The following is a 288,358-nucleotide window of genomic DNA, read 5'->3' on the forward strand; positions in this document are numbered from 1 at the left end:
TTCATATTCTAATGGATGTATAGGCAGTGGCTTACCTAGACGTTTCCTGGCCTGTAAATTCATTGTGATGGTGTGGCAGTCAATGAACTACTTTAGTCACAAGCTATACATTTAAAACCATTATCTTGCAGACTTTGAGATATACAGAGCAGTGTGACATTGAAGTGTGTGATATTGAAGCCTGATATAGTTTTGTTGATTCAAATAGCAATACAGCAGACTTCAGTTCAAAGTAGTACCAACATGTCACTCAAATCTGTCCTGCTATTATCACCCTGTAAAGCAGGGTTATTATTATACCTGGCTTCAAATCAAAGTCTGATAGTCTACTCACTGATTATAAATACACAAATCTGATTTAGACCCAATTCGTCAGAGATGACAGGGACATGTTTATGAGCCAGGGACAGTTCCGGGGACATATTTTACTCAGGGACAAACCCCTGAAACTGTACATGTCCCTGGAAAACAAGGACAAATGGCAACAGGCAAGTTGTACAGGGTTGACCATTTAAAATATATGTGAGAGGTCATATGTCCAAAATTGTATCTATTAAACATTGTTTTCTGTTTCTATACTTTTCAGTGATCGCTGAAAACATCAAGCACAAAGCAACATCTTTCAAACCAAGTTTATTTCAAATTTCTGAAATAACTATTTTGCGACTATGGGGGTACTAAATCCGCTGGGGAGCATGGACAATTGCCTCCTTTATCATTACCTCTGTTAATAGGTATTCATATTGTATTTTGATGGATTATATATTTTGAAGCCACAATCTCTATAGGTGAAGTTGGGTTTATTTTTTAATTTAATGGAATATAAACTGAATAGTCTTCTTTATATATACTTAGTCTTTGACTAATGGGTGAAAAGCTTTGGGAGAAATTTTTTTCTAAAGTAAAAAAAGTCATCGGCTTAAGACTACATGCCACCAGCAAAAAGCTTTCAATATATTCCAACAGTTTAGCATGAATAATTCTGTATCAGACTAATGTCCACATATAGTCTGGAATTATTCATTTAAATTATGCAAACTGGGAATGTTTGGTTAGGTTCTTGTCTGCATAAATAAAATTATGATACTGTTGTATTGTAATGGATTGAAATAATTCAGGCCTCACCAAATTAAACTGTTACTCAAGAATAATTGAAGCGTTTTTTAAGTGGCTTAAGCAGTCGTGCATGCATTTTACTTAGACATAAATGGAGGTCTACAGCAAACTGAATTGAAAATAAGTCATACATTATACTTTCGCCACACTGATTAAACTTAACATTTCATATAAAATGATTGTTTCCTGTAAAACCATGGTCCGTGCTGTTCTGCAAATATGAAATAAATATTGTTTCGGGGACCCCATGGATGAAAAGATGACCTAAACCTAAAATTGCTTTTCTAAAAAATGTTTTGTTGAAGTTAACCCTTTAGATGCATCCAATGAGGTACTATCAACTCCCCAATTTTCCATCTTTAGCAAGAGGAACTTGGAGCTGGCGAGTAATAGGTTTCATTGTTTCCTGTGGGACAGTTCATTGGTTAAGCTACCTTAGGTGATAATAAAGCAAATTCTAAGACAGACACAGGCAATTATACTGTGTGCATCATGTAGACATGTATTTCTTTTTTCATTTGGAAAAGTTTAAGATTTTGAATTACAGTGTCTAGTTTAAGTAAGTAATTCAAGATGTGAAAAAATACAGGAGGCAGAGAGATTATCACAGTTGAAAAGCAAAGCAGCTCCAGGGTCTATTAGGATTGCACATAAATAAGGTGTCATATTGCTCCCACACTCATTGTGATATGTGACATCTTGCTCGCGTCTCGCCATTCTTATAAGAGAAGAGATAACATTATTTGTCCCTTGAAGGGAAGGCTTTACTTTATCTTTGACCAACATTGTATGTGTCGAATAATGCAACATTTTATAAAGAAAAAAATATATGTGATATTCACACATATCAAAATTACTATATATCCCACCTGTGCCTGAAAGCAGGGCAACCATTTTATTTACATCTTTAAATCAACTTAAAGTGCTGGGCAACTTTCTTGGACAAAAGTAAACACATTTTTTATTCACACTTGCAAATGTGATATTGGAGTTTAGGAAGAGTAGTAGAAATGTATTGTGTACATCAATGTATATGCAACTTTACTTTAATATAGATGTGGTTGGCCCGTTTACAAGTTTGTGTGTAGCTGTCATTTAGTGATCACTGTAACTATTTGCAGCTATTTTAGAACACTGATTGCCACCTTTTTTAGTAAAAATGTATAACTTTTAAATCCAATTTGTGTTCTGCAGCAACCATTTTGGTAAAATAATGTATCCTACCTTTTAAAAGCAATATTTAGGTATGGGATCTGTTATTCTTAATACTGGAAACCTGGGGTTTTCTGGATAAAGGTTTCATAATGTGAAGCACCATATTTTGAGGCAAAGAAATAAAACATTTGGAAATAAATAACCAATAATATTGTTTTGCTATCAGTATGGATTTATGTTTAGTGCCTTGTGTAATAAAATCTAATGTCTTTATTATACTGGTAGGGGATCACTTATTTGGAAACCAATTACCCAGAAAGTACCGAATTATGGGAAAGCCATCTTCTATAGACTCCATGTTAATCAAATAATTTATATTTTTAAAAATGGCAGTTTCTCTGTAATAAAAAACAGTACCTTGTACTTAGATTACGAACTCAGATATGATTAATCCTTATTTGTTGCAAACGAATACTCTTGGGTTTATTTAATATTTAAATGATTTTTTAGTAGACTCAAGGTATGGAAATCCAAATGACTGAAATATCACTTATCCGGAAAACCCCAGGTCCCGGGCATTCTGGATAACAGGTCCCAAACAGGTACTGCTGAGCAAAGTACATAAACAAATATTGAGTTTATTGCAATGTATGAATGCAAAGCAATACAATGCAATGATGACTGCAGTTAACATATGTGAAATAGTTCAGAAAAATGGTAAATAATACGAGGCCCAATGAAAAGGCTAAATGATTGGCTAAATGACTTATAAACTCTGCACAAGTCTAGGAACTGTCATAATAAGCACTGTAGAAAGTTATTTTTATTTTATACCACAAAATGCATTTGGGATAGTGATGGTGACAAGTTCAAGAATTCTCCAATAACACATTAAACAAGTAGGGGTTGAGATAAATACATATTGTCAATACCCTAAAACAACATAACCGCAACTTGGAAGCCACTAAGCATTAGTTATATCCATACACACCCCTCCATAGTGGTTATATTAGAAAGCTATTGATGCTGACCCCAAAATACAACAAAAATACTAAAGCAAGAACAAAAAAGATACTTTAATGCTAATGCATGACTGCTGTATTCGGGATTGTATCCTCTTTTTGCAGATTTTTTACTTAAAAACAGGATGCAATAATTAAATATTCATTTCAGCTGCACAATTGTCCACATCTATTCTATTCTATTTGCTCTTTCTTGAAAACTATGAGCTTTTAATCTTAATTAGTTGGCATATGACAAACACAGGAAGCTTTTAGGGATAAAATCAATCAAACCATATGATTGGATGGCAGCTGCTCTCTTACAAGCAAATGTGTATATACAGCTGTGCTGCCTTACATGCAGTATATATATACTGTACTACTGTACTGAATATATATATATATATATATATATATATATATACATATACAGGATTACTTGCATATTTATTATAGATATTAAATAGATAGCGTATAGATAGCAAAATATGCTTTTTATTAAATGTCTGCTTTATTAGCTACTACTATTTGCTAGCTATAGAATGTTAATTACTGTAGTACTGTAACACAGTAGAAGAAATATGAAAACTCCTTTGAGTGTGTGGGAACTCCAGAAATAATGTTCTAAAGAAGAAAAATATTATGATCATGTGGCAATAGAAAGGTCGCCATTTCTGAACAAAGGTTACCATCATAAATACATGACTCTCTCAATGGGGCAAATTCACTAACCGGCAACACTAACATCGCAACACTTCGCCAGTCGTAAATTCACCCGGACAACGCTAATTCGCGAAGATCCAAAGTTGCGCTCAGCAGTTCGAAGTTACGCTAGTGTTGGCTAATTAGCATACGGTGTGCAGTTAAAGTACAATGGCCGTATATGCTGCAGCAAATACATCACACTACACAAGGCCTGGGAACCTTAATAAAATTATATAAAGTTGTTATAATGCCCTACACATGTGCCCACAGTATAGTTTAGGTGCCATATGTACAATCTTTTTTCAGTCAATAACCCAGAAAAAACACCAGCGTTTTTGGGACTTAGAAAAATTTTCAACTTTTTTTTGAGGAACTCCTATCTAGTCTATTGCACTTTGCCTGGTCGGAGGTGGCGAAGGCAAGTCTGGCGATAGAGATAACGGTCAGTAAAATCAAAAACGTAGTGAATTTGCGTAGTAACGCTCTTTCGCCAGAGCGAAAATTCACCTGCCATTAGAGTGCGAAGTTGCGCCAGAGTCTATCTCCTTGGCGAAATTACACCAGCGAATTTACGCCGGCTACCGTTAGCTACCGAATTTTCGCCAGCGTTAGCCACTTCGCCCTTTAGTAAATTTCCCCCAATGACTTCACAGGTCATAATGGTCTGTTGTAAAGGCACTTCTGTTTCCTGAAGGCAGTGGTGCAACAAGATTTACAAAGGTAAGCCTGAAATTCCACCCCTATTCCAACTGTTGCCCTTGAAATGGAATGTACCATGAATAGCTTTGCCTTTGTTTGGACTAAAATGTTGCATTCATTAAAGGGCAAAAAAATTGTACAGTATTCATCAATTCTGTATATTATGCCTTACATTAGCATATCTATTCATTGTATTGTTTTTTAATAGTCCTCAGCATTTTGAATGGTGCAGTTCAACTGAACTCAGCTAATAAAAGATGTACATTGTTTCACATTCAGTAAAATCCTTTTTCAGATTTTTGACCTTGTAACAATTGACATCGTATTTCCCTGGTTAAATACTTTGACCTCCCTATCATGACTATGTTAATGATTGAATTCCTGCGCTTGACCTTACACTTGTGGTCCAGTCATAAAACACTTTATTGACCAACAATCATTGCAGATTTGGTGACTCTTTTCACCCAGAGATCAATGTCTGTGAGCTATTTTTTTCCTTCACAATGCCATTGCCAACTTTAGTCAGCGTATCGCTTATACTGGTCATGAATTAAGGTTTCTAAAATGTACTTTAATGTACATTTCCCATCTATATTGTGTTCTCAATAACTACAGATACATTTAACACTTGAATTTCTTCTGTTCATTTTATAGTAGTACAGAAGTGTTAAACTGGTAGAAAAGACATTCACATACAGTGAAGATTAAAACCTTAAACATGATGTGGCAGCTGTGAATTCGGTGGCGACCATTGATTCTACAGTAACTCCTGTGGGGGTCCTGAACAGCGGTTTGAAAAACAATGGTTTTTGGCCCAGTGAGCTGAATACATTAAATAAATATATTGATTGCAGTGGCAACGTGCTTCTCTAGTATAAATAAGATTCAGATCCCAAGTGAAGCATATTGGCTTCCAATTATTATTATTCATATTTAGAAGTACTAATAAAACACTGTGGGCATATAAAGTAGTCTGAAATAAAGCCAGAATTACTTAAGTGCTATGCTAACCACATCATATGCTAAGATCACTTCATTGTATAAAACAAAAGCTACAAGAAGGCACGGAAACATCTCGAAAATGATTTTGTGCTTTTGGCTGCTGTTCTATATGCAGTGCAAATGCCAATATATATTGCCTATATATTGTCTGATATCCTACTAATTATTTTATATTCTTAAAAATACTCTACTTTTTTTTTTCTATGCGGTTAAAGTAATAGTAAACGGCAATTGTGATCTAATGTCACACTAAATTGTGTTATTGCTATTGCTTGAAAAAGCATACGGTTTCTTGTAGAGACAAAGCAAACCACCGAAGGTTTATAATGATCTATTTCATAGTACATTAATTTAATTTCCTTTCAATAAGTACATTTACATTTTCACAGTCTGTGCTATGTTTTCTATTTATATTTTTTTCCTGGAAACAAAGATAGCACATTTGTGATTATGCATGCTACAGTACATCATCAGTAAGGAAGACACATAGAAGCAGCTAGATGTAAAAATTAATGCTGTCTGGCAAGGTTAGTACATTGGTTCATCAACAGCTGGTTTTTGCATTGTTGTAGGGCACGCTAGATAAAGCCAAGAAATTAGGAAATTGACAACATATGGCAGGTCACAACTTTCCAATAGGCTGAATATTATACATCATGGCTGGTTCAGTGGACCACTTATGGCAGTTTGATTTGTTGGGACTAGGATGTCATTTAATTTATCATTTTAACCAAGCAGAATAGAATTCCGCTGTTCGTTTAATTAAGGTTAGTTTTGTAAATTAAAAAGTTAATTACCAGCAGTATTGTACAATTAAATTTCAACATTTTAAGATAGACCATCCTATTTATTTTTAATTTTAAAACTGTTAATACAAGGTAGGTTCTCCGAGGTGTCACGCCTCATTTACAAGCTCTAAATGGCAGCAGAGACATTGTTCAGGGTTAACGGATACATTCTAAGCACGTATCTGGCAAAGTAAAGATCTAGTATTGGGCTCGACAGAGAAGAGAAACCTTAATAATAATAAAAAAAAAAAGGTAAGCGGAGTTAAGAAAAGTACGCCTTACAATATTAATGAAGTCTGGGTGAGATCTCAATTCTCAAAATATTTCTCAGTATCAGAAGTCCTTTTAATATGTTACTGTTATTTTTACAGGGTAACCAATTTAATGACTAAGCTTCAGTGTACGTTTATAATCTGGCACTAACAGTATACTGTATATATGCTGTGTTTTCAAGACTCTCACCATTTCACTGACTCCCAGAGAGTGTTATCTCAAGTGAGTATGACCAATTAGCACCTGTAAATATCCCAAAGAGAGTTCCATTTCATGTGTCATCTCAAATTCAGAGGAGTAATATTTGCTTTGTATATAGCAGGAGAATATGATGGCGTTATTACACAGAAAGACCTCTGAATCAGAGCTTTTGCAGGATCGTCATACTAACACATTATTATAGGTAGTTCTGTAGTTTGATTGCTTGTGTATACTGCAGTTGCAGAGATAGAATTAATCATCTAACAGCCTAGTGACACTAATTCTATACAACTAAATAGTCAAATCCAAACAATTTAAGACACGTGGGGAGCATGTATTTAATTTTAGTCTGTATAATTTCTCAAAATAATATCTAAAATAAACTATTTAAAGGGATATTGTCAGGGGAAAGTATGTTTTTTTTCCAAAATGCATCAGTTCATATTTCTGCTCCAGCATAATTCTGCACTGAAATCTGTTTTTTAAAAGATCAAACAGATTTTTTTATTTTTCATTTTGGCATGGTGCTAGACTTGTTGTCAGTTTCCCAGTTGCCCTCAGTCATGTGACTTGTTCTCTGATAAACTTCAGTCACTCTTTACTGTTACATTGCCTCCATCACCCTCCCCCCCCCAGCAGCCCATCAGCAGCCTATCAACAGAACATATTCCCTCCTGTCCCATCTTTATACAGGTATGTGATCCGTTATCCGGAAACCTGTTATCAAGAAAGCTCTGAATCTGTCTCCCATAGATTCCATTTTATCCAAATTATTCACTTCATTTCTAGAAGACTTAAGGCATGAAGAGACGGAAAGATCCATTATCCAAAAAACCCAAGGCCCTGAGCATTCTGGATGATAGGTCCCATACAGGTACAGACCTTTTCTTTGTGACAAACTGCTTATTTAACCATCCATGCTGATTTCTTTTGTCCATGAATCTATGGCTTCCATTGAAGCTATTTTCTTGACAAAAATGCATTTTCTATCCAGCGTGACAAACTGCGAGCAGGCAGAGATCTTTAAGAAAAACAGTCGATGGACAAATGCAAAGGAAATTCTACTAGAAAAAAGTGTTTGACTTCATATTACTTCAGATTTCATGTTAATTAGTGAGGCAAATTGCTTTTGCATTTTATCTTGAAAAACAAAATCCCAATTCAGACATCAGATAAGTCGACGAAGGTAAAGCAAAAAGTCAGCAAATGTTAATAATAATTGTATTTATTTAATTCTAATTATGTTATATTTATTTGTATTCAATATACACAGTGGAGAACGTATGTAACTTGTTATTTATAATGTTTATATATGTATATGATTTTATTTTTTAGGCAGATATTTTTAAACTCCTTTTTTTTCATGCGGGTATTTGGATTGTTCCTGACAAGAGCTTCAGATCATTGAATAGACACAGCAAACAATATGCACCTTATTAAGCTTGACCTCTTTGCCCTCATTGATAAACTCTTCACTAAATGGTACTAGTAATTTGCCATAATGTGAAAGATGTTATTGCCTGGAATAAAGATTCAGCCAGAAAATATGCTTTTCAACTATACTTATTCCTGTAACCTATATTGAATTTTTGAAGAACTTAATTTAAAATGTCTAATTAAAGCATTCATTCAACACATGCTGTGTATGTAATATTAACTGCAACTTGCCTGTAAATAAGATATAACTTTTTATATTCAGAAGAAGGTTAACTTTTCATATTCAGAAGGAAGGTTCCCATGTTGACTTAGGGTGGGGGGTACACACACACACACACACACACACTGATATTCTGACAGATAACATTAAAGAGAGAAAAAAAGCTTGTTCAATAAAAACATGCCCTGGAAGATCCCATCATTCAGTGTATGTAGCTATAATCAATATAATCAAGCTATATGGCCAGTTTGCCTCAAAAAACTGTAATTGCTTCTACTGAAAATTACAGAATTTTGCAGTCCCCTGCAGGAGCAAGCTATAGCAGAGGATGAAAACAAAACATATGGCTGTCATGTGACTTGGGCATGGTTGACCTTTTACATTTCTTTTTTTTTGGAACCTGTCGTTTTGCGGATAATGGGCATTTCCATAATTTGGATTTTCCTATTTAAAGTTTACTAAAAAAGTTTGCCTCCAGTTGTTGGGATCAAGTACAAGGAACTGTTTTATTATTACAAATAGTGATGGGCGAATTTGCGGCGTTTCGCTTCGCCGAAAAATTCGCGAATTTCGCGCGAAATTCGCAAAACGGCGAAAAATTTGCGAAACGGCGCCGGCGCCCGTTTTTGACGCCGGCGCCCGTTTTTCGAAAAAAAATTTTGACGCGGGCGAATTTTCGTGGGCATTTCGCGAATTTATTCGCTGGACGCGAATCGCATCGCGCAAATTCGCCGCGAATTCGCGCCTGGCGAATAAATTCGCCCATCACTAATTACAAAGAAAAAGGAAATCGATTTTAAAAATGTGAATTATTTGATTAAATGAAGTCCATGGGAGACGGCCTTCCTGTAATTTGGGGCTTTCTGAATAACGGTATTCTGGATAATTGACCCCATACCTGTACTTGCAATTTTGCATATGCACAAAAACAGGATTCATGAGTGCAGAATGGAGGTTTAAAAAAATTAGGTTTTTGAAAAGGTGTACATTTCAGACTATAAACTGAAATTTCATATTTTTATCAAGCAAACACTTCTGTTGACCTATTTTCTTGTGGTTTCATTTCCCTATACATTCTAATTTTCATCTTTCTTTCTTAAAAATTATGACAAAATAAATACCCCAATTCCACTTTAATAGTAACAGTTATGAGATAGGTAAGATGAGTTTTGACATCTTTAAATAACAAACCTATTTCCTTTAAATAACAAACCTACTTTATTATCCAGGTCAGAAATGCTGTCGTCACTGCTAAGCTAAAGGTACACATAGGTCATTATTTATCAAAATTTGGATTTGTGTAATTTTAGAGTTTTTTGTTTTACCACAAATAAACTCATTAAGTAAAAAAGCACGAATATTACCTTACTTATTGAAAAAAAAACAATCATGGAAAAAATATATGAATGTATAAAATTCCTATCTAGTATAGGTCAATCTAAAAACAACTGGACTTGCTGAGTAATCAATGAAGACGTTTCACTACTCATCCGAGCAGCTTCTTCAGTTCAACTGACTGGTGTGGGAAGTTCTCGGCATATAAACTCTTCCACTAAGCGCTTAAAGGAGAAGGAAAGGTTAAAACTAAGTAAGCCTTATCAGAAAGGTCCACCTAAATATACCATATACCTTCAAAGTAATGCTGCTCTGAGTCCCCTGTCAAAAGAAACACTGCATTTCTTTCCTTCTATTGTGTACACATGGGCTTCTGTATCAGACTTCCTGTCTTCAGCTTAAACCTCATTGCCCTGGGCAAGAGCATGCTCAGTTTGCTCCTCCCCCCCCTTCTCTGCTGTAATCTGAGCCCAGAGCAGGGAGAGACTCAGGCAGGAAGTGATGTCACACCATGTTAATACTGCAGCTCCTATCCTAAACAAACAGAGAGTTTCTACAGCTTTTTACTCAGGTATGGTAAAACATTCTACAGAATAAATATATCATTCTAGTTTGCACTATTGCAGCTAATCTATTGGCAATAAAATGCCTCTGTATCTTTCCTTCTCCTTTAATAAATACAAAAGACTCTAAAATCTCGAATAAGATAAATCTTTTACAAATTGCCAAGGACAGATCCCATTGACTTCTATGTGACCTCGGGAGCTTTTTGTCAGGATGGTGCTCCCGTCTGCTTCGGTCCATGGCTGCCACATGGGTTGTGGCGCAAGAGCACTGATGCCATTGTGCCATGTCTGGCGCAAAAATTTTATAATAAATAGATGCCGAGGTCACGGGTTGAAGGCCGGATTATAGGTTATGCTTGCTAGTGTTCCTGGTTGCCCTATAATTCTTGAATTGCTGATTACTGGACTGTTGACCCTCTGCTTTGTTCCTGACAACAATCCTTGCTGCCTGCCTTCTGAACTTTTGCCTAAATTCCTGACTATGCTTACTCTTAACCTCTTTGGCTACCATGAACTGTACTTTGTTATCTAGTGCTTCCTCCTTGGTCCAGACTCCATCATCTGAGCTGTAAGGCCCTGACACTTTTAGGTGCCAAAGTTTTACATTACTGAAAATGCCTAACTGGTTAAACTTGTTTGGTGAAAGTGAAATAACACAATGGAATTGTGTGCCATAAAGCAAGAGAGAGTTTGTCTTTTGTATTCAATTACACTTGCCTATTCATGCACAGGTAAATGCAAATAATTGTTTTTTTTTCTAAGTTCTTATTCTAAACATGACACTTCGGGCCAGATTCAATTCAGTGAGAAAAGTTTATCTCATGGTTTATCATGTGAAAACTCATAAAAGAAATTCTATTCGAGGAGAAAAATTTATTTTTTCCCATAGACTTCAACAGCGTTTTCACGTGATAAACCGTGAGATTTTTCTGAATTTAATTGCATCTCAAATTGAATCTCGGCCATGACTTTTTATGTGATAAACCTTTTTCTCACTGAATTCAGTCATTTGTTTTAGAAAATATTTTCAGTAGTTCAAATTCAGGCTACAAAAACAGACATTAATGTGTGTTGTAGCTTTAGCTTAGAATATTTCGAATAGAGTATTTAGAATAATTAGTTTAATTGGTGCCGACAACTGTGACAAAGTAATAGCAAAATATAAGTTTAAGAAAATATATTTGCTTCAACATCTGCTAACACTAAAAAAAACGTACCTATAGAATACCACCAGTTTTCTGCAGATTTAAAAAAAAATAAAAATGCTAACATCAACAGAGATGTGAAAGAAATGAATTTACTGTGTCAGATCTACCACACGGTACAGTATTTTGCATACTTGCGATAATGTGTAACATGCCTAATAGACAACAAATTATATCCCAGAGGCATACTTTTAGATGCGTCTAGAAATATCAAGGGGTTGCCATGGCTTACATTTGCTTATTTAAGCAAAAAGTAGCTGCTACTGTATCTTTGAAATAAGCTATGAGGAAAAATCAACCTTACTTTAGCGCATCCATCCATTCATCATACAGATTGCAAAAATGTAATGATGCACATTGATGATTTAGGCAAAGCAATAACACATTTTCACAGTTCAAAGGCTAGGAATGATTTTTTAAAGCATCTCATGCCAGCAGGACCAGAAAACATGTTACCATTAATTCTTTAATTATATTTCTACTCCTAGAAATGCAGAAATTGTCTAAGGAATTTTCCTGAGTAGGGGTAACTGTGAAAAGATTAAGAATAATGGCTCATTTATCAGTCCAACTTTTGATATGTATTTACTTTCCCTTTTTGCTGTTATACCTTAGTTTAGAAGCTTAATTTTGTTCCATTTCCCATAGGCTTTATACTGAATGCTGAGTTCTGGAAGCTAATGCTATTAGGTTCTTATGTTTCATTTGAAGTGGATTTAAAGGAGAACTAAAGCCTAACTAAAGAAGTAGGCAAGAAATGTTGTACATTATGTTTTGAGCTTCTGTACCAGCCCAAGGCAACCACAGCCTTTTAGCAGGGAAGATACGTGTCTCTGAAGATGCCCCAGTAGCTCTCCATATTCTATTCTGCTGATTCACTGCACATGCTCTGTGCTGCTGTCACTTACTGAGCTTAGGGACTGACTCATAATATACAGAACTCAGAATATATATGTCACAATATAAGGCTGATTAGCAATTAATACAGATAATTACTACATGGCAGCACAGAAACCAGTGTAACTATCATCAGAATCTAATAATCGGCCTTGTAGCATCAGCTCATACTAGAGGGGAACCTCATTTTTTGCTTGATAATTTGTGACGACCCCTAAGCTTAGCTTCTCGACAGCTGCTCAGAGCCCACTGAGCATGTGAGTGTCACAGACACTTTCCAAGATGGTGACCCCCTGTGACAAGTTTGAAGTCCTGGATCATTGCTGTTATTGAGAAACTGAAATGTTAGGCTGATGCAATAAGTTCAGTATATAAAATATGGCATTTTTAACTGTATTCATTTTTAGGGTTTAGTTCTCCTTTAACACTTATTTCAACATATTTATCGAACGGGGGGTTAGTCTTTCTCAAAAACTGTTTTCTGTTTGGCTCCTATCTTAACAAGGATGATGAAGGAATGAATGTTGTATATGTCAAATAGTTAATGCACTTAGGGGCCGATTCACTAACTTCGAGTGAAGGATTCGAAGGTAAAAAACTTAGAATTTCGAAGTTTTTTTGGGCTACTTCGACCATCGAATGGGCTACTTCGACCTTCGACTACGACTTCGAATCGAAGGATTCAAAGTAAAAATCGTTCGACTATTCGACCATTCGATAGTCGAAGTACTGTCTCTTTAAGGTCCCCATAGGCTTGGCTAACTTTTTTTGATCGAAGGATATTCCTTCGATCATTGGATTAAAATCCTTCGAATCGTTCGATTCGAAGGATTTTATCGTTCGATCGAAGGAATTATCCTTCGATCGTTCGATCAAACTATCTGCGCTAAATCCTTCGACTTCGATATTCGAAGTCGAAGGATTTTAATTCCTAGTCGAATATCGAGGGTTAATTAACCCTCGATATTCGACCCATAGTGAATCGGCCCCTTAATGTTGATTTTCCATGTATACTGGATCTAACAAATATGCCCCATAGATAAAAATTAACTGGACCGTGTACACGGTATGCAAAGCTAAATATAGTAGCTAAATATGCTTTATTATAGGTGCTATTCTACTAAACCTACTAAACCTAAAATTAGTAGTCTTGCTACGCTATCTATTTCTATGTTCTTGTTTCTTTCATTTTAAATTTGTATTTTCTCCTATTGCCCCTCTCAATGTTGCTCTCAACCATGTCTCTTTTTAGTCTAGCAGAGCCCTTACCCAGGGTCACACACAGTTGATCTCCCTTCCTACCTGACCTTTGGCCTGGCCCATGTTGACATCACACTTTATATTGCTCTGGGGGCAGAATCCCAAAACATAAAATGTTTTCACTAGTATTTAAATGTTTGGAAAGCCAAACTTTTCTTTGTTTCTAGCATTTCATCAATAATTGGTTAATTGATCGAGGTATTTTGATTTCCTTTAAGCACATGTTAGCACAAAGAGAGAAGCAAAGATGGCTAAAATATACTCAATTGCTATGAACTTTCAAAAGAAATCACATTGGCACGGCTGGTAAAAGATAAATATATACTTAGCCTTATACAGTAGCTACACATCTAATTCCAGCACTGTTGCAGCAGAATATATCAGATGGATATACTAATATTATGGAATTAATTAAAAATGGGGAAGCAAAACCTTCGCTGACAAGATTTGCTTTTATTGCTTGCAAGAATGTAAAAGGTGTTTTTTCTTATTGTAAAACAAATCTGTTGCTAATCTTTTTTCAGATGCCCTATTCTATTTTTCCTGTCTGTTATCTAAACCACTGATCAATCATATGAAGAAGCTCTTTTACCTTGCACATGCTTCTCAATTCATTTTTTTTGGACACAACTGCATTTAATAATGACATCAAAATGCACGCAAACAAGTTTCAAGAAACCCTAAAAATGTACTTGTCACATAAGTGGGTGAAAGGAGGGTTGTATAGACTCCTCTGTTTAATGTTCCTATACCATATAGAGTGTGGGGGGTAGAATGCATTCAGGGATCCAATAAAATATATTGCCTTTCCACCTTTCCCACTGTACATGGCTGATAAAGACCCCCAGTAGAGGGGCCACTCCAACTTCAACCCCTTTAATTTAACCCATTAACACAATAAAATAATAAAACCTAAAAGTACATATACCTTGTTGAAGTGAACCAAAATCTGTGCAGATTTCATATCATTACAAAAAGCCCCCCAAAAAACTCCTAAATACAGTATACCTAAATACAGTATATGCTGCTTCTTTGAAAGAGGTACAAGAGTAAACTATATAATCCAATATTCTAACGCTAACATTTTTATTTCTCAAATAAGATGTCCACATCTTTCTCTAATCTAAATACTCTAACATTTGAGTCACATAGTACCAATCTGTACTCAGTCAAGCAAATTACATAAATTTAACAGAAAGTGACAGCACAGACTCAGAGTCAAAATGTTCCTGTAAATTGCCATACTTAAAGAAGAGATCCTACAGGGAGAAAAGAGGTAGCCCTGGGTGATAAATAACATAAAGATCCAAGGAACATGACATTTACAAAGTAAAATGCCTAAGGAAGTTTAACTTTTTGCTTGAGATGATAACTGATTATGCCCCATTTGTTAAGTCACATTATTTAAGCAAAATACTACATTATCGTGAGAGTAGCAAAATACTGATAGTGTAGGATTTAAGCAGATTTTATTTTGTTCAGAATAAAGGGGAGAGTGTCAAATGAACATAAACATCCGATGTGTAAAAAAAAAGAGACTTTGGGCTTTTGTATAATAAACTTTCTACAATTCAGACTAATATTACTAAATCTTAGACTGATGACAATTATACCTCAGTTTTCTTTGTCTTTTACAGATACATTTGCTTTTCTTTAACCTTGTTAAGGTATAAGCTGAAATACTTGCAGAAAACAGAGGAGAAGGAGAAAATTATCATAGACAGCTTAAGGGCTCATACAGATGGGAGTTTGCCCTTCTTTCCTCTGCAGTCAGTTTTCCTGTGTTCCACCGCAGTACAGCACTAAAAGGAAAAACAAGTGCATTTTGCTCTGAGCTCCCCTGTGGTGGAACACAGGAAAACTGAACGCAGGATGAAACGTCCATCTGTATGAGCCCTTATCTACTTGAATTTCCAAGCTGGCAGGTTAGGGATCAAGCAGATGATACTCCAGACAGGGGTCCCATGGCAAAAGGGGACTCCAATAGACACTAATATTGGGATGCAAAGGAAATGGGGCTTATAGTGTAGGCAGTAGAGTTTGGTACAATGAGGATGTACATTCTTAAGACACCTCTGCCTTGCACTCCTGCAGTGACTGTGATTTCTGATCTCTTCAAGTGCCATTATGCAAAGTTTAGCTCTGGCTGAACCCTATGGCTTTCCTTAACAAGGACATGGTGAATACTAAGTAAGGTGAAGGGATCACCAGGAAGCTACCTGTACAAGCATATTTTTCTAAAAGTGTCAGCTACAGTATCTCTTTCTGTGATTTTTTTCCCATGCCACTGTAGACATTCATATAACATTTCTGTTTTAAAAAAGAAAAAACATGTGTTGTATGTGTATAAGGAATAAAGTATTGTAGCTAAATATAGCTATATGTGAAATACATCTACTGTATGTAGAAATTATATTTTGCTTCAAGGACTTCTGGAACATGCATTTATTTCTTTGTTAAATCATCCTGGGAACAACATTGATAGAGATCCATGGATTAGGTGTTATCAACAAACCCAAAGGCACAGTTGTCATAAAACAAGGTTTAAAGGCATTTCAAGGTGGATGGGTATGCCAAGACAGTCCAGGCCTATCAGTTTTAAAATCTCCAGGCACTAAGATAAAGTCTCAGAAGTGGAACATTTTGCTTGAACTGAAATGGCTAACCAAAATATAAACAGAAGCTCTGTAACATTTCTCCATGTATAAAATATTATTTGCATTTAGAGCAAGAAAGATCTAATTATTTATTACTAGCCTTTCTGTCATCTGTCTGTTTAGTGAAATGGTAAATAGATAGCAGTCCACCAAATAACTCAAAGTTCTTTTTTAATACAGGTATGGGATCCATTATCTCAAAACCCATTATCCTGAAAGCTCCAAATTCCAGGAAAGTCATCTTCCATAGACTCCATTATAATCAAATAATTATCATTTTTAAAAATGAATTAATGTTTCTCTGTAATAACAAACCAACACCTTGTACTTGATCTCAACTAAGATATTAGTTAGATTAGTAATGCTTTTTAGGAAAGTTGTTTCACACTTGGGGTTATTCTTGCTAGCACCACAGATCAATCCTCTTCTGGCTTCTTCTTTCTTAAAATTTCCCGGAGCAGACGCATGCACAGTAGAATGATATAATTAAAGTTCGGCTTTTCACTCTAATGCGCATGCACAGCCGGTAGAAGAAAGAAGAAGCCGGAAGAGGATTGCTGAATAACCCCAGACCGGAGCAGTTTTCTGCTGATAGGAGCACCAGTTTCAAGGAAAGTATATACATTCACTTGGGGGTGCCTAACATTTGGCACCCCCAAGTGTGAAATGACTTTCCTTCTCCTTTAGGTATAGAAGTCCAAATTACAGAAAGATCCCTTATACAGAAAAACCACAAGTCCTGATCATTCTGGAAAACAGGTCCCATAACTGTGCATCGATGAAAGACAACTTGAGGCATCACAGTCCAATTCAGGACCCTTCTACTTGAGCTAGGAGGTAAGCACCCTTGTGATGGTTGCGTTGATACAGAAGTAGGTGAGTATATCACCTACTTCAAAGTCATCATAGCATCTTAAATGCTTCCAAGTTATATGAGTAGCAGTAGTAGAATCTTCAGTGTTGCCCTTTCTTATAGCAGAATACCACTGCTCTGCTCAAATGAATGTACAGTAGCAAATAATTATTTAAACATCAAAATACATCACTCTCCTGAATATTCTGCTAGCTTCAGCTATGATTGACTATGTCTGGCTGAACACCAACTTTTTTATTTACATTTTGTTATACACATCATGAAATAAAAAAAATGATTGTATTCATGGCTTCCCCTTCTTTTTATACAATGCTTTTTTTTAAAAGCAAATGTAGAATTTATTTTCCATAAAATATTAATTTACCATTAAACTATTAATATTTTCAATGTATAATGTTATTTTGTGTCTCTACTGTTCTTAATCTATAACATATATCTATGCACATAAATTTATCTCAATGTCATTTGACTTCGGACAGAACCTTCCTTGTTCACAATACTCCAGTGTCAATTGATTTATGTAACACCAAGTTCAGTAATTGCTGATTGGCAGCTCTGGGGAACTGCATAGGACAATTGGTATTTTGTAGTAAACAACTTTGATTCATATGTTTCAATCATAAATTTGGGCTGATTTTACACCGCAAAAACATTCTTGGACGGTTGGAGGATTAATGTCAACATTAACAGATATATACAATGTCACTAAAAAAATTATCCTTAACATTACACAGGCGACACATTAATCTGTGGGCAATCTATTCAGTGGATTTTGCCATGGTAATTGGATTAAAATGCCCTATGAAGGGAGAGGCAAAGTTTTTTTTTTTTTTTAAATTGTCTGCCATTTGTGCTCAGAAAGAATTATTTGCCTTTGTTTAATTAAATTACCATCTTCCCTGACCAGGATTGTGTTTGGTTTCCTTCAAATAGGTATGGAGTCTTTTTGCGCCGTAATTTGCCTTACCTCGGACCCGCCAGGAACGCTGGGGATATACCGAGAGGGCATAGCTTAATGACACTAGCGTCGCTAAATATATATATATGGTTTCACAAGACCCGCCAGGAACGCTGGGGGTGTACGGTGAAAGGATAGGCTTAAGACAATACAGTGATTAGACTGGGGCAATGCCGAGTACGTAACCCTTGAAGACAGATCTCTTGGCACTACATATCTGTCACACAGAGGGGTTGCGGTTATGATGGGGGTGCAATAGTAGCATTGCCCACTACTATCGGCTCTTTTATAAACATCTGCACACACAAGTGCAGTAATCCTTTGGGTACCCAATATCACTAAAGTTGCCTTTAGCTATCATGCACAGGACTTTAAACAGTCCACCCCGTGAAGGATTTGCTCTAGGTGATCCTGATAGATTGAACACGATCGATTATTAGAGCTTTGGGGGTACAAGACTATATGAAGCTTTTGATGGGCTCCTCCTTTTTGTATTTTTAATTGTTTGTGAATTTTTCACCTTGGTCACTTTTAAGTAATTTAATAAAGGTTACGTTTTATGTTTCACTTTCCGTCATGGGATTCACTGAATGACTAATGGGATGGTGCAAATTGTGGGTCATTCTTTTCTGTCCTCTAAACATTAACTATTAATCATTGACCCTGCACACCATTTTTGTGCTTTTTTGTTTGGTGGAAGGTGCTATATACTCCATCTTCTGTATATAGGTATGGAGAGGTTTTGCTGATTTTTTTACAGGATGCATGCTTTCTAGGAACCTCACTGTGTTATAAACGTGGCACCTTGTAAACATGACAAGAGACCTTAACATTAAGTTCTGTGTCCCTTGATATTCCAGAGCTAAAGTGTAGATTAATGCCTCTCCCCAGTCAGAAGACCCTTAGCCTATACCCCATTATTCACTGTATTAGTGTTGCATAGTTCAAGAACATGAAGGACAAACATAAGTCAGTGGCTATTGCTGCAACACACTAAGGGAATCCTGGAATTTCTAGTTAATCCAGACTGATGATAATTCCAAGGTTCCCTTACATCAATGTATGCTCAATGTATCTGAAAAGGCTAAAGGGTGCATTGGCACTGACCACAAGTTAAAAGGAGCATGTATGGTTACAACTATTTTTTGAATAGCGTCAATGTATGCATTCAACATGTATTTGCAATGGTAAATGAGGCTTACTGTCATGTGTAATCAATTTCTTAGTAATGTCTTATGCTTCTTTGTGAATATACCTTAACTGGTATGGGAACCCTAAATAGGAGTATTTTCTATATTTAAGCAAACAATTATTATTTTTTTTTTTATTATTATCTATACTTATAATAAACCAGTAAAATGGAATAAGATACTTGAATGCATTGCAAATTAAAATAATATGAGATTGTGCCAAGGAATAGATCTTTCCAGACTAATCTAATTGCTGTCTATGAAGAGATGAGCAGAAACCTAGACCGGGGTGGCAGTGGATGTGACCTACTTAGATTTTACCTATGGTAACTGTTTAACATAAGGAATATTGCCCTGGTAATATTTGTACTTGGATAGAGAACTGGCTGAAGGAGAGACTTCAAAGAGTGGAGGTAAATAGAGTATTTTCTAATTGGACCAGTGTTGTTAGCAAGTACCTCAGGGATCTGTCCTTGGTCCTTTACTTTACTTGTTTATTAATGACCTGGAGGTGGGCCTTGAAAGTACTGTCTCTATTATTTTTTACTAAATTGTGTATATAAGTTCCATGCAGGAACTCAAACTAGGAAAGAATACGTGAATTCTTCTTAAATTCGGCTTCCTGCCGAGCAGGCTTTTTTTTCCCTACCAAAAAAACAAAATGCTTGGCAGGTTTAAGGTGCTGAGATTTTTATTTTTTCGAAAAACCCACTTGGGGGAAAAAGCATCTCTGAAGGAAGCCAAGGTATTAGAATCAAGAAACCAAGAACTCTTGTGTGGTTTTAGTACCCAAATGCTTAAGTCCAAAGACTCAAGCATTCTCAAATTAGCCCATAAATGTTAGTGTATTAGGGGCATTTTTAATTGAGAAGGATTTGGGGATTTTTGTGGATAACGAATAGTGGCGAATAGTCTAATTTGAATTCTTGCAGAGACAGTGGGGCTTATTTACCAACACTGGGCAAATTTGCCCATGGGCAGTTACCTATAGCAATGAATGATTGATTAGCTTTTTAAAGCCAGCTGCAAGTAGAAGAATGAATGCAGCAATCTGCTTGGTTGCCATGGGTTACTGCCCATGGGCAAATTTGCCCAATGGTGATAAATTCAAAAATTTAAACTCGAATTTGGACTATTCTCAAATCATATTTGGACTAAACGCGAAATTCGAATTTAAAAATTCTAATTTTTAATTCGACCCTTGATAAATATGCCCCTTAATATTTTTTTTATTAGCCTTAAGGTTTGTGATCTAATTTAGATAAAGGTTACTAATACAGAAAACCTCGGCTATCAAGCATTTCAGATAATAGATTTTATCAACAGAGGACTCTATAAACCTGGAATTCAGTTATATAACAATAGCTGCATAGGGATCCGGTAAGGACACTGTTCCAACCAATTTATATGCCTAAAATGGAAATGGGGTTTGTGTCTCTTGCATTAGTCAAAGGTGCATTAAAAATTATTTTTGTGCTCTGAAAGTAACAGTCCTAACTAGATTTTAAGCTGTGCAAAGTCAGGCTAATCACATTAAGAATTGTTATTAAAGAGCTTACATAATAAACAGAAAAAAGAACAGGTATTTTAAAAAGTATTATGACCTAAACAGACATAATGGAAATGATACCGAACATAAATAATTTATCTTTCACCTGTCAAGATATCTCTCACAGGAAAAAGCTTAACTTCCTGTAAGTGTTCTGCATGTTTACATTATTATGAGGAAGCCTTCCATCTGCTCCTGCATTCTGAAGTGAGGCCATTAGAGATAATTGTGAAAAATATAGTTTTCACTTAATGTATAAAGATATTAATGTCCACGCAGATTGCATCACACTTATGAAAATCATAAAGATGTTGTGTTCTAGAAAAACCTAGATACATTGGTGCTATACAGATTAGCAGGACCACTAATGAATTAAAATGGAAGACTATATTCTCTAAGGAACTATATTCTCTAGGGCTAATGACGCTTAACTTGGAAACATGTTGCTCTAGTTGATTACGTCCACATAGTATGAAAATAGCACATGGATGTTTAGAAATAAACTATTGTTTCCTTATGCAAATAAATATAAAGAGATGAGCTTCTATAACTGATTTTTCCAGAATAAAGATCTACAAAAAAAAAACAGCAAATGTCAGTAAATGAGCCATAAGTAGAATGGAAAGGAAAGTATGCTGAATCCAGGTTTCACTTTTGGTTTTAGATAATAACAGATAATAACACTATTAACACCCTTCCTAAAAGTTGCAGAGTACCTTTTCTGTGATAGACAAATCAAGAGAGTAGATATTATTAGTTATTTGATGACTGAATGTGATATCTTGTTGGCAGTATACTAATTTTTTTTTGTGGAGGATAGATTTAGCAGAATGGACTTTGCCCACAACCCAGCTTGAAGCCAATGTGGTAGCACAGGGTCATTGGCAAATTATTTTATTAAACTAAATAATGTTTAAAGGAGAAACAAGCCCTTAATTAAAAAAAAGCCTACCCCCTACCCTACATAGACTCCTTCCCCCAGCCTCTTACTCTTTACTTACCCCTCCATGCAGATTCTGTCCAATGGAGTTCATCTTCTTCTCTTCGTTAATCTTTGAAATGAGACCAACGAAGTGGCGCATGCGCAGTTGGAGCAATTTTCTGTTTTGCAAACTGCACATGTGCTGAAATTCACGAAAGTTGCCAAAGCGCCGGTCTAATTCCGAAGTTTACCAAAGCCGCTGAAGATGGCGCCCAGGGGCATTTGCCAGGGGGGTCAGGTAGGCTGGGGGGGAGGAGGGAGGGGGGTCTATATAGGGTTGGGGTATGGTTTTTTTTATTAAGGGTTTGTTTCTCCTTTAAGAATACATTTCAGCACCCAACTGTATGTGGCAGTGTATGTGGCAGTGATAGCTGCCTTAAACTATTACTGCACAGGTTCCCTATGCCAACTGCATCCATCCTTGTCAAAGCTACTATATCTATGATTATAAACAAGAGGGAACATATATTTGCTGTAGGAAGTATTGGCAAAGGTAATGCAGGGGTTGTACATCTCAAGCCTATCACCTATGGGAGTGCTGTGTCTATGTTGGATTGTTATGGGTATTTGCTAGTCAGTGAAATGAAGCACATATCCTAGTTCTACCTCTTTGGACTCCCCTCTATTGAATCAGAGAATATTACTGGTTGCCCTGGGTCTTATGAAGGACAAGCCACACTCTTAAAGTATGGAGGACACCTTGTAGGGACCCTTTGGACAAGATCTTCAGTGAAACTAGCTTCTGTCACAGAACACTCTAAGAGTGTGACATAGTCTGGGTAAGCTTATACTGTATGAACAGTCCTATTCTACTAAAGAGAGACAGTGTTGGGTATGTTTTACAGGTGACATTCAATGGGATAGGGACCTCAGTGTGTTAGGACTTTGTATCCCCATTGTGACACCAATGAATATCAAGCCTACTGGGGCTCAGATTAACCTATGAAGGAAATGGCAAATACTTCCTCTGTGTATTTGACAGTTGTGAGTAAGCAACCTGTGTGATACACTGAAGCTATGCCAGATGCCAAAATCTAGTTAGGTCCAAAGCACAAAAATAATTTGAATGCCCCTTTGACTAATGCACAAGTCACAAACCCCATTTTCATTTTAGGCATATAAATTGGTTGGAAGAGTGCCCTTGCCGGATATGTCAGCTGTTCCTAGTTCAAATCGCTGACATCTACAATTTCTTCTAGAAGTGTGTGAGTTAGAGATCAGCTCCCTTGGCCTCCACTGTTTTGTGAGGGCCTAGCTGAAGAATAGACTTATGAGTGTTTTGAAAGCAGCAGTAGTTTACTTGAACCCTCTTCCAAGGGAAAAAGTAATGTAATATCAAGTGAGAAATAATGTTTCTCTTTTTCCTTTGATATCTTCGTTAGTAAATGCACTTTGGAAGTAAAAGGCAAAGAGGGAAAAAAAATAATAGAACCAGGAAGGAGAAATAGAAAATAACTCAAAGGTAAGGGAAATACACAAAGTGATTATTTAGAAAATTTGGTGTTAAGAGATTTTGCTGCTGTTGTAAATGGTCTAAATTGCCTTGAAAGCTGAGACCAATCAGTTCAAATGGAAGGTTACTTAAAGTCCTGCTGGAATTGTCGTCTTGACTAATATGATTGCAGAATTGTTGTCACTTTTGTTATTGACTCAGCTTTTTTCTACTAGTAGTCTGCTTCATTATCTTTGCCACAGTTTAGCTTTTTTTATTTCATAAATAGCAAATGTTGGGTAATCTAAACATTAAGGGGCCCATTTACTAAGGGTCGGAGTGAATTTTCGAATTAAAAAACTTCAAATTTTGAAGTAATTTTTTGGTACTTTGACCTTTGATTCGAATTGAAAATACATATTCGGCCATTCCAAAGTTCTGTGTCTTTAAAAAACGTTGACTTCGACACTTCGTCACCTTAAACCTGCCGAATTGCTGTTTAGCCTATTGGGGAACCTCCTATAACTTATATGAGCCCTTGGCTACGTTTTGAGAAGTCGAAGGTTTTTTTGTAAAATCATACGATCGTACGAATTGAACGATTCAAAGGATTTCATTGTACGATTTCAATTTAGCGGAAAAAAACCTTTGACTTCGACTATCGTACTACACCTATTCGATGGTCGAATTTCAACGTTTTTTCACTTCGAAATTCGACCCTTGATAAATCTGCCCCATAGTGTTTCCAAACAAGCATAGACAAACTGTAACAGACTAAAACAAAGGAATCAAATGCAGGTTTTTCTTAACATAAGTGTGAGTATTTGCATATTAAAAAGTTTTTAATAAGGACCAAACGGTGAACACTTGCAAAATGTTAGTAAGAACATTTTGTGCACTAAGGGAATGCTGGTTTTGCTATATTGCTTTGTATAATATATTTTTACACTCTTTTTGCATCCTTACTTTCTACTGAATAAAAGTGTGCAGCAGAGTAAAGGTTCCAGACTGCTACTGCACATGGTTAATTTACTGCACACTAAATATAACACCAAATTACACTTTATATTTCAGATGAAATAAAGTAGATGAAGTAAATGTAAGCATGGGTTGTCTTCTAAACAGGAATATTGTCAAATATTGATATATATATATATATATATATATATATATATATATATATATATATATATATATTTATGCTCAATTTAATAAAAATGCACGTTAAGACACCCCTTTAGAAGTGTACAGTGAGCACTGGTAATCCTCCTGCTGATTGTTGATCATGAATGCTATTTTTGTAGTGGAGCACACCAATGCATGAGATGTTTTAAGAAGCCCAAGCAGGGGCAGAGTGACTACTTAGGGGTGCACATTGGCCAAAATCCAATACAGGTATGGGACCTGTTATCCAGAATGATCGGGAGGTTTTCCAGTTAATGGATATATAATAAAATATTTTATAATAAAGTATTATATAATAAAATATTTTATAATAAAATATATTATATATATAATATAAATATTTATATATATTTTTTACATAATATTATATATTAAATATATCTTAGTTTGAATCAAGTACAAGGTACTGTTTTATTATTTAAATGATTATTATAAAAATGAAATCATTCTTAAAAAATATGTATTTTTTTCATAAAATGGAGTCTATGGGAGACAGCCTTTCCGTAATTCAGAGCTTTCTGGATAACAGGTTTCCGTATAACTGATCCTATACCTGTATCTACTGGGCTTTTAATCAAATAGCAGGGCACAGTTTCCCCTTGGTAAGTTGTTTGCTTAAAGCACAATGCTTTGTTTATACTTTGTTCATATGTGTCTATTAATGGGGTACTCTATACTTGAGTTGTTCAAAACTTTCCTTGAGTGGGTTGTAGAATATGAGATGGTTTCATTAGAACATGCTTCACTATTTACAGTTTAATTTAAATGCACTCCTATGCGCTATAGGATTGGTATGTAGCCTGGAAGAAGCAACACACCAGTTTTCTTGGATTAAAAATTATTTGGTTCACAGTGATGGCAACTCCATAGGCATATGGAGAATATTAATTTACAATAGGAGGAGATAGCTATTCCCAATACAGGTATAGGATCCCTTATCCGGAAACCCGATATCCAGAAAGCTCCAAATTATGGAATGGCAGTCTCCCATAGACTCCATTTTATCCAAATAATCCCAATTTTTTAAAATGATTTTCTTTTTCTCTGTAATAATAAAACAGTAGCTTGTACTTGATCCCAACTAAGATATAATTAATCCTTATTGGAAGCAAAACCAGCCTATTGGGTTTATTTAATGTTTAAATGAATTTCTAGTAGACATAAGGCATGAAGACCCAAATTACGGAAAGATCCGTTATCCGGGAAAACCCCAGGTCCCGAGCATTCTGGATAACCGGTCCCATACCTGTACTAATAAAGGTATTACCAATAGGTCAGTTTTTACAGATCAGGAGGATTGCATCTGATGAACTACTGTAAGATGTCTACAAGCCATAGATACATTAATAGAAAAAACTGTGGGTGGGAAAGTGTCTATTGAGGCTGATAGATTAGGATCTGCAGCTCCAAACAAAATAATTAGGTAAAGAGGTCAAGCATACCGATATAAAAAATTGAGACATAAATGATATAGGAGAATGCTAGGAGACACCTAGGGGCAAATTTACTTAAGGTGGAATATCGAGGGTTAATTAACCCTCGATATTCGACTGTCGAAGTTAAATCCTTTGACTTCGAATATCGAAGTCGAAGGATTTAGTGCTATTTGATTTTTCTTCGACCAAAAAATACTTAGGAAGCCTATGGGGACCTTCCCCGTAGGCTAAAATTGACTTCGGTAGTTTTTAGGTGGCGAACTAGGGGGTCGAAGTTTTATCCTAAAGAGACAGTACTTCGACTATCGAATGGTCAAATAGTCGAACAATTTTTAGTTTGAATCGTTCGATTCGAAGTCGTAGGTCGAGGTAGCCCATTCGATGGTCGAAGTAGCCAAAAAAAACATTAGAAATTTGAAGTTTTTTTTTCTTCTATTCCTTCACTCGAACTAAGTAAATGGGCCCCCTAAACTCTACCCACTGTTAGAGCTATAGTTAGTTAACAGATGATCAGCCAAGCATGAAGTGGATATGAAGCCTGTGAGAGAATGGGAGATATTCAAAAGGAGTCTATAGATGGAGAGCCCATTAATAGTGTCCAGGAAAAGTGTGATAAGAGAGAATAATGCCATAGATGCACACAGAGTTATCGCTAAAAAAAACTTAATTTAGATGTAGATGCTGATTGCTTTGATCTATGCCACACATTACTATGTAAATAAATATGTCTTATAGAAAAATGAGCCAGAAATGTAGACTCTATAACACAGGCACTATGGTCTTCTGATTTAGACTTCATAGATTCTTGGTCTTATGATTCTAAAAGTGTTAAAGGGGCTGCATCCTGTGAAGACCATGTGCAGCCTTTGAGATTACAAATATTTCTAAGGTAGAAGATAATACAAACAGATGCTAAACGGAGAATTTCTATTTACTTAAATACATGTAAATTGGTGCGATATGAAAAGATATTAGAAGCTACTTAGGCTGCAACTGTGAATAGACCTTGTGCTTGTTACCAATATTTGTCTCACAAAGAGAAACTGTAAATTGCTGCTAAAAGCGATGCCTGATGCTTGAAGGAATGAAAGAAGTTACACAGACCTATATATATGATGCCTTTAATATACGAGAACTTTGTATAAAGCAACAGTACCCATAATAATCAGGCAGACAAACTTGGTTAAACGAGTATTATCACCCACAGACATCTTTCTGCAGTTTCCTTCATTTGATTTTCCTTATCTATAAGACGTAGTGAGGGATGATTGTCTCTCTTGTAGTAATCAGAAAGAGTGCATTGATGCCATACAGTACACTTTGATTTCCTCAGGTATAAATATCTCCTGTAAGTGGTTTTCTTAAATTACATCCAGGCAATTATGTAAATGCTAAAGTATTTGTTTAGTACTCTGCACCAAGATTCCTTTGACTTTAGCATAGGGAAAATCACTTTGCGATAAAGAATATGGGCGGATAAGAGATTGTTAAATATTTATGACCCCACATTCATTTTAACAAATCAGTTGAGTTCCTGCCAGATGCAATTTCTCTCCTTCCCATGCACCTTTTTTATTGGCCTTGTGCTGTGATAATACCGCTCACACAATTTAACTCGCTTGTTTGCTGCTTTGTTTAAGGTCAGCCGATGACAAAGTGCTAAATTAATATTGTTTGTGTCATGCACAGCACAGCGAGGGGGTCTTTATTGCTAATTAGCTTTGAGACATTGAGTAAAATTAACGACAAGAAACACCTACCATTAAATGCATATTTCAGTCTATGGTAATACAGTCATTTGAATACTTTTTAAATTCTGCATGTGCCATTAGGTAAGTAAGTATACATCAAACCAATAACAAAAACATTTAGCTATGCCATGGATTTGGAGGAAAGCCTGTGTTCAGTTTTGGGAGTATGGTTCATATTAAATTGGGCAAATGACAAACTCTAAAACAAAAAAAAAATAAGATTAAATTAGTTTATGTTTAACAGGGAGGGTAGTACTGTATCTTGTGTGATTTGCATACAGCACAGGCATGAATTATGCCACTCCAGACCTGACCCTTTAAGGTTTACCCATGGTGCCATGCTATATTAAAGTCCTCTGAGATATTGTTCATGGCAGGTATGAGAAGTTTGTACTACATGACTATTTTAATGGTGCATGAAGGACTAAGCTGGGATGAAAAGATGAAGCAAGTTAAATGCCAAGTGCTCATTAGTGCGACAACCTTCTACTTTACAGGCCTACCTTGGCATTAAGTATAGGGATCTGCTAAATCTTATAAACCAGGGATTGTTGAAATGACACTTTGCACTTTAGACAGCAGCAATAGTAATAGAGCTGCAGAACAACAGTTATACAGTTTGGCCCATAAATCTTTGGACAGAGACAACTTTTTTCTAATTCTGGTTCTGTACATTATCACAATGAATTGTAAATGAAACAACTCAGATACAGTTGAACTGCAGACTTTCAGCTTTAATTCAGTGGGTTGAACAAAAAGATTGCATAAAAATGTGAGGTACTAAAGCCTTTTTTTAACACAATCACTTCATTTCAGGGGCTCAAAAGTAATTGGACAAATTCAAAAACTGAAAATAAAATGTTCATTTCTAATTTTTATAAAGAAACCAACAGCCTAACTGCATCTTACTCTTACTGGTTTCTTTATATGTTAATTTTTCTCCAGCTCTATAAAATTAATGGAACTATATACATAAGTACTTAATTAAAACATAAGTCCTTATTTAATAGCTTGCTATTTACATGCTACATGTTCCAAATAGTTTGCATTGCAAACATGGACTGGATCATTGTTTGAGATCAACATTAAGGGGGTTAGTTACTAAAATCAAAATTTATCTCATATTTGATTAAAAAAAACACAACCAACTCCCATGCCAGTTGTAGCACATTTATTAATAAGTAAAACTCAACTTATTCGGATTGTGAATAAACTTAATAAAATCAAGTGAAAACTCACAATGTATAATTTTTTCAGGCTTTCTCCATGAATTGCTGTTTTTTTTTTTTAGTTTTTGGCAGAAAATAGTGATGGACGAATTTGTCCCAATTTTGACCCCGGCGTCAATTCGCGGGCATGAAAATTGACATTTGATTCATATTAAAATCAATGGGCATCCGTTTACTTGTTGCCGGCATCGAAATTGTCGCTGGTGTGGAAATTGTCGTTGCGTCAAAAAACTTTGACACCGGTGAATTATCGTGAAATTTGCAAATTTATTCACAGACGGCAAAATGCTGAAATTCAACGCAAATTTGCGCCTGCCAAATAAATTCAATCAGAATACCTTGAAAAAGTTTAGATTTTCGGGCTAAAACCAGCGCAGACCACAGCAACTTCAAATTGGGACAGGTGGCTCTCCCATTGACATATACACTTATACAGGACCTTGACAGGTCTGAGATGGCAGATTTTTCGAATTCTGTTTTTTTGCAGCATCATGGTATAACAAAAACGAAAAATTTGAGTTTTTGGCAAATAAAAACTTGATCAGAAAAAATTGAGGTTTAGTAAATAAACCCCTAATAGTTGAATGCATACTGAGGATGCAATGGGGCATGAATAGTAAAAGCTTCTCTCTGTATTTCATTAAGCAATCAGTTACAATTTTGCAACATTTAGGGGCATATTTATCAAGGGTCAAATTTCGAATTGAAAAAACTTCGAAATTCTAATTCAAAAAGACCAACCAAACTTAAGTCAAAGTTTTTTTTGATCGAATAGGTCCATATTTGGCCGAATTCAAATTGTGCGAATCGAAGGAATTTCGCATTGGATCGAATTCGATTCAAAGTTTTTCCCCAAAAAAACTTTGATTTTTCAGAGTCCACAAATTGACTCCAAATAGGTTCTAGGAGGTCCCCCATAGGCTAAAACAGCTATTCGGCAAGTTTTATATGGTGGAAGTAGAATTTTTAAAAGAGACAGTACATGATAAATTTCAATATTCAAATTTTTGAATTCTTTCAAATTCTAATTGAATTTGGACTATTCCGTAGTCGAAGTACACAAAAATAGCTTGAAATTCAACAGGTAGTGAAGAGGCTCTGCCACTGTTGCCTTGTGAGCAAGGAAGCTGTGACAAAAAGTGAACTACCCAAGAAAGGCTGGTGCACAGGCCCAGACTGGCAATCTGTGGGTTCTGGCAAATGCCAGATGGGCTGCTGTAAGATGCCATAGAAAGTGACTATTAAGTGGGCTGTTGGGGTCTGTTTGGGCCTCTGTGTACTAGAAATGACAGGGCCTATTTTGAATCCCAGTCCAGTCCTGGTGCACTGTGTGTAAGTTAGTGACTGCAAAAGTTTAAGACCCACAGACAGTCAGCAGAACATTACCTATTCTGCTGCTTTGTCCAGAGAGCAGAATCCCATTCTCACCTCCACAAAATGTGTTGTGTTCCCAGCAGAAGTTGTAATAATTGGAGTTCCAACATGACTTATGATATACAGACATTTGTAAAAAGAAAGTACAGGTATGGGACCTGTTTTCCAGAATGCTCATGACCTGGGATAACAGATCTTTCCGTAATTTGGGTCTTCGTGCCTTAAGTCTACTAAAAAATCATGTAAACATTAAATAAACCCAATAAGCTGCTTCCAATAAGGATTAATTATATCTTAGTTGGGATCAAATACAAGCTACTTTTTTATTATTACAGAGAAAAAGCAAATCGTTTTTAAAAATGTTGATTATTTGGATAAAATGCAGTCTATGGGAAATGGCCATTCCGTAATTTGGAGCTTTCTGGATATTGGGTTTCCGTATAAGGCTGGATAAAGGGTCAGCAGTGCCGAAACGTTGCCTTGGGGCACTTTAAGTAAAGACTCACTTTTTTTCAAAGTGTGAGTGTTGCTGTCTTTGTTGAAATTGGGTTTCCGTATAAGGGATCCTATACCCATATACTGTATCTAATGAAAATGAAGATAGAACAACACATCCACAAACCACTAATAGCGACTAATACATGTTAATGAAGCAACATATAGACGTGCGGCCCCCACTAGTGGTACACAACATAAGTATAGGCCCTTTGACTTGGCTTGGGCTCTATACTAGTAACATGATACAATAAGGTCAGCTTGTGTACTCTATGTTATTACCTATAAGATACTTTCATCTACAGAAAGTCAGGACAAAGGCAAAACACAGTTTAAAATGTTTCTATGTTCATTTTGTTGTGATGTGAATCTATAACAGAGTTATGTTAATCTAGAAAATGACTGGGAGATGTATAATACATGTCCTCTAATTAGTGCTTCTCCTATAACTGATTAACATTTTGCCTTCACATTAATATTAAAAGAATTAACAGCGTAACCTTATATGCACACATCCTCAGTAAAACAAAACGCAGTTTGTAAAAGGGCTCTGCGCTATTTGAAAGAAAATCCATCAGGAGAAGATACTGTACACATCTGAGACTGAGATGAGAAAAAAATACATGGCACAGTGAACACAGACTGGGCAGAATGTTATCTGGCAGAATTAAGAGATCAAAATAAAATCTGCCATGGAAATAACATGAGCATCAAGTTTGCCCAAACTAACAGATTGAATTGCTGTAAAGTTCCAATCGGAAATCTGACTGTTGAACATTTTAATCCCTAAATGGAGGAATAACCAGCCTTCTAAATTTTTGACTTATGTCTAACATATACTTGTGTGTTTGTGCAGCATACAGTATCTAATGGTCATTTCTAACAAGATTCAAATTACACAGTGCACACATTTATCATCATGGGTTCCTCATTGCACAATTATACAATTTGCTGCATTTTTTTAAAATATACAATTTAGGGAGGTGATAAGTTATTCCTGGACCAATCTCACCCAGAGTGACAGTGGACAGTGAACTGATTATTCTTTGGGGTAGACAGGTACACTTAGGGGGTTATTTATCAAAGGTCGAGTTGTGTTTTTCCCACAAAGGCACGGGTTACACAGCTGATAACAGATAAATTCTTTAATATACAAAGGGATTCTACAGGGCTTATCTGCTATCTACTCTGTATCCTGTGCCTGAATGGCTGCCCCCATTGCTACACAGCAGCTTGTTTATGTAAACTATAGTAGTGTTTCAGAAGCAAACACACCAGTTTTACCAATGTAGGGTCACAGTACTGTAGATGCCTACTATCCTGTATACTATACCTTTTATAAGCACGTGCTGTATACCTGTATTGCCATACTCATATATCAATACAGTGCAAAGTCCTCTCCAGCAGATCTGGACAGGCGGGGCCCAAAAGAGCCGGGGCATACCGGGTTTTTTCCCAGTGTCCTGCAAGCCCAGTCCAACCCTGTCTCAGTCTAAATTTTATATTAACAGTATACAGTATATATTTGATTCTTGCATAAAGAAGTAGCTATGTGCAAAAGTAACAGCTAAAATGCAGAACCTAATAACTCATAAGGAAATAAAGATGTTGGCAGCTATTAAGAAATTAGGTGAAGGGTTATTAAGAAATAAAAAGTTGCCTAAAAGTTAATTCTGGCCAGGGACAAACATTTTGCCCAGATACGCAGTTATCCTTAGCATCATGACGCCAAATGGTCAACTTGAGTCGAGATCTCTCCGAGCTACTGAATGCTTCTGTATTCTGTGCTTGAATAAACTGACTTCTCTGATTGAAACTTGATCAAGGGCGTTGGCTAAATCATTGGGAAAGACTGACACCGAGGTCCAGACCCAACAGTAAATTATATTGTCATTCCTTTTAAACACTTTCATTTTTAGATTCTACAGTTCCTTTAAGCATTGTGACTTAGGGGCAAATTTACTAAATGGCGAAGTGTCTAACCCTAGCGAAAATTGGCCAGCATGACGTAATTTTGTTACTTCGCCGATTTTAACGGGCAATGTCGTGAATTCCCTAGTGAAGTGGATCTACTCTAGCGCTACTTCGCACCCTTACATCAGGCGAAGTTGCACTATGTCGAAGGGACATAACTACGCTAATCCACTAATTTGCGGATTTTACTGACCTCTTGCGCCAGACTTGCCTTCGCCACCTCAGACCATGCGAAGTGCAATAGAGTAGCTAGGGGCTTGCTTCAAAAAAAGTTGAAATTTTTTCTATGTCCCAAAAAACGCTGGCGTCTTTTACTTTTTTAAGGGTGATAGGCTGAAAAAGATTGTACATTTTTTTGGGGTACCCTCCTTCCCACCTACATTTCCTAACATATGGCACATAAATTATACAGTGGGCACATGTTTAGGGCAAAATAACAACTCTATTTTATTTTATGAAGCTTTCCCAGGCTTGTGTAGTGTAATGTATTTGCTGCTACATATATGTCCATAGTACTTTAACTTGGCGCCGTATGCAAATTAGGCATCACTAGCGTAACTTCACTTTGATTGACGAATTAACGCTAGCGCAACTTTGCTACCTTTCGTCTCGAAGCGCAACTTCGGATTTTAGTGAATTAGTGGGCCCTTGCAAAACTTCGCCTGGCGAAGTGCGGCGAAGCCAACGTTGGCGCAACTTCGAAATAAATTTGCTCCTTAGTATTAACTCAATCTTTATGTAAGAAGTTTAAAATTGAAATATGCAGGTATTAAACAGAGATAGTCAGCTAGGACTCTACTGTCCCCTTGTCAGGAGTAACATTAAAAATTGGTAGCACTACCTACATTAAAAGTACTAATATTTGGCAAAACACTGCCAGATGTAGCCAAATCCAAACCTACACATCAAATGCAGAAAAAAGGAGCAAAAACAGTCTCACTAAATACAAAAATATATGATATTTTTTGTGTCAGTAAACCACAGTGTATAATTTTTCATCAACAGTAAAATCCTCTTTCTATCTCAAAATAAGATAGCAGCATAGCAGTGTAATAAAGGTCTTATATGTAGCAATTTTCCATGTTTCACCACCGGCGAATAAATTCACGAAACTGTAGTGAAAATTCGCATTTCAAAAAAATTTGGACACGCGTCAGAATAGTTGCGCGCATAAAAAACATGTATAAGTGTGTCAAAATTATTCGAACGCCCATTGACTTGGATTGCATTTGCATCTGGACAAAATAGGCGCACGTCAAATTGTCGTGGGCGTCAAAATTGCTGTGGGCGTCAAAATTTTCCTATCCCGAATTTTTCAAAATTCGCAAATTTTCTGCCGAAGGGAAACACGACAAATTCGCACTTATTTGGTATATAAATAAGTATTGGTAGGCTGTTGAAACATGGCGTGTTGTTGCAAAATAACTTTACTAACTATTTAATACACTAAACAATGGTGCAACCTATAAAAGGCCCAATATTTTTCCCATTTGTGGATGAGATGGTAAATAACGTTAATATTAAATGTTCAAACATGTTAAGAAAAGATTGTTTTCTGCCTTTTTCCTACTACCTAATTTTCGCTTTGACATGCACCACATCTTGGAATAACCTTTACTATATTTACATATTTGGCTTTCCCTTTTGTTTGGAATAAACTGCAGGTCATTATAAAAAAAGGCTGAAATGTGTGTTTGTATCAATATTTCTATTCATTACCTGCCAGCATATCCCTCAGCACTGTGTTATGGTGTATGGTGTGAAAATAATAAAAAAAACCATTACTGCTTCAATATACACTGCTAGCAGAAGGAGGGAGGGCCGCGCTCCAGAGATTTTATTACCCAAAATTGCATAATGAATATTAAGATTGTAATCACTTTCTTCTCTGCACATTTTAGGATTTATTCCGATTTATATTTGCAATCCTTCTCAGCACCACAGCTCCTTATCTGCTCGCTGGCATTCTTTTTTTCATTATGTCCCTCAAACAGGGACGAAAAAATGTAGTTTATTAATTTCAATAACATTTTTTTTAATGCATTGATCTTGTTAACTAACTATAAAACTGGAATGAATAGCCAAAGATCCAATTATAATAATGGCCGCTCTTCAAACTGAAATTGATTCCATTATCTGTCTCACAAATCAGGAAGTTAAATTAAAAATCAATTAATTGTACACAATAAAATGGAATCCGTCACCTCTTGTGTGCTGCTCACTCTAAATTAGTGCTGCAATGAAATCTTGACTTTAACTTTTTTCTTTGAAACAAATATGAAAGGCAGTGAATAGATTCATGCTATGAGAAAAAGGCTCTGGCAATATATATATATATAGGAGGATCTACAACAATTTATTTTAATTTCATTTAACTTTTTTCTTTCTTAAAAATGATTTCCTTTTTCTCTGTAGTAATAAAACAGTAGCTTGTAATTGATCCAACTAAGATATAATTAATCCTTATTGGAAGCAGAACCAGCCTGTTGGCTTTATTTAATGTTTACATGATTTTCTAGTAGACTTAAGGTATGAAGATCCAAATTACAGAAAGATCCCTTATTCTGAGACAGTATACAACTGGTTTTCAGTTCATTTGCTGTTTTTTGAGTTATTTAGCCTTTTATTCAGCAGCTCTCCAGTTTGCAATTTCAGCAATCCTGTTGCAAGGTTCTCAATTACCCTATCAACCATGCATTGATTTGGATAAGAGACTGGAATATGAATAGGAGAGGCCCGAATAGAAAAATGAGTAATTCAAAATAGCAATAACATTAAATGTGTAGCCTTACAGAACATTTGTTTTTAGAAGGGGATCACTGACCCACATTTTAAAGCTGGAAAGGATCAGAAAAAGAAGGCAAATAAATGAAAAACTATAATAAATTAATAATAAAGACCAATTGAAAAATTGCTAAAAAATGGCCGTTCTATAAAATACTAATAGTTAACATAAAGATGAACCACCCCTTTAAGCGGATCTGTTAAAGCAGATCAGGAAATCAGACAATCATATTTTAAATCTGTGTAAATTGTATTTGTGAGATCGATTATTCCATGTAATACATGTGTGACACCCCAACGGTAAAAAGTTCTTATTACCACTCCAGTTATAGAAGCCTTGTTCACAGCAGGAAAATTAAGATAAAAAAATTAACTTGTGTATTTTATAGATCATTTGACCCCTGTAACTTTTCAGGGACAACAGACCACCACTCTACCAAACAGGTAGTGCCAAAAGGCTACCGTAACCATGGTAACCCCTGTGCAATGTGACTCGACAATCAAAAAAGTGATCAGACATCCGAAAAATCTTGAACCTTCAAAGTAGCAACAGTAATGTTGCAATATCAATATAAAATAGTGATACTGATATATTTGAGATATACCTGTATACAGTATTAAAAATGTATGCAAATATGTATGCTAAGTAAAATAAAAAAAAACCTTGTCAATACAAAACATACTAAAATAGACAATACTTTAAGCGATGAACACAAATCAAAATAACAAGATGAACATTCTATAGTTAGTATACATGTTCTCCAGAGCTTTGTTGAATGCTCTTATTTTCCATAGGGCCGTACTCTATAAAAAGTGAATAAAAGTGTGAGACAAATTATGCGAGAAGTAATACCTTAAATTAGGCTCCAAAGAATGACATAAGGTAGATCAATAGAAAAAAAATGACAGTTCTAGAACTAAAAGTATTTGAATATTACAGAGCAAAATGCATCAATTGGTAGCAGGTTAATGTGTATGATCTTATAGACTGTCACCCTTCACTGGTAAAATAAATCATTTTTTATTTGTAGTCATGTAAAGCTACTTTCCCATAACAAGTAAATAGTGTAAATATAATGTCTGTTAAGGTTCTCATTCATCCAGGTCATGGTATATATATATATATATATATATATATATATATATATATATATATATATATATATATATATATATATATAGATATATATATATATATATATATATATATATATATATATATATATATATATATATATATATATATATATATATAGTAATAAGTCAAATCAAGACAAAATATAGTAAATATAAAAAAGCAGCAAATAAAAAAGCTGTAAATCTAAAAAGCCGCAAGTTAGTGGCAGGGGAGGATCTAACCCTCAGACTGAAACCAAGGTTCAGGAGACATTTACTCCAAGTAATGCTACTATGCAGAGAGGTACAAGACCTTTTATACTGTGACCAGAGGTAAACAAGTTAGGGACCACCATGTGGGGTTTACCTTGACGTGGTATGGTGGCCTATCAACTTTATGATCATAACTTTGTAACTAAAAGCCCCTTTCTTTGTGAACACATGCACTTGCATTTATACTGTATTACTTAGGGATCAGGGAATGTGGATTGATTAATTGGCCAAGTCAGTAGCACTTTCATTACACTATAATACATTTTTCCTTAGCCTTAGGAGTGCTCCCACAACCCCCCCCTTTTTTTTAATTTATTCATACCATATATAACATATCATAACCTCAATATGGTTCCTGTATAACATATCTGCTATGGGGCAGATTTATCAAAATATTAGAATAAAGCTCACAATAGAAAAATGCATCCATATTCAATTCATTCCTATGAGTTTTTTAGAAGTGTATTTATCAATGGGTGAAAGTTTGTTATACTGCAAGTGCATGTGTTCACTAACCTCCGAAAATTCGCCAGCGATGGCTACGTTCACATCGCAACACTTCACCAGGCGTAAATTAGGCAGGACAATGCAAATTCGCTAAAATCTGAAGTTGCGTCCCAGGCGGCGAACGTCGGCGAAGTTGCGCTAGCGTTACTGTGGCAAGCAAAGTGAAGTTGCGCTAGCATGGCTAATTTGCATATGGCGGGAAGTTAAAGTTCAATGGACTTGTGTTGCAGCAAATACATTACACTACAATAGCCCTGGGAAACCTTAATAAAAGAAAATAGAGTTGTTATATTGCCCTACACATGAGCCCAGTGTATAGTTTATGTGCCATATGTTAGGAAATGCAGGGGGGAAGCGGGTTAGTAGACTATGTTCCTTTCCTTTTGTAATTCCTTTCAATTTCAGTGTTAAAATGGTCTATAAATAAGAATGCAAAATTATTATGCATGAGGAAGATACATTAGGAAGTAGGGCTAGTTATGCAGACATTTTTATTACAAACAAATCTACAGCACAGTAAACAAAAATGAATAGCCCCTCATATACTGGGAATGTTAAATATTTTTCTACCTTAATAAATTACCTTGATTAATACTATCAATGAACATTTGTCTCCCTTGTGGTCTAGGGTTGTTTTGAACAAACATAATTGCACAGATATTATATGAGATAAATATTTATAATCAAGGGCTTTATATTCTCTGTAGGCATCAAGAGCAATGCAATTATTTAAACAGCGACACCTTCACCCAAGAAAAAAACTGTTGTTTCACAGAAGTGGGAAATTCTTTTCTCAGAGGGAACACTTAAGGTGTATGATGTCATCCCATGCCTTGTGTTTTTAGAATATCACCTAATCACTTTGTGAAGTATTCCTTGCAATTGCTTTGTGTCCTTGAACAACCAAACATCTAAGCTCTAGGAAGCATCTATGCCAAATATAGTATATGAACAACTGCTTCTTTAGACTTTTATAGAGGTATTCAGATTGGACATGGAAGCCTTCCTCAAGTTCTCAACTGTCACACTAGAAACACTATATATATTTGTCTGGTCTATCAAGGGCTGAACACTAAAAGTCTTAGCACAATGGGATCAGTAGGAGTGCAATGTCTGATAGGAACATGCTGGGGGATATATGTAATGATTTCGGGAACCGATGACTCTAGAGGAAATAAATGTCTTGATGCCCTAACAGAGTTGTAAACTGCACTCTAAAATAAACACTGGCAACAATTCATATTTTGACAACACTTAAGGAGAGTTTAGAAAGCTACTTGTATTACAGGGTACATCAGTACCTGATTTTTTTCTAATATCTTTCCTGTTCTGAAGGAAAATGTTTTGCACAGTATGTCATAGCTTAAGAAGTCTCAAAAGTATTTGATCAATGGGCTTTAATAAACTTTTAATTCATTACTCTGCCCTTCCATATCCCCTCTGCATGCTTCAGTGACTGCTCAAGATATTTATAAGCACTTCAAAATTGATACTCAAAAATTAGATTTCTCATATCCTACACCAATAACATCCCAGAAGTGTCTATTACTGTACAATATCTAAATCAGGGCTGTCCAACTGGCGGCCTGCGCCTCCCCTTGTGTGGCCTCCACATGAAAGTCTACCTGCTGTGTCTGCTTATCGTGTGTAAGCTTTAAAATGTATCAATACAGAAAATATCTGGCCCTTGCATTATTTAAATCTCAATTCAGTAGTTATCCCCCTGCAGTGTTCATACTTGTAACACCACTAAAGCCCTGTACTGTTCAAACCTGAGACTCATGCTGAAACTGCCCACATAGTTCACCTGTTCACACTAATTAAAATTGCTGAAGGGACACCAGCACTGTGACACTGTATGTAGCACATCTTAGAGTGGTCCTGATAGGTTTCTGTCTTCTACTCTATTTTGCCTGCCCTATATTCCCTGTGTGTGCCATACTCTGCCTGCCCTATGCTCCTTGGGTGTGCCATATTCTGCCTGTGGAACATAAGCCTGGTATTTGTTCTGGGGTTTGTTAGCACTTCAAAAGTATTGTTATGGGTCCCGAAGTTGTTTAATCATGGGCTGGGGGGCTGTGTTATCCACAGGGGAGAATGATGCATATGGATTTGTGGATATGTGTATATATGGTCTTGTAGTAACATGGGTGTGGTTTAAAGTAGATGTAAAAACAGGGAGTGGTCAACACTGGCTTCCATTATCCACCCTCCACCATGTAGGCCAGAAAAATTCTGGCCCTCGGTACCACAGAACTTGGACACTGAAGGAATTGTTTCAAAGTCATTTATCATACAAAATGCAACCAAAATTCTGATTCTAATCTCAGCATATCACCTGCTATTGGTCTTCCCCTCTAAAGACTGGAATTATGCTAGTCCACAAAAATTACTGATGCTAGGCTGATACACCTCAGCAACTACTCCTCCATTGTCAATCCACTCTGCTAGTCTCTGCACTGGCTTCCATTACATTTCAGAATAAAATTTAACCTAATGACCTGACATTTAATTGACTGCCAGGTGATTTAAACCTTTACTCCACCCTACATCTCTGAATTTATCTCCAAGTATTCACAAAATCAACTTTTGAACACCTCACGCATTACCACTTCACATACTTTTTAGGACTGCCCCAATCTTTGGAATACTTTCTCAGGTTCCATCCAACTGTCTCCCAATCTCTCTGCTTTTTAACATTCTCTTAAAAAATATTTTGCTAGATTAGAATAAGATTTGAGACCCTATTACAAGCCAGTTGTCAGTGGCATGCTGAATGAAGTTGAAATACATGCAAAAAGTCTGGCCAGGCAACAGACAAAGTCCATGTAATCAAGCCATGAGTTAAACCAGGAGATTAAAAATGGAGGATAGTGCTAAGCAGGAACAAAATAGATCAGCAACTCTGGAACTAAGGTAAATGGGAAGGCAAGACCACAGAAAAATTGCTTAATTATCCAGCAATGGGGGGTGGGAAGAGACTGGCTTAACTTGGGCTTTGATAAAAGGATTGTTGGCAACCGTATAAAGACTGGAGGTAGAGACTGTGATGACATTGGAGGTAGCAAACACTTATGTAATTTTTCAGCAGCAGTGATCTCCTCTGATTGTTTAGAAGGGCTTTGCAAAGGCCAATGACCACACAGACCAGGGTTTGAAGTTCTGGCACATTACTTCAGAGTTTACTCCAATCTATCCTAGTGTAGCTTCAGTACTCTGCTCAGTTCCACATCTTTCACATTTCTGATTTTGCCCATCCCTTTACCTACACCTATCAGTCCCCAAGGGGACTCCTCAATTGACCCTTCACCCTCAGCCATCCCACTAAACCCCATTCTTACATACCTTATTGAAACACCAAGAGCCAGAAATGGGGTAAAATGGCCAGAGCATGTATTCACATTTTATTAAATAAATAAGACCTTGCAAGCTTAATCCAGGGCAATATTCTAACGCCAGAATTCCATAAGATATCACTACTATTCTCTGCCATTCCTCCCTGAAGACTTGAGATCAGCACTGAGTATTTGGCTGCATCTACCTACAGAGAGGATGGCCCCAAAATCTGCAGTTGCATCTCCCACCATGAGAAAAGTGCAGCAGCCCTGCTGCCAGTCCTGAATAGTATAAACAGTCTCAATGATAGGAAATCCAAGCAGGATGTCACCTAGCACAAGCAGTAGCGTATTTATCAATAAAACCACCATACAGTCACAGGAGAGAACCTCCTTTCTCCCTCTTCTAAATTCACCTGTGCAGTAATCTGGTACGGTCCTACAGCTGCTGTGACAAATAAAACGTAAAATACATTATCATATATCAACTGTTTTGATACAGAGGAAGACAAATAACCCAGCCTGAAGCCAGTGCAAATTATGCCTCAAGAGGGAAAAAATTCATTGCTGACCCCAATGGCGATTGGAAACATATATATCAACTTATTGTACAGCTCTGCAGAATATTTTATTAATTATTATGATTATTGTGATTATTATTATTTACAACTATAATAATAATTGTTCCATGTTTTACTTTGTGATTTATTGGTAATGCAATATTTTGCATAAATGTAAGGACATATATACAGTAAATAAAGTCTCTCTGTACTAAACTGCACATGATCATATGTTCTACTGAAAATGTATAGGAAGTGAAAATATAAACCATGAACAAAGAAAGCATACATTTTACTTCTAAGCCCTGCAAACTCTAGAGGCAAAAGTGATTATTAACTGTGCATTATTCAGATATTTTTCTTCTGCCAAAACCACCTTGACGTGCTATACTATTCCTTTGTGATAGCAATGCTTTACTGCTATCATTCAAATCAAGTGGTCTGTACCTACACTTATCCCAGAGCCATTTATCCTGACTTGATAAAATAAAATAACAGGAATGCTTTAAAAAGTTCAAGTATGCTTTTATACTAAAAAAAAGTGCATTGTATGGGAACATCTAAAATGCATACTGCAACATTATTTATTAATTATGGGCATTTGTTATGATACAACTGAGATTTATTGAGTGAGTAAAGTTCTGTAATGTTCTCTCTTTTTGTCAAGTAGCATTTAAACTCAGAATTACCCTGGGTTATAGTACAGCTTGGGATCTGCTAACCCGGAATCCCATTATCCAGAAAGCTCCGAATTAAGGCAAGGCCGTCTCCCATAGATTATATTTTATTTAAATATATATATATACCTTGTACTCGATCCCAATTAAGATATTATTAACACATGGGGGCAAATTCATCAAGGGGCTAATTAACCCTCGATATTCGACTGGGGAATGAAAATCCTTCAACTTCGAATATTGAAGTCGAAGGATTTTGAGCAAATACTTCGATCGAACGATCAAAGGAATAATCGTTTGATCGAACAATTAAATCCTTCGAATCGAACGATTCGAAGGATTTTAATCCAACAATCGAAGGATTATCCTTCAACCAAAAAAAGTTAGCCAAGCCTATGGGGACCTTCCCCATAGGCTAACATTGAATTCGGTAGCTTTTAGGTGGCGAACTAGGGGGTCGAAGGTTTTTCTTAAGAACAGTACAGAAGAGACAGTACTTCGACTATCGAATGGTCGAATAGTCAAGCGATTTTTAGTTTGAATTGTTCGATTCGAAGTCGAAGTTCGAAGTAGCGCATTCGATGGTCGAAGTAGCCAAAAAAACACTTCAAAATTCGAAGCATTTTTTCTTCTATTCCTTCACTCGAACTTAATTAATGGGCCCCTCATTGATGGCAAAAAAATCCTTTAGAGTATAATTAATCTTTACAGTATTTTTTAGAAACTTAAGGGTCAGATATTCAAATTATGGAAAGATCCAAGGGCCCGAGCATTCTGGATCACTTCCTGTAGTAGCATTAATGAAATTCTGTGGTGATTAAACAGGTTCAATGAATGAATTATATATTTTTTATGAATGCGTTTATTGTAATAAAACTATAGTAAAACAGCTTTAAATTGAATTTATATATATTAAGAAAGAGAAATATCTCCAAGGAGTAATTGAAGAAATTAGGGAATTAAGTTTTGAGCTGATGTATCCAGAATAGTTTCCTAATCAATAATAATTTGTTCAAGTCCTTACCTTTTGGATACATTTCAAATTCTATTTAAATGCTCCAAATAGAGATTAATGAACTGGTCTAAGCTGCTTCTGCCAATCAATTCTTTTAAGAAATTGAAATATTTGGTCCTGTGCTCCTGTTAGCACTTATTCAAGCAAACAATTAATATTTATTAATAAATAAATAATGATGTCATGTGCAAATGATATATTTATATGGAATGGCACACATATTGTTGGGTAGGCAATGAGAGCAAAGGGAAATTAAAACATATTAGGAAGAAAGCTATAGCTCAGAGACACAAAGCAAGTAATTATGTCTCACAACCACATTTAACATGCCAATGGAAATTCCAAAATATGAAAAAATATTAAATAATAGTGAATACATTATCATGACACATGAAACTAGAGGTGGGGTAAGATTTTGGCAGCCATTAAACATGCTGTCTGGCACTATACAGAGGGACCCGGCTTGAGCAACCATTAAGGAGATCCGATGTGAGTTTACTAATCACGTGGGGGTATTGTGACGAAAAAAGCTCAGCAATCTTTGTTATTTTGCCTGAACAGGTTTTTGGAACAAAGAAAAACTTTTAGGTTCTGAAGTTTTTCGTTGTTTCAAAAGCTTTTTGGCTCAAGCTGTGTTAAATCTTCCCCTAATAATTATTGGTTTTACGTTCCTGTTGGTAGGAATGGTGCTAAGTTATTAAGGTATATGATTTTTATATAAAGGTATATGATTTTTAGGAGAAACTGTGATAAAAGGTTTTAAACTTTTGACACTTAAAGGGGTCGTTCACCCTTAAATTAATGTTAAGTATGAAGTAGAGAGTGATATTCTGAGACAATTTGTAATTGGTTTTCATTTTAATTTGTGGTTTTTGAGTTATTTAGCTTTTTATTCCATCAACCATGCACTGGTTTGAATAAGAGACTTGAATATGAAAAGGAGAGGAGAGGGCCTGAATAGGAAGAGGAGTAATAAAAGGTAGCAATAACAATACATTTGTAGCCTTTTTTTAGAGGACAGAATCGGTGACCCCCATTTAAATGCTGGAAAAAGTCAGAAGAAGAAGGCAAATAGTTCAAAATCTATATTTTCCAATTGAAAACTGCTTAGAACTAGCCATTCTATAAGCCATTCTATAACACATGAACAATTAACTTAAAGCAGAACCACCCCTTAAAGTTGCAGATCAGCTAGAGTCCGCAGCCAGTGGCTGGTGGCATTTCTGGTGCTAGTATACTTGGGACCATTAAGACTGGGCTTCTCTTGGCACTGCTCCAAACCTCCACAGGATGTGGATCAGCCCCACAGTTTGGGGACTACTGGCATAGACCTATTAGACCTGACAATTGCTAAATTAACGGGACAGTTTTGTAAGGGGTATTCTAGCGATTCTAAAATATTTCAGAAATTAGCTTTTTTGCATTTATCTGTATAGTGGTAAACAATCAATCCAGCTCAAATCACACCCACAAACCAATATATTGTCTTTTGCATTTCAAGGTAAAATAGCATTGTGCTTAAAATGTGACTGGACCATTTTGCCAGTCACCTTTTATAAAATTTAGTAGTAATCATTTTTATCAACCTTTTTGCTAGTTATTTCCAGTTGGTTTCTTGTGGGTATTTTTTTGCCTCAGGGTCTAACTGTCAAAGTACGATCTCAAACTGAATTTTCCACAAAACTGAATTTTCATTTTACTTTGTTTACGGTATTCAGGTCATCAGCTGACTGACAACTGTTCATGTGGTAGAGACAATTCAATATTATCAATAAAATAGAAATTCTGCAATATTTTCTGAGCTAGCATCCTATATTTTCCAGGAGCTGTATTTCTTGAAGTTCTCTTGAATTGTCACAAATGTGGTTTTGCATTGTTTCCCAACATAAACATTTTTGAATGCGCTTATGAAAACACAGATCTATTGACTAAAGATTATCTCAGCGGCTCAGTGGAACAAGTATAATAAAATGTTGTAGCAATTCATGCTGTTTTGCATAGAAGGTTATGACAAACCTGTCAACGTTTACTTTAGCCCTGTAGCTAGCAATCAGGTAAATTGCATGTAACATTCTAGCTATACAAAGTCGATATAGGCAACTGCTAATGGCTAACTGCTTTGAGTTGCAGAGCAAACTTGCAACATGTACATATTATATTGCATCAATTTGAGTAAAAGCTGCATTATGCAATACTGATTCTGAAAACCGTCCTGTTACCTGTAAAATGGAAATCTAGATGGGATGTGTTCCGTATTGGTCCAGGTGGTCACCGCCCATCCCATCTAGATATCCATTTTATAGGGGCCCTCTTGAATGAGTTTGTTAGATAATGGCATGTGTAGCCGCTGTACCCCCCATTAGGAGTCTAAGGCAGGCAGGTTGGGTTTAAAGAACAGTTCTGAGCTCTAATTTAGGATTGATAGGTTGGATGGATATCTGTCCCAGGTAGAGATCATATAAGATCTAGGGGCCGATTCACTAACTTCGAGTGAAGGATTCGAAGTTAAAAAACTTTGAATTTCGAAGTTTTTTTTGGGTTACTTCGACCATCGAATGGGCTACTTCGACCTTCGACTACGACTATCGAAGGATTCGAAGTAAAAATCGTTTGACTATTCGACCATTCGATAGTCGAAGTACTGTCTCTTTGAAAAAAACTTTGAAGTTACCGAAGTCAATGTTAGCCTATGGGGAAGGTCCCCATAGGCTTGGCTAACTTATTTTGATAGAAGGATATTCCTTCGATCATTGTTTGATTCGAAGGATTTAATCGTTCGATCAAAGGAATTATCCTTCGATCGTTCGATCGAACTATCTGCACTAAATCCTTCGACTTCGATATTCGAAGTCGAAGGATTTTAGTTCCTAGTCGAATATCGAGGGTTAATTAATCCTCGAAATTCGACCCTTAGTGAATCGGCCCCTAACAGTCTAATACAAATTATGTCATCACATTACAACAGCTAGGTACACAGTTATATGGAGGCCTGTTTATTGAAGGTCGGTTTAGTGGTTTTAGAGGTTTTTGAAACCACAACTAAACTCGCTTTCTCTAAAACCACGAATGTCATGACATTTATTAAAAGATCCGGAAAAAAAAATTACGAATGGAAAATAACGCTGAACGTTGCGCTAAATAAAATCTGAAACCTCTAAAAGTCTAAAATGATTTAAAACAGACCAAATCCCATTGACTTCTATAGGACCTCGACAACTTTTACCTGGTAAAGGTTTTTGTGGTTTTTACACTTAATAAATCTCACATTTTTACAGCTTTTAAAAAACATAGGAAAACCAAAACATTTTAATGGAAAAAAATTGAAATTTGATTGTTAGTAAATGGGCCCCTTAGACACCTAACACTTTGAAAGCATTATCCAACCAATAGTAAATATATGGAACTGGAAAATAGACGGGCTAAACAACAGAGATTGATCAAGGATCCTTCTATTACCTCAGTTTCCGTGTATAGTGGAGCCAGCTTATGCATAGACTTAGCTGCTCGTTGAATTCCTTGGAAAGCAACCATACTGGAACCATAAGGAAATTTAGAGAAGTAAATATGGAGAAAGTGTTCTTTGCAATGTACATATGTTCTATATTCACTATGCAGAAGGTCTCGGCTTAAAGGACAGTAACATTACAAAAAAAAAAAAAAAATCATTAGTATATATCGAAAAAAAACCCACCAAGACAGTTTATACTTTAAAATTGCTCCGCTTGAGCTCCTCTTCAGAAAGCGATCGGGCGATCCATCATTGATTTCTCCTCCCTGCCTTCCATATAGGAGATAGCCAGGGAGGAGAAAACAAGCACTGCGCAATGGATCGTTGTCGCAGTGTCACCTTTTCTGAAGAGGCGTGCAAATGGAGTTTTGGTAAATTATTTCTTAATAAAGACTTTGCGATTACAACGTTTAATTTGTGTTGGTGTTTTTTTTTTTCGATGTTTTTGATGTTACTGGTCTTCCGCCCCTGATGTCATGGCACTGGGATGAATCATGATAGGATGGCAGTATTGCACAACATAAGCATTACAGTGACAGCCACAGCAGTACCCCTGCACTAGTACAATGTCCCTGTCAGTGATCTGATATAAGCACAATACTATCAATAAGTTGCATTTCTATCCCCCATGTTTAAGACCTACAGGACCCATATGTATCAACTGCTGAGTAAATCATAATCCCCCCCCCAGACATGTTGTTCCCCTAACTCTCTAATACAGTGAACTTCATATTTTAATTTTTATATACCCAAGACATTGTTCTTAATTTGGGTATATCCTTGACCTTATATGGTGCCTTGTATTACTAATTTGATCCGACATGTGAATTGTAACCACACATGTTTTAATCTTACTGGACCTGTACAAATCACTGGACCTTAATATGTGCTACCGTATGTCATTTTTTTCTTTTCTTTTTGTTATAAGACTTAAAAATGAAGTTACAAAAAATAAGTTTCATTTTTAAAAATTGCAGGCATAGTAACAGGAGCGATAGTGCTTAGGAGTGCACTTAACATACTTACTTTAATCTTGTCCCTCTTTAACTGAACATGCATAAGATCATTTTTTAATTTCTATCCATTATCTTATTATAAAGAGATTATAAAAATTTTACAATGTATTATGACCTCCCAGTACAGACCTGGTCCTGCTTTGTTATAAATCAACTATTTTCCTTGAAGCTCTTTCAATTTTGTAGAAGGTAGGGGGCCAGGAAGTAGAAAGGTTAAAAATATCCACAAGGACTGTATTAAAGAAATCAAAGTCTCAAAAGGCTGTTCTAATTGATATAAAGGTCATCGGAGGGCAGTTACATTCTAATTTAGCTGCTTGAAAGTGCTGATTGTCAGGAGTAAAATAAAACCACCAAGTTCATCTTTATTAGCAGTTGGAAATAGACAAGACTGACAGGAAGGTGGCAGCCAGGGGCAATGAGCAGGTGAGAACGAGAGCTCCGGGGGGACTATTGACATGACAACTTGTAAGACAATGCAAAGGGAAGCGGAGAGATAGAGCGAGTTTTAAAGAAAAGGTGATAGATAAAGAACAACGTAAAAAAGAGATAAAAACTTAATTCTTCTTAATTATAAGTAGAAAATAAATCCATGTATATAAGTTTCTGCATCTGGAATTTTTAAATGTAATAAATGTATTGCACACTGATAAACAAAAAAAGTTCCTTTATATACTGTATGCCATCAATGACTCTGCAATGAACTGCACTGTTAGCACACAATGAGATCATTTCAATACAGCGATACATCAAGTCTTTTACAAAAGCTATGACAAAGGTTTACTTTCCTGCCTGGGGTTGGAGGAATGACCTGGTCATTCTATAAGGGATACTTTCTGCTATTACAGTCTGTTTAAAGAAAACGAATTGGAAGACAAACCTTTTTGGTAATAACTGGGATGTATTTCCTTTTCATCGTATGAGAAGAGACTGTATTTGATACCTAAACAACTATCTTGGGTTTTATGTCAGGGTTTCCAGAAAATGTTGATTTATTTAATGGATATACTGAAAATGAGTTTTATGTTTCTTTGAAAGGCTGCATCATCTGCCAGAGAGCTGCTACTAATGGATAACACTGCTGCTGAGTGCAGTTGCAAGTGGAATAACAGACACAGGACTACTGGGTGCAGAAACTTTCTATCCTATTGTTAATAGATTTGCAGATGGTTTAGGAAGTAAAGCATACATATTTATAGAATAAACCATGTTTATCCAGAATGCTCGGGACTTGGGGTTTTCAGGATAAGAGATTTTTCTGTAATTTATATCTCCATACCTTAAATTTGCTAAAAATAATTTAAACATTAATTAAACCCAATAGGATTGTTTTACCTCCAATAAGGATTCATTTTATCTTAGTTGGGATCCAGTACAAGGTACTGTTTTATTATTAAAGGAAATTATTATCAAAAAATGTGAATTATCGGATTAAAAATGGGAGGTGGCCTACCTGTAATTCAGATCCCATACCTGCATTATAATAATCTGTGCATAGAGTATAGTGTTTGTATACCATATTGAAAATGGTTTCATAAGAATCGTGTATTGTCGGTTTTGAAGTGATGTGTTTGCTTCTATCCATGTATACTGAGCTCATATATTGTTATTATTACAGCCCACAGTTCTGACTAATGCTTGACCTATGTAACTAATTTCATTCATTATTCAATTTCCTTATCAGAATGTAACTGTGCTGACTTTCTGTAATGATGTATTGTGTATGAAATATAAAATGGTTTAATATGCCTTAGTGAATTGCAATGTATTCCATACAGCCAATTGATTTTCCGAACTGACTGTATTTGTGATGGCTTACTCCTACCTGGAATGTTTATGTCCCTCCCCCTGGATATCCCATTTAATGACCTGCAGCAGTTCTGATCTATTTTTCTCACAGGACAATGTCTTTGTTTACATTTCTCTGGATATTCATCTTGATGATAATGGTTGGCATTTCTCCATATTATCCAAACCATTGAGTAAATAAATGCTCCCGAATGCACAATATAAGGTGAATGACAACTGGTGTAATGAAGAATCCTGTTATGATCAGTCAGCCAAAATTCTATTAGTGACTTGTAAAACATTCTCTCAGTACATGTCAAGTTTAGAAAATATAGTCTCTCTGTGGAGCAGTAAATCTTGCCAGTGAATACAAGAAATAAGGTTAAGTTTCAAATGAATCAAAGGGATTCCTCTCACTTCCCCAAATCAGTGAAAATGCCATTTTTGAAGTAACAAATCACTTTGAGCCTGGAGAATGTATTATCATTTATATCAATTAATAATTATATTAGCATACCTGGCTACCCAAGGGAGGCCTTTATTCTTGATATATGATAGTAATAATAATGATTAATGTTACAGAGATTTTGAGTCATTGCAAATCTAGAATTTCGAAACAATTCAAGTAATGTTCTGTAGACTGGTATTGTAGAATTGTGCCCTATATTTCAAGTATGGGAACTGCTATTCAGAATGTTTGAAACCTGCAGGGGGCAGATTTACTAAAGGGCGAAGTGGCTAGCGACAATTCGCCAGCGTTACTGCCCACAGGGACATCGGCAATTTACTAATGGACGCAGGCGCCAATTCGCTAGCAAAAGAGACAGGAGCTAGCGGTCATTCACACTCTATCACCAGGCGACACTTCGCTCTGGCAAATGGACGTTACTCTGCAAATTCACTGAAGTGCGGATTTTACTGAACGTCACCTCTTTCGCCAGAGTTGCCTTCGCCACCTCAGACCAGGCGTGGTGCAATAAAGTAGCTAGATTCAATCTTATGTCACTTACATTATATTTTGTGAGCCATAAATGCATCAAAGTCCTAAAAACGCTGACGTCTTTTCCTATTTTCAGCCTGATTGCCTGTAAAAGACCTAACAAACTGTTTTTGGGTAATTGTTTTTCCCCATACTTTTGCAAAGATATGGAACATTCATTTTACAGTGGGCACATGTGTAGGGCATTAGAATAACTCTCTTGTCTTTATAAAGGTTCCCTGGACATGTGTTTTAAAAAAGTGTAATTTGTAAGTATATGCACCAACATTTAACATAAAGACGTCCATACAACTTTAAATTTCCCGCCCTATGCAAATTGACCTGCACACAAGATCCCTAGAGAAGTTTCGCTAGGCAGAAATGAATGCTAGCGCATCTTCACTATCAAATGCTTGCATTGCCGAAGTATCGTTAGAAAAAAGTCGCCAGCATTCGGGCCCTCGATGAAACGGCGCATTTTAGTGAATTAGCATAGTGTGAGCGAATTTTCGTCTGGCGAAGTGTTGCACTGGGTGCGAACTGGACGCTGCTGACTTTTCGCCGGTTACTAAATCTACCCCCTGGGGTTTTCTGGATAACGGGTTTTTCCATAATTTGGATCTTCATTCCTTAAGTCTGCTTAAATATCATTTAAACATTGATTAAACCCAATAAGTTTTGCCTCCAGTGAGGATTAATTTACATCTTAAGCTGGCCACAGATGTGCAGATATATCCTTATGTCCGATGGCCAATTGTTTGTTGCCATCTGCCGACCTACCACTAACCATTCAGATTAAATAAAGTAGTACAAAGGACAAATGGTCAGATGATGTTCTGGCCATTAATTCAAAGACAGCGATGTATGAAAGTTATGTCTGACAAATACTAGTGACAGTCACCCATTGATATCGTCATATATTGTATATTATCGTTAACTGACAGAAATCTTCTAAACAGCCAGGACTATCCCCATCCCCTATCATACGAAATGCAGATTATTAATATTATATCATTGCGTCTATAGCCGGATACCGTTGGGGTCAAGTACAAGGTGCTGATTTATTATTACAGACCTTGGGTTTTCCGAATAAGGAGTCTTTTCATATTTTGCATATCCATCCAATTCTACTAAAAATAATGTAAAATATTTATTATACATTATAATATATTATAATAATGTCAATTAATTATACTCAATAGCATTGTTTTGCCTCCAATAAGTATTAATTATATCTTAACTGGGATCGAGTACAAGGTACTGTTTTATTATTACAGAGAAAAAGGTAATCATTTTTACAAATTAGAATTATTTGCTTAAAAGGCTATGGGAGGATGACTTCCTGTAATTCGGAGCTTTCTGGATCCCATACCTGTATCTTTCATCCTAGACTTTATGATCAAATGATGAAAAAAAAAAATGGACACTGGCAGTACATGACAAAAATCTCCAGTTTTGTTAGTGTGGCGTTACAAAAATAAATAGGTTGAAGGAATTATGCAGTTGCTGTAAATCTTATGGAGCCTAGAGAGTAAGTATAATATAGGTCATATAGGATCTGATTTATATGAGAAGTTGAAAGTAGTTTCAGAGAAGTGCCCAAGGGTAAACAAGTCAGTTAAAATCATAGTTAGGAAACAGCCAAGTGTAAGGTCAATTCTTAATTTTACATAGAACTGGTTTGTCTTTACAAATGAAATGACTGAAAACCCAGCATTTCTATTGCCTTTAACAACGACAGTATATAATGCCTACCCTGTATAATTTGGGGCCTGTACACCGTATAAAATGATTTCTGCTGGAAAACCTGCGTTGCATTTAGAAAGCTGCATGTTGTCTTTTATGCTTGCTGGTCATTGTATTTTACACTGCTATTTTACACCACTTAAGTCATAAACATCAATAAGAAAAATTCAAAGTAAAAAACAGCATAATGTTAGTTAAAGGAGAACTAAAGTTTAAAGAAGTGGGCTATAAATGTTGTACATTATGTTTTGGGGTTCTGTACTAGTCGAAGCAGGGGCGATCCTGGCCCCTCCGCCGCCTGAAGCAGCAGCAGTTGCTACTGCCCCCCCTCCTCCATGCACTTACCTTTTTGCCTGAGGGGGTCCAGGGCAGAGAGCCTAACTGCGCTCTCTGCGCTAGAAGAGCAGAATTTCCAGTTTGAAGTACCATGAGTGGCATGTTTGCCATAGGCGGAGGGTGAATTTTTTGTTTGGGGAGGCTAAAGATGGGCCATTCATAGACTGACCTAAAGCTACTGTGAGGCTTAGTGGATGCACCACTGGAATGAAAATAAACCCCCACCCCAACTACCTTCTGTGGGTTCCACAACTCATATTAAATGGATTCTCAATCCATTTGTGTTCACAGATGTCCCTTTAATTTTAACAAAGGGGTGATAGATTTGTGAAGTGTTAAACAGTGTTAAGCTTAGATGTGAGATTTAGTCTATATTTACAAAACAAGCACATATATGCAGTGATATGCAGTGGGTACTGGTGGCAGAGATTCAGATATATTTATGCCCCCACAATGTAACATTGCCACTGAAATACAACATTGGTTTGTTTCCAAGCCACCTTAAAGGGGTGCTTCACTTTTAAGTACACTTTTTAAGTACACTTTATGTGTATAGAATGGCTAATTCTAAGCAACTTTTCAATTGGCCTTCATTTTTTCTTTTCTTTTTTTATAGTTTTTTAATTATTTACCTTCTCCTTTTGACTCTTTCTTTCTTTCAAATGGGGATGACCTCTTCTAAAAACAAATGCTCTGTAAGGCCACAATTCTATTGTTATTTTTTTTTTTTATTGCTCATCTTTCTGTTCAGACCCCTTTCCAGTTCCTTATTCAAATCTATGCATGGTTGCTAGGGTGATCTGGACCCTAGCAACCAGATTGCTGATATTGCACATTGGAGAGCTGCCGAATAAAAAGCTCCACAAATAATAAAAAAAATGAGACAATTAAAAATTGTCTCAGAATATCTGACTAACTAACTTACAGACTTAAAAGGTTTTGTTCACCTTTGAGTTAACTTTTTTTATGATGCAGAGAGTGATATTCTTAAACCAATTTGCAATTTGTTTTCATTTTTTATTATCTGTTGTTTTTGAGTTATTTAGCTTTTTATTCAGCAGCTCTCCAGTTTGCAGTTTGAACAATCTGGTTGCTAGGGTCCAAATTCCCTAGCAACCATGCACTTATTTGAATAAGAGACTGGAATATGAATAAGAGAGGCCTGAATAGAAAGATGAATAATAAAAAGTAGCAATAACAATACATTTGTAGCCTTACAGAGCATTTGTTTTTTAGATGGTGTGACCATTAAAAAGCTGGAAAGAGTCAGAAGAAGGCAAATATTTCAAAACCTATAAAAATAAATAATAAAGGCCAATTGAAAAATTGCTTAGAATTGGCCATTGTATAACATACTAACAGTTAATGTCAAGGTGAACACCCCTTTGACTAAAATAAACAAAGTAAGAGAAAAAAAACATGCAAAAACATAAAACCACAATTTGCTTTTCATGGGGAACGAGTTCATTCAAGATTGGAGCAAGGGAGATAGGTATATTATTGGTGCCAGTTGAGAGAAAAAACGTTAACAAAAGAAACTATTTTATTCCAGATTCCAGTGTTTAAGCCGTTAGAACTTTTCCAGTATAGTACTGTACCTGTGGGAGCAGTAAGTTGAAATCTGCAGCAAATTAGTTACACCTCTGGTGAGGTTCCTTCTAGTCCTTTCTGTAGTGCCTTCCGACGATCCAAATCTCACCCCCACCCCCTCCTTTATCTGTGACCTGATTGGCTAGTTCTACTGTCAGTCAAGAGAGGTGCATTCTGATTGGGGAAACCATGAGGAATAAGATCCAATCAGTGTGCAGCTCAGAGAACCGGTTTCCACAATGTTAAAGGTATAAACCAGCAGTCAGAAACGGAGAGAGTTTGTTTTAGTTAGGAGCCAGGCAGGTTTGGGGAGGCTTAGCCTCCCCTAGCCTTATTGAAAATCCGCCTATGATGTTTGCCGTCCCTGGTACCTAGTGGGGAGCTGCTGCCTGAGGCGACAGCCTCAACTCGCTTCATTGGCGAAGCGCCCCTACGTCCAAGGCAACCACAGCCCTTTAGCAGTATAGATCTGTGTCTCCAAAGATGCCCCAGTAGCTCCCCATCTTCTTTTCTGCTGATTCTCTGCACATGTTCTGTGCTGTTGTCACTTACTGAGCTTAGGGACTCAATATACAGTATACATAGAATAGAAATGTCACACTACAAGGCTGATTACAATTAATAGAGATAATTACTATATGGCAGCTCAGAAACCAGTGCAATTAGCATCAGAATGTAATAATCAGTCCTGTAGCATCAGCTTATATTACAGACAAACCTAATTTTCTGCTTGATAATTTGCGACAAACCCTTAGCAAAGCTTCTCAACAGATGTTCAGAGTACACTTATTATGTGAGACACTATCTAAGATGGTGACCCCCTGTGACAAGTTTGAAGTCCTGGACCATTGCTGCTATTGAGAAGCTGAAACTTTAGGCTGGTGCAATAACTTCAGTATATAAATTATGGCATTTTTAACCATATTGTTTTTTAGGGTTTAGTTCTCCTTTACGTTGAGTTGCAAAAAGACCAAAATCCGTCAAGTTGAACCCCTCCAAATGAAACCCAGAAGCCAGATCAACCCACCTCTCTATACACTCACCTCAACTAATTGTAGATTTTAGTACAGTTATGGGACTTGTTATCCATAATGCTCGGGACCTGGGGTTTTCCGGATACCGGATCTTTCCGTAATTTAGATCTTCATACCTTAATTGTATTTGAAAATCATGTAACCATTTAATAAACCCAATAGACTTGATTAATTATATCTTAGTTTGGATCAAGTACAAGCTATTATTATTACAGAGAAAAACTAAATAATTTTTAAAAATTTGAATTATTTGGATAAAATGGAATCTATGGGAGACAGCCTTTCCGTCATTTGGAGCTTTCTGGATAACGGGTCCCATACCTGTATAAAAATAGCCTTGGCTATTATGCTTGTCCAAGAAAAAATCCAAGCCACTCATTAACAGGCATTAACAGAATCAACGATCACAACATCATTGGACATTACATTCCACAATCTCACTGTGAAGAACCACCTACACTGCTTCAAATGAAAGTTCTTTTTCTCTAGTCTCAAGAGGAGGTTATTTTTTTAATGTGAAAGATGATCCCTTGCTATTTGTCTATAACATCCTCTAATGTATTTGTAATGAGTAATCATGTCCCCTCTCAAGCATCTCAACCAACCTTGACAGTCTCCCCTCATAATTTACATCTGCCATCCCTCTAACCAGTTTGGTTGCACATCTCTGCAATCTGTCCAGTACATTTATATCCTTAAAGGACTGGAGTCCAAAACTTCACTGCATACTCCATGAGGCCTTAGCAGCACCTATAACGAGACAACAAACGGTGTTAAACAAATGGTAATATTCAAGTGGACACTACTTTTATGTGCTGGAAATTTAGGCAGTCATGGAAAATAAATACACAGCTTGATACATATGTGTTCTTTTTTATGTGGCAATGTCCTTTAATCAGATGGCTAGGTGTGGTGTATTTGACCATGTTTATTTTACTGAGCCCCTTGCTCTGTTGCATGAACCCAATAAACTGATTTCAAATTTAAAGGTTTTTGAATCAAAGTCAGAAAGTTGGATACCATTATAGCTATAGAGAAGGAGTCTAGGGTATTGTAATAAATGGTTTCTGCTCAAAGGAAGGACATCCAAGCACATATTGTGTTCTGCTTTGGAGGCCCTGTCTAGTGAAAGATATAAATTAAATAGAAATGCTACAGAGAAGGGCAACTATGATGATTAATAGCCTAAATAGCAGCGTATTAAGAAAGACTTTTGGACCTTCACAAGTAGTGCTTAGAAGAGAGGAGAAAACAAGGTGTTATAATACACAGACTAAATACAATATTAGAATTAAGTGTTCAATGCTCATATAGGTGGACTGACAGATTATCTTTTGATGCCAAATTCAATGTTTCCATGTTGTGGACCATATGAATTAAATAAAGGTTATAGATCAAATGCTCGTGTTGCCTATAACACTGTATTGTATTGTATTGGATATTTCATTTGAATACATTTATTGGAACTAGAGGGTTTAAATGTTAAAGTAAAACAAAAAGCGATAGCTAAATGGAAGATCTTTTAACATATGTGCTTAGAACCAAATCAGTGGTTTCTATCCAGATTGCTTGACTTGATTTCATGTCATCCACTAATATTATAAATATAAATGTAATTTAAATCAATACAAATCATGTCTGTATCCCAACTTGTTATGTTACTCCTTACCATAGAAGATTCCATAACTCATTTCACCTTCTCAGTCCCAAGTCTCATTAAACACAGGAGACACTGTGATATTACAATAAATTATTGAGTTTTGGAAACGGAGTGCTGGTCCTCTTCACAATTATTTATATACTATTTTGATCAAGCACCCGGAAAACAGCATATTGTGAAGGAGTGCGGGTATCATCTGCATTATCGTTGCTTAGCATCTGTTTTTTCTTATAATGGAAACTAATAAAAGGACAGAAATTCAACAATTAAATAATATAGTGTAACATGATTTTGGACTATTCAGGCCAATGGGGTTAACCAGCTAGTATACTAAAGCATGGGTTAGATTTGACTCTAACACTTAAGGCTGGGCCTTCGCAAAGTGGAAGAAACTAAAGTGTGATGTAGTGCAACTACAACTACCACAGGCTACTGTGCATAAAATGACAAAAGAAGAGGGTGCCAGGATGTTCTTGCAAAACAGAACAGAATATTTTATTTGTCAGAGACAAATGATTCACAGGGCTACATACAGTGCATACAAACAGTGCAGAAAAGATATGCATAAGGCTAGGACAGTCATCAGCTGTGCAGTTCCCCTGAGGATGTAGTCAATGCAGTACAGCATACCTCCAGCCAGATGTACCTCACACATGGTCCAAATCCCACCCAGTGGAGTGGTCAGGGAGGAGAACCTGAAGCCTGACACCCTATCCACTGTGGTCCCTTCAACGTATGCAAATTGTATAGCCTGGGAAGCTACTCCCTGCTACACCTCCTTGATGGGGCAAAGGCTGCTCTTTCTGTCTTTCCTCACTGTCTTACTCTCCTAGAGAGTCTATAACAGATAGTAACCCTGTTAACCCCATAGTGTACCCAGGCTCAATGGAACATCCAGATGGGTCAGACACCAGAAGCCAAAGAGGAAGATCCACCCTTTTTCACTCAGTATACCAAAGTGACAGGAAGAGGTCACAGCACCTTTTGGCTAATAATTGAGATATGTAAATTACAACTAGCTACATGGGCAACTAGGGAGATCAGGAAGTGTAGGGAGTTAAAACCATAGGGGCTTATTAACCCTATGGGTCCCTACAATAGTCTACAACATAAATGCGTGCCACTCAAATTCAAATACAATGTATGTTATGCATTTGTGGCAATCCTGTAACAGACTGTAGCAGACTGTAGAAAACAGAAGGCATCCGAATGAAGAAAATATCTATTCAGATGTGAATGTTAATATAACGTCCCAAACCAGTATTAAATACCACCTATGTATGATTGGTAATCCAATATAATGTATGAATGTCTGCATGAATCATTATTATTTTAAAGGAATCATACAGTATGAAAATAAATTTGGTAAATTTATAGACTGTGCAAAATAGAAAATGTTAGTTAGCCAAAAATGTAATCTATAAAGACTGGAGTGACTGGGTGTCTAACATAATAGCCAGAACACTACTTCCTGATTTTCAGCTTTCTTGGTTTCCACTGATTGGTTACCAGGCAGTAACCAATCAGCGACTAATGGGGAGCCACATGGGTCATAACTGTTGCTTTTAAATCTGACCTGCATGCCGAGGATCAATTGCAAACTCACTGAACATTTATAGAACTGCACAGCAAGAAGCAGTGTTCTGGCTACTTGGTCACTCCAGCCTTTATAGATTACATTTTTGGCTAACTAATTTTATTAGAATTTTTTTTTTATTTTGCGCAGCCTATCTACTTATAAAGTTTTATTTCTACACTGAACTGTTTCTTTAAGAGAGTAGGACTGACAATTAAGGGTGTATTGACTGCCACGGTGGTAAAATACTATGTATATGCCATTGCCCTAAACGAGAAAAATTGCATCTACTAAAATCTGATAATTATCCCAAAAATGTATTAATTAATTTCCCATTCCCAATTATTTAATTAGTTAATATTGCCAGTTTTTTCTAGAATATATCTCATCTACAGCCTGGTAAATGCATCAGTATTGTGTATCAGCCAACCTAGTTACATTCATCCATGCATAGTTGATATGGCATGGGGCCATCACAGATAATAACAGACATACTACTCTGTGCTGGGAAATTTTTTTCAAGGTAACCCAACTGGAACAGATAATAGCTGGAGGGTTCAGCATAGAGAAAAGCAAGCTGTAAGCTAATTATAAAATATGTTGATTTCCTTTTAGCTATTATTTCCATTTCTTTAAATCAATGGCGAACATTCAGAGTTATCATTTTGTTTATTTTAAGAAACATTAGGAAAATATTGCAAAAAAATATTCATGTTATTGTTGAGAATACAATTGCAGGAGGCTTTTGGAGCATTGGTTTCGTTTATAAAATATAACATTTTGGCCATATTTATTTTTATGGTTTAGAGCTCCTTTAAACCAGCGTCCCCCAACCTTTTTTGCACCACAGACCAGTTTCAAGCAAGACAATTTTTACCAGGACCGGGATAGGGAATGTAGATGCGTTAGTGCATCTCAGGCTTACCAAGAAAACTGTCCAAACAGTATTTTGGTCCTTATTGCGATCAGTAGAAAGCTTCCTGGGCTTCACACAGCTGTTTTTGCAGCTATTACAGACTGCAGCTGGGACCAGAGGCAGCCCAGTTCGGTACAGCCCGCAGCCCACCACTGGTCCACGGCCTAGTGGTTGGGGACCCCAGCTTTAAAAAACAATATAGGTTGTTTGTTTTTTCAAAATTTCTTTACGTAAATCTAATGATTTGTAAATTCATCCATCTGCAGGTATGGGACCTGTTATTCAGAATGCTTAAACTGGGTATTTTCCGGATAATGGATCTTTCCATAATTTGGATCTTCATCTCTTAAGTCTACTAGAAAATCATGTAAACATTAAATAAACCCAGTAGGCTGGTTTTGCTTCCAAGTACTTGGGATCAAGTACAAGGTACTTTGATTATTACAGAGAAAAAAGAAAATCATTTTTACACAATGTGGATTACTTGGATTAAATAGAGTCTATAGGAGATGTCTTATATGTAATTTAGAGCTTTCTGGATAACGGGTTTCCGGATAATAGATCCCATACCTGTACTTTAATGTTAAGGATTTATTGCTATGCAATTAATTTTACAAGACTGCCTTCAAGTGTTGCGGGAATGGAACAGTACAAAATACTGAACCGAATATCACTGTAAAGCGAAATAATGATACATTATCTTCATCTTCTTACCTGTTTCTGGATTTTCGAGTTTTTTCATTTATCTTTCCCAAGCCAATGATACTTCACATGTATCTTTACCTTCTCATATATTCTGAACAACAAGTTCCATTCCTGTATGCCAGGTTCCTAGTATACAGCTCCACCTAGCCTAGAACATGTGTAGTAATAATAAAAAGAATCAGTTTTCAAACACCATCCTGTATAAAAGCATCCAGTCAAAAAGAAGGCAGCTCTGATCCTGCCTGTCCCTGACTTGTCCTGTAAACTGCCTGTCCTGATCTTTGCCTGATATTCAACTATTCTCCTGGGCTCTGATTCTGTACTGCGATATTGGTGTGTTTGACCCAGCCTATGACCCGATTACTCTCTTGTCTCCTGCATTGCACCGCATTGTCTGACTGTTACCGACCCTGCCTGGCTTTTGATTATGCTTCTTGTTTCCCGTTCTACTACCTCATGCTTGGTTCCCTTGCTTGCTCTGAACTCTCTCCTTGTGCCTCTCATGTTAAGACCTGTGTGCATCTGAGTAGCGGAGGGCTAGTCCCAAAGCCAAAGGTTACTTTAATAGGTGGAAGAGTGAGCTGCGACGTTTCCTTGGAGTCTGTTCTGAGTTTGGGATACCCTGCGTTACAATTTTGTTAAAAAATAAGTATCTTGACATATAGGGGCAGCTTTATCAAAGGTCGAGGTGAATTTTCGAAGTTAAAAACTTCGAATTTCAAGCTATTTTTTGTGTACTTCGACTAGGGAATAGTCCAAATTCAATGTACTGTCTCTTTAAAACGTCGACTTCGACCATTCACCATCTAAAACCAGCCGAAGTGCTGTTACTCTGCTCCTATTACAGAGTAGAATTACTATTGTTTTGTGTAGGTCCTACGTGTTCCATAGTTGCCATTATTACCATAATACAATTGTTTACATAGTTCTTGCTGTTTCCATAGTTGACTTTCCAGCCTTAGTAACCCTTATTTCCACAGTTACCAAAGCTACCATAGCTACAATTGCTTGCATAGTTATAATTCCTACAATAGTTACTATTGTTTCCACTGTTGCTATTGCTACCATAATTACTATTTGTTTCATAGTTACCATTGCTATACGTTACTATTGCCACCATAGTTACTATTTTTCTATAGTTACCATAGCTGCCATAGTTACAATTGTTTCCATTGCTACCATAGTTAATATTATTTCAATAGTTGCCATCAGTTATTATTGCCACCATATTTACTATTCTTTCCATACCATAGTAACTATTGTTTCCACAGTTTCTAAAGCTACCAGTTACTGTTGCTACCATATTTATTATTGTTTCTGTTGCTACCTTTGTTACTATTGTTTCCATAGTTACCATTTCTACCATAGTTACTATTGTTTCCATTGCTACTATAATTACTATTGTTTTCATTGCTACTATAGTTACTATTGTTTCCATTGCTACCAGTTACTATTGTTTCCATAGTTACCATTGCTACCATAGTTACTATTGTTTCCATTGCTGCCATAGTAACTATTGTTTCCATTGCTACTATAATTACTATATTTCCATTGCTACCATAGTTACTAATATTTTTTAATGAAGCTAGTGTCCAACCATGCTAATGGCAGAACAATCCTTTGGGATCTTGTATGTTTAAATGTAGCCTTAGGGCATGTTGTTCCACATTTCAGAAAGACTTATTACCTGGATTGCCAGGTCTCAAGCATTCCAGGTAACAGTTCCCATACCTATAATAACTGAAAATCCGAACCAACAGCATTTCCACTTATTCAATTTTTTTTTCCAATTTTGCAGTGTCTCTCGAGGCATTGTTTTTAATAGGTCAACAATTGAGATAGCATAGGGGTGGTAGTAGGGGTTATTCACCTTTAAGTTTAATTTTAGTATGTTATATAATGGCTAATTCTTCTTTTCAATTGGCCTACATTTTTATTGTTTATAGCTTTTTGAATTATTCTCTTATTATTTTGTCCAGCTTTGAAATGGGGGTCACTGACCCCATCTAAAAATAAATGCTCTGTAAGGCTACACATTTAATGTTCTTGCTACTTTGTACTGCTCAAAAAAGCTAAAAAAAACACAAACTGTACAAATGAAAAGCAATTGCATATTGTTTCAGAATATCACTGTGCATGTCATACAGGAAGTTAATTCAAAGGTGAACAACCCCTTTAATGCAGTGGTTCACCTTTAATTTACAGTAATCTGGTTGCTAGGGACCCTAGCATTGATTTGAAAACAAAACTGAAATATGAAAATGAGAGGGCCTGAATGGAAAGATGAGTAATAAAAAGTAGTAAGAAGTAGCAAGAATAATAAATGTGTAGCCTTACAGAGTATTTGGTGTTTAGATGGGGTCAGTGACCCCAATTTGAAATCTGGAAAGAGTTGGAAGAAGGCAATTTGCAATTGGTCCACATTGTTAGTGTTTTTAAAAAAGTTATTTATCCTTTCTTTCAGCAACTTTCCACATTGGGTTCAACTGCTATCTGGTTGCTAGGTAGCAACCAGTTAGTGGCTTAAATAAGAGGCTGGAACATGTAAAATTAGGGAGCTTGAATAGAAACAATAAAACTGTAGTCTTACAGAGCAATGTTTTTTTTCTGTCTGCCAGGGTCAGTGACCCCATTTCAGAGCTGGAAAGCGGCAGAAGAGAAAAGCAAATCATTCAGAAACTATATAAAATAAAAATTGAAGATTAGCTGAAGAGTAGCTGAAGAGTAGTTGAGAATAGGTCATTCTATCACATATCAAAAGTTAACTTAAAGCTTAACATCCCCTTTAGATATTATTATTTGTAATTTAAGTATGTGACACCAAAGAGAGATAAATGCAGTTAGGTTGTCATAAGTGGCACTGCACCTTCAAAGTTATTATGAGCTTTAGACAAATGTTTCTGCTCTGCTGACTTACTATTACCCTTAACATGAAGTTTGTCTAACTATTCCATTTTCATTTGGCTTTTTTTCTTGAAAAAAATCAATCTACTTCATTCCTTCCGCTGACCAAAAGGGGAAAATGGTGAGGGTTTTTTTTTTAAGTGGTCTATTTTCCCATAGTCTTATTTATTAAATATATGCTTTAAAACACAAATGCATATTTATGAACTGTGATAAATCGTTTTGTCTACAAAAAACAGGAAAAGTATAGTTAATGAGTGCAGAAATGTATAATTCATATAAAGTAGGTTAATAACTGTGCTCCAAAAGAGTAATAATGATGAGTGTTGGCAATATAAGGAAATGAAGCAAACACAGATTGACCAAAGCAAAGAAAGATTATTTGTAGTTTAGCTTTGATGTGCAGGTTTGGCCACTCGGCAAGTATTTATTATGCTTTTCCCTTGTCTGCCATCCTATTATAATCACTAGATTTCAATATCAGCATAAACAGAGGCTGACTTAATACAAATATTAAGAGCAGAATTAAGATAATGTTAAAAAGCAGCCCTTGGGGTTTTTGGATATCCGTAATTTGGATACAGTCATAGGAAAAAATAATTTTTCAAAATTAATCAGTTAATAGTGCTGCTCCAGCAGAATTCTGCACTGAAATCCGTTTCTCAAAAGAGTAAACAGATTTTGTTTTATTTAATTTTGAAATCTGACATGGGGCTAGACAAATTGTCAGTTTCCCAGCTGCCCCCAATCATGTGACGTGTGCTCTGATAAACTTGTTCCTTTACTGCTATACTGCAAGTTGGAGTGATATCACCCTCCCCCCCCCAGCAGCCTAGAAACAGAACAATGGGAAGGTAACCAGATAGCAGCTCCCTAACACAAGATAACAGCTGCCTGGTAGATCTAAGAACAAAACTTAATAGTAAAATCCAGGTCCCTTTGAGGCGCATTCAATTACATTGAGTAGGAGAAACAACAGCCTGCCAGAAAGCAGTTCCATCCTAAAGTGCTGGCTCTTCCTAAAAGCACATGAGCAAGCAAAATGACCTGAGATTACTGGCTACACATCAATACTGGTTCAGGAATGACATTTTATATTGTAGAGTGAATTATTTGCAGTGTAAGCAGTGTACTTTAAAAATAAAATATGCATCATAAAAATCATGTCGGAATCCCTTTAATTCTACTAGAACATGATTTAAACATTAAATAAACCCAGTAAGGATTAATACCATCTTAGGTGGAATCAATAAACAAGGTGCTGTTTTATTATTACATAGAAAAAGGAAATAATTTTTTGAAAATTCAAAGAATTATTTGATGAAAATTATGGAGTCTACGGGGCAAATTTACTAAAGGGAAAATTCGCCAGCGTAACGTAATTTCTGAACTTCGCCGATTTACTAACGTTCGCCAACATAACTTCGCTAGTAAATGATATAGGGGCAAATTCACTAAGACTCGTAGTTGCGCCAGGAGTAACTTCGCCGCACTTCGCCACACTTCGCCAGGCGTAGTTTCGCTTGCGCTCCGCAAATTCACTAAAATCCGAAGTTGCGCTCAGGGGTAGCGTAAGGTTGCGAAGTTGCGCTATCGTTGATTCGCTAAGCAAAGTTACGCTAGCGATGGTTAATTTGCATACGCCGCCAAATTCAAATTTTAATGGAGGAATATGTAGCAGCACTACAAATGCCTGGGAAACCTTCAAAACATCAAATAAAATTTTTATTTTGCCCTACACATGTGCCCACTGTATAGTTAAGCTGCCATGAGTTAGGAAATGTAGGGGGGAAGGAGGGGAGCCCCAAAAAATGTTTTGATCTTTTTCAGCCTATCACCCATATTATAGAAAAAACGCCAGCCTTTTTTGGGACTTAGAAAAAATTTGAACTTTTTTTGAAGCAATCCCTATCTACTCTATTGCGCTTCGCCTGGTCTGAGGTGGCGTAGGAAGTCTAGCGTAAAAGCTAGCGTTCAGTACAATGCGCGCGTTAGTGAATTTGCGTAGTTACGTCCGTTTCGCAAATTCGCCAGGTGTAAGGGTGCGAAGTAACACTAGGGAATGTACGCCAGCGTTCGTTAGTGAATTTGCGAAGTAACGAAAATGACCAACGCTAGGGAATTGAAGCTAGCGTTAGGCGCTTCGGTGCTTAGTGAATTTGCCCCATAGACTCTAGCGGTACTTCGATCCCTAAAGCCAGGCGAATTTGCGCTCTGGCGAATGTACATAACTACACAAATTCACTAAGATGCGGATTTTACAGAACGTTAAATGCCTTCACCACCTCAGACCAGGTGAAGTGCAATAGAGTAGATAGGAGTTCCGAAAAAAATAGTTGAAAATTTTTCTAAGTCCCAAAAAATGCTGACGACTTTTCATTTTTCAGGGTGACAGGCTGCAAAAGATTGTAAATTTTTTCTGGGGTACCCGGCTTCCCCCCTACATTTCCTAACATATGGCACATAAACTATACAGTGGGCTCTTGTGTAGGGCAATAACAACTCTATTTTCTTTTATTACGGTTTCCCGGGCTTGTGTAGTGTAATGTATTTGCTGCAACATACACGTCCATTGAACGTTAACTTCCCGCCGTATGCAAATTAGGCAACGCTAGCGCAACTTTGCCAGCATTCAGCGCCCTGGACGCAACTTCAGATTTTAGTGAATTAATTGGAGAAATGTTGCAATGTGAGCAAAGCCGTTGCTGGAGGTTAGTAAATTTGCCACTAGGGGAGATGGCCTTCCATAATACAGAGCATTCTGGATAAAGGGTTCGTCCATAATGAATTCCATACCTGTACTTCTAGCAAAAGTATGTGCTTATATGAATAAAGTCTTTTTTCATTCACCCTTAGATACTTGCTAGTCTTAAGCTCGATTGCAAGCTGTGTTGTTGCTGATGGCTATATACTGGTTTAGTAATATGTAGTGATGGGCGAATTTATTCGCCAGGCGCGAATTTGCGGCGAATTTGCGCGATTCTCCACCAGCGAATAAATTTGCGAAACGCCCGTGAAAATTCGCGCCACAAACGGGCGCCGGCGCCAAAAACGGACGCGATTTCGCAAATTCGCCCATCACTAGTAATATGGGACATTTAACTGGTTGGACATTTAGGGTATTTGTGACTTTGAAATATGCACACTGTATTTCTCATTTCTTCTATTTGTAGTGATGGCTATATAGAGTAACCCATCCCTGCTCTTCAAATGCAGTCAGCAATTGACAAAGACATCTATTATTTAGACTGTTAACTCATTTAATTTCATCTGTTGTGTTCTAGATCTCTGTGGAAACATCAGTCAGAAATAAACACACGGGAAACCCTGGGGAGTCTGTACTGTAGCTTTCCATCTTCTTTTTACAGGCACTTTCCCCTCCATATTTCCGTTGCTTTGTTATAGATCAATGTGTCTCAAGTCCAAGTCTTGTGGGAACCACAAACAAGCCAATATTGAGGGGCTAAATAGCAGAATACACAATGGGATGCCAGTTAGAGCAGAGGTTCAATTAGGAAAGCTGTTGCTGAATGAGCAGAACATTCTGAAATAGACACACAGTTAAAACTTGTTAAAAATTAGCAAATTTTGAGCAAAGGATTACAAATGTATTGAGTATTCCGAATTAAAGCTTGCATTTTAAATTATATTGCTTTTTATGCATTATATTTAGTGAAACTGAAAAGTTCCAATAATATGCTGTACAACCTACCAGTGTAAAAGCACATACATACATCCCCAATATAGGGAGCTATCATATTTAAAAAATAAAACTAAAGTTCATTTTCAAAACAAAAACCCAAGCGCCTCAAAAATAACATTACTGCATTCAAGATAATAGAAGGATGGAATAAACAGCTTCAGAACAGTGAACACACGGATTAAGGAGCATAAAAATACTATTAGGAATTTTGAATCTAACACATGCAGACACCTCTGTATTAAGACATTTTTTTGAGGTGAAACCAATTAAAATGGAAAGTAGTGGAGGTGGTTAATAGACCCCCAAGAGGAGGAGATTGGGGAAAACTATTGCTCCAAAGCAAATTGTTACAGGAGCTACTTCTAATTTGAGCTGGTTTAACTGTTTAATATTGTTTACTGGCATCTACATGTTTCTCGTTATCCTTTAAGTAGGCTCCATTTTTGCAGTACTTATGATTTTGTATTATGCTACCAGAGTGGCAATTTCCCTGATATGAACTTTAAAAGACTTTTTTGCACTTTACACAGCAATGGATGTTTATAAGGACACATATGAACAAACTAACTATCTGATCTGTGTAATTGGATATTTTCTACTTGTTTTTTTCTGTTTTTTCTATTTAATATTATTCATTTTACTAATTACTACTTAATCTCACTGTAATGAGGTAATTGGGGGAGGTTCCTGGAAACGAGGAGGAGGGTATTTAATCCCATAATCCTTTGCACCCTGAACACTTGAGAAAGGGCTCTGACTCGAAACATGGAGGGGCACATTTACTTAGCTCGAGTGAAGAAATAGAATTAAAAAACTTTGAATTTCTATGTGTTTTTTTGGCTACTTAGACCATCGAATTGGCTACATTGACCTTCGACTACGACTTCGACTTGAACGATTCGAACTAAAAATCGTTCGACTATTCGACCATTCAATAGTCGAAGTACTGTCTCTTTAAAAAAAAACTTCGACCCCCTACTTCGCCACCTAAAACCTACCGAACCTCAATGTTAGCCTATGGGGAAGGTCCCCATAGGCTTTCCAACAAATTTGTGATCGAAGGAATAATCGTTCGATCGAACGATTAAATCCTTTGAATCAAACGATTATTCCTTCATTTGATCGGACGAATAGCGCTAAATCCTTCGACTTCGATATTTGAAGTCGAAGGATTTAACTTCGACAGTTGAATATCGAGGGTTAATTAACCCTCGATATTTGACCCTAAGGGGCCGATTCACTAACTTCGAGTGAAGGATTCGAAGTAAAAAATCTTCGAATTTCAAAGTGTTTTTTTGGCTACTTCGACCATCGAATGGGCTACTTCGACCTTTAACTACGACTTCGATATTCGAAGTCAAAGGATTTTAATTCCCAGTCGAATATCGAGGGTTAATTAACCCTTCGATATTCGACCCTTGGTGAATCGGCCCCTTAGTAAATGTGCCCCGTAGTGTTTACACTGCTAAATAAAGTAAGCACTTGCAGTTTGAAATTACTGCCTCTGAAGCTGTTTATTCCATCCTTCTATTATCCTGACTACTTTGGGAGTGTGACACAAACTCCTGGAATCTGCAGCTGTAAGAATATTGGCATACGCTGGTACCTAAAAACTTATATCCAGGGGATATCTGCCATTGAATTCTACATGATTTCAACAGCTCTTAGCTGGATTATTTTTGGATTCAAAATTTTTTTGCAGCATAATAAACCCCAGAAAAGTTGTGTTTTTTTCCTGTGCTATATTCGGATCTTAGGCGACAAAAAGCCAGACCCAAAAAAGTCTCAGTTTAGTAAATTGGCTCTTTAGAGTGGTATAGTTTCCCTGGTGTTACTTACCAAGGGGGCAAGGAGCATCTTTGAGGCAAACTGACAGGGCCGGATTCCATGGCGCGGTGCACCGAGACTGCATGGTCCAAGCGCTGGACGCTTGCACATGCACACCCCCCACTGCATGGTCCTAGCGCTAAAAAGTTACTGCACGTAACCCCTCCTCCGTGCGCGCTTAAGTGCGCTGACAAGCACCGGAGCACTGGGGAACTTTGAGTCCCTAGTACTCCTTAGGATGTAGCTGGGCGGCATGCCGCCCTAGGCCCTGACCTTTGTGGCCTCGCCACAAATCTGGCCCTGCAGGCTGATGAACTGGGGGAGGACTTCTATCAAAATGTAAGTTTAAAGCTTAATAAATAAAAACTCACCCATGTTCTATACATTCCTATAGGATTTTAGAAGTTAGAACTCATCATTTGATAAATATGGTTCAAAAAATACACATGGGAATGAATAGAACTTGGAACCCTTCAGTTTTTTGAGTGGTAAGTTTTCCCCAGAAAATCCTATACAAGTGAACAGATAGGGGCAGATTTATCAAGTAAAATCCTTCGAATTCAAATATCGAATTTGAAGGATTTTAGCGCAAATACTTTGATCGATCGATCGAATAAAAATCGTTCGATTGACTGATAAAATCCTTCGAATCAAACAAATCGAACGATTTTAAGAAATCGATCGAAGGATTTTTATTTAATTATAAAAAACTTAGAAAAGTGCTGGGGAAGGTCCCCATAGGCTAACATTAAACCATGGTAGGTTTAAACTGGCGAAATATATAGTCAAAGTTTTTTTTAAAGAGACATTACTTCAATTATCGAATGGTCGGATAGTCAAGCGATTTTTACTTAGAAACGTTCGAATCAAAGTCGAAGGTCGTAGTAGCCTATTCGATGGTCGAAGTACCCAAAAAATTACTTCGAAATTCAAACTTTTTTTAATTAGAATCCTTCACTCGAGCTTAGTAAATCTGCCCCCCAGTGTCCACATTTTTTTTTAACTATTTCTTAAATCTGACCCTATCAGGGGAATGTAATAAAAGTCGATAACGAAAAAAAATATTCGCAATGTGAAAAGTTATGCCTCTGTGTGAACAAAGTTTGCTTTGCGTGAATTTAATATAGCTTTTGTGAACCCGGAAACTGTTTAGCGGCCACTTCCGACAGTGGAAGAAGATTTGCAAATTTTATAGTTAGCGCCAGTGCGCAGTGAATGTAATAAAATAGTAATAATGTAATAAAAAGTTGGTATGTTTGCTCCAAAAGATTACGACACCTTCAAGCACTTCTTAAAAGTGGGCAATGCGCAATAAATATTTGCAATGTGCAATGAAAATTCGCAAGGCAATACCAATTTAAGGGAGAATTCTTATTTGTGCAAATTGTTTTGCTCTTTGCGACTTTTATTACATTCTCCCATATGTCTTATCTACAGTGGAAGCAAGCAAGTAAGGTCAAACCATTACTTGGATCATAACAAGTAAGGTCAAACCAAATCAGCAGTCGGTGGTGATGATTGTAAAACTACAGATAGTAAGGGGCAGATTTATTAAGATTCAAGTTTGTTATTTTTCCACAAAAATTCAAGTATTCGAGTTTTATTTTTTAGTCAAAACTCACATTTTCGGGTTAAAAAAACTTGAATCGATTGAGTTAAAAAAAAAACTTGAATATTCAAGATTTATTATACCTCAACCCTGGAAATAACTTGAATCCAAAAAATACACTACTTAAACTTGTCCAAGTACTGTAGAAGTCAATGGCAGAGGTCTCTGGAGTAGCGTTGCCACCTGTCTCCAAAAAACTGGGCTGTCCGGGTCAAAACTGCCTGGCAATTTTCCAAATTAGGAAAACAGGGCAGGATTTCCTATGATTGATGTGGTAATCAGCCAATCGCACAGCCCCTGATGTCATGCCCCCCCGCAGCCCCACCCCCACTAAATTGTGGCTCTGCCCCCTGCCCGGAGTTCCACAGGACAGAATGTGGCAACCCTACCCTGGAGCCATTTGAAGAAGTTAAAAGCTTGCTTGATGTTCAAGTTTTTTTCCGAGGGTTTTGTACGATTCAAGGTTTTTTTTCGCCGGATACTCGATCAATTTGAGTTTTCATGTTGTGGCACTCAAATCCGCAGAATCTGTTTTTTGCCATTCAAGTTTTTTCTTAAGTAAGATACCATTCGAGTTTTGAGGTAAATAATTCAAAATATTCGAAGTAAATGAAACCTTTAACATTTGACCTTTGTTAAATCAGCCCCTAAAACTGCCATATCTCAAACATATTTTATATGGCATATTATAACATTTATTAAATGCTAAAGCATACAGTAAAGTGGTTGGTTTGAATGAATTAAAACACATCCTTTCCCACCAGTTATTGCTTCTCATACAAAAGAACTGAAAAGGCTCTGCTTTTGGCAGATACTGATGGTGTCAGGCAGGGACTGCTAGGGAACACTTGGGCAAAATTCCAGGTATGCCCTGGGCCAACACAGCAGTGATAGGGAATAGCTTAATTAGGACTTACTGAAGCCCAAATATACATATTGAAAATATTAACCAGTCAGACACCCACTGCGCGAGTTATTGACCTGAGCACCCCGAGGAGCCACCACCTCTGTTGTCTCTTGATGTATTCCTTACAGTAGTCTACATGAGTCACAAGCTTATCCAAAGGATTTTTTTTAAATGAATAGATCTCATTTATCCATCCTATGCTTCGTGTTCATTGCAATTTTCAAATATTATATGATAAATTGTATATTTTCTGTACAAAAAAATGCATATATGTTCAGTTTAATAAATGTGTTAAGCTCAGTCAATTAACTGTCACAGAACCAAAATGAATCCAGCAGCTCCCTAATTAAGTCACATGAAACAATTCTACATGTATTGTTGACACATCTGCAATATTTTTCTGTAACCTCCCAGTGACTGTTCAGATATCTGGGGAAATGTAATCAGTTTTATCTGACTTTTTGGGCAAGAGGAAAAAAAATGGTTGGTTGCTTGTGATTCAGTTTAATGATAATATTTTAACTGATATTTCTAAGGAGATTCATACACTTGTGGTCAATTGTGGCCCACCTTCTTGCAGCCTTAGGGTCCTAAATCCAGCAAAAAACATCTGCATGATGTTTGTATATTCTCTATGAGCTAGTAATGATAATGTGTCCCTTTTAATACATATTACATCTTGCCAATAGTGTAAGTACCCAATACACAATTTTTTCTCTGGGCCCCCGCAGCATACATATAATAGCTTACCCACAGCATACATATAATATCTTACCCACAGTATACATATAATAGTTGACCCACAGTATATATATAATAGCTGACCCACAGCATACACATATATAATAGCTGGTCACCTATGATTTTTTGACTGATTTTTTATGCGTCCATGTGGTCGCCCACTGGCCTGCTTGCTCTATAGTTTCGCAAAGTGGCCGTCACTAGCAAAAATTCGCCAGAAATCTCATCCGCAGGGACATCACCAATTTACTAACAGGCATCAAGTACAATTGGCTAGCGAAAGAGACTGTTGCTAGTGTAGTCTTGCGCCCTATCACCAGGTGAATTTTTGCTCAGACAAACGGTCGTTGCTCCGCAAATTGTGAATTTTACAGAACGTTTCCTCTTTCGCCAGAGTTTCCTTCGCCACCTTAGACCAGGAAAACTAATAAGATGAAGCTACATCCTCTTCAATCTTATGTCAGTGACAGTGACATCATATCCTGTATGCCGGCAGTTGTAAAAAATGCTGGTGTTTTTTCATATTTTAAAGCAGAATTGCCTTCAAAAGTCCTAACTATTAAAGATTTTTGTGTTAACAATTGTTTTACCGATTTGATGGGCATGCCACATTTGTTTTAGGGTGGGCTCATTTCTAGGGCATTTAGTCTTTATTTTGCTTCCTTGGAAATTTGTAATAATAAGTGTAATAATAAGTGGCCACTTCAAGCATTTGCACCAACATCTCTAATAATATGACCTATATGTACCCGCCCTATTCAAATTGACATAAGTGTAAGAGTACTATTGAAGATATGATAGGCAGAATTGAATGCTAAGAAATGCTCACGCTGATGAATTAAAGCTAGCAAAACCTCATCAGCGTTCATCAGTGAATTAGCATAGTGGCAATGAATTTATGCCTGGCAAAGTGGCGCGAAGTGTGGCAGAGCGTTCGCTGGTGAAAATTTGCCCTTCAGTGAATTTGACCCATTTTGGGCTTCTCTTGGTCAAGTAACTCATAGCACACAATCATCATAACTGACTGGTAGTCATTTGATACTAAACTAGGACACCATTTTCCCCTAGACTTTATATTGTTTATGCACAACATGCTCGGTCTTCCACCCCAATCAGGGAGCAGAATAGATCCTTATCCTTAACCCGAGTGTTCCTCTTTGTATTAGTGAAATATGAAACATAGAAATACCTTTGCTGAACAATTAATTTCTGATGTGCTTCCACAACTTTCTGCTTTTTTTGTCCAGTACCAGCCTACTTTTGAAACTGCACCTACTATTTTTCTATATAGAAATATTATTGTAAAGGATTAGGTAGGGGGCACTGTGGAGACTGATGGGGGAAGGGTGAGTCCTTGCGGCAGGAGCTGAATCTGCCTAGGGAACATGTAAAGGGAAGGCAGGAACGATTCAGACTGGAACGGGTGAATGGGGGAACAGGACAGAGAGGGCGAAGGACAGGACTGGAACAGAATAGATAGTACAGGACAATGAGGGTGTAGATCAGGGGCAGACTGAAAGGATGAGACAAGACGTTGTGGGTGTAGATCTGGGGGACAGGATAGCAGGAGGATAAGATAGCGGGAGGACAGGATACAGAAGGAGACTGGAGCGGAAGGAGATATCGGGAGGACAGGATACAGAAAGAGACTGGAGCAAAAGGAGACTGGAGCAAAAGGAGAGAGGACTGGATAGCAGGAGAGGGAGGAAAAGGCAGGGCAAGATGCAGAGCGAGATGAGGGGTTACAAGGTACAAGGCAGGGACAGGAAGCAAGAATCGGGAACAGGCAAGGCAAGGTCAGTACAAGATCAAGGCAGGGAAAGGTTTGGAGTGAGAAGCAGATCAAGACACAGAATAGCAAGGAAAGCAGGGCAAGGTTACAAGTCAGAGGCCAGGTAACATATAGTGAGCAACCCTGCAGGCTGCTCACCTGCAGGGTAGTTAAGGCATCGAGCCAGAAACCCAAAGGTCACTGGCTCGAATCCCAGCAAAACCTGACAATTATGACCTGAACTCGCGGAATTATTCTGTAGCATGGAAGCAGAAATGATAATGGGAAAATAAATGTTTTATACCATACTACTAGTGTACCCAGTGAAGCACACATGTTGTCTCTTTGGACAAATTAAGTTAAATGACTGTTCTCTCCAGTCTGCTTTCTAAAGTGTCAATATTATTTCAATTATGTCAATATTGATTTGCCACCAGTGCATTCCGTGCAACCTGGCTCTTTCATTATTTATTCTTAATTAGCCATCTAGTTAACAATACTGAGATACCTTTCTCTGAGGTTATGTAAAATATAATCAAGAGGCAGAGTTATAGTAGGAATAAACCTATATCATGCACGTGTTTACCCCAATAATGAAGAATAGTCCTTTTCATGTGAACATTTTGGACAAATGATTCTGGTACTCAAGAACTCATGTGAATCCCGCGGATTTCCTAGAAAGTACAAAAGAGCTTCAATAAAGTTGTAGGCATCAGGAGGATAGTATGGACTTTGGTAGGGGGTTTTCAGCTTTAAAAGCCTTTTTTTTTAACAGCGAAATAGCCAATGCCCTCAATAGTTACTGCCTTCTTTGACTACTATGTCCTTTCTGGACAGAGAATATGGTATGTTCCAAATACACAAGGCAGCTACAAGTACATATAATTGATGAGAAAACACAATGGGAATTTCCAAGCTAAGTCAGTACAAATATGTTGGCAAGAACTACAGTAATCAGAAAAACAGCAATTTCCAATATGTTCTAGTTTGCCAAACTGCAGTAGAAATACAATGTCTAGTATTGCTAAGTCTAAAGCAACTGGACTTTCCCAGTTGTTCCCAGTATTGTTGAAAACATTTCACCAGTCACATAAGCAGCTTCTTCAGCTCAACTTTGTATTCATATAGAAATGCATTTCAGTTCACTTAGATTAATTATTTAATTGTACAAGTGTGGCACCTGTTATCCAAAATGCTTGGGACCTGGGGTTTCCTGGATAACGGATCTTTCTGTAATTAGGATCTTTATGCATTAAAGGGGTGGTCCACCTTTTAGTTAACTTTTAGTATTTTCTAGAATGCCCAATTCTAAAAAAAACTGTTTCAATTTGTCTTCATTAATTTTTTTTATAGTTTTTGAATTATTAGCCTTCTTCTTCTAACTCTTTCCTGCTTTCAAATGGGGGTCACTGGCCCCATCTAAAAACAAATGCTCTGTAAGGCTGCACGTTTATTGTTATTGCTACTTTCTCTTACTTATCTCTCTATTAGGCCTCTCCTATTCATATTCCAGTCTCTTTTTTACATTAGTTCATGGTTGCTAGGGTAATTTGGACCCAAGCAACCAGATTGCCGAAACTGCAAACTGGAGAGCCGCTGAATAAAAAGCTAAATAACTCAAAAACAACAAATAATAAAAAATGAAAACCAATTGCAAATAGTCTCAGAATATCCCTCTCTACATCATACTAAACATTAATGTAAAGGTGAACAACCGCTTTACGTCTACTAAAACAAATCATTTAAACATTGAATAACTCCAACTGTCTGGTTTTGCTTTCAATAAGGATAAAGTATATCTTAGTTTGATCATGTACAAGGCAGTGGTTTATTACATATTTATAGAAAAGTAACGTTTTTAAAAATGGATCCCACGCCTGTACCAGGAGACCTATACGAATTATTCATTTACTAATACAGAAACAAATTCTGAATGTTAATAGTTTGTTGTGATTTGCACTGGCAAGACGATTCACTTTAGTTAGTAAAATAACATGCATTGTGATATTATGTCAGCATTGCTCAAAATACAACTATTTATATGTGGGGAGGGGGGCTTCATTTGTAGGTATGTTTTACCTTCATTGGTTCCATATTTGTCCTTTCAAAAAATAAAAAAAGACCTAAGAAGAACAGATAGGCAGAATTAGTGACCATAATAAGAATAAGAGGTCATACAAAAATGCATCTGTACATGGAGTTAGTCATCAGAATAAAAAGTGTTATTTCTATCAGATTTAAGAGATCTGCATTGTGTAAATGAATGTTGTTTTGAAAAAAAATATACTGTTTATATGCTTCCATTTTAATGCTTGCATGGAGGATTCTGTATGTTGGTAGCATGAGTATTCCTGTCTTGCTTTATGCTAGGGATCCTAAATACAGACTCAGTTATAGAGCCAGTGTTTTAGAAGACAAATCAAGATCAATCTCCCTTGCTGCTTAACTCCAGTAGTAAAGCAACACAACTCTAGTAAAGCTTGTGAAAAGTATCGTATAGGAGTAATTATGTGACTTTACTTGATGCATCTACTGTAGCATTTGCTGTCACAGTTTTATTATTTTCTATTCAAATAAAACGTGTGTTCTGTGCATTGTATAAAGACTGAAGTGGTTTGATTATAGTACAGTATATAGCAATTACGGATACACCAAATCCACTATTTGGGATTTGGCTGAATCCCCAAATCCTTCATTAAAGATTCAGCCAAATACAAAACAAAATAGTCATTTGCATATGCAAATTAGGGGTGGGAAAGGGAAAAAGTAGAAACATTTTTTTATCACTTCCTTGTTTTGTGACAAAAAGTTATTTCCCTCTACGCCCCTAATTTACATATGAAAATTAGTATTCAGTTCTGCCAGGCACAAGGATTCGGCCGATTCTGAATCTGGCTGAATTCGGTGCATCCGTAATAGCAATTTATTACATAGGTAGAAAGCTAAGATCTTTTTCCTTAAGCATGGCTGCAGGTCATTCATAGGCAGTCATTTATAATATATTACTCTGATACAGTGTTAAATAAACATCCCCAAAGCTTGTTCATTCTTTCATATTTTCTGTGTTTAAAATAGTAGTGATATACGAAACCCTTTATCCAAATAGCTCCATATTACCGGAAGGCCATCTCCCATAGACTCCACTTTATCCAAATAATGAAAATTTTTAAAAATGATTTCCTTTTTCTCTGTAATTATAAAACAGTAGCTTGTACTTGATCCAAACGAAGATTTAATTCCTTATTGGAAGCAGAACCAGCCTATTGGGTTGATTAAATGTTTAAATGATTTTTTAGAAGACTAAAGGTATGGTGGTTCAAATAATGGAAAGATCCATTATACAGAAAACTCCAGGCCCCAAGCCTTCTGGATAACAGATATAATACCCTGTCTGTGTTACAAATGTAAGAAATGTAAACTGTGTCATAAAAATGTACTAATGTCTTCTTCTGATATAAATAATAAGGAAACCTATAATAATTAAGTTTTTTTTACCATAATGTTGCTAAGATAGAATACAATGCTGTATATTTCATGTCATGCTGCAGGGAAGCAGCCTCATATATACAAGTACTGGTTTACCTGGATGTTGTACTTTTATCTCCCACTCTCCCATAATGCTATGATTCATCCAGCTCTGTTCATATACTGGAAAAGCTCTTTCATATTTCCAGGAAACCAGCTTCTTGATGCACACAGAAACACTCAACAAATAGCAATTTAGCACTTACTCGTGTTTTGCAGGTGTCCCTATTACAGTGCGTATATATATATATATATATATATATATATATATATATATATATATATATATATATATATATATATATATATATATATATATATATATATATATATATATATATATATTTATTATCCAAGAAGAAAGGTGCACAGCAGGATTTTAAATAATTAAAACTTCATGTTTATTAAATAAATTAAAATAGATCCTGGTGTGCACCTTTCTTCTTGGATAATGGATAATACAGCTTTTTTAAGGTAGCACCCAGGTAGATGATCTAATCTTTAACTAACTGATGGATGGTGTGCATTAGGTCTTTGGACTTTTATATATATATATATATATACCTCAATGAAAAGACCGCACCAATCAGGTCTTGAAAAAAAGTGAAAAAATCTTTATTCAACGTTTCGGCTCCTCACTTGGGCCGTCTTATGACCTGCACACAGGCATGTGAATGAATGTTTCCCGAGTGCACCATACTGGATCTGTGTGTGTGTGTATATATATATATATATATATATATTATATATGATGCTAATTGTATATTCAGCAATATACATTTTCTACAACACAGAGAAGACAAATATTGCAAATAACAAATAGAAATAATATAAAGTCATGTGAGAGGCAAAAGGAAGGATGTCCCAGTCATATAGAGCTTAGAACTACATACAGTAGTAAAGACACAATGGTTGGAGACCTGGCTCATATGTGCCAAGATTGGACCACATACCCTAGTTCTACTGCTCCAAGAAATCAGAAGTTTTTTTTCCCTTAAGATATTGAGGGAATGTTCCTTACCTCTGGATGGAATTCCAGAGGGAAGGAACAGCAAGAAGAAAAAGTGTATTCAGGTAGTGATGAATCTGTCCCATTTTGCTAAAAAATGTGCAAAACTCATTGAAGTCAATGTGCATCAAAATTTTATTTAGACACAACATTATTTTACGTTCATGCGCTTCCTACAATAAATGTTCAACCAAAACTTTGTGTCTCTCTCACTTAAACCGGTTTAAGAAGTCTCTTGCGTATCACTGGATCCAAACGTGCCTTAACCTCACAACCGTTTTTCGGGCAGTGATCTCTAGCTCCAGCCAACAGCACTTCTCTGCTCCCTTCAAAACAAACAAGGTACAAAAGCAGTTGCGCGCTGCGGTGATACCATCACAAAAGTCATGCTTGATTTCTACTTACAGGATCTTCCGGTCACAGTTGTGTGTCACCACTTAAACATTGCACAGTCTTGCGGTTCCGTCTGTTGCCTCTTTTTTTATATTTTTTCCACTAACATATTTTGCTATACAAAGCAAGTAGATTATGTAATGGAATGTATTTTGTTAGACTTTTTTTGCTCCCTTTAAGGACAAATATGCCCTTATTTTGCATATTTTCATTAGTTTTTCTTTATAGCAGGACAGGTATTTTGAGGTTGTGATGCTTTTGACAACATGATACATCCCTATATGCCTTTCTTTTGCTTCACAAAGCTTCTGCTGCCTTCCTCTTGTTTCCCATGTAATCCTATTCCTTGGTCTGAGCTGCCAATTTGGTCAAAGGTGCATGTGACAAAACAGCTCAAGATCAGACTGGATAATGCAGGGATCACAGCCAGCTTATCTCATGTTCTACCTAAGGTTTTCAGTCATCGCTCAGTTGTTTTTACTCTACTCCAAGCCTTACCTAGTCTTTACAGTAGGTACAGGTATAGGACATGTTACCCAAAAAGCTCAGGACCTATGGTTTTCCGGATAAGGGGTGTTTCCGTAATTTGGATCTCCATAAGTCTATAAAAAAATAATCTTAACATTAATTAATTAATTGGACAGAACGAAAGTCGGAGGTAACAACTACTTTACATCCAACGCGACATGACTGTCGGATGTGGACGCAGAAAGCATTGTCTTCATCCAACAGTCGGGCCGTGTAGTTGTTACCTCCGACTTTTCATTCAGTCCAATTATATCTTCACGCGTGCGACTCCATCCAACTTGTGGCGTGCGTTTTGTCGGCGGGCGTCGATCCGACCAAAAATTCTCGTGGAGCTCTACCCTAATGGTGAATAATGAATCATTAGTAATTAGCAACACATTCAAGTTAGTTGAACTAGAGTGAAAAACAAATTTGCCTTTAAGGAAGTTACAATTAGATGTTTCCTTAATTGGCCAATAAACATTTAAATGACCCCCCTTTACGATGTAAATTGCATAGACATGACACTCATTTGCAGATATTTTGTGATTATTATGTATTTGATGATATCTTCACAAAAAATGTATAATTCAGTTGTTTTTAAATGATTAATCTATTATATTTTGATCCTGGTTAGTTAAAAATTGTTTTGTTTTTTTTGTCAATCCTGCTGCCTACATATAAATGGGATAAAATGATATGTCATAGCAAGATTGTTTTGAGTCTAAACTGATTTGGAACATGTAGCTGGCAAAAGAAGCTTTTAGTAAGTACAATATCTCTAATTATAGGGGAAAATATCCAAAAAAAACTAAGGTCTTCTATAATGAAAATCTTTTTTAAGCTGAGCATCTTACGAGAATGGACAAGATATCACAATATACAAATGGCATGAATCCATTTCTACCACAGCACAAGGCAACCGCTTGCATTTAAAGTCACTGAATGAACATATTTTAACCCATATGCATCTAAAACTGTAAATCAAGTTGTCCTTCCGAGCTAATGAAATGTATTTCAGTTTTTCCCTCAACTTTCTGCTTTACAGTTGTCAAGCATACCCACCATGATTTGTCATATGATGAGCTATGATGTTTCATCTCTAACCTAATACATGCTGAAAATAAAGTTTTATAGACCAGAACTTGCCAACTGACTCTTGCTAATAGTATTTAAGCAATACCTTAGTATTTAATCCTTATTACATCAAATTTTTTTCAGCTTGCTTTTGACACAAGGTTTTTTGTTTCTGCTAGAAAAAAAACAGTTGTTAAAGATAGCTTTCCATGTTATATTTCCGCATCCTATACCTATTTCATTAGAAAAAAATGTCATTATTCTGTTTTCAGTCGATGTTATCCATTTTACTCATTCTCTCACTGTTCTCTTAGCTTCCTTGTATCAGACTTAAAGGGATACTGTCATGGGAAAACATATTTTTTTCATCAGTTAATGCAGTAGTGCTACTCCAGCAGAATTCTGCACTGAAATCTGCAAACAGTGCAGAAAAGTGCAAACAGATTTTTTAATATTTAATTGGGGCTAGACATGATGTCTGTTTCCCAGGTGACCCCAAACATATGACTGTTTTTTCCTGCTTGGGAGCTATTTTCAAGTCTACCGCAAGGTGGGGATAGAGACTTATTTTTATTAAGTACAATGAGAATGGAAGAAATAATAGCTGTCTCAAAGCAGTTCCATCCTGAAGTGTTGGCTCCTTCGCAAAGCTCAGATTCAAGCACAGTGCACTGTGATGGCTGCCTCCACACCAATATTATAGCAAAAAAAAAAAAAAAAAAAAAATTGTTGGTTCAAGATTTTTTTTTTTAATGGTAGAGTAAATTATTTGCAATGTGTGTACTTTAGAAATAAAAAGTAAAGTTTTTTTGTGACCCTGGGGGGGAACAAGTGCAAGAGCACTAAAGGTTGTAGGAATGCAAACTTTAGTGCTCATTTTCTAAGCACTTGTGACCCCATACTCACTGTACAGAGTGCCTGGTGAAAAGTGCTTAATACAGAGTTCCCTTCCTTTCCATCAGCCTTAGAGAAGGCATTAAAGACAGGGTCCTAATGTGGGCTGCAGGGGCTGTGTGTCTTGCCACTCCATGCCTTGAGTGGCAGGTGGGTAAGAGGCCTACATGCTTCCCTCTGCCTGCCTCTATTGAAAATGGACAATATTCCATTTAGGGCGCAGTCTGCAGATCACTGCACTCGGAGCACAGAGGCCTGCAGATTTTCCCAATGCTTCACAAAGTGGACATAGGGCAAGGTAAACTCACTTGAGTCATTGGCTACATTTTGCATTATCCAACATGTAACACATGTATACCAGACTTCAACTTTGTGTAGTCTGTTCCTGTTATTGTTAGGCCTGAGTCTGATGCCTTTGTAAGTTCAGTTCCTGCAATCTGAAGTTTTCCAACTCATGCCTTTTATGCTATACTGTAACTCTTGGAAATGTATTTTGTGGGTTTGTGCTGACTTATACACAGCCATGTATGATATATTCTACCAGTGTTACTAATCAAAGGCATGAGCTAAGAATCCTACTCTATCTATACTTTACTTATTTGGAGGTCAATTTATTAAATCTTGATTTTTTTCAGGTCAAGTTTTTAAAGGGAAAAACTTGAATTTTTAGCGATGTATTATACCCCAAAGCTGCTAAAAAATCCAAATTTGAAAAAAACTCCATCTAAAATCTTTCGAGGTCATGTAGAAAAATACAAGAGGTCCTCTGCACTCAACCCATTATCAATATATTACAGAGACATAAAAACTCCCAAACTTGGCTGCCCTTTTATTAGACACCAGTGGGATCACCTGACTATAGCTGGAAAGGGTGGGAGCTACAACATGAAGCTGGTCACTGCTCCTGTATAAACTATAACAAACAAGGGAAAGTTGTGCTCACCACTATTTTGTAAATGATGTCATGTAGAAGCCAATGGCAGATGTCCCTAAAGATGTGATCTCCACTTGCTTTCATTCGATGATTTGGGTTTGAGAGTTTGGTCAAACTTTTTTAGTGTGTGTTTTAGTAAATACTCCCCTGAATCTTAAATATATTGTAAATTGCCAGACTTTAGTCAGGTAACCCATTAGTTGCAAAGTGTACCAATTCAATCTAATTTGCAAAATATGGAAATTTATAAAGCTTTGCAGTTCATATGAATTAGTTCTCAAAATTCCATTCTTATTTACTTATACTACATTTGTACAATTTTTTTACCGTTACTTAGACAACATAAGATATCACAGAGGTCCATGCCATCCATGAGAATGAGACATTCCGTGGACTGATCAACAATATCCACAAGATTTCTAGTACAGATAAATCTAAAAACAACTGGACTTGCTGAGTAATCATTGAAGACGTTTCACTACTCATCCGAGCAGCTTCCTCAGTTCAACTGTTCAGTTCTCGGCATATAAACTCTTCCGTTTCATTTCAGTATTTATAAGTGACTGCATGCCTTTAAATGCAGGTATTTAAAACACCCCAGTATGACTGATTTTTATGATTGCTGTTATCGTGGGCATTTTGATTATTCTAAGATAGGGGTCGGGAACCTATAGCTCGCGAGCCAGATGTGGCTCTTTTAATTGTTGCTCGCTGCCAATTCTTTATTCAAAACAAAACGGGGGAGGGATGGCCTGCGCGTGGCCTGCGCTGCGCTCCGGTTTTGTGCTTGGGCCCCACAGCACCGCCGCCTACTCCACCTGGGCTGGCTAATACTGACCTGCCTCAGCTGCCCGGAAAAATTGCACCCTGAGAACTGTCTGTGATGGATCGGTGGATGTTTCTTGCCCAGCGAATACAGCCAGCAGACGTGTGGCGCACACTGAAAACATGCGCAGACTGCGCAGTGCGCCGCACGTCTGTACCTGATGACATCACCGATCCAATGCGTCCTGCTACAAGTCTGATGGGGGAAGAAGAGAGAGGTGCGTGCCTGCGTGATGGCGCATCAGGTGACAGGTCAGAGAGGATTGGTGCTGGAGTGGTGCGGTGCAGCGGTGGGGTGGATGTGGGTCCTGACTGGCTGCATTCGCTGGACAAGTTGTCGTGTCTTCTCTTCTCCTTCCTCTGCCATCCCAGTTTTGTTGCTGCAGAATATAAATTTATTATACTACACACTACTACAGTGCACTGCTGGTGAGCAATTGATTTAAGGGGGGGTTGGAAGGACATGGACTGTGTTGGCCTTAATCACCCTGGGGGGATGGGGGGGTAAGTAGGCCTTAAAGGGGTGGTTCACCTTTAAGGTAACTTTTAGTAGGTTATAGAATGGCCAATTCTAAGCAATTTTTCAATTGAAAATTAAAAGTGTTGGTCTTACATAAAATGCACACATTTACTTGTATTTAGTTTTAAACATATTGTATGGCTCTCACAGAATTACATTTTAAAAAATGTTATGTTTATGGCTCTCTCAGCCAAAAAGGTTCCCCTGTTCTAAGATGACCGTACAAGCAAACATATTTAGTGCAAACTCTTTCTCCATTTACCAAATTGGTAGACCTTTGCTTTGTGTACGGGTCCAGATCCATGCTCTTATTCAGATATTGATCAGATAGTACAATATTTTTTAGCATTAATCCAGAAATGTGAATCTCACCCACCCATGTCATCCGATTATTAGCTCTAGGGCCAAAAGATTTGCTTAGTCTGATTTAGTTTACCATGTGGGTGGCCAAATTAAACAAACATTAACTAATTTGGTGACTTCACTAAACAAATCTTCCCATATATAGGTGGCTTTCGTTTTAGGGGGCTAAGAGTAGTATTCAATTGCAATGTGTTTATAAGTAAATGTGTTTGCTGTGATGGCTGATTCTGTTAATGCATTTAAGAGGTGCTTGGATGATTTATTTAACATACAATTCAAGGCTATAGTGATACTAACATCTACAATTGATATAGATATCGGTATATATAGTTTATGTGAGTGTATAGCTATTTCAGTAGGAGTGTGTACACTGGGGTTCATTTGGAGGGGCTGAACCTAGTGGACTTTCTTCAACCCAACTTTTACAGTATGTAACTATACTCAGGCCCGGATTTGTGGCGAGGCCAAAAGTCCCGGTCTAGGGTGGCAATATTTTAGGGGCGGCATGTCATCCAGCCACATTGGGGGAAGCACTGGGGATACAATGACTGCTCCTGGCCAGCGCTCCGCCAGTGTCCAGGAGGTAGACTGTGCATGTGCGTGCAGGCTCATGAGGGGAGGTTGGGCGTACTCGTGAAGGAGTTTCACCCTCCGGTCCAGGGGCAGCCAAAACAGAAATCCAGCCCTGACTATACTAAGTAACTATGTTATTTTTCCTAGGTATACAATTATATTGATCTAAAGATCTCATGTTGATGAGAACATAAACAGTGGAGGTAGTACCATGTTAGCAACAGATACAGCAAATGCTGTATAAGTGATACCTTGCTGGTATACTGAGCCAAGTGATCATTCATGTTTAAAGATACCATAGATCACATCAGCCTTGTTAACATTAAATAATTTATTGTGTACATGCAGTAGAATTCAATTACCTAAGCTGGAAAAGCTTAGAATCAGATAAGTATAATAACCCCATAATAGTGTGCCTACTTAAATTATAAATAGGGGTAGTCATCTCTTTATTTCAAGCCAAACAGACACGTATAAGAGCAAACCATACTGTGAGCATACGCTTGTCACAGGAACCCTCCCATACACTGCACCAAAAGGAAGCTTTTTATAAAAAGGTATTACCAGGATAAATGTAATAAATGTTATACAGTTGGACCTACTGTTCATAAGTCAAATTAGAAGGTACATGTATTAAAGTCTGGACTGGGATGGCACAATCCCTCTGTAGGCTTGAATTCCAGTTACATCTGTGCTCCGGCCCACTGTTGAGTACACAGTTTCTTTATTATAGATACTAGCTATCAGTTATAGGAAACAGTCATTTAAATGGAAATCTAAGAACAGAAAATGAAATAGAATAGAAGAAAGGATGCAATGACAGAGTCAGTTTAGCTTTATTTTATACATCATCAACATTTTTGCATGTAAGGTACATGATATTAAGGTAAGTGATTCCCACTGGACAGTCCTAAATATCAGGCCCACATACAGCTAGGGCTCACCAAATGGGCTAGCTTTTGGGCAGATCAGGGGTGTGTCTGGATGTAAATTGGTGAAGTTTTGAGCATGGCTTAAATTGCTCCGTTATTCCTTTTTTTTTTTTTCATTTCAACTGTTCGAAAGTATGGGAAATGTTTCTTTCCTGTAAAGGTTGATGAGTGGGTTACAGTAAAGGCCATGGGAAAAACTGATCATAAAATCAAATCTGTAGGTTATTAGTTTTGTTGTGATCAGAAAGCAATATGTTTTTACCTGATATATTTAATTGGCTGCTGCTCTGTTGAGGGGGTTCCTTGTCTTTTTCCTATATAATTGTATGACTAATGTAGGCTAGGTTTCCTTTACTTCAAGCAATTTTAAGTGGTATGAACTACAACAGCCACTGTCACCCCTGCTGTAGTACATTATTACTAGGTAAATTATTATCTCCAAATAATAAATACATTTGAATTATTAGAGCAGGCCTTAAATAAGACAATACTTATGGTGCTTTTACTTAAAGATATAATTCCAGAAATGTTGTCACACCATTAATTATTACGTAAAACATGATGCTGTAAAAGATGACAATTAATTCCCATAGATTCTCAAAAATTCGGAAGTTATTTTCTCGTGAAGGTCAAATGCTTGATCACATTTTTCACAGTACTTGCAAACAAAATTAGCACCAGCCCACTTGCTTCACTGCTTCACAACAGGATGAGTCAGTCTGCTAATCTGTTCTTATTTTCAGAAGTTGGAATTTCATATAAAAAAAAATATGAAAGCCAATATACTCATCAGTGATGATTGCTGTGTTTTAAACTGCAGGGTTCAACACACCCATAATCCCTCTGTCTTTGGTATTCTTATGTCCATTAAATACATTTTTGACCTTTCATGAGTGTAGCAAGATAATTGCCTAATTGTTGTCCAGTAACCTTATAAAGTGCTTAAATAACTTGAGAAGGACTTGTGATTTGCTAGATGGATTGAATGAAAAACTGAAGAAGGGACATTGGAAGGACTATTAAGATCAAATTCCACATACCCACAGATTAAGGATGAGGCCTGAAGATCAGTGTTTTTTATGCCTTAGCGTGTAGGATAACTTTCTTCCTTTGTCCTGTAAATTCTATTCAAAATTACTGTTGAAAAAAGGTATGTAATAAAAGATACTAAGTGTGCACAGGAGCAGTAACCCATAGCAACCAGAGATGTTTGTTTTTAAACAGGTGACCAGTAAATTCTACCTGCTGATTGCTTATATTGGGTTACTGATCATGAGCAAAAAGTGTATTTTATTACATAACCCCCACAGTATGAAGTGGTTAAATTATCATGGTGCTATGGCCAGGTCATAAATCAGTACATTCAATATAAAACTACTAATTAAAGATGCAATGCACTACAGTAGTATCTCCTGGCAAAGCATACCAACTTCCTCCAAAAAAGGGACAAACCCTTTAATTTGATCCTTTATCCATATAAGTGGTGGGCTTGCACACTTTTACAGAATAGTGATTTTCAATGTGTCACATGATTCTATTAAACATTCCTTTATATTTGGAACACAACACAAAAATGTTGTTGTTTGAGATGGTCACCAGTTAGTTTTGGCTCGATACAGCACCAACATCCACATAAAGCCTAGAGATGCCCAAGCTGCTGCCCTCTAGTGTTTGGGCCAGAAAAAAACATCTGTGCATCCTGAGAGTTGTACTTTGACATTAATTGAGAGGGCAGATTGGACATCTCTTGATTTTGATTTCTGGTTAAAAAAAATATGCTACATTTGTGTGTCAAGGTGAAAAGATCTTTTTTTTTTTCATATAACAAAAGAATACAGTTTACATATATAAGCACTTTTTTTTAATAAACAATTGCCCTTTTCTGAACCAATGTTAGCATAGTTACAGTAGGTGTTCTTCTGTGTGATGGATGAGGTTCTACAATAAGTTATTATACATAGTTTTAACCTTTGTGACATATTATTAATGAAGGCAAGCAAATTACTTTTCCCAGCACATAAAGACACATACAAATGTATTGCGGCACTGCCATTTTACAGTACATTTGCTTTGTTAATGTAAAATATATGTACTGCCTGTTGGGGAATTCAGAACGTAATGTTTTGACTTTTCATCATTTCTTTTAATTAGTATGTAGTTTAACATACAGAGACAGCAAAATTGAATTATGAACATCTATTCTAAACAACATTGTCCTGCTACTGTTAGAAAGCACGTGTGTTCAATGGCTTTGTGCATATATTTTTATTTTTCTTTCCTGGAATTATAGTTTATATAGCTATCTAGCTAATACATCTAAATTCATAGGTACATTTTCTCCAGCTTTCTTTTCAACAAACATATAAGTTCTCCATTAGTAACAGAGGTGCTAAGTTACAGAAGTGCAGTTCTAGGGATGAGCAAAAGATTTTGCCATTTCACATATTTTCAATGAAGCGGAATGGGTCAGATTTGCCCATCACTAGCAGTTGGCAGTAACACCCAATCAGGACTTTGCTTTCATTTTCTTGTAGTAGACTGTTCAAAATCAACCGATTGTTATTGTCAACTGCTCTTTTGCAGTTTAGCACCTGTGTTTGTAAATCAATCCCATAGTGACGGTCATAAAAAGCATGTCTATGCTTTTGTCTCTCTCAAAGTAAAACATGGCTACAGCTGGCAGTTACTCATCGTAATCCAAACCTCTGACAAAGACCATATATTTCTTATACAGTAACCTGGTCGAGAGTGATATCAAGTATAAAAAATAACTTAGCTCTGTATCAAATATCAGTTATATGTCTTTATAAATAACAACACAATTAATACACCAAACCATGTTTTTAAGCCATAAAATGTACTTTATCAGACAAAAGGAAGAAAGGAAAAGAATGGGGAGGGATCTCCCTTTGTGGAACAGGTTTTAATTATCTGTTTCTCACCTTAAAGATCACTTTGCTTAAAGTATTCTGAACGTGGTTTCTATTAGAAAAATGTAAACTGTGAGTATTAGATCCGCAACTCAATTTGATTCATTCTATAAACTGTACAGTTTGTTAATATTTTATAGGAACTTAAGTGATATCATAAATCCACTTCCTACAGAGACGTGCTGTAAATGCATTATGTTATAAAATATTAACGGGACCACAACCATCACTGTCCTTTTTACACACCATTGGATAATGGGCATTTAGTGGTGTAGCCTTGTGTTTGCCTCTGTACCTTAGAGACGTAATAGTTTAGTCACAGGTGATATTCAAGATGAGGCATATATATATGAGAAAATGATCACACCAAAGCCATTATCAGTGGAGAAAAAGCACAATCTCTCATTTGTATTGCTTTAGGATGGGCATAGTATGCATATAAAGTAAGCTGTATCAATTTATTTTGTGGTGTGAAATCAACAAGAAAAGGATGAAGCTCAGCTTAAACAAATGATATCCATAGATACAAATTACACTGCAGAATATGTTTTGGACATGTGTGTTATTTTATATGTAAACCCTACACTGTAGGTTTGTCTTGGTTTTTTTTTTGTTTTTTTTTTTGTATTTGTTTTTTATTTAAGTGGTAGAAAATGTTGGGTTAATTTGTCCATGAACGTGATCCAAAAGTTTTTTTTTTTCTTTACTGAGATCCCCAGAATGCCAATATTTGCAATGCAAACAATTATTAAAACAGCTCCACAGAATGCTTTCATGTTCCTGCCCTTCGGTTACAGGGCATCGCTGAAGAACTGGACAGTATTTCCAATTTCACAAAACCAATTTGACACAGTGACAGCTGCACTCGGCTGACTTTACCCAGCAATCCAAAAGTGCTAGGTTGCTTTAGTGGATACAAACAGTGCCAAAGGAAAGCGCTAGCAGCAGTAAACTGCTAAATCATTTTCATATTAAATCTCCTGGGTGCGGCGTCTGAAACATCAGCTTCCACTACAGCACCATTGTTTTTCCTTGGGACATACTCCAGGTCAATGTTGGCTTTATGTTTCCCTTTTCCTCGGCTCCACACGAAAAGGAGTAGGAAACAAAACAAAACCACTCCAAGGAACGTGAAACAGCCCATAGCTGTAGAAACCAGGATAGTTTTAAGGTCTAGATTAAAAGGCATGTTTGCATTAGTACCATTGGTGCTGGTTTCATTTAACTCTGTTATAAACATTGGGGTCATATTTGTATAGGAACGATCAGGGACAAATCCTTTGACAGTAAGCGAGGCTGAGGAAGTATCATTTCCAGCAGCATTGCTTGCAACACAAATGTAGGTTCCTGTGTCTTGAATCTGAGCATATCGGATTTCTAATGTGCCATTGCCGAGCACTGTGGTTCTTCCATTCGATTTTGCAGAGACTGTCCTTCTCCGTGGTGTCACCCATGAAATCATTGGCTGTGGATCTCCATCAGCATTGCAGTTCATCTGCACCCTCTGCCCCTCATCCACAAGAACCTGCATCAATTCCCTTTCTCGAATTTTAGGCTTTTTACAAGTGTAGTAAAAAGATAATACAGCAGCATCTAGCACCTTATAAGAACTTTCTTTTAAATTGTCTGTGCTAGAACACATAGGCTGTTGGCTCCCAAAGTGCAACATGGGGTGTCTCTGTAACATCCATATGAGGCGGCAATCACAAACTAGGGGATTATCATCAATGCAAAGAACTTCCAAAGCTTTGGGGTATTGGAAAGCATTGTCTTCTAGAGTTTCCAACAGGTTTTGAGACACATTAAGCAAGCGCAAGAACCGAAGCCCTTGGAAAGCATGTGGCTCAATGGTCCTCAGTTGAGCTCCTACCAAGTGCAGTTCTTGAAGGCGCACCAAGTCGGAAAATACCCCTGTCTCAATGATGCCTATAGGATTATAGGAGAGGTTCAAGTGTGTTAGATAAATTAAGTGTTTTAAAGCATGATAAGGTATTGTAGACAGATTGGTATTGGTGATTGACAGAAATGTGAGGTTCAGACCATACAAGCTATTAGCAGGCACCAAGTCTAAAAGGGGCCAGTAACTGATCTCCAGAATTTTCAGATGAAACAATCTTTTAAAGGCAAATGGAGGCAACACATTAATGCTGAGATATTTCAAATGAAGACTGTAAAGATTATGAAGGTGTGAAAGAGCATCCGTTGGTACTGCTGTTAAGTTACATTTTTCCAAAGTAAGCTGCTCCAGGCTAACCAATCCGCTGAAAGCTCTATGAGAAATATAAACTAATTCATTATCTCCAACTTCAAGGGACTTTAAATTGTGCAGATCCTGAAACATGTAGTCTAGTAAAATAACTATTTTGTTTTCACTTATATCCAGCTTGGTTAAATTGGACAAACCTGTGAACACCCCTATGGGGACTAGTTTTAATCTATTTCCTTTTAAACTCAATGAACGCAAGTTGAAATGACTATTAAAAGCTCCAGGCTCCACATTTGATATGATGTTGTCACTAAGGTCTATATCCTCTAGAAGAGGGTAGGACACAAAATCCTCTGGATTCACACTTTTTAGTTTGTTTTTGCTTAAATCCAGATTTTTTGTCTCGATAGGGATGCCCTCTGGGATTGTCAAAAGACGCCTACGATGGCAGCTGACAGATTTATGTTGTGCTGAGCACTCACACTTTGCTGGACAACCAAAAGCAGATCCCATAAAGACCAACAGCATGGCCACGAAACAAAGTATATGCCAGCAAGGTGTGGCCGTGTGAAGCATGACTCCTCCCATGAAGAACAACTTTCTTGTCACGGACCTACAAAAAAAAAAAAAATGTAAGCAATTTTCTTATTTAAGTGACAAATTCTAAGATGAGAACTTTTTCCTACAAGGAATACTTTGCCCCTCACACAACAGTAAGATAACGATTATGAAATTTATAGTTTGCGATAGCATGCAGTGTATGTAATAAAACTTAATGGAAAAGTTGTTACGTTTGCTCAAAAAGTTTACGCCACTTACAAGCAAGTGTTAAAGGTTCGCAATGTGCAATTAAGATTCACGATGAAATGAAAGCCTAATGAAGAATATTACATTACGACATGCAAATTTTTATTTGCAAATTTGTTCTCTTTGCAAATTATATTAAATTTCCCCCAATGAGAGAAAGAATGTACAAGTCTCACACTTTTTTCTGTTTTTAAAAAACATTTGACTGGCGTTGCCTCTTTCTAGATTTATAATAAAATGACAACATAAGTTAAATGTGCTACAAATACAGTAATTTGTCTAAAATAATTTGAAGGGCACTGACTACAGAGTAAGATCTGAAGTACAGCTGTAGTATCAGATTAAGTGATAAAATGAATCAATGCAAAAATCAAATGTCAGCAGTGAGTTTTTCTCTCTTTTTGTAACAACTTGTTAAATAGAAAAAAAACCCAGTAACTAATTGAAGAGCTAGATTCTTTCCCTACTGTAAAATTTCAAAGTAAGTAATAAAGCTTGTGTAAAATTTCTAAGTAACTAAAACTGTCTTCCAGCTTCCTTTGCAAACAGCAAGTTAAAATGCAAATGTATTTCATTAACCAAAACGAAAATATGATTTTACGTCTCTGCAAATTACAATGAAGGTAAACCTATAATCAATATTAATGACAAGATCCCTATTCACATGGTAATTGATTCACATTGAAAGTAAGTTGGAATACATTTAACACCACAGTCAATAAAAAGTAACCATACATTCACTGAGTGCCAACATTTATTTTAATTGAAGCCAATTGAAGATAAAGACTGAGCATTTAGAAGCCAAGATAATGACAAACCACCTGCAATTGCCAAGTTCCTCAAAGAATACGTTTATGGAAAGACAATTATCCCCATATTTAATAAAATATAGTTTGCCCAGATGCAGAAACCCATAGGTTTGATTTTAAATGTGTGACTAGTATATGCTACCCACTAATTTTTGGCATGGGTTACTGTACCTGGGCAAACGTCAGTGTTTTTTATTTATTTAATAAACTCATTAGTAACTTTTTTATATAGTCATCAAACATAATATATACAGAGGGATATTTGTAGATAAGTAGAAATGTGACCTAGACCTTTAATACTTAAATGACCTCAAAACTCAAATGGTATCTTATTTAATTAATAAAAAAACTCAAATCTGAAAATCTCAAATCTGCAAGTTTGTGTCCTGCAACCCGAAAACTAGAATGGATTGAGTTTTCGGCATCAAGCAAGCTGTTAACCTCTTCAAATGGTTCAAGGGACCTCTGCCATCGACTTCTTCATGACCTCGACAGATTTTTTTAGATGGTGTATTTTGGATTTAAGCTATTTCCAGGTTCAGAGTATAATAAATCTCAAATATTTTACTTTTTTTTTAAAACTGGATCAATTCAAGTGTTTTTTTTAACCCAAAAATGAGTTTTGACCAAAAAAAATACAACTCCAAAACTCGAATTTTTGTAGAAAAAACAACTAGACCCTTAATAAATCTGCCCTATAATCATTATAAAGTGCTGCAGAATACAAAATATATATGATGTATAATAATAATATAGAAAATACATTTGAAACAAACACACCGGATCACAAAACTGACACAAAAAAACTCCCATCCATGAATTAACCTAATTTATCAAAAATTAAGATTGAAAAACTTGGTGCAGGAAACAATTCAATTCGAATCATACAACTTTTTTGAACTTGACGCTCGAATTGTACAACTTTTTGAGTTGTCGTCTGAAAACGTTGACTTCTTCAGTTTATCGTGTGAAAACCAGCACAGATTACAAGGAACATCTTCAAAAAGTAAATGGGACATTGACTTCTACATGTTTTAGCTTGAATATTTTCGGATTTGAATTGTTAGCAGCTTTGGGGTATAATAAATTTCCAAAAGTGCAAGGTTTTTGCCCTGTAAAAATTGGAGTTTTTTCCCTTTAAAAACTCAACCAGAAATTTTTAAAATAAATAGACCTCTTAATGTCACATTTAAAAAATGTAAAGAAATCCTGCTATACATGGATACAATACAATGCTTTCCAACTTTCCAATAAAGAGTGCCCTAAATGACATATACAGCATTAGTGGAAGCACTGTTTGCTTTCAGTGTTTATTTAGCTCCCAAGATCATCTAAACTATAATTGCTCAATAGAGATGAATCAGCTCAAGGAATTGAATTCCAAAATAATTAAAAATAAATAAAAAATACCAAAATAAAATGTATTCAGAATTCGGGTGAAGACGCTGTCTAGCCTCCTTAGACTGTCCTCTAATATGTTCAGACCACGTCATGTCCTCAGAAATTTGAACCCATAGATATTTAAAAAAACTCACCCTGCAGCCCCAGCAATAGTTAAGGTAGAGTAGGACCTCTGCTGTTTTATACTAACATTGCTGACATTCAAATGTAGACAATGCTCTTGACACCATGATACTAGATTCTCCACCTCCACATTATAAGCTGACACATGATTATTGGAGATAAAGGCCAGCACCACTGTCTCATCAGCAAATTTTACGATGGAATATGGCCACACAATTCTGGGTAGAGCAAAAGACTAACTACACATTCTTGTGGAGCACCTGTATTTAGTGTAATAGTAGAGAAACAAGTTCTAACTCTCACCACCCAAAATTAAAAACCCAGTCACACAAGCCACTATATCAACAATCTATATGGAACAACTGTGTTAAAGGGCTTAATACTCTAGTGGGTATAACCAGATAATTGTCACGAGCGCTGGTCGGCACGTTCTCCGGCAGTGACGCGAATGCAAGATGGCGGTCGCCCATACAGCACATGTGACGCCGGTGCAGACTCTGGTGCGGTAACGCCGGCGTGATCACGTCACTGCTGGCGCCAAGATTCGTAATAAAAGAGCGCCCAAGACGCTGAAACACTGCCCAATTATAGATATTTCTTCTGCTAAGTACCTGGGTGTTATTCTACCGACTTGATCCTGTTTCCTGACCCCTGCCTGTTCTGGACCTTGACCCTTCGCTGCCTGCCTTGTAAACATTGCTTGTGACTTGACCATGTATCCTGTTTTACCCCTTGGCTACCTTGACTTGGACTTCCGCCCCTGGGCTTCCTCCTTGGTCCGGACCACTCTCTTTGGAAGCCGCTAGGCCCCCTGACAATAATAGCTCAAATCCAAAAATACTCCAGCTAAAACCTGTCAAGGTCATGTAGAAGTCAATGGCAGAGGTCCCTTGAACCATTTGAAGATGTTTGTAGCCTTCATGATGTTTGGGTCTTTTCCTGTGGGTTTCGCTCAAAAACTTAATAAATTCGTACAATCCAAGTTTTTTTTTTGCCGAAAAACTCAATATATATGGTAGTATACGGGTTTTTCACACCGATTATGTTATGTTTAAACTTTTTTATTAACTGTATATTTGAAAGTTGGTCAGAATTATGTTTTCTTTTATTAGGCAAATGTTTGTTTTGGGTTTGACATGCCCTTTAAGTACTCTAAGGAGCATGTTTACTAACATTCGGATTTTTTTTTTCTCGAAAATGTATTTTTTTCTCAAAAAATTTATGTTTTCATTTTTTTGTCAAATGCTAAACATTTTGAGATTTATTACTTTATTATGTGTAAAAAACAAAAAATTGAATACAAAACATTTTATATACTAATCTTTTAGAAACTTTCATGGCATTCATGGTTTTTGAGAAAATGAGTTTCATTGTGGTTTCAAAAAGCTCTTATCCCACTAAAATTTGAACTTTAATAAATGGGCCTCCCCCTGTGATTAACTGATTTGTGTTCTTACTCCATGTAAGTTACAAGATAAATACGCAGATCATATTAAAATTGCCATTTTTCTGATATATAACTCCCTTTTGTTAAGTTCTATTGTTTTTAAGATAGATCCACACACACATACAGAAGTAAGGAGTTTATTATCTGGAATTCTTGTTATGATTAATTGTAATTGTTATTGAAATCAGCATCATCCGGCAGTTGGGTCTCTGTCTCATGAAACAATGTTGCAAGACAGCTCATTAACAGACCTGGAAGAGAACTGACTTCTGCTACACTGTTTCAAGAGCCAGAGAGCAGAAAGCGATAAACACGGTTTATAGCTGCCGTTCCATCTACAAATATCAACATTATTCATGTATATCAAAACTTTTCTTCAAATGATATATTTTTTTCATTCTTCATATACTGCTTTTTTGGGTGGAGGAGCCCTTTTATTATTCATCTAGAAAATACTGATTATGCTTGTTTTCTAAAAATCCTTACATAAAAACCTAAATGCAACAACAGTTTTGGGGTCAGCAGTGAGGTCAAACAATAACTTCAGTAATATTCAGCTTCAGCAGAAAAACTAAGCAAAATATAAGCAATAGATCAGCAGCAATTGAGATCATCATTCAAATTTCCGCTGAATAATTGAATGCAGTTGAAAACAAAGCTGACATTTAACTTTACCTTTGGTTATTAAATAAGATTGTGAATGATAAATATGCAGAGGAGCTCATCTGCTTCCTATATCTACACTTATGCTTTTTCTCCCTTTTTTTTGAATTTTGCTTTCAAAAACTTGTACGGATATCAAGGTATTCCATTTATGTTTTACAGTTTTATTTAATAATTTATATATTCTGATTTTTTTAATAAGCAAACATCAAACTTTTTTTAAAAATGAGAGCTTATTCATTAAATAAACACCTTACATATCCTATGCCATGACCAAGTACAATAGTTCATGCACATCCTTTATGTTTAATATGACATGCTGACTGCTGGCTTTAGTAGGCCTCAGTGATATGGCTTGCCATATGTTTCCTGCATTACATGAGTGATCAGCTTAGGTAAGGACCATATGATGATACAAATGGAATCAGCCTTTCCACATGCACACTAACTGCTTTTTAACAGTGATGGGCGAATCTGTGGCTTTTCGCCGGAAAATGAATAAATTTACCAAAAAATCGGCGAAACAGCAAAAAATTTGCATAATGCATTGAAGTCAATGGGCGTCAAAATCATTTTGACACAAGCAACAATTGTTATACGCACAACTATTTTGTCCAAATGCATTAAAGTCAGTGGGTGTCCAAATCATTTTGACGCGCGACTATTCTGACAACAAATTTTTTTGTCCAGCAGAATTTTCACTGGTGAATTTGTAGTTTTGTGAATTTATTTGCTGGCGGCGAAACGCCAATTACTACTTTTTAACACTAGTACAGAACAGATTTTCTGCTATTCCTTCAATGTACAAATGAATAATTTGCCATTAAATCAAGCTGAACATTGCATTTAATTTCTTTTAAATCTATAACAAGACCAAAAGCTTATGAAAAAGTTTGTTATTTAGGCAAAAAGCATCCAAAGCTTCCCACCCCCATGTCCCAAAAAAGTTGTTAAATGCAATTAAATTCAACATTTTAAATTAATCATGGCAATAAGGACATAGTATAATTATAGCACTGGTCTATAGTAATATCAGGAAGTATAAATAATATTTTACATCAATACTGACAACCGTTTGCAACATAATTCACTTTTAAAGAGAGAGTAGGTACTGGGCATTTTCCTTTATTAGAAAAATTAGGAAACTAATGAACACACAAATGCATACAAGTTCAGCCGTAAGAATTCTTTCTTTCCCACCTAAATGCCATGCTGCCAGCTGTTCAATGCAGAGCTTGTGTAGCAAATCCGTCAGTCAAGTCTAAAAAAGAAATCACCGGGGGCCTTTCTCTGTTCCCTTTGAACTGTCATTGCTACAGTGGAAATTCTGCAGCCTAGAAGCAAAATGCAGAGCTGCGGGCATCGCTGTTTGTTCTGTGTTTCATTTTGGACAGAAAATAATGAAATAAAATGTTATCAACTGAATTTTAAAATCCCCTAAAATACATAGGTTGCATTTTATTTCTGTTTGACTATATAGTCTCAGAAATTATTCAATTCTTGAACCTTCAACCTCAAAGGTTGCATGGTAAGTAGTAAAAAAAACAGAATATCTACCATATAACTGTGCCACACAAGGAAATCCAGAGTATTACAGCAATCTCATCCCAAGGGAATAATGGATGAAGAGTTTCAACCTTTGGCAGATTCCATGTACGATTTTACAGTAAATCACTATTCAGTTACTCCGCGGTCAACATCACTGCCCTCATTATTACTCTCCAAACACCAACCCTCTCCTTTTTGTTACCCTAACAGATATGCTATGTTATAAGGTTAATTCAACAGTCTTTAAACTGATATTGACTACAAATGAGTCTTCAAAATATTAATATACACTAAGGGGGTTAATTGTTCAAATCTGAATGTTAATGAAAAAAAAAATTTTAACTAGAAAACTCGAATTTTTCGATTAAAAAAATGTCTCACTTTTTTGGAGATTTATTATACCCCAATGCTGCAAAAAGCCTGAATCTGAAAATCCACCATCTCAGATCTGTCCAGGTGCTGTATAAGTCAATGGGAGAGGCATCTATCTCAATTTGAAGTTTTCGCGGCCCAACTTTTTTAGGGTTTTTGGGCAAAAACTTTTCGATTTCGGAAAATAGCCCTTAAAATTTGAGCAATTCAGGAAAAAGCCTGCAAAATTCGAGCAATTCGGGTTTTCGTTAGATTTTACAGAGTTTTTAAATTAATAAATAAGCTAAAATCAGGTATGGAAGTTTGGTCTTGGTTTTTAAATAAAATATAAGAAACATTTGGATTTTAGTACATTAACCCATAAAAGTTACCTATGTTGATAATTTATCGTGGATAAATCTGCTTTTGTAAGTAGTTGTTACTTGAAGTTTCGAAACCTGACTGTTTTGCCAACCTGACTGTCCCTTCTCTACCTGTCAGAGTTTCTAATGCTAATGACTATTGCTGCACAGATATGGCAGACTCCTCATAGAGGAACATGGGGGATCAGATGAGTAATGTAATAGCTTTGGGCAAATACGTTTATGGTAAAATTACAAATAGCATACAAATACAATGCTATGACTGATGGAAAAAAAAGTTTAACTTCTGGCGTCAGAAATCGCTTTAATAAAAGAACAGAATCAACTGGTCCACTAAAAGTAAAGGAATTATTCTCAGTCTTTCAATACCCATTTCTGTAGAATGCATTCGCTGCTTCATTAACACAAGTTAGGATATCATTCCCATTCTCTACCAACGTTGACTAGAACTCTATGGAATTCTATTGTGTAGCAGGGGTGCATTTGTGCCAAATGTATTTGTAACAGTGAATCAGTCAATAGACAGGAGAGCCCTCAAGCCCTTTCTGTTGCATTCCTTTTTTTCCCTCCATCTTCCAAGATGGGCTTAATATAATCACCCATGTTCCATTGTCCACTGAAATCTGCTCTTGTCATTTATCTATCTGTATATCATTTAACACTTTTTTAAAAAAAAAATTCAGTGCACATATTCATTGAATCCCCCACACAGGTCTGCCCCTGGGGAGTTTAGCATTTATATAGAATGAGTAAGAGTGTGACTTAAGCACCTCCACTGCCTATGTAACATATTGCTCATATATTTAGTATGACAGAACAGGCATCCCACAAGGGTATCATCATATACAGAGGATGCTTTTTTTCAACCCCCTTAATCATAAAACACAATCCTCTACTTATATGGGGAAGGGGGTCTCTATATAAATGATTTATGAAGACTGCTAAATGAACAGAAACTGGGTTTCAATATCATTCCTTGTATCACACCGTTCATTTGCACATTCAATGACTGTAAAGTGTAAAGATGAACAGAGGGGGGAGGCGATAATACCTACAGAAAGATACAAACAAAGGGAACGAGGAAGTTAAATAAGAAGTATAGCCCCTAACCCTTCAAAGTTAAAAAAAAAAGTTGCTGTGTACTGAAACATGAAATATATCATATAGATCAAATATATCTATATCATATATATATATATATAAATAGATGTAAGAAGATAGATTTCTGCCATTCCTCATAGACCCCCCACATCAAGATGTTGCTTGAGGATAGCATATTTTACTCTGGCTCAGTGCTTTCTGTGCACATTGCCGACAGGCTTGCTATTGTTTCCAAGCAATGGCAGCATTGTGGGACTCCAGAGATATTCTATTGCGAGCATGGAAAAGACACACGATGGAGAATTTAGAAGCTCACAATAAAAAAAGAGATTTGGTAATAAGCTGAAATCAGCATGAACTAGCAAACTACACTATATTGCCTTAGTGCAATACAATGCTGGCTTTAAAAGAATCATCAGGTACTTTAATGACAGATTTTAGAAGCTTTGTCTTAAACATTATATTGCAAACCAACCTTCCAGATTCTTTAGCTTCAAATAGAAAAAAAAAGGTTATGGCTGTCATCCTGTGTTAGAAAGTTAATACCATTATTCCTTACATTTTATCTCATCGCTGCAGATAGTAATATGCATAATTTGTTATTCTGCATTCCCATATACACACAGAAGTAAGCAGCGGCTGAATATGACACGCTCAGCTTCTTATTACAACATTCTAACAAAATAATTCCTACTCTATCACCGTTTTCGAAAGCTCTTATGGATGAGTCAAACTGAGCATATACATTTTTACAACATTGAACTGCCTTTGAATTAAATTAAACCCTTCATCCACATTGACTGTGTGCTAGAATTTCGTAAAAAGACCATGTAACATGTTGCAGAATGTAGAAGATGCCTTTCAGTTCCTACTCATGCATAGTCACAGCAGCATGCAGATGCCCGCAGGGGAACATTCTAATTTCCTTTCATTTTGTCAGCACGTTTGGGAAGCATATGGCTACGCTTGTTTATATGCAGCAAAAGCGTCTGGTGTGAGCTCTAAACCTGATAATTTTCCAGTGAATATGCAGCTGATTTAAGAATCAAACACTGCCCATTTTAATGGAGCTGCCAATTTTGCATCCTAGAACAAATTGCAGTAACCATTTTCACACTGAAACAAAGCTGTTATTAAGTGTGTTGTGTAAGGCAAATGTTAATATAAAGTCTCTCTCTATCTGGGCAAGCCAAAATATTTATGAAATACATAATGATTACTATGTAAAATTCATTATGTCCATGCACAATGAACTTTTGTCTATGGCTCCAATGCAAGCATGCTTGAAACATTATTACTAGTGATGGATGAATCGGTCCTGTTTTGCAAACAATGTGCAAAACCGTGAAAAAATTCCCAAAATTCTAAAGTCAATGGCCTTTTTTTTTTTTTGCTATGTATTGTTTCTGGGCAAAATAAATTCAAGTCAGTGGGTCTTTTTCTTTGCATTTTTTTATTCATGCAAAATGAACTGAAGTCAATAGACTTTTTTGTGTCTCCTTTTTATTCCATGTGGCGTTTGCCTTGCGATAAAAATCTTTGCTGTAGTTTCATGAAAAAAAATTGCCAATGCCGAAACAAGGAATTCCACAACAAATAAAGGCCTGCTGAAAAAATTGTACTAATTATTACATTCTTTTTCCTACACTGAGATGCTTATATCTTAGACAGATTGCAGTATTTAGGGTAAAGGAAATAATCTGGTGTTTACATAAGAGCCATCTCCTTCACAAAACTTTTTCCTACACTGATGCTTATATCTTAGACAGATATCCATATTGCAGTATTTAGGGTCAAGGAAATAATCTGGTGTTTACATAAGAGCCATCTCCTTCACAAAACTGCCCGCCTACTGTCCTACTTGTAATTATCAGGTTAATTCAGGAAGAGAAAGCTTCTCCAGGCAATATTGATGTCACTCAAAACTGCTCATGAATGATGCATTAGCATTATGACTAGCAGTTACATACAGTTAATACATGACTCACTTGGTGATTATTGTCTTACCTTGACCATTTTGGGATCAATAACACATACATAAGTAATAAGTAAATTTCAGCTGAATGTAGATGACAGTAAAATCCCAGTAAAGGAAGGGGCACCCTTCTCTGGGATTTGGTGGTTGGAAGCTACAGTATTTCTGTTAAATTCACTTTCCGGTCACTGTGCCAAAAATGTATTCTTACAGGGCAGGTGGCAACCCAACCCTCATTTGAAAATTTGTTTTTAAGCCGTAGCAAGCAATTTTCTGATGTCCTTGTATTTTGTCTTTTCCAGCCACTTCAAATTAGCTAAATAAAGTATCTTGTTAATAAGCAGGGTAAATTATAGCATTCATTGCACTCTTGCATGTGTTAGAAAAGGAAGTCTCGCTTAAGAGCCTTTGTTAAAACAGACACCATAAATTAACATCAGCGTGATGTGCTTTTGATTAATTAAGGTACTGCCCATCAGTCAAATATTTATTACCTCTTAAATGTTGGCCACCGTTTTATTTGCAGTTAAAATGTCTTCAAGCTGATGATGAAAAATATTGCTGGATTATAACCAATGAGACTAAGATCTTTCCCAGGCATGAGACATAAAAAGCTAGTGCAGGTTTTTAAAGATTCAGAGCAACGCAAAGGGTTTGACAAACATTATAACCCTATGTATCATTTCTAAATTTCTTTCTGTCACTGGGTATCAATAAAAATGCCAGATGCAAGCAATAAAATTGTCTGTCAAACAATATTATGTCCTAAACCCAAAAACAACTTATTAGATTTTACACAGCTTCTAAGGGAAGTGATAGTGTGGAATTGATAGGAAGAAGACTAAAATGCAATGCAGTTGCCACTGACATGGGCTCCTTAATAATCCTGTCAAGCTGCTGTTTATTAATCAATCATTCTAATTAATTCATAATCAGCACAGCATTCAATAACACTTTTTTTTAATATTAGCTATCTCTTAATTTGTAACATGGCTCCACATTCAGATGCAGAGTTCTATATATTTGCATCCCTAGTGACAAATATAATGAATACAGGAGGCAATTACTACTTTGTGTGTGTGTGAATGAAGAAGATTGTAATTGCTGTATAATTGTCCAACTCCCATGAGACCATGACCCGATTTGGTTTAATTAACTTTATATTACTCTCAAATTATCAAGGGCAACGGCCCTATGCACACAAAACAGGGCAGAGCTAAACTGAATTTGACTTTTTTTCTCTGCTTTTTACACAGTAGGTTGTTCAAAGGCCAGCTTTGGTGTTTTTTTTTAGTAGTAAAATAAATACAATCACTGACTAATGCTAATTAGCTTTAGGTTATACAGTGTTCTCTTATCTCCTTCGTAATGATTCATTGTTTTTAGCCTAGCAGCTTATTGCCAGTTTTGACTAATGCGCACATCCTTTGATACAAAAAGCATTCTCTATTTAAACTATTATTAATTAGCTTCCCAGAGGGTTTAATGTGTGTAGAAGTGCACCTGCTAGTATCACATGGGCGTGTAACAGATAAAGGGATAAGCTAAAAAATGTAGCTCATTTAAGAGATTTGGGGGCAGATTTACAAAGCTCGAGTGAAGGATTCGAATTAAAAAAACTTCGAATTTCGAAGTGTTTTTTTGGCTACTTCGACCATCGAATGGGCTAGTTCGACCTTCGACTACGACTTCGACTACGAATCGAACGATTCGAACTAAAAATCGTTAGACTATTCGACCATTCGATAATCGAAGTACTGTCTCTTTAAGAAAAACTTCGACCCCCTAGTTCGGCAGCTAAAAGCTACTGAACTCAATGTTAGCCTATGGGGAAGGTCCCCATAGGCTTGCCTGTGTTTTTTTGATCGAAGGATATTCCTTCGATCGTTGGATTAAAATCCTTCGAATCGTTCGATTCGAAGGATTTAATCATTCGATCGAACGAATAATCCTTCGATCGTACGATCGTACGATTAGCGCTAAATCGTTCGACTTCGATATTCGAAGTCGAACGATTTTAGTTCCTAGTCGAATATCGTGGGTTAATTAACCCTCGATATTCGACCCTTAGTAAATCTGCCCCTTAAAGTACAATAATGATATAATGTGCAACAAATACCGCACAGGACTCAGAAAATAACATATCACATATGTAATCACATATAGGGCAAGATATAATTTTAAATTAGATTTAAAATTTATAAAGAATTAGCAATGCCTGGATCATACAATTTACATAGTTCTGATGTATAGAAATAATGCATAGGCGACTATAAACAGATGATATAATTTATTTTCAAGGCATCATTTTATTTTGAAGGGCAGGGTTGTCAAATTATAGACAAGCATTATCTATGAGCCACAGGCTGTTCAAGATCTCCACTGGCTCATTTTATTTACCTCGTATAGTGTATAACTTGAAGAAGTTGTAAACTAATGGGGCTCATTTATCAACACTGGGCAAATTTGCCCATGGGCAGTAACCCATGGCAACCAATCAAATTGCTGCATTCATTGTTTTTCTTGCAGCTGACTTTAAAAAGCTAAACACTGATTGGTTGCTTTAGGTAACTGCCCATGGGCAAATTTGCCCAGTGTTGATAAATGAGCCCCTTGTGTCCAAATATGTCTTCCAGTTGGTTCACCATGTCAGACATTTAATACATAGATTATGTTACACAATATAATGTCCCTCCATGTGTATAACTCATAACCATCTTTGTACTCAATACATTAAGGGGCAGATTTATTATGTGGTGTAAAAATAGGCTCAATAATTCACCACACATTACCAGTCTTCACTGTATAATAAACGGTGTATAAACCGGAGATACTTTACAAGTTTTTTCTTACAGTGAGTTCTGCCGTAACTTACTTATAAGGGTCTGAAGCAATGTAATATAAAACTGGCAAATATGGCGATTTATTTTACATAGCTTGTTACACCATTTTTCAGCAAACTTAATTTTACACAGCATAATAAATATGCCCCTAGTAGTCATCTTAGTAAGAAACCCAACCTGCCCATGTATAACATAATTAGAAATGTTAAATAAAGGTTATATATATATATAAAGTCCTGAAACTTGAGTAAAAGTGGGAGAGGTCATTTACTGTAACTCTATCAAGGGAAACAAACTACAACTAACAATGGTAAGAATCAGCGATTGAGAAGAGTGTAGTAGGGCACAGTAGAGTAATTTAAATTTCAAGCCATTTGGGAAATCCATGTCCCAGCTTTATTATTATTATTATTATTATTTTGAATGAAAAGGCACCAGCAAATGTCATTGTACATTTGTGGAATCTAATCAACATGGAGGTCATTCCAAGGTGTATGTACAGCTCTTGGGTTTTGAGAAAAGCAATGGAGATTTATAAGCCAGTAAATATATTTATAACCAGTTCAAATCCTCTAGTTGTTAGCTGCATTTTGAGACATCCCTCAACACAAAGGCTTATGACATATTTGAGCAGTGGTAAAATGTCCATATCCTCAATACTGTCTTGTCATTGATAACAGATACACTAGCTGCTATAAATATCAAAAGCAGGAGTGCCACTGATCTCTAACACTCTACAGAAGAACTAAGTAAAAAGGTAAAAAAAAAGAGTAAAAATAGTAAAAAAAAAACACCCAGCTTGCTATTTTTAAAAAAATAAATGATACAACTGCCCCTAAAATGATAGATAGCAAAATTGCACCTAGAAAAAATGTATGAATGATACAACACAATTATTTAAATGCATGCATTATAGTAAAACAGCCGAAAGAGTCTCAATGCTATTATTACAGAACATTTTCTGAAACCATAGAAGAGAACAGAGTTCAACATTTTAGCATTTTAGGTTGATGTAGCTAAATTACTGTTATTTAGATGCTACTGTCCTTCCATTTCAAAATGAGAAGCCTGATTCTTCCAAAAAAACAACCAATTCTAGACCAGACAATTGTTAGTTTGCAGATTCTCGAAAAAAAACAGCTAGGAAAAACATGTTCAACACACTCTGAATGAACTGTCTCTTTCCCAGTAGAAGGCTCAGGCTCATTAGTTGAGTTAATAGAATGCTTAAAACACCTGTTCCCTCTTAAATATCAGAATAAAAACTCAGCTGTAAATACAAATCTTCTTCTGCAGACAAAGTATTTCCACAAGAGTTATATATTTTATAATCACAGAAAAAATTATGTCAAATACACTTTATTATTTAAAAAAATCTAGTAAATGCAGACATTTCTTATTTACATTAATAAAATTGTGTACAGATAATAAAAATCATATATAATACAAAATATAAATTTTACAGTGAAATATTTTTTTCTTTCCCCAAAAAGTAAAGTGGTTTCTTCATTTTTCCCTTGTTTCACCATCAAATTTCAGTAGTTATATAGGTATCTTAAAGGGTATTTTAAATTATTAATGATTCTGTAAAAAATGGAAATAACAGGAAAGCATTAAAAATACTGATAGAGATATTTATCATGAGAAATCACAGAGACATGTCAACATACATGTTCAAAACAGTGGTCCGTGAATATCATAACACTGTGAAATGTTGCTCACCTCCGATTTCTACTTGACCATGATGGATAGCCAAATATGAGACAATATAGAGTTTTAAATCAGTTTTGCCAAATGAAGAAAAAAAAACATTGTTTAACAAAAGACAGTGGCAATAATAACTTCTAAAGCTTTGTTTAAAAAAAATCTTAAGAGAGTCTTTGTGATTGTAAATTTGATGGTGTTAACCATTTTGGATTTTAAACAAAAATGGATGATATGTTTATCAATATAATAAAATATCTGGTTTAGTAATTTAAATGCTGGAACTTTCTTAAAAGGTTAAAATGCTTATCAACAATAAATTAAAATGATAGATAAATTGAATGTAGCAACTGTATGGATAATTGGACAAAAAATACTTATTTTAATGAATATCGATTTTCATTTATAATTAACATTACAGCAATAATTATGTTACACTGTAGTCAAATTACCTCCGTACAGCAAAGCACAAAAGCACATATGATTTAAATATTCAGTCATCTAAGCAAATACTTGTTCAGACAGAACAAGCATAGAGGCTCCTTGGACATTTGTAGTTACAGCTTCACAAAATCACAAAAAACTACACTTCTTGGTGTCAAACATCACTGTTTAACTCTTTAAGAGCATCGGTTTAATCAGACAACCAGTAAAGCCAACAATAACGCAAAATATCCCAAAAAATATCTTTATTATTCCATAATCAAAGACTAGTAAAATATTTTAATTTGCCCAGAATAAATTGTACAAAAGCAGGCAGATGCTTTTTAACATAAATATATAATTGTATAATCATATCTAACCGTGTGTTCTTCTCTCCAGCAAAGGTTAGTACAAAGACAGTAAATACATGAAAAGGGAAGAACACACATATAATGATAATACAAGCAACAACATATCTTTCAGTGGAAACACAGGCCTCATGTTACATGAGCATATTCCATTTCAGATGGCATAATGCATGTATCCAAAAGCTGAGTCATGAGCTTTATAGTAAATAAGAATTAACGATTTCCATTACTTGAGGGCAAATGAAATCAGAGGTGTAAAGATGCAGTGGCAATACGAATGTCCCGTGAGCCCAATATCAATAAAAATTACTTTGAATTCAAGAAAAACAAAGAGTGGTGTTTTTATGCCATTTAGACCTATCTTTGAGCAACCATAATTTATGAAAGCTGACATGATAGGAGAGAAACCTGGTATGATTAAGACCCCGTATGTCTAGGCTTATTTAAGGAGAACCAAACCCCCCAACTAATGAAACCCCCTACCCTCCATAGTCCCCCCTCCCTTTAACCCCCGCACAGGTGTTAATAACTGTAAATGCCCCTAAGTTTTTAATTGACCCTCGATGCAGAGCCATGGAAATTGGCGAAGGGACCTGAAGCGCCAGAAGATGGTGCCCGTACGTTCTGCTGCGCTGATTCTGCATCGAGAATAATTAAAGATTTAGGGGCATTTACAGGTATTAACACCTGTGTGTGGGGGGGGGCAGGGAGGGGGGCTATGGAGGGTAGGGGTTTTCATTAGTTGGGGGGGTTTGGTTCTCCTTTAAGTACTAGTACAGATTAGGCCCCACCAACAGATGTAATGCTCACATAATTACATCATTAGAGACACATATAATATGCATTAAACTAAGATAGTTTGCATGTCCAGAGCCTCAAGAAGAATGTTAAATCAAGTAGTACCCTGGGGTTTGGAATTCAATATGGTCTCTTTTATCTAGTAATTCATTAAGACCTTTTCTATAAATGCAATAAATTTAAAAAAAGCTGCAGGAAGACTTTTGCTGAATATTGGATAGTAAAGATAAACTTTATTCTTTTAAAACTCATTAAACTCTGTTCATTATGAAGTTTATATTAAATATATATATATTTTTTTTTGCAATAGTTCCCCTTTGTCTATAAATAAAAATTATTTATTTGGCTTTAAATGTTTTAATTAAGCATCTGACAGCTTGGTGCCACACCTCCACTGTGAATCTGCTCTCTGTGTATTATTAGTATGGGAATTTGCTCTCGAAGAGTAATTTGAAATCAAATATCCAGAGATTACTACTGTATATGTGACATGTTCCATCTAGGTTTAAAAAATTTTCATGCTCTGTGTAATTTGGTATACTATGATTTGACTGTCTGTTTTTTTTTTTTGTATATAATACATACACTTGTAAAGGAGTTAAGAAATGTATTACTATTTATTTCTCTGCATGCTTCCTTCTATCTGGATTTTTGGTTTTCTCTTTAGTCACATTCTTATTAAGTTTCTTCAGAGGACAAATATGAGAGAAAGAAAGATTCCAACTGTGAAATTGATGCAACAAACCTAAAGTGAGAGATCTCCGAGGCACTGTATATTGCCACTTATTATCATGATTGTGATGCTAGCTTGTTTTATGGCATGAGTCAGCTTTGTACCTTAACCTCTGAATATCTTCCAGGGTACAAATAAATACTAACACATGCAATGTTCCTTAACTTTGTAATGGCTAATGCTATCTATCTTTGTGTGTTATCTGGGCACAATGATAAAGTGGGATTTGGTAGGTTTTTTACTCGCTCGTTCCAAATGTCAAAATGTATTCAAACTAGATAAATATTAAATACCATGTAAATGTGTAGAGCTAGTATTCAATTCAACTTTAAATACAACTTTTAAAGAAAAAGATTATTTGAAATTGAGAAATATATTTAAACCACAAAAAGGTGTTAGAATGATGATGATTCCCCTCCTCTTCCCTTTTTTCAACATCCACTGAAAATGGGTGTTCATCATGTCTAGAGTCAACCAATGTATTAAGCCATTTTCATTGATAGCCAGTTTAAACCAGTGACTTTTTAATGTTTCTTATAACTCACATCTATGTTGTATCACTCATAATCTTATATACTTATCGCAACAATGTTCCTGTTACATGGTATTACACTGAGTGATCATATCATGGTATCACCTGAATGCCTTTAAAAATGTTCCCTTTAGATGAGAGTTTGGAAATGTAAGTAAGATAGTGTACATGCACTGATATGGTCCAACAAATAATATAAAATAATTGCTAAGTGATAATAATTGCTAAGTGATATGGAAATAATTGTTGTCATAACTCCATCATTTTATCTAGTACTTTGCTCTACTTAGACAGCAAATGCATTTCTAAAGTTGGGCTTTAATTTTCACTTGTACTGGTGATGAATAAATGTTTAAGTAAATCTACTTTGTCCTTTGGTATAAGTCATGTTCAAATAATTAATTCAAAGCACAAAAGCCCCTGGCTGTCAGGCTATTAAAATGCAATCTGTTAAGACTCTCTGCATGCCAAGCAACATAACCCTTGCAAAAACAGGAAAGCAGAAGGCTTAAGTAAATAGAGCTATGCATTGCGTCCAAGCAAAACTCTACAGAACAGTGAGCCCAGTGATTTGTAAGGTGGTTAAAATTAAAATATAGCACATCTAAAAATTGCAAATGCCAAACAGCATCACATAATGATATAATTGGGCTGTTGGCAAGAAGTAATGGTTTCCAATGTTTACCAAATATTTACTATGTAACAGATATTGCTTATTATATAATCTTTAATTTATATCCCAAGATTAAATCATATTAAAAGGATTAAAAGCAATTATGCAGGGAGTCACTGACACAGCACTAAACTTCAAAACCCTATCCAGACACGTTTTTTGGAGTAAATCTGTAACATTTCCTTTATACTGTCTGTTTTATATGCAATTAAAAATATAAACATAGCATATACACCATTATCTTGAATTCTAGAATTCTGCTTTTCATTTTTTAAGCAAAAGACAACAGGAATCACTTGGCCAACACATGTAGGACGCAGCTGCCTGTTTAGCTTCCCCCAGCCAAAGAACTATCAAGCAAAGATGTATATACAAATTGCGCCTGTGCTTTACTTTTTAAATCACCATTGATCAACATACACGTTTTATATAATGTCATTGTGTATTATATTATACATAATATATCATCTGTATTAGGGCAATATTGTGTGTTGCCAAGATTTTCTCTACTGCCTGCAAGTGCAGTTGATCTAGTTTAGTGAAAGTATGATGATACGACATGCTGGGCAAGGCATTCGTTCATAGAGATTCCAAATTTAGATGTTACATAAGTATTGCTTCTCTAATGCACATCTGTGCATTTATCCCATCGTCTGTCTTGTTCTTTGCATTGGGAAGAAGCAAACTATATCTGTGTGTATATATGTGTGTGTCTCTGTACATTAGCAAATGCCCTTGCTCTCATGATGTGATATCTTTTCCACCAACTGCTTCCAGGATTGGTATGTTTGCATGGTGGGGATATTTTACATTTCAGTGTAAAAATTTAAATATTTAGAATGCACTGTCTTGTCCCTTTGTGTTGGTTAAAATGAGCAAGTAGATTACTTTTTCAATTATTTTTAATTAACTATTCATGCCTATTGTTCTTCAATCATAAAACTATAAAACTAAAGTAATTAAAAAAAAAAACTTCCCATAGTAACTTATCACACAGTTGCTTACAATTATCTGACAATTACATGTCATCTATCGATTGGTTGCTATGCATTTCTAGAACAGTATCAAAATTCACCTTTTATGACATCACTTGTCCCGTTTGGTATTCCCTCTAGATTCAGCCACATCCTTTTATATTGTTTGCCTCTTCCCTATTTATAACATCCCCTGAATATGGGTATTCATTTCCAGAGTCAGCCAATGTATCCAGCCATTCCCATTGCAAGCCATATGTTTTTAGTTAAAGCAAGTGCCGTTTTAATATTATTTATAATCCTACTTATTGCAACAATGTTCCTGTTACATGGTATTACGCACACTGAGTGATCCTATCATGGTTTCACCTGAACGCCTTTTTAGGAGGAGGGTGGGACTTGTAAGATGGTCTGGTCAGTAATTGACTAATTTCTGATCAATTTCAATTTGTAAGATGGTCTGGTCAGTAATTGACTAATTTCTGATCAATTTCTGGTATGCATGGAGTTTTTCTGCATATCAGAATTGAGATTACCACAGAAGTGCTTTATTTAATTAAATTCTTTGAAATGGATTAAAAAATTAATCTCCACTACATCTTCATTGATGTTTAGGAACAGATAATGTAATACTATACATCAGTCATTGCATGCAGAATAAAATATAGACATGGGCAAAAACTTTTACCTAGTTAGCACGACTGCAATAAAGAAAAGAACCCATTGGACAGAAAGGATGAGAAGAAGGAAAGTAATGAGGACATGAACAATTGTTAAATGAAGTACTGGAATGAGTTTTGCCTTTTACTAAGTTAATCGATAAAGATTTAAATTGGCAACAGAGTTTTAATCAGAAACATTACAAAATACAATCGAAAGCTGAAAGGAAACAAGATATTTCATATGTAAACCAATATACACTGAATCAAGGGTCTCAAACAAAATGTTATGTATAATTCCTTTATATAGATACTCAAAAGGAATTGCATAGTGCAAAACACATCAATAAACTTACACCACTAAAGTTGCAAAATAAAAAGGAAACCCAACTTTTCAGAACATGATTCTTTGTCAAATAGATTCCCCTTACAAAATGCCTACATTATAGATAATCTAGAGATGGTGGGAAAAAATGTTTCCTGAAGTCCATCCAATTTGCCTCAGAGACGGGAAAATATTCCTTCCTGACCCCAAGCGGGCAACTGGACCAGTTCAACTTAGTACCAAAAATTTATTGCAGTAGCATAATATTTTCTCACTTTCGAAAAAAAGCATCAAACCCTCTTTTCAAACCCAGGTGTTCTGGCTTGTTAGAGATCACTGGATATAATATAGAATTATTTCTAGTTGGAGTACATAATTGTAAATTTTGGTTGTACGTGCACAGGAGCAGCTACAAGGTAACAACGGAAAGCGGTGCTATCCTATGAAGAAGTTCTTATTTATTAGACAGAACAGCTTCCTAAACTGTAGTCAGACCCATGACCCATGCATCCGCCTATGCCTGCTCACTTACTTACCCAATTAAGGAGTGACAATATCATTGTTTGAATGATAGTGGCCACAGCTTTATTAAAATTGTAACAGTGCATAACATTAGTACAAAACTGTAATATGTATAATCCATTCATGACATCCATTTTGAATAAATACAACAATTCCATACAAAAACATTGTTGTAATAATAATGAGTAACAAAAGCATGTCTGCCTGAGCCCCTTGTCAGTCTACGCTTCCATAACCGGGCCAAGCCCGGATTTCCTCCAGCCGCTAAATCCCAAGCTCAGACTATCCCTGCTGCATCTCCCGGGGCCTAATTTAGCCCCTATTTTGTATCCAATCTATCCCCAATGGTCACTCACCTTAGGGTTTAAACCATCCTCTTGACCTGATCTGGCATACCAGAACAGTTCACCTCCCAGGCAGACTGACAATGACCTGCTTAAGCTGTGACAAAGACCAATTGCCTTCCTTCGCTCCCTGTCTATCCATCACCAAACCCCAACTGCTGCAACCCCTTCCCCCCTGTAAGGCCACATATGTGACAACTAGTACCAAAAACCCCTTAAAGTAATACCATCACCCCTCAGGCTAAAGGGAGGGAGGGTAGGGACCTGCTCACTGTAACAAACTCCTAAAATGGTGCCTAATAAAGTTTACTTTGTTGTTTACCTCGTGCCCTCTCCTCCCCTTATTACCAGCTCCCCCCCTCCTTGTTTACTTTTCTGCCCTATCCCCGCTAGCAATGCTGAGCTGTGTCATGCAGCCCCCCCTTCTTCTTTGTTGCTATGGGGCTCTCATTACTGGGTTCTACCCCACAACTCAAGAATCCCTGTGCTCTGGCTTACATGTTTCAGAGCCAAAAATGTAAAGTTTGGTGATACCTTTTATTGGCTAACTGAAAAAGTAACAATTGCATGCTTTCGGAGCACACGGGCCCCTTCTTCCAGAAAACTACAAATGAAAGGCTGAAAAGGCACATCATATATATACTGTTAGATCATTGAAAAAGGGTTTATGGGCAATGAATTAGAAAGTTACAGACAGACAGAGATAACTTGTAGAGATAATAAAAGTAATTAGGGTGGGTTGTAAATAGTCCAGGGGTCTGGATTCAGTCAGGTCACATGGATTGAACTAGACCAAGACAGAATAGGGTAAGGTTAACACAAAAGTGCATATTAGGAATTGGACAAGATACGGTACATATAAATAGACTACAAATAGGCATTGTGACCTGTAAAGATAATACAATATTTCAGGCCAGATATTGATAAGCCCCCAAGGGTAAGCACTTTAGCTTAAGTAACAAAACAAAAACTGTGGTACCTTGTTAGCCAGTAGCAAAAATAACAAATAAAAAAAAAAAAACAAATACAAAAAGTATTGTAGAAGTGATACCTATATTGGCTAACAATAAAAATACATTGCAAGCTTTCGGAGCACCAAGGCCCCTTCGTCAGGCAAAATACAAATGAAAGCTGGAAAGGCACAGCATATACACTGTTAGATCAGTGAAATGTCACTGTCCGGTTGTGCCAGTTTCTTCAGCAGAGTTTTAAGTCTCATTTGTATACGGTACATTGTGGTATTTTCCATGTTAAGCACAAAACAAAAACTGTGGTCCCGTGTTAGCCAGTAGCAAAAATAACAAATAAAAAACAAAAAAAACAAATACAAAAAGTATTGTAGAAGTGATAGCTTTAGTAAAGGAAGCAGACGTGTTTCAGAGGCAGAGAGTTTTAAGTAGTCCCAACCTTCATTACGCTAACAAGGTACATTTTGCTTGTGTTATATGGACATGCTTGCATCTAATTATTGCAATCTTTCTTGAATTCATTCACATACCCCAAAACCAAACAGCTCAACTGCATTAATTCTTATATTCATATGTGCATTTCTGGTCTAAAATCAGGCATCAAGCCTTTCAATGCAAAAGCCTACAAATTGCATTGGTTTTTGAGGCAAATTCCCTGTTCAGAATTAGAGTTTCTAAAACTGTTAAAATCAGCTAACTGTTTTTCTCATGGCAAACTTACTCTAAATCCATGTAATTGTGATTTGCCGGTTTATACAATATTGCTAGGTGCTCCTTGTTTGGCTACTGAAAACAGTGTTAGAAGATGCGCTCTTTTGCTGTCTGTTTATACGGCAGTTCAGCCAAGGTCAGTGCTAATGAATTAGACTTTCTCCTACACATGCATGTGACGCAGACATTTTTAGAGGCAGGTACAAAATGTTTCTAGTTCTCAATTCTTCTGTTTGTCTGATAGAAAAGACAAAAATACAACAGCAGAATAAAAAACGACCACTTACCGTTTTAAGCACTAGCTCATAGTTATTGATTGCCAGCAGCCATTTAGAGCAAAAACACTTGCTTAATCGTGCAGCTGAATGCTTTTTACCGAACGCAGATGACAAGGTGTACTCAAAGATTTAGCATACAAAACTCAGACAAGACAAAAATCATTATTTGCTCTCTGTGTTCGCATGGGATAGTTAATTTGCTATGCAACCTCAACTCGCGGCTTCATGCCTTCAGTCCTGATGGTACAGGGATGTAGGGTTGGGGAAAAAAAGACTCAACCTCATTAGTTTTAAGTAGAGGAGGCCATCTCAGGGGTTTTTAAGCTGTAAATACCACTGAAAGTGGCCACTATCAGTCTTTTACTGAACAATGAGCAATGCAAATAATAAATGCGTCCCTCACCATTTAAACCTAATACAATTGCTATCCTAAAGCTAGTATAGTAGCTTCTACATAAATAGGACTAATCCCAGGACAGGGACTACTGTGCCATTCCTATAGAAGTTATGGTACTGTCTCCATAAACAATATATGCATTTGAAGTGCTTTAATGGAATTTTCCACATTTTTCTATTTCCAGCTGCCCCTTTGGTGTATTCTGCTTTATGCATAGCCCTGGGTTATTGTGTCAGCTTGACTCTACCTAGTAAAACAAGAATATTTTTGATAGTAGTGAAAATGATGCCCATAGACTCTAATGGGTGAAAATATTTGTTCCACGTCAAAACAAATTTTGTCACCCATAGACTTCAATGCATTTTGGCGACTTTTCGCCATTTTGAAAATTTTTGGTAAAGCGAAACGGGCCAGATTCGCCCATTACTAATTGTAAGCTCTGTAGGGACAGACTCAAATTGAAGGGTCAACATTAACTGTAAAGCGGTGTATAAATGTGTCAGCACTATGTAAATAATGTTATATTATTCTTATATATTGTTAACATAATGTTAATAATAATAGCTCCTCTCCAATACCTCATATCTGAAAATAAAAAAGTCCATGTGCCCTGAGCAAAATGCTATGTGCCACCCGATTAAAAAAATGTACCATTACATCTTTTGCTCTGCATATGAGAGGCAGTGGCAAGGAGAGAGAAAGCAGCACAACATATATGCAGCAGAGGCTCTCTAAATGCAGAGACATTATCCTTCTTGAAATGAAGAATTTAGCAGATGGTTTGTTCTGAACAACACACCAGGGATTCTCAACCCAACAGGCACCTGTCATTATACTGCACCAAAACGATTATATTTTCTTTTCAGTGTCAATTGTGTTACTCATAAAGTCAAGCAACTCTTCCACTGTAAATCCTAATGGCAAGTTTGTCTAATGTTTATGTAAAATGTAATACACTATAATATCTAAATATAATGAGGGCCATGCATATTCTTAAATAGAAATGTCATTATACACATGTCATATTTCATAATATAGTTTATAAGTAAGCACGGAAAAACCAAAACAGCAGAGATCTTTATTTCAAACACAAAGAATAATATATATATATATATATATATATATATATATATATATATATATATATATATATATATATATATATATATATATATATATATATATATACATATACAAGAGTCCTCTGCACTCAACCCATTATCAATATATTTAAGACATTGAGACATTTTGTGCATACTGCTACTGAAAAATGCCTTACCCTTTAAACAAAACAGGGATTGTTTGTCCATATATTGCAATATATTTAAGCTGGCCAATTACGTCAAAGTCATCCCATATCTGGCCAGTCCTATGCTCAATTTTCATCTGATTCATTAAGAATTCTATTGCTTCATTATACATTTTACAAAGGGACTAGGTTTTACCTGCAACTTACTTGCTGCTTTCAAAGTAAAACTCCCAAACTTGGCTGCCCTTTTATTAGACACCAGTGGGATCACCTGACTATAGTTTGGGAGTTTTACTTTGAAAGCAGCTAGTAAGTTGCAGGTAAAGTCCCTTTGTAAAATGTATAATGAAGCAATAAAATTATTAATGAATCAGATGAAAATTAAGCATAGGACTGGCCAGATATGGGATGACTTTGACGTAGTTGGCCAGCTTAAATATATTGCAATATATGGACAAACAATCCCTGTGTTGTTTAAAGGGTAAGGCATTTTTCAGTAGCAGTATGCACAAAATGTCTCTGTCTTAAATATATTGATAATGGGTTGAGTGCAGAGGACTCTTGTATTTGTCTATTTGTATTTTGTGGTCACAGCCTCATTGCACCCCCGCCTAATGGTTTTAAAAATTAGTGGTGAGCACAACTTTCCCTTGCTTTTTATTTATTTATATATATATATATATATATATATATATATATATATATATTTTTTTTTTTTATTATATGTGTGTGTTTTGTGTAATAATAATAATAATCTTATCTTATAACTTAAATCCATATTCAAGACACCTTGGCGGTTATTCTCTAAAACTCGAATTCATCTCAGGTTTGAGATGGACTATTTTCAGATTTGGATTTTTAGCAGTTTGGGGTATAATACATTTCTAAAAATTTGATTTTTTTTTCCACAAAAAATGTGAGTTTTTCTCTTTTTTTTCCCCTTTTTTTTGATGTTTGATGTTTAATAATGGGTCACTACTAGGGATGTCGCGGACTGTTCGCCGGCGAACTTGTTCGCGCGAACATCGACCGTTCGCGTCCGCCGAATGTTCGCGAACGTAACGCAACGTTCGCCAATTTGGGTTCGCCTTAGCTGGCGCTTTTTTTTGCCATTTCTCCCCCAGACCAGCAGATACATGGCAGCCAATCAGGAAGCTCTCCCTCCTGGACCACCCCCACACCCCCTGGACCACTCCCCTTCCATATATAAACTGAAGCCCTGCAGCGTTTTTTCATTCTGCCTGTGTGTGCTTGGAAGAGCTAGTGTAGGGAGAGAGCTGTTAGTGATTTGAGGGACAGTTGATAGTAAGTTTGCTGGCTAGTAATCTACTTGATACTGCTCTGTATTGTAGGGACAGAACTCTGCAGGGATTTGAGGGACATTTTAGGTTAGGTAGCTTTGCTGCTGGCTAGTAATCTACCTTCTACTGCAGTGCTCTGTATGTAGCTGCTGTGGGCAGCTGTCTGTCCTGCTGCTGATCTCTCATCTGCATCTGTTCTTCAAACCACTGCCACCTAGCTGTGTGAGCTTTTTCACATTCTGTCTAAATATCAATAATAATACCGTCTCCAGAAACACCACCTGAGTGACGTAATGTGATTTCTGCCCTTTACAGCACAAAACGCAGCGCTGTGTCAACAATGGATTTTTTAGAAACATATTTGCCCTTGATCCCCCTCTGGCATGCCACTGTCCAGGTCGTTGCACCCTTTAAACAACTTTAAAATCATTTTTCTGGCCAGAAATGTCTTTTCTAGCTTTTAAAATTCGCCTTCCCATTGAAGTCTATGGGGTTCGCAACGTTCGCGAACCGTTCGCATTTTTGTCCGGACGTTCGCGAACATGTCCGCGAACATTTTTTCCGACGTTCGCTACATCCCTAGTCACTACATGTCTGTCCCATCCAAACTAAGTGTTGATAACTTGTTTTATTTTTTATGTGCATTTTAGCATTACCTGTAATCAATGTCCGTTGAACGCTGTTTTTTCACTGAGGGCTAAATCCTCCCCAGCCAGCAATCAGGCTTTTAAAGGCACATAAAAAATAAAACAAGTTAGGGACCGCCATTCGGGGTTTACCTTGACGTGGTATGGTGGCTTATCAATTTTATGATCATAACTTTGTAACAAAATAACCCCTATTTGGGTACATATGCAATAGCATTTATTATACTTATATATATATATACTTTAAAGCCTTTAGAGTGCTCCCACAACCCCCCTGTTTTGATATTGTATATTTAGCCGGAAGCTGTGGCATAGCTTCAGTGGTTGTAGCACCCCATACCCCCCCTTTAAATTAGTGGTGATCCTATGCTTTTAAAATTGGGCATTTGTTTGGGGAATATCTCTCCTTTAAAAGCCTGATTGCTGGCTGGGGAGGATTTAGCCCTCAGTGAAAAAACAGCGTTCAATGGACATTGATTACAGGTAATGCTAGAATGCACATAAAAAATAAAACAAGTTAGGGACCGCCATTCGGGGTTTACCTTGACGTGGTATGGTGGCTTATCAATTTTATGATCATAACTTTGTAACAAAATAACCCCTATTTTGCCGCAGCCAAAACGTTAGTTTCTTAAATAAACAGTTTATACATTTGGACAAGACCTGCGAGTGCGGCTTCTTCATTGAAGGATCGTATTTCTACTGGTGGCACGCACCCAGGCAAGAATATCCGCAGTGTCATGAGTGCTGTGATTTTGGGGAATATATATATATATATATAAGGTTATAAAAATAGATAAATGTATATTTACGAGCTTACAGCTTTCAATACACAGTTGGGATGAAGTCCCTGTCCCAAAGTGATTACAATCTATTTGATTGTAAGCTCTTGCCCGAGACACATTTTGAGGCATAAATAAAATAAATATATTGCTTACAAATAGTTAGAACATCATAACTGAATGAGCTGAAATACTTGTGCCTTTTCTGGGGTTTGCAGGGTTTTCTGAGGTTAGGGTTAAACATTACTATTGTACGGAAATCTCTGTTTGTATTTGAATCATTTTAATGTTACGTTTTCTTTGAGTTCCCCTAAAATGAAGCAGTAGAAATTCAGGAATAAAAGTGCACATTTTGCTTAAAAGTTTGACTTTTCATCTTGATAGAAGTAATTCTAGGGTTTACACAAATTTGTAAGAAGCAGAATCAGTAAAAATATGGCATTATCAGCAAATAAACAGATGATGTTGCGAGCACGGTTGTAATGACTAACTGCTGCCCCTTCAGCTTACTTGCTTCATCTAAATATTAATCACAGATCTGCTTTACACTGCCACTTCAAAAAACGCAACAGAAAAGAGAACTGTGGCACACACTTTCCACTTGGCTCAAACAGTGCGGAGTTGTCACTGACACGCTACAGTATGTAGCTACAAATTATTGTATTTGTGGCTCGCTTTATTATGCAGCATCAATAAATAATGTTGCTTTAATCACTACATGTCTCCTTCTGTGAGGACACAGTGTAACAAGCTACTGGCTGTACTGTATATCTGGCAGCTGAGAAATGCTGATTTCTTAGATTTCCTTTCTACTTTGCCTATTTTAGGATACTTCTCACAAAGCATGTGTTTTTCTAGGCAGTTTCTGTATGAGTATGATTGATTTGGTAAATTATAAATACTGTAACCAATTTGAGCAATTCACCAGATGTCAGTGACAAGCTGGAAAGTCACAGTTTTCCAGAAAACCTATTATATGTAATGAACATCGAAACAAAAAAATCTGAAAATACAGCATGTCAGCGCTCAATGAGGTTCAGGTCAAGTCTGCGGCAATTTGGTTCTTTGTGAAATTCTGAGTTGTTCACATTAATTGTCAGCCTTTTGTGGAAATCAGTGGATGGCACATCAGCCATTTTCTTCTTTTTAATATGTTTTCAACAGCCAGTCAACCATTGCTCTATGTGGGTCACAAAAGGTGGCTTTGGCAAAGGATATTTGAGGGACAGGATCCTGGTTCATTAAACCTGCAGAAAAGCGCTAGACAAAGCACAACACATTTCGTGACCACTAGGATTTTTTTTTTATTCTTGAAGTATGTAGCTTGTAAAATATCATTTGCACTAGCAAGAGTTTTTTCTTTCATAGGGCTGCTGATATGACTGCTGGTATTATTTCTGTCAGTCTAAATCTTTGTAAGAATATTAATAAACAGCCATGACAGATAAGGTCACACTAAACATACAGTCATGATGTCAACGATTACATAGTACAGATATGGAATCCATTATCCTGAAATCCATAATCCGGAAAGATCAGAATTACGGGAAGGCCATCTCCCATAGATTCCATTTAAATTTTTTAAAAATAATTTTCTCTTTCGCTTTAATATTAAAACAGTAACTTTTACATGATCCCAACTAAAAAAAAACATTCATCCATATTGGAAAACAATCCTAATGGGCTTAATTAATGTTTGAATTATTTTTTGGTATGGAAATCCAATTTATGGATCATTTATCTGTAAAACCACAAGTCCTGAGCATTCTGGATAACAGGTTCTATACCTGTACTATGTGTATATTTTATATAGCAACTAGTGATGGGCAAATCGGTGCCGTTTCACAGCGAAATTGTGAAAAGCCAAAAAAATTGGCGAAACGCAATGAAGTCAATGGGCGTCAAAATAATTTTGATGCGAACGACAATTTTTATATGATCGACTATTTGGTCAAAATGTATTAAAGTCGGGCGTCTAAATAATCTTGACGAGTGTCAACTTTTTTGCGCGAAAGTTTTGCAAATTAATTTGCTTGCGGCGAAACGCCTGGCAAATTTATTCACTCATCACTGATAGCAACCTTTTCTCTGGACACTATGACCATTTTTTCACACAAATAAATCACCTTGCAGATTAAAGCTGGCCATAGACGCAAAGATCCGATCATACGAATCCTCGATTCGTACGATTTTCGGCCTGTGTGTGGAGAGTCCCGACATTTTTCGTCCCATTCGGCCGTTTGATCGATCAGCCAGGTTAAAAGATTTCTATCGGCTGCCGATAATTTCTCGCGTGTATTGCCGATCGGACGATTTTCAGTGGGAGACTGTCCCTAGCTTTGTCGGACATAACCTTTGTACGATTGCTGTAAGGGCAGAATATTGGCTGATCTGTTCTTTTACTACTTTATTTGATCTGAATGGTAAGTGGCAGGTTGGGAGATGGGGAAGTCTGATCATTCGAGGATTTGAACTATCAGATCTTTGCATCTATGGCCAGCTTAAGTCTTGTGATGTGATCCATCTTTATCACTTGTATTCTCGTGATTCCAAGTGAGGTAAGTACTACAGGTATGGGATCCGTTATCTGGAAACCAGAAAGCTCCAAATTACGGAATGACTGTCTCTTATAGACTCCATTATAATGAAATAATTAATTTTTTTTTTAAATAATTTCCTTTTTCTCTGAAATAATAAAACAGAATCTTGTACTTGATCCCAACTAAGATATCATTAATCCTTATTGAAAGCAATTAGGTTTATTTATAGTTACATGATTTTCTAGTATACTTAAGGTGTGCAGATCCATTATCCAGAAAACCCCAGGTCCTGAGCATTCTGGATAACAGGTCCCATACCTGTACCATACACATCATTGAGGCTCCTCTTCTGCGTTATTGATGGAACAGTGTCCCCTCTGAGCTGTCTTCTTCTAGGCCTGTAAGTGAATTACATTTCCCATCTCACTGAACATCTCATAGTGAACTCAGACTCATTCCAACCCACTGGATGCTCAGGAGCCGGTTAAGAGAGGATGCTGAAGGGCACCATTAAATAAACAGAAATTATACCAGACCTAAGAGAAATATTTAGTAAGCCGTGGAGCAAAAGGAAACAGCTGCAAAGCTTGGTGCCTTAGGGCTTTGCTCACTGTGATGTATGCATATACACACATATATATTTGCACACAAACCAACAATTAAATAAACAAAGGAAAAAAAACACAACCCTGTGGGGAGTAATTGTTTTATGATTAAACAACAGGAAGTTTGGTAAATACAGTAGAATCCCATTTTATGTTTTTCAGGGGACCAGGAAATGTAAAATCCGGTAAAATGTAAAGTCAGGGAAATGTGTTAAAGTAACTTTTTCTTCAAGTACTGAAAGGATATAAGAGTCCATTACTTTGATATACAATATTTACTGTGTTAATAACAAGGGTTGAGCATTGCAGTGTTAATGTTACACTATGGGGGGCACATAAACAACCTAAAGCAATAAGTGATTGGTGCAGGACTATATAAGGGGCAGACTAATTGGAATTGACCAGTTACAGGCAGAACCATGGAAAAATAAATATCTGGTTAGTATTTTAAACCTCTTTAATTAACAAATAATAACATTCATAGAGAAAAAAAAGCAGTTTTTAGGGAACATCAGGACAAAATCCGGGAACACATTACTTAAAATCAGGGAAATGCATACATTGAAATGCATTATAAATTGGTGGGACCACAAATAAAAAATGTAAAATGCTGGAAAACTTGGGGGCAAATTTACTAACAACTGAAAATTCGCAAGTGACGGCTTCGCTCACAGCGCAACACTTCGCCAGGCGTAGATTCGCCAGGACAACGCCAATTCACTAAAATCCGAACTTGTGTCCAGGGTGCCGACCGCTGGCAAAGTTGCACTAGCGTTACTGCGCCAAGAGAAGCAAAGTTGCGCTAGTGATGCCTAATTTGCATACGGCGGGAAGTTAAAGTTCAATGGATGTATATGTTGCAGCAAATACATTACATTACACAAGCCCTGGGAAACCTTAATAAAAGCAAATAAAGTTGTTATATTGCCCTACACATGAGCCCACTGTATAGTTTAGGTGCCATATTTAAGGAAATGTAGGGGGGAAGCCGGTTACCCCAAAAATTTTACGCTATTTTTCAGCCTATCACCCTGAAAAAGGAAAAGACGCCAGCATTTTTTGGGAAACATTTTCAACTATTTTTTGAGGAACACCTATCTACTCTATTGCACGTCGCCTGGTCTGAGGTGGTGAAGGCAAGCCTGGCGCAAGAGGTAACGTTCAGTAAAATCCGAATTTTAGTGAATTTGCGTAGTTACGTACATGTGCCAGAGTGCAAATTCGCCAGGCGTTAGGGAGCAAAGTACCACTAGAGTCTATCGCCTTTGCTGGCTACCATTAGTAAATCAGCAAAGTACCGAAATGACGTCAAGCTGGCAAATTTTCGCCCCGCGTTAGTCACTTCACCCTTTAGTAAATTTGCCCCTTAAAATCAGGTAAGTCATGTTTCAATTCAAATGTTCTCCATTTTCATAGAATATGCTATACTCTGATGCGTACAGCTAACTCACAAACTTAAAAAGTTCAAGTATGACTGGTCTCCTCACAGGCACATTGTTATATGCCACAGATGTCAATGTGCATTCACCAATACTAATGGTTAAATGAACAGTTTATTTGCTTATGTTACATGTTTTACAGTATTTGCTTTGAAAAAGAATTCATGAAGCACCTGTGTCATAGGCAGGTGCTGTGCAGAGTACAGATCACATGGGTCCCAGAGCTCCCTGGCATTCTGCATAATACACAAGCTAAGAGTTTTCCAAGGCATACTAAAGTGTAGCCCACCTCCAACCACCTCTGCATGCAGTACTGGTGAAAATAGACAGCACTGAGGCAACAGTCTGCCCTCCATTTTAAGTGCAAAGAGTTTTACCACTGGGTGCCACACTCAAATGCAGCTTGGACACAGTGCAAACTACAGGCTTCTCCAATTTTTAGTTAATGAACGGATGACTTTCATCTTGTAAATGTTATCACTGCTTTCCAATAGCCATTTACTTTATTTGTGTGACATGTCAGCACTTTCCGTGAATTGATTTAGTGAGAGGTACTATTTACTCATTCATGTATGTAACATGTAAACTCCTATAGTACTAAAAAATAGCCAAATTATCTATACATTTTTTTTTTACTCATGATAACGATCTCTGAAATACTTATATGAAATAGTGTAGGATACATTTAGCAAACAATTAGTATGAGGCATGAGAACTATTTATGTTTATTGATATTTTACATCTTCATTTTATCCTGTGGGCCCATTACCAGAAAATGCAAAAAAATTAGCATTTTTGGTATTTTTTAAAAATGTATTAAAAATCTTAAATGGACTTCTACATTAATCACTATAGAGGGTTAAAGCAGAGATGGGCCCATGCAGCCCTCATAACAACAAATACTAAATACTAAAACTTACAATCAAATGGCACAGTTGTACTGATTGAACGCCTGGAAAATTTTACTTGATTTTTCACAAAAAAAAACTGTACATTTTGTTAATGTGTACTAAAATGAAAAAAATATTAAAAAAATTACTGACATCTATGTCTATGAGCAAATATGCTTTATTGTTACAATGGATTATATTGGTAACACACATCCGTGCTTCTGGGAACTAGTGATGAGCGAATTTATTCGCCAGCCTTGTATTCAGAATTTTGCAGCGGAAAATTTGCTGTGAAAAAAAAAACCCATATAAAAAATGCCCATTGCCTTGAATGCATTTGGAGAAAAAAACAGTTGCCATAAGAAAAAAACGCCCAATGACTTTAATGCATTAGGACAAAAAAAAGTTGCCAAAAGAAAAATTACCAAAAAAGTTGCCATAACAAAAAAAACGCCCATTGACTTCAATGTGTTTCATGAAATTTCACCTTTTTGCAAATTTTTCCGTAGTTCCGCAAATTTTTCAGTGAAGTGAAACTGGAAAGATTTGCTCATCACTACTGGGAAACTTACACTGACCAATGTTGTACACAGTGTGTCTTTTTCAGAGCACTCACTTGGGATGCTTAATGAAGTGAAGACAGCATGCTACACTGCACTGTTCTTCTTAATAGCTAAACTTGTATTGGCGCTTGTAAAACAACGAACTGAAATGAAAATGCGTTACAACATTGATAGTCAAAGGAACAAGTGCAGAGAAAATTTGGACAGGTTTAGGCATGTGGGACGGAAAAACATTAAGATTAAATAAGTCTCTCTGATTATTTGAAAGAGGTAATGCTTTCTGTTTTCTGCACAGTGGAAATATTTGAAATCATTACAAAGACAAGTGGTGCTGAAGGCAGTTTAACCAATGCCCTGTATAAGAAAAAGAAAGGGTTTAAGCATTGAGTGGTGGTACATTTCTAATTAGCCATATTTCAGCAATTGAAATGCCTAAATGAAGAGCTGCAGGGTAGCTTTTAATGATTTTATGTAATTTCATGCAAATCTTTTATATTGCAAATGTACTTTAAATGACACAAGTTTATTATTATATTATACCAATCAGGCCCGGACTGGCAATCTGTGGGTTCTGGCAAATGCCAGAGGGGCTGCTATAAGGTCCCATAGAAAGTCAGTATTTAGTGGGCTGTTAGGGCCTCTATGTGGGCTGATTGGGCCTCTGTGTACCTGAAAAGCCAGGACCTATTTTAATTCTCAGTCCGGACCTGCTCTGTGCACTTGAAATGCCAGGGCCCATTTTTATTCCCAGTCCAGACTTGATAGCAATTATAGGATTCACCAAATGACAGTCTTTGGACGGGGTCAAATTATTCATGGTCACCTAAACAGAACAGTTTAAAAATTATAAATTAATGATCCTATAAGTACCCAGATTCCAATATTATGTACAAGCAGTTGAAATGACTGCTATCTCATACAGAACTATAGTATCTATGGATATCTAAGGGTCTGGCCAAATGAGCAGATTGGGCGAGAAATCACCACTTCTTCAGGACAACAATCTCCCTGAACTGCCTTCCCCCTGCCCGGCTAAAATGAAAATCACCTGGGGGAAGGCACACAAAGCGCTTCGTTTTCCAAAGTCGCCCGAAGTTTCCTCGTGAGGCAACTTCGGGCGACTGGTCTGGTCAGTTCTACACTCACTTTAATGTATATGCATTTTGTGCTCACATTTTTTGCTGCACCCTGCTTAATAATGCTTGGGATCTGGGGCTTTCCGTATAATCTATCTTTCCATAATTTGGATCTTCATACCTTAAGTCTACTAGAAAATCATGTAAACATTAAATAAACCAATAGGCTGGGTTTGCTTCCAATAAGGATTCATTATATCTTAGTATGCATTGAGTACAAGGCATTGTTTTATAATCATTTTTAAAAATTCAGATTATTTGGATAAAATGGAGTCTATGGGAGACAGCCATTCCTTAATTCAGAGCTTTCTGGATAAAGGGTTTCCTGATAACGGATCCTATACCTGTATAAGCAAAATCTAAAACAGTGCATAGGATTGCTATGAACACATTTAAATGTGTCTATTGGAAAATTGAAGATTGCTACTCCATCTATGGTGAATAAAAAAACTTAAGATGTGAAGTAGCCTTAATAAAGAAACTAATGAAATAATCATGTTTGAAAGAATTAATAAGCAGTAAGAAATTAAGTAAATTAACAAAAAAAGATGAACCATTTAATAAGGAATGAACAATGCAGCGAGTGAAATTACAAAAGATGACCTTTATATTTTATTTCTTTCTGGACATGGAAGAAATTTCACCATCTAGGGAGCAGCTTCAGATAAAGACAGCTCATTTGTTCAATTACATCTACCAGTGGATTATATTCATCTCCCTGTGCTCTCTCTACCACATGATTTCTCCCTTCCATAAATTCATTGCCCTCTTCTATTCATATTCCTGTCTCTTTTTCAAATCAGTGAACTGTTACTAGGGTAATTTAGACCCTAGCAGATTGCTGAAACTTAAAACTGGAGAGCTGCTGAATAAAAAGCTAAATAACTCAAAAACTACAAATAATAAAAAAATAAACAAACTAAATTGCAAATTGTCTCAGAATATCACTCTCTACGTTATACTAAAAGTCTATATAAAGGTGAACAACCCCTTTAATCGTTTACATAACGATTGTCCATTTATGTTCCTGAGTTTGCCTGTTGGAAGAAAAACTGCCAGGAAGCAGGATGAAAGAATAAGGACTTCATAGCAGTAGATAGGAAATGTGTTCGAGTTTTAATAAGAATGAAACACATTGGTTTAAAAAAATGCATGAATGAGCAGCACATTTGTATTACAATGATGGCCAGCATTAAAGAGTTAATATGCCCTTTGCAATTAACTTTTCATACATAGAGAAGAAAATGTTCATTAACTATCATGTCACTGTGGAGGCGCAACTCATTCTGAAATACATGAAATGGCAGTAACGTGAATCACACTTTATTGTAGGTACATTTTGTAGTTTTAAATTATATTCAGTGTGAATGACTGATGCATTACATTAATAGTACAGTAACCCACAGTTGTTACTCAGATTTCACCCTTTCTCACTGAGGGGTATTATGTGTGTCTAAAACTGCTAAAATTACTACAAACCACCCACTATATATTTCAGCAAAATAATGACTCTTTGGAAGTAAACAGATTTGTCACGTACTCATACAGACAATACAAAGGTATTATAAAAAGCTACTGAAGGCAGACAAGATGATTTTCCTGTACTAGATTAGGTGCAAACTCAGAATGAAAGATGTTCTCCTTCCTGTGATTATAGGAATTGCAGAAATAAAAATATATTATTCTGAACTGGAGTAAACGGTGCTTCATAAACATAATTGACTTATATCATTATTTATAATGTGTTCATTATGGTTTGAATTTTTGTGACAATAAAAGTAGAGTCATTTTTTTGGGGGGAAGGTTTAGTGACTTTGTGCTTTCATTGGGAAGTGTAATAGTTAAGCCTGTATCCTTCCTCTCTGATTTCACATTCTAGTCATCTTCCTGAGAGCACCCAGACAATTGCTAGAAATACTTTCTAAGTATTAACATCGCTATGTATTTACACCAACGCACAATTTTGATCCCTTAACCATAATAATTAATAGTAATAAGAATGTTTTGCAAAAAAAAGTAAACCATTCCATGGCAATGCAACATACTGGGCCATACTGAATCCAATGTGCTAAAGTTGCGATAAACCAAAGATGTCTTTACCTCCAAAAAGTTATACAAAGTCTTTCTGAATCCAGTTCATTAAGATGAGAAAAAAGACACATTTTCCTTACTACGTTATTTGGCAGAAACTGTTCTATCAATCTGTGTTTTTTGAAATGACAGCACAAGTTGAGAAAGGATATCCTACCCAAGCTTAAACGAGAAGGAAACCCTTTCGGCGCAAAACCCCTGCCCCATAGGACCCCCCTCACTCCTCCCCCCAGGCCTACCTCCCCCCGGGCAAATGCCCCTAAGTTGCTACTTACCCCTCGGCGCAGGTCCTCTCCCATGGAGTTCGTAGGCGCCATCTTCTCCCGTGCGGTCTTCTTCCTGGATTCCCCGGCGTTTGTCGGCACATGCGCAGTAGGAGCATTTGCCGGTTCCAAAGTTTTCCATTTTCTTTTATCAGCAAATGCTCCTACTGCACATGCGTCGACAAACGCCGGGAAATCCAGGAAGAAGACCGCACGGAAGAAGATGGCGCCTGCGAACTCCATGGGAGAGGACCTGCGCCGAGGGGTAAGTAGCAACTTAGGGGCATTTGCCCGGGGGGAAGGAGGGAGGGGGGCCTACGCAGGGGAGGGGTTTTGCGCCGAAAGGGTTTCCTTCTCCTTTAAAGCTGGCCATACATGGGCATATTTTATTGCCACCCAGCAAACAATTTTAGTGGCTAACTGACCATTTTAAAGGAGAAGGAAATGTCTTTTTACTTGGGGGTGACAAAAGTTAGGCACCACCAAGAGATGACTTTACTTACCTGAACCCTGGGTCGGTGCACCTATTAGGAAAAAACTGCACAGGCTCGGGATTCTTCCAGCGAGTACCACAGAGCGATCGTCTTCTGGCTTCTTTTTTCTTGCTGCTGTACATACGTAGTACAGTGAAAAGCTGAACTTTACTGAAAAAGCTGGATATTTCGTTCTACTGCGCATGCGTCTGCCCAGGGAAATTTGAAGAAAGAAAAAGCCAGAAGACGATTGCTCCGTGGTGCTCGCTGGAAGAATTGCAGGCAGTGCAGTTTTCTCCTACTAGGTGCCCCATCCAGGAGTTTCAGGTATGTACATGTGATCACTTGAGGGATGCCTGACTTTTGGCTCCCCAAGTAAAAAGACATTTCCTACTCCTTTAACAAACGATTCATCTATCAATAGTAAATGAAGGTGAGTTTTGTCACTTCTTTGTCTTGTTGGGAGCAATTCCTTTGTTTATTTCTGCAAAAGCCATGCACATAGTATGTTTAATTATGATTAGCATTCGTCCCATTCACAACTGTTGGGACAATGTTGTCAGATCATAATAAAACCATTTGTTTCACAGGACAAAATCTGCCCGTGAATGGCCAATTTAAGAAAGACAGAAGCAAAGTGAAAAGGCTTTAACATTACAAGAAATAGGGTTTCCACTATGTCATGTTGTTGGAAGGGAAATTAGCAGATAATACAATCTTCTCTCGTTTTCGCATTTTCACTCTGAATTAAATTGCAAAACATGAGCTTGTGAAAAATGTAAGTAACTAAACAAAAATTTGTTATAAGTGAACTGTTTATCAAAAGGAATTATATAGTGAATAAAGTACCCCCTCTTGTAAAATATAAGGATATTATAAGTTACTGAGGAGTCCCATGACCATATAAAAACACAAGGCTGAATATTATTTACAGGATATTCATGACTCTTATGTTTTATAACATGATAAATGCTACTTTGGGGAGAATTGAGTTTGGGCCTTCGTAACCGCTGAGCACTAATTTAGGGGCATTTACTAAAACTGGAATTAATCTCATTTTCTTAGGAAAACAAATCAGACCAAACTCCCTTCCACGATAATAACTGATTTATTGATAATTTTTCTCGAGAAAATCGGAGCAAAATGTCACAACAAAATACTGTATTGAGGACTATTAGTTCTGCACCCATAGGCAACGAAAGTGCTTGAATGCCCAGAGTTCTGATAAATCTTAAAAAAAACATCAAACCACTCAGTATCCTTCCAAATTGCCCAGTTCAATCTTTCTTAAATAAGCTCCAACATCAATTTTCTATCTAGCTCCATATTATAATGAAACAAATTAATAAAGCAAGAGAAAAAACAGAATGATATATCTTTCAGTGACCTTTTACATTCATCATTTTAAATAACAGTAATATTCTGTGTATTATATTATGATGTTACAGAGTAAAAGAATGCATTATACTGTATATGGGAAGATAATTATAAAAGGCATACAATATTACTTCTGTGCAGTGCCCTTGGATGAAACGTGCAGAATTGACTTTTGAACATGAATAAGTTATGCAATATTTCTATTTGTATATCCCACTTGTATTCATATTTGTAAATTACTGCAGTACATACTGATCCATACACTGGCTGCACTATGTTATAATTGGCCAACGTGAGAGTTACTGCAGACTTTCTGTAGCCGCAGCTTTAAAGCATTATCAGATAGGTGTAAGATCTGACATCTGAAGAGTTGGTAAGCAAATCTACATTATACATTCTGTTTTTCTCTGTGGATATATCTTTACCTGGAGAATATGCAACTACCTGAAAAATAATTCCTAGGAACTGCTGGATTTATCAGGGATATTTACTGAATTTTTCTATCCCTTACAGTAATGGGGGGGGGGGTAGTATGTGTTATTTATAGACGTGGAGCACCTTATAAAACCTGCGGGTAAATCTATTAACAGCAGGAATGTCAAACCTGTATTCCCCAAGCTGTTACAACTACAGCTTCAGCTTCTATCACCTCCTGAAAGCCTGCAGCCATCAAGCATTCTGGGAGTTAAACCACAACTGAAGGGCTGCAAGCTGAAAATCCTTTACGTTGCTGAATGGCTAATGATGTTAATTATTCAAGCAATATTGACTTTTTTATTTTTTGAAAAGTGTCATTATGACTTTACAAGCATGCACAGTGCTGTTCTTTTTGAATAGATTAAAACCCTTATCCACTCACAGCCTTTTGCTATATAAAAGTGTATAAAAAACGAGTATTGCAATGATCTAGTTGCTGTCCAAAACAAACAGGGGAACAAGGCAAAGAACTGATGCGTTAGAGTAGGAGTGTCCAAGAGGTAGATAGGGATCTACCAGTAGAACTTCAGTTGGTGATCAGTAGATCTCAAGACACTGTCAACAAACAGCTTGACTAAATTACACTTCTGCTTTATTCTTTTCATTCAGATATGTATTCTGTAAAGGCTATATAAGAAATAGTTGTTTTTTAAATATTGTAATATAAATTCTCTTATAAATCAATATAATATTTAAGTAATATTTTCGATGGACCAAAAGGCTAACTGTGATATCATAGATGTAGATAATAATGGGGCAACATCACTAAAAGTAGACCTCGCATTACTAAAGAATGGGCACTCCTGGGTTAGAGATACTGTTGCACACACTCCCCTATCTCAACAAAAGTGCTGTAGCAGGAGAATAAAAACACATGGGGGCAGATTTAGTTAAGGGCGAAGCGGCCGTCGCTAGCAAAAATTCGCCAGAAATCCCATCTGCAGGCACATCACCAATTTACTAGCAGGTGTAGAGGACAATTCCCTAGCATAAGAATATCACTAACGAAGTTTCGCTCCCTATCGCCAGGCGAATTTTCACAATTTTACAGAACGTTGCCTCTTTCACCAGAGTTTTCTTCGCCAGCTTAGATCTGGTGAACTGATAAGATGAAGCTACATCCGCCTCATTCTTATATCAGTGACATCATATCCTGTATGCTGTAAAGTCATACAAATTATTAAAAATGCTGGCGTTTTTGAATATTTTAAAGCGGGATTGCCTTTAAAAGTTGTAACTATTAAAAATGTTTTTTTTAACTTTTTTTTAACCAATTGAGGGTCATGCCACATTTGTTTTAGGGTGGGCTCATGTCTAGGACATCAGAGGATGTCTTTTGCCTTTATTTTGCTTCCTTGGACATATTTAATGATAAGTGACCACTTCAAGCATTTGCACCAACATCCCTAAGACATATATAAGACCTATATGTACCCGTCCTATTCAGATTGACCTAAGTAAGTGTACTAATGAAGTTTCGCAAGGCAGAAACAAACGTTAGCGAATGCTCGCTCTGAAATGCTCGACTGAGGAAGGTTATTATGGAAAGGTCTGCACATATATCGGCAACAAGGTATGTTTGGGTTTTTTGGCATTCCTCTTTAAAGTGGCAAGCTAGCATGTTACTTTAAAATTATACTTGCTGGGGAGCTAACACAGTTTTTTTTCATGCTTCATACTTTTTTTTTCTTGCTGAGATATTTGAATTTCTACAGTGGCATCTGTATATCTACTAATTGCCTTGATCCTTATTTGGATTAAAACTCTCAGCTCATTTGTTCCATATGAATGTAAGGAGTGTAGGTGTGTGAAGAACAATTATTGTACACATGGATGGATGGCTTGCCTTTGTGACTTCTAATTAATTGAAGCATGTAAAATTTAAGACATCAACCTGATTAACTTTGAGAGTGATGAAAATGGAGAGGGATGATCTATATTGCTCATTATTACATAAACAGGACATTCTAATCTACACAGAAGTTGTAGGAGTAAATGTCCTAAAGAGTACTGCAGCTCTAGGCCCCAAAGTGCCCATAGACACAGAGATTCTGGGATCATGGAGCATGTCAGCTCTTGCTAGGATAGCCATCTAGCCATTTTTACAATTCCAGGTAGTACTAATTGTATTTGATTTACAAAATACAATCATTTATCATCCAAGATGCCACCAAAATTCTGATTCACTCTCATATCACACCTTGACTTCTGTATTTCTCTGTTAATTGGCCTTTCCCTCCAGAGGCAGTCCCTTCCATTACACCTTAGCATACAGTGGCAGAACTACCGAGGGAGCAGGGGGTGGGATTGGACAAGGGCCTGCACCCCCTCAGGAACCTTTGGCAGCTCGCACCCCGCTGAAGCCGGCCGGAAAATATGGAGGGGGTTTAGGGGGGGGATGGCGGCTGCACGTCCCACTCACGGGCCCGCCCCCTGCTAGTTACATATAGATATTTAGAGATGTTTACCCTAATATAGTCTAACATAGTGTCTATATACACTATATGCTTCTAAATGCAATGCAACACATCTCACCTTGCCACATCCTCATTTTGCCCATTCTTGCACCTTATGCCTTTTAGACCCATTCTCCTTTTAGATTGCAAGCTCTTTTGGGCAGGATCTTATTTACCTCTTGTGTTGGTTATAGGTTGTTTTTGTAACTCTCTATGTTCAATGTATACACCCATGTATAGAATATGTTGTTGCTATATTAATATGTGTCAATAATAACAGTATTAATAGCATCTGGTGCACAGATATTCATATACATTGTCGGATTGGGCCGTCGGGATACCGGGAAAAAAACCCGGTGGCCCCGACTCTTTCAAGCCTGGCCCAGACCCCAGTCACAATTATGTGCTGGAAAAAGATACACGTACAAGCTCGCGTGGGGGGGGGGAGGCAGCAGATTTGTAATTTAATATAAAGTAGTGGTGTTCCACATCTTGACATACATAAATGACCTAATGTTACAACATAATTATAGCTTTCAATTACCAATACATTTGTTACATCAGTTGTGACAAGTGGTGTAACCTTTTTCAGTCCATTCACTTGCTTTAGATATTAAATGCTGTATTATATTTCTTGTAGTACTTTTGTAAATCTCAGTACAGGTATGGGATCCCTTATCCAGAAACCTGTGATCCAGAAAAGTTTAGAATTATGGAAAGGTTGTCTCCCTTAGATTCCTTAAAGGAAATCACTGTTAAAAATGTTAATTATTTGATTAAAATGGAGTCTATGGGAGACAGTAGTAATTCTGTGCTTTCTGGATAACAGGATAATGCGTACATTTGTTGTATCAAATGTACAGTATGCCTTGAGTGGAGCCACTAATAATTATATGAACCATCATTATAACTTAACAACATTGATGGATCCTACATACAAGTCCTAACCAGAATAGGAGCCCTTCTAGAAATACACAATGGGTTAAATGGTTACATACACAATGTAAATACATAGGGAAGTTCAGTTGGAAGCCACCAAGCTGTTGTTGAACTACTTTAGCATACAAAGGCTGCAAATCAGCAACAGATGGAGAAAGACAAAGCTTAGGCATTCCATGATTTACACTCAGTGTAAGCCAGGAGCAGCATGTGGGATCAGTCAATACAAGAGCTTTAGTAGAAACTTTCACAATATCATGCACTACTAAATTACCATCATCTCTGGAGTTTCTTTCAGGACACCAAAATGTTAACTGCATAGTTTATTACCAGTGATATGTAACATTAACTAATGCACTCCATATAAACAGACCCCAGTACAGTAACTATAAAGCATCAGCAATCTACATATTAATGAAACACACAATATAGTAAAAATACTTGGCAGTAATAATACCAACTAATAATGCTAGCAAAGCTTAGAGAATGAGCATGATGGTAACATGAAATAACACAGCAAATAATAACAAGTTTGTTGATTTGCAGTATTGTATTATTGATTTGCAGTATTGTATTAATATGTACTACACTGAATGCTCCTTCTTGAGAGCATCAGAGGATTATGGTAGTTATAGAGCAGTGACATCTGGGAAATCACAGGTCAGGATTGTAAGGTACTGCCTGTGCAAAATACAAAATTTGAAGCTGAATACTTTATTAAAGACTGAATTCATTAAGCTGAAAAGAGATGAACAGGATTACACAGGCTTACAATGGTATATGAAAAAGAGCAATGGGTAACATTCTGTTAACACCATTTTAAAGCTGAAATGCAAATTTAAATGGACATGTAAAACAAAAAGTCTAAAAAAAAAGCAAAGCCTCTGCTATCATTTAATACAATGACCAAACCCAAGCCAACCAGTAATTAAAGAAAAATTCCTGAACACAATGTAAAGAAAATAATGACAATAAATAATACCACTAGTAAGCTTGAACAAATTTTGATTACAGTGTGAAAGTTTGAGGTTTTAAACAGATACTAATAGATTCAATTATTTAGTAATAACTATAACAACAAATATTATTATACTAAGTATTAACACCAATGCTGGGCTCCCTAGGAAACTGCAAGAAATGTCATTTTATATTTGCCGTTTTTAACAAAGAGGGTTAAAGAAGCATAACTAACATGAGCAGAGTTATTTTTGGACCAATAAATAAAACAAGAGCTAAACGTCACCTTCTCTCTTTTTTTGATTCTCCTTGACAAGGCACCAGTCATGCTGCTACCTGCATATGCTGGGCTACAAGCTTCTCAGTCCCTTTGCTCATATTCATGCAGGTGCAAAGATTAGAGCAGCTTCATGTTTGGGTAGATACTGTGCAGTTCCACATCATACTCTCTCCTCCCAGGAGCAATGCACCCACCCATCCACCAGGAGAAATGTGGTCAATTTCCAAGCACAGGCTATATACTTACAGCAGTAAAACCATACAAGTTAATGTTTGTGAACATCCATCAACAAGACCATGCATGTTATCTGTGCTCAAAAGTTGTGCGATAGAGCCGCATTGGTGCGATAATTGGCAGATAACACAATTCCAGATTTTTAAACAAACACTCTTTTTGAGCTCATTCAGTATTGCAACCCCTCCCTTAAAGGGTGGTTCACCTTTAACTTGTAGTATGTTATAGAATGACCAATTCAATTGGTCTTCATAATGTATTTTCTGTTATTATTATTATTTTTTAATTAATTTCCTTCTTCTTCCCTTTTCAGCTTTCAAATAGGGGTCCCGGACCACATTTAAACATCAAATGCTCTGAAATGCTACAAATATACTGTTATTGCTTCTTTTTATTACTCATTTTTCTATTCAGGCCCCCTCCTAATTATATTCCAGGCTCTCCTTTAAATCAATGCATGGCTGCTAGGATTATTTGGATCCTAGCAACCAGATATCTGGTTGGTTAAACTGGATAGCTGCTGAATAAAAAGGTAAATAACACTCTCTACGTCATACTAAAAGTTAATTTAAAGATCAACAACCCCTTTATCTTATGTTGCAAAATGATGGGTTCTGTGACTTGAAGTCCCTCTGCTGTCCAGAGAATCTGTGCTCTGCTCACTTTAGACAGCAAGGGACTTCAAGTCCCAAAATTCATTACTTCACAATGGAACAAGGTGAGGGAGGGTTTTCACTGTAGGGCGAATTTATGTCCACAAGTGCAATATTATGCACAATCGCTATATTTTTCCATAGATTTCCAGTGTGAATGTGGTCACAAGAGGGCATTGTATCAGATACAACAGAGGCCAATGCGCCAAAACTATTGAGTTTGCACTTTGTAGTAAATCAGAAACAATTGCACCAAAGTTCCAAGTCTTGTTGTCACTTACAGTGTTGGGTGCAAGTGTGCTGCACCTATTGATAGTTACATAGTTAAAATGGGTTGAAAAAATACAAAATCCATCAAGTTCAACCCCTCCAAATGAAGGAATTAACAGAATCAGCCATCACAACATCACGATGTACGATGCCGAGGGAACCCTTGGAGCTACTCTAGGTCTAAAGGTGGCAGTTGCTCCATGTAGAATGCCAGCAAGCATATACTTGCTAAGAATGTAGCTCAATCTACAGAATATGAATATTACAACTATTTCCTAGTAATTTCATAATAGGTTTTGGTAAATTTATTTAGATTGCTTGGGAAGATCTATTATGCAGACACCCATTACCAATAAATACAGCAAAGGTATTTCCTATTTAAACAAAATGTTCTCCATTTTTGTTTGCTTTGCCCTTTTCTCTGAAATAATAAGACCGTATTTTGTAACGGATACTGACTGATCTAGAATGTATTTCTGTAGCCTTAAAGTATGGTGATAAGCATTATGGGTAGACTTCCTGTCTAGAAATATCCAGTTCTGGGGTGGGGGGAGAGGCACTACAATATAAGGGTCACTGGGGAAATAATGACTGGGAGGTTCACAAAGGTGTCTCTTGTGTTTGCTGCATGGGCAGTCAATGATAGAGATATAGTATATTATTGCCTGAAGGGTGACTGTGATTGTGCTTAGATATCACATTCTTTGGCACTAGGTAAAGTTGTCAACAAGATCATTCACACATCTATATGACTTTTCCTTACACGATCCATTACATTATATTCCATCTGTAAATTGCTTCACACTGTGGCTGTTAATTGCCAATTATGTGACTGGTTATGTTTCCTACTTCACCAAATATTAAGAGCAGGTAATTACAAACATTCACTTGTTTTATCATTTGTGTATATCACAGCCCAGCCAACAGCAAGTAACCAGAGTCCACGAAAGGTCCTTAGAGAAGATGTCAAGACTTCCTCGTTATAAATATTCTGATGTTATCAAGGTCATACAAGAGAAAATAGAAGCAATTACAGACAAATTAAGATAGAATTAAACATAAAGCAACAAGCCATGAAGGTGAAACTTCGTGACATTTAATAATTTCCTCTGTGAACTAGGTAGTTTCAGTATACAGCAAATGCTCTATTGGTCACTCATTAATGATAAAATGCATCACATAAATTCATCTACAATTCAGGGGATGCTAAACACCAACTTTTCTCAAACAGAGGGGAATACCAGAACAGACATTGTTTTATAGCATTGCTTTGTAAAGATGTCCACCCTTCCAATGGAAAGGTTTATTTAGGATGTTTCCACAATCTGATCATTCCCCCACATATGCCCTGCCTGTGGTTCTATGCCTTGAAGCTATATGATTTTGATAGTATTCTTACCCATTCAAGGTATTTATCAAGAATGAGAAACACCTGAGTAGCCCTAAAACTGATTTATTATTATACATTTCTCATATTCTCATCAGGAAAAACACTACACAAAAATAAAATCCTCAATAGTGTCCCTTTAACAGAGTGAATTATAACCTGATGCTATATGAACCTTTTCTTGTCTACATAGTTGGATTTCTATATCGGGAACTGTGACATTCCAGACCTCTCCTGAGACTTTTCCTATAGTGTGGCTTTCAACCTCAACATCTATGGTCACTATTAATGCTCTTCTGTTGAAGGCCAAGCAAGCAATACAGTTCCCTTTTATCAGTACAAATGCATACAAATTACACAGCAAAAAAACATAGAAATATTTATCAGTTACAAAGTACTAAGAGATGTTTTGCCTTGAATAGCACGCTATACATGAAGTATAAAACAGTTAGTTATACAATTTAACAACAAAACCAATACATTATATAGATACGTCCATTTTTAGTGACATCAAGGGGCAGATTCACTAAGGGTCGAATTTCGAAGTAAAAAATACTTCGAAATTCGACCCTCGAATTGAAATCCTTCGACTTCGAATATCGAAGTCGAAGGATTTAGCGCTAATCCTTCGATCGAACGATCGAAGGATTTTTCGTTCGATCGAACGATTAAATCCTTCGAATCGAACGATTCGAAGGATTTTAATCCAACGATCGAACGAAAATCCTTCGATCAAAAAAAGGTTAGCAAGCCTATGGGGACCTTCCCCATAGGCTAACATTGACTTCGGTAGCTTTTAGCTGCCGAAGTAGGGGGTCGAAGTTTTTTTTAAAGGGCAAGTACTTCGACTATCGAATGGTCGAATAGTCGAACGATTTTTACTTCGAATCGTTCGATTTCGTTCGATTTTGATCGAATTCGAACGAATTTAACCAATTCGATGGTCGAAGTACCCAAAAAATACTTCGAAATTCGAAGTATTTTTCATTCGAATCCTTCACTCGAGCTTAGTGAATCTGCCCCCAAGTGTTGTCAAAGGAATGCTTTCGTCAATTCAGGAACATTTCTATGCTGTACAGATTGTCTTTATACAGGTAGCTCTTAAAATAACCAATTATAGGATGCCTTAGCATGTCTTTGTGTCAAAGGCCTCCACATAATTTCTGGCATTAATATTTTCAAGGTTAAATATATCATGGTGTTAACATTATAATGTGGAAGAGAAATGCAACCACAAAGCAGGTGAGGACTCTGTGAGGAATTCTTCTTTGACTTTCTCTGTGAGGAATGCTTCTTTGAATTTGTATTAGCACTCCAATCTGGTTCTTTCCATGGCTGGGTTTGCTACTAGCATTAACTGATGGAAAATTATAAATACACCCACACCACTGACATTTATAATAAACAAAGTGTGTTGGTATAGGAGCAATATACTCTGATGCGTTTCAAAAAGGCTATGTCCAGTGACTTGCCACAGATAAGGTTGTCTGTGTTAGATATACTTCTGTGTCACTAATATCAATGATGGGGGGTATGGGTCACTGACACTTGTTATTGATCTTTTGCCATTCCTAATCATTCTACGCTAGTATATAAAATGGAAATGTATACTAATGAAAAATACATAACTGAAATGGCTTCTATAAAAATGGCATTTTTATACATATTTGATGCTTTAGCTGACATGGGGTACAAACCAGGAATAAAAAAAGTAAGCAATCATAAGTCAAATGTATCCAATATACATACAGAGAAATAAAGCATCAAAGGCAGGATTCAGATATCTGAGATCATATGTATCTGTTTACAGGTAAGCACTTTTGTCTTCGGTTTTAATAGCAGGTTCCAGGTATAAGCAGGGACGAAATGTATTACCCCAAGGCTGCAAAATGTCTGAATCCAAAAATACTCCATCTTCAACCTGTCGAGGTCTTGTAGAAGTCAATGGCAGAGGTCCAATTTGTAATTTGAAGATATTATTGTTTGCACTGGGTTTCGTACGATAATCCAAACATTTTGGACTTTTCCAGCGATTTCACAAGAAAAATTTGACTTTACAGGAGGCAAATCCGGTCTGATTTTTTTGCGAGACAATCCGAAGAAGGTCACAATTTTTTTTTCTAGTTTGGTTTGACTTTTTTTGTTTAAAATATCAGAAAAATTCAGATTTTGATAGGGGCAGCAGCCCCTAAAACGCCACTGGGTATGTCAGTTGCCACAGCATTATGTTAAAGGGTAACTCTGTGAATATCACAAGGGATGATTAGTCCCAAAAGAGAAACATCTATTTGTTTTTGAAGGTCTTCCTCTAGGAATTGATGGATCTCACTAGTCATGCATTTTACAGTTTACCGGACTCTGTTTTTCTTCTTCTTAAATGACTTGTGCAGGATAATTAGATGCTAAGTTTAACTTGATGCTGGGAGACAAATTAGATTGCAGCCGGCAGCCTACATCTCCTGAGACATAGATCCATAGACATACATTCAGGATATTGTAATTATAATACATCTTTTGGAACTATTTCTCTTGTATTGCTTATTGTGTGGTTCCATTTAGCACTTCATAAAATACACCCTTTATAACAAAGGGAAGTATTTTACAGTTTAGCCAAAACAATAACATAAAGGGCAACAATAATGTATTGTTTCCCATGTCAAATATGACTTTAGGGTAACTATAAATCACCTTGCTTTTAGAGAAAAACCATTATATGGGTACAGAGTAACACTCTAAACTAGGTCTTGTGCTGAAACGTCATTATCGGATTTATCTTAAAAAGTTAGGGTAATAATATATAGAGTAAAAAAATGTGTATAATGCATCTTAAAAAAATGATTCACTTATGGTGTATTTTGTGGAAATTTGCACTTTAGTTAATAAAGTGATCTGCTTATCTATTGAATCTAATGTCCTGGGGTTGGGTGTAAAATGGTTTATAAAAAGCAGTGTAGCAGTGTTCCACCTAATTGATCCCACAGGGCCTCAGTATATTACCATGCATACGCTAATGGATGTTAGTGATACATGCATATAGACAGAATCAATAACTAAAGGTGCTCTCCATCTAAAAACACAACCATGCCATCAATAAAATAACTATAATCCGGCTTTGACTTTTCAGCATTCTGGGAGGTTTTCCTGACATAACTGGGGCAAGTTAGCTATAAGTGTGATATGTGGCACTGCTAGTGCATTACCTGCTAGGCTGCTGCATGACAATGTTGCAGGGGGCAGCACCTGTTGTTAATATTTATAAATCGTGCCTGTATTTGATCTGCAACCATGGCTATGTAACCGTGTTACTATTCTGAATTCAATCTGATTTGGCATCTTACTTTTCTTAAAAATTCCTCCATTTTATTTTTGCAGAGTTTTGTGACTCCCACTTTTCATCGCATAGTAATGATGGACGAATCTGACCCCTTTCACTTTGCCGAAATGCATTTAAAGGAGAATTCAAATGTTAACTTAAAAAAACCTTATCTCCTACCCTACGTAGACCCCCCTAACTAACTTTTTACCTACTCCTCGTGCAGATTCAGGGATCGCAGTTCACAGCAGCTATCTTCTGGGTCTTCATGTCTTCTTCCGTCGCTTCGGCAATTTCCGTCCATTTTGGCAGATGCAAAGTTTTCCGAAACCAGGAAATTGCTCCAACTGCACATGCGCAGCTTCGCCGATCTCAGTCTCAGATTACCAAAGTCCCGTAAAATGGCTGCCATGAACTGCAATCCCTGAATCTGCACCGAGGGGTAAGTAAAAAGTTTGGGCATTTCCCGGGGGGGGGGGGGCAGCTAGGCTGAGGGGGGTCTACGTAGGGTAAGGGGGTAGGTTTTTTTTAGTTAACAAGTGAATTCTCCTTTAAGTCAATGGACTTTTTTTGCTTGACAATTTTTCAAACCATGCAAAAACTGCACAACATTTTTTTTCAGATCCAAGTCTATGGGCCTTGTTTGAAAATGTATTGCATATAAAGTATATTCTATAATATATATATACGTGTATCATGAAGTTCAAATGTGCACAGTATGCAGAATATGGAAAATTGTATGCACAAATAAGCTGATGTCCACAGAAGTGCTTTATTCATGACATGTATTCAGGTTTAATTGGACTGCAGTGGAGCAGAGAATACAAAATGGATATTTAATATAAGTTGGGTTGAAAAATGAAAAGCTGTGCAAGAAGAGGCATGATTCAGTCACTAGCATGGCAATTGTATAGATATCTTACTATAGGCTGACATTCTGATTTGAGAAGAAAAGACTCTGGCATTAGAAAAAGCCCTCTAAAATCCATCATGTTATAGGAACTGAATTCTGACAAATCCAATTTGTATTTTGAAATATAGTTTATTTATAGCCTAATGGGTTTACTGAGTCAACAAATGAAATAATGTCTTCCACTATGAACTACAACCATTGACGTGCCCTTAACTGCAACTGTTTATAAAAACTAGTTAAATATCATAAAATAATAATAAATTCTGTGAGACATATGAACTGAGAGAAACCTTTAAGTCACAAAGTCACTTGCAACTTGTAAATAGAACATTCCTTACTGCCTGTGGGGCTTGATATGACTTGACTGAGGCTGCCTTAATCATTTCTCTCTATACACACATACACATAACATTTTTCCCCTGTAGTCAAATCTCGAAATGCTGATTTGCACAAACGAGACATTTAAACTGGATTCAAAGAGTAATACCATGGTATAATCATTATGTGGTAATAATTCTATTTATACCTGATCTCACAAACCACAGTTCTACTGGACACTATATTTGCATTGTTTACATTTGAATATACAAAAGCATTAATACAATTCATTTTTTCCTTCATTGCTTGTTTTGAATTGCAAAATTAAAGCAGTAATGACGGAACAGCCTGTATCTAAGGAATTCAATAAAAAATTTGTTTTTCTTTAGCCCAACTCACCAAGTTCTTATCCTTGTGTCAAAGTTCTCTCTAAGCTGTGTCCTTGTGCATGCAATCCCAATTTTTAATGTCAGTGTAAACAAAAAGGTGTGGTAGAAAGAATTTAATCATTATTCTATGATCATATTGGCATACAGAAAAATAAGCTTTGAAAAAGAGTGTACAAAAGATATTTTACGACATATGGACCAAAAAAAATGTGTTCCGTTCATTGTCTGGTTATGTAGAGTCCATGAACTAACTGCCCCATATTGTGCATTGATAAAGCCTTCCTTCGATTGTAAGCTAGCAAAAGAATATTGACCTGCTTGATAGAAAAACATTTGTAGAATACAAGAGTGTACAAAAGATATTTTACGACTTATGGACCAAAACAAATTAGTGCTCCGTTGATTGCCTTGCCTTGTCTGGTTACTCTCCAAGTAGAGTCCAAGAACTAACTGCCCCATATTGTGCATTGATAGAGCTATTGTAAGCTAGCAAAAGAATATTGACCCACTTGATAAAAAAGCATTTGTATAGTGCAGTAATTTGAAATTTTTAGGGTGAACAGAAGATGACTGAGCAACACACACACACACGTCAATGTAATTTTCCAGAAATAATCGAAATTTACAAGTTAGTGCAAATGGCAGTGGCCCTAAGATGATAACATCTCAATAATCATACATGCCTTTTGCACATCAGACATTATTACACAGATGACTGGCTTCACAGACAGTTCTAATACCTCATCACATCTTCATCTTCTTTGAGCAGATGATTATTGTGCGTGTCAGTCATTGAATAACATGGTCATTTTCATAAAGGCAATTTTGTTTCTGTGATTATTCATCAGCTACTATAAGACTGTTAAGAAACTGTTAAAGAGTACAGATTCGCAAAACAACTCTAAATAGGGAACTAATTCCCTATAAGTCAAGCCCTAAAGACCAATATATCCATTTTTGAAAAAAAATATATTTCAGGGTAGGAAAATAATAAATGATACTAGGAAATTACAAAAACTCTATGGCCCCTTATGACATAATTAATCAAGTGCACACTTAAATATCATTAAGAGTAAAGTCTACAACATCTCTCTGAGAAAAACACAAGTACATTCAATAAAATAGAAAAAAATCAGATTTTATATATGTATACTGTATATACACAAAAATAGTGGTATATTGTTACATGGTATGTAAAACCGCTGTTTCAGCCCCCATTGGGACCTTTATCAAGGTATATATAAACTATTTAGATGACTTGCGGGTGGTACATCATGCTAATTTCGATATCACTATCAACAGAAAATTTTCTTGCTTCATATCACTGGCATATTTTTTACATTACTTCTGCATATGATGACTTACTTTTCCTATACAAAGATTATATTTAGATTAATCTATAAATTTAAAATTTCAGTACTCTTAAGTTTACATTTCTCCAAACTAATTTAAATAAAATTTCCCTTGGTTTACAAGTGAATCCTACTGAAACATTTGCTACATTATAAATTATTTTGCCTTTCGCCTTACATAAATTAGTATCCCAACCCACAGCCATGAACCATTCCAATGCAAAATGACAACTATTTTTTTTATCACTGGCATTAAGAACCAAATATGCAGTTTTGTAGGATTAGTTATTCCCCTGCCTCATATTAACACAAGACAAAACAAATCATATTCAGAATCAGCCACTGATGGATTTTATGCCTTCCTATCAAGATATTTTATTAGTTTTGTGTCTGCAGTTTAGAATCAGTAATTCATCTTCTACAGGGGATAATCCTTACATTCCATAGGTCATAAAGTGTATTATATTAGAGTTGAGGCCATTCTGAGAGGTAGGCATACGTCATATTAATTGTCTATATTATCAACATTTCCCTAAGTCTTTTTTCTTGTATTAGTGTTATTTTTAAATAGAATGATACAAATATAAATTAATATTAATTATTATCTCTTAGATTACTTGCCATCAAACACATCAAGTTTTACAGTGTTTTGCAGTGCTCTTTTGGTATCTTTATATTAACCTGTCATGTGTACATAGGGGCAGATTTATCAAAATTTAGTTTGTGAGACAATTCTGAATCTTTTAATAAAAAGAATATTCCCATTGACTTCTATATAACTGCGCCAGCTTTTACTTGCCAAATATACTGTCGCATTTGCATTGTGGCAAAATTTTCATGGCATATATTTTCTGCAAAAATTCTTATGCAAATTTTCCCATGCTGTGTGGAAATTCTGCTACAGAATGTATGCAATAAAAATGATGTGGGATATTTGGAAACGGGAAATGACAGATAATGAGATGCAAAAGTGGCTGTTCTATCTCTAGATTAGTGGCAAAATTTCTCTTGGTAATTGTGCTCTTGATAAATTTGTGATTATTTATAGTTTCACACTAGAAAAATGTGAATGTTCACCAGTGCAAATAGAATATTCCCCAGTGTGAATTGAATTCATCAGAACTGGTCACACTCTTTTTTTATGCAAACTGGCCATTGGTTCTCTCTACTGTGGTCCTTAAGACCAGGCAAGTACTAACTTCCACCACTTGGAACTGTCTTTACTGACTCCAAGGGGCAGGTTTATTAAGGGTCGAATAGTAAATTTGAATTTTTGAGTGTCAAAATTCACACATCTAGATTTTAATCCCCCAATTTGAATGTAAATTCGAATGTGAGATTTATCACACGTCAACCGTGGAAACAGGCCTACGTCACTTAAAACCTGCCCAGTTAATGTACAAGTCAATGGCAAAGGTCCATTGAGCCATTGGAGATGTTAATAGTCTTCCTAACGGGGGAAAAACTTGATTCGTACTAATCTAATACAAATTGAATATAATTAGAATTTTCGGGTCGGACCCATTCTATCCCATACGTTTTTCTTAAATAACCTCCCAGCCGAATTGTGAGTTTATTCTAATTAAAAAAATATCACATGAATTTCGAAATTTGACCTTTGATAAATGGGCCTCCCAGTGACCTTATATGCCCGGGGTTTACAATAACAGGGTCTAGCTATCACTCACTAAATCTTCTTTTACAGGTTCCTGGCACCCTGGCATAATCTAGAATTGATGCTCATGTCCTGACCTCTTAGCATTTCAAGCTGACTCAAATCATTGCTTTTAACTATTCATTGAAAATTCCAGTAGAGCGAGCAAGGGGTTTGGTTGACGTGTAATAATAATAAATATGATATTAATAATATAGAATACAATAAATGCACATGACAATATGTCACCCAACAGCAGGAAAGCATATCTGCCACATATTCATGCATTGTTAACAATATACGACTGTCTCAGAATTGCAGTCTCTGTGTTTTGGCTCAGCAGGGCTACAGTATTATAATGTGCAAAAGCAAATGCATCAGCAAGTAATACGGATGCAATAAACTAGAATGTGGGGCTAGATTAGAGTTAAAAGCCCAGTAATACCATGAAGTAACATTTTTCCATTTACGTTATTCTGCCCAACCAGCACCTACAAATAAAGTATTTCCTGGCAACAAATGCCCTATTGTATATGAGAAATGTTTGCATGATAGACTAAAACTGCTAGTATATTACTGAGCCTTGTGAACAATTAGCAAACCTGGGAATAAGCATTCAAGGCTGACTCATGTTACATTGTTTCAACAGACTGAGCAAGCAGTGCAGAAACATGGGGCAGAAAAATGCTGTTTCATTGCAATTACATTAACAAAAACGTAAATTTATATTGAGCATTGCTTTAATTAGACCATTTTAATTTAAGTTTACATTCCCTTTAACTGTAAGGCCACATCAATCCACATCATGACCCACAGCACAGAGATATTATAAAAAATTATAATCTGTTTTATTCACATCACAACAGGATCAGGCTACACTGTTTTTGCACAGAGGAGAAATAGAAACCTGTATATTGGCACACTATGCATGGAGGGCGAATTACCTAACTCTTGTTGTGGCTCCACCTTTATTTCCTATTTTTATAAAAGTATCAAAACCACTAAAAAACAAGACTTCTTTCAAAACCTTAATTACAATCAGGGCTTAAGGTCATAATGTCATGTATACACGTTGTATCTTTGCTGGATTAAGGTATGTGATTTGTGTATTAGATTTGTTTATGTGTAATACCCTATTATCTAACAGTCTACAAATCTTGGCATCTCCTCACTAAATCACCCCCCTGGGAACTGACTCGCAGCACATCCCCGGGGACAACAGCCAATAGCAGATTATTATTTCACTCTACAATTCATTCTATATGGCCTTATTACACCGGATATTTGCCCTGGTTTCTCAGCCCGAGGACACTGGTTTTGCATCTGAGATACTCATATGGACAAAACTAAATGAACAATTCCTTGCAAACACAATACATCCAAAGCATAATGTTGTATGGTGTAACTTGTCACTCAGATCAATGACTGCAATATAACCTTGATGACAGCTTAATACCAATAAAAAAAAAAATCTGCCATGCCTTAAACACAGTTTGATGAAGTCTTTCTTCCCAAAAAAGTATATAACTATAAGGTGCTTATAATACAGCAGTGCATACAATGAATTACATTGCACACTTCCAGTTTTGATGGGATAAATTACTAACAGGAAATTTTCATAAACTTTACTGGAAGTGTGAAAGAGGTGTATACCCTTAAAGGACAACGAAAGGTTAAAACAAATTTTTCTCATTTAAAAGACTTTAGTTTGCAAGCATTGACAGCCCATAGTAATTCCTGTGTTCCTGGTGTCATTTGAAATCTGATTGCGTTTCCTGCTGACTGCCCGCGGCAGCCTTAAATCGCATTAGGAGATATTTCTCGTCTCTGCGCATGCTTGAAATATGAACCTTTCCTCCGTTCTACCTTGGTGTGATCTCTGCTATATTTGCATGCGCATAATTATTATTGGGGCATGAGCACTATCAACAGTGAGGGAATGGAAGCAGGCATACCTTACACATTACACATATGAATAACTACTTGAATGTATGCATTGGTGAGCTAAAAATATAGTGATCAAACACTACCATAGTAGGACTATTCAGGGGTGTAGTGTGTTATATTTACCTTTTATTCTCCTTTAAATTAGTAAATATGGTAAATAGACGCACACATAGTTTGTTTAGTATTGATATCTGCTGCAAATAGCTCAGTGGTGCAGTTTAGCTGTTGGGCTTGCCAGATTAATAGCAAAGCTGACTTTAGGGTTGCTTAAAGAATGGACAGGTAGTCACAGAACCATCATTTTATATTTTTCAGGGGACCAGAAAAATATGGTGTAAAATCCGGGAAAATTTAAAAATAGTGAAATACATTGTGTATGTATTTTATATTGGTGGCACCACAAAAAAACATTTAAAATGAGGGACTACCATACCCAGGTATATTTGATATTACTATGATTGAATTCATACCTCCCAACATTTGAAAAACGTAAAGAGGGACAAAAATATTTGCCGCGCATAGTGCAGTGAAAATTTTTTGATCATGCACTTTTTTTCCCTCACCCCATACATACCACATCCGTTTTACAAAATTTGGCAGATTATGGAAAGTTTGAACTCATTTCTGGGGCTTGTAAGTCTCAGTTCCCCCAGGAGACCTGCTTATCTTATTAGTTACAATTGTATCTCTGTGCAGGTGCTGTGAATTCTGGGCTCTCTGCCAAAAGCCTCTTATTTAATAACGTTTTAGAAACTTTGTATCTTTTCCTGAGGGACTGCAGGCTGAGATGCCGAAATCGGGACTTTCCCGAAGAAAACGGGACAGTTGGAAGGTATGTGAATAATATGGGTATATATGAGGCTGTAACAGTTGGTGAGCATCACCAAAAGGCTCATTTCTAAATTTTATTAGGTTACACAATGGTTTGGCATTGACAGTTTTGCCTAGGAAGCCATATTTGTGTATTTTGAACTCTCCTGGATATCTACTTTACAACATTTTTTATTATCCATAGTTTAATTTACTATTAAAGTTTTTGACTAAATGAAGCTCAGTGAGTCTCATTTACCAATACTGGGCACCTGGACAGTAACCTAAAGCAACCAGGGATTTTTTTTTTCAGCCAGATGAATGAACACTTAAAGCAAACATTTGATTGACTGCCATGGGCTACAGGCACAAATACAATATGCCCAGGTAAATGAGCCTTTGTTTTCATTGCAGAGCTTAAAGGGGAAGAAAAGCTACCAAAGCAGTATATTGCCAATAGATTAGCCACAATAGTGCAAGCTATAACACTACATTTATTCTGCAGAATGCTTTACCATACCCGAGTAAACAGCTCTAGAAGCTCTCTCTGTTTCTTTAGGATAGCAACTGCCATATTAGCTTGGCGTGACATCACTTCCCTCCTGAGTCTATCCCTGCTCACTCATAGCTCTGGGCTCAGATTAGAGCAGGGAGGTGGGAAAGGGAGGGAGAGAGGAGCAAACTGAGCATGCTTAAGCCCTAGCCCTGGAGGTTTATGCTGAAAACAGGAAGTCTGATACAGAAGACCATGTGTACACAATAGAAGGAAAGAAATGCTGTGTTTCTTTTGACAGAGGACTCAAAGCAGCATTACTTTGAGGGTTAACTGGTGTATTTATATAGGTCTTTCTAATAAAGCTTACTTAATTTTAGCCTTTCCTTCGCTTTTAAGCATGGGAATTTTATTGTATTTTTTCATATTTGGGGTTTCTATATGCCGCATAGTTTAGGTAACCATATGCATATGTGAAGTAAAGCAAAAAAAGCACAAAATATTACTAATTTGCTTGGAAACATGCATGTGAATAATTGTTTGGAACTGAATGGGTTTAAGACTTACTTGTTGCTTTCTTGCTGGGAAAAGACTCTTGTAATATCTGTACAAGATAACTTTGATAGCCTCCCAGTTCAATATTGTTAGAAATGGATTTTCATGTTGTCCGTATCCCAATGCGCTTATGCAACACTGAACATTTGACTGTTTCTAGTTACTGCCGTGGATGTATAAATGTGTACTTTTAGTTGTTTACAGTATTAGAGAATGTACTTTTTGGAGTTTCAGACCATGAATATTTGCACCAGGGGAAAGCTACTTTTAGAAACTCAATACAGAATAAATCAATCTTTAGAATCAAGGCTGTTTTATAAGGGGTAGTCTCTATTCTGCTCTTAAATTCCCCTGGCTATTTGATCTTGTTATGACATTGATGAATTGCTTGCACTGCTTCAGGATACAGAAACATTTTGATAGCAAAGTATATTATGGTTATGTTATGGTAATCTATACGCAAACGCCACTCACTTTTCAAAGAATATCCAAATAATAAGTGCATATGTTGGACAATGCACCCTAGAGCCTTTGTGTCACTGTCAAAACAATGATACATTCATATGCCTCCCCTATTAATGATACTTTAAATTAAATAACCATTATCACAACATTTGATACTCGGGTAAATAGATCCGTTTATCTAGTCGGTTTTCAAAATTGAACATTTGTACTAGTCTATGCATTTTTATCATATTCTGATGTTACTTATGCTGACAGTCATATTGTAAACCAAACTTCTAATTCAAATAACATGGTCTAAATATGCCACCGCTAATACCAAAAACAGCCCTACCAAAAACAGACTATCTAGAATCACTTACTTCAAATTTACTCACTTAATCATGTTACATTTTAAAACATTTATGCTGTATCTGCAGTTACTATATATAACAATATACTATTGATAAAATACACTATAGATCACTTATAATGCTGCATGCTGTGTGCACAGTGCAAAAAAGTCAGCAATCATAATAATAATTAATTATTAATTATATATTAATATAACATGCTTTATAATTTGGTGTAAATTGTGTTTTTGGTTTTTTTTATCAGTATTTAAAGGAAGAAACATAAAACGGGAAACAAACATATGCTTATTTTTGTCTCCTGGAGGAATTCCTATAGTTGCTTTCTCAATTTTCAACCATGAAGGCAACTCTGCCTAGTAATCCTTCTAACTGTAACCTCTAGAGACAAGTATCTCCCTAATTGGAGAAATAAGGTCTCAGAAAGTTCATGTGTCATGAGACAAAAAAAGAGCTTGTAGAAATGGATTGCTGTAATGGTAACGTAAGAATTAGACAATCTCATCCAAAGAATCTAAAGAGAAGAAAAAAACCAAAAAAAAGCAGATTTCTCGTAGGGATTAAACTGGATCCGTCCTTCAGCAGGCACCCTAGTAATTAAATAATTTGCATATTAGAGGGGGATGATGTGATACACAATTTAGTAATGACCCAGTCTGTGCAAAATCAGCAGGCCGCTGTCATTTGTTCTACTGTTTAACATTACCACTGCAAGAACATCATTGTTTATTATGGCTCAAAGGCAGTAATCATTTTACATAATGTGCAGCTTTTTGCACTCAATTACTTCCATGCTTTAGGCTGATGAGAATAATAATTTTGCAACAATTACTAGCACCTCAACAGTAGCTTCCTGATGATTTTGTGCTTACTAACTTTTTGTTCCTGAAATGCAAAATCTCTCCTCCTGTACAAAACAAGAAATGAATAAATAGCATTGTTCCGGCTCACATATAAAACTGGACTTCAAGGGTAAGAAATGGGGAATTTTGTTTATTTCCTTAAAGGCATACTGTCAAGGTAAAAAAATGAATCAGTTAATAGTGGTACTCCAGCAGAATTCTGCACTGAAATCCATTTCTCAAAAGAGCAAACAGAGTTTTCTATATTCAATTTTGAAATCTGACATGGGGCTAGACATATTGTCAATTTCCCAGCTGCCCCAAATCATGTGCTCTGATAAACTTCAATCACTCTTTACTGCTGTACTGCAAGTAGGAGTGATATCACCTCCTCCCTTTCCCCCCCCCCAGCAGCCAAACAAAAGAACAATGGGAAGATAACCAGATAGCAGCTCCCTAACACAAGATAACAGCTGCCTGGTAGATCTAAGAACAACACTCAATAGTAAAAACCCATGACTCACTGAGACACATTCAGTTACATTGAGAAGGAAAAACAGCAGCCTGCCAGAAAGCATTTCTCTCCTAAAGTGCAGGCACATGTCACATGACCAGGGGCAGCTGGGAAATTGACAAAATGTCTAGCCCCATGTCTAGCCCCAAAAATCTGTTTGCTCTTTTGAGAAATGGATTTTATTGCAGAATTCTGCTGGAGTAGCACTATTAACTGATGCGTTTTGAAAAAAAAAACATGTTTTCCGATGACAGGATCCCTTTATTGATCTTCTCTTGCCAATTAATTTTTTAATAGTGGACAAGAACATGTTTCTTAATATTTTTAACTCATGATAATTGCTTCATGTATCATGTCACTTTTTGACATTTTAAAGGCAAATTTGTACTACAGTAACAACTTGTTTAGGCAGGGCAAATAAAACCATACACAGACATTCATACAAGAGGAATCACATTAATTTTACAGTCATGATGACTGGTAGGATTTCAGTTAAAATATAAAGCCCTTTTGTCTTTTTTCAGACTCTCAGATTCAATTGTAAATGATAGAGTCAATTTAGAGAGGACTTTTCTTATGATATAAAGAGCCATAAAACCCCAAGATTGGGAAGTTGTGGAACTACAACTACTGAAAATCTACTGCACTTAGATTTCCTTTCATGCTGCATTCTTGTTTCCCCGAGCTTTTTTTTTTTTACGCTTCCAAAAACCGGGCTGTCTGGGTGAAAACTGGACAGGTGGCAAACCTAATCATAGCAAATTATTGGAATAAACTGTCTACATAAAAATGATCATTCCTCCAAGAGAAGGAAGGCATTTTGGTTTTAAAAGGGTCAATTCAAAATAGAACAATAAGAAATAACTGTTATTGCAGTAAAAAAAAAAATGTTTTCTGTTTTACTGGTTTCTCTCTACTCCTCACCCTCTCTCATCCTTTCATCTTTCTGCTTTCATTTTTATGCTAATGTAAAAATATATCACAGCAGCAAGTCAATATCCAAGGAAATCACTCAAAATATGGCACCCATTATCAAAATTGCGTTGTCGTGAATGATTCTGAATGCAGTTTCTCCAGGGCAGTTGGCAGAACAGCTAGCATAAGTTACCTGTGCTTTGATTGCAGCAACAAATTTGTGACAATAAAAGATCTGGTAAATGGATTTATCTGGAAGTCATTAGTGATATTTTGGTCCTTGAATCAAACCCTGAATATTTTAAATTTCTGGCTTCCTGGTGAGTGGGTCGGTACTAGGCAAATGTCCAAGGGAAAATTGAATATGGTGGGGTTTAGCTTGTGGTGTCTGTAAAATTTTAAAATGGGTAACTAAGTCTCCAGTACCAAATTAGGCTACAATGTTTTTATTTCTGTTTGACACAAGGATCTGTACTTATGTTATGACAACATTCATGAATAGTATAGCTATGGCGTTCCATAGTCATCTTCCACAATTGAAATCAATTAAAATGAAAATAAATCAAACCAAATTAAATGAGCACAACTAAATTATACTTTATAGGTAAATGTCTAACGCTGAAGTTAAATAAATAGTAGTTCAAGTTAAAAGAAATTGTCTATCTTTCTTATTATTTACATAGAGTTATAAAATGATGTCCAACCCTTTTGCAGTATAACTATAATACAAATAAGTAATGTCATAAAAGTTTTCAAGTTTGGGCTAGTTCATCTAACCATCGGTAGGCTGAAATGAAACATAGATAAACCTGCAGCAAACTTTTTGAATTCTGTCGCTTTGTCCCGGTAGTCTCAAAAATTACAAGACAGCATCACAATATGAAAAGAAAGTTAGAGGAACCTGCTCAATAGCTTACAATCAACACATTGTTATGCTCTATCTTGAGTACTGTTCAGATAAATGGATACAGGAATAAAAGACCATGCTTACAAATCACAAAGGGTTACTGTAACTTCCAACTGAAAGAAGTGCCAGAGCATTTTAGAAGCCGGAACAGGCAGATAAATTGAGACGTTTTGCTTGGTAAAGACACAGAATTAAGATTGCTAATTAGTATGTGATTTAGACAGTATGACAAGGTAGAAACTTGAAAGCAAAACTGTGAGAAATTTCTAGGTATTATGTGATTGCTCATCTTTGAGTTAAGTTTAGTATGATGCAGAAAATGATAATCTGAGACAAATTGCAATTGGCTTTCTTCTTTTTTTAATTATTTGTGTTTTTTTTTTAATTGTTTAGCTTTTTATTCAGCAGCTTTCCAGTTTGCAATATCAGCAATATGGTTGCTAGGGTCCAAATTACCCTAACAACCATATGCTACTTTTACTAAGAGACTGGAATATGAATAGGAGAGGGTCTGAATTGAAAGTAATAAAAAGCAGCAATCGCAATACACTTGTTGCTTTACAGGGCATGTGTTTTTTTAGATGGTGTCAGTGAAACTGTCAGAAGAAGGCAAATAATTCAAAAACGATAAAAAATAATAATGACCAATTGAACAACTGCTTAGAAATTGCCATTCAATTACATACTAAATGTATTTTACCACCCCTTTAACTAGGCCCAGGCCCAAGGAATAAAAAAGAAAGGGGACATTATGGTTATAGACTAAAGCTGCATAAGCCATTTATTATGTTACAAAATGGTCAATTCTAAGCAAGCTTTCAATTGGTCTTCATTATTGACCCCATTTAAAAAACAAATGCTCCTTAGGGCTACATATTTATTGTTATTGCTAATTTTTATTACTCTTCTTTCTATTCAGGCCTCTCCTATTCACATTCCAGTCCCTTATTTAAATCAATGCATAGTTGCTAGGGTAATTTGGACTCTAGTTACCAGATTGCTGAAATTGCAAACTGGAGAGTTGCTGAATAAAACTCTAAATAACTCAAACCCACAAATATTAAAAAACCAAGTGCAAATTGTCTTAGAATATCACTCTATATCATATTAAAAGTTAACTCAAAGGTGAAAAACCCCTTTAATAATTGAAATCATTTGTGTCTTTTATGCATTTATTAGTTCTATATTATCCGTGAGCAATTCAGATCAAGTTATACAAGTACAAATCCTGGCCTTTAGAGAAGGTGAGTTAATTAGTGGCTTGTTATTTCTCACTGGCCTGGCTTTATTCATTTAACGGTGTTCTTAGGTTTTGATTTTCTTTTTTTACAGACCTAATATGTATAATGTTTTAAATGGAAATTAAAACTTCTTCAAATTCTTTTTACTTTAGTCTCAGCAACTGAATTGAATAGTATGCAAAAATGAGGTATGAATGTTTTGTAAATTTGCAAAACAAGTGAATCAAGGGTGGAAAGTGAGGCTTCTTCACTTCCCCATCTGCCAATTAACCATGCACTGGCTGATATGGTGCAGATGCAATTTTCAAACCTCCCCGATCAGCGGGCCACCATTGAAATGACAATTAGGGGCAGATTTATCAAGTGTCGAATTTCAAGTTCATGGGAGTTATTTTAAACTCCCATGAACCCCCACGACCAACTACAATTTATTAAAAAAAATAATAATAATCTTTTTTTGTACTCGGGTGAATAGGTCCCTGAAACTCGACTCTAATTTGAATTGAATATGAATCAAATTTGTTTTGAGTTTTTCTTAAAAAAAAACGACATTTTCAGGAAGACAGCAAACAATTCCAAATTGATCCCAGGACGTCCCCCATAGGCTAAAACAGCAATTTGGCAGGTTTATGTGGCGATTAGTCTAATTCATATTGTTAAGGGCCAATGTATGATATTTTTCGAAAACCAAATTAGATTTTTTTTTTTTAAACTCAAATTTTAACTATTCCCTAGTCAGATTTCAGGGAAAAAAATAGAAAATTCTAATTTTCACTTCGACCCTTGATAAATTTGCCCCTAATTGTATGAAACAAAGTTATATTACTGGTACAGTATGTGGTCAGCCATAAAGAAAGAGAGATATGGAGAGAGATTCACCCAAAGGCACAGATCTTTAAGTGTGGCAAGGCTTTTGTGTTTAGCAGTGTTGATTTCATAATAGACAGGTTCAGAATGGCACATAGGAATTGCCTTTCTCACACCACTACCTGCCACCTACCTTTCCCCGCTCACACAAGTTATGAGCAAAAGACACAGCAGGGCCCAGCACTGACCATCTTCCTATCACAGGCATTAAATACAGGACTGTTTTGCACCTAAGGGTACTGTGCTCTACAGCTTGCTCCAGATATTTAGGTGCAGATTTATTAAAGGTTGAATTGAAAATTCTAATTCAAATTTTCAAATTTTTTTTATAGTCTAAATTGTCAAATTCAAATGGGTTACATGGAAGGGTCATGACTGGGGGACGAATAGGAGCCTATGGGGATGGTGGTGGATTATGGGGATAGTTTTGAGTCAGGGTAAAGGGAGGAGGGGCAACAGAGGGTATAATACGGTGGGACTAAAGAAAGGGGGCACACATTTTACCTAAAGGCTGGAGAAAGTTTTCTCCCTCCCGTCCGCCCAGGGGTTACAGGGAACAAGGGGATGGTTGGGACAATGATGGTTATGTAGTCGCAGCAATATGGGGGGCCTAGTGGGCTGCACTATGGGCAAGCAAAAAGGGAAAAAGAAAACGGAAGGAGGTAGTTCAAGTCTCAGGGATAGGCCTTGGGCGGCTAGGCCCGGTTATGTGGGTGTGTTGGGAACTAGCCTCAGGTTCGAAATTAAGGCAGGATGTTACATTTTCTGTGGTTATTTGAAGCCAGCAATGGTTTATGTTTTTGCTTATGCATTGGTTTAAGAATATGATTATGGGTGATTAGTAGTTTGTATGTTTAAAAGGGACCCGTCACCCAAAAAAACTATTGAACATCCTATTTTATCACATTAGTCAAGCAAAATGAACTTTAATTACATAATACAAATTATTTGAATCTTGTTTCCTTCAGTCTGGGAATTCATAATTATAGCAAGCAAGCAGTCAGGAGACATTTTGTGGACACTGTTATTAAAGGAATAGTTCAGCGTGAAAATAAAAACTGTGTAAATAGAAAGGCTGTTCAAAATAAAAAAATGTTTCTAATATACGTAGGTAGTTAGGCAAATATGTAATGTATAAAGGCTGGAGTGACTGGATGTGTAACATAATAGCCAGAACACTACTTCCTGCTTTTCAGCGACTTGAAGGGGGGCCACACAGTACATATCTGTTCAGTGAGTTTGCAATTAATCCTCATCATTCAGATTCAAAAGCAACAGATATGACCCATGTGGCCCCCTTCAAGTCTCTGATTGGTTACTGGCTGGTAACCAGGGTAACCAGACAGTGGAAACCAAGAGAGTTGAAAAGCAGGAAGATGGGCTATGTTCTGTTATGTTAGACATCCAGTCACTCCAGCCTTTATACATTACATATTTGGCTAACTAACTATATTAGAAACATTTTTTATTTTGCACAGCCAATCTATTTATCCAGTTTTTATGTTTACACTGAACAATTCCTTTAAGGCAAGCCTTGCATCATATCAGAATCTTGTTTGTGCAGCAGAATGGTCCATCCCCATGCCTTAAACACAAGTGCAATTCAAAATGAGCATTAAGGGGTAAGAGTCCACACTTGTGTCAGGGGAATAAGCAAGTGTCAAAGTCAAAGTAAACTTTATTGTCATCTCAGCAGTATATGAATACACAGTGAGATGAGACGACGTGGCTCCAGCTAGTACATATCACAAAAAGGCACATAGAATACACAATAAATATGTAAACATTTGAAATGAGCAATATGTTGGCAGAAATTGGATATATACATGTGTAAATCATTAGAATTGTGCAAATAAATTAACAGTAGATTAAGTATTAAAGAAGTCTGGACATATAGTTAAGTAATCTACAAGGTTTGTGAAAAGTAGCAACAATGCAAATGTAGATGTAATGTGTGCAAAAGTGTCAACAGTGCTTTGTCAGCAGGAGAACGATTTAAATAAAAGTAAGATCAGAGTGTCTCTGAGGTAGTCCGGGTGTGTTAAGTACAGAAGTGTGAAACAAAGTTCAGTTCAGGAGTGTCTGGAATGTAGTGGGAGGGCAGGCAGTGAGTTGAGGTGTCTGATCGCTTGTGGAAAAAAGCTTTCACGCAGCCTGGTTGATCGGGCATTAATACTGTGAAAGGGGGGTGTGGAGTCCAGTGCAGTGCAGGAGGCCTTTCTTGCACAGCGCTTGTGGAAGATGTCCTGCAGTGGTGGAGGAGACGCTCCAATGATGTTGTCATCTGTAGACTTTTCTGGTCAGCAGCGCTGGCACTACTGTACCAGATGGAGATGCAGCTCATCAGGATGCTCTCTATGGTGCCCCTGTAGAACACTGTGAGGGTGGGAGGCTTGCCCGTTTCTGTGTCTCAGAAAGTGAAGAAGCTGCTGAGCCTTTTTGGTGATGGAGGTGGTGTTGGTGGTCCAGTTGATGTCATCTGAGATGTGGACTCCCAGTTATTTGGTGTTTAGGGATGGGCGAATTTTTTCACCTTGTTTCGCCGAAAAAATGAAGCCCATAGACTTGTATGGCATTGTGCATCAAAATAAAAAGACACGCGTCAAAAAAATTTTGCCGTGCGACAAAATTTTTTTGACGCCCAAAGACTTTTTTATGGGCGTCGGTGACATTTCGCCGGCAGGGGGATTTTTGTCGAAACGGGTCAAATTTGCCCATCCCTATTGGTGTTCTTTACTGTCTCTACCGTGGAGCCATTTATGTTGAGTGGTGTGTGAGCAGGGCGGGTTCACCTGAAGTTGACGATCATCTCTTTTGTTTTATCCACATTCAGTGACAGTTTGTTCTCACTGCACCAGATGCCTAAGATCAATGTAGTTTACAGTGAAAGATCTCCCTATCTTATATGGCAACAAACTTTGAGATGAACCAAAACTTAGAGCGGCAGCTCACTAAGTTTTGCTCAGCACATAATATCTTTTGAATTTGGGTGTGTAATTTCCTCCACTTAGTCAGAACAAAGACAGCATTTCTGCAGATCTTCATATCTCCACACAGAAAGCTATTGACCCTACATACAGTCAGTTCTCTGTGAGGTAAAGTGTGTTATAAGGTCAGACTCATATAGGAGATATTTCTCTTAAATGTTCACTAAGATGCTCTGCTGAGATGACTCAGAAATTAAAGCTAAATTGGGGGGTGGGGATGAACACCTAGTTATCATTGCTTAGATCATGCAAACAGAGATTGGCTATTGAGTTCTGGAGTGTAAGCAGCCAACTGTTATATGGACTGTAGGTAAGGACTGTAGATAAGTCAATCATTGCCAGCTGGAAGGCAAGAGAGTTACAGGATTGCTACAGCTAAAATGTGGGGCAAAACCATACTACAAAAACACGTTAAATTGTAAAAAGGATTTATAACTGCACAAATATGCATAGTTCACATGAAAACCATTGTGTAGGTAAATTTAATTTTTGAAGAAAAAATCTTCTCAAGAGAGAGAATTATTCATATTTCTTGATATTGCTAAAATGTAATGTGCATTATTTTTTTCCTAGCATTTTTGAGGTTATATTTTATGCACTTTCCATTTTACATTACAACAATTTATGATGCGTTGAATACGATTATGCTAGGCAAAAAGCAAGGCTTTTCATTTGAAAGGTGTGAGATCAACTTAAGTGAATGAAGACTATTATTAAAGATGGTAAATCAAATGGAGAATTATTTGCCACTTTCTCTGATTGCAGACTATTTAGAATGCATAAGTAACTTAATTATCCATGGGAGTGTGGGACAAAGTGTTTCTGATTACATTCATTTTATTAAGTGCATTGTATGTATCAAGCTGCAAAAAAAGTGACTTAAAAGTATGATAAAATGGGTGTTAATGCTTACACCAACTTGTGTAGCATAGGTAATTTAACAAAATAATCTTAAAAGATACATGTGGCTTATGACATCGGAGGGTACTGTATTTTCCATGCAGGAAAAGGTTAGCTCATGAACATAAGATTAGAAGCTAATCAGTAAACTGTGCAGCACAAAAAAAAAATACTTGTATGCAAATTCTTTACAGTGAGTTTACAAAAAGTATTGCTGGTAAATGGCTCAAGAAGGTATACTGATAATTGGGTGTTTGCTGCAGAGCCCTCATGGTATGACTAGTCCTAGAACTGCTAAACTGTTACCTAAACAATGCAGTTATTTAGAGGTAATAGTTGGATGCAATTCATTTGCCATAGAGATGAGCAAAACCAGTTAAGTGCCCTAGGAAACCTGGCTGGTTCCATGCCCCCCTCCCCTATGTGTACTCATGTGCTACATCATGGGGGTGGGCGGGAGTGCCCTGCAACTACCTGCCTCTAGGGAAGAGGTCACGGATGAGGGGTAGGTAGACAGAAGAGGTATGTGCCCAGTACAGCCCAACCACAGCATAGTTTCTTTGCTAGCATGTAGTAATTATCTGTATTAATTACTAATCAGCCTTTTATAGTGACATACAGTATAGGGGGTTATTTATCAAAATAATGTGAATTTTTTGAAACTCTAACAAATTAGATTTTTTTCACAATTTGAATGGTATGTTATGTATGTAAAAATGTGAACGTCTAAAATTCGATCGAATAGTCCTGACAGGAGAACTCGAAGCAAATTCTAATCAAGTTTTCCTCTGAAAAAGAACTTAGGGGCAAATTCACTAAGCGCCGAAGCGCCGAACGCTAGCGTTACTTCACTAGCGTTTGGCATTTTCGTTACTGCGCAAATTCACTAATGAACGCTGGCGTAGATTCGCTAGTGTCACTTCGCACCCTTACGCCTGGCGAATTTTTGCTACGGACGTAACTACACAAATTCACTAACGCGCGCAGTGTACTGAACGCTACCTTTTACGCTAGACTTCCTTCGATAGGGATTGCTTCAAAAAAAGTGAAAAAATTTTCTAAGTCCCAAAAAACGCTGGCGTGTTTTCTACATTATGGGTGATAGGCTGAAAAAGATCGAAAAATTTTTTAGGGCTCCGCTCCTTCCCCCCTACATTTCCTGACTCATGGCAACTTACCTAGACAGTGGGCACATGTGTAGGGCAAAATAAAAATTTTATTTGATGTTTTGAAGGTTTCTCAGGCATTTGTAGTGATTCTACGTATTCCTCCATTGAAATTTGAATTTGGCGCCGTATGCAAATTAACCATCACTATCGCAACTTCGCTTCGCTTAGCGAATCAACGTAAGCGCAACTTCGCAACCTTACGCTACCCCTGAGCGCAACTTCGGATTTTAGTGAATTTGCGAAGCACTGGCGAAACTACGCCTGGCGAAGTGTGGCGAAGTGCGGCGAAGTTATGCCTGGCGCAACTACGAATCTTAGTGAATTTGCCCCTTAGACTCACATCACATTTTTTTTTTCACGCAAAACATTTTTCCCCTCCCATTGGAGTCTATGGGGCATCATTTTCAAAGCAAAACTTGGCAAAAATGTGGCTCATCACTACTATTGACATCTTCAGATAGTTCAAGGGGCCTCTGCCATTGACTTCTACATGAACTTGGCAGGTTTTAGGTGGAAAATAGTTGAATTAGAACTGTTTTCCCGGTTGAGGTTTGATTAATCTCACATTCAAATTCAAATTTGAGTTGGTGATTTTTAATTCGAATTCGAATTTGATCAAAAAAAATCTGAAAATGCGAATTCAAATTTACCATTTGAACCTTAGTAAATCTGCTCCTAATATTATAAATATTCAGTATATTATGCATTGATTCCTAAGCTCAGTAACTGACAGCAGCACAGGGCATGTGCAGTGAATCAGCAGAATAGAATATAGGGCGCTACAGAAGCACAGAAGGGACAGATCTTCCCTGCTAAAGGGCTGTGGTTGCCTTTGATTGGTACAGAAGCCCAAAACATTATGTACAACATTTCTAGCCTACTTCTTTAGTTAAGCTTTAGTTCTCCCTAAAGAATTCAAACAGAAAAACAATACAAGTCACCCTTGTATAAATAAATGCGCTAATGGTTTGGCAGTGAACATTTGTAATATTCAGCTGTTATTGATGACCCATCATTGGAAATACTCTGAGTCTTGCTCTTAGGATGAGAAGATTAATATACCACTGCCCAAAGATATATCATTTGTTTATCAGTCACCGATACCTTATAGCCACATGAAATTAAGTCTGGAACATTGTCAATACATTTGTTGCTGAGAATTTAATGTGCCTTCTGCATCCTTTATGCAGAAAAAAAAAACAGATCTGTTTGAGCCTATTCCCTTCGTTAAAAAAAAAAGAAAGAAACTCTGGCATCAGTTCAATCAGTACACTTAATTTTTAGATCTAGAGGTCTGAATATTCTGTCTGAGCCCAGGAATGAAACATGTCGTATATTAGTTTATATGCACAATCAGAGAGAGCTAAGAAAGGTCAAAGGAAGAATCAGATATAATGCTGATCGAGATTAAGATTCTTTATTTCAAGATTTGCCAAAAGCCTGTATGCTTTATTGTCAAACAAGAGTAAGAACAATCTTCTTTTCCCCTTTATCAGCGATTAGGTTCACCGTGTTAAGCAGATTCTTAAAAGAAGGAAAAAATATGATTGTACGTCAAATAGGTCTTAATTCTCCTTTCAGCCTATATTGATTATTATCTCTCAGCTGCAAGCCTCATTTACATGTGCATCTGTGCTACGCTACAAATATACCTTTTCATATCAGTCCTTTGAATACATTTGAAAACAAGACTGGCATATACACATATATTTAATATAAATATATATAAAAATATAGTCAGTAGTAAGTAGCCGCACTCCAATCCGGTCTTTCTTTAAGCAGGAGCAGGGTCAAATGTATTGCATTTAGATTTGTTGAAAAGATCCGCACTCCAGTATTAATCACTTCGAATTGCTTCTATTGCATACATATATCCGACGTTTCGGCCCACATTTGGGCCTTTTTCAAGGATGTATATATATATATATATATATATATATATATATATATATATATATATATATACTGTATATATATATATATAGTATATTTTGATAGTATTCCAAATAGCTTTCCCAATTTATAGAATAACAAATCCTACACTGACATTTTGTTCTCTTATGAACCTCAGTTTTAAATAATTCATAGATTCTCACTTGCTATTTTGGCATTGTATTGGGATAATTGTCCTGCTGAGGGCTGAACTTTCTCTCCACATTTTGTTTTTTGGGACCTAAAAATATTCTCTTCTAGTATTTTACTGCATCTTACACCAGTCATGGGTATAAATACTACTTGGCCTAGTTCTGGACTATAATATATAAGTCCTTTCACATAATATATATCCTTAGACTCACATACAAGAAAATACTTCAGCAGCACTCCAATTATGGTGAAAAAATTGTTGCTTTATTCGTGCCTCAAGCTAAGCGACGTTTCGAGCTTTCCCAGTCAGCACTGAAATCTGTGTAACATATTTTTACATTTAATTTTGAAATCTGAATGGGGCAAGACATGTTTAGTTTACCAGGTGCCATCAATCATGTAACTTGTGCTCTGATAAACTTCAGACACTATTTACAGCTGTACTAAAAGTTGGAGTGATATCACCCCTCCTTCCTTTTTCCCACAGCAGCCTATCAGAAGAACAATGAAAAGGCAACAGGATAACAGCTCCCTGAAACCTGCATTGCTAAAAATGCTACATGTCCTAGTGGTAAATATGAGAAGAGCACTCGATAGTGAAACATCCAAGTCTGGCCAATGACCCAACAGTTACATATAACTTATCTGAAAGCAGTTCCATTGTGAAGTGCTGGCTCTTTCCAAAAGCACAGGATCAGGGACAATGACCTGAGAGGCTGCCCACACACCAATATTACAACTAGAAAAATACATTTGTTGGTTTAGGAACAACATTTTATATGTTAGAGTGAGTCATGTGCAATGTAAACATTTTATAATTGTTCAGGTTCAAATTTGCCCAGTTCTGATAATTATGTTAATTATGATAATTATTGTGCAACAATTCAGGAAATAATCAAAATGCCACCTTGCTAGATGAGACCTGATATAGTTTGCACAAATCAAGTTCTATATGAATATATTTGCTAATATACTCCATAAAATGTATCTAGCACTATGCTGATAATAAAAGAGAGATATGATGCTCCCTCCCATTTCACAATCTGCTAATATAACAGAAATGTCAATTAACTGTTTTTTGAACCAATTTTAGAACCAATTAAGACATTTGCTTCCATAATTGTAAAAATAGTGATGCTATTAGACCCATCCAAGCTAATTGCTGAGTGGTTGCCATAGGATCCTGATTAACAGCAAATACAGTTGTGTGCCCTTTAAGAAAGGGCATCCCCCTTTCTTGTATGGTATGTGTGACATTTTCTAGGTAAGGTAATAAGTTAATTCTATAAACATTACTGGTATGTCATGCGTCTCTCTTTTTTTTGTTTATTTTATCGTAATTTTAGTATTGCCTTCTCAAGTACGGTACCATTTTTAATATTAATGGATAATTTACATAAAGTATCTTAGCAGCACCCTGAATATATACCAGAAAATAGCTTAGCCCTTTTATATTTTATAAACTTAAAATACACTAGTCCAATAAAATATATTGTTATAAATAGTAATGTTACAGTTATAATCAGAGTTTAAAGATGATACTTCTGTTATGTCGCATTCTTATAAGAAATAAAGTACCCATACTCTATATAAAAGTACTTGGGCTTGTAGCTTGGTGCCTATTATGGTCATGTTACATCTCTGTGATTTCTAATATCTTTATGTGCGAATGTGGCAAGGACCTTAGACTGTAAACTCCACTGGGACAGGGACTGATATGAATTATACATTCATTTAAGTTCTGTAGTGCTGTGGAAATGTGTTTGTGCAATATAAAATACAGACATGGGACCTATTATGCAGAATGCTTGGGACCTGAGTTCTTCTGGATAAGGGGATATTCCCGTAATTTTGATGTCCATACCAATTGGTGAGTGTGGCACCAATTGCTACTCCCTGAACACCACCATATCTCCAAACAGCAGATCCTTCTGAGGAGTCCGGACTTTTACCTTGGAATGTGATGTGCTTTTGATGCTGAACTGTTTCTCAGTAGGCAATTGGCGTTCTGTGATTGCTTTTAAAATATTTAGTAACGGAATTATACTATTATCATTTTCTCTTTTATCTCCACTTCATGTATAGAGTAATGAATCAACTGCAGAACACAAAACAAATATGACATGCAAGCTGAACATTGACTGTTTGTAAGTACATGCCCAAAAGGGAACCCTGATTCGTCTGTGCACCTTGGGTGGATCCAATTAACCTTTTTTTTCTGAACACCTTTAAACCCTATTGAGGCTGGATTGCCCTTATCAGACAACATAAAACAGTATTGTCCTATGTGCGCTTCATTCTCTTTTAGATACTTTGCAGCACTGACCAACTTTGTATGAGAGTTGGAATTAAGGAAGCAGCGGAGATATTTAGTGAAGTGGCGCGGTATTGATAAAAGCCTCTCCCAGTGCTTTTAATTGCCTTTATTAAAATATTTGTAGTCTGTAAATTTAGTATCAATTGCGTGATTTACTGTAACGGTCGGCACCCAACACCAGAACAAATACCAGGCACCCTGGTCTCGGCTCGTGCTTCACCAGTAGTGTGACCGCCTTTGTGCCTCAGGAGGAGCCCTCAGGTACTTGGATGCCACCAGGACTTAAACGAGAGGTGCAAGGTTATAGGTTCTGGATAGGCAGAGGGGCACAACTGTAGAGCAAAGGTTTTGGACAGAAGGTCATAGTACAAGGCATTCGGCAATAGAGTAGTCAGATCAGGCCGGGTCGAGGCAGGCAGAGAATAAATGTAGTCAGGCAGGCAAGGGTCAAACCAGGAAGTCAATCAGAGGGTTAATCAGAAGAGGTAGTCAGCAATCAGACAAGGGTCAGGATCCAGAAGTCAGAATAATCAAATAGCCAGGCAGGGGTCACAACAGGAATCAAACAGGTTCAGGATACAGGAAACAAATAGCACAAGGCTCAGGAGCACCAGGAAACACAATCCTATCACGGGCAGTTTGTAAAAAGAAAATGTACCTTTAAACACCATTTAAAATTCGCGCCATTGTATGACGTCAGTGCGCCTTTTAGACGCAAGAAGATGCGCCGCGCGCGCCCTAGGAACAGCGCAGAAGATCATGGCGGGAGTCCCCGCTTGGAGTGCGGCGGGCGTCCCTGCGACCCCTACCGGGGTAAGTTGTTACATTTACATTATTATTACCATTGTTCCAGTAAGGTGCTAATTATTTTAAGCACCAAGGTACAAAAATAATTTAGATAAAGTTAATCCTTGTCCCATAGAGCTCACAATCTAACTTTGGTGCCTTTGGTACAGGGCCTGTGATTAAGGAATCATCATCAAGACTCGTGAAAGGAAAAACACTTTCCTTTCATGAGAAATAACAGTCACAGGGGCATCTTTATGTAACATCAAGGAGATTTTGAAAAGTGCACGTGAAATCGAGGTCACAGATCTCTTTACAACATTAGTCATCGTTGTTGCTTATTGATAGCCATGGATATATCATATTTCAAGAGAACTAAAAACTTTGTAGGATGCCTTTATTTAAAGTTTCTACAAAATATACTGGCAACTGAAATTCTGGCAAAGCAACTATCTCTGCAGCGAAGACACTCAACAAAAAACAGAGCAAGCACCTGAATAAATGAAGCTGTAAGGTTGAAAAGTGGTTTTTGACATTTGACAAATTATTTTTTTCGTAGAAATGGTTCCAAAAGTATTCAATGTTTTGATTACACTTGGCTTCTCATTTTTAATCATCTTAACTTTCAATGTGGAAAATCTCTTTCAGCAGATAATGTTAATTTAGAAAATGTTTAAATAGTGTAGTCATAGCACGGGACCATCTGGTTTCTCAAGCTATATTAGCAAATGTTGCTTTTTTTTGCCCATAAATTTGCATGATTTACTGTAATTACTTTTAAGGCTATGTTTAAAGCTTCAAAAACACAATAAATTATTTAATATTCAAATGGTATCTTGATGCTATACACACATTTGCCCCATAGAACTTGATTCAGTCTGAGCAGCAACATGATAGAACTCTCAGGAGACAAGGGTGAATGTAAAGTGAAGTAAAGCAGAAGAAACAGGAACGTCTCACAGCACAACTGGAAAATCAATTACGGCAACACAGGTTTGCGCAATTTGTAAACAAATGGATTTATATGAAATCAGTCTGGAGAGCTTCTGAATTGAATTTTCTGACTGGTTTGTAGTCATATCTATTTCACTGCATGAAGTTTTTTCGCAGGTAATATATAGAACTCCATGTTTGTTTAGGTAGTAAAGCATATTGCAGTCTAGGATGGAGTCTGAGACACATGCAAACACACAAAAAAACTCACTGACAAAAAAAGATATAATATTTTTTTTTTACCTGGTTTTGTATTAATTCTTATAGGTATAACTGATAAACATGTAAAATGCTAATTTTGAATCACTCAAATATTTTAGATTGGGTTGAGAACTCCAATTATAGTTGTTTATGTTAATTATATGTTATTTGTCCTTAATTGAGCATCTTTTAAATGTTTTCTGCACCACGTATTCACAATGCTTGACAAAAAAACGTGTCCCCGAAACTTTGCACTTCCGCATTATTAAAACTGAAAGGGCTCGCCCTGCGAATGCATGACTTGTGTGCCAGGGAATTTTCTTTTCCGACTGATCTTTCATGCCCCCCAAGGCAATATTAGACCTTATCATCATTCAAAATCAGACTCTCAACCCCTGCATGAAGAAAGGCAGATGCTGAGAATGAGAATAGTGAAGAATAACTTCAGAAAAGGGTCAGAATTCTTAACTGATTATATTTAGATATTCAGCATGATGAAACAGGAGTTAATGCTTAATGATGTTGCTGAGCAGCCCTAAGCACTATCACTCCACACAACAAAATGGTGTTTGACTGTTCAAAGCAGACAAAACACATTTTTAGGAAGTGAAATATTCATCAGCACTAATAAAATTGTTAGTTACTGTTCAACAGTATGCTTTAAAACTATAAAATGAAATGTCACTGTTCATTACTTTGTACAGGTCTGCAAATTGGAATATTTAACCGCTAACATTATACTTTATTACTTCTCGTCCTTATTTTTGTTTCTTTGGCTACACAAGTTAAACCTTCACTGCCCTACATTTATTGTGGTAGAGGAAGTATTCTTATGAGATGAATCCCCAAAGGCACACATCAGATCTGCTGCACATAAGCTAATTTCCATATTGTAATTATAATGTTGTGTGTGCAGGCCTCTATGGCGTGCCTGCCGGCAATGCTCCAGTGAACAGTGAAGTAGCCTATAGAGAATTAAATAGAGACAATAGGGAATATGAGCTACCTGTTTTCTGGCATCACTTAAAAAATAGTTTTAATACATAGAATACACAGACTACATGTCTTTAATACATGGCTACTTAATACATTTAATACATGGACTACTGCAGTCTACTCTAGATTTCAAAATAATTGCACTGCTATTATAAACCAATCTATCTACAAAATATATTATCTAAAACCCATAAAGGCTCTGAAAAGTAGCAATGCTATTTCTAAATGTTAAATAAATATTTCCTGTGTGATTTTTATTAATTTGAGCTTTGTTGTACCCCAATGTAAAAATCAGACAATGAGTTTAAATCCATCTAGTTGGAATAACAATTGCATTCGGCTATATTCAGAAAACTATTCATATATTAATTTTGGTTAACAGATCCCACACCAGTGTGTGTATTAAGGTGTAAGCATTTTAGCACCATTGTTTAGAAAAAACACAGAAACATAATACCATTTATTGGTTGATTTATGCAAAAAATACAAGCCTTCATCAGGTGTAGAACACATGGGGGCAGATTTACTAAAGGTCGAAGTGAATTCGAAGTGAATATTCGAATTGAAAAACTTCGAATTTCTAAGTATTTTTTGGGTACTTCGACCATCGAATAGGCCAAATTCTATTTTGATTCGAAGTGAAAATGCTTCGACTGTTCGACCATTCGATAATCAAAGTACTGTCTCTTTAAAATAATTAGACTTCGACACTTCGCCACTATAACATGTCGAATTGCTATGTTAGCCTATCGGGACCTCCTAGAACATATAGCCAACATTTGGCTAAGTTTTTAGAAGTCGAAGTGAAATCGTACGATCGTACGATTAAATCGTTCAAATTGTTCAAATTGTTCGATTCGAAGTACAATCGTAGTACGATCGTACGATGTTAAAAATCCTACGAATTCAACTTCGAATATCGAACTAGCCTAATCGATGGTTTTTTTGCACTTCGAAATTCGACCCTTGATAAATCTGCACCTAAGTATGTTACATTGTAAGTAACATGATAAATGATTTGTGATTTGTGCTTCCTACAACTCTTTGCCTGTATAAAAAAAAAAAAAATACATAGAGATAGTAGCTGACATAATGTAAAGGACCATATATTATTTACAAATGCATTATGTTTCTTCCCATTAGACACACTTGACAGATATGGGAATTAGAGCCTCAAAAGGCAAAATCAGCTTTTCTTGAACCATAAAAACAGGCTTTATGCCTTAATGTAAAAACAAACAAGGAGTAGTAGTATTATGCTAAATTAACAGGCTGATTTATGCAAGATGATTTTACTATGGTGGCAATATACCGTATATACATTTTAAAGCATAGCATTTATCAGGGCTGAAGATACTCTAGCTACCAAACATGATGCCCCTGAACTCTGCTGCGCTACTCTACATATGTAGGTCAGTGTTGCTGGAAGGGACACTTATTCTAGTCGAACACTGTGCAGGAAGGAAGCAGGGGACAGTGGAGGGTGGCAAATGAGAGCTTTTAACTATTCCTGTCAAAGAAATAAATACTTCAGAATGTTTGAACTGGCTCTTCTCAAAGCAAATGGAGGGTGAGTTAATTCAAATAGTCACCTCTGTGAATATTTCCATGAGCAGTGTATAGGTTCTCTGTGCTTGTTCTGTTCTTATGAATGGAGCTAAGGTTGCCAAGCAACACTAGGTACGCACCCTCTCTTCTGCCTTTGAAATAATTTGTGCTACCTTTCAAGTACACCGATTTTCTACTCTCAAGCCTATTCTATTAACGTGTAATAGTACATGGTTTCCGATGCTTTGTTAATAGCTTGGGTGGATTTGTCAGAATTACTCTGCTAATTATTGATCCCGGTGTGATCTGTGAGCATATCATGGACACCTAAAATGGATGAATGCATAAACCACTGTTTTCCCTTCAAAATAGACAGCCGTGGGTTGAAAAAAAAAATGGGTTGAAAGAAAAAAAAAAACAATAGCTGTTTAATACCGAGTGTCTGTCATCTACACATTTATCGGTGTCTATCTAACTATCTTGGGGCAAAAAGGGTCAGTTGCTTGCAAAGTTCTCTGTGGGGATTTTCAGTTTCATCTTTTCAACCGGTTTTAATCACTAATGTGTGGCTCACAGCTAAGTGTTTTATAAGGAAAAATATTGATACCTCTGTGCACTGTAAACACCCCCCTGTTGTTTGCCTGGTATCGTACAAATACTAAACAGTCATACATTCTGCAATACATAAATAAACAAATAATGGACATTAAAGAAGGTGTTTTCAAAATATGACCTTTAATAACAGATAATAAATTGGCTGCTGTGATATTAGTTTGCTAGTGCTGCTGAGGCTACTATGGCTGATATATATTAACTCACAGAATGGATATATGGCTCTGAAGGTAATGTTTTTACTCGATTTCTAAAGGTGGTAATGGAAATGACATCATCGTGCTCTAGCTGGATTTGTTTCACATAAGCACGCTGAACGATAGGTACATTTACAGGATGATTTAAGAGAACATCTTGTCCCAGTGATCAGTATTCACACTGCAATGACCTTCATCTTGTCTGCGAATGGACTGCTTATCATATGAAAGGCAAGCTTTTCCCATTTCATCAAACCTGTTAACCTGAAAGTCTGCAAACTTGTGAGATAGCAGATGCTTCAGAGCAGTATGTAAAACTAAGAACTGCTAGAATCTTCATATTTTGACATGCTAGAAGGCTAGACACTGAGTAGGTTTGCTACCTTTTCTGGAAAAAATGTCCTCTATTTGCTACCTGCCTTCCCTATTAAATACAATTTTATTAAGTATTATTTTTATTGACAAGGTGGCCACCTTAGCATCAGGTGTGTCATCATTACTCAGGCACTCATACTTATCATTTTATTTGTGCAACTAATTAAACCAATGATTTTTTTTGATTATAATTACATTCATCTATATAATAGGAAAATAACCTTTTGTTGATCGCTCTGACCTTTTTTGATTTAGGACATGTAAGCCCTCCCCCACAAAAATGTGAACAGCCTCTTTGAAATCTTTAGATAACTCTGGTTATTAAAAAGTTAACAGTAAGGCTGTAGCATCCCCTTAATCACTTAGAAATCCTCTAAATCAGGAGTCCCCAACCTTTTTAACCCATGAGACACATTCAAATGTAAACAGAGTTGGGGAGCAACACAAGCATGAAAAAGTCCCTTGGGGTGCCAAATAAGGGCTGTGATAGGCTTTTTGGTAGCCCCTATGTGGACTGGCAGCCTAAAAGGAGACTCTACTTGGCACTATACATAATTTTTATGCAATTAAAACTTGCTTTCAAGCTTGGAATATCAAAAATAAGCACCTGCTTTGAGAACCCGAGAGCAACATCCAAGGGGTTGGAGAGCAACACGTTGCTCACGAGCTACTAGTTGGGGATCACTGCTCTAAGTGGATCCTCTAACCCACTCTATTTTGGCTGTTGGCTCATGAGCATGCTCGGTTATTCTCAGTTCAGATTACTAAACACACCTTCCAGTCCAAAAGCCAATGAAGTATGTTGTGCCTGTGTAAACCTGGATTCTGCATTGCATGAACTTTACAGCATACATGTCCTGTTTGCAGATGTCAATGTTACTGATGATGTGTCAGAGGGAAAATGTCAGCCGGGTGAAGTCTGCTATTTGTTTTAGGAAAATGTAATGGCGCTGGCAAATAAAGGGGGTATATGCAGTACAAATGATGTGGCTTGGGTGGGGAAGATATCTCCAACTAACATACATGCTAGGAAAATGTAGGCTTTAGATGTTAGTTATACTGTAGGTTGCTTGAGGAAGCATAAATGTATTTATGCAAATATCCAACATACAGAGTGTAATAGATTCTGTATACACAGAGAGACACTAATACACTTGAGGGTTGAGAACAGGACACATGTCACAAAACCTTTTTTAATGTAACTTGATTCACCTGGCTTCATATCTATTCATCCCCTAATCTTGTTTAAACTCTCTGCCTCTCACAGGCTCACTACTGAGTTGACATGAATCGCAGATTATCTGTGTGATAGGATTACAAGAATAAGAGTTTGTGTGATTGGATTAGAAGAAGAAAGCTTCTACAATTCAATCAATTTCTAAGAGTACTGTTCAATTGTGCATATGTGGCCTCAGTTTGACCCATCATCCTCTGGTAAGACTGCAACAAAGTTGACTGGCCAACACAGAAAACTGGACATTAGATTACCTTTTCTGCTTATATCAAGTTATCAAGTCTACATACACTGGCTAAACCTCTGCTTTTTTATCCAATGATATGACCAACAGCCCAATGACCAATCCATCAGATCAGCACAATTTAACAATTAAATTGTACCCATGTATAGCTGTCTAATAATATCTCTTTTTGAGGACACAGATCCAATTGCCTCCTGGACTCACAAGGGCATTCTAGGGTCATAATATTTTTTCTCAGAATCATGGCATTCTGTTTTTTTAAGCATCAGTTGCTAGATCCATGGGCTCACCAGTGAGTCCAGGAAATGGACAGTGAAATCAATGTGGAGTAACAGAAAGTTATAGCCTTATAAACGCTGATTAGTGATGTCATCAGCTAGGTACTTAGTATTGTCATTTGCATCAGATGACTCACTTAGGGGGTTATTTACTTAGCTCCGAATACCCGAAATTCCCTGAAATCCGAAAAATTCATGATTTTTTGTGTTATAATAGGCTTAAAAAAAAAATCACAAATTTTTCGGAATGTATTAAACCCCGAGGGCTAAAATGCCTGAGTATAAAAACTCGGCATTTCAAACCTGTCGAGGTTGCATAAAAGTCAATGGGAACAGTCCCGTTGATTTTTGGTTGTGTCTGGGGTTTCGGGCAATTTCAGAATGTTTTCGGAGCTTTCAGGTGAAAAAAAAATTTTTCACCAAAAAATCATGCAAATCGGAGATTTTCTCTCAAAGGTAATTTTCAGGAAAATGTAATAATGCATAAGTGTTAAAAACCTAAGCGGGTTAGATCGGAGTTTGTAGCAGCCAATATTGAAATAAATTCGGACCTTGATAAATAACCCCCTTAAAGTCACAACTTATATAAAAGAACTCAGCCTTTGACACTGCACCTTTAAATGCTTAAAAACTCCTCAGTGACTTCTAATATCCTAATATTTTAAAACAGGTGGTACAATATTTTCTATATATTAACAATTTTTTTTTTTAAAAAAAAAATATATAGCGGTTTAGGAGATCAAAAGGAGGCCAATCCATGAACATTAATGTATAGTACAGGTATATGAACCGTTATCCAGAAACCCTTTTTCCAGAAAGCTCTGAATTACAGAAAGGCCATCTCCCATAGACTCAATTTTAATTAAATAATTTACATTTTTAATAATTATTTTCTTTTTCTCAGTAATAAAACCACAGTACCTTGTACCTGATTCTAACTTAGATATAATTAATCTTTATTGAAGGCAATACAATCATATTGGATTTATTTAAAGTTTAAATTATTTTATTGTAGACCAAAAGTATAGAGATCTAAATTATGGAAAACCCAAGGTCCCGAGCATTCAGCATAACAGGTCCCATACCTGTTGAAAGTATTAAACATAAACTGTCAGATTGTTTTTCTTGTAAGATGCTTTGCACTGTATAATATATCACTTTATAGTGTAAAAATAATTAAGTGCACAAGAAATACTTGGCCTGTCACATTGAAGAATTCATAGTCTCATCAAATTGGGATTAATGAAAGCAGCAATCAATAGAATGGAGTTATTGTGAAGAGTTAACAGAAAAAATTGTGGCTCTGCTCCATCACAGACAATAAAAAAACCAACAAACCCATCAATCCTATCAACAAGAAAACACGTACTGTTTCCTGATTATATTAGTAGTTTCAGGTCAGGGAATAAACCATCATGACTGTATGAATGAGATCCTAAGATCTTTCTATGACATGTGATTGTATTGATGTGGGTCCATGTAAAACAATCAAATTATAAAAACCTCCATTGATTGGTCTAAATCAGAAATTATTTTATTTGCAAATTAGCAATGAAAGAACAACATTTCATACCTCAAAGACAAGAATTAGTATGCATTTATTACAGAAGGAACAGAAAATATAAATTATTTTATAATACAGGCAGTGGTGGGCGAATCTGACCCTTTACGCCCTGCCGGAAATTCTCGAAACTGCAAAAATTTGCCAAAATACTTTGAAGGCTATGGGCAATAAAACAAATTTTGATGCACGATCACTAAGCTCCAATTATAACCAATGACATCACTAAGCACCGGTGATAAGGATATAATATACTGGATATTCATGGCTATTGTGTAAAATATATATATATATATATGTTGAGATATGGAAGGAACATGATAGACTACACTATTCACTGTATCGTAAGTCAACTGATAGGAATACGTTATTACACAATTCCAGTTGCCATCCTGTCAACCTTAAAAAATCTTTGCCGATATCACAGTTTTGCCGGGTTCTTAGGAATAATTCGGATAATGTCAAATGTGAGACCCAGATTAAGGAAATGTGGGATAAATTTAAAGAGCGGGGATATAATTCCAGAACTCTCCAAAAAGCATTGGATCTGGCCAAGAATAGAACTGTGGGTTCTGCTAATACATCAGATGATAGAATGGGGCGAATGACGTTTGTAACTAGGTTTAATACGTCATCTTACGCTATAGATAAATTGGTGAAGGATAATTGGTCCATCATTAGAGCAGATAAGGACCTTGGTAGACTATGTCCTAAACCCCCAATGATGGCCTATAGTAGAGGACAAAATCTTCGGGATTTAATGGTTGCAACAGACCCAGTGGGATGTTATCAGAAACCTTCATCCTGTTGGCTTAAAGCTGGGAAACCTGGGTGTTACAGGTGTATCAGTTGTACATCTTGTAGGTATATGTCACCGGGCGAGTTTTTTCACCATCCCCTCACGGGACAGAAAATTAACATCAAACATCGTATTACATGTACTACTACTCATGTTATTTACATGATAACCTGTCCATGTGGACTTTCTTATATAGGTAAAACAGATATGACCCTGCGATTACGCATTGATGGACATAGATCCGCTATTAGTACAGCCTATAGAGATGGGAAATCGGTGAAACCAGTTGCTAAACATTTTTTGGAAAAAGGGCATAGATTGCCTACATTTAAATATATTGGCATTGACCATGTCCCAGAACCTAGACGCGGTGGTGATAGGTCTAGGTTACTGTTACAACGGGAGACGTACTGGATTACGAGGTTGGGCACCATGTATCCAAAAGGTTTAAATGAACAATGTTTCTTCAATTGTTTCCTTAGCCAGAGATAATTTAGTTACAATGTGGATAACCTCTGTGATTAGAGTACTATTATGCAATTCGGCTACAAAATTTATGTCTTAATATTTAATATTTATTGTGTGGTTTATTTATAAAGTATTTATGTATTTATTGCTGTATTTATTAGATTGAGGCTATGCCATACAGGTGCTGTAGCAACAGCGACTTATTCCGACAATATTTGATTTTTTATAAAGATTTTAAAAACAATAATAACATATAATACGGAAGACCGTTTTTTGTGATGATGTCTATGGGGCTGTAGTGATTGGTGGTTGGTGGGTGACACTGGGCACGCCCCTTGGGGGGCAGTGTGTATTTAAATAGCTTTTTTATATTTTTATGTAATCTTGATAAAGGCTCTGGACACGAGCCGAAACGTCGATTACTGCTATGAGAATTTAATAAAATGATTTGCTTTTGAAGAAATCCCAGGAGTGCGCTTCTATCTTCCAGTTTGTATCTACTAGTTCCCAGTAGCAGCACCCGGGTATACGAGAGGATTGGCCAAGAGGAGTGCGGATCAGCGAGTTTGTGTATATATATATATATATATATATATATATATATATATATATATATATATATATATATATATATATATATATATATATATAGAATAAAGTGCCCCCTCTTGTAAATTATATAAAAACACGAGCCCGAAGAGTTTTTATACAGGTCATGGAACTCCGAGGTAACTTCTAATATCCTCATATTTTGCAACTGGGGGTACTTTATTATAATACACAAGTTTCAGTGAGTCGTGTGACAGAAATGACATCAGAACTCACCGTTTATAATGATATAATTTACAAGATATTCATGGCTTTTGTGTATTTTATATATATATATATATATATATATATATATATATATATATATATATATACACACACACACACACACTTTTTTTTTAAGAGTATGTATAAACCATGATATTTGATATGGAGAATTTGTCTGTTTTGCAAATACGATGGAAAAAGGAGTTGGATGCTTTGAAGTCCAACATTAAAATAATGAAAACCATGATATAATCCCAGGGATATTCACCTTTGTATCTAAGATCATTTGATCTTAACTGGTGTTCTAGCTTGGCACCTAGCTTGGTGTTCTAGGTTGGCATGTAAAAACCTGCCAAACTTTTTACTTTTTTTTTTTAAAAAACAGCTTGGGTTAAAAAAACAATTGGCAGCAAGCCCATGTAATTGAATACAGAAGCTACATATGAGTTCAGGATCTCATGAGTGGTTTTAGTAACTTTAGGTTCCGGCATTAATAAGTCAGACCCATGGTATATTTTATATACTTTGTACATGTACTATGTACATTTTAAAGGAGCAAGAAAGGTATAATCACTTTGGGTGCCAAATACCATTATTAATCACTTACCCGAGACTCCAGGTCACTGCTCCAGTTCACTGAAAACTGTACAAGACTGGGGCACTACTCTAAGAGCACCACATTGCCATGTCCTTCTCCTATCTAGATCTTCTCTCAGTTATGGTCTGGGTGCACATACACAGTACACCAAAAAACTTCATAGCAAAAAGCCAGCTATTCACTTTGCAAAATCTGACCTGACCCATTGCTCCAAGGAAAATCAAAGAAGTGGAAGAAGATTGCAATATAGTGTTCCTACATAGGGGTGTTTATAACCACTGGGAGGTATCTCCTGTAGGCATTGCAGAATAGCTCAGTCTATGGGATACTACTGTGTGAGGTACATACGGTAGAACAATATGGCATGTTCAGCATCAAACAACATTGCTTTTACACAACAGGTCAGCATGTAGAAGATTGCAAATTTTACAGCTCTGTTTGAAAAAAATAACACGAGTCTATGCTATTTTACCCTGAAGTCTGAAACCATTAAGACTACATGACACAGATAAGAATCCTACTCAGTGCACATACATACATACATACAGATGAAGCCACTTGGATTTGTGAGTTAAATGCGTCATGACTCAGAGTTAATTGAAGAAACTGTGTTATCTAAAGTTATCTTAACTCATTTAATGCATTTAACCTTTTCATTAGCATACCAAAGCACCATTGTTCACAATGGTGAATGCTTTAATTAGATGGGATGTTGTGACACAGTTTTCTGTGTTAAATGAGATAAATGGGATATCTGTGTTTAGTTATTCTGTGTCAAACAGACAAACCAAAGTGGCTGCATCTGTATATAAGAACTAACTAATGGGAAACATCTAGACAAATGCTGTACAACTTTTTCCATGTAGTGTATGTTTGTGAGTTGATGTGGTAATGGGGCAATTTAATATGAAATTATGAGAACAGATGCAAAAGATAACGCTATATAATGGTGCAAGGTGGCAAATTTACTATTGCTCGAAACTTTTGAATACTGCGTAATCACTTAGATTCTTCAAAGCATATTTAAGCTAAAAAACACAAGATATAAAAGGTTAATACATTTGCTGTTCTCTTAATGTGGCAGTTTAATAAATGGAATAAAACTTTAGGATTATACATACCCCATAAATACCTCTCTCGTTTCTTTAATGATGAAGAAACCTATTCCTTATTGTGTGATGGCCTATAAGTTAAACACAAACAAATGTCTTCTTAATGCATTCAAAGATATACAAAAAAGTAACCAGTCAAATAATGTCCTTCTTTTTAAAATATGAACACACACACACATATATATATAAAATTGCTTCCCTTCTTTTTTCTCTGTATTGGACCAATTCTATTCGAAGAAACCTGCAACAAGTGTTGCTAAAGCAATTCACCTATGAAGCTCCAGCCCAATCAGATGAAAAGGGATACTTACAGTATATAATCACTGCTACTTCATGTCATATTAACATTAACGCCTACAAAGCACCTTTTAGGAGCTTGTTCTACTCCAGAGCCCTAAAACTATACCATAAAGATTCTAGTATAAGGCAAACCTTGCTACGTGTTACTAGCAACAATATATTTTTGGGTTATTTCTAATGATCTTGTTTTTTTTAGCATGTAAGTACAACATATGAATAAAATGCTGCCATGTATATCTATACTCATTTGTTTGCCACTACAGCAATATTGTCCAAATGTAATTTGTTTTAACAATACATAAATGACTTTTCTAATGTCATTGCTAATAGTTATGGCAACATGATGAATATAATCTAGCAAATGAAACCTATTTATCTATATTAAATAAAGTGTGCTGCTCATTGACATTGCAAATTTTACTTTAAGCTTCAAAGGACGCCAGTGTTGTGACATTCAAAATGGAAGAAATAAAATAGTGATCAGAAGAGTGTTGAGCTGAGATGCCACTGGCATCTTTTCATCATAAATAATCTGATCTATAATAATTGTTTAGGAATAAATTCTGTCATATATTATTAAGAGATGTTCCTTTGATGTTTGACTCTGAATGTTTTACCATGATTATTTATGCATTTGCTCACTTATGGGTGTAAAGTCTTTAATTATTTACTTAGTAAATGATCAGTAATACTTTTAATAAGTAATATATTTTAATAAGTGATATTTTTTAAATATGTAAATATTTACCTAATTTTGAATGTGTTCTTTTACCTGTTTGGATCCTCAAGACTTCTTTTTCGCCCATGTTACTTTGTTTTTATAGGGGACGATTGTTCAGGCAAGAAAACTGTATGGGGCACATTTATAAATTCTTGAGCCTCTGGGCTAGAACAATCGTTTTTAGAAACAGTGTGTGAGTTTTGACCTTACTTGTGGTTTCTGTAATTGATTACTTCTGCTTGTTGACAAGCTTTTTATTTTTCTCAAAACCCCACTCCTGGCAAAGTAAATGCCGTTTTCTTCTTTTACAATCTGGTCGGCAGCAAGTAGAGGTAAGGTCAGGAATTCAGACAAAGTTTCTATAATGAATTGCTTGAGCACAGAGGCTCAAGCAATAGTAAATGTGCCTCCTCATGTTTACGCAACTATTTACATTCAAGTAGTAGATTTAGTAAAGTTTGATTTCCGAGGCATTTGACCTTTGATTGATCCAACAGGTTGATGGATTCTATAATGCATTAAGATTGATTCAACGAATATCATACTGATTTTTATCATTACCTGAGACAACAGGATTTGATATACCAGACCAGCCAAAAGAAAACTTCATTGAAAATGTCATTGATTCAGAACAAATCAATGCCTGCCTCAATTCCAAAGATCTGTATGGATGGATCAAAACCAATATAATAGTTCAATAATGATGACTAATGAACCCACTGCCAGTTGTTTTTCTGCATGTTAAGTATGATTGGGCTGTGGTTCAATACTTCCATTATAAATCCAATGAACTGGCTGGTGGTTTGAGATAGAAGCTCTGTAATTTTTTATCCACATGAAGTTGGCCACAGTGCCAGCTTTCTCATGCATTCATTAACAATTCATCTGTCTATACAGCATAACGCAGTCCTTCTCTACAAGCCACGAGGGTTGTCAGCTGATGAGGATAATCCCTTGATACCACAGTTAAAAGAACACTGTGGGGCTGAAAATAAAATGCTAATCACTTCCTCTGGTTCACTTGGAAACATATTGATAGAAATATGAATATTTATTAAGGAATAGCCACACAACTTCCATTTGCAATGCTTATACCAGGGCTGAAACTAGGGGTAGGCAGAAGAGGCACGTGCCTAGGGCACAAAGCTTGGGGGGCGCCAGGCACGTACCTCACATGCAGCCTACCCCTAGTCCGGCAATTGTTACCTCAGTAAAAAGTGGGTGCGCTTTCTGGAGTCAAAGTGCAAGCGCGTCCTCGGTTACGCACGCACGTCCTTGGGGGTGCATGATTACACACACGCGTACTTGGTTGCGCGCGGTTACGCATGGGTTGCCTAGAGCCTGGCCCGGCCTTATACCCATATTTATTTGCCAGTTTGGTATATGAAAATGCTGTCTGACATTCAGTAAACTTTACATAATCATTCTACAGTATATCATATGGCTACATGTTCAGTTAACATTCCTGAGCCTCTGAAGATTGTTAGAATTATAAATCAACAGCTGCACAGAGCCAGGTAGATATCACTGGTCTTTTTATAATATATATATATATATATATATATATATATATATATATATATATATATATATATATATATATATATATATATATATATATATATATATATATATATATATATATAGTAATTCAAAAGAGACTATCACAGTGCACAATAAAACATTTCAAATCCAAAATAAATGTATTCCTTGAATAATTAATATATTCAATTATGCACATCTTCCAGGTAACTGAAAAAAACACACGTTTCGTTTCATTTTCTAACATTTACAGCATCTGAAAGAATATTCCAAATCAGCCATTCCTCAGATATTCTGCTGTTGAATAAAATTTACATCTTTTAGAAGTCGTTTGAAGATCATATTTATAGCACTGCATTGTCTTTCAGCATGTATTCTAAGTAGAGAAATAAGTATGGATGGGCGAATTTGAACCGTTTTGTTTTGCCAAAAATTTGCCGCCGGCGAAATGTCGTGGGTGCCCATTAAAGTCTATGGGCGTCAAAAAAATTTGTTAGCTAAAAATACATTAGGTAATATATGTAAAGTCACAACTTATAGTTTCCTCTGTGGCTGAAAAAAAAAACATTCTGCAGATTGAATGCAATAAACAGGGTTGGCAAAAGTAAAAACAGGAAAAAGAAGTGAAGATTTTATAGAAATTTGTATTTCATATGATCAATAATTTGGTTAAGTATCTATAAAACCTGGGTCATTTTTGTATTTCTATAACATACTTTATTTCCCCCTCTCTCCAACAATTCCACATACTATATAAATGTATACTGTATGTATACATTATTGTACTCCGTAAATAAGTTATTCCGCTTTGATACGACATATACATCAGCAAGTGCCATTTATGGATATATATTTTACTGGGTAATTTTATAAATTCATTCAGATATCAATTAAAAAAAATACACTATCACAGTTCTCTACTTGAATAATACCTCAAGCTCCAGTCACAGAGGAACTGCCATCTCTCAAAGCAACATGCAGATTTACCTTCGCAATAACATCCCAGTTCTGATATGCTCCACAGTAGTTAATTACAACATGCTGAGAGGAATTTCCAGTTGCAGAAATGAGAAGTGGGAATAGAAGCATACTAAAATAACTACAATGTGCCATGTTTAACACTTGAATATTCACTGCGCTGATGGGGTATTACAGGTGAGTATGCCTTTTATTTAAATATCACATAGCATCTCACAAGTGCTCCTCTCCCTCTCATTATAACAGAAGGGTATTATTTATACTTGAAAAAACACTGACAGTGTTACATTGTTCACAAGAAAATGGTTTTTGGCAAGTGGAAGCTAAATGCCCCCAATTGCCTCAAAAATAGTCCTTTTCAATTCAATTACCTTAAAGTGATAGAACTGCCTACATTTAGGGGGTTATTTAATATAGGTTGTGTTTTCGAGGGTAGTTTTCAGTAGAAACTCAATTTTTTGTGTTAAAAGGAAAAAAATTGAATTTGTTGCGATTTATTATAACCCGAAGCTGGAAATAAACTGAATATAAAAACACTCCAGCTAAAACCTGTGGAGGTCATGTAGAAGTCAATGGCAGAGGTCCCTTGAACCATTTAAAGATGTTAATAGCCTTCATGATGTTTGGTTTTCTTTGTGAGGTTTGTTCAAAAACTGAATAAATTCAAGGGATACAAGCTTTTTTTCACAGAAAACTCGGTAAATTAGAGCATGCAGTTTTTTCACCCATGTATAATGTAAACTCATTACTCCTCTTTAGTTCCCACACGAGCCCCAACTAGTGGTAACTTTGATCCCCTTGATGGGCTTGTTATGTTCCCTGGTTGTTTGCACTGTGGTGAAATTATTTTATTAGAAAACAGACGATCGATAGAGTGAGCTGCTTTTATGCTGATTGATATGTAAATTGATTAAGCAGATGGACCGGAAGCATTTTAATGTGTACAGCTAGAACCGATCCGCTTAGAATGAGGAGTGCTCTGCTCGTGATGGCTCGCAGGTCTGAATTTTATTCTTGCTTTATATTGGTGGTATTGAGGGAAGTTTTAGGTTCACATTTTCCAATGTTATATTATATATTACGTTCTGACTATGCGATTTATTATTAATATTGTGTCACTGTGTATGAAATGCATTTGCGTATGTTTGATATGATACTAAATAGTATTTTGATGATCATAATGGTGTTTTTAGTGTTTGCACAGTGGTGTTTTTTGTTTGAATGAGGTGACTGGTTCACGTGGTTTGAATTGGTACAATTGAATTGGTACACATCACTTCCTTTTTCCATGTCACTGGGTTCTTGCCATTTTATGATGCTTGAGTCGGTGTCTAGTATACTATAGCACTTTGAGAAAGGCTGGTGTTCAGCCGAAACATCAGTATGTTTGCCTACAATAAATGATAGTGCATTCATTTAAAAGTCCTGTGAGTGCGTCTTCTAAATTAAAGGAACAGTTCAGTGTAAAAATAAACACTGGGTAAATAGATAACCTGTGCAAAATAAAAAATGTTTCTAATATAGTAAGTTAGCCAGAAATGTAATCTATAAAGCTGGAGTGAACAGATGTCTAACGTAATAGCCAGAACCCAACTTCCTGCTTTTCAGCTCTCTGAGTTAGTCGGCGACTTGAAGGGGCGGCCACATGTTTAGTGAGTTTGCAATTGATCCTTAGCATGCAGCTCAGGTTCAAAAGCAAACAGCTATGACCCATGAGCCCCCCCCCCACAAGTCACTAATTGGTTACTGCCTGGTAACCAATCAGTTGAAACCAAGAGACCTGCAATGCAGGAAGTAGTGTTCTGGCTATTATGTTAGACATCCAGTCACTCCAGCCTTTATACTGTAGATTAAATTTTTTGGCTAACTAACTCTATTTGAAACATTTTTTATTTTGCACGGCCTATCTATTTATTCAGTTTTTATTTTTACACTGAACAATTCCTTTAAGTGCAAATGGACGTGCACACTTTGATGCTTTTGCAAACAACTGACTGGTACCTAGTGAATCCCACACTAATGTGGTTATTGGCAAAGTGCACCAGAAGTGATACCATTTAGTGACGAGCAAAAGTTTTCACAATGTATGGTTTTGACATGAATTTAGACATTTCACTGCTGTTTCATTAAACTTACACATATATATGGTTCATTCATTTTAATGTGGAATAAGAATCACCTAGATATTATCTGTTGGTGGCTGGATTTATTGGATTTATTATAAGTACCTTAGTAAGCCTCAAAATTTTCTGGTTGAGTTTTTAAAGAGGAAAAACTCAAATTTTAAGATGGAAAAAATGTTTTTCAAGATTTATTATACCACCAAGCTGCTTACAATCCGCATCCAAAAATACTCCGGTCCACCAGAGGTAATTTTAAATATCACAGAAAGAAATGTAGAGCATGTGTGTTATACGAAAAAGTGCAAAAAAACATTATTTTACCTTCCTATTAACTTCAATTGCAAATTCTGATACAAAGCGAAACACTGCAGATTTTTTCATCTTTTGTCTGCAGAGATTTCCTGACAAAAAGGAGTGGATGCATTTAGAGTTGATTTAAAGGCATATTTTACGTCAATATCACTTTAAAAAGTATCTAGCCCCTTAAAAAAGCATCCCCTGCTGGATTATTTTTAATTTTTAGTGTAATGACTCTAGAGAAGTCAGCCATCCAGAACTTGGGCTATTAGTGAGTATTGGCATATAATTTGCATTGCAAAGAATAAAAACGGAATATATTTTCGTTTCTATTATTTGTGAATGAAAATGAACATAAGGTATCACAACACATGCTAGTTTTATATGACAAACAGTGGCATAAATAAAAGTAGCTAGTCACCAGTAAAATCCCATGATTGCTGACATGTACTGCCTTATTGTTATGCCTCGATCCTAAAATGAATATGTGACTTGTTTCTTTACAGGCTGCCATGTTGATAATAGGAAATTGTAGCCATTTAAAAGTTGCAGAATGTACCTGCTATCAGTAAGGCCTCATTTGATTGAATAATTAGACCCTTTCTAGCACCCACTAAATATCTTGCTTAAGCAAAAAGTACAAAACACAAACCTTTAAGCTGGCCTCTCCTACACGATTTAATTTCATATTTAGTTACTATGTAAAAAAATCTGAGGATTAATCTGTTAAAATCACAAAAACGACAAAGATTGCTTAATATTTTTCTAAAGAGGCCAATTAGAGTGTTATATACTATGCAAAATGTTCTTTTTTTTTCTAGCCTAGCCGAGATGTCAGGGTTGGTAAACAGAATATGAAAGAAAACACCATTTCTGCTTTTCTTGTTTGAGAGCCCTGCTGTTCATTATATTAATTTGAGGAGCCTTTCCTCATAACCATCATTTATTATTGTCTGTGCTCTTCATCTCCAGCGTAAAAGATACGGGTTGCAGTGGAATGAAGAATCCATTGTAAGATTTTAGAATAGCCTTGGAATATTTTGGGTGTTCACATTTATACCACGTTACACAGAACATTTTTAACATTTGGAAATTGTACATCAGCAAGCAGCTAATTCAGAAGCAGAGAAGAACCAAGGGAGGGGTGTAGAGAAAACAGCATTGATCAATTTCAAAGACAAGCTGCATATTACGTTTCTGATCCACAAGCCGTATATGCATTTGGAGAAAAAGCCTCCTCCCTTTCGGTGTCAGCACTAGAGCTTTGATTACAGAATGAGAGGCTGATGCGCCAGCTATGACACAAATTAGCTTTTAGGGAAAGAATACTCTCAAGGAGAGTTGTGAATGCTTTTCTGATAGCTCTGTGACATCAGATTCAATTTAAAGAATGAATGTCATGACTTATTCAGTTTTTACACATTAACCCCGTTGCTTGCGGTAGCTTCCTGGACACACACAATACAATGTTACATACAGATGGAAAGTATAATATATAGGGATACTAGGGATACTATTTGTGATTCGGCTGAATCCCCGAATCCTTCGTGAAAGCTATGGCATAATATCGAACCGAATTTGCATATGCAAATTAGGTTCAGGAAAGGAATAAGTGGGAACAAAATGTTTGACTTCCTTGTTTTGTGACATAAAGGCACATGATTTCCCTTCCTGCCCCTAATTTGCATATGCAAATTCAGATTTAGATTCGGTTCGGCCAGGTTCAAGGTAAACTTCTCAACATTTCATGCTTTAAAATAATTGGCCGTGGGGTCTAGTAATATCAAGTTAGACCACTGGTTTAGACATGTGCCTATTTTACCATGTTGAAGTGATTTAAATATAGCTCAAAACGGGTTTTAGTAACCATCCATCTATTAAAAATATTCAAAGGAAGCAGGTTGCATTCCACTGTCAATCTATTCAGTGCCCAAACTGATTGACCCCCCTTCTGCAAATGGCTCAGTCGGTAATATGGCTAGGGTTATATTTGCCTTCCATGTGTAATGTTAAAACAGACCCATTCTTATAAAGTGGCAAAAATAGTGGGGCTTAACATTTTATTTGTGTTAACCTGTGCAAGCAGGTATGGAGTTGATCTAATACTATTAGTAATGTGTTGAATTTCCATGGTTGGGAGCCTAGTGCTTGGTGATATACTGTATAACCTTGGTGTCTACTGCATCAACACATCTTAAATCGTCTACTTACTTTACTTAATCACTACTTACTAAACTACATTCACTGAGTTTAGCGAGCAGGGGGAGGTAGACGGATCTCACAGTATAGCTTGATCCACGCCCCCTAATCACTTAGGACACCTTGTAATAATTCAGTGAATAGAGTTTTTATTAAACATACAATATGCCTCTTGTTTTAGTTAAGAAATATGTGCTTTGTGTTACTTCATGCAAGAGCAAATAGACTTTTAATTTTCAAATTCAATGTGGAAAGAGTACACTTAATAAAAATACTGGTCGCAGTTAAACCCCTTTACAGGTATAATATCCTTTATCTGTAAACTTGTTATCCAGAAAGCTCCGGATTACAGGAAGGCCATCTCCCATAAAGTCTATTTTAAGCAAATAATTCAAATTTTTAAAAATGTTTCTACTTTCCTCTGTAAAGTAGAACATTGTACTTGGTAGCAAAACAACCTATTGGGTTTAATTCATGTATATGTTTTAGCACACTTAAGGCATCTTGATCCAAATAAATGAATGAATGAATGAATGAAAAAATCCCTTATATGGAAAACCTCAGGTCTCAAGCAATCTGAATTACAAATCCTATACCCCCCTGTAAAGCTGAGACACAGATGCAGAAGGGTAGGCTTTTGTATAGAAACTCTCCTAATTTCAGGGTATGGGGGGGAGGTAGTAAGTCATTTGTCATTTAGTGATTTAGAATAAAAAGATAAAGAAGAAAGTCTGTGTTTAATGATATTTCATGAAATGTAGCAGAATACCTTTCCAGTAAAAGTTCTATATTTTCTTCATGTTAAACAAATGTTGTATACAATATTTCACCTTTAAAACTTACTATCTCTATATAAGTTTATATAGTTTATATAGCACCAACATATGATGCAGAACTCTACAGATAGTATTCATCATTTACACACACATGAAAACTAGGGTCAAATAAGAGAAAGAAAGCCAAAGTACCCAGTGGAGAACCACAAAAAAAGTGGTCAAACTTAACTCTACATAGTTCCCTGGCTGGAATAAACCCCAATTCAGTAAGGCAGCAGTGCTAAGCAATGTAATGCCTGTTTGTTATTAAAGGAATACATTGAATACATCTAAATAGTGCTCTTTTAGCATTTTTTGGCAGGCTAGCATAGAATTTCATCAACTATGCTGGCCCCTTTAAGTGAACAATCTGCGAGTTATTTAGGTATGTTCATCTGATTGTAAATAAAGGCCAAGCAACAGACAAGAACAAAAGAAAACAAAAAAGTAATAGAGGAGAAAAGCAGGCTTATTCAAGTTTCTCTACCAGGCTTAGACATTTCTAATATATCTCTTACAAATAAATGCCACTCAGCTTTGATTCAGGCATTGCTCAGGCTGATATGTGTCCTGTGCAAATCTATTTTCTTCAGATGTCCTGACAATTGCTTTGTCTCCTCAGACAGTAGGGAGTTGGAGAAAGCAAAGTCTTGAAAGTAATACTGTTATACTTCCTTGCTATATACAGGTATAGGACTTGTTATCCAGAATGCTTGGGACCTGGAGTTTTCTGGATAATGGGTCTTTCTGTAATTTGGATCTTCATACCTTAAATCTATTAGTAAATCAATTAAACATTAAATAACCCCAATAGGCGGGTTCTGCTTCAAATAGGGATTATATGTTAGTTTGGATCAAGTACAAGGTACTGTTTTATTATTACAGAGAAATAGGAAATCATTTTTAAAAATGTGGATTATTTAGATAAAATGAGAAAAAAAAGATTCTACGAAAGATATTCTTTCTGTAATTTGAAGCTTTCTGCATAACACGTTTCTGGATACCGGATCCCATACCTGTACAGGGATTCAGATAGACCCTAGTATTTCAAGTACACAGAGAGCCCGCCCACCAGCCAAATAAATAGTGACTGTCTATGGCATCCTTCAATAGCCCCTCTGGCATTTATCAGAACTCACAGATTGCCAGTTGGGCCCTGCCACCCCTTATTGTAAAATATATTACTATAAATGTAACTCTTTGACATCAGAGATGTTTATGAAGAAATAAAAAAGTGACTGAGAGCACTGGCTTGAGTCTACAAAGCCTTAAGATAATAGGGTCCCTTTTCCCAAAACCCATTATCTAGAAATTTCTAAATTGTAGAAAGACTGTTTACTAGAAAAAAAGTAGGTTTTGCTTCCAATTAGGATTAATTATATCTTGGATCAAGTACAAGGTACTGTTTAATTACTACAGAGAAAAAGGAATTCATTTTCAAGAATTTTTGATTATAATGGAATCTATGGGAGATTCCGTAATTCAGAGCTATCTGGATGACGGGTTTCCCGGATAACGCATCCCATATCTGCATATTATTAATCCTTTGCCAGAAATTTTGCATTAAAAAATGGCTGTTATAAAATAACTGTTATTCAAACATAGACTCAAGTTATATTGAGCCATCTCAAACCAAATACATGATAGAATGAAGTTTAGTAAAATGTCTGCATCGATAATAATCGGGAATAACCTTGGATATAACATTTTATGTGCAATGTGGCTACATCATTAAAGTTAGTAGAAACCATCCTATTAATAAAAATGATCCTAAATCCAGGTCAATATTGGTATCTTCCATTCCCTTTAAAATGCTACATGGTAGCTTACCTTACACAGAAATATGTGTACAACCCATACTGCATAAGTATTGCAAGTCAGTAAATATCACATACTAATTTCTTCCCTGCTTTCTGTTGTTGCAGGCGGAACAGAATGTACATTTTACTATATCTATTAGAGAAGCCATTTGATCAAAGGAAAAACTTCATAAAAAAAAATTATTCATCCACGTCTGACCACCTATCTACAGGTTTGTAATAGGTATTGTAGTAAGTGCTACTGCTCCAAGGAATATCAATCACAGAAATAAATGAAATGAAATGCAACTTGAGCACTGTAGGTACTCTAGCCTACAACACAACACATTTATTTATGGACCAATAGAGAAGCATAAATATGTATTTTAAAAATGTAATATGAACTATGCTTCCTGGCAAAAAAAGATGAAAGTATATTTTCAAATGTGAAGAGTTTCCACGCTTTATCTGAAATAGTGCCATATTTGAGCTTTATTTTCTGATCACAAAGAGACACTTGTTTTCTGATTTTAAGTCACAGAATCACAGATGAGGGGCAGTTAAAATGAAGTGGATTATTGAACTTTGTTGTGTCCATTTGCTTTTAAATATCCTTTTTCTTTTTTCTTCTACAGGCTTTTAAAGCTGCCATATTTTTATGATAATTTGGGACAGCATTGCTTTATATATATCCAGACATTAGGGATGCACCAAACCCACTATTTTGGAATCGATGGAATCCCCGAATCTTTCGTGACAGATTCATCTGAATACCGAATCCTAATTTGCATATGCAGATTAGGGCCAGAAAAGGAAAATGTGGAATATATTTTTTTACTTCCTTGTTTTGTGAGGAAAATTATTTCTTTCCCGCCCCTAATTTACATATGCAAATTAGGATTCGGTTCGGCCAAGCACAAGGATTTGGCCAAATACAAAGTCTGTTGAAAAAGGCTGAATCCTCGCCAAATACCGGATCGAATCCTGGATTCGGTGCATCCCTACCAAGTAATAAAGCAGTGGTTTCTCCTTATTTTAACACACTTTGTCAGGAATTTATTCAAAAATAGTCATCCTTTATTGACATTTACAGTAAAAAAAAAAAGCCAATTTATAAATGTCTCCTATTCTGTGCTTTGTATATTTAGCAATAAATGTATTATGTAGAAGAAACATTAAGGGGCCCATTCACTAAGTTCGAGTGAAGGAATAGAAGAAAAAAAACTTAGAATTTCGAAGTGTTTTTTGGGCTTCTTCGACCATCGAATGGGCTACTTCGACCTTCGACTTCGAATCGAACGATTCGAACTAAAAATTGTTCGACTATTCGACCATTCGATAGTCGAAGTATTGTCTCTTTAAGAAAAACTTTGATCCCCTAGTTCGCCACCTAAAAGCTACCGAAGTCCATGTTAGCCTATGGGGAAGGTCCCCATAGGCTTTCCAAGTTTTTTCTGATCGAAGGATAATCCTTCGATTGATGGATTAAAATCCTTCGAATCGTTCGAACAATTATTCCTTCGATCGTTTGATCGAAGGATTTGCGCAAAATCCTTCGATTTCGATATTGGAAGTCAAAGGATTTTAATTCGCCAGTCGAATATCGAGGGTTAATTAACCCTCGATATTCGACCCTTAATACATCTGCCCCTTACAGTGGACCTTTTTTTCTTTCCCTAAGTGCGATCATGTTATAGATAACTTTACTAAAACTTTTAACTAAAACCCATATTTATTTCATAATTCAATATTTCCTCCCAAAGCTTTCACTCTGTAAATCAAATGCACATTTAAAAAGTACAATGATTTTCTGCAAGTATATAGTTAAGAATAAAATTCTGCCATAAAAAAATGAACCAGAAAAAAGTGATTGTGGTGGATATTTTTTGGTGCTTGGTCAGCACAAAGATGTCAGAGAGCAAGTAAATAAAAATCAGATTAGAACTACTACTCATAGAATCAGAATGTTTTTAGAGACTACATGGCTAGTATAGGCACTTCCCTTTAATATTAATTACATAGCGTTATGTTTATCTTTAAATGGAGTAATGTAATAAAAGTGAGAACGTTTTCCCTAGTAGCCTATAGCTTTCCATCAAGTCACCTGTAACTGCTTTAAGTTAATTGGTAGTTCTGGGCTACTAGACCATGGCAAACATGAAATGATGGTATTTAAGAATGTTCCCTATATTCAGGGTCGACTGTGCAGGTTGAGACCAGCTACTCCGATTGGCTGCGCTACTTGTTTGCACATGGATGCGGTGCATTGGCGTTCACGCATGTGCACAGCGGTGGGAGGGGGTTCGCGGTCGAGGAAGTCAGGAGAGGGCCCTGTGACTGCAAGGAGGGCCCTATGGGTTGCAGCCCCAGTGGGCCCCAATGCTCCAGTCCGACCCTGCTTATATTTCTACAAAGGATAATAATATCATACAAAACATTATTATTGCTAATAAAAAGCATTGAAACCAACCAAAGAATCAGACCTCAGCACAATGTGAAATAAACCTTCAGTTAGGCTACTTTAGAAATCTATACAGATCTGTAGAATTCAAGAGAGCAGAATACACATTTGTCTTGGATTACCACTGAGCTTTGACCCTAAGCATAGCTCACAGGACTGTTTTCTAATGTTTGATATCCACATTTTTGGTATTTAATCTTTTGGTGCATGCTGTTGTTCCATGTAACCGAGAAGAAAAAAAATACCTTCACACCAGGGTTTTAAGGAAAATCCATCTGCCTCTTCCTTTGTATATCACTGTAGAGGCGCTGGCATTTTTCCCAAAGCCCAAGCAAAGAAATGTAAACCACCATGGCATTATAAGACTGAAGCTAACTACTACAAAGACTTGATAGAAATCCTAATTAGCATATGTTATCAAGTAAGAGTTTCATGTATTTGACATTTAAACAAGGATTGATGCTGTAGAGGATTAAGCAAACCGAGATTACTTATACACTCTTAATCTCATTGAAATTCTTCCTTGAAAAAATGCAATTACAGATATGGTTTTATGCTAACTAATCCAGGATATCCAAGCAAATAATATATGTAATACTTTTGCATTTACATGAATTGTTTTTTGGTGTCTGCATTTCACATATCAAGACTGGTTGTTAGTATCCATCAGAAGTAAGATGGTTGTGTCCTGAAGTTTCATGATGGCTGTGGGATGCATTTATTTGCTCCAAGCATTATTAGAACAGGGAATATAGAGTTCATCCAGTTGGACGTGAAACTTTGCTATGCTTTTCTAGTGCCCTTTGTTGTATTGTATTAATAAATGAATATGGAAGCACAGTGCACTATAAAATTGTACCTCCTAGAAGACAGTCTTTGTGCTGTGCTCTTTGCCCCTGTTACAGTATGTTAATAACAATCATTTCCAGTAAACATGAAAACCCCAGAGCCCAATGGGCAAGCACAACATTTTTTAATGTGTACGGTATAAATGCGTCCAACACCTTGAACAAAGGATTGTTAAAGTTCTCTTTCAATGTGTACTTTACTATAGTTATTTAAATGTCAAAACGATTTGCTATAGTTCCTGCTCATTCCTTGAATGCAAGTGCACCTTTCGGTGCTGGATAACCCTGGACTTACCACTACCCAGGATATGTCCATAGCTCCAGGGTTCCATAAGACATTGCATTAATAGGAGCACCAGACCAAAAAAATAATGCACATTCGATTCACAAACACTCACATAATTGCATTCCTTTTGATGCACTGGACACAATTGGAGTGAATGCAATGCTACACTCAGCCACAATGTTGCTGGAATTTTAGGTAAAAGTGTTGCATATGGGTAAAAAAAAAAAAACATGGCAAGTTGCATCTGAAATAGTAGCTGCAAACTGTACAGGCACTCGTATATGAGCCCTGTTCTGTTGTGTATGTGTGTTTAACATATTTAACTGCATTAATATGTGTTTATGTGGTTGAATGCCAGTGGGATAGTTTTCAATCTACTCCCTTTAAACTTTTTACAGATGAGAAAAATATAATTAAACAACTTACTCACTAATATGACTATAAAGATTACATCAGTCCAAAAACACCCACCTTATCTTACTTGTTATTTTAGCAATATGTGTCATTTTAAATTACAGTGTGTATTTAACCCTGGAGAACTAGTGAGCTCTATTACAACAGAACATGCTAGCTCGGATATGCCAAGAGATAAAAGGCTTCAAGAAACCATTTACTTAAAACTTGTCTATGAAAGACTTCTCTAAACGTAAATCTTGGAGGCGGCTAAAATATACAACTATGACTGTCTAAGGAGCGGTTAAACACAAGTATCTCATGAGTACCTGAGGGCTATTGTAGACATAAAAATGTAGAGCACTGCAAAGTATGACAAGCTATTCCCAGGATATTGGGTTCTGGCATTGGCAATGCTGAATAAGATCTATTGTTACTTACAAAAAAAGAAAAAAAAAGGAGCCAACATTAGTTAATGTTAGATAAAAAGTCAAATTCACAAAGAAGGAATTTATGGTTTGCCTTTTTCAAACCTTTAAATAATGCATTTCAATATGCAGCTGCACTTGCAGTGCATCCCATAATTCTCTGAACACGTTTAGGTGCCTAAGCACATTTAGAATACAAACACAATAAATGTATTTACTGTAAGTAACACAGGGATCGAGAAAATAAGTTGTTATCACTTTTACTGTGTTTGCAAATGGAACACACAAACACATATGCAGATGATTCAAATAAAGCCATGCATAAACATGAACAGAAAACAGATTTGTTATTATCATTTAAACGCTTGACACAAGAAGGTGGATGAAACCTTCACTGCTTAAGATGCTTCAGAGATGCAAGGGTCTACCAAAGAACTATAATCATTGGCATCTTTGTATGTTTTCAGTCCATTACTGTAGCAATATCTTTCAATTCATTTCAAACGGCACAGTTTGACGCCTTCCATGACCTCAGAACAAAATGAGAGGGGAAAAAAAACTAAGTGCATTTACAAAAATATAGTGAAATTAATAGAAGTTGTTTCATTTTATTCTTACAATGGCATCATTTCAAGAAAACTCCATCCCCAGTTTTAAAACAGAGAAAATCTATAGTACTATAGTACCAACTAAGATAATAATCGATCAGTATCAATCAATAGAATATGTATTATGTAAATATATGTGTGTATTGATAGATAGACAGACAGATAGATAGATTAAATATATACATAACAAGTCTTGAGGAAGGTCAATAAACGTTGTTGCTTATATTGAAGATCACTCAATTATATACTTTATATGAACGTTTAAGGCAGCACCAGGGCAATTTACATAAATCTAATATATAATCTGATATACAGATCTCATATATGAATTGCTCTGCACTCTCAAATGTCATATACAAAAAGATGATAGAAAGATGACAAATAGATGATAGATAAGCTATGAATATAGTGCACTGCACTTCTGTTTGCCAAAGGTCTTAGAACAAAAAGGATGTTTGTTATAGATTAAACATTTTGGTGACATTGTGTGTCCTTCCTTAGAGGCCAAAGACTGTATAATTAGACTGAGACTGTGGATCTATATCTTGCCGAGTGCAAGTATCCTGTTCTTAAATTCACTTATTGCATGCACCCAAGCAAGGCGTATTTGTTTTTGAGATGTGTCCCTCCACATTGAATGATTTTCTTAAAAGATGTAATTGTAGAACAGAATTACTGGATATGACTTTGACTTTTTATCTGAAAGCAAAACACATGCCCTTAAAGATCACCTGTCATCCTAATAAATAATTTCATAGCCATTTCTATCATATTAGTAGAGCAAAATAAACTTGCTAAATGGAAAGTGGAAGAAATCCACTCCCCTACCTCTATGAGGCAGGCAGGGCAGGGAATATATGATTGAAAGCTTAGATTTATAAATACATGTATAACAGGTACAGTATGAATGTTTTAATTAAAAAAAAAATCTGTTTCATGTTTAATTTTCAAAGGGCGTTTATTATGCAGCTTTTTATGTGTGGGTGACAGGTCCCCTTTCATATACTGTAGGTGTCACTAGTAAATGATGAAGACACGTCCCTTTTAGGCTTTTGGTATCATTCAAAGTTCCCTACTCAATTGCTTGTATATTATATATTTTTTTGGATACTTAATAATCATTTAATAATATAACACAATGTAAGAAAGTATTTTTGACATAGATTGGGCTAAAGCAAGTGTTCCCTACTAGTTCTACAATATTCTATAATAGATTTATATCTTATTTTCATATTTTTGACTTTGCCAAAATTAAATCAAATTCCTTAAATTGATGCTGTCAAGTTTTCACCAACAGATAAACAGTAGGCAACATGTCCACTTTTGGGCACCTGTATGCCAACTGAAATATGCCAGCAGAGAAAATCCCCTGTGTTATGATTTATAATAAATTACTGCTTTTCTCTGTAACGTTAATCTTTTCTGAAAGCAGCCATTTTCCTTTTCTCTACAGCTCCTTCAAAGCCCTTAACAAATACTGCTCTTTTATGGTAGCTGCTTTAGATGGCTAATCAACCAGAGATAATATACTCCTTGTCAGAGACAGGATACATTATTCTAGCTTAATGATTCAGTTACAAAATTGCTTCCTAATGCTTTCTAGTTATAAAGAAACATGCCAATCTATACCATAAATGTTACAGTATGCTATTACTAGCTTTTCCACAGGCCTATATTCATTCATATGTTCTGTGGATGCCCACACTGCTGCACAGATGGATAAGTCGAAAGATCATACTGACAGAACCAGCTGTCCTCTTGAATGATCACCCTCTGCTGCTGAATCTCTACACATTCAAAAAATAAGGACCCTTACAAGGAGGCTTATACCAATGTATTATAACTTTCACGTTAGTTCTTGTAACCAACAGTAGCCAATCAGAAGGTAGCTTTTTCTGGTTTACTGTTTGAAAACAAAGATCTCATTGGTCGGTAAAGTTTGACATTCACTGGCCAGTACCTGTTAGTATCCAAAATCATTAACGGGGAACTATCGCAAAAATTAAAATTTAATATAAGCTTCATTGTACTGTAATAAGAAACTTTCTAAACATAATAAATTAAAAGTTATGTATTGTTTCTGAAATAATCAAGTTTATGTTCACTATCCCTCTCTCAGCATCTGTTTCTCTTTATTCTGTCTTCATGCAGCAGTTGGGTGTCAGATATTCAGATACTATAGGGGGGAGGGGGCTTCCTTTCCTAACAGGTGTATTAGAGCTCATTCAAATAACTGATTCCAGTACAAACAAAATCTAACAAAATAACTGCCTTTTGCACAAATTCTGCATGTAGAAAGATTTCTGGTGATTTTAATAGAGTGAGCTCTAACATATCTTCTAGGCAAAAGGAGACCCCCTATAAGATATATTATATCTAACGGTCAATGATTATCTGACACCCAACTGCTGCATGAAGAGAGAATGAAGAGAAACAGATTCCTGGAGAGGAATAGCGAGGATGAACTTGATTATTTCAGAAACGGTGCAGACTTTTTATTTGATTGTATTTAAAAAGGTTCTTATTTCAGTATGATGAAGCTTATATTAAATTTGCATTTTCGTGATAGTTCCCCTTTAAAGGGGTTGTTTACCTTCCAACACTTTTTTTTTTTTGCAGATGGTTCACCAGAAATAAAGACTTTTTTTCAATTGCTTTCAATTTTTTTCCCTTTTTTCCAAAATTTAAGATTAAAGTTGAATGTTCCTGCCTCTGGTGCTTCAGTCTGGCAGCTCAGTAATTCAGGTACAGATTCTGAACTGTTACAATTTGCTCCATTAGTTGACACAATTCTCAACAGCATCTCTGGAGTATTAGCAACTATTGTATCAATTATGACGGTTGCCTTTAATGAAACTGCTCAAAACTGCCAAGGATAAGAAATGTATCAGAGTGTGTATCATTTACAACAGTTACATGTCAGCGAACCCCCCCCCCCACTTCAGAAAAGACATGGGTGACATAAGAGCTGGTTTAAACTTTAAATTTTAATATTAGAAAAACAGTCACAAATGGAAAATAAAAGGTAATTGAAATAAACTCCTATTTTTGGTGAACTAACCGAAAAAAGGGAAAAGGGTTTCAAGATAATGACTCCCATAGCATCACATGGCAAATGCTATGGTCAAAAATTTCTAAACAATGTTTGCACCTGTTCCTAAAAAACTACATGCAATGATGCCCATTGTTTCAATGAGTTTTGTAACATATCTATAGCACTGCAAACCACCCTCTGCTAAAATATTTGTACATTTCCATAATAAAACAATCCTTTGTAACAGTAATTATTTAAAACTATACTCAAACACAAAACGTCCCAGCGTTTGTATCTGTATTTCATTATATATAAAATTTAGCAAGCACTCAAGCTGCTGACTTATTAACAATTTGTACTGTGCTATAATAGTTTTTGCAAGGGCTGCAACATTATTATTAACAGAGACAACGACCAGTCATACTCATCAAATGCTAGGGACAGAACAGCATGCGCCACAGACAGAAACAGTAATCAAGTACCAGCAGCAAAGAAAGGAGGAACTGTCACAAATCATTAGTTGTCTTTAAGGACAATTAAACTCTCAAAAAAACATAGCGACAAGAGGATTTCTGCATTATTAACATTCAGAAAGCACATAAATAGTTGTACACCTTTAACTGTCACACAGAAAAAAAGGACAGTCACAGACCATTAATTGCCATTGAGACAGAAAATAGTCACAGACCAGCTGCTAGAGAGGCAGCAGTTACAAACCATCAACTTCCAGAAGGACAGAGAACACTCATGCACAAATTACTGCAACAGAGACAGTAAGAAGCCACACACCAAGAGCCAAGAATAAAGTAAAATCACTGGGGGCAGAGAGCAGAAGCAAAACATCAACTGGAACAGCATATAGACAGAAATAGGTTAAACACCATATTACCATATATAGTTAGAACTTGGAATGGTTATAGACAAACCAAGCTTGCTGCTTTCAAACAAGATGCTTCTAATGTCATAGAGCAAGATTTGTTTAAATAAATATGCATATTTCTGATAACTGTAACTCAAAATCAGGACAGGTATTGGGTCCATTAGCTCCGAGTTATTAGATGACCATCTCCCACAGAGTCCATTTAATAATCAAAGGATTCACATTTTTAAAAAATTACTTCCTTTTTCTCTGTAATAATAAAACAGTAGCTTGTACTTGCTTCCAACTAACCTTATTGGAGGAAATACAATCCTATTGGGTTTAATTAATGTTTAAATGATTTTCTAGTAGACTTAAGGTATGGAGATCCAAATTATGGAAAGATTCCTTATCCGAAAACCCCCAGTCCCGAGCATTTTGTATAACAGGTTCATACAAATACAATTTGCATCTTTATACAGCATATTCTGGTGAATAAACATCATACATGATCCACAAAATGCAGTAGGCAAAATACACAGTATGATACACTGATATAGCACCAAACTTGCTTCCCTTTAAAGTGAAATGGCATAGAAATAATTAAGATGCAGTTATCTTTAAATTATGAAAGATAATCAGAAGTGAAAAATCTATAGTCTGCAACCTTAGAATACCCCTTAATGAATCTCAGTACTGAAATACATGGTACAGGTATGGGACCTGTTATCCAGAATGCTCGGGACCTTGGATTTTCCGGATAACGGATCATTTCGTAATTTGGATCTTTATCTTCACCTTAAGTCTACTAGAAAATCATATAAAACATTAAATAAACCCAATAGACTGGTTTTGCTTCCAATAAGGATTAATTTTATCTTAGCTGATATCACGTACAAGGCACTGTTTTATTATTACAGAGAAAACAATAAAAAATTTTTTTTAAAAATTTGGATAAAATGGAATCTATGGGACAGGTTTCCGGATAATGGATCCCATACCTGTATACAGAAGAAAAATCAAAATAATGGTAAACAATTGAAGACATTCTGGAAATACCCCTTTGCAGGTTGGCATGTTGGTGGCTTTTAAAAGTGAAAAGCTGATTACTTCTATCTTTAGAGAAGACTGCTGTTTTATGAAGTCTAAAATCTGATTAGTGGAGGTGACGGATTGGTCCCTGGCGCTTGGCAATAAGTGCACAGTCCATTGCATTCGTTATGTCAGCTTCTCTTTCTTTTTTATTTTTCTTCATTATGTTTTCCTTTTCTGCACGATAGATGAATCATGATATTGCCTGGAATGTCAACATATTCTTTATGGCATGTCATAATCAATACAGATTACATCAATGCGAAATCATTTTCTCTACAGTGCATCTTTCGGATGAAAAAAACCAATGGTGAAACCTGTGAGTTATCACTTCCATTTGAATTGCCTGAATTTGAAAGCATAGCAGGAGCGAATCATTGCATGAGTGAAATACAAGGACAAAATAGGGATGCTAATGAGGAGTTTTGGACACAATTATTTTGATTTGAAGGAAGGAATTATGGCCTGCACCTCGAAAGGAGCAAACTATTTTGGTATGGTTTCCCAGGATTTTATTTTTTCAGTTGCTGTGTTGCAAAGTAATTGATTTTCACTCTCGACTGCTTTGCAGAAAACTCACTTTTTTATCGGTATGTCTGAGTCTTCATTTGAAGCTGCCTCTAGCATCCTGAAACAGATAATATGTTCCCTGCATTTAAATGTACTGAATATAATGCTCCTCACTCCCCCTCTAGCTCTATCATTCATCCTCTCTCTAGCTAAGTATTAGTCATTACATAGGGGTATAGCTTAAAGGTATGGGCAAGGACACTCATTAAGCAAATATTGGTGCCTATCACTTCACTGAAACCAAGCAAGCTAATTACAAGGAAAAGGCAGAAAATGTTGGAAGCAAGTATCTTAACTCATTATTAGCCTTGTTTATCAGAGCATGTCTCTAAAGCATGTTCCTAAACATTAGCAGCTTGAAAAACTACAAATAACCAGATAGAAGGAAAGTCACTTGGTCATAAAATAAAACAGGAAAAAAAAGCCCTCTGTGTCCAAAACCATAAGGTGAATATATGTTTGAAGATAGCTAAAATAACTAGATAGTTGGAAAAGAAATATATTTAGACAGAATTTGCAGTACTTCCCAAAACAGCCACATTTATTAAAGGCACAACAGGAATGTGCTGTACATGGAAGCTTCCAGAATGCACATTGTGCAGAACTACATTCATTCTAGGTTGCATCCTGCTGCCAATTTAAATGAAACATGTTTTGTCATCTGCTTGTCACAGAAAGTCTGTTCTTTGGCTTGACGGTGAAACTACATGAGCCACATTATGCAGCGATTTCCCTCTGTTCATGTGGTTGGCTTCATAGTGGGAAATGTTCCTTATTTCCTTTAAATTGTTGGAGCAAAAATAATTGATGCATAAAACTCACTCATGCAGTTTCAGCCTTGTATTACACATATTACTGCAAGTCCATTCTATAAATGGCTTGGCTCTTTTAACTTTATTTTGTCATCCGAACATTAATGAAAGACGGCTCTTCAGCTTTAGTAATATATGGTTGTGCATTCTAACTAGAAACCTCCTCACAAGTCTGTAACAGTTTTTACTTTTCCTTTAAACTTTGATACTCCAAAAGGTTGAAATCACTTAAGGTGGCCATAGATGCAATGATAATATTAATATGATATTCTCTGTGTGTTTTTGAGGGAGACTAGCAGACCGATATCGGCAGAAGACTTGGATATCAGTCGGTTCATCAATCGGGCTGGCTGGAAAATTTTGATTGGACGTCTTTGAAGGCACCCGAACATCGGCCATTTAGTACTGAATCCTCAGATACAGGTAGAATTGTATTGTTTCTACCAGTATATCTGACAGTTCAGGTCTACACATGGATACTAAAACGAATGATCTTTCTTGGAAAGATCTTTTCCAGGAAAAATTGTATGTAATGTCCACCTTCACGCTAATAGATATTTCTGTGTTTTGGTCTAATAGAGATAGACATACGGTAAGTAAGAATACAATTGGTAATTTTTCCTGATCTTGTTTTTGTGAACTAGCAACATTAAAGTGACCATAATAACATGACTGGCTACTTGCATTGCATTGAAACATTCCACTAAAAGCAAGGAGATTAGTGAGGCTATCAACTCCAGTACAATATGGATTCTCTTCATCACATAATACATATCCTACTATAGAAAGAGCCAACTTTTTCTGAAATCACTCAGCACACCACAGGGGGATCAATTCACCTTCCAAACACATTTTTCTCCCTCTAGTCTTTCCAGCAGCTGCAATATGAAGCCAGGTCACCCCCACACCTAAAACACACTATTCGCTACATCAGTCGATACACCTTTCAAATTATGAGAGGAATGTCAGCAATGTGTTTATTAAAATAGTTAAACAGTGAAGCTCGGGGGCCATGTTCAGTAGGAGTTGAAGCTGCTGTTCTTAAGAAATGTATGCAGTAGTGTATAAAATTTGGATTATAAACTTCCCCTTTAATGGAAAAAGTTGTGATGATGATGTATTTAAATGGAATGTTACAGTGATTCATTTGAAAATCTAGATTAGGTTTGGTGCATGTGTATAAAGATTTCACTCATGGTCCGTCTTTATGATGTGACTAATATACTAATAGATCACATTCACTTGTAGACAAAAAACAACCTGCAACAACTAACAGAAATTACATATGTATTAATTCTGATTCAGTACATAGGTCACTATACATAGTCAACTGATGAAGCAGTTTGATCTATTTTTCATGCATGTCATGGAAATACGCTGGTGTTTTGGGGTTTGGCAGAAGCCTCACTGTGTCTGTTGTGTTGTAGTACTACTAATCTAATGCTGAGCACTTGAATAGTACTGACATGCTTCGTCCTGCGGTGAATGCTAATGAGTCTTCAGGGTTTCTGATGCATGAACTAAATCTAACCTCTTCCCTTAAAGATCTGAAAGTCCTGGAATATATTTTTGAACCCTAAAAAAACACGTCCTCTTAATGTTGAATTGTCTGTGAGAAGGCTATTGCTTGCCCTTTTAAAGAACACCTTTCACATTTCAGTTATGTTAAGCCCTGTTTAATAACCAATAGGATTACAGGTGCTGCAGCACTACAACCCCCAGCATTCTTCAAACGCTAATTAAAGGGTTGTAGTTTAACAGCATCTAAGAACTCAAAGTTAAGAATGGGTCACTTAAAATAAGTCTCTCAGCAAAAGATATGGGATCCCTTATCCAGAAACTCGTTATCCAGAAAGCTCCGAATTACGGAAAGGCTGTCTCCCATAGATTCTATTTTATCCAAATAATCCAGATTTTTAAAAGTGAGTGTCTTTTTCTCTGTAACATTAATACAGTACCTTATAATTGATCCAAACTAAGATATAATGAATCCTTATTGGAAGCAAAACCAGCCTACTGGGTTTATTTAATGTTGACATGATTTTCTAATAGACTTAAGGTATGAAGATCAAAATTACAGAAAGATCTGTTATCCGGAAAACCCCAGGTCCCGAGCATTCTGGATAACACGTCCCATACCTGTATTTTACTGCTATTTACTGCAAAGTTGTATACTTTTTTTTCCATCATGAAATTTCTATCAGTTAAAAGAATGAAAATGCCCATTGTGTTTTTCTACCAGGGGACTCAAAGCATCTGAGGCAATGACTGACTTTCTGTGCTCACCCAAATATAATTATGCTAGGCAAGTGTACAGCATTTAAACTGATGACTCAATTGTTACTCTTAGCATCATTTCTACATGCATCCTTTAAATCTATTCCCTTGGCATGATATGTTTCCCTTATAGATGGCTTTTGTTCTTTCAATAACAGAAATAAAATTCCATCTTATTGTACAAGGTAACTCTGTTTCCAACCTGAACAGAAGCAATTTGTTAAAAGAAAAAGCAGTAATATCTGTCTATGAGTGCTGTGACCCTAAAACAAGACCAAAATGACTTGCAGTGTGTCTGGTCGATGCCTCTTATCTACAGCTACAAAATTCATAGACACTCTATTCTGTTTATCCCGGAGAAATGCAGCTGATAGGATTATCTGACGGAGTTTGCAAAATGCATCAGGGAACATGAAAGAGAATTTTTAAAATGAGTGTTGCCCTTTCCTTTCTTGATAGCGTCAGAAGGAAAAACAACACCGTACTCAGAAAATGCACTGGGGAATTTTATGCTGCCTACTTCAGTTCCTTTTGAAGTTTTTCTCTTAAGGAGAATCTTTTAAGACAAGCTCAAGACTTTATTCTCCCTTCAGAAAACATATCAGTTAGTTCAGAAATATAATTGCAGTATGATCTCATGATATATATATTTATATATATATATATATATATATATGTGTGTGTGTGTGTATGTATATAGATAGAAAAACATGGAGGAGCCCGGGTGCTGGTAAATAAGGTAAATAAAGTAACATAGTACTGCACTCAACGGGAATACTTGTGAAAAAAATCAAAATTTAATGAAAAAATCAGACGTTTCGAACACCAACTGTGCTCTTTTCGTTACCCTTGAGAAAGAGCACAGTTGGTGTCCGAAACGTCGGATTTTTTTCTAATAAATCTTGATTTTTTTCACAAGTATTTCTGTTGAGTGAGGTACTATGTTACGTTATATATACATATGTATATTTATATATGTGTGTGTGTGCATATTAGGGATGCACTGAATACAGGATTCGGTTCGGGATTTCGGCCTTTTTCAGCAGGATTCAGATTCGGCCGAACCAAACTCCAATCCTAATTTGCATATGCAAATTAGGGACAGGAGGGAAATCTCATGACTTTTTGTCACAAAATAAGGCAGTAAATTTTTTTCCCCCTTCCCACCCCTAATTTGCATATGCAAATTCGGATTCGGTTCGGTATTCGGTCGAATCTTTCGCAAAGGATTCAGTGGTTCAGCCGAATCCAAAATACTGGATTCGGTGCAACCTAGTGCATATATACTGTATACACAAACACACAACTAGGGATGATTTACTGATGGCTGGTCAGGGAGCAAAGTGCAAAAATAAACAAGCCAGTCCTGTGTATTTTTAGCAGTGATGTATTCATGAAGTGTGTGAGGGGGAGCAAGTAAGGATCCCTTTTCCTACCCCTACCTGTCACCTTACTACTGCATGATTCAGGCATGTTACAGAACTCTTCTATCTAATTAAAATTTAGGGGCTACCAATTATAAAGGTATGTTTGCAAGATAGCATTGATAGCTTGGTCACCTGAAGCACCACATTCACCTGTGTTGCTATAGTACCTGGCATAAATACACACTCTTGGGCTTGCTTGTGTTATGTTAATATACTTCATTCAGATTTGCACTAAATATATTGCTGTTAACATTGGCCAAAAAGTTCTATCTTGGTCTGACCATGCTGCTTTTGTGTGGTTTTTGCAAATTCCAGGCATGCTTAAGCATAATTCTTTTTAAAGGATTGCTTCTTTTGTGCTATTTTACATGCCCTATTGTTATACAGAGCTCTTGATAAATGGGTGGACCATACTTACAAAGAAGTGAGGTGGGGGTAGCATGGTACTGTTGTGCTGCAGCCAGGGTCATATATAATATATCATTTGTTTGATTAGGTTTGTGGTGCCCCAGTCCAAACCTGAAGAGAATTATATCATATACAAGGGTTCATTATCGAACTAACCAGAATAGCATGGAGAAATCAGCCTAGAGAAATAGGTCAGAATCATTCCCAAATATTGAACAAAGCTGGTACAGTGAAACCGCGATTTTAAGTAAACTGACCCTGACCCTGACCCTGACTCACCGTCCTGTAATTGCCAGGTTCTCTCTGTATGCTGCAATCTCTATGACACTACGCAGCAGCTAGCAATGGGTGCAATATACAGTAGCACCAACCGGAAACAGCGACACATGTGATAAGGTTCCTACAGGCACTAGATCAGCCACTCCCCTCCTGCAGCCCCTGGAAGCACGAATACAGTTTGTCTAGTGAATATGTAGCGGTGTTACACAACAACCTCTAGCCATCTCCAGCCAGTCTAAAGCTGCTGTCACTTCTCTATATAATACACGGGAGGCTGTCGATTTGTAACATCAGCGTGTTAAGGTAAAAGTGTGCTCATTCAGATACCTTCACTGCTCCACTATGGCATCTCCAATCCCATAAGTGTTAGGATCACTGGGTGCCCACTGCTTGGGTGTCCATTGGAATGATTACATAGGTGGGACTTTTTTGAACAAACTGAACACAGTCGGGATCAGGGGTGTCTGTTCTGCTGAATATGTCCTAAAATGCATTTCTCAAACTAGGCTTATACTCGAGTCAAAACGTTTCCCAGTTTTTGTAGGTAAAATTAGGTACCTTGGCTTATACTCGGGTTGGTTTATACTCGAGTATATACGGTAGTCTGCCGATTATACAGTCCTGCACCAATCACTTATTGCCTTAGGTTGTGTATGTGACTGACAGAGAGCCTTGCACATGCCCCCTATAATGTAAAATTAATGCTGCAATGCTTAAACCCTTTATATTAACAGTAAATATTGTATTTCAAAGTAAAACAGACTCCTGTGATTATATCCTTTCAGTACTTGAAGAAAAAGTTGCTTAAACAAATTCCCCTGATTTTATATGTTCCCAGATTTTATATATTTTCTTCCTGGTTCCCTGAACAACGTAAAATGGGGGTTCTGAAGATCTGAAGCCCTAATTGCAGCAAAAGGTGGTTCTAACAAATACTGACGAAGAGGAGAAAATACTTATGCAATATACTGTACAGATGTCTACTTTTTGGTTTAATTAACTTTTGTGTCACAATAAAACATATTTTGTATGCATGTGTGGAAACAGAATGGTAAAAATCCCAATTAAATCCATTTTAATTCCAGGTTGTAATTCAGAAAGATAAGTCCAAAGCCGTGAACATTTATAACACACACCATAAGATGCTGATCCTTTCCATACAACAGTACAGCATCAAAGACTATGATTTGTACAACTATCTGCTTGATCAAAACAACAGATGTTTGATCTAAAATCATTTTATTTGATTTTGCTTTAACTGTGTTTCTTACAGAAACTAAAAAAACTAATTTGAATCAGATGGAAATAATATACAACATGGGTTTTATTTCCAAAGTGTATAGCCGGTTGCAAAATGCAAAAAATGGACCCTCAAGTTCTTTTTCACATTTGCACTATGCTTTGCACCAGAAGCGCAGGCTTTTGCTCTCCAGAATGGAGCACAAAAATCTGTGCTCCCCCTCTCCCCATGAATACAGCACTGTCAGCATTCTGTAGCACTGTATTCTTGAGAGAATAGTGCAATGGTATAAAGAATGGTATAAAGGAGCGAAGCCTTGATTACACCACTCGGTTTTCCCAGTGTTTGTGAGCATATAAAGATTAGGCTATGAACTTTGTTTGGTGGTTAATCACTAAGGAAAAGGGGCACTTAAATATGCATATTAGCCAGAATTTACTGTAACAGCCATATAATTATAGGGTAATAGACCTAAAGCTGGCCATAGATGTTGAGATTTTTAAAAGATCAGATCCTGAGACCACGATCTTCTCAGAACGATCGTACGAATTTACCATCAACTAAAAAGACCAATTTGCCAGGATAACAAAGGGGAGCTGCCTGCTTGGCCCTGCAAACATAGATAGATTGCACTGGGACCGACAAAGATTTTTTGACCTGGCCGATCAATTTCCTGACAGATGTCGGCAGAATCCCACTAACCGCACGATAATTTAGAAGGATTGGTCGGGCTTCACTAAAATGGGTCGTTCGGGGACCTTAAAAAGTGAACATGCGGACCAATTTAGAAGCCTTTTTCTGAAGAGGGGTTTATTTCCTACTATACTAGATTAAAAAAAATATCCTTCAAACTCAAAACCTTTGCTAGGTGTTGACGAGTGATTTGTTATGGTTAAGTAATGAAGAATGCTGCAAAAACCTTTTTATTTATAAAGTCACAATTTTGAAGGTCCCATCTGCTATCTCCTTCTGTTATAGCATAATTAAACCAACAAAAAAAAAGAAAACAACAACAACCACTGCATGCGTCCATGGAAGATGGTCTTTTCAGACCTATTAAATCTGTATTGATAAGGCTCAGCCTCATCACTTCTTAGAAACAGAAGTTATACACAGGTTGTTTATTACAAAATATGGAACGGTGTAGAAAAACACTTTTAGAAAGAATATTTAGTGAGTAAATACTATCCCTTGTAACTTCACTACCCAGAATTATGAACCAACAAGGCCATTTCCACTCCTACCTGAATTTTTAAAACAGTAGCTTCATTATGCCCTCTTAATACTGGCCACCATTTCTTTCTTACCTAATCAAATTTTACCACTGAATAAATTTTTTTCTGAAATTGCATTGTAAAAAAAAAAATGTTGCCTTTCAATGATTGAAAAATAATTCAATTAAGGAATACCAAAGCTCATACGAAAACATGTTTTTTTTGATTCTACTTCACAATCTTGGCATAGGGCTGTTGGCAACTATGCTATAAGACAAGTCGAAATAACCAAACTTATGTGCTTTAGTTGCATCTAGAAATACCAATAGACAACACATTATATAGACCTTTGAAACACAGTGCTACACACATGTGCCATGTGAACCAGAAAATGTTCTCTATTCATAGACTAAGGGGGTCATTTACTAACATAGAATTGCGATTTGTTTTCCCTCGAATCATGCAAAAATTTGTGGTTTTCCTATATTTGTAAAAAGCTCTAAAAATTTGAGATTTATTAAGTGAAAATATCACAAAAGCCTTTAATGGCAAACTTCAACAAGTAAAAGATGCCGAGGTGCTGTAGAAGTCAATGGTAGATGTGCTGATCTTATAAGTCCATTTTTTATCCAATTAGTGGTTTTCAGAATGTTTATTGCTACAAATTGCCAGTAATTTTTAGAGGTATTCATATTTCATTTTTTTTCAGTTGTACATTTTTTAATCTGAACTTTTGATAAATTCAATGTGGCAGATTTATTAAAGGGGCGAAGTGGCCGTCGCTAGCGATAATTCGCCAGAAATCTCATCCGCAGGGACATCGGCAATTTACTAACAGGCGTAGATGACAATTCGCTAGTGAAAGAGACGGTCACTAGCGCAGTTTTGCACCCTATCACCCGGCGATATTACTGTGCGAACAGTCAATACTCCACAAAATCACTAAAGAGAGAATTTAACAAAATGTTACCTCTTTCGTCAGAGTTTCCTTCACCACCTTAGACCAAGTGAACTGATAAGATGAAGCTACATCATCCTCAATTTCATGTCAGTGACATCATATCCTGTATGCCGAAAAGTCCTAAAAGTTGTAAAAGATTTTTTTTTCCAACCATTTGAGGGGCATGCCACATTTGTTTTAGGGTGGGTTTGTGTCTAGGGCATTAGAGGATCTCTATTGTCTTTCCTCACAAGGAAACTTCGAGCGACTTTGGAAAACAAAGCGATCTGAGTGCTATCCCGCCGGCAATTTACATTCTAGCCTGCGGGAAGGTAGTTTGGGGCAGATTAATTGCCCCGAGGAAGAGGAGATTTGTCGCCGGGCAACTAATCTCCCTGAATCTGAGTGTGTGTCTCTGCCCTAATTGTGCCATTGTTCACAACACTAAACATTCTTACTTTCTTGCTAATGAATTGGAAAGCATATTATATGATGGTAAATCGGTGGTTAATGAGTGAATGGAAGCATATGCACTTGTAAGACAGGGGTGTGGCTCATTGCTTTTATTAGAACTCGGTGATAATATTCTGCAGAACAGATCTAGTGCAGTCAGTGAATATTAACATATCTCCTCAGGTTATTATTTAACACTTAAGCAGGAGCTTGAGAAACACAATTAATCCACAAGATACTTAAGGATGAACTTCACATTTTTTAAAGATTGTATAATTAACAGTTGGGGGTGCTTAAGCTTTTAGCACAGCACTTTACTCAGCAATGTTTTTTTTATTTGCTTAGTTGCTTAAAACACATATGCAAATCACATTTGCATTTCAGAAAGTTAAAACATGCATGGGTTATTTTATCCAGAGACCTGACGTAAAGAAAGTTCTGATCTATGGGAAGGCTACCTCACATAGGGGCATATTTAATAAGGGTGAAAAAGAAAATTGGAAGTAGCTTCACCAAAAATGAAGATTCCCCTCAACATCGCCAATTTACTAAAAGGAGAACACCATTAACTTTGCAGTGGTGAAAATTCTCTTTGCAATGATGTAAATTCAACTCTCTTTTCCAGTTGAACTTTCTCCAGTGAAAATTCTCCAATTCACAAAAAGAACACAAGAACATATTTTCGCCAAGAAATATTTCTCTAGGTTCAGGCTGACGAAATACTATTATAAAGATTGAGCAGCAACTTTTAAATCTCATTATAAGCATTGCCCTTTTCATGCTAATTTTCTCCATGGAGAAAATTCCCCACATTTCCCTTGAAAAAGCGTATTTTTTTACGATTTTAAGTAAATATGAGATTTGTTGTGAAATTGAGGTGAACTTTGTTGAAGTTAGATGAAGAGAACATTTTAAAGGAAAAGGAAAGTTTAATTCACTGGGGGTTTTCAAATGGTAGGAAACCCCATTGATTGCAATCAACTGATACCCAAACCCAGGGTACTGTAGAGGGAGCATCATGAATTGATTCTCATGTTCCACTTCTTTCATCATTGTTCCACTTTTTTCTCTACTGCACATGCACACCCACACAATGAAGGAAGAAGCAGGAAGGGATATGCCCTTTGGTGCTCATTGAAATGTATCCCTGGCCAGAGGTGTATTATGCTATCAGGAGCACTGGTGCCGGGGGTTATCAGCGATTACAATTACTGGGGGTGCCTCAAATTTGCACACCCCAGATATTGACACTTTCTTCTCCTTTAAGCCAATAAATCTATTTTTTAATGTATTTATTTGTTTTCACTGAATAATGGAATGGTACCTTGTAATTGATCATAATTCAGTTGTCCAAATAATACTACTTGGCCCAGTGAGATGCCTGTTTGCAACCTTGCCCCCCATATCACAATACTTCCCAATCAGTAACTTGTTACTTCACTAACACACCTGGTCCCACTCAATGCCTATAGTTTTTCATTCTCCCCATGCATGTAGATTGCTACTCTGAATTGTGCCACCCCCCAAAAAAAAAAAAACATTGCGCTCTAGGTATACACCTCTGTTGCCTGCCAATAGGTCAGGCCCTGTATAGTGATCCAAATTACAAAAAAAAAAACCTTATCTAGAAAACCTTATGTCCCAAGCATTCTGGATAATAATTGCTTTACCTGTCATATCATATTCTAGATTTCATTTTGTAGAAACTCTATTTTTAATTATCACCTACAACTTAATATAGGTTAATGACAGTGTTGGTGAGAAATAAAATTGTAGTGGATCAGGAGCCTAAGCTTAAATTGTCCTTGAATTGTTACTGTACTAGACAAGAGATTCTGATGCAGACAAAGTAAATACGGTAATAGAAGTGCAAGAAAGAAGGTGGATCATAGGGCATAGGGCTTCGGATGGAAAAATAAAATAAAAGTGAAGGCAGATAAGGGTGAAAATTAGGAAGCTGAATGATGGGCAAGTACAGAAGAAGAAGGCCAATGATGGATAAGAAATAACATGAAGGCAGACCAGAAGAAAAAATAGAAGACTAAATCATGTGATGGACAAAGTATCGCTGAAATCAATGTGAAATGAAGGAAAGTGGACCTAGTAGATACTGAAGGATAAGATGTGAGTTCAAGGAAAGGGATTCAAGAAGCGAGAATTGACAATTTGGGAATTAGACTGATAATTGAATAATGCTGGTAGGCAGGCCCGGACTGGCAATCTGTGGGTTCTGGCAAATGCCAGAGGGGCTGCTGTACGGCTCCATAGAAAGTTACCTTATAGTGGGCTGGTAGGGGTCTGTTTGGGCCTCTGTGTACTTGGAATTACAGGGCCTATATTAACTCCCAGTCCAGGCCTGCTGGTAGGCAGAGATAAGGACAGTCAGACAATATTGGAATGGACAAGTTGAAAAAGTTATAGTGGATAACATTGTATTGTAGAGATTTTGTATTGTAGAAGTATTCTGATGATTGAATACAAACACTTATGTTTTGCAGACAACATAAATCAACTACAGTCTAAAAGATAAAGCACACCCCTTTCCAGAGATATTTACACATTCATGTATTACCGGACTGCTAATGGACAATGTGTTGGGATTATAACCCAAATTAAAAAAAAAAAAAAGACACCGTGATGCCCCTTCAAAGGGCAATTACAGGTTTATTTGCCAACAAGGAGCAATCTGACCAATGAGCCTGTGGGTGATTCTGTCAAATCAGTGAAAACTAGATATTATGCATGCAACATAATTCTATAACTGAATAGATGACCAGCAGCTGATTGGTTGTAAAATTATCCAGTGTATTACTAGTGTTACATTAGAAAGTCTGCTGATTTTGTCATCTCAGACCACAATTATAAATTAGAACTTGACCATCGAGGGAAAAAACTATTGCCCAAAAGGGCAAGTTTTAGCAAAACAGGGTGGGTTGGTGAAATAAATTGAGAATATGGATTGGTGAAAAATATAATAAGGAGAGGTAGAGTTACAATTGATATGTATACTGATTGGGAGATAGAGAAAAGAAATGATGTCGGGTAAGAAGAGGGACTTTTTTTGCCTTGCCTTTTAATTTTATACAGGTATGGGTTATCAAGAATGCTTGGGACCTGGGGTTTTCCTGATAATGGATCTTCCCATAATTAGTGTCTTCGTGCCTTAAGTCTAATAGAAATTCATTTAAACATTAAATAAACCCAATAGGCTGGTTCTGCTTCCAATAAGGATTAATTATATCTTAGTTGGGATCAAGTACAAGGTACTGTTTTATTATTACAGAGAAAAAGGAAATCATTTTCAAAAATTTGGATTATTTGGATAAAATGGAGTCTATGGGAGACAGCCATTCCGTAATACGGAGCTTTCTGGATATCGGGTTTCCGGATAAGTGATCCTGTACCTGCACTATGAATGTCTTTGCCTAATTATGGATATGGTTGGATTTTGTCTTCCTACGCTCATTCTTCATTTCTGACATTTGTCAGCAGCAAACAACATTGCACCAAAATAGGTGCAATTGCACTCACTCTTCAATGTGAATTAGACACAAGTTTACTGAAAGTCTGGTAGGTGTGGTGCCGAGCACAACTATAAGGAAGTACAAGGAGCTCAAATTAAAAGTGTTTTAAGATACTGGCTATGGGGCCACAACTGTAATGCGGAATGTAAATGACCCCTAAGAAATATAACTGGATACATTAGCATTAAATTACATTCTAGTTATATTAAAATGTTTCTAAAATTAATGTATGCTAGGAAATCAGTAGAAACATTGGAAGCCTTGCGTAGAGGATCATTTTAGAATACTTTCTTATGAAGTGAATATTTGCTACTGTTGAAAAACTGCTAGTAAGAAACTGTATTTGGGATAGCCAAACCTCAATAAGCCTTATTTATGAAAGCAGGTGCAATGTACAAAGCAAGAAAAAACTAGTGAAAATCATAGTTTTCACCCATACAGAATGCAAATTGGAAAAGAGTAGGCTTTGGTAATTCCCAAGAGAGTCAATGTGCAAGATGTCGTCACTTCTGGTGCACAATTAAGAGCGTTTATGTGCAATTGCGTATGTGTGTGTAGGCAAAAGCACCGGAAGTAAAATATACTCAAGGCAAATCTTCCATGCTCCCTTTCAACCCTGCACCTGTTCTGTGCACTTGCAAGCCATTTATAAAACAAGGCTAAACAGGGTTTTGTCGCTATTCGCAAAACATAAGGAATGTGTATGGGTGCAAAATACTCAATAGAGAATAACGTGTGCACAAATTTGCATCTGATTTAGTGTTCTGCACTTGTAAATGAGCATACATCTACAGAACAAACGTACAAATACATAATAATGCTTAAGCTCGGCTGGAGGAGAATTCTGGGAACTGTAGTTCATGGGTAGTTGGGGTGGAATTGAATGCCTTTACCTTAAACAGAATAAGAAACATTACTTGGACAAGAATGAGTACTATGAGCCTCATATACTAATTATTAATAAAACATTATTTACTTATTATAAGCCTAACTAATCTGCCAAGCCTTAATTGATATGGTAAACATGCATTTTTATAACAAAAATTTAATAAAATGTAGTTAAGACTACTGTGTATCTGTATCAATCTGATTCCTGTAACACCAACACATAGCATATAAGGATGGCGTTTTCTCTAGTATCACCTAAAGACGGATATTACATCTTTGTCTCTGGATAGGAACCACTGTGATTTTTATTTCAACAAATTCTGCTCTCCTATCATACTGTAACATTAAACAATGTGTATTATTAAACAGCATCACTCTCAGTGCTGTACACAGAATCTTTCAAGAAGACCCACAGAGCTTACAATTGATTTTTGGTGATCGAGGCACCACCTAAGGTCTGGATTTTTTTGCATTGAAAACATGAATTAGTAGACTAAATGTAACTCTTATTAGTGCAAGGTGATTTATTTGAAGTGACTGAATAAGGCCTTCTGTGGGAACATGTCCAACAAGAACATAAATGAAAAGTGCATTCACAGAGCAGTGCTACATCATTTATTATGCTATCATGCCAGCATATTTCATTAAAAGCCCTTTTCCCATTTCCATCAGCACTGTCTCTAAAACCTTGCTCATTATACACTTGTGCAGGCAAGTTACAGATCTATATAAGCATCTCTCTAAGCAAGGTAGCCTGCTTTCAGTCCTTAGCCCTCTCCTTTTAACTCCTTTCACACCAATTGCCAATAGTCCCTCTGCCAGCTTTCCGAATGTATGTGCAGACACAGCTAAATATTACAATGCCTAAGATTTAAATGACTGCAATACACACCAGATCTCAAAGTAAAACCACATGTGGCACTCTAAAAAAGGGCAGCCTGAATACAAATGTATAAAATCAAACAAAACTAAAATATATATATATCAGCCCAGCAGCCTCCCTCCTTCGGTGCTTTATTCCCTTAGTTCCATTTAGCAGCGTCTGCAGGAAAGATAAAGAGGCAGCCTGGCAGGTACAGTACCATCTCCCCTAAATAAAGAGACAGCCTGGCAGGTGCAGTACCATCTCCCCTAAATAAAGAGACAGCCTGGCAGGTGCAGTACCATCTCCCCTAAATAAAGAGACAGTCTGACAGGTACAGTACCATCTCCCCTAAAGAGACAGCCTGGCAGCAGCAATACCATCTCCCTAAATAAAGTGCACGCCTGGCAGGTACAGAACAGTTTGATACAGTACCATTTGCCCTAAAATAAACAGACATCCTGGCAGGGACAGTACAATCTGCCCCAAATAAAGTGACAGTGTGACATGCACAAACAGTACCATCTCCCCTAAATAAGGAGACAACCTGACCGGTAAAATAGTACCATAGTACCTACAATAGTACAGTACCTACAATACAATCTCCCCTAAATAGAGAGCCTGGCAGGTACAGTCTCATCTCCCCTAAACAGAGAGACAGCCTGGAAGGTAAAAGCAGTGCCATCTAGCTTACACAAAGAGACAGCATGGCAGGTACCTACAGTACCATCTCACTAAAAAGACAGCCTGGCAGGTGCAGTACCATCTCCCTAAATAAAGAGACAGCCTGGCAGGTGCAGTACTATCTCCCTAAATAAAGAGACAGCCTGGCAGGTACAGAACCATCTCCCTAAGTAAAGAGACAGCCTGGCAGGTACAGAACCATCTTCTTAAATATAGAGACAGCCTGGCAGGTGCAGTACCACCTTTCTAAATAAAGAGACAGTCTGGCAGGTGCAGTACCATCTCCCTAAATAAAGATATAGCCTGACAGGTGCAGTACTGTCTCCCTAAATAAAGAGACAGCTTGGCAGGTGCAGTACCATCTTACTAAATAAAGAGACAGCCTGACAGGTGCAGTACTGTCTCCCTAAACAAAGAGACAGCTTGGCAGGTACAGAACCATTTTTCTAAAAAAAAGAGACAGCCTGCGTGGTACAGTGGCATCTCCACTAAATTAACAGACACCCTGCCAGGTACAAAATCATCTCCCCCAAATAAAGAGACAGCCTGAGAGGTATTTCAGTCCTATCTCCCCCTAAATAAAGAGACAGCCTGGCAGCAGGTACAGCACTGCCCCATAAACGCGCAAGCGGGCACAGAATCATGAAATCCCTTACCAATAATTGATCTGTCCCTGGCAGGGCTCGGCGTGTTCATGTTGCTCCGTGCAAAGCGGTCAGTGACTGTCTGTGTCCATGTGAAGCAGCAGGGGAAGAAGAAGAACACGACACACACATTTCCTTTGCTGTTCATTTAACCTCGCGCATACAGCAGCCCTTTCATGATGAGAGCTGAGAGCAGTTTAAGGTTCCCGTGCAGTTGGTGCCGCTGCAAGGCCACAGCACATTGATGAGGAGGAGCAGCACTGATGGATCGCTCCGCATGTCTCGGTATAGGAACCTAATAAACTCCTGAGCTAAAGTAAACCGCCGGTGCCAAGCAGCACGAGTGCTCTTAGTAACACTAGTTGTTACCCTCTAGGGTCCGTGGGGAGGTTAGGGGTGTATTCAGGTGGTCCTTCTTTATCTTGATGGGCTCTGCCTTATCCTTTAATTAATCCCTGGAGAGGCAGCCGGGGAGCTGCTCTGATTACAAAGTAATGGCTCCATCAGGCGCAATTACATTCCGAGCAAAAAGACTATAGTTTGCATGAAAACTCTCTCAGTAAACAATTCCTAGTCCTCTGGGCTCCGCGGGGGGCGCTCTCTTAATTAACCCTTAGAGGACTAGCCTGGGAGCTTCCCCCTCACCAGCCCCGCCGCCGCTTCCCCTCTCTCTCTCTCTCTCTGTCCCTGTGTTTCATAACCGCACTAAATGGATGTGGTGCCGCCGGGCGGGAGAAGGCAGTGCTCGCAAATTCATTCAATCCCCCTTTTCTCTGGTGTTTTATCACATTCTGCCTATTGAAGCTCTTTTCTTTTCCATTAGCTTTGCCAGACGACTAGGTTTGTATTTCTCTCATGTAAATCTAGAGCATGGGTATAATATGCCTCCACACCCAGATAATATGAGGAGAGCACTTGGGTTATTTCCACTCATCACAGACTAGATTATATATAGTGAATAAAGTACCCCCTCTTGTAAAATATAAGGATATTATAAGTTACCGAGGAGTTTCATGACCATATAAAAGCACGAGGCCGAAGGCTGAGTGTTTTTATACAGGTCATGGAACTCTGAGGTAACTTCTAATATCCTCATATTTTACAACTGGAGGTACTTTATTTATTATAATACACACGTTTCAGTGAGTCATGTGACAGAAATGACATCAGAACTCACCGTTTATAACTGATGACATCAGAACTCACCGTTTATAAGGATATAATTTACAGGATATTCATGGCTTTTGTGTATTACATAGCTTTATATGTAATAACCCATTAGAGGGTCCAATCTTCATTAACGGGGTGGTTCGCCTTTAAAGTAACTTTTATTATGTTATACAAAGGCCAATTCGAAGCAACTTTTCAATCGGTTTTCATTATTTCTTTTTTATAGTTTTATAGTTATTTGTTTTTTTCTTCTGACTCTTTGCAGCTTTCAAATAGGATGTCGCTGACTCCCTTCGGAAAAACAAATGCTCTGTAAGGCTACAAATTTTTTGTTATTGTTACTTTTTATTACTGATCCTTCTATTTAGGCCCTCTCCTATTCATATTCCAGTCTCTTATTCAAATCAATGCATGGTTGCTAGGGAAATTTGTACCCTAGTTACCAGATTGCTTAAAGGAGAAGGAAAGGTATTTTTTAATAGCGATTTGTTACTTGTGCGCACCCCTCCTGAACCATTAACTTTCACTGCCCAATTCGGTCTCCCTCACTTACACCGTGCCATTTAAGTTTTACCCCTTTACTGACTTTGCGGCCGCCATGTCCTGTGTATCCCTCTTTGAAGTGTGCAACAATGACATTGCCTTTTACCACCAGATCTGATTATCAACACTCGCATGGGGGAAGTAAAAGATCTTGTACACATGTGCAAGTTAAACAACTAGAGACCCCCAGTGCTACAAGTAGGGTAGAACTAGAGACCCCCAGTGCTAGAAGTAGGGCAAAACTATAGACCCCCAGTGCTAGAAGTAGGGTAGACCTAGAGACCCCAGTGCTAGAAGTAGGGCAGAACTAGAGACCCTGAGTGCTATAAGTAGGGCAGAACTAGAGACTCCCAGTGCTAGAAGTTGGGTAGAATTAGAGACCCAGTGCTAGAAGTAGGGTAGAACTAGAGACCCCCAGTGCTAGAAGTTGGGTAGAATTAGAGACCCAGTGCTAGAAGTAGGGTAGAACTAGAGACCCCCAGTGCTAGAAGTAGGGTAGAACTAGAGACCCCCAGTGCTAGAAATATTGTAGAACTAGAGACCTTTAGTGCTAGAAGTAGTCCAGAACTAGATACCCCCAGTTCTAGAAGTAGGGCAGAACTAGAGGCCCCCAGTGCTAGAAGTAGGGTAGAACTAGAGACCTCCAGTGCTAGAAGTAGGCAGAACTAGAGACTCCCAGTGCTAGAAGTTGGGTAGAACTAGATACCCAGTGCTAGAAATAGGGTAGAACTAGAGACCCCAGTCCTAAAAGTAGGGCAGAACTAGAGACCCCGTGTGCTAGAAGTAGGGTTGAATTAGAGACCTCCAGTGCTAGAAGTAGGGCAGAACTAGAGACCCCCAGTGCTAGAAGTAGGGTAGAACTAGAGACCTCCAGTGCTAGAAGTAGGCAGAACTAGAGACTCCCAGTGCTAGAAGTTGGGTAGAACTAGATACCCAGTGCTAGAAATAGGGTAGAACTAGAGACCCCAGTGCTAAAAGTAGGGCAGAACTAGAGACCCCGAGTCCTAGAAGTAGGGTAGAATTAGAGACCTCCAGTGCTAGAAATATTGTAGAACTAGAGACCTTCAGTGCTAGAAGTAGTCCAGAACTAGATACCCCCAGTTCTAGAAGTAGGGCAGAACTAGAGACCCCCAGTGCTAGAAGTAGGGTAGAACTAGAGACCTCCAGTGCTAGAAGTAGGCAGAACTAGAGACTCCCAGTGCTAGAAGTTGGGTAGAACTAGATACCCAGTGCTAGAAATAGGGTAGAACTAGAGACCCCAGTGCTAAAAGTAGGGCAGAACTAGAGACCCCGAGTGCTAGAAGTAGGGTAGAATTAGAGACCTCCAGTGCTAGAAGTAGGGCAGAACTAGAGACCCTGAGTGCTAGAAGTAGGGCAGAACTAGAAACCCCAGTGCTAGAAGTAGGGCAGAACTAGAGACCCCCAGTGCTAAAAGTAGGGCAGAACTAGAGACCCCCAGTACTAGAAGTAGGGTAGAATTAGAGACCTCCAGTGCTAGAAGTAGGGTAGAACTAGAGACCCCCAGTGCTAGAAGTAGGGTAGAACTAGAGACCCCAGTGCTAGAAGTAGGGCAGAACTAGAGACCCTGAGTGCTAGAAGTAGGGCAGAACTAGAAACCCCAGTGCAATAAGTAGGGCAGAACTAGAGACCCCCAGTGCTAGAAGTAGGGTAGAACTAGAGACCTCCAGTGCTAGAAACAGGGTAGAACTAGAGACATCCAGTGCTTGAAGTAGGGCAGAACTAGATACCCCCAGTTCTAGAAGTAGGGCAGAACTAAAATTGCACATTGGACTAGCTATACTTTGCTTATACGTGTATAAACTACAGAGTGAAAGACCCCCAGTGCTAGAAGTAGTCCAGAACTAGATACCCCCAGTTCTAGAAGTAGGGCAGAACTAGAGACCCCCAGTGCTAGAAGTAGGGTAGAACTAGAGACCTCCAGTGCTAGAAGTAGGCAGAACTAGAGACTCCCAGTGCTAGAAGTTGGGTAGAACTAGATACCCAGTGCTAGAAATAGGGTAGAACTAGAGACCCCAGTGCTAAAAGTAGGGCAGAACTAGAGACCCTGAGTGCTAGAAGTAGGGTAGAATTAGAGACCTCCAGTGCTAGAAGTAGGGCAGAACTAGAGACCCTGAGTGCTAGAAGTAGGGCAGAACTAGAAACCCCAGTGCTATAAGTAGGGCAGAACTAGAGACCCCCAGTGCTAAAAGTAGGGCAGAACTAGAGACCCCCAGTACTAGAAGTAGGTTAGAATTAGAGACCTCCAGTGCTAGAAGTAGGGTAGAACTAGAGACCCCCAGTGCTAGAAGTAGGGTAGAACTAGAGACCCCAGTGCTAGAAGTAGGGCAGAACTAGAGACCCTGAGTGCTAGAAGTAGGGCAGAACTAGAAACCCCAGTGCAATAAGTAGGGCAGAACTAGAGACCCCCAGTGCTAGAAGTAGGGTAGAACTAGAGACCTCCAGTGCTAGAAACAGGGTAGAACTAGAGACATCCAGTGCTTGAAGTAGGGCAGAACTAGATACCCCCAGTTCTAGAAGTAGGGCAGAACTAAAATTGCACATTGGACTAGCTATACTTTGCTTATACGTGTATAAACTACAGAGTGAAAGACCCCCAGTGCTAGAAGTAGGGTAGAACTAGAGACCCCCAGTGCTAGAAGTAGGCAGAACTAGAGACTCCCAGTGCTAGAAGTTGGGTAGAACTAAAGAACCCCAGTGCTAGAAGTAGGGTAGAACTAGAGACCTCCAGTGCTAGAAGTAGGGCAGAGCTAGAGACTAGGGATGTCGCGGACTGTTCTGCGGCGAACTTGTTCGCGCGAACATCGGCTGTTCGCGTCCGCCGCAAGTTCGCGAACGTCGCGCGACGTTCGCCAATAGGCGTTCGCGTCAAAATCGTTCGACCATTCGACCATTCGATCGCTAAAATCGAACGATTTTCGTTCGATTCGAACGAAAATCGTTCGATCGAACGATTAAAATCCTTCGATCGTTCGAATCGAACGATTTTCGGATGTTCGAAGTTCGCGAACTGTTCGCGAACTGTTCGCATTTTTTGCCGGTGTTCGCGAACGGCGTTCGCGAACACATTATCGGCGGTTCGCTACATCCCTACTAGAGACCCCCAGTGCTAGAAGTAGGGTATAACTAGAGACCTTGAGTACTAGAAGTAGGGTAGAACTAGAGACCTACAGTTCTAGAAGTAGGGCAGAGCTAGAGACTCCCAGTGTGTGGATAGCAATAAAATTGCACATTGGCAGTTATCCTGCATATTGTCCTTTTGTCCTCCGTTTTGAATTTATACATTGGTACAAAAAGGTGCATGGACGGAGCACCTGTGGGACAGCTGGACTAGCTATACTTTGCTTATACGTGTATAAACTACAGAGTGAAAGACCCCCAGTGCTAGAAGTAGGGTAGAACTAGAGACCCCCAGTGCTAGAAGTAGGCTGAACTAGAGACTCCCAGTGCTAGAAGTTGGGTAGAACTAAAGACCCCCAGTGCTAGAAGTAGGGTAGAACTAGAGACCCCCAGTGCTAGAAGTAGGGTAGAACTAGACACCCCGAGTGCTAGAGGTAGGGTAGAGCTAGAGACCCCAGTTTTATTTTTTCCTCCAAAAACCACAAATTATTCAAGGTTCGGATATTCGGACCTTGATAAATAACCCCCCCAACTTTAATTTGTATTAATGACCCCGTTTGTTCTACTAATTTATTTTTCTGCTGTACAGTACTTTGTTCTCAAGTAGTGCTATATAAATAAAAATATACATACATTCAAACAATGCTGTAATTGGGTTTATTATCATGTTTAAACGGTTTAAGCAGTCTTAAAAGGATTGTACACCTTAGGAGACAATGTGCAATTGGTTTTTATTATTTGTGGCTATTGAGTTATTTCGTTTTTTTATTCAGCAACTCTCCAGTTTGCCATTTTAGCAATCTGATTGCTAGGTCCAAATTACCCTAGCAACCATGCATTGAATTGAATATGAGACTGGAATATGAACAGGAGAGGGACTGAATAGAAAGATGAGTAATTAAAACTAGCAATTAAAATATGTTTGTAGCTTTACAGAGCTGCTGAAAAGCTAAATAAAGCAAAACCCACAAATATTAAAAAATGAAAACCAATTGCAGAATATCTACTCTCTACATCATACCAAGTTAATTCAAAGGTGACCCAAGTATTATTGTGTCATGGCTTTTAGCAATACTCTTGCTGTCATTGAACAGGTCTGATAATGTCTTTCTAAAATGAAGCATAAAACAGAGGTGAGTCAGCCCATAATGCAGGACAGAGGGTTAGTTTGCTAGTTTATTAGCCTAGGCTTCAATTTGGAAATTCACAATAATCCTGGTAAGTGTCCGCATATATGTGCTGCCTTATAAATATATTCAATTGAACAGCAGTCAACTATTTAATCAGCTGGAACAAAACTTTAGTATATACTAAAATAGTAGGGACTACATATAGATTAAGCTTTGCCTGTGCGACATCCAGTATCATGCATCGTTATTGCTATACTGTACGTTGTCACAATCTGACAAACGCAGTCAGCCCATGTGCTTGGGATCACCTTCAGCAGTAATGGATTAAGGGATAAGAGATGTGCTTGTTTTAACAGTTACAGTGAATCAGTGTTATAGGATCCACTCTGTTTACATTGAATAGACACTTAATAAATAGGCAGAGGAACTGCTTTCAGATCCCAGTCTCTGACGTTGTTCTGACTATAATATAATTGAAGGTGAGGTTCTGTGCTTTCTCAAAAATGCAGAGACGAGAGGCACCTTAACTGCATGGGCAAGGACAGAGAGTAATGAGTGGAGGAAGAAGCTTATTGCAGGGTATTGTCAAATCTACAAACTGTTTAAAGCGATGTGATAATAGAGATTCATAAAGAACTAAGGCCTGAGTGAGAGTGAATAAAAATGACCATAATAGGAAGAAATAAAAATAAAACATTACCAATGGAGCACAGCACCACACAAATGACTATACCTCTGTCCTTCAATACATATACAGTATTTTAAAAGCAAATAGAGCAGCAAATTAAGCAAAGAGGCTAGGTGTCCTAAAAATACAAAGGGCACACGTTTGGGCTCTTTTTAGCACCAGTGCTAGATGTAAGTGCAAGAAAGGGTTTAAAAAAAGTGGGTTAAAAAGCCCCCTCTTTCTGCTCCTCACTATTAAGTCTTGATTTTACTCACATTTAAGAATGTAAAAAGTGTAAAAAATATTAATCACATAGTGACAGCAAACGTATTTCTAAAGCAGCCTGCCAATATACATTAATGAAAACTTTTTAATGTTTTAAAGTTATTTGTAAATATAATTGCATCTGTCTAGCTGTTTGCATTCTTGGCACGTCTGGCTGAAGAAACTATGGTGCAAACCATCTGATTAAAAGATCTAGAGGATACCTGACTCCTGCTACAGTACATTGTTATACAGTAAGGGACAGATTTACTAAGGGTCGAATTTCGAGGGTTAAAAAACCCTCAAAGTAAAATCCTTCGAATATCGAATTCGAAGGATTTACCGCAAATACTTTGATCGAACAATCAAATAAAAATCGTTCAATCGAACGATTTTAAATGATCGATCGAAAGGATTATTATTCGACCACAAAAAACTTAGAAAAGTGCTGGGGAAGGTCCCCCATAGGCTAACATTGAACCTTGGTAGGTTTAAAGTGGCGAAGTACTGTATGTAGTCGAAGTATTCAGTACTTTGACTATCGAATGGTCGAATAGTCAAACAATTTTTACTTCGATTCGATCGAATTTGACCCATTCAAAGTACCCAAAAAAATACTTCGAAATTCAAATTTTTTTTCATTCGAATCCTTCACTCGAGCTTAGTTAATCTGCCCCTAAGTGTCAGACTGAGAGAAAAGAAAGAAAGAAATATTTCTTTAAATGGCAATTACATTTACAAATAACTGAAATCACTGAAAATGTGTAGTGACAACTGGTTGTATATTGGAAAGTTGCTTATTATTATCTCTCTAATGCTTTGTTTACCAGGAGATTCCATCTAAATATTCGGAAGGGTTTTTTTTACAGTGAGAGCTGAATCAGTTGTACGGGCTGATACATTAGATAGCTTTTAGAAGGGGTTGGGTGGCTTTTTAGCAAGTGATGGAATACGGGGTTATGGAAGATATCTTATAGTACAAGTGGATTCCAGGGACTGGTTCTTTGCCATTTTGGAGTCAGAAAGGAATTATTTCCCCCTCTGAGGCAAATTGGAGAGTCTTCAAATGGGTTTTTTGCCTTTTATCTGGATCAACTGGCATGTAGGCATGTTATATACCGTATATAGACTTAAAACAGGGGTGCCCAAAAGGTAGATCGGAATCTACCAGTAGACCTTTAGCTGGTGATCAGTAGATCTCAAGACACTGTCAACAACTTTGTCTTTTTTCAACCCAATTTAACTATGTAACTATGTAACAAAAAGCTTGTCTAAATCACTCTCCAATTTCATTCTTTTCATTCAGATATTTATAATATTATTGATTATTAATGCTACTGATGCTATTAATGCTATGCTTTTATGAGTGTAGTTCATAATGGGACAACATTAATAAAAGTAGACCTCGCATTAGTAAAGTATTGGCACTCCTGAGTTAAAAGGTTGAACTTGATGGATGTGTGCCATTTTTCAACCTAACTATGTTACTATATTTTCTTTAATTATGCCAAAAAAATAGCTTTTTGGGTGGAAGACCCATTATAAAGAATTTAAAGGGAGTCGAAACCCAAAACTGATTTGATTTAAACATGCTTTATGTGATCTGAGGACTTTACATTCATACCCGGAAGTATAAGTAATTTTAGACTTCTGTCACAAGGCTTTCAGCTGCACTGCTTTCATATGTAAGTCACTCTAATTAACTATGCACGACCTGCATAGTCAGATAACCCTAGGGTCGCTGACATTCTGAATTTGAAAGGGAACTGTTCCATAGAAAATAGAAAAATAATATAAATTGTGAAAGTGCTCAAAGGAGAACTCTAAGTAAGTTTCATTTTTTGGGTTAAGATAGCCTTCAAAATAAATTACATTGCAGGAAAATGTTTCAGCAGGACAGGGGTAGAAAATGTATATTCCCAATCCTCCATTCCCAACATGAAGGTTGCACTTTGCTAAATAAAGCAAAGTGGAGAGAGACAAAAAGCTGAATGGTTTCTCTAGGCAACTAAGAATAGCTTATGCAATCTGATATATCTCACATTTTCTTGCTGAATGAAAACATATATGTATCTGTGATTGTTACAACAGCGAGTTCTTTAATTATTTATAAGCTTGTGTTCTAATGTTAGTGTCACTTGCAACATCTTGTGTTTCAACACTCAAAGTAAAATGGCCTTTGATATCACCGCACAAAACAAAGCTGCAGAAGCTAAGATGCTCAGCTTCTAATCCAGTGTGCATGGAGTCTGACCTAACACTGAAAATTGATCATACAGGCATTTTCTGTATGCAAAGAAGGCCCTAGATAATATTATAACCTATTAAAAAATGGCCAAGTGCACTGAGCAAGCTTATAAATGTATTGCAAAGGAGGAAAAAAAGGTTAAAGAGTAGGAAGCACTGTAGACACACATTAGACTATGTAGTCAGTAAATCTGCAAATACAGTAAGGGTGTGCATTATTGATAGTGTGCTGTAAACAATGGTTTAATGAAAGAAGACACATCTTCACTAACTGGCATCACATTCATATGAATGAGTCAGAGAAATCCATTTTGAAGCACCTTCCTTTGTATAGTAAGTAATAGATTTGGGCACACCTCAAATGGAATGAATATCACTCTGTAGGGAAGACGATTTCAACTGGATAGTGTTTCTAGGCAGGGCTGATTTGCTGACTATAGAAAAAAATCTTATAAACCATCTTGGACTAGGCAGTTGTTTTTCATTTGCAAGTGTTTCTTTGTTTTGGCGGATAATTCCTCAGAATTAATTACTGTATTTATGTTGTGTTTATGTTTACATTTTCCAATGCCTATATAACAGAAGGATCTGGAGCAAGGGTATGATCACTAAGTTATAAACTGTGACTGACGTTTAAACAACTCCCTATTCAATATTTAATGGGTATGGGTCTGGTTTAGACAGGTCATTCTACAGTCATAGAACTTACTTGCACTTGGCTAAATATAATTTTAACCTGACAAAGATTTTATTCCCCTACAGCCGAATGCAGTTAAAAAATTCTTTAGGGCCATAGAAGTTGTTTAGCAATGGCACTTAAACGTTAATTTCTGAATGTGGTGCTTGGTGCTATTTTCAAACAAACTTTTCATGATGTTTTACCCACAATTCAGAATTCCCCTGTAAAAGAAGGCATGCACGCCCAAGCTGGTGGTAATTCCAGGGGCCCTAGCCTCATTTGTGCACTGGGCAGGTGCTTTGGTACTCTTTGCAAGTAGTTGCAAGGGCTTGGAACACCAGGAACACCTGGACACCATGAAAAAAACCACGGTGGGCCCCCGCCTACCCAGACACAATCCCTGCCTGCCCTCCGCAATCACTCCCCAATCGGCAAAAGTAAGTTTATATGCATACGTGGGGGGGGGGTAGTGGGTGAGTAGGTGGGTGTCCTCTGGGGTAGGTAAAAAATCACTGGCATTCAAAGGGCAGGTGCAGACCCCCTTTCGGGGTCAGACACCTTTATCAAGCAGCACTCAAAGGGTAGGTGCAAGCAGGGACAAGCCCTTGCGTTTATTCACAGAAAAAAACGCAAGGGCTTGTCCCTGCTTGCACCTTCACAGAAAAAGCAACGTTTCGGGGTCAGACCCCTTTATCAAGCATGCTTGATAAAGGGGTCTGACCCCGAAACGTTGCTTTTTCTGTGAATAAACGCAAGGGCTTGTCCCTGCTTGCACCTGCCCTTTGAGTGATTTTTTACCTATTTGAAGTTGGAGGGTGCCGACCCCCCGTCACCGTGCACCGGGCAATCAACACGAAGGCCAGGGAGTGCGAGAAGAGCTTTTCATTTGAATCCATTGTCCTCTGGGGTAGCAGCTGGTTGGCCTCCAGTTCCACCCTGGCAATGTGTATGGCTGCAAGTACCTTATATGAATGGTATGAATGTGCTCTTCATTTTGTGGCAATTTTAGATGCTTTCCAATGCCACATAAGTGAATACCTGAAAACCAACCTTATGCTTGGTGGCAAAAAACTGGATTGGTTAACTGCTCAAATGCTGCAACCATGGCATATAAAATCTGAGTGCATTTTTCCATATATTGTTATTTAACAAAATGGCTCTAACAATTGTTTAATCATATGTAAAAATACAAATGTACAGATTCACAATGTCTTCCCAAACATAAGGCCAAAACTAGAATACAAAAATTACAATAATTGCAAATGAAATTCTGTATTTCATCCCTCCTGAGGGTATTCGTTGTAAACTAAAATACTTTCTCAGAATGAAAGCCTTGAAAGTGTCTGTCAAGCCAAATATCATTAAGCATGAGAGTTCTCTTTCTTAGATCATAAGTTATAGCTACACTGGTGAACATGAGAATTAGGATTAGCTTGAACTGAAAAATCTGAGGTCATTTGGTTGCCCATAGCAAGGGTGCTGTTCAACATAATTTATTAACCATCCCTGACAGCTAAGATTTTTAAGACATAATGTCTTTTTACACAAATTTTAAGACTCCTTACTCCCTATAGAGGCTTATGTAACTGAGCCTGACTCTGACTCCATAGGGCTAGAGACTGTACTCATCTCTGGAGTGTCCTAAAACAAACATTTGCAGAGTCCAGTTGTCATCACTATACTTTGTGTGGAGTATCTGTGCAATTATTATTATTACTTCAATATATTATACACCACCCACATCACTCCTGGCCTCACAATTTTATTAGGAGACATTTAACCGTCGCAGAATATCGGTACAACCAACATAGGTGTGACAATTGGAAATCTTGCAAAACCTGTACATCCTCATCTTCAGAACAGCTGGCGCAAACCAGATCTTATAACATAAGAAGAAAAGTAACCTCACTTTAGATGATAGTCTGGGGCATGTGCACCTGGACCCCTGCTCTGAATAGTGCAGTAATACAGTTAATATACAGTATAGTGAATTGCACGTTTGTATGTTCTATGCATAAGGATACCTTACTAAACTAATAAAATAGCCTTCCTTGGATGTGGTGGGTATAAACTCAATAAAATAACTAATATATGCATAGGATAAATACAAAGCAAATCATAAAGACCAAAACAAAGTACTTTACGGACAGACAAGTTGGACCAACTGATTCTTTTTTGATGGCAAACGTTATGTTTGTATGATTTAAATAAGAAGTGATTATAGGCATGGAAGGTCATTCTGAAGGTTCATTAGTAACAGTGTCGGGCCAGCCAGGCTCTAGGCAACCCAGCCCAGCAAAGCGCAACCAAGTACGTGCATGCGTAACCGCGCGCAACCAAGTACGCCCGTGCGTAACCGCGCGCAATCAAGTACGCGCGTGCGTAACCGTGCGTCCCCGAGGACGCGCATGCGTAACCGAGGACGCACGTGCGCAATCGCGCGCAGCCGAGTGCAGTTGCACTTCTACTTCAGAGAGCGCACCCACTTACTGAGGTAACAATTGCCGGACTAGGGGTAGGCTACATGTGAGGTACGTGCCTGGCACCCCCAAGCTTTGCGCCCTAGGCACGTGCCTCTTCTGCCTACCCCTAGTTCCAGCCCTGATTAGTAAAATGGCCTAATATTAATGTAATAATGAATATGTAGCCTCTAACCAATACCAGTGTTTATACAAACTGTATACAATTTCACTATATAGCTATCTACTGTTCTAATAAAATGGACTTGTGCAGAGGTGTACTTATGCTACTGTATTTCTTTAAAACTACCACTTTAATGATGAGCTATAGTGTAATATGAGCCTGGACAACCTTTCTGAATTCTCATATAATATACAAATAAAGAAGATTTTTGACATTTTATGTTTTTTTTCTTTTACATTCACTTCTCAGTGATTAATATTAAATGAACTCATTTTTAATTCATGGCTTCCAGAAATATAGGTCAGGGGTCTGTGAATCTCTGACTTGCCAGAACTGTTGTGATTGTGCTTTTCAGTGTTATTGAAATCATAACTTCTCAACTGCAAGACAGCTGATAGTGTTTTTACTGGCAATAAACAGAACACTGTATGATCTTTTGTCACAGTTAGTAAAATATGGAACTGTTAGCTGTATTTGTTTCAATAATTACATGCCCTTTGTTTTCTCAGTTAATGAAACTCATTGCATTGATATTTAAATTAAATAAGAATAAAATAGAGGACAAGGGTTGAAAGATTTAAATAGCACTACTGGCAAAGTAGGTGCTTTATAGGACTCCCACCATCATATTAGCTTATATAACCACCTACAGCTTGAAACTTGACAATAAAAGCATCTTATATCTTATTTGCAGCCAATCACAAGTTAAGTTAAACTGGACTATTGATTGGCTAATATACAATATCAAAGTGGTACTGTATATTCTTAACTGTGTGCATGGTCTTTGGGGCAGTGTGAAATTAGAGCTTACTACAGTAAAATTCCACCACTCTATTCATTGCTAAGGGATTTTTATAAACGCGTTAGAGTTCACCCGGTGCTAAATAAACCGCAAAAATCCCATATAAATGACTAGAGAGCAGTGAAATTTTACCACAGTGTGCTCTAATTTAACTCCCTGGTAAATCTGCCCCTTAATGTAGTTCTAGCTCTTCTTATAGCTTGGTATGGCAATGTCCAGTCACATTGGTATAGCCAGTCATGCCCGTATTTAATTTACAATCATCTAAATCAAGCTGATCCACCAGAGAAGAACAGATGAAATTTTGGGCTACAAGGAAGCTGAATTATGTTGCTAGATTGAATGATTTGAGAATTCTGAAGAATAATTTGCAAAGTATAAAATTTTTATGTTAATGTGTTACACTGTATCAGTGTCATCTAGGCATAAAACATAAAGTAAGCCTTATCAGAAAGGTCCTAAATATACCAGTAAACCCTCAAAGTAGTGCTTCTCTGAGTCCTCTGTCAAAAGAAACACAGCATTTCTTTCCTTCTATTGTGTACACATGGGCTTCTGTATCAGACTTCCTGCCTGCTGAAACCTCCTTTCCCCGGGCGTGAGCATGCTCAGTTTGTTCCTCTTCCCCCCCTTCTCTGCTGTAATTTGAGACCAGAGCTATAAGTGAGCAGGGAGACACTCAGGCAGGGAGTGATGTCACACCAAGCTAATGCTGCAGCTGCTATCCTAAACAAACAGCTTCTAGAGCTTTTTACTCATTTATGGTAAAAAATTCTGCAGAATAAATATAGCATTCTAGCTTGCACTATTGCAGCTAATCTATTGGCAATAAAATGCCTCCGTAGCTTTCCTTCTCCTTTAAGCAAATCAATTAGGATAAAATTCCTGCCTGCATCCACTTGACTTATTTTCATGTTTCTCGGTCAGAAATGCCATTACTGAGAAAATAAAAGTGATAGTATAGGGTGAGAGAGTCATGGCTGATTTAAAGTAGGGATGCACCAAATCCACTATTTGGGATTCGGCCGAATCCCCGAATCCTTCGTGGAAATTCGGATTCGGTTCGGCCAGGCACAAGGATTCGGCCAAATCCGAATCCTGCTGAAAATGGCCGAATCCTGGCTGAATCCCGAACCGAATCCTGGATTCGGTGCATCCCTAATTTAAAGGACCAGTAACATCAAAAAATTCGTTAGTATGCAGCCAGGCAACATCAGCAGCAGCAGAGCAGAGTGGGAGGCAGCGGTGAAGGTGAGGTGCACTCAGGCACTGGCAGGCTCGGGGCACATCGGGAAAACTTTGCCCACGAACCCACTACAAACCCTGCTCCACCAGCCAACACTCGAGAGCGGAGCCTCAGCCTCCTTCACAGCTGTCACTAGAATAGCCAGTGAGGAGAAATCGAGCACTGCAGGATGGATGGTTGCCGTGTCACCGTTTTTGTAGAGGACAGGAAGTGAAGTTTCGGTAAGTTATTTCTTAATAAAGGCTTTGCAATTTAAAAGTTTCATTTGTCGTGGTGTTTATTTTTCGTTGTATACTAATGAATTTTTTAAAAAATTTTTTTGATGTTACTGGTCCTTTAACTATGTTTGATCCCAATGATACTGTCTGAAACACTAGTGATCACATAGCAACATGTGACTTATAATAATATAAGATTTAGATTGTGCTAAACACTGTTCTATTATTATTCAATAAAGAAAAAAAAATTCCATAAAGCTACATACTGATCTATTGTTATTGAATAATAAAGCTACATACTAATCTATTATTATTATTTATCTATTTATTTATTATTTTAATAAAGAAATAATATACATTGGCCTTGTTATTAGGAGGCAGCTGTTTTTTCCCCCAGACATATTGCCTACAAAGTTTTCTTGTGCAGTTTCCATATGAAGTACTTAATTATTGTTGTTATTTATATGATATTTCATACTATCTCTCCTGATTGGATAACATTAAAATAAATCTTGGAGCAGGCAAATTAAAGAAGGGAAACATATTGTTGATGGAAATCCTCAGGCAAAGCAGTGAATACACCAAGCTTGTTTAGAAGATACCAGCAGTGTTGGCCTTGTATGTGTGTGTGTGTAGGAATTGGCATTGGGTCTTCCATCTGGTGTAGCCTTCAAAATCTTTCTCAGAGCTATCCATAATTTTCATGCTGTTATTTTCAGGGGAAAGCATTTGTAAAAGTTGTTTTTTTTTCTTGCCTGACTGAGCAAGTATAGTTGCACAATTTGTGGGCCATTGTTTAGTAGCTAGTGTGTTAACACATCCTCTTTTGATAATCCTGCATTTACTATCTATGGCACATCAAATAATAAAAAGTAAATAAAAATAAGAATGTATTTGTGTTTATTAGGGGCCTAGTGCCTTCAGCATAAAGTAAAGACATGCCACCAAGCAAATGTTTTCTGCATACTGCTGGTTAAGCACAAATTTAGTATGTACCAAAAGGGAGGACAGTTTATCAAAATTCAAAATTGAGAAAAAAATGCTAATGTGTAAAATATAGATTGCAACATAACACTGGCAACATTTCAAGTTTTTTTTTCTCAAATATTAACTTATGTAAGAAATAACTGGAACCAAACAATCGAGTTTGCATTTTTTGTAGAAAAAAAGTTGCATGCTGATGACATGCATTTTCAATGAGACTGAAAAACAAATATTTTAGTAAACTTGGAAAATAAAGATGTTAAAGAATATTCCCACTGACTTCTATACAATTGACAGCTTTTATTTGCCTAGTTTTTTCTGCGACTTTTCATGTAATAAATATAATATATAATTGTCTGGGTATCCTTATTTTTCCGCACTCCACTGTATATAATAAGTAACCCAGGTACTACTCACTTAAATGCAATAGATAATTGTCCGGGTAGAATGAGTGCACACCGGGAACCTTTCCAAAGGTTTTATTGAAAAAAAACAGGATTTATTAAGTTAAATATTTATTAAGTTAATTAAAAAACAGGCCAACGTTTTGGTCTACATCTTTGATAAAGGTCTTGGTTGTTGACCGAAACATTGGCCTGATTTTTAATTAACTTAATAAAATCATGTTTTTTAAATAAAACCTTTGGAAAGGTTCCCGGTGTGCACTCATTCTACCCGGACAATTATCTATTGCATTTAAGTGAGTAGCACCTGGGATACTTATTATATACAATTGAGTGTGGAAAAATAAGGATTTATTTATATATATATATATATATATATATATATATATATATATATATATATATATATATATATATATATATATAACAAGCATTTAGCGGCACTCGCTCAATGTCAGCTTAATAAGTGATTGTTGGTGCAAAGCCTCAATGGGGAAGTTCCGTTTCCTTCCCACACAAAATATACAACGTATCCAGACAAGAAGGAGGCAGCATTCGCTTTTGAAATATCAGTGAAAAAAGTGTATTAAAAGTTTACAAAAGCTCTCAAACAAGCATCATATACGACCTGTTGATACAAAAATTGCATCTGTGACTTTTCGAGCCAGCATAGTGCCCTTTCTCAAGCTGAACAGGTAATCATGAAACACATGTGTCTGCCAAACATTCTAGAACAGGAAATGACATTATGGTTACTACATAGCAGATACAGCAGCAACATTAACCCCAACCTTGCCTTCCTTAGTTTGGCTCACGTCTATTGCACAAACATAGAGACAGTTAATTATTTACAAAAAAAGATATAGGTCATAGTCCCTATTCAAACCACTGAGTGCTAATGTATTCAACTTATGGATCCACCATACCTCTCTTTGCTTCAGTCTTAGCTCTCGATTACCTCCATATTTGAATGTTGGAATCCCTTCCAATACAATGAATTTCAATTGGTCTGCATTGTGACTCATATCTATAAAATGTTTAGAAACCGGCAATCTATCATTACCCAAATTGATGGAGGATTTGTGTTGGGAGATACGTGTTTTGACCATGTGAGTCGTCTCTTCTAAGTATACATAGCCACATGGGCAAACTAATGCATATCTCACATATTTGGATGTGCATGTATAATTAAACTGTAAATCCAGGGCCAGGGTGTACAAATTCTCTACCGCTAATCACATTGGAGCATTGTGCACATCCAAGCCGGGGACTGCAACCCCAAAATGTATCAGCCTGTCTTTGTTTTGGCTTAATGTAGACAGAGGTTACCATACTGCCAATTGTTTTCCCTCTACGATAAGACATCACTCGTGGTGCTATAAATTCACCAATTTGGGGATAAGCACTCTGTAGAATATGCAAGTGGTGCCTCAAAACTGCCCCAATAGCTTTACTGGAGCCATTATAGTCGGACACAAAAGGTGTACGTCTATGCTCCCTTTTTGCTTCTCTCCTTTCTATTCTAGTCACCCTTTTCATATCAAGCCTTCTTTTTTGCTTGCTGCAACACATTTTCAGGGTATCCCCTTTCATGAAATTTTCTGCACATTGCTTCTTGTTGTTTCTCCTTCTCTTTGACATCTCTCTCATCTTGTATTGATATATTGATATATTAGTAATATATATATTATACAACTTGTGTTAATCTGGATTCCCAGTAAAAAAAATCTACTATAGTCTCCATTAAATAAATTATCATTGGCAGGTTATCTAGTTGTGTAAACACTGCAGCAGTAAGTAGATCCCATAAATAAGATATGTCAGATTTATGGCCCTCAGCTGTTGACTGGCTGAGGTTTCTGGGAGCTAGAAATATAACAGCTGTTGGCTCTGGGGTTGACTCTCCATGATATAAATCATATTTAACTGGTTAGGATAAGCTTTATTGGAAATGGCTTCAGAAGATAGACAAACATATAGCTGGTAGAGTGATTGAGCATAATTTATGTTTATCTTGTAGTTGCCTTTCAGGGCAAAACAATGGTAGCAGGCTTTCACTTGGTATTATAGGTATAGCCTTAATAGGAAAACAAGCACTTGGAGGTGGGCATTGAAAGTACTGTTTCTATTTTTGCAGATGATACTAAATTGTGCAGAACTATAGGTTCCATGCAGGATGCTGCCACTTTGCAGAGTGATTTGACTAAATTGGAAAACTGGGCAGCAATCTTGAAAATTATTTTCAATATTGATAAATGCAAGGTTATACACTTTGGCAGAAATAATATAAATGCAAGTTATACAGTAAATGGCAGTGTGTTGGGCGTTTCTTTAACTGAGAAGGATCTACGGGGATAACAGTTTGTCTGGGCAGTGTCATTCTGCGGCTACTAAAGCAAATAAAGTTCTGTCTTGCAGGGATGGGCGAATTTGACCCGTTTCGCTTCGCCAAAAATTCGCCGCCGGCGAAATGTCGCAGACGCCCATTAAAGTCTATGGGCGTCAAAAAAAATTTGTCGCGCGGCGAAACTGTTTTGACGCACGCTGCCATACGAGTCTATGGGCGTCATTTTTTCGGCGAAACGAGGCGAAAAAATTCGCCCATCCCTACTGTCTTGTATAAAAAAGGGCATAAATTCAAGGCATGAAAACATAATTATTCCTCTTTATAGGTCCCGGGTAAAGCCACACCTGGAGTATGCAGTGCAGTTTTGGACTCCAGTCCTTAAAGGAAAACTATACCCCCAAAATGAATACTTAATCAACAGATAGTTTATATCAAATTGAATGACATATTAAAGAATCTTACCAAACTGGAATATATATTTACATAAATATTGCCCTTTTACATCTCTTGCCTTGAACCACCATTTCGTGACTCTATCTGTGCTGCCTCAGAGATCACCTGACCAGAAATACTACAACACTTACTGTAACAGGAAGAAGTAAGGAAGCAAAAGGCACAACTCTGTCTGTTAATTGGCTCATGTGACCTTACATGTGGTTTGTATGTGTGCACAGTGAATCTTACGATCTCAGGGGGTGGCTCTTATTTTTTAAAATGGCAATTTTCTATTCATGATTACCCAATGGCACATACTACTAAAAAAGTATATTATTATGATAATGGTTCATTTACATGAAGCAGGGTTTTACACATGAGCTGTTTTACTCAGTATCTTTTAATAGAGACCTACATTGTTTGGGGGGTATAGTATTCCTTTAAGAGGGATATAAATGAGCTGGAGAGAGTGCAGAGACGTGCAACTAAACTGGTTAGAGGGATGGAAGACTTAAATTATGAGGGTAGACTGTCAAGGTTGGGGTTGTTTTCTCTGTAAAAAAGGCGCTTGCGAGGGGACATGATTACACTTTACAAGTAAATTAGAGGATATTACAAATAGCAGGGGACCTTTTTACCCATAAAGAGATCACCGTACCAGAGGCCACCCCTTCAGACTAGAGGAAAAGAACTTTAATTTGAAGCAACGTAGGTGGTTCTTCACAGCACAGTTGTGGAATGCATTGCTGGGTGTTCTTGTGATGATTGATTTTGTAATGCTTTTAAGAGTGGTTTGGGTGATTTCTTGGACAGACATACTATCGAAGGCTAAACTCTATAGTTAGTATAGATATGAGTATATGTATATAATTTATGTGAAAGTAGGGAGGGGTGTGTGTATGGATGCTGGGTTTCATTTGGAGGGGTTGAACTTAATGGACTTTGTCTTTTTTCAACCTGATTTAACTATGTAACTATGTAACACAGTAGAAGTGCTCTCTGCTCTTGCTTTAAAAAAAGACAGTAGAGTATTAGAACATAACTCTTCTCTATTATTCTCTGCAGTTTTCTACATCTATCCTTATCTACCATAGTGATGTAGCATACTTCTAACAAACAACCTGTGTAAACAGTATAGCACTCACCACTTTCCCATATGAGAAAATTTATACTGCATATAAAAAGGTTAAACAGTAAATATTAAAATATAAATGTACTGTCAGCACCAACAATAAAACCCACCACTTAAAATATAAAACTAAATCACAAAAGCCATACAAACGTGTGGATATCAATAAAACATAAACTCGAGACCCGGCTGAGAAAAAGCTAAATACAATCCATTATCAATTCATGAAAAAGAATAAAGTCTGTATGATCAGGGCTTGACTTTGGAAGAATGAATTACTTTTTTTAAGTTGGTCATATCTAGTCCAGTATGTAATTATTTTTAGGAAATATGCCCAGTATGCTATGATATTAATAGCACCAGCTAAGCAATTAGCCATTTTAAGTATCTCTTTCTACATTGAATAATATTACTAGATTAGGCATCTCTCAGCTCTATAGGAATTCCATATGACAGCACTGCAGTTGTTAAAATGCCTTTACTTTAGCACTTCTAGGGCACAGAATAGCAATTTTTCAAGGCTACAAGTTTCCTCATCATTGCATATGATGGACAGGCACCCAGTATTTGCAAAAAGCTTAACAAAGAGGTGAGCAGCTCCATTTTTGTGTATATATTTCTCAGGTTTACATCTAGTTCAGAGAAAGCTGAGCATTTTCACCGTGCCGACAGTGACCACTTTCTAACTTCACAAAATATAACTTATGGAAATCATTGGTTTAATCATTGATTCATTATGGGAAGAGGGTCTCTATTATGCCATGCAATGAAATATTGGAAACCATGACATTTGTGGTTATAAACCAGTATCATCTGTGTAACTATGCATGTATATGGGGATATAAAAACTAATGCATAAAGCAATTGATTTTTGGAATATGTTATACCTTTTATTAGCAATATCATGTAGGCTGTAAAATAAATGTTATAAATGTATAAATATACTGTATATTATCTTATATGTTCTATCCACCAGCTATTTGGTACAAGAAGACATGGACTCAAAGGGATGCAAAAGTTTGCCCCTTAATGCTCTTTCAGGCAGCACTTATAAAAACTATAGTTTAGCAAATAGGTGAAATGCAGGTTGTATGTTCTCAGTATTTAAAAAAAAATCACAATCTTAAAAGGGATTGGGACTTCAAATAACAGTTTAAGTAATCTCTAGAGGGCTGCAGGCTGGATGCGCCTGTGCTAATGCATTTAATGTGATATAATATGGAATGGATGGATGGGTGGATGGATGGATAGACAGAGAAAGAACATGCTTAGTTTATTTTCATCTGAACCCTGTTTCCATTCCTCTGCTAAAATTGTGTTTTAAGAAATGTACATTTAATAATCATATGCCACGATAAATTCTTGGGTTTTAAATGAACTACCACTTCTTAGTTTATGTAAAGTACTTTCAATCTGTTCTAGTTTGCAAACATTACAATTTAATTACCTAAAAATCAAAGTATACAATCCAGTAATTATATCTGTACAGCAGACAACTTTGACAGGATGTTGATGGAGTGCAAAGTGTGTGGAGGTGCAAGAAAAGCTTGGCGCTTATATATTGTATTTTTGTCCTGTAGTTACAAGGAAACTTTCATTAAATGACCCACACTAAAGGATTTTGTTTTGATAATTCTAACAAAAAAAAACACACACATACGGACGGTATCAAATAGGCATGGAGAAAGTGGATTGAGTCTTTCCCTCTTTTCAGGTCTTCTTTAAGCTTTCATGTGTATTGATGTTTCACATAAACTTAAAGGGGTTGTTCACCTTTGAGTTAACTTTTATTATGATAGAGAGTGATATTCTGAGGCAATGTACAATTGGTCTTCATTTTTTATTATTTGTGGGTTTTGAATTATTTAGCTTTTAATTCAGCAGCTCTCCAGTTTGCAATTTTAGTGATTTGGTTGCTAGGGTCCAAATTACGCAGCAACCATGCACTGATTTAAATAAGTGACTGGAATATGAATAGGAGAGGAAATGAAAAGAAAGGTGAATCATCAAAAATAACAGTACCTATACATTTGTAGAGCCATTGTTTTTAGATGGTGTCAGTGACCCCTATTTGGAAGTTGAAAAAAACAGAAGGAGGTGACAAATAATTAAAAAACTATAATAAAGTAATAATAAAAAAATAATAAAGACAAATTGAAGAGTTGCTTAGAACTGCCCATTTTTTAGTATGCTTAAATTGAACTTAAAGGTGAGCCACCACTTTAAGGGGCAGATTTATCAAAGGTCGAATTTTGAATTTATGTGAATTATTTTTAATAAATTAGAATGTTCTCAAAACTCGAATGTTTTATTATAAAAGAAAAAAATTGTCTAAAATTTGAACTAATGTTACTGACCCGAAAACTCAAATTGAATTTGAACTGAATCCAAATGAAACTCAATTCGAGTTTTTCTCAGAAAAAACTCGGATGTCAGGAAGGCTATTAACATCTTCAAATGGGTCAACCTCTGCCATTCTAATTCGGCGAATATTCAAATTAGAACTGTTTTAATGGTCTTACATTCAAAATTACATTTGAGCTTTTAAATTTTAATTTGTGTGTTTTGACACAAATTAATTTTACCATTCGAACCTTAATAAATCCCCTAAGTAATAATCTTATGTACTTGTCTGCCTATTTCAGGTATGTCTTTTTTTAGTTTGTTTAAGAGCGACTCTACTCGCTAAATGACTTTGCTTTCATTTTTTAACCATATTTTATTGCTACTGCTCTGCTATTTAGGTAGAAATCAATAGTTGGGTTGGGAATGGCACCATAAAGAATCATTTGCATTTGTAAGATTCTAATTTTAAAATGTGAAATAATTACAACACAGTGGCTATTGGTATTGATTAACTTCACAAAAGCCTGTAACAGATTTTCAGCAAAAGGCAGGCATGGGAAAGATCTGTGAATAAGGCTCCACGAGGGTCATAGTGTATCACTTTAGAACTGCTGAGTGAAGGCAACCCAAGAGACTGAGAAAATACAAGTATTTTCTATCAATGTGCAGCAGAATCGTTTAATAAAATATTTTTCTGGACTAAGCTTTATTTTTTATTGATATCATCAATATCCAATATAATATCCAATATAAATGATGGGGTTATTCTAGTATCTTAAAGAGATGATTTACTGAAATATACAATGCCCCATACATTAGCCATTAAATTGATGCCAGGGAAAACATTGTTACAGAGAAGAGGGTGCACTTAGACACACCTGGTTAGAGACAATACAATAAATGCTTTAAAACAGCAGTCCAAACAATAAAGGCATTGAAGGAAACTACCACTTTAAGCATTTAATGCATTGCTTTAAACTTTGTGGTTCACAAAATGCTTCTGATGATGCCTTATTTTCCCTTCTAATTTGTTCCTTGTACTGATGCATATAATACAGTGGGAGTGATTTGAACTTATTGTACCTCATTTTTCAATGTTCTTAGATCTCAATCTTCCTTGTGTAGAACCCATAGGGTTAACAGCCCTTGTGGATGTAAATCCCCCTACAAGTGCTATTAACCTAATTGTTAAGCAAAAGCCTTTGTATGTAAGTTATCTTATTTAAATATATTTGTCATTGTCCCATAGTTAGTGACCACTTCCTGTTTATATTGATTGGAAAGGGATGGTTCTTGCTCTTTGACCTCCATCTTCTGACCCAGGTGGATTTCAGTTGTGTAACTATAGAGGAAGCAGACCCAAAACATGGGGTCTGCTTCCTCTATAGCATTGAAATCCCCCCTCCCTTACACTTTTCTTTTTTTAAATTGTTGCAAGCTAGTCTGGTGCAAGCATACACCCAGGAATGGGGGTTGCAGGAAGGGAGGGGGTTGCAAGTAGGAGCAGTGCTGGGCCACAGTGAAGATATTTTTTGTGGGGGAGCCCAGCACGCTCTTGTTAAAACAATTGTGGATTTGGTTAACAAGGCCCAGTAAAGAGTTCTGCCCTAGAGGAACAACCCTTCTAGTGAAAGTCAGGGAACAGATTTCTGCTTACAATATTACATTAAGAACTGACAAGCAGACACCAACAGAGCTGCACATTAGTGTACATGGACTTTCTGCTTGTCAGCAAGTCTGAGAAAGGTAAAGAATTTACTATGTTCTTATACACTTTATGGATAGATTTTTTTCTCAGTTTTGTAATAACATCTTAACCTCATCTCTGGAGATCTACAGTCATGGGTACTGAAAAGATTTCTAGCAATCCATTTGGAGTGATTTGGGTACACAGGCTCTAGGATTAAATGCTAAAAAAATGTGTTTATTTTTTTAAACTTGATGAGACTCTCTGGAGGATTTCTTGGAGGATAACTGATGTAGCTGCAGTGAATACAACTGATGACGTTTCTTCAGGTGGCTATAATTTCCAGTGCACAACACAGTCAATTAAAATGAATGATATGATTTTTTTTTCCATATAATATGTGGAAGCTTTACTGATGGACTGTAAAAAAAACTTGGAAGGCAAAACCCTTGTAGCCACAAGGACATCATTTGTTTATCAAAATCTGAACATCAAAGCTACAGAAATCATACAAAACCATAGAATAGTAATATACCTGTATAAATAATGCTCTATAACACAAACTGTAGCATATCATACTACAACCCAGGTAGATCTGGCAAGTCTTTCCAATGATTCCAAAAATGTTTATATTTCACAAGTATGTTCTACCTATAGATAATTTTAACATATATTCCTGATTTTGGATTATTTTATTTTATTGTGGTTTTAACAATTTTGCTACAAAAATGCCAGGTTTGGATTTAAAAGGCTAATTTTTGGGTTCCCCTTCTGCCATAGCCTGTCAAAATAGCAGGCCACCACTCTTAGGCTTAAAGGACCCCTAAAAATTCTCTGCCCATTTCCACTGCATTTTTACATGTCTTACAGATCACAATATATTTTTGCATACATGGTTACTTGTATTTGTTCAAAGCACTTATATTTTTAGGCACAACTGACATTACAGAACAGATTTATCTTTGAGGTCCCAGACAAGTACACAGTAGATGCACTTCTGCATTAAAACTGCACTTTAGGTCCCATGCTATTGGCTTTCTGATCACTTGAAAAAAAGTGCCATTAAGCTCTGACTTTCTCTGGCCACTTTTCTAAGCTTGGGACAATGTTTGGATGTGGTACTAATAAAAATGGTGTGGGTTTCGTTTATGGTTAAAAAAAAGATTATGTGGTGAGAATCTGTCATCTTTTGGTGGTTGGTAAAGAAAATTGTATGACAAAAATAAACAGTAATGTACGTAGATAGTTCAGTCAAATGTAGTGAAATAATAAAGCAACAATAGGAAGTCTCTTTAATTAGTCCAGAATCATCTCTACATAGCCTCCAGCTTTAGCAGCAGCATGCTATAGCAAAGCATAATATAGCTATTAAATTTCCATGCACGTGCATATACATGAGGAGATACTCCACAGAGATGTAAAGTGGCTATGTATTAACCTGTCTGAGTCTGTATTTATCTATAATCACCTGTCATCACCTGTGACAGTGAATATTTCCTAGATTTCTTCTTCCATCAGTTTCTTCCTGTTTCTCTAGATTTCACCTTCCCTTTTCCTGGTGTGCTTGGTGCTGCTCCTCTTCATGTGTTCTCCCTTTAGTTTGGCCATTCTGTCAGTTCCATCTGATATTAGTGATTACTCAAATTACAATGAAATTCAAGTGGTTGATGATGACTATTATTTGAATTGCACTAGGAAGTACCAAAGCAGTTGCAACTGGGGCAACTTCTAATGACAGGATGCAGGTTGCATTGAGTGACAGTGCAATTCATACCCCCATACATATGTAAAATAATACAAAGTAACATTCGTTGAATAAAATTTTCTATTTCTTGATTTAGCTTGTGTATTGCTTGACTTCTCTGTCACCACATTTTTCTCTGCTATGTTCTAACTATATTTAATTTTGTTTATCAAATCTCACTCATTTCTGTGCCAGTTCACTTCTTTTGTATTCACTGTTCAATCTTGTTATATGCAGCATCCATTCCTATTCACTATTTTTACAACTGAGTTAGTTTGAGTACTGTCAAGAAAAGCTAAAGTTCAGCATGAATTCAGCTAGAAACAATACACATTAAGGTCTGGGCTTCTGTACCAGCTGAAAGCTAGTGCACAGTCCTATAGCAGCATAGATCTGTGCTTCTGAAGTTACCTGAGCTTAGGGACTAAAACAGAATATTCAATATATAATTCGCAATACAAGGCTAATTAGGAATTAAGACAAATTTACATTACACGGCAGCATAGAAACCAGTGTCTTGATAAATAATCATCCCTATAACATCAGCTTCTATGACAGATGTAACCTCACTTTCTGCTCATTTTTAATGATTTTTGCAGTCCAACAGCAGCCCAGAGCGCATTGCACATAAAAAAGTTTGCATTAAAAAAAAAATCAGAAAATAGGGCTGCTGTGTTTTTTAAACATAGACCATTATTGTTAAAGAGCTGCTGAGTGTCTGGGTTTGTATAATAGACTCATAAAATATAGCATTTTTAGTCATATTCTAACTTTTTTTTAAAAAAATAAATAAATTCTCATTGTTTTCTTTCTGCTTGTTTTTGTTTCTCTTCCTTTCTCTATTGCTATATTTTTATTCAGTCTCTCTTTCATTTATGTTCATTCTTTACCTTGACTGCAATTTTATGTCTGTTTGTTCTCTGAATTTGTAGACACCTACATCTTCCCCTGATTTTTTAAAATGTGTTTATACTTATACTTTGTAATATTTCAGGGAAATGTACATGGATGTTGTAAAACTATTTAAAACATGAAGTTTACAACAGAATTACGCATATGGCACAGAATAAGTGCAATCACAACCCAGAATGTGCATGAACCTTAATGAAAATGTTGTGAACAGAAGGGAAAGAATCCAGCCAAATGTATTATGGGGCTTGTTTAAAACGCTTCTCAACACTGGTGAGTGTTGTCAGCAACATATTTAAATAGCTGTAAGACATTAGTATAAATAAATGGCCTGTGTGGAGCATTTCTGCTTGCTTTTGCTGTAATTGTTGCCTTAACATGGACAGATATGTTTCCACTTATTGAAGGAATGAAGATGATCTGGTAGGAAATAGCCATGCTACTCACCCCACAATTTTATTTTTTTGCATTTTCATAACAGTAACAAGGGTTGCTTTTAGCTAGATCAGCCAGCCCTTTAGTGTGGGGGGTTGGGGGGACATCCTAGATAACGGATACCATTCCTGTATATAAAAAAAAAGAACATGTTGTCCATGTCCATTTTATTCTTGACCAAACAAATTAATAAAAATACCTCAATCGGGAAAACTTTATCGCCACAAAATTCAATTTATTCATTTTTACAAAGGTTAAAAGAACCTTGAAAAAAAAATAGATTGAATGTTGCATGTACACTTCCCACTGACTTGTCTACTTGTCAAGTGCTAGATGCCAATTCTTTTCATTAAGATCATTGTTTTCTAAAAAAAAAAATTGAGTTTATAAAGCTTAAGTTTAAAAACATTTAATAGATTTTTTAATAAATGTTTGCCTTAGTATGGTTTTACTTCTTTTTTTGTGCAGGCTATTAATCAGCTTGCGTGTAATTGCTGGTTTAAGCTTCCATTCGTATTAAACTAATTTTGGCTTCTAGTCTACGCCCTGCTGCCTGTATTTAAAGAGACTATAAAAACTACAGAAGGGCTATAATATTCTCTATAGACAAACAGAAAGTAAACTTGTAAGTCTGTGCTGTACCTATTAGGAAAGAAATTAATAACAACTATAAATATTTAAAGGAACTGTAACACTTAAATTGCTTGCGTTAAAAATCCACTGTACCCTTATAATAAACTATCTGCAGTATAGAGCTGTAATTGAACAAAGATATACTGAATATTTATCATAGAAAATGTTAGTGTTATAGTTCCTTTAATTTTCATCCATTTTTCAGTCCTTGAGGTGCAGTGTAATGAGCATCCTTTTGCTCTTTATAACTGCTTGATTGTGAAGACTCTCCCTGTCAACATGATGATCTATGTGAAACATGTCCTGTTTTACATTTCTCTTTCAACAAAAGGCCAGAAGAAGATGTAACTCAAAGGAAGTCTGCATCTTCACAAAGTATTGCTACTAATGCATACTTCTATACATGTACAATATATATATACTGTATATATATCACAGGAGCCATGATCACCAAAATGTTTACCCTTGGTTCTGGTTTTAAATACTTATTGCACATTTTGCCGTAGTGATCTCTTGCAGGAACCCTCCTAGTGAACACATCTTCTGCTGCCTATGTATTTAGTAATAGATTATATGGAATTCTATTTAAAATGAATCTTCTGTTAAAATGCCTTGTTCTTGTCCTCTAGAAATGGGTTAATGCTAGTCTAGTGTTTCAGTAAGGTTTCTTTTTGCTGAAGCAGACTTTTAGACAATCTATTAATACCACTGCATGTGAGCCTTTTTTTGTTTAAAGATTGACTGCGCTGACAGCTAATAATAATACAATATCTAATTAAGGAGAGCACATAATCTGGTAACCATGGTGCTTCTGCAGTGTATACATATCCACTGCTCAGCTTTGTGAAAACAGCCGGGAATTGTGTTTGTGTTATTAATCGCACTGAGGCAGAGGCTGAAGTTCCGATGTTCTGTCACAGAGACAGAGAGAAATGTTCAGATTGATAACTATACAATAATAGCTAGAGGAGAGCTTTGCTTATTGCTGGCAGAGGGTACTTTAGATAGAAGTTACATATTTCCAGACATACAGTGTTTGGAAGCACCCATTAATTCATGGACTGCAAGGTTGGACAGATAAGGAAATCAAATCAAGATTTAGGACTGTCAGAGTATTGGTACTGATGCATGCCTACAAGAGGAGGTTGTGTTTTGCTGGAAAACTGCTTTTAGAAAAGGGGTTTAGGGAAAAATAATGCTAATCCCTGTTCACACATAAATTTGAAATGCCTTCCCAAAGGCCACAACAGAAAACAAACAAACAAAAAAAATGCTTGGGTAGTGTATTCTATTAGTCAAACATATGAACAGTCTTCCCTAACTCACACTGTTTAAATGGGAAATACATAGTAAGTTAGGTTGAAAAAAGACACACGTCCATCAAGTTCAACCTTTTAAGCCTATAAATAACCTACCTAGCTTCTTGGCTTGTGCTGAACTGAAAACATTTTTTGCCCATTGGTTTAATAACAACATTTTTTTTTGTTATTTCTTGAGCTAAACAGGGCAAACAGGAAAACTGGACCTGTTCCATATTGGGTTTTCCAGAGATAGATTACCATTGCAGAGATAATCACCCTGCATAATGGACTTCTGCTTATCTGTAAACCAAGTATCTCTGCTTATGCTCACTCAGTTAATCAGTGGGAAAGTGTGAAAGCAACATAAGCATTATGCTTGTCAAAGAAAATAAAAGCCTTACTGCTCTATAATAAAAATAGCTAGATACCTTCATTTTTATAATTAAAAGAATAGGCAGATTGTATTTTCAGCATAAATTGTAAATGTAAAATGTATATCTAGGTGTATATTACCTCTTTAGGGTCAGTCCACACGAGCAGATTCGGGGACATTACATTCATATTTTAAAAAGTATCACTTTAAATAAAATAACCTTTGTATACATTTCAGGTTTAAATTATGAAATGCAGTGTTCTGATGATATCAACAATGAAAACAATTTAAAATCATATACCTGTAGTTGTTCCACTAAAACGTAGGAATACAACAATATGTAGAAACCCTTAATATTAGATGTGTTCTGTTATGATCATCATTAATGATGCCCAACAGTACAACGTACTTGGAGAAACATGATAATCATAATTGTTTTGTGTGTGTACATTAGCAAAACGAGAACAAACAATATAACTCTCCATGAACTTGTTTCCTAACTTTGTACTTTTTTCCTTCCCCTAGTCGCTCTTGGTGATTCTTGGCAAATAATGCAGATGGAACAGAGAATCTCTTGAAATTTCAGGCCACATGGTTTTATAACCACCACGTTTTATATCTTTGTCCTTTTCAGCTGCCCTGCAGTAAGATGGTATGTAGATCCCTTCTAAAATGCATTTTCTTCCTAAAGAATTATTCCACTACATGGAAAAGCACCTTGAATAGCCTGCAGATAAAAAATCATTCACTATAATATACAGTAATTTATTGCAAAGATAATACAAGTGACAATCTCAGCAAATCTGAGTAAATAGAGCTATTTTAAGCTTAAAAAAAAACTAGTCAGGAGCATATATGTAGAAAGCAATATATTTTAAAAATCCAAGAACCATAATCCAGTAGGGATGATCGAAATAATTCACTGCAAAAAAACTCCCGTAGACTGTAATGCATAGTAAAAAAAAGTTGTGCATTTTGAAAAACGTTGAGCGAAGTAACGCCCATTCTCTTCAATGCATTTGGTGAATTTTTTGCTGTTTACCAAATTTTTGGTGAAGCAAAATGGGTCAGCTTCTCCCATCACTACAATCCATTATACTCAACTACAAATTACATATACTTTGCTTTTCAGTAAATACATTTGGTACTGTATATTGCCGTGGTTACAATGGCACAAGTAGTGAGGAGGTAGGGGAAATATACATAAAAATAATATAAATGGATAAGAAAAAAAGAACAATAACTCTTGACTAGGAGATATGGGAAGGGATGTAAAAACAATGAATGTCATACAGAAGGTACTGGAATACATTTTGTTTCTAAAGGGAGAAAAAAACTATGATGCAATAACAAATATTGTATAATATTAGAAGAATTAATTTTCAATAAATGTTCAGCTTTTTATTATCAATTAATTATCAAAAGGGCAGCTGTGTAAGCTCAGGCCATAAAACAAATTTGTGTTCAACAGTACATGAAGAGTGAAGTTTACTGAAAGTCATTTAAATCTCAGAAATATTGTAGTCAGTGCAACTTTACTATATGAGCAACATGTAAAACAGTGTGCTTATAAAAATGTGTTATCACCCAAAACATGTCTTTCTACTTGATTAAAGAAAAGACTGAAGTACAAGGGAGATTATATCTAGAAGAATGACTGTGTAACTATGTGACATGGATGGAATAATGAAAGAATAAATTGCCTACAGTTGTCTTTTCCCACTTGAAGAAGGTAAAGAAGAATCTTCTAAACAATATTGATCTAAGGGCAAAGGTTGCTCTATCCATCAGTCCAAACATCACTAACTGACCATCTCAGTACAATTGTTATTGAGTGTAAACAGAATATGAATAGGTTATCAAGTGCTCATGTTAGTAGACTAATTCTAATTAAAAACAAACACTCCCTCCCAGCATTACTCTTGGCATCATGACAAGACACAATTAAATTTATCTATGTGGTCTGTAAAACTTTCTGGGGTGATTTTAATATACTTAAATTCTGTATAACTTATATGTATTAAATGTCAAATAGTAATAATATAAAATCAAATAGTTAATATAATGCTTGCACAAAAACACATACAGACAAACTAATAAATGTGAGGAAAACATATTTTAATATGATTGGATAGATCAGAAATCAGTACTTATGCACACTTTGTACCTGGGGTTATGGGTTGTACAGATAAATGGGTATTTTGAATCATTAATAGTCCATTTAACTGACCTAAAAGCATCACTATAAAGGCAGGTTTGACACAACAGTTATTACCATTGTGTGGGGTCATTTAACTGAGTATATTTGTAAATATCTTTGGCCTCTAAAATTTGTATATATCTTTGGCCTATCTAAATATCGTATTGTGATACAGCTAAACTCATTCTCTGTTGAGGTTAGAGTCTCGTTATCCAGCAAAACAAATTAGATATATGTCGATATATGTCTATCCAGTTACATTTTTGCTAGAATGCAAATGCCTTATTGCCCACTTTCAAACCAATACAACATGAAGAAAAAACATTGCATCACATTTATGTCACGTGTTGCATATAGGACAGTAAGACCATGTTAGGGTGCCTGTATTTGCTTATTTGTTTACCCACATGTCCAGAAAGGTTTTCAGGATGGGCTATGCAGAATTATGCCCTCCCAACATACAAAACCCAAAAGGGTAGAGTAAATGATCATTCTTGTGATCCCTCACTATAACCCTCTGTGGGGTTCCAAAGTTTGTGTATTTTTTATGAGCGGCACCAATGCGCACGACTTATACAAAAGATAATTGTAAATCATGTTCATCTGCTTTCATCAAGTCAAACACATTCTGATGAACTGACACATTGATCAGGGAAGTACATTCTTTAATAAATAATGCCATTTGATTAAAAACTTTCCTTACTGAACAAAGTTTTAGAAACTGGAAAAAAGATAAAAGCTGCTGTAATACCCAGCTGAAGCTTTCATTGGCACACTTGATAAAGGGCATAGGTCCCGAAACATGTTGTATATTTGTTGTATAAAAGGGTCACAATTTAAAAGCACTCCCCTGGCTCTGCTTTTTATTTGTTTTCCTGTGATTGTTATTATAGGTGTCAGCATAGAGAACAAAAGTCTCCTGAAGACCCCAGTCATAGTAATACAGTTATGAGATCCATTATCTGAAAACCCCTTACCCAGAATGCTCCAAATTATGAGAAGGCCATCTTCTATAGACTCCATTTTAATGACAATTACAATTTGTAAAAATGATTTATGTTTGCTATTTAATAATAATAATAATAATAATAATATAGTACATCTTAATTGATCCCAACTAAGATATAATTAATATTTATTAGAAAGAAACCCATCCTTTTGAGTTTTTTTTTTAATGTTTAAAGGAATTTTTAATACACTTAGGGGCACATTTACTTATGGTCGAATATCGAGGGTTAGTTAACCCTCAATATTCGACCCTCGAGGTAAATCCTTCGACTTCGAATATTGAAGTCGAAGGATTTAGTGCTAAATCGAACAAAATTCCTTCAATCAGAAATTGGCTAGAAAGACCTTCCCCATAGGCTAACATTGGTGCTCGGTAGGTTTCAGGTGGCGAAGTAGGTGGTCGAAGTTTTTTTTAAAGAGACAGTACTTCGACTATCGAATGGTCGAATAGTCCAACGATTTTTAGTTTGAATCGAAGTTGTAGTCGAAGGTCGAAGTAGCCAATACGATGGTCGAAGTAGCCAAAAAAATACTTTGAAATTCGAAGTATTTTTTATTCTATTCCTTCACTCGAGCTAAATGTGCCCCTTAAGGTATGGAGATCCAAATTACAGAAAGATTCCTTATCAGGTAACAAAACATTCTAGACATTCTAGTAGAGAGGAAGTAGAGAAGCAATCATAATGATTAAACCTACATATAGCTGGTACATTAAAGCTTAACTAAAAATGTAGGCTTATATAAGTTGTACATTATGTTTTGGCCTTCTGTACCGGCCCAAGGCAACCACAGCCTTTTAGCAGGGAAGATATGTGGCTCTGAAGATGCCCCAGTAGCTCCCCATATTCTATTCTGCTGATTCACTGCACATGCTCTGTGCTGCTGTCACTTACTGAGCTTAGGGACTGAGTCATAATATACAGTACTCGCAGAATATAAATGTCTCAATATAAGGCTGATTATCAATTAATACAGATAATTACTACATGGCAGAACAGAAACCAGTGCAGCTAGCATCAGAATTTAATAATCAGCCCAGTAGCATCAGCTTATATTAAAGTCCAATGTAATTTTCTGCTTGATGATTTGCGACAACCCCTAAGCTTAGCTGCTCAAAGCCCACTGAACACGTGAATGTCGCAGACACTTTCCAAGATGGGGACCCCCTGTGGCAAGTTTAAAGTCCTGGATCATCACTGCTATTGAGAAGCTGAAACTTTAGGCCAGTGCAATTAATTCATTATATAAAACATGGCATTTTTAGCCATATTCATTTTTAGGGTTTAGTTCTCCTTTAAAGGGTGCCCTAAGGATTCACATGCAGTTATAGATTCAAAGAGCCACACATGGGCTGTACACCAGGCAGAAAAATTTATGCAGGCATGCAAAAATCCTTTCATGACAAAGAATATTTTCCTAGAGGAGAGCGTAAGGCTACTTTATCTCCAGTGATTTCTTTTTAAAGGCTGATAATGTTGCACATTTATGCAGCATCTTGAGTTTTAAATGAGTTATTGATGCAGAAGTGAATCCCTTAATGATACATTTGTAAGTTATATATAACAGGGTGGAGAATGATGCATGGCGGTGTGATTGCTGACATAAATATAATAGAAATTTTGAAATAAGCAATGCACAGTAAGTTCTTGATAGGTGTAAAATATGTACACTGTACTACATATGTACTAGGCTTTATACATTTGAAATGACATACATTTATGATTAATTGAACTGGTGACTCATTAAAGGGAAACTACATCCACATTTTATTTGCACAATGAACATAAATGTTATTCTATGCAACTTCGTAATATAAATTAATTAACCATTTCAGTGGTTTTAGACATATTTGTAATTTCAATTTCTACTGAAAGCAGGGTTAGTATGCCCCTTTGTAGTCTCTGCAGATTCTGACAGAAGCCAGCTGAATAGCAGACCTGTAACAATGGATGCACTACATTGTGTAAAGTGAAGTTTTTGCTGCAGGACAACTTGATTCTCTTACATAGTATCAAAAATCAGCACTATATTGCAGAAAGGGGCAAATACAAAATACTCCTTCCAGTTATAATTACATTTACAAAACAGATTGTATTTTGCACAACCCATTTTTTATTCTATTATAAAAGGATCACCCACAATCATGAACCATGCTCAGCTTTTGTATAAAGGGATCCTATTAGCTAAACATTTCTCATGTTATTTTAATTAATCTAGCTTATATATTTCCAATACATTGTCCCCTAGACTGTACATCAATTCCCAACAGTGAAATATATTAAAGGGGAAGCATACCCCCAAGTCAACAGGAGTTCAATGAATTAGGCATGAGCAGAACTTACATTTTGCCTCCTCTTACAAGAGTATCTTATTATCTGACATTTGAGGGATGAATTCCTATTGTGTTTTTCATTTTATACTTTTTGCCTATTGTTTTAATCACAAAAAAATCAATGTTTTTTGTTATTTTTCAAGTAAAACACGGCAAACAAGGAAATTTAAGCTATTCCACGTTTGGTCATTGTGAGGAACATAATTAGATTACTAGAGCTCAGATAACCCCTCTGCATAAAAAAAAAAACCAGTCAACAAAGGAGAGGGTTATTTACTGGCGATCTAATTATCTACCATATATGGCGCAAACATGGAGTAGCTGCAGTTTCCCTATTTGCCTAGTTTTGTTCACAAAATAACAAAAACCATACAATTTTCATGAAAAAAATGTATGTTTAACACAAGCCCTATTATACATGTGTTGAAATGGGTGTATACTGTAACTTTAATGTAAACAAAATTGCAAAAAAAGGATGAAGAAATACATACATTAAAGCCCTGTGGTATTTTTCTTAAGAAATTCTATTTTCAACTGGCTAAAAGTAGTCCCAGGTCAAGTAATCTGCCAATAAAATGTTTGCTTTCTGCAGGTGGCAAGTAAATGCTACATGCATATTTTCTGCCATGATTTACTAGACAAATGGTTACTAGACCTGGGTAGTTGATGCAAGAAATCATTTTAAAAATACTGGAAAATACCTGCAATGGCTTCATACATCATTGAATACAGCTGTAGGGGCCCATATATGGCTTTAATTCCCTACAGTTTATAATTTTACTAGTTGCTGGGCAAAAACCCATGTATCTAGTTGTACTTATTTACATATATATTTCAATGACCCTTAGGTTGATGACCATTTCCTGCCGTGCTTTAATATAGTGTTTTGCAAGTGGTGGTCCTTCCTCTTTGGACTGTGCCAGTTGATCTGGATGGATGTTCCAGGGAGCCTGGGATCATCAAGGCTACAGAAGTGTTAGGCCCTAAAGGGAAAACCCCTTTAGAGAAGTCAGGGAGCATGCAACTTGTGAACCAGGTCTAGTGTACAATATAGAAACTATTACAGCATTCTCTAGGAGAGTGAGACAGTCAACTTTAGTTATAAAGAGCAGCTTTGTGCTCCACCAAGGAAGATAGAAGGCAATAGCTCTCTCCTAGGCTCTGCTTACCTAAGTAAAGGGACTGCAGTACTGACACAGGAATCAGGCTATATTCTATTCCTGTTCCATGTCAACTGTAGGGGATCTAGACCACATATGTTACTGAAAACTTGGAAGGTGGACCTTCCAATTCTCAAGGCTATTCCTACAGTCTTGCTGAAAGAGGGTCTAATGTAATCCATGCTCTACCTAACTAGTTGGTCTTAGCTTGTTGTAGCCAAAATAAGGTTACACAGCCACTCCAGCATCATTATCACTCCCTTCAAGATAAAGTGTTACAGTGTGATGCAAATTCCTCCTTAAACTGGCCATTAAACATGCTAATAAGTTATTGATTTATTGCCCATATCTGCACATTTGTGAAATTCTCATAACCATCCTGTTGGGAGAGGACTCATGATGGGCCTGCCTTGGCCCACATTATAGATCTGCTTGATGACCTTGCCAAACAAATACATCTTAATGTATGGCCAGCTTCTAAATGTCTAAATAAAACTTCTGGTCTGGATTTATGTAGGTGGTGCCTAGGCACCTGTCACTGCTTGTCACATTTCTCTTCACTGATGCGTGTGCAAATTTCCCCAGTGCTTGGGAACCAACTCAGATGGCGCAACTAAAATCCTGCCACTCTAGGCCCAGGCCTTTGTGACCTTCCTTAAAATCTGGGCCTGGTTAAAAGTTACAACCTTGAAGGTATAAGGTAAAAAGGAACACAAATAATGTGAACTGTAATTCATGTTATTTGACATGGGGAAGCTAGGGTAGACAGGCAGTGGGATTAGTAAAGTGTAATGGGGGAGGAGTGAGTGGGACATACAGTTTACCAGCTGAGGAGGTCTCTCTATTACAATAATAAAAAAATAGGCTAATACTAACTCAAGATATAATGCTCTGTAAATTTCAAAAGGAACAGTAGTAACCTCCACTGTATGCTGGCAAATGTACAGAGTTTGTCAGGTAAAATGAGAGACCTTACAAAGAAAATTATCATTGGTGTATGCTATAAACCACCTCGTATTACTATGGATGACTTCAATTATCCAGACATTGACTGGGGTAATGGGGTTGCCAAGACAGAAAAAGCTAGTAGGTTTGTAAATATGCTGAATGACAACTTTTTATTCCAGTTCATTCAAGAACCTACTAGGAATAACTCTCTCTTGGATCTTGTAATAACTAATGCTACTGAACTCATCTCTAGCATTTGTGTGGGTGAGCATTTAGGGAATAGTGATCATAACATGGTCTCCTTTGAGATTCTGTTGCAGAGGCAATTCTATAAGGGAGTAACTAAAACACTAAATTTCAGACGTGCAAACTTTGACCGTATAATGGCATCTCTGCAACATATTAAGTGCGAAATGCTTTTCACATACAGTAGTTAAACACAGAACAATAATGGGAATTATTTAAAATGCTGCTTAATAAATATACGTCAGTATATTCCCCTTGTAAGCAAGGAATGTTGTAGCAAAGCAAAACCTTTTTAGTTCAATAGAAGTGTTGGTGTTGAGGTGGGTAAGAAAACATGAGCTTTTAAGGCTTTCAAGTTAGGTGGGACAGCCAAAACATTTATAAGGTACAAGGAGGCCAATAAATCATGCAAAAAAGCAAGCAAGATAAAATCGATATGGAAAAGGGTATTATATCAATATGAAAAAGGATATTGCAGCAAGCAGTAGAAAGAATTCTAAATTATTTTTTTAAATATGTAAATAGTAAAAAATTTAATCAGGATGGGGTGGGACCCTTAACATCAGAGGGGATCAGCTGGTTGATGAAAATAAAAGCACAGATTCTGAACTGTCTGTCTACACAAATGAGCAACCAGTTAATGAAGGTTTCCTTCTTAATAGTCCCAATTCTAGTAATACAACTAATGATGCATGGTTCACACATGAGGAAATTCAAAAGAGACTAGAGCATGTTAAGATAAACAAAGGTCCGGGCCAGATGGTATTCATCCCAGGGTAGGTAGCGAGCTCAGCTCTATGATTGCCAAACCTCTTTACTTAATTGCTAATGTGGTGCCCATATTCAAAAATGGATCCCGTTCTCAGCCTCAAAACTTTAGGCCAGTTAGTCTGACGTCAGTGGTAGGAAAGCTTTTCGAAGGGTTAATAAAGAATAAGATACTGGACATCATAGCAAATCATAATACTATGAGTGTGTGCCAGCATGGTTTTATGTGTAATAGCTCTTGTCAGACTAACTTGATTTCTTTTTATGAGAAGGTGAGCAGGGACCTCGATTCTGGGATGGCAGTGGATGTGATTTACTTAGACTTTGTTAAAGCATTTGATACAGTGGCACACAAAAGGTTACTGGTTAAATTAAGGAATGTTACCCTGGAACATAGTATTTGTACCTGGATAGAGAACTGGCTAAAAGGTAGATTACAAAGAGTGGTGGTAAATTGAACATTTTCTAATTGGACCAGTGTTGTTAGTGGAGTACCGCAGGGCTCAGTACTAGGTCCTTTGCTTTTCAATATGTTTATTAACAGGCTCTAGTTGGCCCCAACGGCCCAGATCCGCACCCAGAAACTTCTTTGTGCCATGACCTCCCTTTGTTGGGCGGTCCAGGTATAAACATTAGACACATTCGCACAAATGTGGCAGAGCACGCATGTGCACACATGCAGCACGCTAGTTTTCTATACTGAGAATGATCTAGGGTTCATAGATAAGAAGTTGTCTAGTTCGGGGCAGTGTCATTCTGTGGCAACTAAAGCAAATAAAGTTCTGTCTTGCATAAAAAAGGGCATTAACTAAAAGGATGAAAACATAATTATGCCTCTATAGGTCCCTGGTAAGGCCTCACCTGGAGTATGCAGTGCAGTTTGGGCTCCAGTTCTTAAGAGGGATATAAATGAGCTGGAGAGAGTGCAGAGACGTGCAACTAAACTGGTTAGGGGAATGGAAGACTTAAATTATGAGGGTAGACTGCCAAGTTTGGGGTTCTTTTCTGTAGCAAAAAGGCACTTTAAAAAGGCATTATAGACAAATAGCAGGGGACTTTTTTACCCATAAAGAGGATCACCGTACCAGAGGACACCCCTTCAGATTAGAGGAAAATCATTTGATTTCATTTGAAGCAACATAGGTGGTTCTTCACAGTGAGGATAGTGAGGTTGTGGAATGCACTGCCAGGTAATGTTGTGATGGCTGATTCTGTTAATGCCTTTAAAAGTGGCTTGGATGATTTCTTGGACAGACAGAATATCAAAGGCTATTGTGATATTTATTCTATAGTTAGTATAGATATGGGTGTATATAATTTATGTGAAAGTATGGAGGGGTGTGTGTATGGATGCTGGGTTTTCATTTGGAGGGGTTGAACTTAATGGACTTTTTCTTTTTTTAACCCGATTTACTGTAACTATGCAACATCAGAAGTAGTAAATGCTCTAGCACATTTAATAAGACATGCTTGAAGTCGGTGGTATTTTGTGTGCAAATCAATGGCTTTTTCAGTAAGAGGTTTTAGTACATATACTGCATGCTGGCACTAACTACTACTGTGTGTGTTTGGAAAGCTAATATAAAATATGTACAAAGGAAAGGTAGTGCATATTTTTCCTTAAGAAATGTTTATTTTATTACCCCCATTTTAATGAACATCACCTATTTCATTAATTCAGTGTGTATCCATGGATTTGTATTAGCATTTGTATTAGCATTAGCTTTTTTTTTACTCATCTTTATTAAGCTGCACTGAGCAAGCTGGCTTTAATGTTCAGGCCATTAAATAAATATGATAACAACTAAATGAACTACAGAAGCGCTATGAACAGAAATGCGTAATAATCTGAACTGCAATTGTAAACTCCTGTGTAAATTTCTGATCTGAGAGCATGCTGTTTTTCAGCTTCTTTTACATAGTTACATAGTTAAATTGGGTTGAGAAAAGACAAAATCCATCAAGTTCAACCCCTCCAAATGAAAACCCAGCATCCATACACATACCCCTCCCTACTTTCACATAAACTCTATATACCCATTGACCGTGAACCACCAGCATCCTAATAAAGCCTTTGGATACTAGGAGTTGTAGGTCATCCATATTTGCTGGAGGTCAAGATGTTGTAATTTACATATTTAAGTTATGTGTAAAGATGAAAGCAAAATCTGATTGGTTGCAACAAGTAACCACACTAGCGTTATTTATGGCAAAATATAAGCCCTTCTGTTTATAAAACCATCTCCAGATGAAACAGACATACACCTGCCAACAAAAATACTCAGCATGGCATACATATGTACTGCTTTTTACAGTACAAAGGTTCCAATGCCAGTATGTTTTTATTGGTCGCATGATATATTCTGCATGGTGACTGAAGAAATAAAGAAGTAGCAGTTTTGTATGTTAAGCGATGTTCATTGCTTGTTTATTGTTTACTTTGCTCATCCTTGAAATCCAATAGAGTCGATTGATCTCCCATCCCCGAGTGCACACAATTGCTTGGATAGAACACTTGGAAAAGTTTGCCAAAAGCATTGCCAGGGGGATTTAACCAGAATGATGATTGTTAAACAGATGAAACACTTATGCGTGGTTGTGCACTTGCATTGGATACATTCCTAAACCTATTCATGTTCCAAATTCTCTGGTGCTAGATCCAAATTTCCCAGATACAAAGTGACACTAATTGCAGAATATGCATTTACATGCCAATAGTTCCCATGCTATTAGTTTCAGTGAGAGCGCAGTGACTGCTCTCTGATACAGCTTGGAATGCACTGGAAGTTTACCTGCTGATAAAAGTTTACTTTGTTTTTGCTTCTTATACAAAAAATACTTTTAGGATACTTTACAAAGCATTAAAGTTTAAAGTCTTAACATAAGAACTAGAGTCATTCTTAAGTGTCTGAAGATTCAGCTATAAAAATAAAGAAGAAAAATAAAATAGATTTTATTTGTAACCTTCAAAGGCTGCAAAATATAATGTTAAAATATGTCCATTTAGATATGTCATTCCAGCTAGTTATTTCCCTACTCTGCAACTACCACCATTGGGATACATGTTAGGATACTTTTCATTAAAGGGGTTGTTCACCTTTGTGTTAACTTTTAATATGATGTAGAGAGGAATATTCTAAGACAATTGCAATCAGTTTTCATTTTTTATTATTTGTGGTTTCTGAGTTACTAGGGTCAAAATTCACCTAGCAACCATGCATTGATATGAATAGGAGAGGGACAGAATAGAAAGACAAGTAATACAAAGTATCGATAACAATACATTTGTATCCTTACAGAGCATTTTAGATGGGGTCAGTGACTCCCATTTTAAAGCTGGAAAGGGTCAGAAGAAGAAGGCAAATAATAATATTGACCAATTGAAAGGTTGCTTAGAATCAGCCATTCTTTAACATACTAAAAGTAAAGTTGAAGGTGAACCATCCCTAATTTTAACCATTGTGATACACAGCTGGCGTTAAATAATTCTGTGACCCCAGCATCTCCAGTGTGCAGCCCATAAGAGCAGCACCCACAGCACTGAACCCTAATATCTCATTGGGGAATAATTGTATAGTAATCTAGGATAATATAAATTCATCCCTCAATACCTATCGAAACACTAACATATATATAAAACATTATATAGGTATAACTACATTAAACTAACATTGGATCTCCAGTTATATGGGCACATTTACTAAAGGGCGAAGTGACTAACGATAGCGATGATTCGCCAGTGTGACATCATTTTGTTACTTTGCCGATTTACTAACGGGCGTAGGCGTCACTCCCTAGCAAAGCAGATAGACGCTAGCGTTGCTTCGCACTCTAACGCCAGGCAAATTTTCGCTCTGGCGAATGGACGTAACTCAGCAAATTCACTAAGATTCGGATTTTACTGAACGTTACCTCTTTCGCCAGACTTGCCTTCGCCAGCTCAGACTAGGCAAAGTGCAATGGAGTGCATAGGACTTCCTCAATTTTTAGTAGAAACATTTTCTAAGTCCCAAAAAATGCTGGCTTTTTGTTTTTCTTTTTCACAGAGTAATAGCCTGCAAAAGCCCTAAAAAATGTTTTTTTGTGTAACCGGTTTCCTCAATATATTTTCTTACGTATGGAACACAAACTATACAGTGGGCTCAAGTGTAAGACATTATAACAACTCTATTTTTTTTTATTAAGCTTCCCTGGACTTGTGTAGTGTAATGTATTTGATGCAACATATACGTCCATTAAACTTTATAATTTCCCACAGTGTGCAAATTAGCATGAGCGAAGACCTATTACGAAGTTGCGCTAGGCAGAATTGAACGCATCTTCTCTTTGATTGCCGATGTAACGCTAGCGAAAAATCACAAGCGTTCGGCTCCCTGGATGCAACATTGCATTTTAGTAAATTAGCGTTGTCTGAGCGAATTTAGCCTGGCGAAGTATATCGATGGGTGCGAAGCCATCGCTGGCTAATTTCACAGGTTAGTAAGTTTCCCCCTATGTCTAGTTGAGTCACTTTTGGAAGTGATGAAATTGCACCTTTAATTGAACTTTTGCGTATTTTATACAAGGAACAATTGTAAGCAACCTTTTAGTTAGTCTTCATTAAGTATTTTTTACTCAGCATTCATATTCTGTTTTTGGCCTTGAACTGAAAATGTTATGTGAATGTTGGTGTGTAGCTGTAGGAGTAAGAACCCACATCCTTACACTTTCTACATTCCCTCACATGTAGTGATGGGCGAATAAATTCTCATGGCACGAATTCGCTGTGAATTTCCACATTTCAATTTCCAATTTTCACGATTTTTTTGTGAAAATGTCTGATTTTTTTTGTGAAAACCTTCAAATTTCAAGATTTTTGAGTGAAAACCTTCAAATTTCACAATTTTTGAGTGAAATCCTTTTATATTTCATGATTTTTGAGTGAAATCCTTCAAATTTCACGATTTTTGAGTGAAATCCTTCAAATTTCACGATTTTTTTGTGAAAACCTTAAAATTTAATGATTTTTGAATGAAACATTTGATTTTCACGATTTTTTTTGGTGAAAACCTTCAAATTTCACGATTTTTGAGTGAAATCCTTCAAATTTCACGATTTTTGAGTGGAATCCTTCTAATTTAATGATTTTTGCGTGAAAACGTCCGATCTTGTCGTGAAAACGTTCGAATTTCACAATTTTTTCGGGAACTTTCAGATTTCACAAATTTTCGCAAATTTTTTGCTATTTCGCCCATCACTACTCACATGTCTTGAAATCCCCCCTCATTTAGATGGATTTCTTGGGGTGGGGATGGGCACAGGTACTGCAAGTCAAGGTGATGAGAGAGGGGTCTACAGGGCCTGATCACAAATATATAAAAATGTATGTATCTGGGGATCACTTTGCTCACAAGAATGTACAAAAATGTTTAATTTCCTCTGTATTGTTAGAAATAAGGGATTGGTTCTAGTGCATTCTAGCCATCCTACCTTTCTTCCCCAGTCCCCTTAATCTCAGCAATCACAAATGAAGGGGTTTACTAACACAATGGTTATATTTTATGGTGTTTTAAAATGCTGCATTTTTTTACCATCTGAGCTCTTCTGGAGTGTTCTTCTGACACTATACAGTGATAAGCTGAGACCTGACAGGCAGCCTTGCAAACCATGGACAGAAGCAAATGCTGACACAATGGGAGCCTTTTATACAGTATATGTGATGATATTATGATGTTGGGCCACTGAATCTGAAATTGCTACACTAAATATTATATTTCCCTATAATGTATATAGTAAAAATGCTGTGTTTATATATTGAATGAAAATGATTACTGAGAAATGTGCCTGAAGCTATAAACGCTTTGTAACAATGCTATAGAGCATGATCAAAGCGCTGCATATGGATATGATGTTTTGTGAAATGGTTTTAGTATGCGTGTCACATGTGCAGTGTCTGAAAAAGCCAGTGCTAATAATTCTGTTGAATTCAGATGCAGAACAAGTCTTGCTTCCTTAATATTATTTAACTTCCTTTCCTCTAAAATGTTTAGTCTGCATTTATGTATTGAAATAATTGCAGAATGATTAATTTTCCTGCTTGTAATATCACCGTTACAAGTGATTGCATTGTCCGGGTGTCATTTCAATATTCAGCATTATTGCTAAATGTGTGTCCAGATTCTATATTTGGCACAAGAGCTTGGAGAGCGGGCAGTTTCTTAATGCAATACTACCAGTGCGACAAAAGCCATTGATCCAGCCAAATCTGTCCCAACTGCGATTTCCTCTTCCTCACAGATATGATTCATAAAAAAGACACATGCTATTCACATGTACCAACTAAACAGGAATCCTTAGCAGTCTAAAGCTGGCTTTAGACATGCAGATAATGGCTATATCGGACAAACGTTCATTCCAATCTTCCGACCTAACCATTCAGATTAAAAAAAAAGAAGGAAAAAGAACAAATCACACGATGCTCGGGCCATTGATTGACAGACAATCGTATGAAAGTTATGCCCGACAAATGGTGGACAGTTCCCCACCGATATAGTCAGATAGGCAATACATGCAGAGATATTATCATTAGCCAAAATAAATCGTTTAACCTGTCTGATCGACTGAACAATTTATTTTATTATTAACATTTTTTTATATAGCGCTAGCATATTTCACAGCACTGTAAAGTAAATGTTTACACAACTAATCGCATTAATTACATACTGTACATAGAACATATGACGTTACATACATCACAACCAATTTCGATAAATCGCCATGGCATGAAAAATGTCGGAACAATCCACACACGGTCAGAAAATCACACAAATCTTTGTTTCGTACGAGAGTATCTTTGTGTCTATAGCCAGTTTAATGGAACCCCTAATCTGAAGTAGTGTAGGTGAGTGGCCCATTACGTGTATATATTCCTTCCTGTATTTATGTACCTGTAATATTGGCATTGCTTACAAAGACATACAACATATGATGTAATTCAGAACATTATTTGTTCACAGGTAAAACAACATGGAGTCATAGTCACGCCACTATGGCTCACAGGTACTTTAACACTCTATGAATTAACAATTGCTTTTACTCCATGTTTAATGGAGCCCAGATGACATCATCATGCAGGTACTATTGTAACTCTTATTTGGCTGAATTAGGCAAATACCAACTAGTGTGATAGAGCATGGGCTACACACGACCCTCTTTCACCAGGATGGGCTTTCGCTAAATGGAGTACAAGTGTTGATGTTGTTGAACTACAACTCTCTACTGACAAAAAGGTAAAGAACAGAGTTGGACACCAGGGGTTCTTTGCAAAACAGATAGAACAGGCTTTAATTCCATACAAAACACCACAGGGTTATAATACTCACAGCTGCGGTAGATCAGAGTACAATACCAGGTACATTCAAATTGTAGCAGACACTGCATGGAAAGACACCATGGTAGGCATAGCACAGGAAGTTGATAGGATCACCTTTAGGGATGTAGCGAACTGTTCTGCGGCAAACTTGTTCGCGCGAACATCGGCTGTTCGCGTCCGCCGCAAGTTCGCGAACGTCGCGCGACGTTCGCCAATAGGCGTTCGCGTCAAAATCGTTCGACCATTCGACCATTCGATCGCTAAAATCGAACGATTTTCGTTCGATTCGAACGAAAATCGTTCGATCGAACGATTAAAAATCCTACGATCGTTCGAATCGAACGATTTTCGGATGTTCGAAGTTCGCGAACAGTTCGCGAACTGTTCGCATTTTTTGCCGGTGTTCGCGAACGGCGTTCGCGAACACATACTCGGCGGTTCGCTACATCCCTAATCACCTTCCAGGGTTTCAGTACCTCATGTGGACCGGATCCCATACAACAGTCGTGGAACAGGGTTAGAACATAGCCTTATTCTCTTTTCAGTACTGTGGTCCCTTTACTACAGGCAAAACAGAGCATAGGGGAGAGCTATTACCTTCTATCCTCCTTGGTGGAGCTTTAGCTGCTCTTACTAGCTAAGCTTCTCTGACTCACTCTCTCTAGAGAGTGCTCTTACAATGGCTAACCTGTACACTGGCTTCACCTTGTTCACGGGGTCCCTGTATCCCAACTTCACTAAAGGGGTTGTCTCTTTAGGGCCTAACACTTCAGGGACCTTGTTGATTCCAGGCTCAGTGGAACAACTGCTGCAGGCCAAAGAGGAGGGAGCTCTCCCTGCAAAGCACTGTGTTACCATGCTGCAGGAAGTGGTCACTACCTAGGACCAATGAAAGAGTTATGAAAATAATATATAATACTGTATGTAACATGGGTTTTAACCCAGCAACAGGGAATGAAGCCATAAGGTCCATTACACTTATGGATCCCTACACTATAATGAGGCTTGTGAAGCTACCCTGCTATATGGAGCCCTGATTACATCACTAAGCAGACCCCATCATGAGGTTTAATATATTCATAAGTTATTAAAATGTGTAATTTGTTCATAATCCACATCCAAGTGAGGATTAATGTATATACTGTGCATCCTCTTTTCAATGCAATATTCTTTTTTACTAGTTCAAGTACACAAGAACATCATTTATAGACCAAGGACCTCATTTAAGCATAGTGCATAATTTTCTATATATTTTAATTACAATGTATCAATCCAACCCCCACCTGCAGACCTGCAACATAATTTTCACTACTAAGAAGCATTCAGAAGTTTTGTAATAGACAAATGAGATATAACATCTTAAGCTCAATACAACTGTGCCCAGTGTTTATGGTATATGAACATACATTTTTGTGTGTAAATCAGGCTTTTTAGCCTGTTGCTCATGTGGTAGCCACACCAAACAACAGTTTCCATTGTGTCTTGAGCATTCGAATGCTGCGTGAAAGTGTCTCCATCTTTCTCTAGACTGTTACACATAAGAATGATAATTTACGAGCAGGAAGGCAAAGTAGAAAAAATAAGCTAAATGCCTTTTTTTCACTTTGCTCCCTACCTCCATTTTGGAGCGCACAGCCCTGTGGCTTGAATACAATGCTACATGCATTCTCACTCTAATAAAATAAAAATTCAACCAAACTCCCAAACTCAAATCCCCGGGCAAGCAGCTATAGAGAATCCTGAAGGTACGTATAAAACATGTTCCAATTGTTAAAGGGACCACATGCCATTGACTTCTACATGATTTCGACAGGTTTTAGCTGGGATTTTATCGGACTTAAATTTTTAGCAGCTTTAGAACGTAATACTTTAAATCTTGAAAAATTAAATTTTTTTTTCCTCTAAAAAGTTTTTCCCCTTTAAAAACGCGACCAGAAAAATTCAAGGTTTAATAAATAGGCCCCTTAGGTGTTAGTGATATGGGGTTGACAAAACGTCGACCCTCAACCGACCCTAACCTGCCCATTTGCTACCAACACCTGTCCCTAACCTGGTGAGTGTCCATATATATTAATCTGTTCCTGCCCCACTGTGATGTCACAGAGGGGGCAGGGCACACATCTTTAAAAGGCAAAGACTAGAAGCGGAAGAGGGTCACAGTGGGGTCACAGGTGGGATGGCCTCGAGGAAAAGTTCAGAAAGCACCCACTATTGGCCGCAAAAGTTTTGTGGATGTTGGGTGTTGGTGCGGGTGTTGTCTCGGCCCACACATCACTACTGTATTAGATGTGCCAACGGGGATTGGTAAGGGGTTGAAAGGTCTGTATTTATGAAGGGGTGAAAAAAGAGGTGGCACCTAGACACCATCCTCCAGCCCCCTATTTACCCTCTGCCCTTTGGCAATGTTAGTAATTAACTTTAAACTGACAGTGGATGCTGTCCAATGATGCCTTTGGTACTTTCAGCTGCCACCTTTGAGTAGCAGTAATGAAAATGCTACCTGAGCCCTAGCCCTAAAGATAAGTATGGCCACTATATAAGTTATTTATTCCGTATATGACAGAACATTCTGTTGGATCATTTACAAATACATGTTTATATTTTGCTGAGAAAGGTGATGCTGCATGCTGACTTGCTTTTGTTACATCCTTTTATAATTTTATGCTAGATTACAAAGAACTGACAATGAAATTGGCCTTTTCCAAGCTGCAATAAAATGCTGCCCCAAGTCAAGATACAAAAACATGTATTATATCTATTAATGTTACAGCATTGACTTTTCTATGGTTTAATGCAATAACCCTATGCCTGTGAAGAAAAAAAAGAGCAGATAATAATGCTGTTGTGAATGCACGGGAAGAACTGTATGTAAAGTACGAAGAGAAGAGTAGTACTTGCTTTTTCTTTGTTACACAGGTGGAGGGCAGATAAAAAGACCAAGTAGCAAGTCTACATGGGCTTCTCATGCACACAGAGTGAAACCTCCAGTTCACTCAGAAGCTGTCATCCTGGATGCATTTCAATCACATACCCAAAAGCAAAATCTATTTTTTTTACCCAGTACATTTTCCCTGAAGAGGTTCATTATTTTTGCCTAAGCTACAGTATTGCTGAGCGCATACTATACCTGAATTATCCACAAGAGCCTGCTTGGCAGTTCATTAGTACTCGCAGGCGTGTTCTTTTTGGTCTTTAAATTAAAGTCCACTTTAGAAAATTTTAGTTCTGAGCGATAAAACTACTCTGTGGTTTAGAAGTCAGGCTACCTACTGTTTGACCGGTACTGCAGCAAATGTAACATGTCATAAAAAGACAGTTTTGGCATTCAAATGCAATCAAAGCTGCCTCGTAACTGCTAATTAGAAGAAATATACAAATCATATCAGGGAGCATATTTATAATACAAAGCAGGGTGTTGAATGCAAAAAGCCTTTTTAAGAGTGATACCTTAACAGTTCAACATAATTCTCTGACACATTGGCTTCTGTATGCTGAAAGTTGGCATCACATCTGATATTGGAAATCTCAGAATTTATTCAGGAAACTGACCCTTATAATTAACCATTAGAAAACAACAGGCCTCTTGTGTTGTATATCCTGTACAGCCTTTCAGTTTGCTTGTTTTTTTATTCTTTCAATTTGGATTTTTCTAATTTCCATGTTAACATAGCCACCATCACAAGGGAATACATATTTACTCTCCTTTGGTTTTCTGACTGACTGCATTGAAGCAGATTATTTTATATTGTTAAGATACACAGGAAACTCTGCTTGTTTGGTAAGTTCCCAAATAAATAGATATTTGCATGATGGCCACCTAGGATTTTGGCCATTTAAAAACAACTGGGTTGGGTCAGTTTACACAGAGTTCCTGTAAAGACTGATTGGGAGATGATCCCATCCACAACCCAATTAAGTTTTCATCCAAGGTGATTTTTTAATCTTACCAACTGAGCCCCATTTGGATATCAGTTGTGGATGCTATAGTTGTAGCACCATTCACAGACAGACAATGCCATTTGGTGGAGTGTCAGCAACTGTGCTAGGACACATACAGTAATTTAGCCTTCCTGCAGTTTTTCAGTTCTGGCTTACCACAATCTTCCTTATCACCTTCCAGCTCCTATTTTGAGGATCCCTGGGGGGCATTGTCAGCTAAACAGGGTAGAAACATACATCAATGGTAGTTGTAGTTTAATACCAGGACATAGGTAAAATATTGCTACCACCTCTTTATTCCCATGTCAGCTATGCTGATAATAATAATTACAACTAGACTTAAATATAACTTTGACTTGCTTAGTGTAAGGAATCCTTACCCTGGTGGTGTAGTGGTGGTGTGGCAGGGACGCCCGCCGCACCGTCCTGCCCCTTCACTGCCGGCTTCTAGTGCGCGCCGCGCATTTCTGTAATTTATAGGCGCATGCGCGCTGGCGTGATGACGTCAGCGCGCAATGGCGCGAAATTCAAATAGGATTTAAAGGGACATTTTCTCCTATGTCTTTGCCTGTGATAGGATTTGTTCCTGGTGCTGTTAGCTGTTGCTATTCTGTTTGAGCCTGATTCTGATTATCTGTTTTGACCCCTGCCTGGCTGTTTTGACTACTCTGATCTCTGGAACCTGACCCTTGCCTGAAACCGACCTTGATTCTGCTTAACCCTCCTGTTTGACGTTCTGGTTTGATCTCTGCCTGTTATTTGATTCCGATTCTGCCTCATCCCATCTGATTGATTACTCGGTTTGACCCTTGCCTGCCTGACAATTCTAGCTATCTGCCTGCCTTGACCCGGCCAGTCTGACCACGAATCTGTCTTACGTTCATGTACCACGACCTTCGGCCTAACTGACTTGAACAACTGTCGTGCCCCTTTGTTTGCCAGAACTCCTTGCCTTGCTCCTCTTGAAAGTCCAGGTGGCATCTGGGTACGCTGAGGGCTCCTCCCAAAGCCAAAGGCGGTCACACTACTGGAGAAGCCGAGCCGAGACCAGGGAGCTTGGCACTAGTTCTGGTTTAGGGTGCCGACCGTGACACTTAGTTACTAAATGTATTTTCCCATAAGGAACAGGTGCCAGCTTTCTACTTTGTTTTTATATTTAATTAACATTTTTTGCTTGAAAATAAATAAATAATGTCTATTGACCGTGTGGTTTGGGTGGCACTGAATGATTTGTCTTTTGTGCCTGTAAATAACCTGTTTTATGTGTCTTAATAACTCATTGTCCTAGAGCCCCTGGTAATGATTTCCAAACATTGGCAACTGTAATATGGTTATGGCAAAGAACATACTGAACAACAGTAGAACAATTATGGTATAAAAGAAAGTAACAGCCAACCTTTTCTTATTTACTTGTACTGTGAAGTACAAGTCATTTCATTTCAAAGACTCTGCGAATTTATATGGAGCTCATATTTAATACGTCAATACAAAAATAATTGTTCCAAGAATAGAGCGATCAAACTTACATCTACTGCAATTTGCCAAAGAACTTGTGTTTTTCAGACCACTGACTAGCATCTAATATAGCTAAAGCTGAGCGGAGTCTGCTGAGGGCTGAATTGTAGATTACAAGTGTTGGTGGCACAGCACTATTATAGAGATTCTTATCAACCAAGTGCATTTCATTTCCTGTCAACACAAATAACACAGGGTTTGCAATATTTTTGTTTTGAAAATTAGGCTCACATCACTTTTTACAACTTTTTGGAATTTATCCATTTGGCCAATAAGAAATAACTGAAGTTTATGTCTAAAATGTTTTCTTTGTTTCTCATATTTCCACAATGGGTCCACTTAAAGAATATATCCATTTGATATAAATACATAATTAGATTTCACTATTACAATAAAAGAATAAAAATTCAGAAGATGGTTGTCTATGAGTATTTGCATTAAGTCACAATCCAATGAACATCAGTTATAATAGTGACTGTTTTATAACGCCTTATTACATTTATCTCTTCATATTTGAGAGCTGGTGGTATTTTGCTTTTACCACTCTTTAGTGACTAGACCCCTTAGTCTTTTTACAAACATTCTCTGTACTTCACGGTATCATTTGGATATAGTATCACGAAAAAATGACAATTTTCTTCTTTATCAGGGGCCATTGGTGTCATGTCTTGAGTACATGTTGTTGGCTAGAAGCATAATTCATGGAGCTTATCAGAAAGGAATTGACAAGACCTTTAAAAAAGAAACATTGCACTGTCAAGGTGCATGTGTACAGAGGGATATTGTGCTGATTATCAGGGTTAAGATTATTTTAAACTGTTCTTTTTGAAAAGGTGAGACAACTGGACTTTGTGGTAGGTTGCTTGAGGGTTCTCTATAAATCTTATTATATTCTTATGACAGCTTAGTAAGCAGGGCATGCGGCCAGCTCTGATAAAATGTGCCAGCTTCACTGTATTCCTGGTGTTCTGCTATACTCCCTTCTCTGTAAGCAAATCTATCTGAAATCAGAGCTTCGCTCATATGCTGCACATTCTGCCTTGTGCCCAATCTCCTTCATGTCACCTAGAATGTTATACGCCATCCAAGCAGTATCAATTCTAACTAGGACAGAGGAATTACTTGAGGCACTGTCATTCTGTCTAATTTTGTATCAACATACTTGACCAAAATAATGACCTTAATTTTAGATATTTCCACGAAGCAGGTCATCAGCTGACATGGATAAATTGTTCTGTGCAGACGATTGCCGCATTCTCCCTCATTATTAAAATGTAAAACCAACTTATATATTCCCAGTTTGTGAATTATTGTGTAATTAGACATTTTGAGACTCATTAACAGGACTATTTGTGCTACTTCTGGTACTAAGCACCCTTTTGGATTCCAGTGGTTGGAATATACAGGGCTTATACAACTTTGTCACTTTTGCTAAATGCTCCCTACCACAAATACTGACTATTAGTTTGTGGTGTGAAGGGCACAAAAAGTTGTCCTATAGTAGTTGCTTGTACAAACATTTTTGAGATCTTAGTGATATCCATATTTTTGTATTCTGCTCTTATTTTTCTGTTTATGCTTTTTATGTATATTCAGATCTTTTAATAAATTACATGGCATTCTTGCCAACACTGGCAGTGATTGCCTTTTTTCAGCCAGCTGCAAGTTGAACAATGAATGAAAAAATTTGATTGGTTGCCATGGGTTACTGCCCACGGGCAAATTTTCCCAGTGTTGATAAATGAGACCCATTGCGTATTTTTGTGATTTCAAAAACCTCTAAAACCACTAAAGTGAGAATGGTGGTAAATGGGCCTCAAAGACAGGGCTTTATGTGCCAGCTATTTCAGGGGAGAACAGCAGAGGTCAGATTGTCCACTCAGCTGTCACCAAATACCAAAATATTTTTCTCCTTTTGTCCAATAAGCCACAATTTTCTGATTGTTTAGGAACCTTGTGTTTGCTACGGTATCATGTTCTTAGACTCAAAAACCTATTCTACATCGAAGTGCTATTTTGAAGATGTAACACCTACAAAATATCTATTATAGTTCAGTAATTCCTGTCCATAAAGCCTTGGGCTCAGGAATCATTAAATCCACTAATGGCCACAAGACCCTTTTAGGGCATGTCACGCATTGTTAACTGACAAAATTGGAATTTCATGTTATGGTTAGTGTTCTGCTCTTCACATCTAAATAGATGTCCCTCCCCTATGGGTAAACAGGGGACTGCCAGTGGATAGTTATGGCATTTTGTAAGTAATAATATCCCTCACCTCACAATGCAGCTAATTAGGAAAAGGTCAATGTTCTGGTACATAATTAATGTGTAGGAGATGTATTTATTTGACATGCTACTAACTTAAGTACCTTGCTTTTACTACCCAATATCCTAAATTAATGTGGAAGAAGGGATCTGCAGACAACCATTTCATATGCACTCACTGCATTGGATTTCAATTGGTACGACAGAACTCCCAGAGTAAAGTTTAAAAGAAAACGTATGTGTCTTGCATATTTTAATATTTAAATTAATAAATGTAAAAATAGTCTGTGCACACCCAATTCAAATCATAAGTGTCACGTATGACAAACCCCAAACGCCAGGGGGAGTCACTGGATTCCAGTTTAGGCATGCTCTTCTGCCTATAACAGCCACCTTGGACCTAGCCCTCAGCTACTCGGACGCCTCCAGGTCTTACCTCACGAGAATCCTTAAAGGGGGTGGTTCACCTTTACATGAACTTTTAGTATGTTTTAGAATGGCCAATTCTAAGCAACTTTTCAATTCTAGCTTTCAAATGGGGGTCGCTGACCCTATTTAAAAAATACATGATCTGTAAGGCTACAAATGTATTATTATTAATACTTTTTATTACTTATATTACTATTCAGACCCTCTCCTAATTTTATTGCAGTCTATTATTCAAATCAGCACATAGTTGCTAAGGTCATTTGGATCCCAGCAACCAGATTGCTGAAATTGCAAACTGGAGAGTTGCTGAACCAAAAGCTAACTAACTCAAACACCATAAATAATAAAAAATGAAAACCAATTGCAAATTGTCTCAGAATATCACTATCTACGTCATACTAAAAGTTAACTACAAGGTGAACCAGGCCAAGCATACAGGCAGGCCGGGTCAGTACCAGAAAAACAACCACTGAGAATTGAGACAAATGCTAGATCAGGAACAGGCTGGGGGCAGAACCAGACAATCACACAAGGAGCAGAAACCAGGAACAGGTATCAGCAATGGAAATCAGCACCAAGGAACAAGCAAGCTTGACCTACAATGGACAATGTGCGAGTACAGAGCATGGGTTTTTATAGCCACACTGATGGCAAACTCTGAGCACCTGTGGCCAAATTGACTACAGGTTAATTCACTATGCCTACCTTGAAACTAAAGGTGACCAAAGCATAAACTACATGCCCATGTGCCTGCTCAAATAGAGCAATGGCAAGTAAGCTGAATAGAAGACAGCAAGTCACACAATTTCACCCAGTGAACCATAACAACCAATTACATTTCAAACTTGGTGACTTTTATTTTCTTCTTTATGAGATCTCTCTCTCTCTCTTTACTCCTATGTTTCAATGAGAATAGGTGTACCTAGCAACATTGAAGCCTTATTAATCCATGACAAAATAACACACCTCCTGATCTTCTAATTACACCCAAGGGAAAATTTGTCCGTTTCACACACCTCCTTATCTTTTAATTATGTAACAGGAAGAAAAGGTCCCATTGTTAACTAATGACTGGAAATAGAAATCATTTGCACAGTTGCACTTCTAATATGTCTCCAAGAATAGTTTCTGATAATAAATAATCACTGTGTCCCATAGGTAGAGAACAGATTTATCATGAAACCCAAATCTTGTAAGGATTCATTTACACAAAGTCTTTCATACTAATTGGTCAAAACAGATTCTTATCAGACTTAGTCCTACTACCAAACAGGACAATGCTATCCAGATGCAATCAAACTATGGATTGCTCTGTCCTGAATTTGATCTGACCAAGCTACATGAAAGCCTGCAATCTAAATGAGGCCTAAAGGTGACCTCTAGCCGAATAATCAATATAAAATCGAACCAACCATGGTTGTTAATGATTACTGAAATTTTTAACTGGAGCTGTGCATGTTCAATTCCGATGTAATAGGAATCATTTAAGTGGCATGATTTAGCATGGAAAGACAAGAAATACTAATACATTAGTGTGTCTGAAACTAAAATAATAGTACCCCTTACTAGAAATATAGAGACACAATTTGAGATGTTGTTTGTTAAGATGATAACTAACATGATCATTGTGAGCTTAGATTTGATATTTTAAGATAACACGCTGTATTAAGATATACTGTGCCTCTACAAAACCATAATACACTGAAGAAGATATCACTGCAGCAACTTATTTTCTATAATATCTCTGTTTGGCTAGCTGGAAGCTACAATTATAACTGCTATAAAAATAGATATATGTGTGATATCTAGGATTTTTTTTTAATTCATACAATGCTACATTGAGAGGATGGCCTTGAGGGAAAAGACACCAAGAAATAATTTTTACATTTAACGAGAAAGTATAAGAAATAGTTTCTTATTCATACTTTTTCCGAGAATGGTATTTCATGTGGTTCACATGAGGTGTGTATATTTCCCCTTGTGGGTGCACTTATATGCTGTGTTACATAGTGAAGCACGGCATAGTAAAATTACAGATTCAAACTGCATAAGAATTTGTATTAAAATATTCAGAACATCATATCTGATTGTTATGGTGGAAGCTTATGTACATCATTAGAGCCCCATGTACATTTTACTATAGTTTGTGATTTGAATGTATTTACATTTTTGTAAATGACAGAATTGCACCCAATTTATCCTCTTTTATTTTTCTTCAGCTCTAAGTCAACAGCCAGCATAGCAACACTGGTTTATTGATATAAACCAGTGACAGAAAGTGATTCCATATCTGAAACGCTGGATGTTATATCAAGTGACTATCTGCAATTTGAGCCGCAGTCCAGTAAGATATTGGCAGATGTGACAGAACAATAAGATATTGGCAGATGATTGTATGAACAGGGCATCGGGAACTTGAGGTAATATAGCAAGAGAGATTCTGCAGTGCAAGAAAGTCAATGAAATCAGAAACAGGATCTTTTGTAAGGGTTGTTATGCTTATTAGGGGCAGGAAAGAGAAATTTTAACACCAAAGAAGCCAAATGACCAATGATATTGTATAGTATTATTATTAAGAAGGTGTGATTTAATTTTAATTGCCATAAATGGCTATATTTCTTCTTATATTAAGCTTAAAGTTTCAATCAGTTGTTTTTTTAGAAAAAATAATGAGATTCCTGGAGTAATTGTATTATATTTTTTTCACGGTAACTGGTAGCTTGTAAAGTTACTGGGTTCTAGGTAGACATCAGTGAAACATTTTTAACAATTTCTAAATTCTACTAATTGATTTTGGGTTCACTTAAAACAGGGGGTTCTAAAAGTATAATCTTATCAGAACATGTCAAGGGTCATGCAACAAAACTGTCAAGTGATCCCACTAAGGCTGCACAGACCAATACTGGAAACTTAGAAAGGTTTGTTAATATATTATTATGCTATAATATTTTTAGAAAGGGGGATATGCACTGTAGCATAAAGCAACATTGTAGTTGTCTGAGTAAAGAAAAACAGTAATAATCATGCCTTTCATGCCATGTTAGACTAGAAGCTCCAGGTGCTATTCTAAGAGTGTACAGACACTTTGGCACAATTGAAGTAAAACTATGTGTTTTGGATTCTGTCATGATTTTTATGATGTCATTTTTATTTCTAAATTACACTTTTTACACTGCAAATAATTCACTCTGCAATATACAGTAAAATTTAATTCCTGAACCAGCAAGTTTATTTTTTTTAGTTGTAATATTGGTGTGTAGGCAGCAATCTCAGGTAGGGTTGCCACCTTTTGAAATGCTGCAGGGGGCGGGGCCTTGACATCAGGGGCGGGGCGGTGACGTAGATGGGAGTGTCTGTGGAGTCAGGGGGCGGACCTAAGGCAAATCGTTCAGCGATTGGCTGATCATTGTGTCAGTCAAGGGAATCCTGCCTGGTTTTCCTTATTTTAAAGACCGGGCAGGAAGTTTTGACCCGGGCAGCCCTTCAAATTACCGGGCTGTCTATGTCAAAATTGGACAGGTGGCAACCCTAATCTCAGGTCATTTTGCCTGGTCATATATTTCAGAAAGAGTCAACACTTTAGGATGGAACTTCTTTCTGGCAGGCTATTGTTTTGCCTACTCAACGTAACTGAATGTGTCTCAGTGGGACCTGGATTTTACTATTGAGTGTTGTTCTTAGATCTACCAGGCAGCTGTTATGTTGTGTTAGGGAGCTGTTATCTGGTTACCTTCCCATTGTTCTTTTGTTAGACTGCTAGGGGGGGGGAAGGGAGAGGAGATGATAAGGAGTGATATTCCAACTTGCAGTACAGCAGTAATTGATTGAAGTTTATCCGAGCACAAGTCACATGACTGGGGCAGCTGGGAAACTGACAATATGTTTAGTCCCATGTCAGAATTCAAAATTTAAAAAAAATCTGTTTGCTCTTTTGAGAAACGTATTTCAGTGCAGAATTCAGCTGGAGCAGCACTATTAACTGATGCGTTTTGAAAAACAATTTTTTTCCCATGACAGAATCCCTTTAAAGCAAGAGTGACCATTGGAAAATGGAACAGTGGAAGTGTTGGTTGCAAGTAATCGTTAACTTAGCAGTTAAGTAAGATGTGTGTTAAAATGAGAATAACCTTTTCCCATGTGACTGCATATTTCTACATTCATGTGCAACTTATTTTGATATTACAGTATGACTTCATGTAACATAACTATTCTGATTTTTTTCTCCATGACATAGAAATACATCATATTATTTCATTTCAATCACTTTGCCATCTATCAGGGAAACCCCTTAGGCAAAGAATGCAAGAGCGGTCTTCTGGGAGACTGCAGAAGAGAGCAACCAATGTATGCAACCATTTTGTACCACTTTTAATATCTGTGATTCATGATAAATTCATATGCATATTCTTCTACTGCAGGCATGTAATAGGAATTGGAGATAGTACTCCCACACAAAGTCCTTCCTAGAGACTCCAGGGACAGATGCATTAGGATCATCTTTGTAGAAAAAGCAAGTACAGGCCTGCTGCATTTTGCTTTTCATTTACAGATAAAGCAGGCTTTTATACTACAATATATTTTAACATGACACAGCATTTGCCAGATGGACTGTTTTCTATAGTGTGTATCAACTTGTACCGTGCGCAGATAAAATCACCATTAATGCCTGCTGTATATTTATGGCTCAGCTGTAGCCTTTTACTTGTCCTTATTCATATTTTAAACTTAAAGAAATTATTTTAGCCCAAACAATTTCAGTGGTTGCCCATGGTATTACTATTTGGGCTTGTGTTATTTTGCTGTTGAAAAATAATAAACGGTAGCTATAAGTCACTAGAAGAAGACCTAAGATAATAAATATGTATTTTTTCTAGACATACTTTACCTGCAAATAGATCAACATGTAACTGTTTTACTATAGCTAACAGAACCAGCACAACAACTTGAATGAACAACAAAGCTAAATTGGATTTAAACGTAGCAAATACATCTTAATGGGTGCATGCAAGTCACTCTAAAAGCAATAGCCTGGAGGACAAAAGACTAAGCTTCCAGTGTGTTAATGAGTACTTAAATTGCACAGTCTTTAGGCTCTGGGGAAATAAGAAAGTAAAGAAAGAAGAAGGAACTGTGTGACCTCTTTCCTCATAGATAGAGAGAACAGGCACAGTCCCTATGCCAAGCTGTGACATTAAGAAAATAAATAGAGACAATCAATCACTAAGAAGACAACTGTTGCCTCTAAGTCTGATTCTAATGTCTGGGCTTGTATGTTTCCAAAATATATAACTAGGATCATACCTAAATTATCATTTACATTTGTTATTGGTTCTAACCATTATTAAAAAAGGCAGTTGGAGCTGACCTAGCACAAACCATTCCCTTGTGTATTTTAAAACAAATTACCCTGAATTTCAGAAAAAACAAAACAAATGCTTTCTACTTAAAATCTTTGAGTTCACCTATTTACAAACTAGCTGGATAAAAAAGGTTATACCTGAAGAAGATATATTTAATTATTTATTTGTTTTTAACTAGTTTTTACACATGCCATGTGACAGAGTGCCATATGACATATGTTTTCCCCTATGTTATGCTTATCACAGCCCACTATAAGTAAGTAGAACGATTTAAATCCAGGTTCTAAATGGGCTAATTAAACTCTGTCTAGCAGGTCTTTTTGGAAAAAAGGAGAATACTCAATTTTATACAAAATAATTACATAAGTGTCATAAGAAAAATGGGAAAATATCAGTTCACCAATTCCCTGGCATGGACAGTATCTTTTTAAAAACCAAATTAGTACATTGACTTATTCTCATTTACATAAATTATATCTTTACATGCATAGTTTCTTATTATATTATTCATTTCTATGTATCTTCACAGTGTTTGGGTTTTCCTAATCTATACTATTTTTTTAATATAATTTTTTATTTATATAGTGCTGACACATTTACATAACACAACAGAGATTATGCAACATCCTCTGTGGATATTACAATTTAAGGTCCCTATTACATTCACAAACAATTGGGTCAGTTTTACTGGAACTCTATTAAACTCCTTTTATATTTTGGAGTGTGGAAGGGAACCCACACAGACATGGGGAGATCATACAGACTCTTTGTAGATGTCATTATGCTTTGTGAAAGCAGATGATTGTGCTTAAAATAACTTGAAGGGACTGGAGTCTTTGAAAAGACTGATTGGGAGTGAAGCAAAGCACTCATCTTTATCCCTTAAATACTCTTAGCTTAGGGAGTTATTTACTAAAACTCAAATGAATCTCAGTTTTTTATGAAAACAAAGTTGAACAAACTGCCTTCTAGGGATTTAACAATAATTTTCTCGGTAAAAAAAGTTGCGACAAAATTGAGTGTCAATTTGTACCATACAGTTGACGCTGAGAAAACTCGACTTTATCGACTTTTTGCTTGGGGGTATGATAAATCAGTTTTTAATTTTACACAAATTTTTAGTTTTCCCCTTAAAAACCTCGACCAGAAAAAATTGAAGTTTAATAAATGGGTCTCTTATTGTCATGAATAAGTATTGGTGTAAGGGCCAGCTACAGCATTCTTCATAGTTAGCAATAGAAAAGCATAATCAATTTCAAATCATAATTTCTATTTTATTCCCTAATTTCTATTTTATTTATTTATTTTTATTTTTTCCTGTTTTGATCTGTAACTGGGATAATGAGTGCTAGCAAGATTGAAGGTCTGACTCAGTGCACAGTCTGCCATATGTATGCATATTTGGAACAAGAGATCCAAAAGGCTTACCTCTGTGGTGGTTGTGAGCAAATTGCCACTTTGGAGGCACAAGTTACAGCACTAGAGCAACAAATTGCAACACTGCGTTCGATTGACAATCTTGAAAGGAGTCTTTTGCTCACTGAGCAGGACCTATCGGGGTCAGATAGTTTGGGGGGAACAGAACAGCAGCAGGATGCTGAGGCAGCTAGCCCGCCTAGAAAATCTAAGGTGGGCAAAAAGGAAAATGGAGGCTGATCCGGAGATTATACATCGCAACAAATTTGCCAGATTATGTGAAGATGATGGGAGTATGAACGCTGGATTGGCAATTCTAGATGGGGCTGATCTCTCTAACAGCCGGGAGACCAGTTTCTCTAGTAGTGGTGGGGAGGAGAGTAGAGTCAGGCCTAAGCAGATGGTTGTAGGGGACTCAATTATTAGGAAAGTGGATAGGGTAATTTGTCGTCCAGATCGCTACAACCGAACAGTTTGCTGTCTACCTGGTGCAAGGGTTCAGCATGTGGTTGATCGGATAGACAATTTATTGGGTGGGGCTGGGCATGACCCAGCTGTCTTAGTGCATATCGGTACTAATGACAAAATAAATGGTAGATGGAAGGCATCTAGGCTCTAAGATCAAGGAAAGGTCTTCCAATGTCATCTTTTCTGAAATTTTGCCCGTGCCACGTGCAAGTTTAGGAAAACAGCGGGAGTTTAGGGAGCTAAATGCGTGGCTCAAGTCTTGGTGTAGGAAGGAAGGGTTTGGGTTCCTAGAGCACTGGACTGATTTTTCGTTGGGGTACAACCTATAAAGTCGTGATGGTTTGCACCTCAATGGAAGGGGGTCTGCGGTGCTAGGGGAAAGAATAGCTAAGAGGTTGGAGGAGTGTTTAAACTAGGCAAGGGGGTGGGTGAGATAAAGAATTATGGGGAAGCTAGGGTAGACGGGGCAGTGGGGTTGGTAAGGGGTCATGGGGGAGGAGTGAGGGGGCATACAGTTTACCAGCTAAGGAGGTCCCTCTGTTACAAGGAAAACAGAATAATACTAATTTAACATATAATTCTCCACTAAGTAATGCAAATTTCAAAAGTAAAAGTAGTAACCTCCGCTGTATGCTGGCAAATGCACGGTGTTTGTCAGGTAAAATGGGAGACCTAGAATTAATTGCATGCTCTAAAAATTATGATATAATTGGTATCACTGAGACCTGGTTGGATGAAACAGGTCTCAGTGATAGGAATAACTCTCTTTTGGACCTTGTAATAACTAACCAAACTGAACTCATCTCTAACATTTGTGTGGGTGAGCATTTAGGGAATAATGATCATAACATGGTCTACTTTGAGATTCTGTTGCAGAAGCAAACACTAAATTTCAGACGTGCAAACTTTGACAGTATAAGGGCATCTCTGCAACATATTAAGTGGGAAATGCTTTTCACAGGGTTAAACACAGAACAAAAATGGGAAGTCTTTAAAATGCTGCTTAATAAATATACTTGTCAGTATATTCCACTTGTAAGCAAGGAACATCGTTGCAAAGCAAAACCTTTTTGGTTCAATAGAAGCGTTGGTGTTGAGGTGGGTAAGAAAAGACGTGCTTTTAAGGCTTTCAAGTTAGCTGGTACAGCCGAAACATTTATAAGGTACAAGGAGGCCAATAAATCATGCAAAGAAGCTATAAGGCAAGCTAAAATTGATATAGAAAAGGATATTGCAGCAAGCAGTAAAAAAAAAAATCAAAAATTATTTTTTAAATATATTAATAGTAAAAAAATGAAGTAGGAAGGGGTGGGACCCTTACTATCAGAGGGGGGTCAGCTGGTTGATGAAAACAAAATAAAAGCGCAGATTCTGAACTCATATTTTTCATCTGTCTACACAAATGAGGAACCAGTAAGTGAAGGTTTCCTTCTTAATAGTACCAATTCTAGCAATACAACAAATGATGCATGGTTCCCACATGAAGAAATTCAAAAGAGACTAGAACATGTTAAGATTAACAAAGGTCCAGGGCCAGATGGTATTCATCCCAGGGTAATTAGCGAGTTTAGCTCTGTGATTGCCAATTTTTCTTAATTTTTCAGGATTCATTGAGATCTGGCATAGTGCCGAGAGACTGGCAAATTGCTAATGTGGTGCCTCTATTCAAAAAAGGATCCCGTTCTCAGCCTCAAAACTATAGGCCAGTTAGTCTGACGTCAGTGGTAGGAAAGCTTTTCGAAGGGTTAATAAAGGATAAGATACTGGACTTCATAGCAAATCATAATACTATGAGTTTGTGCCAGCATGGTTTTATGCGTAATAGATCTTGCCAGACTAACTTAAATTCTTTTTATGAGAAGGTAAGAAGAGACCTAAATTCTGGGATGGCAGTGGATGTGATTTACTTAGACTTTGCTAAAGCATTTGATACAGTGCCACACAAAAGGTTACTGGTTAAATTGGCCTGGAACATAGTATTTGTACCTGGATAGAGAACTGGCTATAAGATAGACTACAAAGAGTGGTGGTAAATGGAACATTTTCTAATTGGACCAGTGTTGTTAGTGGAGTACCGCAGGGCTCTGTACTAGGTCATTTGCTTTTCAACTTGTTTATTAATGACCTGGAGGTGGGCATTGAAAGTACTGTTTCTATTTTTGCAGATGATACTAAATTGTTCAGAACTATATGCTCCATGCAGGATGCTGCCACTTTGCAGAGTGATTTGTCTAAATTGGAAAACTGGGCAGCAAACTGGAAGATGAGGTTCAATGTTGATAAATGCAAGGTTATGCACTTTGGCAAAGATAATATAAATGCAAGTTATACACTTAATGGCGGTGTGTTGGGAGTTTCCTTAAGTGAGAAGGATCTAGGGATCCTTGTAGATAACAAGTTGTCTAATTCTGGGCAGTGTCATTCTGTGGCTACTAAAGCAAAGCCTTGCATAAAAAAGGGCATTAACTCAAGGGATGAAAACATAATCATGCCTCTTTATAGGTCCCTGGTAAGGCCTCATCTGGAGTATGCAGTGCAGTTTTGGACTCCAGTCCTTAAGAGGGATATAAATGAGGTGGAGAGAGTGCAGAGACGTGCAACTAAATTGGTTAGAGGGATGGAAGACTTAAATTATGAGGGTAGACTGTCAAGGTTGGGATTGTTTTCTCTGGAAAAAAGGCACTTGCGAGGGGACATGATTACACTTTACAAGTACGTTAGAGGACATTATAGACAAATAGCAGGGGACCTTTTTACCCATAAAGTGGATCACCATACCAGAAGCCACCCCTTTAGACTAGAAGAAAAGAACTTTAACTTTGAACTTTGAAGCAACATAGGGGGTTCTTCACAGTCAGGACAGTGAGGTTGTGGAATGCACTGCCGGGTGATGTTGTGATGGCTGATTCAGTTAATGCCTTTAAGAATGGCTTGGATGATATCTTGGACAGACATAATATCAAAGGCTATTGTGATACTAAGCTCTATAGTTAGTATAGATATGGGTATATAGAATTTAATTAAAAGTAGGGAGGGGTGTGTGTATGGATGCTGGGTTTTCATTTGGAGGGGTTGAACTTGATGAACCCAATTTAACTATGTAACTATAAGGTTGAGAATGCCTCTGCTGGCAAAAGCTTTATATTACAGCTACAATAAATACTTCATGCTTCATGCACAGAATTAGCCAATGCCATATGCTTCACTGTTTTTCAAAAGCAAAAAGGAAACCAGCAGCACACTGTGTTGAATTGCAAAAATGCACAAAAAGAAATTTTTAAGCCCACATCATACAAAAAGGCAAAGTTTTGGGCCTTCTAGGCCCTTTATCAAGGCTTGTAGGCCCGAAATGTTGCCTTTTTGTATGATGTGGGCTTAATAAATTTCTTTTTGTGCATTTTTGCAATTCAACACAGTGTGCTGCTGGTTTGCTTTTTGCATATTATTATGACCCGGTGACAGGAGTGGGTCTTAGAGTTCAGCACCTGACACTACAAAAGTGTGTATCTGTAAGGTGAGCACTCCGCAATAATAAGGGGCACATTCACCAAGCTCGGGTGAATGAATAGAGGGAAAAAAACTCGAATTTCAAGTAGTTTTTTGTGCTCCTCGACTATCGAATTGGTGTAAATTCGCCTGAGTAGAATGATTCGAATAGATCGAGCGAAAAAACGCTGCGACTATTCGTCCATTCAATAGTCGAAGTACTGTCTCTTTTAAAAATACTTCGACTGCCTTCTTCGCCAGATTAAACCTACCGAATTGCTTTAAAATCCTATGGGAAAGTCCCATAGGCTTGCTTTCTAAGTTTTTGATCGAATAAAAAGGCAATGAAAATCCTTCGATCGAATATTCGATTGTGCGAATATTCGCCCATTCGAATATTCGCCAGCACGTAAATTCGCCCGAATTGCCTATTCGATTCTATTCCCCAGTCGAATTTCGAGGGATTTAACCCCTCAAAATTCGACCCTTGATACATCTGCCCCTAAGTGTTTTTCAAAAGCAATGACATGGCATATATGACAGTAACACTCAGGAATAGAACAAGCACCATTATAGCACCTTGTTTCCCAGATAAAAACAGACTGTTGTTGTGTGGCTCAGAGCTGCAATAAACAGTGCCCATTCTAGGAGCCATGGCTGATATTTAATTTCTTGATTCATAAAAATCACATGAAGCTCTATGCCCTGCACCCAAGCCTTAATAATCTTTTATAGAAGCTAACTACCAGCTACAAAACTCTTGCAATAACATGGACCATTTTTGTAAAATATTACACAAATGTATACTTATATTTCTTTGCGCCCAAAAAAAACACAGAAAAGTATAACATAATATCACCCTCCTCCAAATTCTAAATATATATTCAATAGGGATGCACCGAATCCAGGATTTGGTTCGGGATTCGGCCAGGATTCGGCCTTTTTCAGCAGGATTCGGATTTGGCTGAATTATTCTGCCCAGCCGAACCGAATCCAAATCCTAGTTTGCATATGCAAATTAGGGGCGGGGGGGAAATCGCTTGACTTTTTGTCAGAAAACAAGGAAGTAAAAACTGTTTTCCCCTTCCTTCAGATTCGGGTCGGTATTCAGCCGAATCTTTAGCGAAGGATTCGGGAGTTCGGCCGAATCCAAAATAGTGGACTCAGTGCATCCCTAATATTCAAATCATTAAAATGAAAGGTTCTATCTTCATAATCTTCCTCCTTCATCATGAAGCTGCATTTTTACTGGTTTTGAAAAATCACTTCTGTCTACACAAACAACATAAAAAGTTACTCCATTCAAATACTTCTGGATTGATCTACAAAAAACAGACTGTAGTTGTGTGGCTCAGAGCTGCAATAAACAGTGCCCATTCTAGGAGCCATGGCGTTCCTAAAAACTGCTTCTGGTCAGCCATCTTGGCTGATATTTAATTTCTTGATTCTTAAAAATCACATGAAGTTCTATGTCCTGCACCCAAGCCTTGATAATCTTTTATAGAAGCTAACTACCAGCTACAAAACTCTTGCAATAACATGGACCATTTTTGTAAAATATTACACAAATGTATACTTATATTTCTTTGCGCCCAAAAAAAACACAGAAAAGTATAACATAATATCACCCTCCTCCAAATTCTAAATATATATTCAATAGGGATGCACCGAATCCAGGATTTGGTTCGGGATTCGCCCAGGATTCGGCCTTTTTCAGCAGGATTCAGATTCGGCTGAATCCTTCTGCCCAGCCGAACCGAATCCAAATCCTAGTTTGCATATGCAAATTAGGGGCGGGGGGCGGGAAATCGCTTGACTTTTTGTCAGAAAACAAGTAAAAACTGTTTTCCCCTTCCTTCGGATTCGGGTCGGTATTCAGCCGAATCTTTAGCGAAGGATTCGGGAGTTCGGCTGAATCCAAAATAGTGGATTCAGTGCATCCCTAATATTCAAATCATTAAAATGAAAGGTTCTATCTTCATAATCTTCCCACTTCATCATGAAGCTGCATTTTTACTGGTTTTGAAAAATCACTTCTGTCTACACAAACAACATAAAAAGTTACTCCATTCAAATACTTCTGGATTGATCTACAAAAAGAAGCAATAACCATGTTTTTGCAACCTCATCTTCTTTCAGTGATCTGTGGGATTAGTGGAAGGTAATGTAGGAGGGCAAGCGATTGCATATTGTTTCCAGATTTAAATGCTTTATTTGCATTCTGAAGATGAACTGTAACAATTTTCTAAGTTACATATTGGATTGAAAAATGGCAGTACAAAAGAAGAGGACTGAAATTGATTTTGGGCTGGAAATTTAATTTTGTTTGGCTGAGTACATGCATAAGAATCAGAGGCAAGATAATAAGCTTGTGTAATCGAACAACGGACTATGTATGTTCTGGTAGCAGAAGCATGATATTATTTAAATGGGTAAGAAAATATAAAACATCTAGATCTTCTTTTTATGATTATTTTTTCTGAGTAAATGCTAATTGTTAATGGCAACATCAAGTTATAGGAGTGCCCTGAAACTGAAACTACTTAAGCTTGCTGTACCTTGGCATGCTGATTAGATTGTGAGCTAAATGGGGTCATATTCAGATTGAGAAAACTTTGTTTTAACATTAACATTCATTTCAGGAAATAACGAGTTATTCAGGGCTTTATAATAATATTAGTCTGCATCTCAATGTTTCAATTTTTTTTCTTTAAGGTGCAGCTTCATCTTTTTATATCCTTTGAGCACAATATATTTATTTTAATTTCTGTATTCAGTGGAGATTCCTCATATTCTAAGAGCAGTTTTATTTTAAAAATATTCTTGTGCAGGAGCATATACCTCCCATAGTTATGTTGTTCTACACAGACACAGTGGACTATAATTATCACAATAATCAGAGGTTAAAAAATAATTTGACCTGTAGTCCAGCAACCATGAATGTGTATTTTTTGAAGTTCTTCTTGATTACTGCTATTACTGTGGACCCCAGGTTTTCCAGATGACGGATCTTTCCGTGATTTGTATATCTATCTATATCTATCTATCTATCTATCTATCTATCTATCTATCTATCTATCTATCTATCTATCTATCTATATATACAGTATATATAAAACACAGCCAGTAGCAGCGTGGTGGTGCACAGCCTTGTTAAGGAATTGCCGAGACTCTCCTCCTCCTATATACAAGAAACATGATAAGGCAGCACTCACAGTTTTCAAAAAAGTTAATTAGGTCAAAAATTCACATTAAAAACAGGCTATGTTTTGGGCATGGATTGTGCCCTTTATCAAGCCAAAATGCACATGGTCATACGCTTCCTAAAGGGTATCACAGGAAGTGACTTCACATTGTGGAGTATATTTTCCCTTTCAAATGGCAGTTTTTCTCTATATATTTTACATACATTTTTTTTAATTTATATTAAACAGTATTGTATATGGAGGGTGTTTTATGTGATATATTTTTAGATTTTATATGTTCAGGGCTATTTTTACCCTTTAAGGCAAAGGGGGTTCCCATATGTTACACTTTGACGTGGACTTCATAGGAAAAATGGTTTCTAGTGGCAGCTAACAAAGTCATTCAAAGTAATTAATGACCTGTTCAGTAGAATGTACACGTGTAAACCCTGTTGTTCAGCTATTTCTACAGGATTTCTCAGTAGCCCAAGCAGAAAGATGTATTATGTTGAGAGACTATTCCTGTGACTAAAGGGACTGAAGATGTGAGTGCTGGATGACATTTCAGAGTAGTAACCGCAAAAGATGTAAGAGGACTGGTTTAATGGAAAAAGAAGCAGAATTAGAAGAAAGCTACCTAGTCTGGACAGGCTGCATGTTATGTGAAATATTTTCTTTTCTTCTGCTCTCTCCATTCTTCATCCTTGGCAAGATTGTCTGGAATTCATTTACTTCCTACAAATGTTCGGTAAATCACATGATAATTATTGTAAATAGAAAAATGCACTTACTTACTCTTTGGGTTTCATTTGACAAGGTATAATGATCTGCACAAATCCACATGTTTGTCCATTTTACCCTCAATGCATTCCCTTTTTCCAGCTTTACAGCATCTTTGCCTTGCTCTAGATGCTAAGTATGCTACAGTATTGTGTAATGGTTGTATCCCTCTGTAAATTACTGATAAAGGGCGTTGCAGTCATACAGGCATGGCCAAGGACATCTTCTTCCACACTTTTTGTATGCATGCTACTTGGTTATTTAGTATTAAGGTCCACTCATGCATTGTAAATCAGCAAGGCGATACCTTATTTACTCAGCCATCAACTTTGCTTGATAACTTATTTACTGCACATGGTTTGAGTAACTCTTCACTCTATCAGGCTTCATGATGCTGGTGTGTACCTCATGAATAGCTAAATACAGTCCTATAGATCCATTGGGCCAATTGCTTTATGATTTTCACATCATTCACAATTGTCTTCTGTACAACATAAAAGTGTATGAAGATCAAAATTGTCACGGTCGGCACCCTAAACCAGAACTAATGCCAAGCTCCCTGGTCTCGGCTTCACCAGTAGTGTGACCGCCTTTTGTCCAGATGCCACCTGGACTTTTCGAGAGGAGCAAAGCGAGGAGTTCTGGCAAGCAAAGGGGCACGACTGTTGTAAAAGTCAGTTAGGCCGATGGTCACGGTACAAATGGAGCAGGCAAGAGAATCGTCAGACAGGCAGGATCGAGGCAGGCAGATATCGAGAATCATCAGGCAGGCAAGGGTCAAACCGGGTTGTCAATCAAGGGATTTAGCAGGAAGAGTTGTCGAAGGCAGGCAAGGGTCAGGTTCCAGAGATCAGAATAGTCAAACAGGCAGGCAGGGGTCAAAACAGATAATCAGGATCAGATTCAAATGGAATAGCAATAGCTAACAGCACCAGGAACAAATCCTATCACGGGCAATGACAAACAGTGGAAATGCCCCTTTAATACTTTCAAATTTGGCGCCATTGCGCGCTGACGTCACCACGTCAGCGCGCATGCGCACTAGGAAATTGGGAAACCCGCATGCGCACTAGGAAACTGGCGCAAGAGGAGCAGCAGCGCGGCGGGCGTCCCCACCGAGGGGGCGGCAGGCATCCCTGCCGTCCCTCCACTAGACTACCCGGGTAAGATTTCCTTACAAAAATGTTTTCACTAAAGGCAGATTATCATGGAGCCATACTGTGTCCCATATTTGCACCATGAACCACAAAGCAGGTTGATAAATGAGGTTTTCATCCTCTTCAGTGTCTGATCAAATATCCTCTTTTGTATTCAAATTTTGAAAAATTATAGAATGGAAATAATACTTTTTAAATGATGTATCTCTAAGTACTAAAACGTTCATTATTTTTAAAATCCTTACTTAATTCATAGTATGTAGCTCTATAGATCTAATAGCGGGTAGCATGTCTTATAGCAATAGCCCCGACTTTGCACTTCTAAAAGTTAACAGGAGTTTTATTGACGATATAACAGTCAGCAAAGGGATTGGACTAGAAAATGTCTGTCAGGCGAGTGTCTTAGCAATGAACAGTATATCACAGAGAAGTAAATAAAGACAGAATTAGATCAAATCTAAGAAAAATATCAAGTACCCTGACTTCTGCATTTTAATGGAAATAGTCATTCAAAGAACACTGAATAAAAAGGCAAAATTATATTCAAGCATTTCAAAATAAGCAATATAGCAGCTTCAAACTAGAAAGGCCATTTCATACAAGAGGCCAAGAGGAACTTTCAGCTCTAGTCCTTTCCCACACAGTCAGTGGAATATATTATTAGCGCTGCTGGATCTGTCAGACTGACTGCTTTTTGATGGCCTACTGCAAGTCTGCTATGTGATAAGTTGATTTCAGTTAAACTGAAGTTTTTATTTAAATATGAATATGCTATATATTATTCATTCATCAAGTTTTCCTTCTGTGTCAGGTCTGGTGTTTCATTTAACAATTAACATTTAATAGTGTTTTAAGGCATCATGCAAACTGACCTGAACTGATTATGTTTCAGGAAGCTTGCGTTTTTACTAGAGCACATAACTGCAGCAACCAATCCCTTCCACATTTTTTATTCCATGATTTATACCTTTTTCTTCATACCATGGTCCTCTCTAAAGATGAGAAATTTAAATACTTTAATGACTGGTTTGTTTAAATGGAATTACTTGACTTCCTCTATTAGCAAATTGTCATCAATACAGTATTATTACATTTGCCAATTTGAAACAAAAGGATGTGCATTCTTTATGAGTTCATTGCCCAATCATGTAAAATTAGAGGTAAGTGGCAGGCTACAACAGCAAGAGCTCACAAGTAAAAATGCTGTACGAAATATTTTACTGGACTGTTTCTCTGATACCTCCTCCATTCCTACTGAGCATTCGTTCATATTACTCTACGGCTAACAGTAGAATAGTTCCCCTCCTTATAGCAATTGTTTTCTTTTTGGTTTTGCAACATTATTGTTGCCTTCCCACTGATAGGGTAGAGGTTCATTAGTAACCAGCATACAGAAGAAGAAGGCAACAATACAAATAAGTCTAGTTATTGTGCAACAAGTTGAAAAAGTCACAACTTTTCTGTGACTTTTCCTGTTCATGCTTTTTCAGTTTGGTTCTTTAATAAATTAAATTACATTTGTGGCTTTAAAGAAAGTGATATTTCAAAAACCTCTAAAACAAGGCTGATAATTAGGCCACGTGCTACCATACATAGCAGCATACAAAAGATCCAAAAAATAAGGTGCACACTGGGGACCTTTTCAAAATTTAAAATGTCAAATTTATTAAATACATGTTAAAAATGGGCCGTTTCGGTCTGTTCCTAAGACCTTTTTCAAGACCATTGGACCCATTTTTAACATGTATTTAATAAATTTGACATTTTAAATTTTGAAAAGGTCCCCAGTGTGCACCTTATTTTTTGGATCTTTTATATACTGTATATATACACATATATATGAACTACACTTTTGTATAGCTTTATGTCGACGGTCTTGTAAGTGACCTAGAAGGTTATCATATCGGCTGCTTCAAGGGATAAAGAGACGGACTCCACCGGACACCATGATAACCACGTGGAAACCAACTTCTTAAAATTAGAGATACTTTATTGAAACTTCATTTAAAATCACATGCGGGCAGGGGATGTGTGCTTGACGCGTTTCGTGACCTCTATGTCACTTCATCATGCTTCTGATGAACTGACATAGAGGACACGAAACGCGTCAAGCACACATCCCCTGCCCGCATGTGATTTTAAATGAAGTTTCAATAAAGTATCTCTAATTTTAAGAAGTTGGTTTCCACGTGGTTATCATGGTGTCCGGTGGAGTCCGTCTCTTTATCCCATGAAGCATTACAAGCCGCGGCCAGAGCGGTCTACTTTGGATACACCGGCGTGCGGTCTTTCCCTTATAGGGGCTCACTCTCCCGACTATGGACTGCTCCTAACCCCTACGTTATCATATCGTCTGGTCTGATATAACTGAACACACATGGATTTTTTTTTTAATGCCTGGCGTTATCAGGTTTTCATTTGTACTGAATCATTTTGAATTTTTTTTCATGTATTTATATTGTTATATGTTGGGTTCCTGGCCTGCCAGGTTTTAAATTAAATGTTTTTTAAAGCAAAATAAAATTCTTATACATTCAGATTAATTTGGTCTCCAAATACACCTTTAATTAATTTAATATTTTATTTTTTCCCACCCATACATATTTGTATTTTTCAGAAATCAGAGATGAGTCTAAAAAGGGGGCAGAAAGTCACATTCATTCTAAAAATTCTCAGTGAAAATCACTGCTCGCTTTAATAACTCTCAGCAGACCACATAAAGCCAGATGACAAGTCAATGCTGAGTTTCACTATGGCATTTGAAAATTAGGTCTTTCATCTCCCTTAGCTTCCTGCAAAATCATGTGTGTTCCAAGTCCTTTTCCCTTTTTTCCATCAAATTAACATATTATCATCTTCTTTCCTCAAAATGTTAAAAAAATTTCACCATCTCTTATTCGAACACAAGAAAGCAAATTATCTGTTGCCTGCACATTTTCCCTATTCCTGGTAGTTGACAGATGGGCGAATCGGACCCATTTCGATTCACTGAAAATTAGCAAAACGGCAAAAAAGTCAATAGCTTTCTCACGTGACAAACAGTGCAACATTTTATTACTATACATTAGAGCAGGGGTGCCCAAACGGTAGATCGGGATCTACCAGTAGACCTTTAGATGGTGATCAGTAGATCTCAAGACACTGTCAACAAACAGCTTGTCTAAATCACCCTCCTGTTTCATGCTTTTCATTCAGATATTTATTCTTTTTAGGTTACATAAGAAATAGTTGTTTGTTAAATATAGCAATATACATTTTCTCATTAATCATTTAAGTAATATTTCCCATGGAACAGAATACTAACAATGCTTTCTTGAATGTAGATCATAATGGGACAATATCATTAAAAGTAGACCTCGCATTAGTAAAGTATGGGTCACTCTTACATTAAAGCCTATGGGCAATTTTTCACTGAGAAGCGTGGCAAAATATTTGGCTCATTCCTAAACACCCATATTCCAACTTTCGTTATGTCATTGTTACATCAGTCCCTAAAGATACAGAACACATCTAGTTCAATTCAAAACAATTTCATTTTATTTTAATCCCATTGTGGACTCTCTTCCCATTTCTTTGTCAATGATGTCAATTTGATAATCATTGCCAGATTGTTAGGTAATGGAATGCAGCCATATATGGGTTAATATCACTGTATTTTATTGCCATCTGCTGTTAGTAGAAGGTGTGTTTTGACACAGAAAAGTAAAGCACTAGCTTTCATATTTCTCTTAACACAGTTAACCTGAAACTGCATTCTATCAAGGTCACCCTCCGCCTAGAGGAGTGCTACCAGAGCTGATAAAAACTGTTTTCTTGCACAGTTCCATTTCATCATTAGCCATCACAATTCAAAGGCCCGGAGGGTCACATCTCTATTTCCATACACGTCACAGTCAGGTAGGACAGGAGGACAGCATCTCTAGTTCCATGCAGTTTATGGACACCTTTCTTTCACTTGCATTGAAGGTCAGAGATAGAAAAGATGCAGCCCTGGGCTATACAGGGAATGCCTTGATCTTACCTTATGAAAAAAAAAGTCGGGGAAACCCAACCTGCTGTCTGCAGCTGTTGTTGAACTACAAATACCAAAGCCCCGCATAACTCTCAGCCGCGGACAGAATTTACCTGACTGTAGGCTCCCTGAGTATCTGGACCATTTAAAAAGTGGAAATATGGGACTCACATCAAAGAGAGAATCCAGCAAAAATGCTAAGCTCCCCCAGTGATCACATTTTGGTAAAATTGTAAACTCACTTTTATTGCATTGCCGTTTGATTTGTTATTATATTCCTTTTCACCTGCAGGGACAGATTGGTGCTTTCAGTCATATTATTAATGCTTTGTTGTGACTATTCAAAGTAAAGGCACCAATAATACTGTCAAATTCCCGTGGGGCTGAACTTCAACTAAAAGAGACTTTAAATCAAAGTCAAACTCAAGCTGACTACCTAGAGAGACTCCAGGCTTCTAGCGCTTGTTGTTTGTTTGCAATATAAAACTAGCTTTTAGCCACCTTACTGTACTGAATAGTAAGCAAAAAGAAAAAACAAAATAGTAGGTGAAGCTTTACATAGGTGAGTAGAATCCATAATATCACAAATAAACATATCTGTTCAGTCTCTCTTCATGGAGAGTCGCTGTCATATTTTGATTGCAGCA

At 36.8% G+C, this 288,358-nt stretch overlaps 1 protein-coding gene across 2 annotated transcripts; it reads right to left on the reverse strand.

Annotated features, from left to right (window-relative positions):
• Window positions 1-84,966: 84,966 nt before the first annotated feature.
• On the reverse strand, window positions 84,967-214,886 carry lingo2.L (leucine rich repeat and Ig domain containing 2 L homeolog). 2 transcript variants are annotated; one of them, XM_018257742.2, is made up of 3 exons: window positions 214,222-214,886; window positions 177,214-177,275; window positions 84,967-90,830 (listed from the first exon to the last, which is right to left on the reverse strand). In XM_018257742.2, exons 2-3 carry the CDS (start codon window positions 177,216-177,218, stop codon window positions 88,967-88,969), a joined length of 1,869 nt encoding a protein of 622 aa, XP_018113231.1. In that variant the 5' UTR covers window positions 177,219-177,275; window positions 214,222-214,886; the 3' UTR covers window positions 84,967-88,966. The 2 variants fall into 2 exon arrangements, with proteins under 2 accessions (XP_018113231.1, XP_041419770.1); XM_041563836.1 differs by lacking the exon at window positions 177,214-177,275.
• Between the last annotated feature and the right edge of the window lie 73,472 nt (window positions 214,887-288,358).

Source organism: Xenopus laevis, chromosome 1L (assembly GCF_017654675.1).
Source record: "Xenopus laevis strain J_2021 chromosome 1L, Xenopus_laevis_v10.1, whole genome shotgun sequence".
NCBI lineage: Eukaryota > Metazoa > Chordata > Amphibia > Anura > Pipidae > Xenopus > Xenopus laevis.